At 42.4% G+C, this 288,358-nt stretch overlaps 5 protein-coding genes across 11 annotated transcripts; 1 reads left to right on the forward strand and 4 right to left on the reverse strand.

Moving 5' to 3' along the window:
- Window positions 1–25,720: 25,720 nt before the first annotated feature.
- On the forward strand, window positions 25,721–86,411 carry RHOJ (ras homolog family member J). The gene is made up of 5 exons (XM_053945786.1): window positions 25,721–26,406; window positions 70,633–70,691; window positions 76,098–76,262; window positions 77,361–77,456; window positions 78,714–86,411. The coding sequence occupies exons 1-5, from the start codon at window positions 26,229–26,231 to the stop codon at window positions 78,858–78,860; spliced, it is 645 nt and encodes a 214-aa protein (XP_053801761.1). The 5' UTR covers window positions 25,721–26,228; the 3' UTR covers window positions 78,861–86,411.
- Window positions 86,412–88,939: 2,528 nt separating this feature from the next.
- Window positions 88,940–92,892, reverse strand: GPHB5 (glycoprotein hormone subunit beta 5). Its single transcript, XM_053946059.1, has 2 exons — window positions 92,689–92,892; window positions 88,940–90,942 (listed from the first exon to the last, which is right to left on the reverse strand). Exons 1-2 carry the CDS (start codon window positions 92,890–92,892, stop codon window positions 90,754–90,756), a joined length of 393 nt encoding a protein of 130 aa, XP_053802034.1. The 3' UTR covers window positions 88,940–90,753.
- A 15,800-nt stretch (window positions 92,893–108,692) lies between these two features.
- PPP2R5E (protein phosphatase 2 regulatory subunit B'epsilon) lies at window positions 108,693–187,002 on the reverse strand. 6 transcript variants are annotated; one of them, XM_053945079.1, is made up of 16 exons: window positions 186,932–187,002; window positions 185,084–185,181; window positions 178,757–178,920; window positions 141,124–141,320; window positions 128,686–128,787; window positions 125,958–126,050; window positions 121,890–122,020; window positions 121,746–121,805; window positions 121,012–121,120; window positions 119,977–120,030; window positions 119,827–119,877; window positions 118,900–119,019; window positions 117,662–117,789; window positions 115,750–115,851; window positions 113,797–113,862; window positions 113,094–113,178 (listed from the first exon to the last, which is right to left on the reverse strand). In XM_053945079.1, the coding sequence occupies exons 2-15, from the start codon at window positions 185,179–185,181 to the stop codon at window positions 113,838–113,840; spliced, it is 1,434 nt and encodes a 477-aa protein (XP_053801054.1). In that variant the 5' UTR covers window positions 186,932–187,002; the 3' UTR covers window positions 113,094–113,178; window positions 113,797–113,837. The 6 variants fall into 6 exon arrangements, with proteins under 6 accessions (XP_053801052.1, XP_053801053.1, XP_053801051.1 ...); XM_053945077.1 differs by lacking the exon at window positions 113,797–113,862 and having other exon boundaries at window positions 108,693–113,178; window positions 178,757–178,917; XM_053945078.1 differs by lacking the exon at window positions 113,797–113,862 and having other exon boundaries at window positions 108,693–113,178; window positions 115,765–115,851.
- Window positions 187,003–208,687: 21,685 nt separating this feature from the next.
- WDR89 (WD repeat domain 89) lies at window positions 208,688–226,469 on the reverse strand. 2 transcript variants are annotated; one of them, XM_053946811.1, is made up of 3 exons: window positions 226,389–226,469; window positions 224,677–224,774; window positions 208,688–210,329 (listed from the first exon to the last, which is right to left on the reverse strand). In XM_053946811.1, the coding sequence occupies exon 3, from the start codon at window positions 210,306–210,308 to the stop codon at window positions 209,139–209,141; it is 1,170 nt and encodes a 389-aa protein (XP_053802786.1). In that variant the 5' UTR covers window positions 210,309–210,329; window positions 224,677–224,774; window positions 226,389–226,469; the 3' UTR covers window positions 208,688–209,138. The 2 variants fall into 2 exon arrangements, with proteins under 2 accessions (XP_053802786.1, XP_053802787.1); XM_053946812.1 differs by having other exon boundaries at window positions 226,335–226,443.
- Window positions 226,470–231,410: 4,941 nt separating this feature from the next.
- On the reverse strand, window positions 231,411–250,797 carry SGPP1 (sphingosine-1-phosphate phosphatase 1). The gene is made up of 3 exons (XM_053946102.1): window positions 250,038–250,797; window positions 239,756–239,845; window positions 231,411–237,523 (listed from the first exon to the last, which is right to left on the reverse strand). The coding sequence occupies exons 1-3, from the start codon at window positions 250,629–250,631 to the stop codon at window positions 236,972–236,974; spliced, it is 1,236 nt and encodes a 411-aa protein (XP_053802077.1). The 5' UTR covers window positions 250,632–250,797; the 3' UTR covers window positions 231,411–236,971.
- Between the last annotated feature and the right edge of the window lie 37,561 nt (window positions 250,798–288,358).

Raw genomic sequence — 288,358 nt, forward strand, 5'->3', positions numbered from 1 at the left:
TACTGGTAATTCCCAATAAACATCCTTGAGTCTACTGGGGAAAAAAATACTCAAACCCCACCCCCCGCCACCCCCAAGTGAAAATTCCAATTGTAGACAGTATTTCTTTTTTTTTTAGTTTCAACAACAACAACAAAAGCACCCTATTTTCAATCATCACTACCAAGTTCTGTTTCAGAGGACAAAAATATCCCATAGAAATGCAGGTTGTCAGAGATAATGTCACCTCATGGGTTTTGATCCTTATTCACTGTTTGCAAAACACGTTTCCCCAAAATGAATTAATTTGGTGTAGTTCCCTAAAACCCAGGTAACCCCCAGCTCCTGACTCCTCCCAGGACAGCCACTTTAACACTGAAATACAGTGAAAGAGCCAAGGACATCTGCCACTGCTGGGGCCTACATTTCTTACCTCACAAATGCTGCTCAGCCCAAACAAATCTGATTTATGCCTGAAAACTCCTCTTTCTAATTGCCTTCCCCTGCCAGACACCAGCTGACCAAGAAATCTGCATGGGGTGTATTTTCTCTTGGTGTGCACTTAACCACAGTAGCATATTTCTATGGGAACATCACTATGTTTCATAGATGTGCTGGTGCTGCCACGAGCTTTGCTCATTCTTGCTTCCAAAAGCTTCTGGTCAGAGCCAGGCACAGCTTTTCCTCTGTGAGCACTCACAGCTAGACACAGACATGGTGTGGGGCACATCCTTTCCAGCCTGTGCAGTGTTTACTTGTGCAAATGCAAGAGTGCTGAAGGGATAAACAACTGGTTTCCCTCTTTTCCAGCTGTGTAACTCCAAGCCTTTGCACAGATGCATCCTTTACGTCTTCTATCAAACAAATTGGCAAACCTTGAAGGAAAAAGATGCTTTTGGCATCTCTGAACCATAATGAAATACGTCTCTGATAGACATGCAGCTTTCTGGTGACTTTAAAGATGGTTGTGGTTTGTTCTTTGATCACACACTCAGTGCAGACACAAGCTTGAGGTAAGAGTTTTCATAACAATTCCACATAAGGAAAGAGGCCACCCAGAAGGGCCAGATGAGCCTTGGACCCTGGTTTTGAAGAACAGATGCCTTTTAAATTTTATATTCTTATATTGTATTACTATATTATGTTATACTTTGTGTTATGTTACACATAATGTTACACAGTAATACAGGAAGATTTATAGACTCAAATTTTACTCTCAGTTCCCTGAAATCTCTGCTTGCTAAAGGATGGAACATGTACCTAACATTTCAATGAGACTGTTTTTCTCCCTTTTATAATAATGCTACATTCTTATCCAGCACTTTCTTCAAACTCTCTGTTAAGTTGGTGGAGCTGTCATTGTTTAAAAGACATGAGGTTATTGGTTCTGCTTGTGAATGAAGACACACTGAGGGATTAATTGCTTTAATTATGCAATAAGCTGTCTGTCCCGATCTAACTGCTGCTGCCTTTGTTCCTACAGGACCTGTGCCCCTCAGTTTTGGCAAGCAGGAATTGCCACCAGGTTTCCATTTCCTTAACATTCACTTTCTTTTTGATTTTTCATCTTTTGTTAGGGCTCATCCATACAGTCTCTTGGAAAACTTTTGATCACATAGGGGGCTCTTGTTCACTCAAAAGTCCTTCTCTTGCCATATCTGTGGCCAGCAACCTTCCCACGTGTCCCTCTGGAGCCTTTGAGCCACACCAGGAGGTGACAGAACATCTGGCACTCTGCAGGTTCAGTGGGTAACACTTGACCTCAGTTTCCCCAGGGCTTGCAGCTGAGGAAGACCTCGGGGCCAGTGTCCCCTGAGAGTCTTTTCTGAGGTCAGGGAGGACAGAAATAGTGACTGCCACCAGCTATGGCATGGAAACCTGCTCCAGACTTCAGCAGAAGGGTAAACAAGATGCCCAGGAATGGTGGGATTTGGGGAATTTTCAGGCAATTTGCTGCTGTTCTCCAAAATTATATTTTTGTGTTTTTATTTCCTCTGGAATGCTTCTACCACAAACCCTCATCTAAGCACCCAAATTAGGGAATAAGTTACACCCCTTGTCTAGTTAGTGTATGTAATCCAGCTGCTCACCACTGCAACTGAAGATTTTACCTATACAGACATAATTCCACTTCAGGGTATTTGAAAACTGCCAAGGGAAAAAGATAAGCAAGCATATATCACAGGACATGAGAAAAAAAATCACACATTTCATCCAAACTGCCTGTTGGGCGGGGTATTGTACCTCATCTTCCTAAGGTAAATTTTTTAATTTTTTAAGTTTTCCCACACAATCACAATGGAGCTGTCAGTGCAGTTTTACACAGATCCCCAGTAGGTGTAAGACAGTGTGATCTCCAAAAACTCCATTTGTCTTCATGGAGGATTTGGCCTAAGGTGTTAAAATATTTACTGCAGAGAGATTCGTAGATCTATTATAATTACATTTTATCTACTGATCCCACCTCTGGCTGTTCCTAGTGCCTTAATTACTAAACTTGGATTTCTTCCAGGAAGAGATAAACACCAGTAGACAGATGGGGAAGGAAAAAAAAAAAAAAGGACTATTTAATATTTCCCTGGAGAAACAACAGAGAAGAAAACACTTAACAATAACCAAAATTAATAATAGATTAAGAAGTTCAGTAGTCATTGTTCAGGAGCAAAATCAGACACGCTAGAAAGGGACACAGGCCACAGTACAGCTTCCTGAACCCAGCTGGTCCCTGGTGCCCACTCACCCACCAAGGCTCCTCCTGCCCATCAAATAACCCTTTTTACTGGACTTTTGCCACTCCTTACATGGATTATTCAAAGCTACAACACACCACTGAGAAAATTTTCTTGTTATTCCACACGAGGTTTTACCTTCTGATCATCACAACTTTGGCTTTCAAGGCTCTGTGACCTGCTGGCTGCAGTTCTGTGACACCACAGGAGTTCACCAGTTTCCTTGCAATAATTTGGTCTGGTTTTCAGCCGGAGGTAGAAATTAAACTAGAGGTAACACACAGGTAACTCACATTAATCATCCCAACTTCCCAATGCTGCAGAGGGCCACCACAAGCTTTCCTGTGAGCTGAAGTCAGGAGGTCAAAAGAGCATACAGGAATTGTGCAGGGCAGAGCTCCCACAGAACCCTTCTTTCAGTACAAAGGTGTCTGGCATGAGCAAGAGCTCCAGGAAATCTGGAAATTCCAAGTCCTTTCCTGGATGTGTATCACACACACAGGTGCTGCTGGCTGTTGGAAAAGAGTTTTCCGTAAAGACCTCGCGTGTGCACACTCAAAAAAACCCCACCTGAACAGAACACTGCTCTGCCCACACTTTCCCTACCCAAGGAGAAGCCAAGAGTACAATCTAAACACACACAAGTTTATTTGTGTGCTGTTGCAAGGTGCCCAGAGGAGGGAAGGACATGCCAAGCTTGCAGACACTGTGTTGGCTGCTTCAAGATGGGGTATGGGATATTTTCCAGCTGGTGGCTTTCAGTTTGCTGCCAAAGGCCTGCAGATTCACTCCTCCCTAATGTTAAATTAAGGGGCCACAAATGGTAGAAAGAGAATAAGATTAAGATCAGAGCATTTAAATGCACTTTTAAAGAAAATAATAGAGGTGCCTGTCTATGAAAAGTGCTGAAAAAAACTGTTCTTGAAAAGCAATGTGGGAGTGTTCCCTGTCCCCATATCAAATCCCAAATCCCAGATTTGGTATGAAGAAGGAAGGAAGGTGAGGATGTGTTGCTCTGCAATCTCATCTCTCCTGCTCACCTGCCCCCCACTTCCCAGGGGGATGAACTCTCCAAACTCAGCTGGAAGCAAGTTCAGCCTGAGTCTTACCAAGCCCCAAACACAAGCCAAGAACACCATGTGCATGTGGAAGACAGGGAGTGAGAGGGGAAAATCCCACTGTAGGTGGACAGGCAGTGTCAAGAGTTCAGTTCATGCTTTGAGCTGGTTCTTAGAAGAGTTGCCAAATCACATGCAGGGCAGAGATTTCACTTCTGACGTGGTCATTCCTTCAGTGTGAAGTAATTAACCAAATCTGGACCCCATCCTGCACAGCACCCAAACTTGCCTCTTCCTCACTAAAATGAGCACTTTAGATGCTCATTTTGCCATTCTTGCTGTACAGTATAAAACCATAAATCACATTTCCTGGAAGAGTAGAGGAAAATGCATACCTTGCTCATCATACAGGACAAGACAGATGTAATTTAAATACAGATGTTCTGAAGATGATCTGAGGCATTTTTTCAGAAAATCAGACTTAGCTCTAAAACCATCTGGAACTTGAAAATGAGTACAAATTTCCCAGTTACATCATTAGAATTTCAAAAATAGTCCAGTCCATTACATCAGATACAAACTAATTTACCTGCATTATTAGTCTTCATTAGTTAAATTACTAATCCTCTCAGGAGACTCAGCTGTGAACAGCAACCATCATGAGCAAGGCTAAGTGCAAATAACATCAACAATTATCTTTTTACCTGTTTTTGACATTTATATAATTTGTGCCAAACTCATCCCAAGAGCAACACAAAAATGACACCCTGGGTCAGTTCAGTCCCCTCCCCTCAAATCTTCGGTCAATACTCATTTATTTTCTTAGACAGATTTCCTGTTTCCCCTAATTAAGCACATTCTGTCTCAGACACCACACATTAAATGTTATTTAACATTCAAATATATCCTAGAATTCCTTGTTAATTTGTTTCTCCATACAACAGTCTCTCTTGGTCTTTGCAGCACCATCAGCTCTTTCCAAGGGAGCAGAAATGAAGCAAAACCTTAATCCTAGCAAACATCTTGCTGTCTGCCTTTAGGAGGGATCTAATGAATTTCCATTCCCTGGCAAAGGAGGGAAATTATGTTTTGTAGGTTATTATGGAGCTGTGCATTTCTTTGTCTCCCCAAAGCCAAAGAGGAATATTCCCTGAAATATCCTCAGCAGATTGTCACTGCTTTGTCCTCTGTACCTTCAGAGCCAGCTTCAGAGGACCAGCAACTTGCCAGCCTGAATTATGGATGGCCTGACTGCTCAAACATCACTTAACTAGGTTTTATTTAAAAAGATAACTCCATGAGATAAGTCAAGCCAGCCAATTAACCAGGAGAAAAAGAAATGTGTACCTTTTGTTCACATCCCTTTCACTGACTTAGGATGTGGGCCAATTCTCTACCATTTTGAAAAGGTTACATATATTCCAGCTTTTTCAACACCCTGTTTCATAAAGTGTAATTTGCTCAGTCTCTGCTCTTTCTGGGTGGTCGGTGTCAATTCATCATCTTCAAGTAACACTCCATGGTTGATTTCTGCTATGTATTTATTTAATGTTTCATATCAACATGGACAGATGCTCTCCTGAGTTGCTTTAGAAGTGTTGCACCACTAAGTCAGTGAGGTTATTACCAAAATAGAGGAGTGTTTGCACCAAAGGCTGTTCAACACCTCCAGGGTATTCCTAAATACCCAGTCATGCCAGTGCCACTGGGGTAATGTTGTTGTCACTGCCCCCTTTCACCTCACTTTTATTTAGATATATTCTTAGGATGCAAGATGTTTCCTTAGGGCCATTTTGTCAGCACAAAAGAAAGAAAAAAAAGTGACTGTGTTTGTCTTGTGAGATGTCTTCCCAGCTATGGTTTGTTAAGAGTTAAAATAGGTCTGGTGTGAGCACAGACCTTCCTAACCACGGGGTCCCACAGGTTTCTCCATCACCAGGGGACAGCAGGACACGAGGACAGAAGCCAGTACCCCTGATCTCACTGAAAGCAGAGGATTCATTTTCCTAACAGCCCTTGGGTCACTTCCCCAAGAGCCAAGGTGAGTGCACTTTGCAGCTGATCTCAACCATTTATTGCACACCACTATACTGACAGGTTTTTGGACTTTGCTTTTTACTTCTAGTGACCCTACAGTCAAATCTTCCACATTTTAAGTATTCTTTTAGGGAGAGAAGGGGTGTGCCTACTGCTGCAGCCTGTCCTGTGAGCTTCCCATTAAGTTGTCCCCAATACTCTGTGAACTTGGCTGCAGTTCCTGTTCACCATGTCTGCAGACACTTGACTGAGAGCTCTCTGTAATGGAAATATTTGGCAACTGGGCTTTGTGACCATTTTTTCTGCTGACTTAATTTCTTCTGACCAAACACTGAAGGAATGAAGAAGAGATCTGTTTTAAATAATGACAATATTTGACTTGGGAACATGATGCAGCTGCTTTAGTATTAAGAAAAAGATAATCACTTTTAAATTATTTTTTCTGTCACATGGGAAAGCACTGCAGAAAGGCATTGGGAAAAGAAGGCTACTTGCCATCAGCAAAGGTTACTGAAAACTCATGGTGTGAAAGCAAGAACACCATGGTAGAACTAATTTGGCAACATTTATCATGAGCCAGTGTGTGCCCAGGTGGCCAAGGAGGCCAGTGGCCTGTATCAGCAATGGTGTGGCCAGCAGGACCAGGGCAGTGATGCCCTGTGCTGGGTGAGGCCTCACCTCAAATCCTGGTTTCATTTTTGGGCTAAAATATTGCCTCACCTTCAGGAATTCAGTCATCCCCTTGTTTCCTTCAGAGTGTTGTCTTGTGTGGCCATGCACAGAACTCACATTTCATAGCAAGGGGCAAAGGTGGAGACACCATCCCACACTGTAAAGAGAGAACCCCAGGAACCACTGCATAGCATCAAAGCTCCTCCTTAATGTTAAATAAAAAAAAATATTTAATGTCATGGTGCGCATCAAGAGTGTTTGAAACTGAAATTCATTATGACAAAATGATGGTATTTCCCCAAATTTTCATTTTCTAAGCCGTGAGGAATAGAAATTACAAACTCAGATCCAAGATAGCAATGGTACACTTGGATTTAAGCATTTACTTTCCATAATGGAAAGACGGGCAAAGGGAAAATGATGAAGTTATTAATGATAAAAATGTCTTCTGAATTCTCTGTACTTTTGCCTTGTGTTATGTTCTGAACAATAAAAAGGATGCAGTTGTCAGCAGCAAGAAGATAATAGTTTTCATAAGGGATGTTTGTGTCTAGCACAGCTTATTAAGAAAGTTTATATAAGCATCATGTCCCAGTACCTAATCCACCAAAATAGGTCAACCAAGCATTGCCAGAGAAAAAGAAACTTGTTTTTAAAATAAACTGTTTGGGAACTTAATTCAGTTTTTATTAAACTACAGGGTTCTTTCATTTTTTTCAACACCAGGGATTAATGTGGATATGATAGAAGTTACATGTCTGACTTTGGCCTGTCAGTTCTTTCAGTCCATCAGTCCATTCTGGAAAAGGCAAGTTGGCTTTTCCACACTGGAGGTGGACAGAAGTGCACCACTGCCAAAATATCAAAACACCAGCAGCCAAACACCCAAATGTTTGGATTCTGGTGATGCTCCAGCATGTGAAATTCTTGTCTTGCAGATGCTTTTTCCTCCCTGCAGCCTGTCCTGACTGAGCCACCACTGCTGCCATCCACCCTCTGCAAAGGTGGGATGCTGCTGCTGGCACAGCCTTTCCCTGCTGCCTTGTTATCTCTCTGAACATTCAGGTCCTACCACTGCTGTTGTTCCTGTTTAATCCTCAGGATGACTCAGAATAGTTGCTACAATGCAATATTAGTTTGCTGTTTCTTGCATAAAATGTTTTGTGTTGCACACCAGGAGAGTAAACAGAGTACTTCTCACTTTTAAAGGTGGAAAATGAGGGCCTGGGGAACCAAAAAAACCATCAGTCTGGAAAGAGAATAGCTCAAATTATTAAACAATCTGTTTATAAACACCAGGAGAACTATAAAGTGATTTTAAAAAAGCTAGAGTGAGTATCAAGAACACGTAGTACCCAGCCCAAACTCATTTCCCTCTTTGACAGGATGAGTGGGAAAGCAGGAGGTGGTAGATGTTGGATATCTTGATTTCAGTGATGAGAAACAAGGGAAGTGTGGTTTCCAGGAGCTTGCAAAAAGGTGTCCCAACAATCTGTCCTCAGACTGAGAGCTCAGACTGAGAGCACACATTGCCACTGGGCTCCTGGCGTGCTCCGTCCTGCTCGGCTGCGCTCAATGCTTTCATTCATCATGTTAATGACCTCAAGTAAAGCTTCAGCAGCATGCAGGAGGCCTCTCTTAGGAGGGTCCTTCCCACCTGGTCCTTCCCACCAGACAAACCAGAGCCGGGTGTGACCAGGCAGGGCCAAGAGACAGGATGGTGGGGAAGGGGATGCACTCCCCCCCATGCTCACAGAGCTGTGCCAGACCAGCAATGCATCATCAGCCCTGTACCCCTCCAAACACACCCTTTAGGTGTTCAAAGTGTAAATTAGGGTTAGCTGTCAACCTAACCTAATTTGAAATTAGTCAGTTAATCTACACTGACAGCTTCTCTGGCACCCTCTGTAAGGGAAACATCTGCTGAAAATAAAAATATAAAAACCCTGAGCTATCTAACATTGGCTGTCAGTAATATCTTATTTAAGCAAGACAGTGTGTCCACAGCCCTGTCCCATGCTGTTATGTATTTCAGAACAGTTAGCAATAAATATCAGACTGTATGTTTAGAGAAAGCCACGGCAGCTGGGAACATTGACAAGCGAGCTCCATTTCCCTGTTATTTACTGTTCAGCAGAGGTATTGATAAGAGAGCTAGAGAGAGGATGCACATTTCTCTCCATCTGCTTTATTATACCACTGTAAGGCACGGCATGAAGGTCCCTGTGGAGTCAAGTGGAGAAAATAATAACTAGGTTTTAGCTGAGAAGGAATTTAACTTGCACTTCTTCCATCCCACACTGATCCCACTTTACCTTTCAGAAACGTGGTGTCACATGTGGAAACCCTCTGCCAGACCTTTTTTCTCCTCCTCACCTGAGCCACAGGATAATTTGATCCCTTCCCATGGGCTTTCAGATTCTTTTCCTGGTTTAGGTATTTATTAAAGACAGTCTGACACCTGAGACAAGTGGTGGGAAGTCTGAGGGGAGACATCTGTCTTCTCTCCAGGGAAGCTTGTCCCAATTTGCTAGAGCTGAGAGCAGTTCAGATCTCAGTTAAATGACTTTATTAGTGTGCAGGAGGGGAAAGCTCATCAGCAAGCAGTGAATTGGTTATCCCAGGGTGAGATGGTGGAGTAGCACCAGGAGCAAGCAACCTCTGAGTCCCCACAGATCACCTGGGTCTGAATTCAGAGGGAAGGGACTAAGAGCTCAGGGCAGCCAGGATTCAGTTCCAGGGATTTTCTACAAAATTCATCGAGAAGTCTGTCTGTTGGGGCGTGAGCTGATGACCCAGACCCCTGCCTTGGCCCTGCCTCCACATGTGGGACAGGACAGGGGCTCCCTGGGACTTTTCCAGCTGGAGGGAAGGACACTCGAGCTGCCCTGTAAATGATAAGCCTCTGTCAGCACTTTGGGCATAGCTGCAGTCTTTAATTACAGCTTTCCACTTTCATTTTCAAAGTTTTATTCACAGCAAGAAAAATATCATTACCCTCATTTCACAGCTACAGATTAGCAAAACTGCAGTGAAGTTCTGGGAAACACAGCAGGAGATCATCTAGTTCTGAGGCAGGGAGAGGTTATCCCTGGGTAACCCAGAGGCAGCACGAAGAACCAGGGGGGCTCCTCTCTGTGATGTCTTGTGACCTGCTCTAAAGGAGGGGTAACAAAAAAAAGAAGCACTGTTTTCCCCAAAAGGCCCACTCCCCACAGGATATGTGTGATGAGCAGTCTCAGGGAAGGTAGTTGAATGTCTTGTGTTCTATGACCATGTTTTTGCCTGACATATATTTTCCTCATGTTACTGAGAACTCCTTAGGGCATTGGAATGGGCAGAATTCAAACTTTGCTTTCACTGCTTACTCTCCTGACTTACTTATGCATATTTAGGAGAGTCAGCATCAGCTTTGCTTAACATCCATATTCATTTTCTTTTCATATTCCTCTCCCCTCACCCGATGCCACACTATTTCCAGAATTAACCACAGCCAGGCCAAACACGCTGTTGAGCAATGAAGATGTTTCTGTGCCTGTCACATTTCAAACTTGCTCTCAGTCACCACAAAACCCACAGAAGGAGGATTACAGCAGAAGGAAAAATCAGAAGCCACAGCCCAATCATTGGTTCACAGTCATTTCCTACCAGTTCATTTCCATCAGTTCAGTTTCTTACCCTCACAGTATTTTAAGAGTGTATTGGAGTAAAAAGGGAATCCTCCAGGGATCCTCCTCTCTGCTTTCATCTGAGCTAGATAACCTACAGCAAAGGGAGCAACCATCTCCTCCCTGATTTCCCCATTTTGTGGAAAAACCAGAACATGGATCTTCTGCTGACCACCCTGGTTTTGGCTGCTGTGCTGTTAAAAGGCTCTTAGTGACCACTAGGTGGGGAGAGAAACTTATTGTCCTTCAATCCCATGGAAAATATGCAGGCAGCACGGTGTGCTCTCACTCCAAACCCTCAGTGCTTGACCTGACCTTTTCCCTCCCTTCCCAGATAAGTAGTGGGGCCATGAACTCGATGTGATTAGAATAAAAAAAAAAAAAATCTCAGTATGATCTCCAGGTTTCATTTACGATCTGCAGCTTTTCTGGATTCTGTTGCAATCCCTGAGATACAGGATCTTAAATTTGTTGATGGTGCAGGAGTAAGTTTAATATTATGTACAGGAAATGTTGGGCCAAAGCAATTTTTAGGGGTGAGTTCCTTACTGACAGATTTATTTGGCAGAGGGATTTGGACTATTGCACATTTCTTTGGTTATTAAATAGAAGGTACTTTTAAAAAATAACTGGGTTTACGACTTGTGAGTCCTAGGAGAGAATGATCAGATTCAGACAGTTTAAGAAAGATGACTGAAGAGATGCAAGACGTGAATTATCTCTCCAGTTATCTCAGAGATGCCAATATTCCCTCTTTCCAAAGATTCAGTCATCCAAGTTCTCATTAGATGAGTACTTACAGGGGTGCCTGGGGTCTGTGGAGGGGTGGATCTCCCTAAAGAATATCAATCCCTCTCTGTTGGCAGCCAGAAACCCCAAGTCAGCCACTTTTATGAGCTGGCATGAATCCGAGCCTGTGTGCCTGAGTGCTGCCTCTCAGGCAGGATGGACCCTGTCAGCGTTAGCTCCAGACTGAAATGCTGCCTTCACCATTTGCCCGTGAAGACAGACACAGCTGGTGAAGGTGTGGCACTGCCATGGCCAGTCCCTACTCACACCCAGCTCCTTCTTTAAGCCTAGCCTGGGTCTGCACTGAGAACGTGGCTGCAGCACCAACACGTCCTCAGAAACCCGAGCTCCTGGTATTTGCTTTAGAGACAGAACCAGAAGCTCTCCTTCTCACTTGCAGCCTGAGCTGAGAACTACAACAGCGCCCACAAACAACTGTGGTTGCTATAAAAGTTGTCTTTTAGTCACCTTTCAGTAGCAAATACCTTGAAAGCATTTGGCTTCAGTAGCTGTAAGTTTCTCACTTCGTGCCTGGTAGTAAACAACATTATCCTTCAAACAAGATGTGAAGGTTGCCATGGTGCTCTCAAATCTTTCTGGTCCAAGAGAAGTTACTGTTTCAACTACAGGATTTTGATTAGGATATTCTGTGTGGTCTTTTTCCTCCACATTCCCTGATAGAGGAATCATTACCTATGACCGAATAAGAGAAGCACTTGGCAGCTACTGCACTCATCTACCAAGTTCAGTGTAATGTACTTCCAAGAGGAACATCTGGCTCTGTAATTTTGTTCCTTGGCAATGCAGCTGTTTTCTGCATGGTTGGCTACCCCTCTCTGCTGGCAGCTGTGAAACTGAACTGGGTTATGCTTTGGACACAGACTGCTGCTTTATGCTTTGTCCTTTCCTTCTTCCCAAAACTGCCTACTCCTAGGAACGATTTTGCTTTGCAAATGAATGCAAGGTGCTGCCCCTCAAATTTCACCCCACTGCAGATGGAAACAGCTAGAGAAAAACAACAGCATGAGCCTATTTACCTACTCAGCAGAATTAGCAGCAGGTGTTACTGAACACCCCACCTGCAGTTAACAGGCACACATCAGCACATATGCTGCCCCCACACAAGGTAAGAGAAGAAAGAACTCCTGTCTCAATCACAGGCCATTTTATGGAAGCTTTGCTGAGATCTTAAGTGAATCTGATACAGAAAATAATGCATTTTCAAGGGAATTTAAATGTCAGATTTATCTGTTTAAGAACAGTAAAAATTTAGGATGTACAGGTCTCACGCCACCACCATCAAATCTGCAGAGGGAGAATGCAGCATTAACAACTACAGTGCTGCTTAAACACAGAGGAAATGGCATGAACCTGAGTAGGGAGAGGTTTAGGGAAAAGTTTTTCTCCCAGAGGGTGCTTGGGCACTGGAACAGCTCCCCAAGGCAGTGGTCACAGCACCAACCCTGACAGAGCTCAAGAAGTGTTTGCACAATGCTCTCAGACACAGGGTTTGATTCTTGGGGTGTCCTGTGCAGGGCCAGGAGTTGGACTCCATGATCCTGGAGTGTCTCTTCCAACTTAGCTTATTCTGTGATTCTCTCATTCTGCACTGACAGCTGACTGGTCTGTCACTCAACTGTCCAGTGAGTTCAAATCTTTTCAGAAACAATTTGGATTTTCCAAAAGATGCATAGGTTAAACATGTCAGAGCAATGCCTAACACTAAAAGAAGATATTTTCATAATATAATGGAGATATAGAGAGAAAGGAAATAGAGAAAATAGAAATAGAGATTTTCATTTATGCTGGAGGAGAAACTCTTAGGGTTAGACAGAAGAACCAAGGTATGGGCTAAAAAAAAGGTGAAAATGCCAGTAATGCAATGGATACCTTTAAAGCCACCTTTGTGTCGGGAGAAATGAGCCTTGCAAGGGATATGTGAAAAAAAAAAAAAGGTTCATTTTCTGTAATCACAGAATCTTTAAGGTTGGAAAGACCTCTGAGATCACTGAGTCCAACTGGTAAGCCAGCAGCACCCTGTAACCACTGAACCATGTCCTGAGCCACCAGAGAGCCCTGACAGAGTCCTTGATTGTAGCAATCAGATCATAACTGGAATTTGGGATAAAGTCAAGATACTCCATAGGAATGAAGAAGTATCTTCCAAGAGAGCACTTCAAGTTCATCAAGGAAAGGATGACAGGAAATACCTCTGCCCAGGCAGAGCATGCACTGGGTGAACACTGCCATCAGATTTCATTAGGATAATGACAAAACACCTGAGACAAAACACCACATGAAGCCAAAAGTTTGAGTCCACCGGACAAAAAAACAAAACATAACAAACAAACAAAAAAACCCCACCAACTTGCACATGCTGTGGCCATTGTCACAGTGTCTGGCTCAAAAAAACAGGCAATTTGAGGTGTCCAAGAATTACTGTGCAAGAGTGTGCTCCTACCAGAAATGGGCAGAGCAAGAGCAAAGAGATCACAAGAGCACTGATAACAGTTTTTTTGTAGAAACAACAGAAAATCCCAATTCAGAAAATGAAAAAATTCCATATCAGCTAAGGAATGAAACAACAAAACCTTTATTTTAAATTAGTTTGGAGGTGACAAGGCAGTGTCCCCTGAGGAACAGTGACATTAAGGGTGTTAAAAGTCCCCTACCTGCCTGCTCCACAGAGAGTGGGAGTTTGGATAGACCACAATAACAGAGCTCAGTAGCTCAAGGTGACACAAACCCTGTTTTTAAACTGTAATGTTCCCACTTTGGTGCTCCATGTTTTTTCCATCAAACAGTTGGAGCAGTTCCCCAGGATCCAAACCACAGTTGGCCTCTGATGTTTGGAATAACCTTTTGAGCAGATAAACCCCCCATTTTCTGTCAGGTACAGCTGAGTGTTTGTTACAGCTCCCTGGTGAGTTGCTATGAAAACCAGTGTCAAATTAATAAAAGCCTTAGGAAAAAATGTCACAGGGTCAGACACTGCTCCATATTTGGGGCTGCTAATTACAGAGAGGCAGGAGAGGCTGGGATTTCACCTGCTGGCACCCCGCTCACCGCTACTCGTAAAACAGAAAATGCCTTCACGGCTGGACACGGAGGTCAGCTGTGGGAAAAAAAGAGAGAGAAGGAGAAGCCAATAGCTTATTAAGGTTTGAAAGCTCAAGTTCTCCCCCTGCATCTTAACAGCAAAGTTGTGTGTATCCACAGTGGGAAACAGCAGCTGTGGGCAGCTGCCTGTTGTGAGAAGTAACCTCGTGGTTATGGGAACTTGCTTGCCCCACCAGATCCGTCCTGCTCAGATGTAAATGTGATTTCTACACTCTGGAAGGAAGAAAGGGTGGGATGTGATTTTGCACCTGAGAAGATCTCATGTCTATATTGTCTTATCTTTTTTGTATTCCAAGCCCATTTTGAACCCACTCTTCTGAAACCCCAAAATTTGCCAGCTTGTTGGTTCCCAAACTGATTTCTGTTGGCTGGGAATCAAGGGACTTGCCAGCCAAAGAAATTTAGTCACAAGAAGTGTCCAGACTGGGATTTTGCTTCTTGGGGCAGAATGGCAGCAACTGGTAGGAGTTGTGTGATGAAACAAGTTCAAGCACAAATTCAAGCCCAGTCAATGGAATGGTCTCAATGGGGAAAGGCAACAACAGGAGGATGACAGAGCTGAACTCAGGAAAGGCCCCTGTGTCATCAGGTGTTCATCGCTGAGGTCTTCACGGTCTTTGATACAGCTGGGTAGGAAGAAGGAGTGTACTTTCCTAAAGGACATTTCCAGGCAAACATTTCTGCTGTAACAGAGAGAAGCAGAGGAGCCCTGAGCTGAGCCCTGAGAATTGTCTGTTCTGCTTGAGTGGCACCTGGAGGACAGCTTACACAAAAATCACAGCATGGTTTGGGTTGGAAGGGACCTCAAAAACCATCTAGTTCCGACCTCCCTGCCATGGGCAGGGACACCTTCCACTAGGCCAGGTTGGTCAAAGCCATATCCAGCCTGGCCTTGAACATTTCCAGGAGCAGGGCAGCCACAGCTTCTGTGGGCAACCTGGGCCAGGTCCTCAGCACCCTCACAATCAACAACTCCTTCCTAGTATCTAATCCAAATCCACCCTCCTTCAGTTTGAAGCCATTCCTCCCTGTCCTATCACATTCTGCCCATACAAATAGTTCCTCTCCAGCTCTCCTGGAGTCATTTTTGGCACTGAAAGGTCACAATATGGTCACTCCAAAGCCTTCTTTTCTCCAGTCTGAACAGTCCCAACTCTTTCAGCCTTTCCTTGTAGCAGAAAAGCTCCATCCCTCTGATCATCTTTATGGCCTCCTCTGGACTCACTCCAGCAGCTCTATATCTTTCCCTTTTAGCACTTTACACTCAGTCCTTCCCACGTGCTGCAGAATAGCAGGCCCCATAGCAGGAAAATCCCATAAACAGCTACTCTGGCCCCCAGCTTGCACTCAGAACAACCTGCTTTAGGCACAGCACATGACTCAAAGGCTTTTATCTGAGCCAGAGATAACCAGTGGTCATGGGTCAAGGGCATGGGCTGCTATTTCTGGCAGCCCCAGAACCTCACACATCAGCTGGACAACTTCCCCTTCTGGTTCCCCTGCTGTCACTTGCACCTTTGCCCTGCTAGAGACTGGAGCTGCTGAGTGTCCCTGTCCCTGCTGGAGCTGCTGAGTGTCCCTGTCCCTGTGCACAACGCTGGCTGTGACAGGAGCGTGTTCCCACTGCCACCTCCAAAGCACTGCTGGGGGCAAACCCTGCGTGCCAGCACAGAGCCATGGGAGCAGGGACCACGGTGACACAAGGGCATTTAAACCAGGAGATTATGCAAACATCAAATGAGAACACAAACCAGACCTTTTACGGAAATAAAAAGCTCTGGTTAAGTTTTCCCCCGTTTCCGCTCACCCCAGTTCCATCAAAAGCAAGGCAGGCAGCGACATGGGCGAGTGCTGAAAGGCTGTTGCTCTGCTATTCACGGCATGACAAGTCACAGAAGGAGCTGTCACATGAACCCACTCTCAGATGATTTCCCAATGGACTGTTTTCCAGTCCTCCTTACCTCAGCACAAATTTGGAAAGGGACTGTTAACAGAACCTGGTCAAAAAAATTGGGAAATCTCATGAGGACAGATTTCTGAAGAGCTTGACAGCTCCTTTTCTGGGAAAACCTATAAAGTAAGTTTATTTGTGTTATTCCATGTATTACTCTTTTTCTTTTTTCTATTATTTTTTCTTTTTCACCAAAAATTAAAATGCAGCCCAAAATTATCCCTGGTGAAATTGAAAGAGGCATTGAAATGGTAGCGATCCAAGCTGTACTTCCAAACTGGTAAAAAAAAATTAACAGTACTCAAGACATCTGAGGGAGAAATGTATGTAAGCACCATGCAGTTATTCAGATGTCATGCTACAATTCAGATATTTAATGAATGGCTTTAAATGGGGATTTTAATTTGTAACGGTTAACCAGTGACTAAAACAGGAAAATTGGTCTCAATGAGCATTTTGAAAGTGAATGAAGCTCTGAGGATGAGCTACAGGAAGGACTAAAAGCCACTGAAGGATTTCAAACAGTGTGACAGCGACAGGCTGAAATGAAGCCTCTTATTCCTGCTGTTCATTTGCTAACAAAGGATAGGGCTGTCACCCATGACAGAGGGAAAGTCGCACCATATTCCAGGATTCCAGCCCTTTTCCTCCTCAGGTAGGGCTGAGAGAGGACAGGAAGGGCTGAAATGCTCTTGGAAGCCATCTGCTTTCTTTGCTGTGCACCTGAACAGCATCTGCCACGTGGGTTTCCTGGCTCAGCTGATGATGGTGATGAAGGCTGGTGGGCTCAGGACTGAGTGTGGGAGCCTGGCTGTGCTTCACCACCCTCACAAGCCCTGTGGGCCAGGGGATAAGGAGGAATTGCTCTGGAGGGTGTGACCACGGTGGGATTTCTGCAGCCCTGTGCTCTCAGGCTGCTTGGGTGCCCAGGTGGAAAAAGACAAGTCTGTGACAAAAGGAAGGCTTCACACCTGGGACCCCTGGCAAATCCAGGGCAACACATGGTCACAGGGCTCAGGTGAGCATAGTGGGCTTTGGGAAAAGCTTTTCCAAGGAAATGTTCTACTGGATGATGCCTACTGAGATCAGGCTGTGTCTCCAGATTGCCTGCAGGAAAACTGGGGGCTGTTCTGCTCCTACCAGTGATGAGCAAAATCCATCACAGAAGTCTGAAGTGTAAGTTACTGATGCTCATCGGCTGCTTGTTGTCTTCAAGTCAGTTTCTCTAATATTTTGCTTCATTTGTGAAATAAACCCACTTGGTTTGAGATGTTTGTTCATCTCCACATTTTACTGATCCCCTCCTGAGAGAGGGCACAGAGACCTCTGCCCAAAATCCACCACCACAGGCAAGGAGGAGAAATTATGTGCTCTCTGCATATCAGAAAATGTAGAGTTCATCCCAATTCAACCCAAATAATCAGGTCTGATGCCTGCAGGGTGCAAATCAGAGAGACAAGAAAGAAAAGTGATCATCCTGACCACTTTCTAAACATTTGCTGTAACAACAGCAACCTGTATCTGACTATTACCAAATACCTGAAAACAGTAGAAAAATTATGTTGGAGTTAAGCTCAGTCAATAATATTTCACTGGGAATGGATCCATGTATTATTCACCGTAGTTGTCATCTACATCATATTTGTTTATCAAGCAAAATTGGAAAATCTTAGGAGTCAATTTTGCCCACTAGGTATCCAGAGGTATCACCAGTGCAAAATACACTGCCATGAAGACAGGATGACCCCAACTGCTCCTCAACTAAGGACAATAACCCACAGGGATTCCTGCCATTCACTGGCAGGCACTGGGAGCAAACCCAGAGAGCTCTGAGATGGTGGCTAATGTTCAGCCAGGCTCATTTTACATTAATGTGCCACTGTGGGAGAACAGGGAGCAGGGAAAGGGAGCTCTGACCCCTGAAAGATTCATGGGGCTGCCTCAGCTGATTGCAGCCCAGTGCAGAGCACAGCACCACTCGCAGGATTCAGCAGCCACAGATCCCCCAGCAGACATTACACCTGAATTTCACTGCTAAATCAGCAGAGCTTCCTCCTGAGAGATGCCAGCACCCTCTCAGAGAAGGAATGAGCCAGAAAGAGGAGGCACAGATGGGTGAAGAGTTTCTCAATCAGCCTGAATGCCCAGCATGGTGTGTCTGCAGGGCTGTGACTGCAGCTCCTGCCACACACAAACCACACCCATCAGCACAGGTACACTGACAGCTGCATTACCTGCAGCAAAAGCACTGCTTCTGACTATTTTCCACTTCTCCCTCCCCTTTCCATTGTATGCTCAGCTATTTGTAGGTCCTGAGGCTTTGACCTAAGGCCTTAACCTTAAGCTTCATGTGAGTTTTGGATATTTCAGCAGCCTAGGTAGGGTCCCCACGCTCCTCACTCATTTTACCACCACACCCAGACACCTTTAAAGCAAGAGGATGATTTGGCAGTGCAGATAAAACCTCCAATTCCTACAAAAGGAGCAAAGTAACCTGCTGCTGCCAGCACTTCTTCCATAATTCTCATCACTTGTGGAAAATCAAGCTGTCCCTATAATGAGCTGGGGGATGTCAGCCTGCAGAAAACCAATGCAAAGGGGGAAAAGAGAGCAGAAGAGTTTTCTATGCATTTTCTCCTTTAAAAAGCTCGTTGTCAGGTTAGACCAAGTACCTTCTGGAGTTGGTTTAGTTGTGTCATGGGCCCACACCCTTCAGACAAGGCAGGAGCTGGTCCCTGCCCTGAAGATCAGCAGTATAAACAGACAGAAAAAAGGAAGCATTCCTCATTCCTATTTCACTCGTGAGATAAGGGCTTTACTTGGATGATCCACTCCACTTGAGCCAGTCTGAGCAGCAGGTTTGGAAATGATGCTCCTGGGCCTCGTTGCAGTGCTTTGGCAGAGGGCTCTGCTGAGAAAAGGCTCAGCAAGGAGACACAGCACAAAAACTGTGACATCCCTTTGCTTGTCACCTTGGTCCTCCTCCCGTCTGCTTGCTCCTGGATTGTGGAGGCAGCAGCAGCCTTTGAGCGGAGGCAGAAAGATCAGATGAAGCAAAAAAGCACATTCCCTTCCTGGAAGCAGCCTGCTCCCTTCTTTCCAAGAGAGTAAAAACTCTGCATGAATGTTTTATGAATCAGACGTGTGTTCATTTCAACGATAAAGCCAGCTTGGCAATTTGGGCTGGAAAGGGGGAAGCTGAAAACCTACAGATTCCAGCTGGCATGTTTTGAGACACGAACCTCTTCCCCCATTGGAAACATTACATTTGGACCCATCTAACTTGGGGAAGTTTCTCTGCTTTTAATGAAATTGCAGATTATGTCCCAAGCATTACTCAGAGGTGAACAAAACAGATTTGTCCCTGTAATAACTTCACTGAGTACCTGCACACACAGTGCTAATTGATCACAATGTTGGTGCCCTCAATGCTGCTTGATTTCCTGATTGCAGCCCTTTTATATTCCCAGCAGTCCACCATCAGCAGAGGCAAATGCCATTTCGAGATGCAGAAGAGGCATAGATGAGGTTTCTCTTTGTTTAACCTCCTGCTGTACTGCTCAACCTAAAATAAATGTAATTTAGGGGGAAAAAAATCTCTATGGAAAACATCATAGATAGGGAGAAAGAAATTGCCTGAAGTGATGTTTTTTTCTGACCCTATGCTAATCCCAGGCTGAATTTTTACCTAAGTCCACTTCTCCCCACTGTGACAGGGAGAGGTAAAGAACGAAGAGAAGAGAGAGAAGAGAAGAGAAGAGAAGAGAAGAGAAGAGAAGAGAAGAGAAGAGAAGAGAAGAGAAGAGAAGAGAAGAGAAGAGAAGAGAAGAGAAGAGAAGAGAAGAGAAGAGAAGAGAAGAGAAGAGAAGAGAAGAGAAGAGAAGAGAAGAGAAGAGAAGAGAAGAGAAGAGAGAAGAGAAATGAGACAGCCATGGAAGAACAAAACCAGAAAGCAGAGAAGGCAGAGGCAACAGCCAGTGATCTTCTGGAAGGAAATGAGAGAATTCTGATGCAAACAGGGAGAATATGCACCAGGTGCAGATATTCCAGTATCCAGAGGGAACTTTTACACCTCCAAGCAAAACTCATCCTCAGAGCCCAAATTCAAATACCTATGAACAGAAAACAGCTGGAAATGCAGACTCTGGATAAGTATCACCAGCTGGGGGGTGGGTGACACACACAGAGCACTGTCTGCAGTCAGGGATGCAGAATTAGGTAACAGGGAGCACTGTCTGCCCTAGTAAAAAACTGCCCACCCCATTCACAAACACACAAATACAACATGGGCAGTTCTCATTTTACAGCAGCACCCCCTGGGAAGCAAGAGGGGTCTCTGCTGAAGAGGACATGAAACTTCCTTTGCTTTCCTCCTCTCCCAGAAGCCTCTTGTTTCATCAGCTCCTCTTTGCAAAGGGAAATCCAATGGCACTGATTATATCCAGGGCAGCAGCTTGAAGCAAAGAACCCCCACTGCTGGCATGGACCACCACGGTGGAGCTGCTGGTGGCAGCTGCCTGATGGGGTGGGATGGCTGGAGAGAGGCTTCCTCTCTCTCAACAAGCCTCAAAGCTGACTCTCTTGCCCATCAGCAAGATGCCTCTAAAAAGGCTTCACACAGAGCACTTCCAGACCCGTCCTGTGGTCACTGTTAAGCTATCACTTTTTTTCTCCTGAATTTGCTGCTTCTGCTTTTCAATATATCAAATTTACTTGAGGTCTCAGTGAGCACTTCACTGGGGTGGGAGGCTGATGAATGGGGCTGACAGAAAGAAAGGAGGAGAGAGGATGGAGGGAATAAGGATAAAATGCTCTCATTTAATTAAATTTTAGCACAATGTGGAGGGCCATCCAGGCAACCCTAGAACAAACAGGAGCCACCCCAATATCTAAGACTGGAGGTGAGAGATATGGTGACTGTGGGGATGTCTTAAAGTTCCAAAGACTTTTTTTACTGCAAAAGGCTGACTCTTACAATAACATAGTACAGGCAAGGTCCTGAATTTGATGGCTAGAGAAACTTGGTTTTTAACAGCACAGTGATAGTTAAGCTTAATATAGTTTTGCTATGTTCAGTCCAATACCAACACAATTCCTGCCCTAAAAAACCTCAAAATCTAAACAGATTAGACAAAGGATAAGAAAAATGTGAGAAGATTTGCCTGAAATCAATTTACAGTTCAGTAGTAGTGCCAGAAACTTCATTTCCTCATCAGCACTGGTAGGTGGAAGGAGAGTGGCTGAATGTGTCTATTTCTAGCAGCAAGGCATGGGGAGAAAACTTCACAGCAGTGTTGTCACCTTCAAAATCCCCCACCCTGGGGAGCTTCTTAAGCATGAGAATGTAGAGACAGATCTGCTTGGTTTAGGCCAGGAGAGGATTTGGGAGAACAAGACATAAGAAAGAATAAGACCCCTTAAAATCAGTCAGGTCTGGTGAGGAAATCACTTAGTGCAGAACATTGCTCTGCCTGTCAGGTTTTAAACTCTTAAGATTGCTCCAAATGAGACCACTGCATTTCAGGAGGCACTGGAGAAATGTAGGGATGGCAGGCTGGCCAGGGGAAGAGAGCAGGGAGAGCAGGACAGAGCATCATCCCTTTTTTCCTCCTGTAAGCCTGCACAGAAGTACAGAGTCGAGTTAATTGGCCAAGATATTGCTAATTGCAGAGCTAATTAAAAAAAAATTGTGAGTCCTTTGTGTCCTGCAGATCTTCTCACCTAAATCTTTTGCACCAGCCTTGAACTTGCTAATCCCCAGGGGAGCAGTGCCAGGCACCCCTGTCTGGCCTGTGCTGATGAAGATGAAGGTGATGCATCCCCACAGCACATGGGAGTTGGAGATACTCTGCAGCCTTAGGAATAGATCTGCTGCCAGTAAATCCATTAATTAACAAAAGGTCAGAGACACTTCATCTAGAGCAGAGATTGCCTGAGAAACTTGTCTAGAAAGTGTCTCAGGTGACATCTTCACTCCACGGTGCTCGTCTTCACTCCACCTGCCCAGATCTGTTTGTGCTGTGGTGCCCTTGGCTAGAAACTTGTAAAATCAGTGGGAAACAAACTGGGCTGGTTATCCAATAACCACACACATTTAAACAAGATTTCCAAGCATTCAGACTAGTTGCCTTTACTACTTTTTTTTTTTCCAGACACATCTTCCCAAGCTATGGCTTGTAACCAGCCTGCTCTTATTGGGTTTGTGAGATGGTTATGATTGAAATCTTGTGAAAAAATCTGACCAATTCTAATCTGATTAGTGAAATAGCAAAAAAAAAAAAAAAAAAAAAAAAAAAAAAAAAACCTGGATCTAGAAAATCATTAGACCTCTCTGACATTTGCTAATGATTACCAATCACCCCGTGGCTTCCAGGCTGGGGCTTGAAGGCAGCTCCATTGCTCAGAAGTGCTCTTAGGGGAGCTGAAACTTGCACAGTAGTGCAGAAGGGTCAGCTTAACCTATAGAATTGCCACTTGCCATTTGCAGGTTAACAAATCTTCTGTAAAATGCTACAGGATTGCCTTAAACTTTGCCAGACTGCTAGATGACAGGTCTGACCTGTTAATTCACACAGCAAAGTCAGAGCCAACTTGATAAGTAAAACAACAACCCCAGAGTAGCAGAGGGGTAAACACTCTCTCAGTCCCCTGAGTAAAGTGGTGTAAAACAACGTGATCAAACTTTGCTGAAGCTAAACCAGCTTTTAAAATGTTTTGATCCAGCTGATCTAAATGGTGCCAAACTGAGTTAAAGACATGAGATTAAAAAGAACATGTGTTTTCAGTCTGGTTACAATTCTTGTTTTATAATTTTATCATAACTCCTCTAAAGCTGCACATACCACCTATATAGGTAAAGCAAAGTTGTAGCACTGAGTTTGAGTTTTGCAGGTCAGATGTCAGCCTTCTTTCACATTCAAGATAAACTCCTGTTATTTATTCCAGGCAATCCATTATTTAGGCTCTGGCTTCACAGCTGCACTTCCATTATTCACACTGAGGGATATAAGGCCTTTTACTGATGCATTTTTAACTAAAACTGGTCCCCCACAAAGTGTCCCATGCATCAGAGCTTAGAATTGGAAGGGTCTGCAAAGACCTAAGGATTTCAGGAAGAATTTCTCCCTTGAAAGGATGGTCCAGCATTGGAATGGACTACCCAGGGAGGTGGTGGAGTCACCACCCATGGAAGTGTTCAGAAATGATTGGATGTGGCACTCAGTGCTGTGATTTAGTTGATGTGTGATAATGGAGCAAAGGTTGGACTCGAAGACCTTGGACATTTTTTCCAACCTTAATGAATTTGGGTTTCTCTGATTCTATGATCTACCAGTTCAGCCCCTTAATAGCAAGAGAAAATCTTTAAATTTTGGAAGATTTTTTTTTTTTTAAGGGGGAGAGAGAATAAAATCACTTTAATCCTCTAGGAAAAACAGCAATGAAATTTCATAATTTAACCTCTTGCAAAAGAAGGGGATGTGGGCACAGTCCTGCTGGGACTTGCCCAGCTTTATGATCAAGGAGGAATGAGCCATGGGGATTTTGTTGCAGGCCTAAATCTGGCCCAATTAGCATTAAATCTTGCCTTAACTGTAGTATGTCTGATGTTGAAAAAAGCTTGCAGATGGATTATGCCAGTGTAAAATGGGAAGCAAGGCAGCTTTTGCTTTTGTCTGATAGATGCAGTGGGGAACTGAGCCATGAATTGTTGGAATGTTTTTCTTCCTCTGGCTCTGCAGTTACCTTGCAGCAGCATGCACCTACATATTTGGCAAACTTTCCCCACCAGGTCACCAGGCTGGTAAGCAAAGGCACAGAGGGGATCAGGCTGCTGGTACCTACTCAGCTGCACAGCCACTAAACAGAGCACAGGCTTGGAGTTTGACCTTGATGACAACTAGAAATAAGCTTAAAGAATAAACCCCTGTAAATGTGCTGCACCTCAGGATGGCCCAGCCAGGTTGCTGATGGTGGAAATGATCAGCAGAGCAAATGCTTGGAGAATGGAGGTCCTGATGCCCAGAGCTCACAGGTTTTCTTGGATGAAGCTCAGCCTTGGGCTGCAGTTTGAAGCTAGGAGGATGCACCTGATCTCCTAACTCTGGGAAACACTTTAGTGATGCCTCTGATGGGAGGTGTGATGCTGGGCCTAACACTGCCTGCTCAGCTCCCTGTTATCAGCAGGGAGGGGGGATGGATGAGGTGAAAGTCACAGGACACAAATTACTGAATGACCAAGACTCCTGGTTAGAGACAGAAAACAGAGCTCCCTGGGGCTCCCCAGGTGAACAGACAAACCTTGCTCACATGTTTTATCCATCCTCCATCCCTTGAAGTGTTCAAAGCCAGGTTGGAGGGGGCTGGGAGCAACCTGGTCTAGTGAAAGGTGGCCCATGGCAGGGGGATTAGGACTAGATGATCTTTGAGACCCCATCTAACACAAACTATTACAGGATTCTATAATTCTATAAAGCACCCCTTGGGGAAGGTGTCCAGAGCTGATCCAGCACAGGTAGATCACTGAAGAGCTCTGACTGACTTAGCCTGTCCAGGGGAGGTTGCAGGTGGGTCTGCCATGCCCCTTCACCACAAAAAAAATTGAAGGACACACATTTTGGGACTTCCATTGTTTTGGCTGTGTTTGTCCTTACTCCTACAGTTTAGGGCTATAAGATTTTCTTTCTAAGGCTGTGCTGCTCTTTGCACTTCCAGGTGTGCACTTGTGTGCACTTTTGGGCATTTATCTCTCGCCAGGTGTGAGCAGGGCAGGGGAAGCATTTATCACCCGTGGAGTGCCAGCAGGGGGGTGTTTCCCCCTCTCAAAGCCTTCCAGCCTCTTGGAGGGGAAATGCAGCCAGCAGGATGTGCTGGGCTGCTGCACTGGGGTTTGTGTCAATGTCTGGCTCGTTTCTGCTGGAAATTGCAAAATCTTTCCTGTGCAAGGAGCGGGAAGTTTTGCCCTTCGTGAACATGTAGATTGTTGTGTATTTAAATGGGGAGAACACTTAGGAGGCACGTGAAGGACCGGAACAAACCAGAGGGGGCAGGAATCATGTAGATCAAAGCTGGTTTTTCACAGACTGCTATACAAGGGGTTGTTTGTTTGTTTGTTTAATTTTTTTAATTTCTCTAACTCTTAATTCCACTTTATTCTCTCTGTCTGTGTTTACATCTTTACATTAGGAGGGGGAAATCTGTCTTTTTTGAAAGAGGGGAGATGAGGGGAAAAGCAAGAGAAACTTTCTGAGTGTGTGAACTGAAAAATCAGTTATTTATTCTTTATAACAAACACTTTAAAGAGCTATAGAGACAGAAAGTTTACATTATTTAGCCACTATACCTCCTCTCTGCTTCTCCACCTCGCCCTTTCCCAAATGGGAGAAAATATCCATTTGAGATGAGAGGAGGTCGTGCCTGGGATCAGCAGGAATCCCTGGGACAGGGGCAGAGCTCACAGCCTGGCCGTGCATCTCCAGCCCTCCCGTATTCCAAATTCTCCCAAATCCTCCTCTCTGGGGCCGGCAGCCCGGAGAGCAGCTGGATGGAGCAGAGAGCCTAAAAAACTTCATTCTGCAGGGGGACCTCTAGTGTTTTCCTTTCTCCATGTCCTGGCAGAGTTCCTCCAAAGTACAAATACACACAGAGCTCCCATTGTTTGCAGCCCTTCACAAGCCCACTGATCCTAATATGGAATTCAGCAGGAAACCCATGATTTCCTGACACACAGCAAGCTGGAGAAAGAAAGGAAAAACTCCATTAAAAGCCTCCAGACTCTCCTCCATGTAGAAATGAAATGGAAAATGGAGTGGATTTAACAGGAATCCCTGGTTCCTGCGGCCAGGCTGGAGGAAGGGAGACACAGATCGAAGCCGCAGGCTGCTGATATTTTTTGAAGTTGCGATAAAGACTGGGAACGGCGGGGCAGGATGAGGATTTCCTGACTGGGACAAACGAAAAAGGACAGATCACTCTTTTTTCTATGCTATTCCTCTCTGTGTGTTTAATTTATTCACCTCGATGATCCTCTTGACTGATCTGGTAACTGTTAGAAGCGGCTGTGACAGCCTGGAAACATTAGTATGATTTCCTGAGTTTGAGATTTGCTGCTCTCCCCCCACCCCCCTCCTTCTCCAAACTCAGGAAAAGTCAATACAATCGCACTTCATTTTTCCTTCATGTGCACTTGGAAGTCCTGGGAGCAGCAAGAGCAGCGGCAGCAGCAAGAATGAACTGCAAGGAGGAAAATGACAACCGCACTGATGGGAGCAGGAACAACCCCAAGAAGATGCTGAAATGCGTGGTGGTTGGGGATGGTGCAGTTGGGAAAACCTGTTTGCTGATGAGCTATGCCAATGATGCCTTCCCAGAGGAGTACGTCCCCACTGTGTTTGACCACTATGCAGGTAAGAAAGGGCTTTAAAAGAAATTTAATCGAGAGCTGCAGGACAGCCAGGTGGGAGGTGAAGGCGGCTCGAGGAGAGGACAGTTCAAAAGGGATGCATGGGTTACTTCTTGTCCAGGAATGTCATTCAGGCCTGGATGGTTGCCAGGCAGCTTAGATGGCAGCTCATAAAATTGGGACAATGCAGGATTTATTCAGAGAACTTATTTGTTTGCTTCTGATTTTTGTCTTGTTTTTGGCAAATAAGAAGAGTTAGGGATGCAGTTAAATCCACTGTGTTTTGGGACAACAAATGTGATTCAGCCTCTGTCACTTTGTATTCTTGGTTAGTTTTTGAAGTTCTGAGCTTTGCAGTTTGCAGTTAAGAAGACTATATATGTGTGTGTGTGTGTATATATAGATATATACTATCACAATCTTGTCCCTCTTGGCAAATGATACATAAATTACAATATATATATCATATTTAATGAATAGTCTTTGAGAATATATCCTGTTTTAGGAGATCTTTGAGAAAACCAGCACAGTCTCTTTCCAAGCTGTCAGTATATAACTCTCCTTTCAGAGATGTTTGTTACTCCATCTATAAATAGATTTTAATACTACAACTTGATGGTAGTGAAAGGCAGAAGAGGTGATTGATTTGAATTCTTCATAGTAGGGGAATTTGTAGTATAAGAAAAAAAACACAAACATAATCAAGATCACCAATGATATTCACTGCATTGCTGTGCAGAACAGACCCACAGATTAAGTACGATATTCACAGGCCTCTTTCTGTAGCAATTACTGACTTTATCCAGCTGTGTCCAAAGTTATCACGCAGATGTTTCATAGGCTAAAACTGGTGTTCAAACATCTGCTTAAATTTTACTATCCCAAATTCTGTTGTTTTTATTCTCACGGTGCTCCTTTGGCTTACGGAGTTTTTTAATGAGATCCCTGACACAGATTCTAGAAGCACTGCAAAACTCATTGCTTATCTTGCAGCAGCAGTTGGAGTTTCTCTCATTCTCTCCCCACCTCCTTAAAAACTGAATTTTCATGGCATGGTTTATCATAGATTTGGTATTCTGTAATGGGAAAAATCCCTGTTTGCATTCTGGCTCCGTGTCAGGTTTAGCAGATGAACTGGCCAAACAAGAAAGCTGTGTAATTGCAGAATCTGATCCGTGGAAATGTGAAGACCTTTTCCTCCACAAGAGTGGGCAGCGTCACTTCTAATGCAAGCAGCTCTCTCTTTCCTCTGCCTTTCCCACCAGATTGATTGAGTGATCCCTTTAGAAAAAAAAAAAAAAAAAAAAACACATTTCTACAGACAAGATATACAACAGAATATTGCCTGTTGGAAATATGTGCTTCCATGAGCCAAAGTCCCTAAGGGCTGCCTTATACTGCAACAGCACCCACTTTCCTGTGATAACTTCAGATCTGCTCATCCCTTACCAAATGCTGATCCCAGCACCCACTGCCCTTCTCCCACTCTCCTCCATGCCCTGCAAATACCTCTGCCTATGGGAAAAGCCATCCAATAGCTGGTGCCAGACCACGTGGGCATCAGCCTTGGTGGTTTTGGTGTGAGCCTGGGGGCACACACATGGCACTTGGTGGGGGCACCACTCTGAGTTTCTCCTCCCTAGCCAGACACAGGTGACTCACAGGGACTTGCTTTGATTCCCTTTCCTCTGTCAGAACTGTTGGAAATTGTCACTGGGCTCAAAAGCTACTGAGAATTTAAGTAGCTTTCCTCAAATGGGAAGATGAAGCTGCATAATCCTGATTTCCTTGGGGTAAAAGGAGTATGGAGGCACTTTTAAATCAAGTCTCATTTTCAGAATTTGAAGATTTAACCTCTAAAATATCTCCAGCTCTTTTTATCTGCCTTCTTATAGCACATAAATATAAAAGTATTTTCAGTGAGAAAACTCATCAAGATAAGGGGAAAAAATAGCTCTGCTTATTAACATGCTGTACTGAGACAATCCCTGCCCAGTGGCAGTGGTCAAAACTAGCACTGATCACAAATGAAATTTCAGTGTTTTGAGGAATCCCATAATTTATTAAACCAATTTCACTACAAAATTGCACACAGAGTCGAGCAGTAGGAATTACTTCTAGAGCAGAGTGCTGGGAAAAATCCCACTCATAAAAATATTACATGGCATAAAGTATACCACAGCCTATTTAAAATACTGTGGGTATTGACTGAGTAAAGAACTCATTTGGAGCAACCTTACCCCTGAGCTTACAGTTTTTAGGATCTTCTGCTGGATTTCCCACATCCATCTGCGTGGCAGCCCATGGTAAAAAGGAGAGGTGGCACAGCAGTACCATGGTCACAGAGGTACCACGGGCATGGTGGCACCACAGCATTTGGGAAAGCTGCATACATGGACAGATCCTGAAGGGTGTAGGAGGCTCTGGAAAATCACATTTGAATTTACCCCAGGAAAATGGTTTGTCTACCCCTGTCCCTGCCACTGCTGAAACCAAGTGTTTCAGTGTCAGTTTTCCCAAGCAGGCTGAAAACATCAGATTCAATGGTTCATTTCTGTGCTGGAAATGCTCAAAAGCAATTAATTCCTGCAGATTTTTGCAAAGCTTCCCTTTCCATGGAAGGTTTTCCACCCAGGCATTATTTCCAGCAGTGGTGTGTTAGCAAGGGCTTCCTCTTGCCTCACCAGGTCACAGCCTGGTTGTGACTCCCGGGGCATTTACCAATTTACTTCTTTTTAATGGAAAGTGTAGAGGGTGGGGAGGGGAAGCATTAAAACCCAAGGATTCCAGTGGTGATCTCAGAGCAGTTTCTCACTGCCACGACTCCAGCGACTCGGGGGAGACAGTGATGCTCTCCAGCCCAGCTTTGGGAAAAGCTCCAGCTGCGCCAGTGCCGTGGCCAAGGCATTAACTGTTCATGGCCCTGAAGCACCAGCTCTGTGCACTTGCCCTGCTGCAGCTCATCTCCTCAGCTCCTGCAGCTGAAGCAGGTGGACGCAGCAACAGGAGTGGTCAGAGGAAGAAACAGCCGAGTTCCTGCACTATTAGATCTGCACGGTGCTTATTCAATGCTTTTCACATGAAAGAGCTTGAAACCACTTTAATAATGTTGGGCCCAACCTGCCTCTGAGAAAATCAAAGGCAGGAGCTGAGTGTCGCCCAGGGAAGGAGCAGATATTCCTGCAGATAACTCACACAGCATTTACAGCTCGGACGCAGCAGTGCCTGGCACCAAAAGCTCTTGGTGGCTCACCACGTGTGCAGCTGCACTGCACAAAAGTCCAGACCAGTTATTAGCTCCACACTGGTAATATCCTGCCTCAGATTTCACCCACAGTCCACAAAACCGAATTTCTTCAGGGCCTGTAGCCAGTGTTGGGATGTGACGGGTGTAGAGTAGGATCAGAGCAATGCCAGACAGATGGGGAGGGCAAATTTGTTACTTGGATATGAAAATGGTTTATTTCATTGGATGCATGGAATTTTATGAGTCTGGTTATTTCTCAAGGCATTTTGAAGAGGTTTTGCTGGAGGCCAGAGCCCTGAGTAGGTTTCCTTGCTTTGGTGAATTTCCAAGTCCTGCACTGGAAGTGTTTAGCCACAAGGCAAATGGCTGTTTCTAGGGCAGGCTCACCAAAGTGCTATCCTAGTGACAAACAGGATATTGCTGGCAATAACTGTAACAATAGGGGCTGTTTGGATAGTGAGTAGATGCTTTAACATGCTGGTTCCACTCCTTTGAACACCAAATGCTGGTTTTTCCGTGAGCAAAGGTCTCTCAGCCAGGGTGACTTGTATTGTGCCTAGCTATGTGAGGTTACAAATGTTTATTTAGGGCTGAGGTTGGACCAACAAAAAAACTCAATTCAACAACTAGCAGAGCTGGTTTAATAGTACTAAAGTTAGCTGGCTTGCTCTGCGAACTACATAAGAAAAATGTGTGTTGTTACTTAGGAAGCCACTGAGCATCCCATTTTATATTCATGAAGCCTAAAAACATAGCAATTTTTAGCATGAAATTTATTTGCCCTAAAATTTATATTCAGGTTTCCTAGAGGGGTGATCAATGCCCCAAGGCTGTCAGTATTTAACAGGCGTTTGTATAATGCCCTTAATTATGTGCTGTGAGTTTTGGTCAGCCCTGAAATGGTCGAGCAGGACTAAATGATCGCTGTAGGCCCCATCCAACTGAAACTATTCCATTCTATTCCAGAAGTGCATTTCTTATAGGTAAAAAAAAAAAAAAACCTCTCCATGCTTAAGGAGCAGTAACAATGGCATGCAGCAAACTTGGCCCACTGTGCAGACAAGGGTGATTGGACTCGTCAGATGGCTGAAGTCTGAGGAGAAGAGGGTTGTGAGTCTTAAATTCAAGTCCAGTTCAGGCATAGTACAGAGATGAATACCATACAAACAGCTTTTAGGAGCCAAAGTTGCATCTTTGATAAATGAGAGAGGTCAATCCCTCCAAAGGAGAGCTGCAAAGCATCTGCAAAAAGTAGACGGTGTAAATATGTCCCTCCCTCCCCTCATGTGTTGGCACAAACTGGTGAATATTTATAAATAGTGAACCCATTTGAAAAAAATTAGCATTGGCACGTGATCAGCTAATTAATAGCATACAGAATAGCTCAGGCCTGACTGGGGCTCTGTAAATTAAAAGCAATGTAGAAGAAGAGAGACATTACTTACTGTTAGGAGACACATTTTTTGTTCTTCAGTGATGATTCAATGTAATCTGTCTGACTTTGCACTGAAGTGGGCTGGAGCATCACCAGTCTCACAGAGCAGTGATCCCAACCTTGCTGGCCAGACAAGCTGTGCAAGAAAGGAGAGTCTCCTGCTCTGGCATTTTTAGTAGCATAGAAGTCTGCACGGCTGCTCTTGCCCAGAGCAGGCAGCTCGTACCTGTGCAAATCCACAGATCTATTATGTCCTGCCTGTACGTCACAGCACTGACCCAAATCCCTGTTCCTCGTGTCCCCCCATGGAGAAAAGGAGTTGGAAGTGGGCTATCAGTGATCCTGGGGCTGCCCATGGCTGGTTGCTCTCTGTCCTGGGGCTGGCAGGGGCACCAAGGGGAGACAGGCCAAGCACCAGGCAGCTCTGCCTTGCAGCCTCTCCCCAGGGAGCAAAAAACACCAGCCAAGACATGGCAGAAACGCAAGGGGAGCCCTAACATCCCAAATTTCTCCAGCTACAGGCACGAGAGCACATCTGACCACACTTCTGGTGTGCTAGCCATTTTAAATTGATTGCTAATGCACTCTGTTTTCAACCCATCCCTGCTTACCATGGTGTGTAAATGATAACCCCAAGACCAACACTTTTTTTCCTTGTTGAAACTCTGACAGGAAAAGACTGCCCAAGTAGATCTACAGTTTCTGCACGGGTGCTGCCGTGGGAGTCTTCACACTGCCACATTCTTGAGACAGTTGTCTCCTATAAACAGTCTTGGTAGCACATTAGAGAAACTCTTCATACAATGTTTGGGGTCATTAAACTCAAATAGATATAAATAGCACTGAAAGAGAGCTGTGATGTTTATTTGCATGGATATTTGCAGTGGGTTTTTTTTTTTTTTTCCTTTTAATGTTCATCCAATTTTGATCACACAGATTTGAACTTTAGCCTTGAGACAAGAAAGCATTGACTCTTTTAAGAGCTGGCTCTTTAAACTGGCAGCCACTGAACAGATATGTTCATTTTGCCTCTCAGGAGCTGAAAAGACTTCTCTGCCAATCTTCCTGGTATCATCCAGAATAGACCAGGGATCTCAATAAAACATTCAAGGTATGACAACACAACAAACACACCAGTGCAATTCAAATATTTCCATGGCTGGATTTTTTGAAGATGAATTTTACAGAACCACTAATTCTCAGTCTCCCCACAGAAGGTTTAATTCTGTCCTGAGTCATACTAGTCAGAGGTGATGTAGTGATCCTCAGGTTTTTCACATCCAGGAAGCCTGAGCAGTCTTTTTACCGAAAGGATGCCTTTTGCCTGAATCACCATGGTTATTCCATACTCATTTGGGAGGCTCCACATACACCCCCTTTTTCCTTCTGAAGGTGCTGTCAGTATGCAAAGACCCGAGATAACTATCGCTGCTATCTCTTCCTCACACACATCCCTGTATTGTCCTGAAGCTGCACAATCCACTTGAAGCCCATGGAGACAGAGGTGTGTGCTTTGGGTTTCTGTTTCTCAGGGCAGATGGTTTCTGCAGCAGTGCTCTGAGCACTGTGGTGACAAATTGTCACCCCATTGTCCCCTGCCCCTACAGCTGTGAATGGGGATGAGCCTGCAGCACCCCAGCTGCTCCTTACCTTTGCCTCTGGCTGTGTTATGCAGCTTCTCTCAGTACTGCTGCTGCTCCTGGTTTGGTTTCATTTTGACTTCGTGCTCCAGAGAGGCCCAGAAGAGCTCTGCACCAATCCCACACCCACCAGGAGCCAGGACTCAGCTGACAGCCCAGGACAGAGAACTGATTTCTCCAGCCCATGGCAGCAGCCAGTGCATGTCCTTGTACTTCCAGCACAGCAGAGGACAACACTGCACCGTGAATGACACTGGCAGTCTGAAAACTGAGTGTAGAGAGTAAGGAAGCAGGAATTAGAGGAGTTGATGGAGCAGCCATGTTGCTTTATCCAGATTTATCCAGCCTAAATTCCACCTAAGCCCCACTGTCTACTCTTTTGTATTAGATATGTGATGCTTGAAGGGCACGAGGAATCACAAAGAATACTAAACAAGGAGTTAGACCATTTGAATGTGTGTTGGTGGTTGGGATGTAGAATGATGGGATTTTTCTTAAGGTCAGCCACAGGCCTGAGGGAATGGATTGGAAAGAAGGAAAAGTCAAATGGCTTAAAAAGAAATATTTCTTTGCATGGTGTGTGATTAACCCAGGGAACTTATCACTTTATAAAAGTTCTTGAGGACAAAATTTTAACAAGGTGTGCAAAAAAAGCAGGGTTGAACCATGTATCAGGAAGATTGAGTGATATCATAAGCTCATGAAAAAGACTTCTGCAAGAAATGAGCTGACACAACTTTGGTTTAGAGTTCAGGACAAGACCTACATTTGGCCTGATGAATGGCAAATTATCTTAAAATTGCTCACTGTTATGTCAGAGATGAAGACACCAGGCTGTGAGTTTGGCCCAACCTATCACCTTGTGCCCAGAGCTTTAGAAAATAACTTTTTGGCGTGATTCTTCTAATATATAGATGGGCAAAAAGATTTTTAAATTTTGCAGCAATGGACTGCTGCAAAGAGACATGAAGGGATTTTTAAAAATTATTCTTTTCTTCTCCACTACTCCAAGACAGTCAGGCCTAGTCTTTCCCTCCCCTTGTCATCTGCCTAGCATTGCAGGAGGTGACATCAGCTGAGAAGACCAAAACTGTAACTGTGGCCTCTGGCCCTTGAAGGACAATCTCTACAGCTTGAACTTAATCACATCCACTATCTCAAAATCAATAATTGACTACTCAGTACATGTGGCCAAGCAACCCAGATGAGGGGACAAAGCCACTTTAGGGGTGGTGCCAGATCAGGCAGCCAAGGCGATGCTTCACAGCAGAAGATGCTCCACATCTAGGAAAGAAAAACAAAAATTTAGCAAAGAAGTCTAAGCCAAATTCCTAGACATTAGAACTTCATTTCTGCCACATGTGGCAGTGTTTTCATTAAGTCATCATTGCAATGGCTTAGTTACTGATCAAGCCAATGCTAAATACCTCTGCTAAAACTTGCTTCTCATTTTCTGCTCTCTTCATAAACTTGATACTTTGATGTCTGCACTAGTGATCCACATCATGGCTACTCTGCATCACTGAGTAGATTTTGCCATGCAGGCAGTGCCTTTCCTATGTTCTGAATTTCCAGTTGTTATGGCCAGACCTGATGACATCATGGAAATGGCAAGGGATGAGGAAGAGCAAACATATTTCCTTCAATTGTTCTGTTCAGACAAAGGCATTAAACAGTAATGACATCTCCTGTCAAATTATTATTTATCTTTCCAATAAAAAAATACAAGTTATTACATTTCTCATCTGCTTTTACAAGTGACCATTTGCCATTCTCCACTTATATTGTCCTTGTACCTTGAGCTATGGGTCTTCCACCTAAGTCAGGGAATATGTTACTAAAGAATGAAAGTTTTAAGAATTATCACCCAATGTTTTATGCCAAGGGGGAGTGAATGAATGAATTCTAAACAGGATTATTGAACTAGTATTCATCTCCCTTTTCTCCTCAAATAATATGTGGGAAAATTAGTTTTAAAGTGATGTCTAATAATTAAAAGATTACCAAAAAAGTTGATTTACCTTATTTAATATCTAGCGTCATTTGCATTCAAAGTGAGCGGTCTCCCCCCTTCGTAGATTTAAGGCCAAGATCAAAACCTTCTTCTTAAATGGAAAGTCATATGTGAGGCAAGATGGCTTGGAAGGGTCCTGGGGGACACAGTCACCTGCTGGGAGTTGTTGTCCCCTAGCTAGTCCTCACATCCAAAGTGGTGTTTGGGGTCCCAGGGAAGGGGAAGGCATCAAAGACCATGACAGGCTGTTAGTTCAGCTAACACACTTCTCCACATCCAGCGTGTGTCCAGTGGAGCAGCAAAGCCAGCACTGAGGCTGCCCCAGGGTTGCCTTTTTACCTCGGGAACTGGCACAGCAATGAATCCATAAATACACCAACCACCCTCAGGGGAAGAAAAGGCTGGAAAAAAACTTTCACTGACAGGAGAAATACTGGGAAAAAAAAAAAAAAAAAAAACAAAAAAACAAAACCCAAACCTCCCAAAGGAAGGAGATGGACAGCTGTAAAAATATTCCCAAGCACAGTGGCACAGGAGGCACAGTCAGGAGGGTGATGGCATTGGAGCAAGAGGGAAAAAGCAGCACAGTGCTGTACCAACATCCTCACTCCTGGTTCAGGACAGTGTGCAAGTGTCTCATGGAAACAGCAGTCCCAGGGATGAGCACAGGAGCCAGCACTTAGACACCTGAAAGAGTTAAAGAGGGCTGTGCAGAGGGGCTGGACAGAAAGGTCCTGCCACAGTGCAGGAGGATGCCTGAGATGACTCACTGAAACTGCTTTCCAACCCCTGCAAACAGAGGCCACGTCTCTTGCTAAAGACTCTCTGGCACTGACTCCAGCTATAACTTTGAAGTAATGGCATTAACAGTATCTGCTCATGCTCGGCTTTCTGCAGACTTTAAGGAAAAGCACAGCTTCAGCAGTGAGTGGGAAAACATACATGTTCAAACAGAGCATTAATTTCTGTCCCCTGGGAGATGGGACCAAAAGAGCATCTATTTGCAATAATATGCTGCTTTGCTGAGAACAGACTTAAAGGAAAATCCCATAAGGTTGGAAAATGTGTTTTAAGTTCACAAACTGTCTCATGCTCCGTCTTCTGGCAGCTATCCAGGTGCTGTGTCCTCACAAGCCAGACCCTCCCCATCTAGGACACACGTGGTTTCTGAGCAATGCCCCCAGCTCCATGTCAGAACTGGCTTTCTCCAACAACTAGGTGTAAATTCAACATCTATGTCTAATTTTGGGAGCCCAGTTGCTGAAGTCTCTGTCCACGAGCAGCAGAAATGCAGAGACTTGATTTTTTATTTAGAAGTTGAGACATTTCCACAAGGAAATCTCAGCTCTGGCACAAACTCACACTGAAAATGCCTCCTGAGACCATCTATTTTATGTTGTCTGTGTCAAGCCATGGCTTGTGGCAGTAACACCCAGGACCTCATGTTGTCCATTCCAGCTGGGTTTGGCTGTATGATCCTGCCTCCCAAATGGCTCCACATGGGCACAAAAACTTCACTGAGGGCTCGTGGTGTATCTGCATATAAATCACAAAAGAGCTCTAGAGAGCTGTTTTCAAACCGCATCTTTAATTTTGTTTAGTTACAGCTACTCACAAACCTTTTCAGCTGTATCAAGAACACAAAGGAGACTGTAGAATTGCTTGTAGTTTCTGTCTAGTTTGAGCCCATTTTTGCTCATTGAAAACTTGCCATCAAAATTTTCAGCAAAAGCATGAACAACTTCTAGGAGGCCATTAGGATGCTATTATTTAAGCTCCTAGAAAGACCCTTTACCTCCACAGTACAGCTCTGCTGTGTTCCAGGTAGCCACACAGTAATGTAACCAATGAATTACAAAAATCCAGCACAGTTCCCTTCATCTCATTACTTTCTAGTTACTGCTCAGGATATTTTAAGCCTCTTCCAGGAATACAAGGGAGCAACACCTCTCATTAAAAAAATACATATGTGAAGTACAGCTTTAAGAAAATATTTTCCAGGAATATCAGCCATGAAAACAGGATCAATCTCAACATTAAAAGAGGAGTTCATACTCAAAACAAATTCAGCTAATCTGCCAGAAACCAGGCCTTATGGATGAAGTCCAAATTAGCTGAGCCAGTTCATGATGTCATTAATATGGAGAATTTTCCTTGCCACGCACAGAAATAGTCTCTCACAGATTGTGCCACTTGAAGATCTGCTAGGCATTTACCTAAACCATTTGGTTTGGTTCAAGTCCAGTTGGGTGAGGTTGCTGTGGTTCTTTTATTTTAATACTTCAGAGTGTTAAGTGCATTTTCTCCCTCGAGTGTCCCTCACGGGAAACTGCTAAAATGGTGAAATAATTCATTCTTCCATTATTTGAATCACATTGCTCAATTTACTTCCTTTCCTGTAAAGAGCTCCTTGTAGCAATACCATAAGTCCCTCCTAATGCTTCCAAGGAAGGAAGAAGCAACAGGGAGTGTGAATACAAAATGAGGTCCCAAATCTGAAGTAATGTTTGACAAAGGAAATCTGTGCCAAGATAATGGGGGAACAGCAATAACTTGTGTTCTCTCCATATGGTGCTCCCAACTGGGTTTCTCTCCCCCTGCCTTCTATTTAAATGCATGAAAGTGAGAGATTAGGAAAAGAAAAATAATAATACGAGTCTTGCAATGGTTTTGCAAGGAGAACAGTATTTTGAGACTATGCCCAACAGGGTGGAAAATCCCAAGGACACAGGGGAGTCTTGTCCCTGGCCAAATGCATTCACAGTATGTCTTGGTGAGGTGCATGAGACAATTCTTACAAAAACCTCCTGACTAGAGAGCACCTTGTACTTTCCATCACATGTAGTCTTTCCAGGTCCTGATTTCCTTTCTGCTGCTTCCTCCAGCTTTCAGAATGAATAGCCACATTTCCTTTTCTTGGGATTTATCTTCCACGCTGCTTTTTTTCTCATGAGCGGGGTCTTTCCACCTGAAATGTTAAAGAAAAAGAAAGACAGATTGTCTTCCCAAAGCTTTCCTGGATGCAGCATAGGCCATGGAGCTGGCCAGAACCAGATATGGATCCTGCAGAGCCACCTCTGAGGCAGCTGGGTCCAAAACCAAACCACAGACATTGCACACATAGCGGCTGCCCCACACGCCCTGGGTGATAATTATTACCGGGTGTCTCTTCTGATTCCCTCTGATGCTGCCAAGCTGGCCAGGGCCAAGGGCATGAAAGCAGATGTTCTTCCTCCTGACAGATGTCAGCTCTGCCCCATGGAAAATGTCATCTGAGATGAGTGAGAACCAGCAAGCAGCCAGGCAGGGCTTTGCAGGATGGTGGTGGGACCACCCCATGGTGTCCACTGTCCATTCCAGCAACCACCTCTTTCCTGGCAAAGCCCTGCCACAGAATTCCATAAAAATATTATCTCAGTATTGTGTAAGTTAGGGAAGGTCAGAGAAGCCAAGGAGCTGCATGAGAACCAAAAAAAAATGCCCAAGTAAATAGAAGAGAAGAAGTGGAGAAGTGTGGGAAAGAAATGTATATCCTTAGAGGATGGAGGGGAAAGGTATGTTTAAGAGCAGACAGTCCAGAAGATGTCCATAAATCACAAAACAAGTGATTTGTAACAACTATGTTTTGGGGGATATGACTCATAGTTTTGAACTTTTGGGGTTAGCAAAAGCTCTGGCCAGAGCATTTTTCATGAACTGTCCCACCAAGAGAAAATGCTGATTCACGAAAGCTGAAGCATTTTTTAAATACTTGAAAGGACAAATTCTTGAGGTCCAGGGCCCTCTGGTTATTTCTGACAGTGCAGCAAAAAAGGCCCAAATTGAAAACATAATATCTGAAGGTTTTGTTTTCATTCCATTGTAAAATGAAAACAAATTGTAAAACCTCAGAAGTTGTCACAAAGCTGAATTATCATCCCCCTGGCCAGTTCTACTTAACTGTTGTTATTATCCTTTTTCCAGTTGCTGTATTGCAATCATTATTAACCAAGGGTAGGCTTCCTTTAATTGAAATATTTGTGCAGCAAAGACAGAAATTTCCAAGGAAAGCGCTTGAAATAACATGAGTTTAGGTGTGATTTTAGGCTCTCTCAACATGAAGAGCTGCAGTGGTTGCAGGGAGAGGTTGGGAATCCTCACAAGCCTTGGCAAACCTGATGGCAGAACCAGGCAAGTGCTCAGGAGAAAACAGTCTTTGAGCTGATTATTGCTCATTGTGCCTTCACTCTCTCTGGTACAGGCTACTGCAATGGGGATTTTTCCTCTTCTCTTTTGGTGACTTCTGTCATCATATAAATGTCCAATAAATCCACATTTCTGATTTCTGATAAGACAATACATGTTTGATTCCCAGGAGAAGGAAAATACCCCAAACACTCTCAAAGGTTTTCAAGGGTCATCTTCCCTCTGCCAGACACAATCTTGCTCCAGTGAGCGGTCCCCAAAGTTAATAACACTGGAACAGGGACTTAGCTGTGCTGCCCAGTGGACACAGAGGGAGGTGTCTGTGGCCACATTCTAGAAATGTTGCTTGTAAATTATGGGGGAAATGTGAAGGACCTGATTGGGAGCTCATTCTGCATCCACTTAGGAAGAACACCATTATAGTTAGGGGAATTGGGTTCTGTGCAATCAGTTCAGTTGAAATTCAACCTATATTCCCATTTCTGTCACAGGATCCCTCCTATATATCTGCATTTCTGTTGTCTGTCATGTTAACAAACCAAGGCACTGCTGTTTGATAGGAGGGATTCATTCCATAAGCCTGGAGCTAAAACAGTCAGTTCTTCCCAGGAGCTTCTCCAGGGAGGGCTCAAAATCCTGTCATAAGTATGAATTACATCTGACCTAAGGAAGTTCATTTGGGGTGTCTGAGGACCACTGAATTTCAAATTTCCTATGTGGGCAACCCTTTTGAATGTGTTCCTGCTGTGAGCTGTCAGGCAAGAAATAAAACAGAGACAACAGAAGTAGTGAGAAGTCACTACTGATGGTGCCTGATGGATTTTCTTCCTTAGAGGAGCTGGAAGCATAACCTGAAAGAGGCTGGTTTCCTTTCCCAGTCAGTGTGGTGGGTGTGGGTGCCTAAATTTAGATATAGCCTCTATTAGTTGTAAATATTTATGCCTGTTGCCATAATAAATAGCTTTTAGTCTGACGATCTTCAGCAGATGAAGAAATTGTGGTAAATATGTTTTCAGATCGAAAAAGGAAGAAGTGATAGATTTTTAGGCAATCTTTTTCAAGGCTGGCTATGTTCACACAAGACTTGGGTTGATCTGGTTTTGGAAGGCTCACAGAGCTGGGGCCAAGCAAATCTAAGTCAGGAAACCCTTGAAGTGAAGGAATGTATGACATATAATAAAAAGACAATAGATGAGTAAAATAAGAAAAAGAAGCAGGTATTTTAATTAATGAAATTCTCTGCAAAATTCTAAGCTCCTGAGGAATCAGAATAAAGATACAGACACATAGTAGATAATTTCTCAAGAATAAAGTGTCAATTTTCTCCTTATATATTTACAGAACATGCAGGGAAATGTTCATGTATTAATAATTCTATGTTTTATTTTTGTCAAATAATTAGATTACAAATAAGCCATATGTTTGGTTTTCTTTCCAAAATTTTGTTCTTTGTTATATTAATTTGTATAAACAATTGGAGAAGTACCTATAGTTTCCATTTCAGGGAATTTTCCCCAAAATCGTTTCACAGATGCCTCTTGCTAAGCAAAGACAACAGTTCTAATGTCCCTCTCTATTTCAATCCCTGTTAATTTCAGGGACTCATTAATGAGCTTTATTTCTCTCCATGTTTTGGAATAATCAGAGGAATAAGAGGTTGATCAACAGGGGAATACAGATACCATTTCTCCACTTCTGGGAAATCTCCCATGTACCTGCTCAGAGAAAAGCAACCCCACCAAAATCCTGGTAAGGGCCAGAGTTCACCAGCAACAATAGGAGAGAACAGTAACAGGAACCAGAAAGTCAGGGCAGATCAGGCAAAATAAACACCAACTTCAAAAAATGTGCAGAGCCCAGAAGGAAACTGGACTTTGGCATTCATGCTGTACAATGGAGTCTTTCCCAGGGTAGAAAAATATGTAGTTGGCTGGAAAATTTTTCTCTCTTGCCTGCACACCTCAGGCCACGGCCAGATGTGAGAGGATGAAAAATATATTCACCTCTTATGGAAAGGTAGGGCAGGGTTTTTGAAGCCACCTTGTAAAGCTGGATATCCCGTTCAAATTCACCTTGGAAACAGACATTTTGGGTTCCTTGGGAAATCCTCCCCCCTCATTTTGACTTCTATGTTCAAATCCTCTCATTCAGCTTCTTGAGCTGCTGAAGGCTCCCAGCACCTCCATGACCAAGAGTCCTGTCACAGCCCTGCAGGGCAGCAGGAAGCCCACCCTCAGCACCCACTGCATTCGTTTATAGAATGGCTTATTTGGGTGGTCATTCAACCCTTGGCTATGGAAATGTAAGTGCTCAGTAGGAGTCTCAGCATCAGAGACTTTGGTAGCTGTAGCAGAGGATGTTTGACATCACAATTTCTGCAGTCACCCAGTTGGAGGGAAGGCCACAAATTCCCTTAGCTCAGCAAAAGTACAGAGTGACTGGGAGATGATCACTGACACAGGGAGTGCAATGGATACACTCCAGATGTCTCTTTAACATCTGCTGGAATTTATATTCACCCATTGGCAGATGGGAAACCTCAGTTCTGAAAAAAAAAAAAAAAAATCGATGGGCTGAGTTTATAGTAAGGTAGCCAAGACTAGAACTTCCAGTGGTTTGTTTGTCATCCAGCTATTTCTAGAAATACCTCCCTCTGCCCTCTTGGACACCAGGGTGTGTATTTCCCAGACTTGTAGCTGTCTTAAAAGAAAACAGATCTTATACCAGGAAGAAGTGAGACTGTGGAGATCGATATGTCTGAAGGAACAGGGGTGGGAAAAACTCCAGGGAAAAATGTTCAAGAGGGAAAGCATATTTGCTAGAAAAAACCTCTGCAGTTTGCCATCATCCACATAGCCTTGGGTGAAAAAAGAGCTTTTTTGGAGTGAGTAAACATAGGCAAACATGGCAGCAGAGGCTAAGGGATGTGGTGCGGAGTTCAAAAGGATACGGCCCTTGTTTCACCTCGAAATTACAAAGTGAACAGAAGGTTATGAGGATGAAATGATTTGTAGGATTGAGTTAATTTGTCCCTGGTGCGTTCCTGTGATTACAAGAAGATGTAATTTTTCCATAACTCACCCACAGCTTACTTTAGCCCTGGTTTTCTGGACACCAATCCATCACTGACCAGGTAGATATAACCTGAGGAGTGTCTGACTTCCACCATCTGTTTAAGTGTCAGGGAGCCCCTCAGACACCCCAGGCTGCCTTATGAACATACCAGCAACAATTTAGCATTTTAACTGAAGGGGATGGGTTTGAAGAGATATATATAGGGGTACATTTCCTGACATTTTTCTCATCCTAATTTCTCCAGAGGGTCTCAGGAGTGGTCAATCCATCTTTTATTTGAGAATCTGCTCCTAACTCAAAGTCCAAAGATCCTGAGTGTACAGAGAAATGTTGCTGTTGTGAGAGGGCAGAGATTTTTGAGAAACCCCTTTGTTTTGAAATCCTCTTAAAACCAAACCAAACCAAACCAAAGCAAACCAAACCAAACCAGTTTCTTAGTGGTCCTCAGTGGTGCGGTATAAACAAGATTTAATTTTCATATCTTTGCCATTTGCTCACTGCTTTCCCCACTGAAATGGCACCAGCTGGCCATTATTATTTCACACTCTGGAGGGTTCAAATGTTCATGAGCTCTCCGATTCTGGGAGCTCTCATTACCAAGAGCAAGAAAGGTTTCTGGGCTGTTTGGTCAAATAACACACTTCATATATGAGCACGGCATAATAATGCATACGCTGCCTAATGTTAAGCAACCCACTGCACACTATTGAATGCTTAAAAACAAAACGAACCACTGTTATTTTAGATGATCTTGATCATTAAAGCCCTGTGGGCAGCAGGCATCACAGCAGTTAATAGTAACAGTATTTAACATCAAGGAGTAGGATATATTAAGCAAACATTAAGTTCAACCCATAAGCAGTCTCTAGCATAAGCACAGCAATACATAAAAGCAGGTTTGTGTCAATACTCACATTTTATTTGGAGGGAGGCACTGGCTTGGGAGGGTCACACAGCTGCAGGGCAGGAATCATGGCCAAATCATCTGTGTCATGGACCAAAGCCTTACCCACAGCCCGCCCCGCCTGCCCCCGCCGTGTGCACTAAAGCTGCTCCTGCCTTTATTTTTCCCCTGAAAGAGCTCGAGGTTTAAGCCCTGTTTGCTTTGCCAAAACAGCTCCCAGTCGGCCATCACATCGTGATTTCTTTTCTGTTTCAGTGTCTGTTCATGGAATCACTCTGCTGAAGGCAATATTCCTGTTGGCATGACCAGGACGGGGATTTCACCCTGTGCCCAAAAGCCTTCCCAGCTGGGCAGCCAGGCTTTCCCTTTACTGCCCTTCATGCTGTTTCTCCCAGCATTGCTGAGTCCATGCCCACATGAGTGATGCTGGAGATCACTGAACTCTGTCCTGAGAGGAGCAGCAGAAATACAGAGTGAGGGACTATGGACCACAGCAAGTTCTTGTGCTTTCTGCCACTAAAAATATCCCTCCTTATCTTCATTCAGCCCCTGTGCAGGTGTAATTACACATTTGTCTCCATGCATGGCAAGGAAAGTCCTTCCCATAATCATGTTTACACTCATCTGGGTTTAAAAACTCATTGAAGATAAGCACACACTTGCGTGTTCTGCTGGGAAAAAAAAAAAAAAACCAGAATGAGAAGAGTCGGAATTACGCAATATGGAAAGAATACTCTCCATTTATTCAGCGTGTCTTGACAGTACATAAAAAAAACATTCTGGAGCTTTCTTCTGGGCCAAATATTTCTCCCACTTCATACCATAGGTATGCTCCAATTGTGCTGGGAGCAGAATGGCAATACTATGACTCACTCCATATTGTAGGCTGGAAGAACCATATTTTGTTCCAGAATGAAATAGATCGTAGGCATAAGATTTAAAAGGCAGCTTTTTGTAAACTCTACTCCAGTGTGTTCTGGAGCACATTTTGATCAGTTGCACCATCCAGTACCTCTCCAACTACAGACCTGGCTTTGCTTATTTTTAAATTTACAACTGTGCTGAGAATATAGCATGTCCAAATTACCTTGCAGTGGTGAGTGCAGGAGTTAAATGAATTTTTTGTGTTTCTTTCCAGAGCAACCCTCATGGCACTAATTGCTGCCACACACTTTTGCCATCAATTCAGTGTTGTGACTGTGCTGAAGCACTCAGGCACAGATGAAATGATGCTGTTCTTGTGTCTCATAAAGGCCTACTAAAGTGATCCAAATCTTTTTGTCTGCCAGTCCATAGGGAGTGAGAATGATCATCCTCCTGCTTTGCTTTTGCATAAATTACACAGGGTTGGCCCCCTCAAGACCACCACAGGCTGAAGGTTTAGATTTAAGTTTTCTTTGGTGGAGTGGAAGCAAAAAATAATTTAATTCCTGGGTTTTAGCAGATGATGCATGTTTAGTGTGCTATTTAGCACCAGTTTCATTTGTAACATTCCAGCATTGTCCCCTCTGCGTAGGCTCAGACACCAGCCAGCATCACTGACCCAGCACAGCCAAACTGGAAACTTCAGAGGAGCACATGCAGTCCTTAAAAAATCCACAGGGTTAAAAACAAGCCCTGGGAAACAGTCCCCTGACCCACAGCCTTTCTCACTAGGACTGAAGCATTTTTAAACACAACTGCCTGTCTCAAAACTGAAGGGACTGTTGCTGGTGTTTACTCTGGAAGTGCCTTAAGCACCAGCCATGTTTTTCACTTCTGACAAGCAAAGCCCATGTGGCAGAGCTTTGGCAGCCACATCAGCCAGCCATGCTTTCTAGGGCTTGCCTCTGAAAAAAATAGCATCAGTGTCCCTGTGTGGAACACACAGAAAGCATGTACAATGTTGGAGGTTCCTGTATATCCCAGCCCAGCAGCATACAGGTTCCTGTATATCCAGCAGCTGAAGAGCAAGGATTCCTTGCTGCAATTCCCATTTCATACGTGGGTTTGTGTTTAACCTGCCAAGTCCCCGACCGCCCTCTGCACATCTCTGTGGCTGTTCCACATCCAAGAAATCAGGGCAGATAGAGCAGCTCTGTAAATCTCCAGCTGCCTGGCCTTGGGTTCTGGCCAGAAATCCTTCCTTCCCCCCTCCATGGCCCACTCAACCCCTCGTAAGCCCTGAGCTTTCCCGGGATCAGCTGCACCTGACGCCTTCGGTTCAGGGCCGCATTCCTCCAGGGAACTTTGAATCCCTCAAAGGGTCTGCTCCAAGCAGGGTTTTTTTTCCTCCCTTAGGAAACCAACAGTGCAGGATACCAGAGACTCCCTTCAGGGGATATACATGCAGATAAAGCCTTAAAACTGTTGGTTGTGTGGAAATAGTTGGATGGCAGACAGAGGCATTTTGCTTTTGGTGGCAGCATCCTCCGGAGACAGCCTTCCCCATCGACACAGCAACCCACACAGCTCTGGGAAAGCTCCACACTCCCATGGTGCAAACCAGAGCTGTGCACAGCACCCATGGGAGCACAGGGAAGGACACTGCAGGGTTAAAAACACACGCTCTCAGGGCGTAAAAACATGTCCTGTAAGACCAAGTTGGAATTATTCCTCTCTATATCAAGTCTGTCTTGCAAAGAATGCTCTTGAAATGGAAAGTATCTCAAAAGGTCACAAAAATAATAGAAGGTTTCAAAAATAAGGTGTGTAAAGGAAAAAAAAAAAAAAATCCAGCATTGCAGACATCAAAGCCAGGGACTGTGTGGAAAAACAATAGAGAGCAACAAGGTAAAAGTCCAGAGGGAGCAGGGAGGAAGAGAGAATAGGAAGCTCAGGGCAGAAGGATCCTCTTTTTTTAAATGGAGTTCATACCTACAGAATTGCCTAAATGACCTTCAACTGCCCAAAATTTAGAATAAAAGCTTTATACTAAAATTCAAGTGCCCAGTGAAATTCCTGTGGCACAGTCAAAGCAGATATACACTTCAGAGGAAGAGTGGGCAGGGAGTGGATGCTCATTCACATGGCCCAGCATCACATCTTCACCTTCTAAAGTCACACTGTCTGTTCTTGTCCTGTTTATCTGGTCAAATAAGAATCTACAGTAATATCCAAAAAAAGCCATTGTACCATCAACATACTGTGATGGTTGAAGAGTGCACAGGCAAAGTAAAACAACCCTCACAGCATCCCTGCATCCTGAATCCAGTGGAAGTCCCAAGGAGAAGGGCATGTCTATGGTGTCCCATTTGCTGTTGATCTAGCCTCTGGTTTCAAGTTTTAAACCTTCTGTGTAATAATGAGATTTCCATTTCTTTTCTGATGTGTTTGAGGCCTGCAGGTTATTGAGTTTAAAAGCCAAAACATACAGACATTAAATTTTGCTTCAGGGTTGAAAAAACATATAACCTATTGGAAGGGTGGGATCAAGTTAGCCTTTGTTCTCCCAAATTTCACATAAACAAGCATGCCCATGTATCATGTACAAGACAAGCAAAATCAAGAGTACCTTTTTGAGCTGGAATATTACTGGCCTATGGTGGGTGGCAGCAACATATGTGCAAGTTATGAGGCTTGAAATTTAGGACTTTGCTCTATAAAATGCCCACATGGATCAGACGAGAGATTGACACTCATTGAATGAAATGCTGTGGACTGGGTCAGATCCTGACAGCCTGAGCCACCTGGGACAGCATTTGCAGGCAGTTTGTGCATCAGAATTTGGGCAGAGATATTTTGGTTCTCAGCAGTATTATTTGCCAGTGAATTGTTCTTGAGAAATATGCATTGACAACATGTAGGGATTGATGCAAAATAAAACCACAACATTATAAAACAAGTAATTTCCAATTCCTGTAGTGAATAATACTTTATGATGCATGAAATAGCTGTAATGCAGAAATAAAACAGAACAGACAGAGCACAGATTAATGATTTGGGGTTTTTTTAAATTGTGATAATTGTCCATATGACTACAATATAACCATATAATTATACATTTAAACATATATTCTGCCTTTGTAAGGCTTCTGGTGTAATTTCTCAGCCATTCAAAGCAATCATTAAATGATGCTGGGAAACAGTCCACATTGTCTGATGTATTGCCTGCCTCCTCCCCCTCTGCTTTTGTGCATTCTTCCTCTCTCCTCCTCCTCCTCCCAGTCCATTTCAGAGCTACAAAATATCCCTGCCTGCTGCAAACTGTGGAAACCAGGGGCAATTCCACCAAAGTCAAACCTGGGGGAGGTGGATCTCTTCAAACAGTGAGGAAGTCTCCTGGTCAGAGAAGGGGTTGAAGCCAGCTCATGGCAAGTGATGCCAAGAGAGTGCTTTAAATCTGCAAAGTCCATCTGAAATTCTTTCTAAATGTAAATGTGAGTGCATGTGTATGTATAAATATGTTCCTACAAAAACCCATTGATTTTAGAATACCAATGTCCCCTAAGGACATTAACTGAGTACAAGGATAACCAGATCCATTGTAGGGCCTATGGCAGATTCTGTTTTGCCATATTTAGCATATATTCATGAGATGTTATATGTGTGCAAATATTAGACACTGAATCACCTGTCAGCACCTCTGGGAGATATCTGCCATCTTCTATTTTCCTGCTACCTGCCATTCCCTATTTCCACTGTCTTGCCTTGGACTGGCAGGTAGATATGCAGTCAGCAGGTTTTCTGGGACCCTATTTCTCCCCTATCCCTTCTTGTGGACCTGCATGTAGTACCTTCAAGCCTCACATAATTGTCTTGGGAGAACTGTGTTGTGTGAGCAGAGAACTTTTTTTTGAAGGTTACTTGTCAAAGGAACAAGGACAAAAAGCAATAATTAAATCTAAGGAGACAGGGAAGAGAGAGAGAGATAGAGGAGGAGGAGAAGAAAACTATGACAGCTTTCACCCCTTTATGTAAAATTATTGTAAACATTCTCTGCTGTGAAAAACAATTTTTATCTAAATGTATATAGCCAGATGGGTATGGTAACTCAGTGCTGCTTGAGACACAGGATCATTGGGGAAAAAAATTATTATTAAAGCAAGCCCTTCCCAAGCTATGCAAGGACTGGTTTCTGATTTTGGTAGTTGTTTTAAATTATGTTATGTTTTTCTCAATAATAGAGAATCAAAAGCACAACTTAGTTTCCAGACCAATTCTGACCTCTTAGCCAAAATAATGGAAAATTTTCGAAAAACACCAGGAGGGGATAGAAAAGCTCATCACAATGCTTTTGCTGTCATTGCTCTGTTTTCCCAGGGACAGCTGATAGAGGGCTGTTCCACTGGAGGTGGAATTTCAATTAAGGACTTAATATTTTAGCAAGTAGAGACTGTAAGAACAAACTTGTGGAAGCAGAACAGCCATATTAACCATATTTATGGATTTGCATTCAGGCTGTGCCTGGAAAGGACAATGCAGGCTCTTTCATTTCCTAGGGAAAGCTGGGTACAACAGAGCCATTCTCCTGAGTACGCTGCACACAGCGGAGGCATTGGCTGCTTTTCATGTTGTGCAGAGTTCAGCCTCACTACTCTCAGCAGATGGAGTTCCCATTGTGCTCCAGATGCAGCACACACACATCTGAGTACAGCAAATGATCCACAGTTGCCTCTCTTCTGAAGTGAAAATGAGTCTTCAGCTTCTGCAGAACTTAGTGCTTCTGAAAGCTCCTTCCTGAAGTATTTTGTTCTTCCTTTCTCCTGCTTTCTTAGTCCAAATACATAACACCTCTTGTGCCTGGCCTGAAGACAGTAGGGTGTGCCAGCCAACAAGGTCAGCTGCAATCATCCTTAATCATCATTACATGCAGACTGTGAGGTTGCCTTCAGAGCAAGGACAAGCTCTCCTGGGTGATCTGAGAGTCCAAAGCAGTGCCCTAAACTTCAGGTGTCATTTGGTGTTGGATCACACCAGCCATGTGCTGCTTTTGAGAGCTGATTTCCATACAGACACGGAAGGGGCATCACATCAGGTGTGAAGCTCCTGTGATTTATTAATGGGACAGAACTCCAAATGACCATTTTCTTCTGGTTTGGCTAGTCTTGAACACCAGCTTAAATTACCTAACATGGCTCATGATCTTTTTTTTTCTTTCTTCTCATATTCAAAGTGACAGCTCTTAAACCTTTAGTGCCAATGATCATTACTATCCTAAAGAAGGATCTCTAAGACCAGAGCACAACAGAGTACAGAGGGGTGAACACAAGTATCCACTTTGCATAGTGATTTCACTTCTAAGGGTGACAGTTAACCTTCATTCCTAGGCTATTATTATCCTTCTAGTTGCATATGTTGTGAATTACAGTCAGTGTCAAGGTCAGATTAGGAAGAGAGTCTTAAAAGCCAGTTCCAGCTTTCAATATTATCAACACAATTTTTCCATTGACTCACTAGGATTCTACCCAAGGGAGACATCAGAAATGCTGAAACACCAAAGAGCAGAAAACATAACCAAAGCAATAGGCTGGGGGCTCTGGGCATCTACACAAAAGTCACTACAGCAGCAGAGGAGCAGGCTGAAAAACACCAAGTTTGGTAGCACAGTCAATGGAGTTTCTCTACATTTTTAAGCTTACACAGCAATACAAAAAAAGACAGCTTACTCAGCCTCTGTGTACTTACCAGATTGTCCCACTACTCACTGTCATGTAAGATTTTCACATCTCATGGTGAAGCATGACCTTGGGAAGCCTGGAAGGGAAGACATCTTTTAGGAACAGACGTCTCTTGAGAGCGCAGCTCCTACGTGCTCTCCAGGCAAATTTGAGACTGTCACTGACAGACAGACAAACAGCCGCCTTGGCAGGACAAACTTCTGGGGCAGCTTCTAGCAGCAGAGAGACAGAAAGACAGAAGTGGTGTGGTCTCACTTAAAATTCACAAACCTTACAGGACCTCTGTTCTCTCTGTTCTTATTTCTGCCACAAATATAACTTGGGTGCACACACAAAACCCAGGTCCTAATATCTGAAACTAAATGTTCAACTATGACCTTAACGTCTGCTGGTTTGTCATCAAAAAGATTTGAGTAAAAAAATCAAGATTCACTTAAAACATAATTTTGGTTTTAGACAATTTAATGATTTTTCATACTCCAGGAATCACTACATAATGCAACATGCCCATGGAAACCTCATGGATCTCTGTGTGTTTCCATGCAAGGCTAATCTAATCCTTTACCTAGCTGGTGTCTAATTGGTTGAAGATGAGGGTTTGCATGAACAGCTGAGGGCAAAATTCAGGCCCTCATGGCTGGTAACAAGGCAGGACTTAACAGGACAGAAAAATGTAAATGTTTGGAGGAGGGAAAAGAAAAATTAGAAGGATTTAGACAATTTCTTAAATAATAAAGCAACTTTAGAGTTTGAAAAGAGCCTGACTTAATTTCTGATATACGGTTCCCAGTGAGAATTGGTGGCTTTGTGCTCTTCTGTCATTCATCTGCCTCTCAAAACTCCTTGCTAAAACCCTGTCCAGCAAAAAGCTGAAGACAAATAGCTGATTTAAAAATATGTGTCCTCTCCCAGCAGACAGAGTCTGCAGGAACAGACGCATCTGCCCGCACACCCAGCCGCAAGATCACGGCCAAAGTGTTTATCAGTGGAACCTCACCAGAAATTTCTTTTTTTTAAGATCTGTTTGCATAAATGTCGTCATTGGTTTCTAAACTTTTCCTCAATTTGACAGCAAGTGACATTTAAAGGGACAAAAGATCTTTTCACACACAAAGCAACAGAGGCTGTCACGCAACTGTAAAGTCTGTAGCAAGTTCAGAGACACAAGCACCATATCCACTCAGATGAATGCTATATCTCCTCAGTCTTCTGCAAGGAAATCAGGTGCCTGTCAAATGCATTTCCCCATCTTTTGACACTGCTGTCAGCACAACTGTCACTTGTTTGCGAGTCCACACGTGAAGTAACCTTCCTAAGAATAGTTTTAACGTTTACACGCACAGAAGTAGTGTGACGGGGAGCTGAATGTGGACAACACTCACAACTTGTGATACAAGAGGAGGAAAAAGTCATACATTTGCCATCCAGGTCCAAAAGGTTTTCTTCCTTCCTTCTGAGGTGTGGTTAAAAGATATCATAGAATAGTGGAATGGTTTGGGTGGAAAGGAACCTTTAAGATCATCTCATTCCAACCTCCTTGCCCCTGGCAGTGGCACCTTCCTCTAGATCAGGTTTCTTAGAGCCCACTCCAGCCTAGCCTTGAGCACTTCCAGGGATGGGGCATCCCTATCTTCTCTGAGTTATACTGCACTAGTCACAATTCTCAACAGAACTGATTAAAACCAGGCTTCCTTTTTTCCCCCTGTAATTTCATTCCATTCAATTCAATATTTTCCAAAGAAACACCTACAGCTCCCTTAATCTGTCTTTAGAGAAAAGTAATCAGTTTCACCTTTCACAGACAATATTTCCTTTTATAGACTTTAATTGAAAAGGAAATTTCGTAGGAAATGGCCATTCTTTTAAATAAACATATTATAAAAAGCCAGCAAAAGACACAGGGAAATACTCTTTTTTTGGCATTCATTGCTGAGTCAGTTTTGACCCTCCAGGCACCTTGTTGGTCCAGGGGGATGATCTTTAAGGTCCCTTCAACCCAAACCATTTTATGATTCTATGATTCCATGATTCTGTGACCTCAGAAGATAAATTGTTTGAAGTGGACCACATTAGAGCAAGCCATAAGCACATTAAGCACCTCCCTGCCTGCCTCTCTCTGTCGTACACCACACAGCTGAGGGAGCCCTGCTGTTACTCAGAGCACTTCAGCCACGAGCTGCAGTGACAAACAGCAACTCTGACTCATTGTTGATGTACCTCCAATGCCGAGTGTGTCTAATTTCCACTGAGTATGTCTAATGAGCTGATATTTTATGGGTATTTCCTAAGCACTGTAATATGAGTCCTACAGATCCCCGTGCTGGAAGTCAGCCTGCTGTTCCCTAAACACAAGCCTTGGTGCTGCAAGCCAGCAGTGCTTGTAAAAGTCCTGGTTTCTGTGGGGTGAGCACGGCATGGCAGAGAGGGCAGAGCTTCACTCCATGTGGGTGTGAGTGGGGAGGATGCAATGCTCCATGTCAGGGTGCAGAGGGAGGATGCAGTGCCTGAGCAGAGCCCATCCCTTTTTCCATCTGCTCGCTCTGGTCCAGCTGCCAGACTGACTCAGAGGCAGGAAGTCTCTCCCCCAGTGGGGAAGGACAGGGCAGCGTGAACCACCAGAGCAAGATTAACACCAGTGATGACCCTGTGGGGAAAGGGGAAAATGAGACACCAGCATTTGAGAGGAACATCCTCAGAAGGGATTTATCAGGCCTTTCCTGGCAATATATTGAACTGTGAATAAACCCAGTGGAAGTGTGTCCCACTCCTCCTCTGTACCCACACTGTAAGATCAGTCCTTTTGAGAGAGGACCCCAGAGCAGCAGTGGGATCAGGGCCAGCCTCTTTCCCTGGCTGAGAGAAAGATGATCTGCAAGTCACGATGCAGCAAAATTCCAGGAAGGAAAAAATGCCACCAACTCAGGGAAACAATTGGCTTCTGGCCCTGGGCTGCCTTTGCACAGGCACATCCTGGCTCCTCTCTGTGCAGCTGCTTTGGATTCACAGCAATCACCAGCCACGGCCAGGGGCCAGCAGCAAAGTTCAAGAATTAAATGATGCTTTTGACTCTTCATTGACCTGTAGAGCTGGATGATCTTCTAATAACCAGATTAGAGGTGCCTTGCCTTTTTACATTAGTCAGGGGAAAAGGCACCAAGGTGTGAGCTTCTTAAAAATAGAGTGTGTAAAACCAGGACCAGAATATCTAACCAGCCTGTCCAGACACACAGGGGAGCAGCAGGCTCCTGCTCTCCAGGCAGAATTACTGCATAAATCTTTCAGATGGCAAGGCTGTACTGACATTTCAGTATCTAGGGCAAGGTGCTGTTCCTTCCACAGGCAGCACTGCCTTGCAGACATCTCCATACATGTGGACTAGAGACATATTTCAAACAGCCAGAAAAGACAGAAGTATGGCAAGATGAAAGGGAAATTATTCAGGAATATGCACCAAGCAGCAGTGCTTGCCATCTGAATCTCAGCAGTGAAGCCTGCCAGCTTGCATCAGACCAGACTCATCACTGACCGTGCAGTTAAATTGCCAAAAATAGTGCTGTGCACCTCAGACAGAGAGACTCCATCCATCCTGCTCCCATGCCAGGCTTCTGCATCACATCCCTCTGTCACAGAGCTGTGGCTCCATTGGGTTTGGGCAGAGGGATTTCCACCACAGATTCTGATTCACAATTCTTGTGCTGGTTTTAAACCAATGGCATGTGGTGCAGTTACACCAACGGGCAGGGAGAAATCCTGCAGTGAGAGAAGGCTGCAGTCGTGCCTGTGCTCTCTCTTTCCCATCATCCTCCAAATCCTGGCTCTGATTTACAAAGGATCCCTAATCCTTACATATTTCAACAGTCACTAAATCAGCTGCTTTACATGGCTACCACTATCGCCAACCTCAAGAAGACCAGGAAGCCTTTCAATGTTGCCATATTTATAGCCACTGAAAGAGCTGCCCATTTCCTCTAGCATCTCCCTAGGAACCAGAGCAAACTGAAATGGTGGTCAGGCACTGGAACAGGCTGCCCGGGCAAGTGGTGGAATCACCATCCCTAGAAGTGTTTAAAAGACATGTAGATGTGGCACTTGAGGGCATGGCTTGGTGGCAACATGGCAGAGATGGACTTAATGTCTGGGCTCAACAATCTTATGTTCCAACCTTAATAAATCTGTGATTCTATGAAATACAGCCTGTCAATCTGATATGAAAGTATGTGTGTTAAACCAGAGAAAGCCCCCTCCATGACTATTTTCAGTCTTATTTAATAATGCAGGTATAGCCCACAGATATTGCAGCTTACTTTTCAGCTATGATGCTAAATGCTTTGAAAATAAACAACAAAGTGGCTGTTTGGCAGAGGAGAAAGAGAGGAACATCAAGTTCACTTTGTGTGGTAGGAAAGGGCAGTAATTGCAGTGTGTCTATTTTGCAGTGCAGGTTTGCTGCATGCAGCAGATTAAATTGTTAAAAAGGGGAGCTGTGAGCATGGTTGGGAGGGGGGAGAAGAAAAAAGAGCTGAAACCACAGTTGTTCAGACAAATGGGCTAATCACAGCCTGAGTTACACACACATGTGCAGGTGCAGACTGATCCCAGCCAGCATCTGTGGAAAATGTCACTTGGCAGAGGGGCACATCACACAAAGCAAACACTGTGTGCTCACTCAGAGCCTACTGCTGGGAAAGGGTCCTCTGGGGCCTCCATTGCACCATGGCCTCTCAGAAGGGCATGAAAAATGGTAACATGCCCATATTCCATCAGGACTGGCTCAGTTCAGGTGCAGCAGAGCTGTTTCCCTGACCTGCAGAGGGTCTCTGGCTGATAGGGAGCCCTGGGGGGGAGCTGCCATGAGAGCTGGCAGAGGGGCAGCAGTGCAGGGAGTGGGGGGGCTGCGAGGCTGACACTGGAATAAACACACCTCCCCAAGAAGCAATTTTCTCACCCTCCTGCTCCCAGTTCCACGTGGTCAAGATTGCACAGCCTTCCCTTGCCTCTCCTCCCTGCCTGGTTCTGTAACACCTACAGCCAACCCTTTCATATACAGACTTTATCCTGTTTCTTCTTTGATGTAGGAGCCCTGGATAACCCTGGGATCAAAGAAAAAGACAGATGGATAAAGTACACTAGGTGAAAGGAACTGAGTTCATTCTGCCTTCTGTGTTTCACTTATGCCCTGCCTCCCTGTGAGAAATGTTGGGTGGAACGAGAACAGAAAAACACAGGCTGAAGGAAAATAGAAATGATGTTTTGCTCAGAGCACTAGAAATATCAGAAACTTAAACAAAAGTTATTCCTTTTGTTGTACTTTAGCTGTGCCTTTGGGCTTTTGGACACAGCTCTGTGGTCCACGCTTGCTTCGTCTTCCCTTCCACTTTGTTTGGGCCCAAGCTGTGGCCGAGCACACAATGTGGTCACTGACTGCAGAGCAGAGTTCCCAGTGCATCAGAGCATTAGCTGGCAGCTGGGCAGACAGATTTACACATCCCAGATGTCCAGGGTGCTGCCTCCAACTCATGCAGGCAGTGTCAGAGAGGGTTTAAAACCAGCAGCATCCTCCCCCTTGAATTTCTCTCCCAGTGGCAGCTCTCCTTATATGGATGGGTTAGAAAGCAGTCAAAGGGATATCCTTAATAATTCCAGTCTGTGGCAGCAACAGAGAACTTCAAAATGCAACCTGGAGTTGCTACATGAGAGCCCTGGCCCCACTATAACCCCTGGAAATCCAAGTTTCCACCCCTGCAGCCTTTCTAAACCAGTACTCCACACCAGAGCTCGCTCACACCACAGCATAAGTGAGAGTATGGCACAAAATGGCTAAACCCATCCAAGAATCATAGAATTATTTGGGTTGGGAATTACCTTAAAGATCATCTAGTTCTGACCCCCCTGCCACAGAGACAATTTCCAGTAGGCTAAGTTTCTTAAAGCCCCATCCAGCCTGACCTTGAACACTTCCAGCAGTGGGTCATCTGAAACTCCTCTGGGCTTAGTTTAAAATGCTTCAGATTATTTTGTTCACTCCAATTTTGTGACACCAAAGCAGAGAGCTGAAATTTCTCAGTCTTTTCTAAAGCAGTTGCACTGAGAATGCACAAAAATGCTCAAAACCCTTTTAAACAAGAAAACAAAGCAAACAACTTGGCTTTTGTCTGCGCAGAGAAGCATGCTTCAGCTGAGCCCAGAGGTGTCTGAGTTAGTATCTGTTTTACTTAATCTGGCAGCCTGATTTCTTCGAGGATGTACTTTCTGAATTGATTTCTGTGCACCTGTCAGACACATTGCTCTGGCATGGCAGGAACTGGGAAAAAAATGTTATCTGATGAGTTCAGCTCTGGACAAAATCAGCACAAGACCCTGAGGTGTATTTTTATATGAGCACCAGCATGTTTCATTAAAAATCAATAGAAAATTGCAGAATGCCTAAAAACTCAGCAACATCCCAGTGACTACAGAGAAACAAGCCCTGCCAGGCAGCTGTGGCTGAGAGGAACGTGTGCCTTGCTGATGCTCAACATCAATTTCCAGCAGCAGCGATGCTTCACCACTCTAATCATGTTGTCAGGAAAAACAGCTCAAATAAAACATTGCAGGGACTTTAACTTTCCAAAAGCACACGTGGACAGTGCACTCTGTTCTCTGCTCTTCCACACACCTGCCAGAGCAAAATGTTCAAGAAACAAGTAGACATGGATCCTGACATACACTTTAGTGTGAGGTGGGATGGACAAAAGGCTGGACTGGATGCTCTGGGAGATCTTTTCCAACCCTAATGATTTTATGATTCTGTCATTCTGTGATTCTGTGGCCTGGGAGCATCCTGCAGGGATGAGCAGGTCACGCTGTGAGGCCTCACCTCCAGTCCTGTGTCCAGTTCTGGGCCCCTCAGTTCAGGGAGGACATTGAGGTGCTGGAGCAGGTTCAAAGAAGGGCAATGAAGCTGGTGAAGGGTCTGGAACACAAATTCTCTGAGAAGCAGCTGAGGGATCTGGGGGTGTTTAGCCAGGAGAAGAGGAGGCTCAGGGGAGACCTTATTGCTTTGCACCTCCCTGTCAGGAGGCTGTAGCCAAATGAGGGTTGGGTTCTTCTCCCAGGCAGCCAGCGACAGGACAAAAGGACTTACTTGTTGTTGCTGTTGAGGCAGGGATGGGAATGAAGAGACTCTATCTTCAGAAGGCAAAAAATTATCTTTATTCAAAAGCACCTCTATTTTTTTATAGAGAACATTGTGAACATTGATTTCATTGGTTTTAAAGTAAAAACATTTTACCTGATTGGTACACTTTGACTTAGGTTAGTCTGGTAGAACATATTTATAAGTAATATGAACAGAAAACAAGATAATAGATTGTTTACATTTTTCTTGGACTTTTTCCCAGGCTTAGCCTGGCAGAAATCTTTCTCTTTTTCTGAACTGAGGGTATCCACAGAAGACAAGGCCTCAAACTGCACCAAGGGAGGTTTATGTTGGACATCAGGAGGAATTTCTTCACAGAAGGGGTGATCAGACACTGGAATGGGCTGTCCGGGGAGGAGTTGGAATCACCATCCCTGGAGGTGTGTAAGGATAGGCTGGGTGGGGCATGCAGTGCCATGGCCTGGTTAACACGGTGCAGTTTGGTCACAGGCTGGACTCTCTGATCCCAGAGGTCTTTTCCAAGCCCACTGGTTCTGTGATTCTGTGATCACTCAGCAGGATGTGCTGCCTTTAAGGATGGCCAAACCCAATCTCTGTGCTGAGATGAAGCCACAGACTGAGGCTCGGGGTTTTGTTTTGGCCCCGAGGAGCCACGTCCCCTCTGTGCACCTTTTTTCCCTCGCTGTGAAACAGGAAATTTCCTTTCTCCACCTTCATTGTTGGTGTTTGCTCTGCGGGGCCTCTCTCAGCCTGTTTGCACAGCCTAATACAATGGAGTCATAATCCGAGGTGCTGCCACTGCAAAAATAGAAATGGAGAACAATGTCGCTCTTCAAAACAAGACTTTTCATGTATCTCATTGTGTAAAATACACTGCTTAAAATCCATTCACTGTGCTAAGCAGCAACTTAAATCAAAGGCAGAATTCACATCATACTTGGTAATCAATTGGGGGAAGTAGCTGTGGATTTTCTACCTTGATTCATTTCTCCTTTATTTGCAATTTTCTGTGATTTTTCTTCAAAGTCCCTTTCCTCTGAAGTCAGATGGGATCCCCATCTTCAGCACTTTCATGTAGCTGAAGAAGTGTGTCAACGTTTTTTAATATAGATTAAAGCTCCAGAAAACAAAAGGGAATGAACTGTTGGGCTCTCAGGAGAGCAGTGGGAAAGAGAAAAATTACCAAGCATGATGTTTAAGACTCTCTCAGAATGCTTAAGAGCTGTGTATTTCAGTCAGTCCTTAAGCAAATACAGCTTTAAATAAAGCTAGGTAGAAAATAAATAATACTTATGCCAGGTAAAAGAACACTTTGGAGAGATGCCAAATTTCATATAGGCTAATATTTTTATTTTTAATTGAGCTATTTGCTGCTCTCCTGTATTTTTCTGACTGTGTTCCTTTCTCGCCTAAGGCAAAAAAATTAAATGTTATAAAAATAATAATTTCCTTCTAAGTTTCTGCTCTCTGCACCTAGTGACCATTGCACGCATAACATTTTAAAAGCAATTTACATGAAAATATACACTGCTTATTTCAAAATTAGTTCACTTGTTTTGCAGCTACATGATTGATGTTTCTCCCAACCAAAAGCTGAACTCCTCTGAGCTCAGCAGAGCTACCTCTGATGTTCACAAGGCAGCAGAGAAGGTGAATTAAACCTAATAAATCTTTTCAAGAGTAAATACACTCTAAACTGAGTTATAGCTAACAGGCAGTACAAGAAATTTGTGGAAATGTCACTGAATTAGAACATTTGATTCAGAAATTCTATTCAAGCATGGAATGATTAACTGAACAGTTAAATTATTTAATCCTAACACGAGAGTTAGAAGTTTAAAGAGCTTTGGTAAGAGCAGAAACCCATCACTAATTCCTGTCACTTGGAAAAGCTACACATCTCAGAATTCATTCTCATTGTACATGTGGATGAAAGGTTTAAAATAATAACATTTTCATAAGAACAAACTTCCTGTAAAAAAAAAAAAAAGTAAATAAATGGATCTGCTGAAAAATACTCAACCATTTCACTTCAAAACTTTTAAATCAAGTGAGGGCTGTGCTTATCCATGCCAGCAGTTTAATGCATTTCCAACAGCCTGAAAAATCTGGACTCTGTGCTAAAGCTCGTTTTCACCTTTGTGTAGAGCACTCCATGGCAGCTGGAGGACCAGATCTGGTTATTTGTGTTTGCTCTCAGTCCAGGCTGCAGCTCTGGTCTCCCAGAAAGTCACCAGTCATCCCAGTGCCCACGGTGCCTCCCTGGCACCCCAGGGCTGTGTCCCCATCCAGGCTCACTGCCTCAGGTGCAGGAGTCACTGTCACTGTCAGGGAAACAGCTTTGCTCAAACTGGCTCAGGTCTTCTTAAGAGGGAGCAGTTCAGATCAGGGTCAGTTAGTTCACACCATTTCACCTCATTTCTCACAGTGGGAACATCTGAACTCCTCTGTTGAAAGTGACAGCTTCCCATGGAAACTTTGGATTCTGTAGAAATCACATTTTATAGCTGAAAATTCCCCTCCAGCTCTACAGAGGAATTTGGATTTATTTTTTCTGTTCAAATGAAAAATCCTCTGGCCTCAGCTCAACCAGACACTTCAGCAGCTCCTCTGTACACCCTGGGCTGCAGCCAGCCTGCAGCCTCTTGCTCTCCTGAGAGGAGCCTGCAAGACCCAGTTCTGTGCTGAAAGGGCCACCAAATCATCCCTAGAAATTGCCCTCCTGGGATCATGGAATATCACACTCTGCTTCATATGAGTGCAACCATGCTGAAATAAAGGATAAGGGTATCCAGAGCTCAGGTTTGCTCTCACCTCTCCCTTTCACAGGCACACAAAAACACACTGAGGTTTAAGACCATTTCATCCATCTCCATCTGTTGCTTTTCCAACATTACAATCACTCCATTGTCTGCAGCAGTGCCCCATCGGACAGGAAAGTGGAAAGATCCTCTAAGCAGGGCATAGAGAAAGCATTAGCAGCATTTAAAACCTTTGTGGTAGCCAAGAGAAAAATAATAATTCCTAACTTCAGATTTTCTTATCAGAAAGTTTAAATATTTCCAAGACTTTTGTTCACAGTGTTTAACATTTCTGCTTCTCAAGCCATACAGGCTTAGAGCTACTGCCTAAATGTTTGGCTAATCTCTGCAAGCTGCAGGGCAAATAGCAGCTGAGGCTTGGTCCTGGTGCAAAGGACAGTGGGCCTGATTCTTTTTCTGAGAAATGCAAAGCAAAGTTTCTGTCCTGGTCCTCCTTAGGCTCAGGAACAGGTATTTTGTTTTGAAGCCCCTCAAGCAACGCCTCATGGGGGAAAATACATGGGAAAAACCAGCATTAAGGTCAGACTTGAACAAGATGCAGACAAAGTGTCAGAGAGGCTGGTGTTGGGAAGGGGTTGCAAAATACTATTTAATCTTCCCCTTGCCCAAAACAGGACTGATGGCATGTAAAATGTCAGCTACAGAAGCACTGGAGTTTGGGCAAACCTGGTGCTCCTGAGCTCTCACACCGACCTCAGCGTTACGCTGGAGCCTGCTGGATTCAGTTCAGTGTGCCAAACGTGCCCCTGCCCCATCAGTTCACAGCTCAGAGGATCAGATGCTATTTTAAATCACACTACCCAGAGTCATCAGATGCTATTTTCAGTTATGCTGCCCTAACTCTGGAATGATGCCTGAGGCATCGCTGTGCTGGCTGAGCCAGGGAGTGCCTCTGACTGCAGAGGTCTTGCTTGAGTGCTCGTGGCAATGCCTGGGACACACACACACACACACACACACACACACACACACACACACACACACACACACGTGGCCTGCAGGTCTGTGCCCAAATACAGCACCCAAAACACCTCAGCTGGCGCTAGACACATCTTGGCTTTAGGTACCACAGCCAGCTCAGGACAGGCCTGCCCAGCTTACCTGGCACCAAAGCTGAGGAAGAGGAGTCCCAGGCTCTTTGCACAGACAGCAGCCAAGCTGTGGCTGCTTCCTGGCTTATATTCCTATGTTGTATTATAAATCATATTTCCCCTAATATCAGGTTCTAATAGAAAGCACACTCTTGTCCTCATCTTGTATATCAGGCAAATTTTTTTCTTTCTTTCTGGCTTTGGTATCTCTACTTTTTGTTGAAGATAGTGGTAAGCAGAAAGGCCATTTTTTCCCCCAGAATCACACCTGGTGGAGGTAGGATGTGCCATTGTGCTCTGCCAGTATTGATAGGGCCTTCTGCCAGTGTAAGTCACTGGGACAGAGTCACTCCATCACTGAAGGTCCAGCCCACAACCCACCCACTGCAGAGCTGACTTTCTGTGCTCTTCCATCAGCATTATCTGCTCCCACTGTCATCTAACCCAGACCAAAGCAGATCACCACAGGCTTTAGGAGGACACCTAGAGCAAGGAGCCAGCACTGTTAGGCAGCACTGCCTCTCCAGGCTGCATTCCTCTCCTTTCCAGGGAAAAATATCCCCCTATTCTGACCTTTGAACAGTGCAAGTGTAGAGATGAGCTGCCTTGATTCCCCCAGCCACACAGGGAGACATGTCCTCCCATGCTCTGGGAAACACCTGTGCATTGTCTGGATACATTTCAGTGCAATTTGTTTCATTTTGCCACTAATCTCCCATTTATTCTGATGCTATTTACCAAGTCTCATGTTCCCTTGAGAACCAGACGCCTGACATAACTTTGGGGATATTCTTTTTCCCAGCACTCAGCTGAGTTAGGGGAATGACTTTTGCCTCACATGAATAGTAGAAAGAAGACAGGGAAATGGTCAAAAAACTCTCTTTATTCCTATATTTTTCTCCCTTCATTCCCACTTCTTGTCTTTGGTGGAAAATTCCCACTCCTTTCTATGCTTACCATGATCTCAGCATCACTGTTAGCAGTCTCCAAATACATCTTAGGTTTCAAGATTTTATTTAAGATTCCTGACTGACTTTATCTGTATTAAAAGAAATCTGGTCTTTTATAGGTCAGGTCAGCATAACTAGTTAAAATACTAATAAAGATGCTCCAGTTATCTGTTACACTTTAAAAATCTCAGAGCTTTACTGTGTTTGCTGTGTTGCTATTGACTTGAGTTATAAATCTAGCTCCAAAAAATAGATTTTCCTAAATATTGTGCTAGAGTGATGAAGACGTCAAAAATATTTGGTAGAGCTAAAAATATTTTTAAATCTATGTGTTGCATTTTTTTTTCTTTTGTAATAGATTTACACTACAGTAGTAGCCAAAATTTTGTTCTTTTATTCATCTCAATGTCACAGACAATCACATGGTCTCAGAAAAGGCATTTCACCTCCATCAGGATTAAGATAATATCCAGTATTCCTCATTGTTTAGGAACAATCACATTTTTTTAAGAACTTGATCAGGTTCTATCTAGTTATATTGCTCAATGCTACAGTTGTTGCTCTGTATTGCATTTGGATGGATTTAGTTCTGTAACTTTCAGTAAAGAGCAAAAAGACCTTCAATTAGATTACCGTTGAAATTCACACATCAGAGCCTATTTGCCCAGAAATTTACTACATTTATCTGGCAGTTATTATTGGTTTCTAACTCAGGAGCAGAACTTCCTTCCATGAGGACAGCGGATGGTGAACAGGGAGCTGAAACACTCAGGAAGCACCTCCCAGTCTGTGGCAGTGCTCAGCCCTCCATTCAAGACAGAAAGGAATCTAACAAAACACTCTCTTGGACACAATGTCAATTGCTCTTCAATTCCCCAAGCACTGTAATTGTGTTTGCCTTTTCATGTTTGCATGCACGCCTTTTTGCATGCTTTGCTGGCATGCAAAGCCAGCATGGCTTTGTACAACCTGGAGGTCCCAGGAGCTCCCTCCACACTGTGTTACTGGAGAAACTGGTTTTCTTGCAGAGACCCCAAGGATTCCTTGGACTCTGCTATCAGTGGAGCTGAATTTGTTCAAGGATTGATTAGCACAGCAATAATTCATGGGGATACAGGGGAAGTCCTCCAGTGCTGGTTTTACAAACAATGAGGTTGATGATTCCAATAAATCAACTTCATTCATGCTGTCTATAAATAAGTAATGTCCCAGACTGAGAAGAAGCTGGCTCAAGACATAGTGTTGTGCTTGTTCTGAAAGCTTTGGGAATTTGCATTCTCTTTCACCCATTTCTGGACCAAATTCATTCTGTTTCATTTTCCTAACCAACCTCCACTGCTTTTGTGTTCTATGTCATGTATGCTGGCCAGCGCTGAAGTCTGACTTCTCAGTGCATTTTGAAAGACTTAGAACATTTCATTTGAGCTGCTTGATTAAAAATTATTGGTGGACAGGTACATCTCCTCTGTTTGCTGTCTCTGAGTGGCAAATACCCAACTGTGAAGAGCTGCATTGTTTCTTCCCTCAGGTTCCAAAAAAACCACAGAGCACAAGTTGTGAATCCTCCTCTAGGATGGCACCATCTACAGGAATCTGTTGCTGTTGCAGAATGGGACAATGGAGCTGTCATTTGGTGCCAACCTCCTTCCCCAGGGAAGATGCAGCACGAGTCGGGATTGGGCATTTTCTCACTGATTCCACTGGAATCTTCAAACCTGTATGGACAAGGAAGTGAGGATGTGGTGCCCCTTCGAGATAAGAGCCCAGGTGAAGAGCAGTCCCTAGAGGCAGTGGGGAGATTGAGAACATTGAGAAGTGTTTAGATATCATTTCTCTGCCCTGAAAATGTTCTGTTGAAAAAGCTTGTCACTGCATAGGCAACCCCAGTCTTCCCAAAGCCTCTAATGTTGACTTCCAAAAACCTTTATTGTTGACTTCCATGCTCTGGGATCATTTCAGGAGCGTGGCTGTTCCCCTCCCCTTTTGTGAGATGTCTTCAGTGGGTGAGTTACAGTCTCCAGATTTTCCACTCAGCCACAGAGTTAAAAAAGAATGTAATGAAAAGGCTTGCAAATACAAAAGCCAAGAATGACTGGACTTTAGCCTTAAGAAAGGAATAAAGCACTGCAAGACTCATTAAATAATCAGGATAATCAACCAATGAGAGCTTTAGATGAGCCATTGGGGGATGACAGGTAGGAATAGGAAAGTCATGTTACCTCTGGCTAGATCATTAATGAAACCATTGCTAGACCACACTGTCTGGTCACAGCAACTGCTCAACAAAATATTTGGAAAACAGCTGCAAGAGTGATTCAAGAACAAGAAAATATGCCTTGTAGGAAGACACTAGATAAGCTATTTAGAGCAGAATAAATGATGCTATGAATCCTATCTGGCTTTAGAATCACTAAATGTCTGTGGCCTAAAGACAAAGCAGTGAATTCCTCACCACCTCATTAGACCAAGAGCTACAGGAGTGAAATCAGCTGAATCCCAGCCCTGGAGGCCTCTCTGTGCTCCCACCACAGGGAGCAGACTGGAAATGTTTTTCAGATATTGTAAATATCAGATGGGCAGAAGTATTTGCTCAGCAGAGCATAGATCTCATCCATTGATGAGGTGACAGGGAATAGTGAGGTTTACTCAGAGCCCTTCTTTTGGAAAACACTGGCTCTCAGAGGTCTGTGACTGGTGGTAGATGATTACAGGAGCAATTAAAAACATTTATTAAAATTTACATATAAAGTTGGGCATTTAGGCCAATTACAGGGTAAAGTAGCATGCTTTTGATTTTCTTTTCAGAGGAATGTAGCTAAGCTGCAGGGTAAGTTTGGGGTAGAACATTGATTTGGCTGTAATCAAATCTTATTTTGCATGAAGGAGGGAGTGGGGGAACATTCCTTGAACATCAAATCACTCAAATTCCTGGAGATGACCCTTATGCATGGAAGTGAAGAAAGGCCTAGGCTGGAGTCACAGAGCCTTGTTGAGCCAAGGGTCCTGTAACACCAGCTCTTACCTGCCCTGGCTGTGTTGGCCATGAAATATTGCAGAACTGCCTTTCAGCCAAAGCAAAAGGGATATTTCCAAGGGCAACACTGCAAGTGAGGCTTCTGGCTAAAGTGGCAACCAGTCACAGAGCTCAGCTGAGCCGATTGTCATGGACTGGCCTGGAGGTCTGTCCTTAAGGTCTTTCTTACTCTTTTTTTTGACTGTCTTCCTTTGGTGGCTGCTGGATTGTAGCATCCCCAGGGCCTTGATTTGCAGTTTCCAGAGCATTCCCAGCTTCAATTGCAGCAGTGCAACTTCTTCTGAGGGGTGGTCCACAGCAACAGAAATTAAGTTTCCCAGACAGTGACCCAAACAAAATCAAAGCACTGTGTGACACCTAATCCCTGATTTTCATTTTCTCCACCTGGATTAGCCAAAGAAAGATATTCTGAAGAAAAATATTACACAAAATATGATTCAGAAATGCACATGAGGCACTTAAAAGGTGCTATGAAAATGCACTGCCTACATTCACTTTGTTCTCTGATGGAATATTTAAAGCTCCTATTTCTTAAAGCCTGGGATATGTAGTTCCAGTTCAGTTACTTAGATGCCTGACCATTATGGGAACCAAAGGGAATAAGAGATCTGGATATCTTTGATCTAAATGTCTTTGAGGTGTTTTTGAGTTTCAGTGCCTAGTTGGGACAGGGATCCTCAAATTCCAGCCACAGAGACTCTTATTTAGGAGCTATGTGGTACAAAAAGAAGACAATTTATAAACCAGATTTTTGAAATCATTCATCTTCAAACAAACTCCTACCAGAACACTCCTGTCTTGTCTGGGGTAAGCTCCAGAGAGCAGAAGACATCTGTAGAGTGGAGGGGAATTCCCAGTTCATTACAAGAGATGTCACAAAACTGCATTCAGGAAGGAAGGAAAAATGTTACCCAGTGAGCAAGCACACAGTCAGTATCCCCAGGGACATCAGCTGCTGGAGAACAGACCACATTCACTGGATCAGTAACTTCACATCACAGAAATTACCCTGAAGGTGCCTTAGAAGGAACTTACTGACCAAGATCTGTCCTTTTGTCCATGTTCTGGTTTTATCCTTTTTCCCAGATGAAAAAGAAACAGACTTGGGCATTTCTAGTGCCAGCAGATCAACCAGAGCTGCAGTTGTTCTGTTACTGGTGGCCATCTCTGGGAGTGTTCAAGGTCAGGCTGGATGGGGCATTGAGCAACCTGGTCTAATGCCAGATATCCCTGCCTATGGCAGGGGGCTTGGAGCTAGACTGTCTTCCACACAGATTGTCTTCCCTTCCACCCCAATCATTTTATAATTTTTTGATTATTCTGTGTTGAGTAACATGCACCAGGTACATACAATCATGGTGAACAGTCAAATGCACAGATTAATACCCAGGGCTTGCTGCCTAGGGCAGAAGATGGCCCTTGTGAAAGTCTGAGGCTTGAAGCAGTCTAAGTTGCCCAAAACCATGAGAAAGTCTTTCCACCCAGGCAGGTGCCACCATCCCTGCTTGCTCACAGGCTCCTGGCTTCTTTCTCTGAAGCAGTTGTACCTTAATTTGTTGGCAGGAAGGCACTAGAATAAATAGATGACTTTTCCTGTCTGATGTCACATTAGACACTGCTTGGCTCCTGTGTGTATTCTGGCTGGTGCTTTCACAGTCTTTGGGTTCTGCAAGCACCTCTTCACTGGCATGGAAAAATTCCCCCTGATGTGCAAATCCACTCTGCCATGCCACAGCTAAGTGTGGCTGAGATGTTGCATCCTAGCTTGGTGTCATACCAGAGATTTATGTGTTGCTTTGCTCCATTAATCAAACTGAAGATCTTCTGAGAATTCAGCAGACAATTTATGTCCCATTTCTGTCAGTGCAGTGAACATTGCTGCTGTCTGGCTGAAGGGGTCTTCCACAGGTGCAGTTCAGTCCCAAAAAGTTACCAAACAAAGCACAATGGGAGTTTGGCAAAGATTGGCCACTGACAGGTGGATCTGGGGCAATCTGGGCATCGAGAACATCAATTTAAATTGTCACACTGTTCCTAGAAACACACAAACTAAGCATGGATTTAAAAACAGAGCTCCCAGCTCAGACCAGTTCATGGTCCACACACCAGGTCCATCCCACACAGTGTCCATCTAGACCTTGTCCTTCTGCTGTGGTGGTCAAGCTCTGTGTTGAGGTCCATTAGCAAAACCCCAGACAAAGCCTTGGAAGTGACCTAAAATAGTTATTCAAACTCTAGTAAGCAATACCCAGCTAATTTATGACCTAGCAACCATTTTTAAAGCAGTGTTTTACACATTCTGCACTTGGTTAAAACCACCTGGTGAAGGGAGGGGAACATCTGCCCTGCTGCATCACCTGGTGCAACTGGAGAGAAATGAGGGCCAGGACTGTGCAAATATTCAGCTTCATTTTACTGCAGTCTCTACTGCACACAGTGTTAAAGGCCAGGTTGTTTCAGTGCTTAATCAATACATCAATACAGTCAGTAAATGACAAGGAGAGTTCATATTTGTCTTGTTACTCCAAGACTGCTCATAAAGTCGAGTTCACAATCCCATAAAGGAGCCTGCATTACCCCAGTGGCTGGGAAGGAATTCCGCATTGGCTTCCCATAGGCCTGTCCACGGAGAGAACAGGAAAAGATAATAACAGGGTAAGTAAGAGTAAACTGGAATAAAGCCAAAAGTAAGGCCTACAAATCTAGCAGGGCAGTCTCAGCTCATAAATATGACCCACCAAGTGGCTACACTGAATAGACTTTTGCCTGACAGAGGCAGACTGATAAACTCGTGGTGTAAAAACACCATGAAGTTTTCACAGGCAAAAGCCATTTATTTCACAGGCAAAAGCCATTTATTTTCACATCTGTTTTGCCTGCTTGAAAGTGTGGTGGAAATTTTAGCACCAATACATTAACCTGGACATCACTGTTTCAAGAGCCAGGGATCATTTGATTTGCCAGTGTGAGCATTTGGTCCCCACTGCATTCAGAGCCAGGAATCCAAAGACAACACTCGAGCTTTAGCCAACAAGGCAGTTTTGCTGGGGTGGTAGCTGCAAATTCAGAGGTGATATGGGCAGGAAGAATATCTGATGATGAGACAGGTTAGAACAATCGAGAAGAAGAAAGATAATATAAAGTTTGGTGGGCAAAAGAAAAAGCAGGGGAGGGGAAAAAAGGGGAAAAAAGTAAAAAAAGGAAAGAAAGAGAGAAAAATAAAGAGAAAAAGTAAAAATATGGGACTGGTGCCATGCAGAAATTCACAGCAGGACCCATAAGGGACAAGATGTAGAAGCAGAATTAAAACGTGATATGCAAGCTGGGTAGGCTCAGGATGTATTTTTCCAAGAGCTCTTGCAATTCTTCTCCCTTGTGTGGGGGGAAGAGTAATGGTAGGACACCACCAATCTCTTTTTTCCCCCTCAGCATTTCCCAGAGGTGACCAGGAGCCAAACTGAACTGCACAAGCCATCAATCACTACTCAGTGTGTGGCTCCACAGACCTGCTGCAAAACATCCACCGTGACTTCATGGACCACAAAGCACAGATAAGAGTCTAGGAGTTAAATCCTTCTGGCAGAGTGTAGCACACTCGAGGTGGACTGATCCTCTATCCAAACAGCTTCTCTCCAAACCATATTAATTACTGGAACACGGCAGCAATTTGTATCTGCACCAGGGCTTTTTGCCAGTGCAGCTCTCTCAGTCACATGCCACCAAGAAAGAGATGGGCCAGCAAAGCTTCACAGCTGAGTACATTTCAGTGCAGCTTTTAAGTTTTTTAAGCACTGAAGATTTCTTTGCAAGCAGGACCCAACCCAGTCTGCCTGTGCTCAGGGTGAGCCAGCAGGAGAGGCAGAGCTGGATAACCCTGTCAGCACTGATGTGTGGCACATGTCTTTTCATATTCATCAGAAACATCAGCTGGCCTGCACCTCCATGTGCCTCACAGCTGTCCTAAGAGCATCCTGCTTTGGAGGAGCTCTGCAGGCTCCATGCACATTCCACCAAGGGCTGACAGTGCAACTGCTGTTCTGCAACTGCAGCCCTAGAGACCGCGTGTCCTCCTAAACACCACCTCGGCCAGCTGTGCACTGCAGCTGCAAAACTGCCTTCAGCTGGGGGGTACATCTTCCCACAGCTGGTCCTAGAGCAGAGTAAAATCTTCAGAGCAGGTCTGGTTCCTGCATTTCTTGGCACAAAGACAGATTGGAGGCTTGCCAAGGTTGTAACTGGGGGGAGAAAAAACCACATTTCCTGCTGCCTCCGGTGAGCTGTGCTGACCACCTGTAACCCCCACTGCTTCTGAGAAGGCAGCTAAGAAAAGCAGGAGTGTTGCCAGTAACTTACACAGTTCATGCCCCTGCTGGGGCATTCTGGGATTCCCTGCACCACAAGAAGTTGAAAACCACGGCACCAGGGAGGATTATTTTAAATTATTTCGTTCAAGTCAGGTTGAAGAAAGAGGATGGGGCATCTGGACTGTCTCCTGTCTGTGTTGGTGCCCATGTCCCCAGTCCTGTACTTGTTCCCTAAGCTCTTCCACCCTTGGGCATCCATGCCCAGTGTCCTTGAGTTCCCCTGGGAGCTGTGCAGTGCAGAGCTACCTCTGAGATGAGGAGAGGGAGCTCTCTTCCCTTCCCCACCTCCTCTTCCAGTGCACATCACAAGGCAGCCCCAGCAGTGGGTGAGTGCAGCCCATCCTGCTCTCATCAGCAAGTCTGGTCCTCACTGAGCTTTGTACTTCCAGGATGTCAGGTTTGCTCTGTTTATGTGCTGACAGCACTACTGTGTCTCTGCAAGCAAATAAAGCTGCTGAATAGTCAGCCTGTCCAGTCACACTGGCAGAGACTTTCAGTCCAAGGGATTTCAAACAGGACATTGTTCCCCAGTGCAGGAGCTATTAAATTCCATAAATTTGTAGTTGCTTTTCTACTACAAATTTTATCACCAAACAAAACAAAAAAAAAATCAGCAAGATACTGCGTGATGTTTTCAAGTCTCTCTCTTTTTTTTATTGTCCAAAATAGCTATTACTCATTCCCAGCCCTCAGTAATTGCAAGTTGTGATCACCTGATGAGCACCAGTCTGAACCTCTTCCCCCATTCCTGACAAAGCTTTATGTTCATTCCTACGTTCTGCCACTTGTCCTCTTGTTTAAAAAAATTAATAGTCCATATGCTGTAACAATATCATTATTTTAAGCAACCTTCCTGACAAATGTTTGAAGGCTTCCTGTTGACTGATGGGTGGAACTGGACTGCTCCCCTTTCTTTCCAGTTGAGTAGTAATGATTTAAGCAGATTAACTGGTTAACTAAATGTCATTAACCCAGATCATGTCCTTTATACGAAATAACACCAGTTACAGGAATCAGCTAATAATGGGGTTCATCCAAAGGCAATGAGAAAACATTTTTGTCGATGTCAAAATTTGTCAATGGGCTCAAAATGAAGTTCAACGTGATTTCTGCTAAAGGAGTAAATACGCTGGAGGTGATCAACAAACTAAGCTTTCCTTCATTTGCAACAGAATGTGGTCAACATCCCTGAAAATATTCAAGCTCCTCTTCCTTCCTGTCCTTCAAATCATCCACCACATAGCCCCAGGTACTAAACACTGCCACTTCACCTGTGATGGCACAGGGCAGGACAGCTGCAGCTCACCAAACACCAGCCACTGCCAAATGCTTCATTATTTCACAGCCTGGAAGAAATAAAATAATAAAAAATCCTACCAATGATCCATGACCAACCCACCCCAATGCCTATGGTGGGGAGGCAGGAATCCTGTGCTTTCAAATCCAGGATATTCATTTGGTGGCTGCAGAGACAGGCAAATGTCCCCCTGTCCCTGGCCCCTGATGGCAGCAGTGTGTACAGCTCATCACCCTTGGCTGTCTGTACAGAAATAAGATCTTGTTTTTGTTGTGACTTAGGTTGCCTTCAGTTTGGGTTGGATAGATGTGCTGGGTTCAGGATGCCCAGCGGAGGGCATGTGCTAATGTGCCTATTGGCATTTTGGGATTGAAACACATCAAAATGAGCCCACTGGCCTGTGCATAAACAACATTTCTTGTTTCTCTCTTCCAGTAACCGTGACTGTGGGAGGACAACAACATTTGCTGGGGCTTTATGACACTGCAGGGCAGGTAAAGGATTGCAAAACATTTATTATTTTCCTTCCCCATGGTTTGTTTATTACTATCATACACTGGGGTTTGTTGTTGGTAATGTTTGTGGAGTTTGTTGGGGTTTTTTTCACAAATAATAACAATCAGGATTGAGTTGTAATGGTTGAACTGCTCACTTTCTCCCTTCTGTTTTCATTCTGTTTCAGCAGTAAAACACACACAAATACACTCATCCCTAAGACTGTGTTTTGCCTAATCAAAAAAAAAAAACAAAGCCTGATGAGGCTGTGCAGCCCCCATATATCCACCTCCTACTGCAAATACGATGTTTTGTGTAGTCAGTGTTTTCTTACCTTTACCACATGGTGGCATTGAAGATACAGAGAATAATTCCCATTTTCAAAATCAGAAAACTGGTATAATTCAGCACCAGTCTATCAGTCACCAGCTGTTGATGTTTTAAGTGGTAACTCATCCAGATTTGCATCCATCCCGACATCCCAATGTTCTTCTCCCAGGACAAGGGTGTCCATTACAAGAGAGTCTGTATCCCAAGCTTACTACATTTAGAATGCTTTTGTTGTTTCCACTGTCCGCACTCTGATATGGTGTGATTGCACTCAAAGCTTGCAGAATAATTTCACCCCCCTAGAGAGGAGAAGAAATTATTTCTCACTGCTTTGGTCTGCCAGCAGAAAGGCAGAAGAAAGTACAGGGAGCAACACATTTTTTGTGGTGAAATTTCCCTCTCCTGACTCCAAATGCCAGTGAGTGACAAAATAAAGAAAGGGACATAGTCTGCACAGAAACCTTGCAAAAAATCATCTGCTGAGAGCAGAGGGAGCAGGTTCCAGGTTCCTCACAGACTGGAAATGTAACCCACATCCACCAGCTCCTCCAGTCACAGATGACACTGAAGCCAACAGGAGAGAAAGCAGATTTGGGAACTTGCCTCACTCCCTCTGGGTTCCAGCAGCCCTGGATGCAGGGCTTTGCTTTCACCAGCAGCTCTTCTTGGCTGTACCACTTTTGGCCATGACTGACTGCTAAGAAAGGCACAAACAGTGCAGAAGGAGACTCTCCTGTCTGCAAAAGGCCATTTCTTGCAGAATATACTTTGCGGCATTATGCAGAGAGATCAAAAAACCCACAACAGAACAGACTGTCACTTCCAGAAAAACCTGCACTCAGCAGAACTGGGGCTTTGATGCTTTGGGTTTCACTTTCTTTCATTTTATTCTTATCATGTTTCTGTAGGCAGCATCAGTCTTAGCTGCTTTGGTGGCCCTTACAGACCACACATCTTTCCTATCCACATGGTGAAAACAGATGATCCGAAAGCCAATCCCAAAATATGACCCAAGCCCTTGCCCCATGTCCAAAGCCTGTTCAGTCTTTTATTCTGTGTTCACAAACTCTGAGCTCAGAGCCTGTGTCACGATCCATCAGCCCTGCAAGCCTTTGCAAGCCAGACTGGAGTTATATTCAGTTCCAAGTCAGTTTTCACCCCGTGCCTTAATATTCCTGCTTGTTTTGTAGGGCTGACAGTTCCACCTGCCACCCAGTTCCACAGCAACACCTCCTCTCATTTGTCCTCCTGAGCCAGAAGGAACACTCAGCTGTCTCTTTGACAAGCCTCACCCCTCCATCCATTCCTCATCATTTTGCCATCCCCTGCTTCAAACTAGACATTTCACCACCTGGCTCCAAACCCTTTCTCTAGCTCACCAAGCTCAGGTCCCTTCCAGACCCTGCTCCAGAGGACGTGGCCATCTAGCCAGGGCTCAGAGTGTGAATCAGCCCTTGATGACTAGATTGTCCCCGTGGAGGCTGGAGGGATGATGCTTCCCACATGCTCCAGTTATAACAACAGATCATCTGGGTTGTTTCCTCCCTCCTTCTCCTTGTGCTGTGTGGCTTTCCAAAGGCATCAGTGAAGTCATAGCCAGAAATAGCCCTTGACACTGCGATGCTATAAAACATATGCTAATGAAATAACAATTGAAAAATGTACTCCTGCAGCAGGACCCTCTGTCAGCCTGAAGGGAGAGCTGGCAGAGACCCCAGATTTGAGGTAACTGGCTTTCTGTATCCCTGGCACAAATGGTCCTAGGAGGAAAAAACTGTGGTCTTTTTGCTGGGCTGGACTCAGGTGCAAAATGCTTTAGCGGAGTGTACAAGAAATCAGCACAGCAACAACACAAAAAACAAAACAAAACAAAACAAAAAAAAAAAAAAAAAAAAAAAAAAAAAAAAAAAAAAAAGCTGTTTTGCTGCATTTTTGGGGCCCAAACACTGCTGAACTGATGGCCAAGATGGAGGGGAGGGTGCAGCACCAGCTGATCTTGGCTCTGGCAAGTCACAGGCAAATAACTGAGCAGGGCCAGGTCTGGCACTGGCATTTCCAGAACAAACCAGTGGCCAGGCAATGTTAACTGGGAAGCCTCGAGCTCCCTGAATAGCAGGCGGCAGAATGCAAGCACGAGCTGGGAAAATAAATAAATAAAAATAAATTATTGATCAGCCACAGCCCAAGCCCACAAGGACTCGAGTCCCTTCCCAAACATGGCTGTCACTCACTGCAGCACCCCTCCCTGGATACCCACACAAATGTTCAGTCCCTTTTTTACATTATTTGTGTGGTTGACCATCTCTGAAAGAGAAATGACCCAGTAGGGCTGTCTTTTCTAAAGGTCCATTGCAAGGTTTTATTTTATTTTTTATTTTATTTTATTATTTTATTTTTTATTTTATTTTTTGCAAGGCCATCAGACCTTCTCCTGGAGAGCAGGTACAGAGAAGGGGTCCTTGTCTGATGTGGTCTGGAGGATCCTGTTCATGTACAGGAGCCCAGATCGACTTTTATCCATGATATTTGTGTTTTAACCTGTCTGTGAAAAATCCCACGTGCCCCAGTGGGAGGTGAGACCTCTGCTATGAGATGCATGGCTGTCCCTGCTTACAACTTATATAATGCTCTATTATATAGCTCAAATCAGGAATGCTCTTCCTGGAAAAGGATTTTCTAGGGATTCGGAAGGAACAAGGAAAATAAAATGAAAAGCAGGCTCCTGGAGCTGTCACAGCCAAGCAGAGCGCTCATGGTTTTAATCTGTAGTTTTAATGGTACAGTAAGTCCCAGCCCCTCTAAATATGCACGTCTGGAATAGTGAAACTAGCTATATTTAGCCAATTTCTTCCCAAAACTCCTAGATGAGGATTCCTTGAGCCTTGCTGCCACCACGTGGCTGGTTCAGGAGCTAAACCAAAAACACAGCACGGCTCTTTGCCAAGCAGCCGGTATCAGCCCGTGGTGGCCGTGCCACAATCAACCTCAAGTTTGATGTCCTGGGTTAAAATAATGTCCCATAATCAGGCCAGGCTTTTCTAACCCACAGCATCCACATGAAATTCTCTCTACAACGCAATTTCTCCTCTGATCCCATCACCTTGGCATCCACTTTGTCTCTGTTACGCTCTGCTGGGAGCTGGCTGCCATCTCCAGAGCCTTGGATAAATCTCCTGTCACTGACTTTGCTTCTTCATGAACTGCATCGCTGGTGTACCCACAAACATCTCTGAGAGGTTTTTTCCTGCTATTCCTTGAATGTAGAGAATCCACTTTCTTGGGAGGTGATACATCCAAACACCTCCTCTTGTAAATCCTTCTTCAGATCCACACTTTCAATGCCACTGGAAAGACACAGTCATTCCACTTGAAAAATACTCTGGTTTTACCCCAAATACTGTGGCTGTGAGGGCTGGAGGTAGTAAATAAGAATTTATTCTTCCTGACAAAGTGGGTTTGGGACAATAAACATCCAGTTAGACAAAACAAAACATTTTGTTTGTGTTTTAGGATGCTTTTTTAGACTTTTCTTTCATGACACAGAGCTAAATTTGGGCTCACGCTTCCTTTCAGAATAAATAATTAAATTTTAGGGGATTTTTTTAGAAACAGTTGGTGCAAACTGGTTTTGAGCAATTCATTTGTATATTTTGGAAAGTAGTGTTGATTCAGAAGGAGTCTGAGTCAATTTATTAGTATATAGTCAGTGAAAAAGAGACTTCAGAAAGGTGATTTGCCAGTCTCACTTCACAATTAAGTCCTCTCATTTGTTGACCCAATCAAAGCAAGGCAGAAGTAAGACTGCACTAAAACATCATCTACTCACACTGATACAGTCCTGCATCACTTTCTCCTGCAGGACAGACAGCAGCTTACATTGTTCCTGCCCCTAATGTGGGTTATGCCTGCCTAAAATAAATGTTCTTGAGTCTGAGAAACAGCACCCAGGTGCCTTTCCCCCCCTTTTATTAGCCTTATTTCCTTTTATTAACTAGTCTGTATCTGCAAAGCAAATCACAGCAGTTGAGTTTTCACACAATTATAAACAAAAGTGACCAGACTGCAGAGATTTGAGACTTGTCCACAATGCAGAAACTCTAAACTGCAGATCTACATCACAGTCAGGCTTGACAGCAGCACGTATTGCTGTTTCCCACACTCCAACTTTGTGTTCCTTCCCCCTTTTTTAATTCTAGGACCCCTATAAAAGCCTTTGGAACACATGTATCCTCTCTAAAAAGCATCTGTTTCATTGCACTGAGGTTTTCAAACAGGTTTCATTGAACAGTACCCACCAGACACAGCTACAAATGCTCCCACTGTCAGAAAGGGCCAGGCTATCCCTTTCACATGGGTTGCAAAACCTCTGCTTGCTCTCAGCTTCTCAAGCCTGAAAACAGACCTAAATTCTTCCTTGAAACTCAGCTATCAAAGCCAGCTCATGACATATCACAGCTGTGATTCGAGTGTTTGAAAATTCACCTTCTTACCACTAGCCCATGGAGAAAACATCTCTCTTTCCACCATCCATGGCCTGTGGAAACACTAAATCACCCACAGTGAGTACCCAGGTACTGCAGGCTGGATTTGATCTGCTTTCAGGATGAGTGTCTTCTGCTGGCTGGCACATTGCTGTGCACCATGCAGGACTCTTCAGCATCACCTTCTGCACCAACATCTCCACAGACAACACAAACAAGACTTGTTCACACAATCACAGGGTGATTGAGGTGGAAGGGACCTTCAAAATTATTTAATTACACACACACACACACACACACCCCATCAGGGATAGGGACATCTTTCACTAGACCAGGCTGCTCACAGCCCCATCCAATGTGGCTTTGAACAATGCCAGACACGGGGCATCTTGCAGCTCTTTTTGGTAAAATGCTGATAAATCATCACCCTTGTCCTGTGAGGGGTGGTTTCCCCCCCCCCATCTCCAGCAGCCACCTGGAGCTTAGAAGTGTGAGTGAGTATGGACAGTGCTGGCCACTTCATCAAACCCAATGTGACACCCCCACTTGCAGTCATCCCCTCCTTGTGACACTCTTGCTGTTGTCCCCTGGCAGGAGGACTACAACCAGCTGAGACCCCTGTCCTACCCCAACACAGATGTGTTCCTGATCTGCTTCTCCGTGGTGAATCCTGCCTCCTACCACAACGTGCAGGAGGAGTGGGTGCCCGAGCTGAAAGTCTGCATGCCCAACGTGCCTTACGTCCTCATAGGAACACAGGTAAAGCTTCTGCTGAGCATCTGGAAAGGTTTCCTATTGAACTCATGGGAAATTCAGCCAGATTTTCCCATTAGAGGAAAATTCAGGGACTGGGAATGGAATCCAACGTGCAGGTGTCCAGACTGGCAAAGCTCATCCCATCTTTTTATTCAAATGTATATTAATGTGGCAACAAGTCAAATACCTATAGGGAGAAAAGTTTTATACAGGTCTCTAATGAGGAGGAAAAAAAAGCATCAAAGTTTGTGGCTAGAAGCTGAAGCTAGACTTCAAACTAAATTTTAAGAATGGGAGCAATCAGCCAAATGACATGGGAAGGAAGTAGCCTCCCTTCATGCTTTTGCATTAACATTACAACTGGTGACTCACCATCCTGCTTGTGTTACAGTGATTGTCAGACTGAATGATCAAACCCCTTTATTTTGGCCTTAAAATCTATTAATCTGTCAAACAAATAAAAATGCCTTAAATATGGGTTTGTTAGCAAAGTGGATAGAGATTGTGAGGGTAGGGATTTAATCACATGGAAAATGTCAGAGCACCGGACAGTAACCTAAGTCAAATCAGAGAAACAGATCAAATTCTGGTCAAAACCAAAATCTTCATGCCACAGGAAAGGCAAATAATTCAAGCACTGGCTTTGTTTTCTACACTGGAATAATCTGAAACACCCATTTAAAAATAAAAGCATTATCCTTTGGATCACACAGTCTGAAAATGGGCAGGTTTGAAATGCCAGAATACTTCACTTTGATGTTTTCCGTGGAAACAAAGGATTTGTTTCAAGTCAAACTGAGCTGTGTCTGTCTGGCCTGTCAGGGTGGGGTTTGGGTGATGCAGTGCAGGGTTGCAGCAGCTTCCCCTGCCAGTGGAGTTCTTTCCTGTACCACACCCATCTGAGCTGCTGCCCAATGACCTGCAAAGGAGAGCTAATTTATGGTAAACTGAAAAAAAAAAAAAAAAAAAAAAAAAAATTAAAAAATAAAAAGGTAAGTAAATGTATCACCTGAGTTGAGGAGTGATAGAAATGCCCTGATGTAAAGCCATGAGTATCTGCCTCAAGAATTACAGCACAGATTTTTTTGTATTTTGCACTAGATTGACCTCCGGGATGACCCCAAAACTTTGGCACGGCTGCTTTACATGAAGGAGAAACCACTGACCTATGAGCACGGAGTGAAGCTGGCAAAGGAGGTAACAGCTTCTTCTGATGCCACCTGAAGCTGATTGATCACAGCTTTCCACTGGGTTTCTTTCCTTCAAGGCTCCTCCAAGGTCCCTTGGCACCAGACAGAGATTGAAGCCTCTGTTCAAACAGGCTGGACCCAGGCACACCTTGTGACCCCTGAGCCTGCACTTCTGCTGCAATATCAGTTAGAACATAGAATATCCTGAGTGGGAAGGGACCCAAAAGGACAACCCCAAAAATCACACCATGTGTCAGAGAGAATGGTCCAAACACTTCTGATCTCTGGCAGGTGCCGTGACCAAGCTCTAAGAAAAGCATTGAGGAACACAGGGCAGCAGGTGGCAAATGGGCATCAAAGCAGATTCTATTGCTTGTTTTATCTAAGTCAAGTGTTTCTTGCTCAGGGTTCGGCCAGGAGATGCATGTGGCAAACCCCTCCCTGCAGTCAAGCCACCTCCTGTCAAAATCCTCCCTATCCCTTACAAAAGCACAGACAAGTGGATTCCCACTTATCCATTGCACTTCAGGCAGCAGAGAAGGTGCTCCCAAAGTTTCTGTGGGATTGTACATTTCTCCTGGAAAGGCAGAGGGTTAGAAGCACCCTTCAAGCCCTAGGGTGCAGGATTCTGGATCCTGGCCTTGTCCTTTTATAGGCTGCAAGTGCTATTATTGTCCCATGAGCATCCATGAGCAGAACAAGCTGAATAAGCCACAAGGTTGCTGAATAAGCTGAGGCTGCTTTCCCAGGCCTCTGTGGGTGTTTGTGTCATGTCAGCATACCCAGGAGAATCCCATCTCAAAATTATGCTTCCCCATTCCCAGAAGCCAGCTGGAAGCCCTCCCCAGGTAGCAGCTCCCTGGGACAGGGCAAGGCAGGACACGAGAGTGACAGTCCAGGGGAGAAGAACCAAGTGTGTGAAGGGGTTCAGCTACAACCCAGAATTTCCTCAGAAGCTTCCCCAGCTGCACAGGCAGGAGGCCAAGCTCCTGGTCCAGCCCTCAAACATGGGTGCAGCCTCCTTCTCTCTGGAGAGTTGTGCAGGGAATTCACCCCCAATCTGGTGAGATACTCATGTTGATGCTGATTCCTGCTCTCTTGCTCAGGATAACCATGTGAGCTTGTCCCTTCACCCCACAGGCAGCCAGACACAAAACAGAGAAATGGTCTGACCCCTTTCTAAATGTAGAAAGATGCTGGAACAGCGTCACTCTGTGTCTCCCAAAAGTGGATACTCACTCTCATTTTCCCTCCTCTCTTTCAGATCGGAGCCCAGTGCTATCTGGAGTGCTCAGCACTCACACAGAAAGGCCTTAAGACTGTCTTTGACGAGGCAATCATGACCATCTTCCACCCCAAGAAGAAGAAGAAGCGCTGTGCAAAGTGCCACAGGTGCTGCACCCTTGTGTGACGTCCCCCAGGAAGCAGAGCCAGCTGAGTTCAGTGCAACCAAGCAGGTTAGAAAGGCAATGAAGGCCACACACAACTGAAATGGGGAGCATGACCAGAAAAGGGTCCTTCTTACCCAAATATAGGAGCTCTCCATTCTGTGAAACCTCCAGGCTGTATCACCCTTGGCCAACTCCTGTCTCTGTGCTTTCCTAACCCTCCAGAGCTGTTTTGCAGCCTGTTCCCACTGCTGCAGACTGCACCAACAGAAACCAGGATGCCTGCTTGGCTCCCCACCTTAGGAATAAGATGAAGGTGGCTTGTGACAAAACAAAGAGCTAAAGACATCAAAAGAAACAGGAGAAACTCCTTTTGTGGCCTTAAGTAAGAATTGATCAAAATTAGGAATTTGCAGTCCTTAGGAATTAAATCTGAATTGACTGAAAGCACATGGAGATCTGTAGAAATCTAATATGTAAGATATACACTATAGGTAGGATGTACTTTAAAATTGCTTTTCTTTTATAAGACTTGGTAGTTCAGGAGATACTTTAGTTTGTTCAAACCACATGGAAGCAAAGGTGGAGTGATTCCAGTTTGTTTTCACTTAATGGTGAAACTTCACAGCATCAGGATGTTGCTGCACCCAAGCTATCAAAATGGATCAACATTTACCTCCAGACTCAAGGAATGTTCTTACAACTAAAAAAAAATGCAAATAACTGTATTTTTACACAGGAATGTTCAGGCTGAGCCATGTTTCCGTAAGCTGGGAAAGGAAGCACAGAGTTGTAGCATTAATGTACTGAAACAAAGAAATTCTGCCACCAAAGAATATTGCCCTAGACATGAAATAGCAGCATGGAACAATCTCTCTTCCAACTGAGAACAAGAATGAGACACATTGCCATGGCAACTGAGAATTTACCTTATAGATCAGCTGGATTTCTACATCTCACCCAACAGCCAAGAATAGAAAAAAAAAAAAAAAAAAGCCAAAGGTCATACCGACTTTAAGTGCTTTGAGGTGATCCAATTGCCTTAAAATTATCCTTTTTTTATGAAGTATTGCTGTAAAAAACCTCATCAAAGTGGAGTTGTGAACTTGTTGACTTTTTGTAAGCCTCCCTCCTCCCATTTGTTTCTTCTCTCTCTGCTCCCATTTTTCCATTCTCACAGAGAGTGCTGTTCCACAGTGTGGCTGCAGTCCTCAGGAGTGGACTTTTCCACGAGTGGCAGCTGATGGGCTGCAGCCAACAGCATGGAGATGAGAAGCCCAGCCCATAGGGGAAGGGAAGCTCCTGTGATCTCCCCCTGGGAATTTGCTGGGGAAATTGTGCCTTGTCACTAAAGCCTCTCGCAGGACCCTGCAGCTTTGCACATCGCAGCACACAGACACTCAGAGGTGAACTCAAGGGTGTCTTGTTACTTGCAGCTGCCTCTGGGCGCCCTGGCAGTGCCACAAGACTGTCTTGTCATGGATTTCATTCCCCAAGCAGGAAATCCCAGCACCAGCACACACAGATTTGAAGATGTAACTCCTTGCAGAAGCTGTGTCTGTAGCCAGCGTGTCCAGAAGTGTCAGGAGGGAGCAAGTGACAGCAGTGGGACAACAGTCCCAGCCCAGGGACACAGCCCTGCTCCCCTCTGCACCTCATCCCACGAGGCTGGCAGCCCTTGGGAAGCACGGTGTCCTGACTGAAAACACACCTGTCACCAGACAAACCAGGCAACTGCAGACCTGCTGCTGCCCAGAGTGACTGCAGCAGGGCCGTGGGAGCAGCACCCAGGGCACGTGGAAAGGACAAGCTTGGTGCAGTGCCCAGTCCTGCATCAGGACCAGGCTCATGGATCTGAGCTCCTCCTCCAGCACAAATTCAATTTCATACAATTGGATTAAATTGGCTTGGAAGGGACCTCAAAGATCATCTAACTCCAACCCCAGTTTACCATGGACAGCTACAGAAAGCAGCTCTGACACCCCAAAACATTTCCAGGTAGAAATCAACAGTTCTCTCTGACAAAAGCCGTCAGACTCGAGGCAAATGCTTTGCTCTTTTTTTACCCAGTGGCTTCCACTCACCATCCCTTTCCCCTTGCACACAAACATGGATGAAAACACAGCTGTGCCATACCCAAGACAGACAAGTTCCCCTCATTGCTGGTGACTTTTTGTGCATATTTTCTGTTTGGTTTTAATATGTCCCAGGCATTTACTTCAGATGGCCTGGCTGCTAAAGCCCAGCTCAGAGTGAGGTGCAGGGGTCCATGCCATGCCACAGAGTTTGTGTCCATCCCCAGGCAGAGCAGTGAGTGTTCACCTCAACAGGACACTGTCTGTCAGCTGAACTGTAACATGTAAAAATATATTAGAGGAGTCTGAGGAGAACTAGGCATGGATTGATTGAATAAATTGATATTTAGGCTTACAACATGACTAGAAGTCCACTGAAACAACAACAACAAAAAAGCCTTTAACAGATTTCAGGGAAATTATATCTGCATTGTGCTGCCTTTTACTTCAGTGGCAATTAATTAGGATGATGGGTTTAGCTCATGTAGGTTGCTGGAGAGTGATGTATGAGTCTCTGGTGGAAGAAGGTGAAGTCTGGTTTAGCTGAAGCACAATGCAAATGCTCAGGTTGGAGATGCCTGGTTTTCTTAGAGCTTTAAAAAATGTGGAAATAGAGGAAAGAGAAAATCCAGAGTGACAGCTAAGTTCATCCTAACACAAGGAGCACATTGGAAAAGTGAAATGGAGCACTCTGGCATGCATCAGGGAATGCCACAAATAATCAAATTGGTTTTTTGCCCACCACTGAGTACCAGGGGTGATTGTTAATCTTAATGGAACGGCATAGGATCAGCAGTAAAATCAAAAATCAAGTGGGAAGTTGTAGCATTAATGTAACTGCAGTGGTTTGAGGGAAATAACCTACAAAACATATGGTGATGGAGAAGCTAAAATGCTGCTGTCCTAATGTGTTAAACTGCAGCATCCTGAACAAATCCTTGCATAGAGGAAGTGGATAGAAAAGTGTTAATACACATACAAAAAATGTTAAGGCTAAGCAGGGGTTTCTTTGCACTTACAAAATGGAGCGTGTCACGCTTGTGAGGTGGTAAACTTTCAAGCTTTTCAAACTGATTTTGAGCAAAATTTGAATTCTGGGAGCTGCAAGAGAGAGACAGTGGTCACAATCCACTGAGAAATGCCTCTGCACTCCATTTATTTTAAATTTTCTTCCAGCAAAATGAATGTTTTCTGAAAAGCCATGTTTAATGCAGGTCCCATAAACATTACTCCTGTGTTAGGTTATGTACACACACCTGTCCATGAAATGTGGCAATTTCTCAAGGATCTGCCCTGTTACACTATTTTTTGGGAGAGGCAGGGACAGCACAGGCTAAGAGGCTTTAGAAAGGGATTGTAGGCAGATGTAAGGAGAGTCATTGACTATCTGGCAAGTCATACCTAATGCCTTTTTTAAAAGCAGCAGATGGTGTGTGAACAGGCAGTAAAGCTTATTTTCAGAAAAACCACAACACCAGACATAGTGCAAGTGCAGGCATCAGGCCACAGATATATACTTCAAGTTATTTTTCAGGCACCATTAGTAATAAGGAAAGAAAATCAATAAAGGACTGCCAGGTGAAAGGAGATGGGTTTACTCACTGTGAGATGAGCTAGAAATCAGATCCCAATTTCACCTTAAAAGGAACACTGTTAAGGAGAGTCATAAAGGTTAGAAACCATCCCTGGAACTTATTTGACAACGTCCCCTTAATGCAGCTGATGTCAAAGCCTTTTCTGACAGACCTGCCTTTGCTAATAGTTTGCTGTCATTTCAAAAGCACTCACAACTTACAGGAAACCTGCTGGATCCTGTAAAACTCATCTCCTTTGGCCTCTTCTGAAACCTTCCTGTTGTACCGAGAGTTCTTTACCTGAAGCTGCATTTTCAAAGAGAGTTCCCAAAGTATTTTAATGCAAACCCCTGCAATGAGATATTAGAGGTATTTGAGAGAGATCTCAATTCATCAGAGAGTTGCTACCACATTAAAACCACCTACCGGTGCCTCTGCCCTTCAGAGCCCTGTGAAACACCAGGACAGTGGAACTGGGACAGTCCTGCCACTTCCAGCATGACTTGAAGGAGGTCCCACAAAAACTCACAGTTTGTCCTGTGCTTCCCAGAGCTCTGAAAAGTTGTGGAGAAGGCAGAAACAAGGCTCTAACCCCACTCAGGTCCATTCTCATTTGTTCAACTGGAAATATGTCCTGTCTAGGTTCAGAATTCACCCCAAGCCCATTATGACAATCAAAACAATCATTTCAGCAGCTGACGTTGATATTTGTCACCTTTTTTCTCTTTTGAAGCACTCAGAGCATTCAAAATAGACACAGAATTAAATATAGCACTGCATCTAAATATGAAATAAAGTTATTCCACATACTTTCATTAAAGGGACAGATTTCGGCAGTCCTCCTCATACTGAAGAGAATCTCTCTTCACAAGGACCTGTCTCCAAGTTGTTCATGTCTCACTCAATCCCACTGGCACTGCTCAGGTCATGAGGGAGGCTGATTGGTGATCCATCCTTGCAGTTTAATTACCAGAAAACCTCTGCCAGCTGCTCTAGTGGTGGTGGCCTGTGTTCTCTTGAATCCCTTCAGGAGTGGTGACTCAATCACTTCCCTGGGCTGCCTATATCTCCCTTCAATTCATATATGAGAGATGCCCATCTGCTTTTATAACTTGCTTAGAGCCCGTGACCTTTTCCTGTACCTTTTTTTCCCCAAGTGACAAAGCAAATACCTCTTGACTCACCACATGGAAACCTCATCTGGATTAAAAATAATTTGCAGTGGCATCAATCTGTCTCAGGCCAGGATTGTCTAAAAGCACATTTGTCTTCAACAAAGCAATCCATATGCTCACATTGGCCCAGGGACTATTTTTTAAACAAAGAGGTAGAATGTAGGAATGTGGCTGCACATGCCTTTCTCCATGTATTTTCTTTTTCCCTGAGGAGGACCTGCAATGTTGTTTTATCCTACATTAAAAAAAGGAAAATCTGGAAATAACAGAACATTTTGTTGGTTCACAACTCTATAGGACTGGAGGAGCATCTGCTGTGACAGGAGGTGAGCATGGAGTGACCTACGTCAGATAACTTCTTGTCACATTTGAGCTCTTTGCAAAAATGAAGACAAATTTCCACTATGAATGTTTATTTTCCTCCTTGTGAATAAAGACCATCTGAAAGCAGGAAAAAGCCTCCCACTGATTTTGGTAGTGGCTTGTGATCTCAGCTGTCTTCACCTATCAAAACAAAACAGGAATAGAAATATTTTTGCATCAAAAAGTCAGGACAAAATCACCAATTAGAAGTCATGAATGCAACAGAATCACTTCTTCTTCGGGGGAGAGCTGCAAAATCAGGGCCCAGAGCAACAATTAGTCAGTTTGATCCTAAACCTTAAATTTAATTTTAAGATGTTACGGGGATGCCCGTAAGTAGAACAGCAACAACAAAAACTCTTCAAATTCTCTTTTCTTTGTTTCAGTTAAAGCTTTCAGAAACATGGGAATAAAAAAAATCTGTTCTCTTGGGCCATTTCAGGAGCCACATCACAACAGCAAAAAGAGTCAGAAGCTCATTGTAAGAGGAAAATTAGTTCAGAAACCCAGAGCAACAAGTAAAAAATCATGTGAATTGCTGTCAGTGGTGAAAAATCTCTTCAACTTTGAAAATATGGATCCTCATCCCTTTTCAGATTGTACAGACCATAATGCAGTGTTTGGCTGCTTCTAACTATAATGGTAGGGTGGGGTTTTCAAGGATGCTCTATGTTGGCATCATTTCAATTCTGAAGAAGGCAGTGGAAAATTTCAATGGGGTCCACACACGACTAATGTGGAAAATGTTTGAGAGTCTTTATATTTCCTCCTTTTCTGACCTTTTATTTTGGCTGACCAAGCTTTGAGCACACAGATACACTGAGCCAGGTCCAAGAATCCTTTATACCTTCTGGCAGCTGGTTAAGGACTCCTGAAAGGAGTTGGGGCATCTAAAGACTTTGCTGATCTCACCTTTGGAGGCTGGATCTGAAAAGCCTCAGTTCAACCACTACTGAGCTGAAGATGAAAGTTACATTTTATTAACAAGACATATGGTTATCTTTGCTTAAAGACCCTAAACTCATTGCTGTCACTTAATTTCATCTCATGCCCTTCAGGACACCAGATTTGATGTGGTTTTGCTGAAGATCAGTTTGAGCTCTCACTGATACCAACTCTGGTGAATTTTGACTTTGATTGGAGGTTAATAAATTCAGAGTAAACAGCTGTCATCAGTCTACAGTTTCCAGATCTTCCAACACAACATTTGTTCGTATTGATAACATGCAGAAAAAATTGTCTGATGTCTGTCAAAGTAGTTGTGGGTAAATCATATCCAGAGTGTGGCTATCATGTCGTCTCTCTCAGTATTTTTCCCCTAAATAGGCAGCTGCTCTAACTGCATCACAGACCTGGCAGGCACTGAACTGCTCTGTCAGCACGGAGCAAATGAGCCCAAACTCTCCCCAAGCTTGTAAATATTAATTCACTAGCAAGCAATAACAAAAAGTTATGTGAGAGGGGAAAGACACTGGCAAAGTCTTCTTCACTCATGAGCAGAAGTGACCCAGGGTGCCAGGTGGGAAATGCTACAGAGGAAGACATGGTATGGTGTCCCTGATGCCCCAAAAAATATGGATTGAGGCTGGTGAATGGGTTGGAAGATGCCTCCGTGGAGTCACACCTGGGTACCTGGGGCTCAGCAGCACTTAGAGACTGGGAGGACTTCAAAGAAGGCTGCAGAGAGGAGCAGGGAGATGGAGTGTGAGGACAACTGAATCCAGTTTAATGTGTCATGATGTTGATGCACTTCTACAAATGCAAAAATTTCACTGCACAGAGATTCTCTGCTCCCCCAAGAACACAAAGACAAGGACATTTCATTCCTTTCTTTTTGTACTTACTTAATAGTAGTACTTAAAATTACTCCTTAAAAATGCGTAGAACTAACAGTTCAACAAGTTATTCAGATTGAGTTTGTGAAGCAGATGTAATGACCTCAACAGAAATCAGGACTTAACTCATCACCAATCAGGTTTTAGCCAGTTAGGAGAAAGAGTCACTTACTTGATGTAAGCAACTGAATTTTTCTCTCTTAAAACTTGCTGTGTGCAATATTGCTGGAATATGGGGCTGGTGAAACCAAAGGATGGGCACTAAAACAGTATGTCTGACTTTTGAGTGGCATGTCTTTTTTCCAAAGATTAACCAAATCTTCAGAGTTCAAAGCAAAACAATTTCAAACCAAGGAAATTCAGTTTTCAAGCAAATGCATTCTGCATAGTTTAAAAATCATGTAAACACTATTAATTTCCTATTTACAGCACATAATTCTGTACTCTCTTGTTTATCATCTTTTAAACATGTAATTACTGTATATTGTAATGCACATTAATATCGTTTATTGTACATAGTTTATTTTAACAAAATAAATGTATTTCAAAGTATTTTGACAGCATCCTTTTGGGAAGGTGTGCTGTTGTGTTTATTTTCCCAGATGTTAAATCACGTGCATCTTTCAGGTAGGAAAAACACCTACCAACACATTGGCAAGGAAGATGATGAGCTGTGCACCCTGTGGTCCAGCAGCCAGGGCAGGTAGAGTCAAGAGGGAAAGTTAAAGGCTCATGGTGATGAAGAATTTACAGGAGGAAAGACAGCCCTGCTGGTCTGGAAATAAGAATATAACTGGCTCCAGTCTTCCAGGGGTTCGGTGCAGAGATGTGGATCTTGTTTTTTAAAAAGTAACAAAATTAATTACCCAAAAAAAAAGTGCCTTTGTTGCCCAGATGTTCATTAAAATTCGTTTCAGGACCAGAAGCAATCTCATTGACCAGCTGGTCTGGTCTTCAAGTTAAACCTAGAAATCCCACCATTCCTGAACAACATCCCCCATCTTGGTTGGACCAAAGCAAATTTCACCAGAGGAAGGCTCTTTTCATGTTTCTGCAGCTTGTGAACCTCAGCAGGTTTAACTAGCCCTGCTTGCAGCACTTGCAGAGAAAAGGCAATGCATATCAAGGTTTATTCCTAATAAAAAGGCACTGCAGCCCAAATCCCTGGCTGCTATAAATGGATACGTCCTCAGAGGAGCCAGGACAATCCAAGAGAGCACAGCACATAGCCTGGAATACATTTTATTCACCTTCCCAGAGGAAGGTGGCATTACTCACCAGACTTTCCATGGCCTGATTTTATCTAGGAAGAAGTGGCACAGAGGACCCACATGTCTGGGGTTAACAGCAATGTGCCATAGGCATCCCCCACAGCAGAAAATTCCTAAATTGCTGGCAGATAAGGCTGGGTGGAAGTAGCCAAGGGAAGGATGGAGCCATGCAGCCCTGATGCTTTCACATTTCCCTGAATAGCCATGGCTGGCTACACTTCCTGGCAGGATGTTGGGTGAGGCAGGCTTTGCTCTGAGCCTGGGTGCTGGTTCCAGTGTTTTCGTGTGGGTACAATGAGAGCAGGAGGCAGCTGCCTGTCCCATCTCCCAAAGAGAAATCCAGTGAGTGCAGGGAACACCCATCCAAAGAGGCATCCTGCCCTCCCTCTCATGGCAACTCAGCTCTGTAGGTGGGGTAAATATATTGATTTCTGGCATGGTCATTGAGGCTGGGCACACCAGCTGCAGGGGAGCTGAGCTTCCAGGGCCATTGGACTGCTGTGGCTGTCATGGAACAGGAGACATTTTGACAAATCAAAGCAGTGCATGGCAGTGACCATTGCTGTTCAGGTTCAATGAGCCACAATAAACCTGAGGCACTGAGTGCCCTGAAGGATGCAGATGTGACTGGGCACAAGGGGCCTTACAGCCTGTACACTGCACAACACACTGTAGAGAAGAAAAAATCATCTGTAGCATCATTCCCAGTGTTGAAAAAGGGAAACTGAGGCACAAAGAAATCACTGCTTTTTGTGGGAGAGAGAACACCTGAGTGCCATGGCCTTTGTGACAAACACTCCTTGCAAACACATACCAAAGACAGACAAGCTGTTCAACTGTTTTGGACAGGTTGGGTAGTGACATCTAAATCCATGGCTTTAAAGAGCATTAAAATGCTCCCAAGGAGGTGACATCTGCCTGGGAAGAAGCTTCTCATGCTCTGAAACATGTGGGCTGTGTTGACTGCCTACAAATTCTGGGCAGGATGTACCACCCCAGCTGCAGCATTAAGGATATGAAAACTAAAGATCTGTTCACAATTTCTGACAGGACAAGGAGTAATGGTTTTTAAAAAAAGAGGGTTGATTTACACAAGTGTTTTACAGTGAGGATGGTGAAACACTGGCTAGAGAGGTGGTGGGTGCTCCATCCCTGGAAATATTCTAGGTGAGGTTGGTCAGGGCTCTGAGGAATCAGGTGTAGTGGAAGATGTTCCTGCTCTTTGCAGGCAGGCTGGACCAGAAACAACTCAAACTAGTCTGTGATTTTAAATATGAAAACTGATGTGAATTTAACAAAGTTAAGGCTTACTAGTGTAACAACTTCTGGGGAGTTCCACATTTGCAATCTGGTGTTGATTGGTCTTCTGTCACTCAGGGCAGATCCACAGCATCTCTTTTGCTCTCCTCCTTGAAAGAACATCTCAAAGTGGCATTTTGGTTTCAGTCAGTACATCCTTCCCACCTCCCCCTTCTGTCCCCCAGGTTGGCTGCATCAGTCAAAACCCTTTTCCCACCCTGCAGAGTTTTGCTCTGATCACTTGCTGAGGTTTCTACTGTCTCACCGTGTCTGGGTACAGCCCTGATTTCCTGCTGGCTGCAAAGGAAGGAAGGTTGCCACTTTCTAACCCTGCTTCTAATCCTGAGACTGCAGCACAGCCAGACTCCATCAGAGAAATTCAGTGAAGGAAATGACTTCACACCAAGGAGATGTTTTGCAGGTGTTCACAGCTCTGGCAAAGAGTTTGTAGGAGCTTATAGATATTCTACGTGAAAAATGTCTACACACAGAAAAGGAGGGACACATTGCTTGAAATTGCTTCCATACTACAGTTTTGAGGTTTATTAAGGACACAAAACAATTTGCAGGTTTCCCATAATAACTGTAATGGCAATTGACAATATTAGAGGGATCGTGAGGTGCAATTTGAAACAAAACATGAGGACTTTTTAAAGGGTACTTAAACTCTCCATCAGCAAAAAAAAACTGCTTCTGCTGCTGTTGGACATAGCAGTCTCTATTCAGAATTACAGAATGGGTGATCTTCCTACTCACTCATAGTACAGCTTTTTCAGATTGAAAAAATTATATCAATCAATAAATTACAGGTTAAAATAAATCTGTCTCAGTGTGGACAGGACACCTGGGGTAGTTTCAAGCATGCATTTCTGTAAATGAAGGTGACTGCATCCAGGAGACAAGGCACTGAGTGGGAGGAGACAGGTGCAGGTATTACTCTGAGCAGCAGTTCTCTCCCAATGGCTATCTGAGAAGGTGTCTTTGTTTTGTGAGCTCCTTTGGGCCTCTCCCACTTGGAAAATCTTCCTTCATTCACTTAATTTCCCATTTTGCTCAGGGGAGAAATGAGGGATGAATGTGAGTGTGTCCTCCTGCAGGTGGGAACCAGGGAACAAAGGCACTTGTGTGGCTGTGGTCACAGGGGGCTCTTGTGGCAGCTCCCAGGTGTCCCCCTAGTTTGTAAAGAGTGGGTCTGAGGAGGTGTGAAGTGTCATGTGGAACGTCTGCTCTCTTTCCTGTGCTGGACTTGTCTCACCCACCATTACTGGACACTCCACAGCTTTCCTGCAAGCACATCTGGCTGTCCCCCAGCTCTGTGTGCACCCTCAGAGGAGCAGGTCTCCACGGAGCTGAGCAGCTCAGGGAGCTGTGAGAACACCCTTCTTTAGCCCTCTCTTTCCCACCACCTCAGCCAGGGGCTTGCTGAAACCAAACCATGATCATTGCATTTTGGCTTGGTCCCTCTGACTCTGGAAACTGTCAGGAGAGATGCCTTGGGCTCTGCAGAGTCTCACTGATTCCACGTGAAGTCCTTTCCCCTCCAATTCCTGGACAAAAGCAGATGGTTCTGCACATAATGTGTATCTCTCTTTTTTTAATTTTTTTCAGGAATTGTCCCTTGTGAGGTAATTTTTTTTTCAACAAAATAGCTCCAATAAAGCAAAGCACTGAAATACATGCTTAACTGTAAAAGTCTGCTGATATTAAGCAAAACACTTAATCATGAGCTTAAGTCCTTGGCTGAGTCAGGGCCGAGTATGCATTCTCCCTAATTTCAAGGTAGCAATCTGAATACTTATTTCCATTTCATTGGCCTTGAGACCTTTTTCTTTGACTGTTACTCCTGAATGACTGCAGGGTAAGATTAACTAATGGGGCTGGGAGGGGGAGGTGGTGGAAGTGTTGGTAACTGCATTTATGTTACTGGGAAGAAGCTAAACCCCAGATGAATCAGGCTGTTGTGGAGGAGGCAATGCCTTTGTGGGGTGCTTCCACACCCCAGTGGCTGTTCAGTCCATGTGCACTTTGTGCAGGGAGAAAGGTCACAGAGAGTGAAAAGCTCATGAGGAGGAAGGGAAACTGCAACATTTCTTTTTACCACGGGATTTGCTATTGTAAGGCTGTGGGTTTCTACAGCAATAATGCTTTGAGCAGCATAAGGGGAGGGGATTAAACCTCATCTGACAAGAAAAGTCAGTGAGCAGGAGCATTACAGGGCGAGATCAAATTCTGGGCTGATTAACACCCTCCAGAATGCTGGAGGTGCCAAGGGTATGAAGCTGGGGGAGAATTTGTCCCCTCCTTGCCCAAGCTGGGACAGGAGGTCAGTAGGTCTCACACTCGGTGGTGGCAGTGGAGCAGATGTCACAGTCACAGCGGATGGCCACCGGGTAGGTGTAGAAGGGGTCCACGTCAGGAGCACACCTGGGCAGCTTCACCGTCACCATCCTGGTCTCGTTGTAGGTGCAGATCCGGTGGTGGGACTCGATGTAAGGAGGCTCCAGGATCGGTCTCTGCAGGGGAGAAATGCTGGCCTCAGGCAAGATGCAAGGCAAACATCTGGAGCCCCAGTTTCCTCAAGGTGATTTTGTGTGAATAGAGGAGCTACTGGATCAGGTGGAAGGGGCCGTGGAAATAAATTTTAGGCTACATCCTTCAACGCTCGTCTCTTGGAGCCCTGCCATGGAGGGGAGTGGGTGCATGTATGTGTTTCAGTTTGCTTAAATCATAAAGCTCCAATTAAAACCTGCTTGAAGGAAGACAAAAATTATCCCAAAAGCTGTTTTTTAGCAGAGTATGAGTGTTTCGACCAAATGCTGCCAAAAGCAGCTGCTTTCTTCCAAGAGCATTGATTTTCCATTAAACACATTCTTTCCAGCAAAACCCTTCATGTGCACAAGCTAAGAGCAGGGGTGCATCCACGTGCCAAGGGCTGGGGTTTTTGCTCAGCCAGACCAGTCTTCCCTGTCAGGCTGCACTTCCCACAAATCCCAATGGCTGTACACTGTGGGGAAAGCTCTCAGCACAGCAGCCAGCATAGAAGTCTGCAATTCCTCTGGAGAAAATCAGCTTGGCCAGAGACCTCAGCCATCAGAAGATGATGGGAGAAAGCCTTGAAACCCACCCTGCCATGTGGTATCACAGTGGCATTGGTTTTGCTGAAAAATCAGTTTCTCCTTAACAGAGGTCATTTTCTAAAGACACCAGGAATGGGCAGCAGGGAATGGGAGCCCACTGCCTAATGTCTCCCAGCCAGGAGACATTTCAATTTCTTTCTTTGCCTCTGTGCTGTGCAAAGAGCCTTCCCTGGGAACCAAGAAGTGGGAGAGAACAAATACAACATTTCAGCAAGAAGATGTGCAGAAATGCTCCTTCTTAAAAAGGCCCATCCAAACACATCATGGTGCCTTCTGGAAGTTGTTGAACCCACTCAGCTGAACTACACCCTGGGGGTTCTGCAGTACAGCAGGAGAGGCTGCAAGGTCTGATTTTGGGAGCAGGGGGAAGCAGGGGTCCAGAGATCCCTCACAGGCACCTTATCCCAGCGTGGAATCTGGCCACTGCCCTTCCCCTCATCCCACCAAGTCATGAAGAAAGGGAGTCAGGGCTGGCACACAGACCCTGGCTCCTCCTCTGGTCACTTATGTAGAGTCCTTGTCTTCATGTGGACAAAATCCCTCTGAGTTACTCAAGCTTTTCTGAATAAATTAAATGGGGATCAGCCCCTTGAGCTTTCCAGTTGCAGAACGGCAAAGCGAGTCAGAAACTTCCTCTCTGACATGTGTGTGGGTGAACTTATGCTCTTTCTTTCTCCCTCTGTACACCCCTAAAACTTAAGTACTTCATATTTATACAGGGCTGTGACTTAAAATGGGACCAAATTAGAAACAGACATTATCTTTGGGATCTGCATTTTGGAACAAAATATATTACCCATTAATCGGGAGCTCCATCTTAATCTCCAAGGAATACTTTTTTTCCAGGCGAAGTAATAAAGTCCCCCTCTCCTTAAGTGTTCAAGCTGTAAGAGGCTTTCAGACTGCGTAGTAAGAGCATTACATAAGTGCTTCATTAATATCACCACATGGCTTCCATTCCCCCGTGGGGCAGTGGCAGGAGGGAGGGGACATCCAACGACAAAGGCTGACAGCGCAGCCGGGGGAACGCGGAGCAGGACACTGTGGGTGGCTGTCTCCAGAGGGCTTTTTTTAGGGGGGGGGCAAGCACCAGCCAGGGATGTCCCTGGGCCACAGCCTCACCTCCCAGGTCTCGCAGCGTCCCCAGCAGGCGTCCGTGGTGACCCTGAGCCCGCGGCAGCCGCGCTTCCTGGCCAGGAAGGTGAATTCCCTCACGGCACAGCCCACGAACGTCCGCAGGTCCAGGGCCGAGGCCTTGGTGGCGGCAGCGCGGCCGGGCAGCAGCAGGACAAGGAGAGCTCCCGGGATCAGCCAGGGGAGCTTCATGCTGAGGGCAGAAGGGAGAGGAGAGGAGGGCTGGGGGAGCCAGCAGAGCCCAGCAGGCAAGAAGTGCAACTGGATGGGCTCTGCTGAAGCGGGGGTAGCCCTTCCTCCCTTCAAACACAGGGTTACCCATCCTCGATCAGCCTGGGAGAAGAGGGGCAGGTGGAGGAATGAGGGGTCACTACTCCCAGAAGTGGAAAATCTCCATAAAAAGACCTGTCACAGAATGCGGCAGTGTGAAGTGAAGGCTTTCCCTGCAGAGCAGTGGGAGTTTGCCTGGAAGACATAAAGTCACCAGCCCATGCTTCAGCCCCACTGAAATCTCCATATTGCAGATTTGTTTTGCAGCATATGCCTTTCTACCACCCTGCTTGGGCTGTCTTGAGCTCACACAAAGCCAAGAGCTGCACAGTTGGGAGCCAAGCATCCCTGAATTTGTGCTATAACCTCAGCATCTCCCAGAAGTGTTACTGGAGTTGCCAGTGCCAGCACCCAGTACACTGGAGTGGTGCCATTCCTCTCCCAGGGCTGCAGCCAGAGGGGCTGGATGTGCCTTCAGCACAGCTCAGACCCAGCCCAGGCTGCCAAGCCAGTGATCAGAGCTGGGCAGACGGGGGGACATAGCCCAGGTGACCAGAGGAACCCTGAACTCCTCACATCTGAGCAGCCCAGCACACACCAAGACCCTCCGATACCTGTTGACCTTCTGTCTCAGCAAAGAAAGGAAGCAACTTCTCTGGAAGAGCTCCTCCGTCAAAAAAAAAAGAGAGCTGGGAAGTAGCTCTAAGCCACGAGGCCCATTTTACAATTCACATACTATCACTGCATTTAAATACATCTGTCTTAGAAACCCCAGATTTGACACTGAATTTTGAGAAAGCTACTGCATGGGGCACAGACAGGTGTGTGCTGTCCTCAGCTGGACAGATCAAAATTAAGAGAGCTGGGACTGCCACTGGCTGATGCTTGAGTCTCTAGGCTCAACTTAAACAAAATGATTTAAATTTGCTAAATCAGAGCTCTAGATCAGCACATGATGTTTGCAGCATATATGTCACCATGTATACACTAGAGTCTTACACGTGATTAAAGACAGTATGATTATATATAACCTTCAAGAGAGTAAAAAAATGCTAAAATTCCTTATTTAAAAAAAAAATATATGTATAGCAAAATAGACAAACTTCAGGACAAACCAAACATTTATCCTTTGCCACTTTAGCAAATCCTGCTGCTTTATTCATGAGCCAGAGCCATGACAGGGAGGAAACACAGACATGCACTCACCTAACTCGTTGGAGTCAGAATTCCTTTTGCAGTTTTAAATTGCAGATGGTGTTTCAGGATGTCAGGGTGAGCAGCAGGAGACCTGCACTGCAATCTCTGTCAGTTTTGTGACCAGTAGATCTCCCCAGCAGCCGCTGGGATGTCTAATTGCTCAAATTTATAGAAAGGGTCTTGTCAATCAAGGCAGATCCTTACTTGAATCACCCAAGGCATTGACTGTAAAGCAAGGCTCCCCTTTCCAGCAGTGATTAGCTTCAAGGGAATTATTGTTATTACAGGTTATTGTTTCATAATCTGATCAAAAAAGGAGTATCTTGGTGAGTGAAATTATGAGCATGCACTGGGGCGAAATGGATCTTCCTTTCCATAATGGATTATCAACACCTTTGTGAAGGAATTGGAAGCTGGCTCTGAAGTTATCATTATTCCTATAATTAACAGCCCTAAGTAAACATCCTCAAGGGAGACTTCTCAGATATTTGCACAAAAAATTGGCTGGATTTTTGTCAACTGCAGAAATCTTTTTTTGATTTCTCTGTACAAGCAAGGGCAAGGGATGAGGGGAGGAGGTGGGAGCTTGAAAGGAAAGTGTTCTTCTCTTGGTGAGCCAGGCAGCTGAAACACAGGTAAGCTCTACTGTGAAAGGAAATTTAAAAACCATTGTCCTCTGCCTTCACTGTGCAAACCCAATTTTCAGCTGTCCACAGGACAGGGAACAGCTGAGGAGCTTGGTTCTGTGAAAAACCTGCTGGTCAGTGAGTTCATAAAAGATGAGTGGGAGAAAGAAGTGGAGCCATAAGCTCACACAGTGGCCTGGGGAAAGTCACCTCTCTTCCTTTCCACCATGGATGGACAGTGACTTCCCAGCTCCAGTACCCAGAACAATCCAGAAAAGACAGGGCAAGTGTCAGGGATTATGGACCCCTCAGGATGATGCTGTCAGAGGCAGCCACAGCAATACAACCCAGCCATGAGAATAGAAAACCCAGGGGAAACCTTGATTCAAATAAAATCCATGCTACAATGTCTTAAAGGGAAAAACAAAATAAGTAGAAATCAAAAAAAGAGTAGAGAAAAAAACCACAGCAACCAAGCAAAACAGCATCTGTTGCTGTCCAGAACAGGCATCTTATCAAATATGAAGCAGTGATTACTATGATCTTGTTAATTTACCTTACAAATATCCAATACAAACTTCTGATGGATTGCATTCAGGCTTTCTGTAGTATGAGATACGGAAAACAGCAAATTGCCATTGAGGAAAAGAGATACTGAGCCATTCAGGACCCAACAAGGTCCACCACAACGGTACTCTCCCCTTTTCAGGGTAAATAACCCATGGCTTGAGGTCCTTGTTTCACTGCCAGGGTCAGCAGCTCACATTTGGTGCAGCAGCAGAGCTCACACTTGTTCTCAAAGCCCTGGGAACCCCAGAGCACTTGCTGGGTTTCATTATTCAGCTTGGAGCAGCCACACAATCTAGAATGTAAAAGGCTGGTTATTTACTCTCAAGGTCTACCTTTTCTGTCTAAATTAGGAGACGGTGATTGGAACAAGTGAAAGAGGGAAGGGATTGATTGAAAAACAGAAAAGCAGCAGGCATTTAGTGCTGTTGCCATATTGCCATCATGACATGGGCAACAGCTGCTTCAAATAATTAATTCACTTAACAGATGCCAAAAGAATAAAAAAAAGAAGGGACAGAATTTTTAATAAAAAAATTGAAAAGTTAGGAGGGAGGGGTTGTTTAAAATCTGTCCCTGTATTCTCCCTCATTATTTTTCCCAGTCTCACTGGCAGTAAATGACTCCAGGTTCAAGTAAAAGGTGATCAGGTGAGATGTTGGAGGAGGAATGTTGAATGGAGGTGTTGTGAATGTCTCCATCAGATCACCAATGCCCCAGACACCTTTTTCCCCCATTGAAACCAACGGGGAAAAGCAGGAAATTCAAAGACAAATGAGATCACAAGAAATCAAAAGGATCAGCCCAAGTCCTGTCACTAATCTAAATTATCACTTTCCACTAAAATAACCCTAAAACTAATTTTCTGTAATTTTCACTGACCAAAAATAAAGCTAGAAAATAAACTTTTAAAGCTTATTCAAAAATATACAGTTTAAAAGTTCCTAACTTATGGGGAAAGCATGTAAAAGTAAAAATACTGAGCTTAAGTCCCCTTTATTTGATTCTGGAAATGTACCAGCAACAATCAGCCCAAGATTAGAGGCAGGTACAGGAAATACGTGCCAGATGGCAGATGAACCAGCTTTGACAGATCCCTCTTCTTCTATGGATTAAAAAACCAGGTGCTGGAGTTTTTGTGTAATGCAGTTTGGTTTCAGTGACTCCAGCTAAGATCCTGTTCTCTCATCTCCATTTGTACTGAACGGCCTCTTAGAGTGAAACAAAAGAGAAATTGCAGACTCTCACTTTTTCTGTCTCTAGAAAATCCTGTCTGTTTGTGGGACAGACACCAATTCCTGAAGGATTTGCATTGTGTTGTGTGAAAAGCCTGGGTGCTGGCTTTTTCCCACGCAGAGTTTTTGCTGTCTTACTGTTCAGTGAGTTTATCTCATTTAAGTTAATCAATAAATACACCAGTAGGATTTCAAATTGGGTTGATCATGAGAAAGAAGCTGAGATGAGCTATTTAATGAGACAGACTAAGGGACATACCAATGCTGAGTGGCTGCACACAATAAGCACTGCACAGAGCCATGTAGGCTGTGGCAGGCCAAAAGAGCCTGGTGACCATTCAGGCAAGAAAAGTCAGTGACTGGGCAGGAGATATTTAATGCACTGTCACAGGAGGGGTCTGGAAAGGCGGGTGTTAGTTCAAAAGTAAGACAGAAGGAGAAATGGGTGAGGAATCCAGGTGGTGTGGGATGGCTGGCCAAGTTCACAGGAGGTAGCACCCAAGAGAGGTTAGGGTTCAGTTTAGAACAGAGTGAGTCATAAAACTATCAGGTAGGATACATAGCTATAAATGTTAGATGTAATTTAATGAACTCACAAGAAAAAAAACCAGCACTAGAATCACTTTTCCTTATACAAGTTAACATCAGACTTTATGTCAATAGGTTGTTTACTCTTTGCTGGTAGTTTTGAAAAAAAAGATAACCTTTATGTCCTGAAAACAGCATTTCAGACAAGTGCATTAAGATTGTTTAATCCATCCCCACAGCTGTTGCCTGTTTGTCTTGGAGTGTGACTTTCTGTCATTTTCTACATTTGAAAGAATGCAAAGAGTTGGTTTGTAAAGGGAGGACAGACAAAGCAGGTTTAACCTTGAGAGGGCACGGCTGATCTGTAAATGAAAATCAAAGGCAGCAAGTAAAGCTCCTTGAAAGGCTGTGATAGAAACACTGCCAAGTACAAGCACAGGGAGCAAAATGCAGCCATCATGAAATGTGTTCCCAGGCAGAAATGAGATAAATGTGGCTCTCCCTGCTAACAATAGCACACCAGTCCCTGCTGAAGGTCTCGGGCACACAAAGCCACTTCTGCTTTAAAAGACTTTCTGCTCATTTTGCTTCCTGGGCTTAACACAACACGAGCTGGCACCAGCTGAATGAGCATTAAGGGGAGAAGAATGTAGTCAGGAAAGAGGATTTCTTGAGGCTGCTGTGGCAGTAAATCACACCACACTCAGTACTCGGGGGAATGAGCCCTCTTACAGAGGAGATAAACACTTCTTGCAGCTTGTGGGGGTACCTGTGTGAGGAATGGCAGAACAGCCCAGTGAGCACACCTGTAAAATCCAGCCCTGCAGATCTGAAATGCTGTGGAAAAGCTCTGTGCTGACTGCAGCAGAATCCCAGCTGTTTCAGCACAGACACTGCCTCAGCAGCACGGCTGTTATAAGGAATCTGTCAGACACGATTCTTCTCTTCCTTTTCCATCAGACTTGGAAAATGAAGTCCAAGGGTGAGGCTTAACAGTAACAAAAAACCCTAATCCACTGTTTGCTTGAGGCACATCTATCCTGGAGAGATAACACTCTTCTGCTAAAAAAGGCTTGTAGCTTTGATGGATTCAATCCAGAAGAGAACTAATGAAGGTCCTACAAACACTAGAAGAGCTGAAGCTTCTAAAATTTGGTAGTGCACATCTCTGACATACAGATATTGCACCCAAAACCTAAAGGTAATTCCAATAAAGATAAATCCATAGCAGAACTGCAGGTTCAGTTCAGAACCTGAATCATAACCTGATTTGATACTGTATGGACAAAAACCTGATTTGGTACTATAGGGACAAAAACTATAGTTTGAACACATTTACTAAAATTCCTTTTTTATATGTTTATATACAGGGTACCTCAGAAAAGCTAGTTTCTCAAACCTTAAACTTTGAGCAAAATGCTTTGCAAGTAGAAATCAGAAGGAAAAATATAAAGGCGAAAAAAGGAAGTAAAGATTCTCCATTGTCCAGAAAATACCAGGTTCAAACAAAATTAATCCTGACCCAATGGCAAAGGACAGCAAAATTTAAAATAAAAGATGTGATAGACCGGACCAGTTTGTCTGATATCTGTCCCAGTCTAACTAGTGCAAATATTGATTCAAGAGTCCTACTCTACTGTGGCTGTAAGTTACATGTTGCAAACATTAACAGAAGACAGCATTTCTCAAAGACTGGATTTACCTGCAACAGGGGCATTCCTGGGGAGTTCCCTGAAGGTTCAGGGGTTGTGATATATACAGTGGTGAGGGGACAAACACAAAAACACATATCCACAATGGATAAGGAGGAGAGTAAAGGTACAACACCAAGCCCAGCTGTGGAACTCCTTTGTCATGGTCCTTAGGAAAGTAAGGAGACTCATTTCTTAAGGCTGCCATATCCTTGCTCTGGAAAGGTGTATTTGTCAAGCATAACTCCTGATAGTAAGCAATCAAACACCACTTCACCACACTATTGGTAACATTCTTCCCAGTTTTCTCAGGCACTTTGGAAGCATGTGCACCCTCACATTGTCATCAAACACAGCCACATTTTCTTCCCTATCAAACTCTCCCTTCATGGTGATGATGCTGATCACATTCAGCCCAGAATCTGGATTCAAGAATTCAAATCCAATGGAATTGGCTGAATATTGATGGGAGAGAGAACTGGGCTCTCTAATTGTACACCAGGGAATTGCCTGGAGATTTGATCTGAGTTCATTACAGTGTGGAAAAGATTTTTCCAATAAATACAGTTGCTATGCAAACTTTATGTGGCTGACAGTAACCACTTTAGCTCAAGTCCCTTCTGCACTCCATAGCTTTCCTCTAATAGTCTTTTTTGAAAAGAGATTTTAGTCTTTTAGGACAGACTAATGATCAATGACACAGCTGCTCTGGGCTCAGAATTTGAAGATGAATCTTCTTAGTCAGAACTACAGAAGTTCAAAGATACATTACCTTAATTCAGTAATTTCCCTACTGCTCATGGCCAGTGCACTGGAGAACAGACACCTTGTGTGACTCACATCACCCCCAGTGCTAATGCTCCGTTTTTAACATTGCCTTCCTGATGAGTGAAGTTTGCAAATTAGACAAAGCTGGAAATGAAGTCTCCTGAAACAAAGCTACTGTCTCATCCTGTGAATCCTGTCAGAATGAACTCATAGAACTATTGAACTAATCAAAATCCAGCCAGGGAAACAAACAGGATGAGAGTCCCAAACCCCAGAGACTTGGCCAAGTCAAACCTCAGCACATCACAGACCTAAACAGTAACAGGCAAGAAGTGTCAGAAGCAGATAGAACCAAATCTTCCAGCCTGAACTCTTTATACCCCCTGGGGAAATGTGGATCTCAGAAAACACTCAGATTATTTCCAGTTCTTCACCCTGTTCCCACTGATTTTAACAAGTTCTTTGTGGGTGCAGATTCATCCCATGTCATGGGACCAGCAGGGCTCACAGAGGCCAGGAAGAAAAATATGTTCCAGCAGGCCAGAAACAAACCCCACCACCATACAGAGACAGCCGGGGTACCAGAGGCTGCCCAGGTTTCTGTTGTCTATCTTGAGTCACCAACTTATCAGCAACTGAAGAATTACCAGGGGAGGAAGATAAGAAGAGTGAGAGATAACAAAGATCCATCTTTCACCTCTGAGCATCACTGCCACAAGCACATCACACTGTGACTGTCTCACCATCCTCGCAGGGAAGAATTACTTCCTAATTAACATCACTCATTATAGTTTACAGCTTATTTACTAATTCTTATGTCACAGTAGTAACGATTTCACCTGAGCTGAAAGTTCAGGTCAGAGCCTGCCTCTCCTGCATATGGATTAATCACTAGAGATTAACTGAAAAGAGTACCACAAATTCAATTTTATGGTGCTAATGCTACACACCTCTGCCTTTCTTCCAGCATGCTTTTTATTCTGCTATCTTTGTAAGCTATGTCTACTTTAATTAGATCAGACAGATAAATCCTGATAAAAACAAAACACATTTGTTTTTTAAAGACACTTTCAAACCAGACATTAATTTATAAAGATCGGACAGACTAACAAGACAAGTTTCATTTTTCACAAAGCTTCATATAGTATTTGACTCTGACAATGTCAGCTATATCCTCTGAAGTTCAAAGGTCAAATATGTAAATCATGGCTGAGTATAATCATTGCTTGCTTTTCTTGCAGCTGGCATGTGGCAAATAGATGTTGAAATCCAGCTGCTTAAATCCTCGATCATCCATTTAGGTTTTAACCCAGCAGTAAATGACTAAAAGTTATGTTTGCAGAGGTGTGTGCCAAACTGTACCCCAGGGATTTCCACTCGACTCAAAGTACTAAAAGACTCTGAACTTCTTGGACATGTAATGAATACAACATACAGATGTTGCTTTATAAGGAAAATGCATTACAAATTACTCACAGATTAAGCTGAAATTATAATAAAATGCTGGGTTTGACTAGAAACATAAGGCTAGAAAATTAAATTTCAGTTTTGCCTCTTTAATTAGCATCAGGGATCAGGTGTCCTGCAGGCCTCAGTTTCTGAACACTTTATAAAGCATCACCCAAGAGCAACTGTAGGTTAAATTTACCAGGGTTAGCAATGGCCAAATCTCCACTGACACTGAAAGGGGAAAACTGCTGGTCTGTGCTTCCTTTAGAAAACCCTCCTCACAGAGGCTGGCCACAGAATGCCCAGACACAGAACAAACTCCAGAGCCACAGCCCAACATTTACTGATCTTCCTGCTTTGGGTGGCATTCCCTGCACAGAGTGGAGAGCACTGGTGGAACTATAATGTGTCTCTAAAGAGACTGGTACCAATGACAGCTTCTGGACCTCACAGTTTTACAGCCTTTTTCAACTGAGAAATCACCTTATTTTTTTTTAATCTAAGGAGCCAGTGTTGACAGATAGATTAAAATTATCTAATCTGCTCTCTTTTCCCATTTAAGTTGTTTGAGTGCATGCACAGGACCGCGTCCAGGCAAAGGTTTTCCAAACCTTCTAATTAATACATAAGAAATAGACAGTGACTGCAGGCTGAGCAGCACAGATTTTGCCTAACCCAAGGGGAACTCTGGAATAAAAAGGATTCTCCATGTCACAGGAAAGTGGGAACTTCAAACCATGGTCTAAGGAGCCCTGCTTTAAGTGTGGTCTTCTTGTCATCATTGTCAAGGGGTTTTTAACACCAAAGCCATTGGACACTGAATTTTCATACATTTTTTAAAAAGGCTCAGGGCATTTCATCCAGACATGGTGTTAATTCAGAATCTCTCCTCTGCCAAACCTGTTTGGCACATGCAAATAGGAAATTGCTGGAGGCACTGAATACAGCTCCCCACTCCTTCTGTTGCCCTCTCCTCAGCACCTGAAGAGAAGCACAACAACCTCTCTAAACCCCACACAGAGGTCAGCCTAAAATAGTCACAGACAAGGACATGTAAAACCACTGAATCATTAAGGATGGAAAATACTTTTAAGATCACTGAGTCCAACTGTTAATCCAGCACTGCCAAGCCCACCACTAAACCATGTCCCCAAGTGCCACATATGCAAATCTTTTAAACACCTCCAGGAATGCTGATTTCATTTCCCCAGGCAGCCTCTGCCAGTGCATGACCACCCTTTGGGTGAAGAAATTTTTCCTAATGCCCAATATAAATGTCCTCTGGCACAACTAGAGGTGGTTTCTCTTGTCCTGTTACTTGGGCAAACAGACCCACCCCCACCTGGCTGCAGCTTCCCTTCAGGGAGCTGCGGAGAGTGAGAAGGTCTCCCCTGAGCCACCTTTTCTCCAGGCTGAGCCCCCCCAGCTCCCTCAGCTGCTCCTCACAGGACTTGTGCTCCAGACCCTTCTCCAGCTCTGCTGTCCTTCTCTGGACCTGTTCCAATCCCTCAAGGTCCTTCTTGTAGCAAGGGGCCCAAAACTGAGCCCAGGATTTGAGGTGCAGCCTCACCAGTGCCCAGCACAGGGGACAAGCCCTGCCCTGCTCCTGCTGCCACGCTGTTGCTGACACAGGCCAGGTTCCATTGGCCTTTTTGGCCACCTGGGCACACCTGGCTCATGTTCAGCCACTGTTGACCAGCACCCCCAGGCAGTCAAGAGATCCAGACCGAGCTTTTCATCAACATGGCTGAGACAACCCTGTCCTGTGACATCTTCAAAAATGCCTTGTGTCTCCTTAATTCCTTAAACATCTGATCATCTTTCAAGGCAGATAAATGTTTGAACAGGTTTTGACTGGTCTTTTCACCTCACTCACTGTATCACCTCCAGCTTTAAAACTTCATTCCAAACCCATGTTTTTCCTTCTCCTCTGAGGTCTGGGGTAGAGCAGCATATTCCATGCAAGGTCCCTTTTTCCACAGTCTACAAAATGCTGGTTCACTTCCATTGCAGGGTGCCAAAACAGATGGTCCACACCTTGCTTCTCAGCATCACAGTGACATTTACTGCAGTCCATACAAAATACCTCTCCTGGATGCATTTGATATTCTCCAAACAAAGCAAGTGAAATTATACTGCTTACTTTCCATTTTTTTCTCATGAATAGGTTAGCAGGATTTTTTGCAAGACAGCATGTTTTACATAATTAGTAATAATGGAGAGTCTCAGAGGAGAAAAGTTTTAGTAACACCAGTCATGAAATGACAACTGCACCAGGAAAGGGTAACTCCCTGCTCCTGAAAGAAAAAAAAAAAAAATCCTTTCCATTTCCCCAGTAGCAGAATAACATCTTTTGAACAATGCTGCCCTGTTCATAACCAAATTCTTTTGTAGGCAGACATTGTGTCTAGACAGCCTCAGAAAAACTGCCTCACTTAACATCCCAGGGCTGGGGTTCACTGCATGTGCTGAATTGTTTACCTGAATGCTCAGGTACAGATCACAAATTATGCAGCAGAGATTTATTCATTTTTTCTCTGGAGTTGATGGGTGTCATTGTAAAACAGGCAGGAAGCAAACTGGGATCAGTTTGCTCTGATCATTCCCTCTGAAGCTCATATCCATAAAAGCTCTCTAGAGGTCACGCAGACAATGTACACACAATAGTGGATGATGTGAATAGGATCCATTTACTGCAGGAAGAGGAAATGAGTCCATGTCACCCCTGTTAGTACTGACCACTTTCCCACATAGACACAGCAGATTTGTCCAATCTCCTCACAGATCTTTATTTTACTTTTGGTGACAGCAACAGGACTTCCATCATTGACTCTGGCAGGAAGAGAATTAAGTCCTGCAGTTTACAGAAGAGCTGTACTTAATCTGTCTCATCGTGTTTCTGTACTTGGAAGAGGCAAGATCTCCATCATTCAAGCTCATGTTAGTGCAGTCATGGTAAAAACAATAAAATAATCTTTAAAAAAACCCCAGACCTTAGCCTTGGATAGAAAACACCTGATTTATCTTTGAGATTTAAACAAAATCCCCTTCTGCAGAGGGACAAACTCTATTCTGGACTAACACAAACCTTTTTTTCTGCATATTCTCCCCTCCAGGCATCTGATTCTTTGGGAAGTGAAGAACTCAGGGAAGTGTGTGGTGGGATGGAAAACCTAAGGACTGGGGATCCAATGGGGAGTGGGTGAGGGTTACCCCACAGCCCTCTCTCCTCAGGGAAGGGAGGACCCACGTAGGGAGCAGGAATGTCCTCCCTGCATCACTCCCACTCCCACCCCACTGGCACAGGGGTGCCAGAAACCTTTCTACTCCTCCTCTCACCTTCTCAGTCCTCATTCTGAGGGCAAAGAGATAACAGCCCCAGCTTTGGGGAGAGACACTTCCAGAAGGTGAGACACTATTTGGAAAATGTATTAGCATGAACAGCCTGATGGGGATAATGGATGGGAATGAGAGAACGTGAACACATGGAAAACAATTCAAGGTTACAGTAAAGGAAAATACATTTTAAAGATGTGTTTTAGGGAGTTCATCTGCTGCCAAGTCAGGCAGCACAGAAGGAGACAAGCCAGTGTGGAAGTAAGGTCACAGAAGTTTAACTGACTATCAGCATTTCCATAGCAATGAAATCACTGCTGCTAAGCCTGACCTGTATTTTGCCCACCCTGGCTACTGAAAAAGAATATTGTGGTATAAATGCTTTCCTTTCATCTGATTTTTCTGTTTCTGGTCAATAAAGCACTGGAATATAAAACTGAACCCGCTTCTGCCTTGAACTACCCTGCCACAATGAATGAAGGTTGGCCCAACAGCAATCCCATGAAATCAGGCTGAAGTTGAAGCAACAACTTAAGCATTAGAAATCAAGTTTTATTTATTGCTGCGAGATCTGGATTCTATGCCCACACTCCCTGCTGCACTGATGATGCAATCAAAACAAGATATTCTACATCAGTGACTAATTGACACCCCCAAAAAAAAAAAAAAAAAGCCACTGTGACATTAAATGGCTTATTTATAGATTCTGTTTTCCTAGACAATTAATTCAAGCATATAAATTTAATTATTAGATTTCAAATCCTAGTAATTAGTAATTAGGATTTCAAATCCTAATAGATTGGATATTGTCCCATGAAATTATATACAGTGTACATATCATTGTCAATTACTTTAGAGAGGACTGGTAAATTAGAATAGGAAGTGAAAAGCAGTTTGATTGTGGATTTAACAGAAATATAAATTATAGAAATTATTATTGGAAGGGGATAGGAAAAATTGTGTGTGTGTGTGTGTGTGTGTTTTTACAGTGTAATTCAGTTAATCTCTTTTCCAAGCAACTGAAATCACAGGGTAAAGGGTACATTGTGGGCACACCTGATTCCTGCTGGAAGAGTGTTCTCTTGCATCTGAATGCCAGGTTTGGTCAAGTCTGAAGCACTTGATGTAAACCAGGGGGATCTTTGTTACTAAAGTGTATTTGAACTGCAGAGAAAGTCACTAACTTACACCCAAGAAAGTCACTAACTCACACCCAAGTGCAAGAAAACCAGATGAAATTCCAGGGGAAAAAAAAAAAGAAGCTGAAAAAGTTGGAAGTTGAGGGACTAAAATTCCATGGGACAAGCGGTCACCACTGCTCTCCCAAATTCAGACAAAAAACAAGCAAGCAAGAACTCTTGCACATGCTTGGCCTGTCTAAGATGTATTAGCAGAAGAATCCAAAAGGTTTGTGCAGCTTTCACAAGCTTTCAGCTTGGGATCTTTGCAGATATTGATCTGAAGAGGACTTTTTACAATGGTGTGTAGTGAGAGGACGAGGGGGAATGGCTTCAAACTGATGGAGGGCAGGGGTAAAGGGTATAATAGGAAAAATTCTTTATTGTGGGGGTGCTGAGGCCCTGGCACAGGCTGCCCCACTCTGGGAGTCTTCAAGCCAGATTGAATGGGGCTTGGAACAACCTGATCTGGTGGAAAGACCTGTAAAAAATCCTATTTCTTTAGCTGACCACTTGGAAAGGCATTTGCTTGGAAAAGGCTGAAATGCCCCCTGGTCTGTGGTTATGTTCCCCTTATGACAGTCTCAACTAGAACAGCACATTTTGCTTAAATTCAGGCCAGTACAAGTCCTTACACTTGTGTTTGCAGAACCTACTGCACCACAGGAGAAAGAGGGGCTGGGGGCACCACAGTGTAGTGGGAAATAGTATTTTCTTTGTATTCGTGAGTAATTTTTGTCTGGCCAGAACTGGTGTTTGAAATGTGCATAACCACTAACTGTTACAATTATTGTCTGATCAGTGTCATGGAGAGCAAATAGCAATAATATCCCCTTGTGCTTGTGAAATAAGTCTGTGGGCTAACAAACTAATTACCACTGTCTGAATTCCACATTGCCTTCCTCCAGAAATCAAGAGTGCCCTTTGCCAAGCTGCAGTTTACTCCAAGATCTGGCACCTGCAGACTTGAGCCTCCAAGATGCCTGAAATGGAAGACTATGTGATGCAGATGCCCATGTTGGTTGGAGACAGTTAAATAAATATACAGCAATTTTTCATTCATGCACATCATATACATTGCCAAGTATCTAAAAAAGCAGGAGATTGCTGCATAGCCTTTGGGATGAGCATAAACTGTAATCCCACTCAGCACACTTTGCAGAATTAATATAAAAACCTAAAACTGAGCTGCACCAGTTGTCCAGTTTGCTCACACAGCTCAACCACGTTCAAAAGGCAAAGATTCAAACCCGAGCCTGCTCAGTTCACAAAAGGTTTGCAGGTAACCTCTGCCTTTACTGCTGGAGGGCTGCACAAATCCTTGTGCAAACACAAGGTCTTTCCTACCTGGCTGTCAGAGCCACTCTGCCCCAGCGTGCTCCTGCTGTGGCTGGGGCTCCAGGAATGCTCACTGCTGGGTCTCTGCTTCCTCTGTCAGGGAAGTGCACAGGCTTCTTACACAAGGAAAAGCTTGCAAAGTAAGAATTTTGACAAGATTCAGCTGGTGTATAGAATATTCTTTTCTCATTTTCTTTTTGGAAGCCCGCCCCAGATGCAGGGATAATGCCAAGTTCCCAGACACTTTCAGTGTGTATCAAAGTATGAAGCACTGTATAAAAACCAAACATTTCTTTAAATGCACCTCAAGCTTTCCATCCTTCCCGAGTAACCCCCGACTTCTCACACCTTCAGTGACTTCAAGGAGGGATAATACTGAATAGACAAGATGGACAGGGGGGAAACAAAACCAAACAAACATAGAAATAGTGCAAGATAAAATTTTTGTATGACTTATTTTCATGTCATGGAAACTCCCAGAAGAGCCTGTGGTCACTGCTCACAGTGGATTGCTACACTTGCTTTCAAGGTATTTACTAACAAATTCAGGATATTTGATTTAGTTTCAGCTCCCTATTTAAAACCACAGATCATAATCTGAGACCTTGTATCAGTGTCCAGTTTTAATTCCCAAGCTATTCCTTCAGAGTACACTGAGGCACTAATTAATGCAGCCTTGGGAACAACAAACTACTACTACGCATTTTTTTGTACCTGCACACAAACTACTTCTGTAGGCTACACACTTGTGATCTGAGGTCCAAACTTAATGTAAAATAAACCAGACATTCTGCTGCTGCATGAGAAACCAAAACATCCCTGAGAAGGAAAGACCAAGATGAAAAATTAGCAAAGCAATTATCATTACTGAAAGTAGGAAACTAATTTAAGTTTTTAATTTCAATCCTGTAAAGGTTGATTTCTAACTTGCAAGTAAGAAGACAAATCCTACCCTGGAGGCCAACTTACTGCATGTTCTTTTTCTTTTTTAACTTCTTTAGAAAATACTTGCCTTGCAATAAGAAAGTAGAGAGACATGGAGTTGTTAAGCTGAATTGCCCTGAATATTGTCTTACAAGTATTTAAAGAGATTTGTGATAATGAGCTCTTCTAACAAAGACAGGCAAGATCCAACTGAATAAAATTAAAGTTGGAAAAAAAAAAAATTGGAAAGAATTAAGGATTAGACTATTGGAACAAATAATGTTAAAACCATGGTATTTAAAAATCAGATGTTTAATAAATATTTTCTCATTTTATTGAAGCAACCAGCTCTCCTCCACTGCTGCTAAAGTCATTCACCTGCAGTGCCCCTTCCCAGGCTCTATACATGGCTCTCTCCAGAGGCTTTCCCCTGCAACCTCCAGCCTTTCCCTTCACCTCCAAACTGCAAGGCAGAGCAGCACGAGCACTGAAACACTTGAATGCTGCCATAAAGGAACAAAATCCTTCACCAGCTGCACAGCGGAAGGCTCAGAGGGTTCCCAAAGATCACTGTGTGGCTTTAATGCCTCTTTCCTGCATCCACTGCTCCTGACCTCCCTCACAGGGGGTTGTGTGAGGTACAAGGATACTCACCATCACCAGAGGACCTCTGAAAATAACTTAATGAAAACCTAGTGTTTGCTATGGTAACTCTGGCTGAAACTTAAAATTACCACCTCATTGCTTCTTTTTTTTTTTTTTTTCTCTCCAGACAAGATTCCTTACATTTGATACATGCAGATGGGCAGCTGATTGCTCCAAGTTCACTGTTGAAAAGGCTCATGAAGTTTAGATGGGAGGAGGTGGAAAAAAAAGCCAAGCACCTGGAAAACACTTCATTGCTTCTTTATTTAGATGCACCCACAGTACAGAGCCTCTTGAGCATGTGCAAAAGAGGAAGGTAACACATTTATAGCTGGGAGCACCATTGAGTTTGAGTTTCTTTGATACCATTTTTAAGAAAGTAAACTGTTTCCAAAGAATCACATTTGAATCCAAGAGTTTTAAGACCTATTTGTACTTTATCCAGAGGTGGAAGATATTTTTATTATTACTTGGATGTAGAGTAGAAGACATTTTCACAGTCTGGTTGGACCAGTCTACATATTTTCATATGCACCTTTTAATATATATAAAAAAGTTTCATTTTTCCCCCCTACCCACAGATAGTTAGATGCACCTAAGTTTAAAAACAGTAATGAGACCAGAGCATTCCTATGGGGAAAAATGAACTTTTGCTGCCCTCTCCTGCTTAAACAATGAAATGCTAAAATATTAATATCGATGAATCTAATGCTAACCTTGAAACAAAAAGCATGGCAGGTCATTCGGTATACTACAATCAAAAATAGGACGACAAGAAATGAATTGGTACTATTTATATTTGAAAACTCCTCATGGCTCCATGAGGTTATGAATATAACATATTTACAGCAGGTGATCCAAGTAACAAAAATTCTTACTCAGAGACGTCGTGATAAAAAGCGCACGTTTCTGTGGATGGGAAGCAACACTTGGATAAAAGTTTCCAACCAAAAGTAGTTCCATTCGCTTTCAAGATGCTGTTTCACAGAGTTCAAAATGGAAAACTGGGCTACATAAAATCTGCTGCACATACCAACATGAAGAACTAATTCATGGCTCACTCCAGAGCTGCTAAGGGAATCACATGAGCCAAATTAAAAAAGCTGTAAGTAAATAAAAACATTTTTCAACCATGAGCATCATCACCTTTGTTTTCTTTAAGGGCAACTGCTTTGGGATAGTGGTGTCACACAATTAAGAAAAAAGGGCATCTTTGTTTTCAAAGACAATACTAAAAGGAAGTTATGTCAGTTTTACTTGGAGGGGGAAGAATCTCATCTTTCCCACTCCTCACAAAACAATAAAGAGCTTTTTAGAGCTCCTCCTAATATATTTTCTTTTCCATCAAGTGAGAGAGCCTCAGGCTGTACTTACGCATGTATAATGCAAGTACAGCTGCTGCATTTCTTACTCAAGCAATTCTTGGCTCCAACACCCTCAATTTTTCCATATATGAGAACAGATAAAAAAATAAATTAAACCCTTTTACTTATACTAACAAAACCGAGATTAAATTTACTGTAACCCTGCTAGCGAACACTCCAATGGCATGAGAATACTTTTATTTAAAGCACTCCAACCTCTGGAAGAGAGACAAAAAACACTTGAAAGCAACGAAAGGAAAACAGTAAGGGAGACGTGCAAGATGAAGAAAGCAACATGTGGTCAATTCAGAGTGTATGAGAGGTTTTTGTTTTTTTACTTGTACAGTTGTTACATCCCCATGACCCAATGCCCTCGCAGCTCCTTCCTGTGAGACCAAGGTCTCTTCCCTTCCCCCTGAGACCAATATGGCCCAGGACACGCAGGACCACCAACGCCTGCCGGACGAGCAGTCAAGAACAGCACTGACACCAACAAAGGTGGTTTGTGGAACTCAAGAAGCAAACAAAAGCGTGATTTATGATGCACTGATCACACTTGGGCCCAGGGGCTGCCTTCCTCTTCCTCCTCCTGCAGTTCCAGCAGGAGCAGTGGGAGCCCTGCGGGGCCGGACACGGCGCTGGGGCTGCGGCACACGCGGGGTCCTGGCAGCAGGTGCTTCTTCAGGTGCATCACCCAGCCTTTAGAGTCAAGTGACTTCATAAGAACAGCACATCATCTCCTTCTCCTTAAAGGAACATTCCTTCTCAGAAGTGATAAATCATCTATAAATGTCAGACACTTCCCGCTGTCCGAGCAGCAGAGGCCATGAAATATTGCAACCCACCAGGTTCTGGTCAGTTTTGTATGATCAATAGTAGAATGACATGGCAAACCAAAAATAGTTATGAACAAACAACACTCACCTAAACTCTAAGTACAGGACAAGGTGCTTTTTCTAATTTCACATTGTTGTGTTTTACTCCACCAGGTGAAGAACATCAAGTTTTATTCTTCCATTCTTTCTCAGTTTTTCACAATGGAACAGTCTTTGAGCATGAGTTTGAGTCCACCCTCTTGTACTGTGAAATGATCATTCCACACAGAAATCACACTAGCACGTCTGGGTGTTTTTTTGTAACAGAAATAAAAGACTGTCAAAATCAATGGGCTAAGGGACATGATTTGTTATAAATTTATTTAATCTTCAGTATTTCAGCTTGCACCTTTGCTTCAGCACTTTAAAATAAAATGTTCAACTATGACAGTAACTGCCTAATTTACATTGAGTCCCAGTCAATGTTCTTAAAAGAAGCTCATAATAATCCCATTGTGTTTGGTGTTGCATATGACTAGTTCCACTGTTTTTTTTTCTCCCCAGAATTAACAGTGTCAAGTTCTTACAAAGCCTTGAGTTTACAACATTTGTGTGTGCAGACCCAGGAGTACAAACTGTGACCTGATAATCCTGAAACAGTCAGTAGTCTAGGAGGGAATTCTTTTTTACCTTTTTTCCGTGCCTGAAAACAAGAAAACTTCAAATTCTACTGTATATTTAAATGGTAGGAAGAAAAATATACAAGCTTGTATTTATACTGTATTTCTATCAATGGCAACAGGTCATAAATTCATGTTTGCAACTATCACAAAGACTCATGAACACCAATTCATTTTTATACTGTAAATACTGCTGGATTGATGGTTTAGGATTATCAATTCACTGTTGTCTTATGTCTATAACAGTTCAAAAGCATCCTGGAGAAAAATCCTGAAACACATACCTTCCGGTATAGAATAATGCAACTGCATTAGCTAAATATATACTGTACAGAAGTCTTATCAGCATTTTACCTACCAAAGATGTAAGATTCCACTTTCAAATACAAAGCAGATAGCCAATAATGTATACTTATAATACAGCCCTCTTCTTTTTGTAATTTTTTTTCCTCTTTTGTTTTAAACAATTTGGTCACAATGCACCTTTGATATAAAAGCATTTTAAACTTTATTATTAATACTCAGAACATTAGGATTTCCAGAATTTTTTTTTTTCAGTAGCATTTGTAGAACCACTTTTGGTAACAAATACAGTAGTTAGGAATGAGCATCCAGATGAGAATGCAGAAGTGTATTATCCAGAATCCTTTCCAGCTAAGACCATAGGGCTGGTACTGTGATGAGTAATAGTACTAGAACCACAAAACACTAGAGTATGTTTCTTAGAGGCTACATCCTCTTTTGCTGGAACACTTTATAAATACATATTAAAAAGTAAGGCAACAACTCCAAACTGTCCAAACTGCTATCTCAACTCAATTTCCAATTAGATCCATGACCACTGGAGATCAATCTCATGCTTGTGTTGTTTAGCATGTGTCTTTATTCTTTCAGAATGGTCCAATAAGAACATACTGTAATAATTTAGCAATTGGTGTTTCTAAACCAACTCTGGTACATGTGTCCAATGCTGCATCACTAATACTGGTTAGGTATTGAAGTCTAGGGTGTTACCACTGCCCATTTTTTTTCCATGGATTGTGGACACTAATTTGGATTTGCAATAAATAGGTGCACGAATCCAAAGCTCCCTTTCCTACTATGTTTATCACCTACTTGTTTTTTAATTCCTAATGTTCAAATTAAGGAAGCACCAGAGACAGCCTGGTACTAAAAAAATGCTCACACCAGTAAACAAAACTTTTATTCAGGACCAATGTTTTTCATGGCCCTGATCTGAATGGACATTCAACTTATGAAGATATGCAAAAGGAAAAGAAAGTCAAATTACAGTAAAGTTATCCAGAGAAGGAGGATGTTACACAAACTCATAAGGAAATGACAGTCTTTTTTCTCTTTTACTATAAATACACGTAACAGTTTAGCAGAAAGACAAGCTAAATTTTAAGATTGTTCACATTTGAAAGTTGTATTATACTCTCTGCTAACGATAAATAAGGAACAGGTCCTGACAATGGAATCTGACATTGCAATTTTCATCAACAGATCTTTGAAGACTGGTTTTAAAGAAGGGTTAAAACAATGATTATGTTTGCAAAGTTCTGAGAAGTCCATCTGTTGTCCAAACTTTGGATTAAAGTCCTTATTTTTTTCCTTTACTTAGAGACAGGTATATACAGTGCTGTTGTAATAATGAAACAAATGTGAAATCTACTGTAAAGTTGCACAATACAGAAAACTGTTGCTCCATCTTCTACTACATAAATGTGTGACTCCACAGGTTAATAATGCTGTTTTGTTTTTTTGTTAAGTTGGAATTATTCCATCACGTCTAAGACCTCTCTTTAATTCCAAATCCTCCAGTTTTTTCCACAGTTCTTCACGCTCTTTCTCTTTCTTCTTCTCACTGACAGATGAAATAAAACAAACAGTTAGCAGGAGAGAATATTTATGTTAAAAAATATATAGCTGACATTAAATAGCTGCATTAATTTTCTTGAACACAACTGCAATTGTCCTAACATATATTTAACCTTTATTTTTATATTTTCTTTTTTTCTTTTTGTTACCTACATAAATTTAACTAAACAAAGCAGTATGAGAAGAGCATAAAATGTAAGCTGAGCAAAGTGACAGTGTTCATAGACACGAATTTGCAATGAGTAATTAAAAAATGCAGTGGACTTTTACTACAGAACTGTCAAAATTATAAAAATTAACCATTTGGACTAAGTTAGGCAATTTTTTTTATGTTTATTTCTTTAAGATCTAATAAATCTTGTAAATCATAGCAACGTTCTAGAAAGCATTCCCTGATTCTTTTAGAATCACTACTTTTAATTACATTGACTGCTGGCTTAGGCACCAACCAAGGCAAAGTTCAACCTAGAAGATGTGCCTTTTGTTCAGTGTGTTACTCTTTTCCCACACCAAATTCCTAAAAGATCTATTTAGCATTTGCTTTAACAACAGACTTTAGTGGCTGATTTGAGAGAATTAAACAGAAACCTAACATTTACTTTACCTGCATTGTTTGCTTTCTAAATTTCCTGTCTCTGCCACAGCTTACTGTGAATAAATCTCCTTGAGACTGCAAGGCACAAAATACTTTCAAGTTCTATGACATCACCTTGTAGGTTTAGATGAAATGGAAGTCTAACAATGACAGATACACAGATTCTCTGCCAGTCACATTACAGAAGTCTTGAGAAATATTTCCAGGGATTTGAAACATTCCTACACACTTTGATTCAGTCAACATACCAACATCTGGCTCATTTGTTTGGAATTTTGATTTCCCAGGAAGATTTTAAACATATAAAAACCACAAACAATGTTCAGATAAATCCCTGAAGAACAGTAAAAGGAAATTAAGAGCCTATTGTTACTAGAAAGTATTTACAGTTAAATACAAGAATAAGTGAAATAGCCTTACATTTTCAGGCTACTTACCAATATTTATCTTCTAATCATTAAGCTGTATGTGCCTGCTTACCTAAAGGTCTGTTAGAGGATGATCACCTCATCCAACTTATCTATTTGACCTATCCTAGCCATTAATATTGAATGTGTTTCTCCTCAAGTTTTAAGTGATATCAAAGCTACCCTTCTGAAATGTGGTTTTATTGAGATGCTAAAGATTTTCTGAAAACATTAAGGAAAATATTCTGGCTTATACATTCAGATTTTAAAATTGTAAGAAGTAAATAAAAATGGTGAAATGGTTAGCACCAGCCTTGGTAAGAAATACAATGTCAGCAGGTGCAAAAGAAATTCTGTGTGCAGTTCAGCCACTAAACCTCCCCCATTATCCAGACATGGGACACACCACTGCAGTGTCTGGTCCTGTTCAGAGCAGAGTTTCTCTTCTTAAGGGGTAAAGTGCAACCACAAATTGATTCAGGTCACCAAGCTGCCTCGGTGAATATCTGGACTAGATGATCAGTCCTAAAACTCTCTGCCTTTTTGCTAGGAAACCACACAGTTTGTCTCAACTGCACTACATGACTGGCACTTATTTATCAATACATATCAAGAGTATCTGGCTCCTTAGTTTAAATATATCTCTAAACAAGTCTCTGCAAGTAAAATATCATATTAATGAACTAGCCTGTTATGTGCAGTTTTTTTTTTTTTATGTGCTATAAAACAAAGTGGAATGAAAGGCCAGTGACTCCAGTCACACAAGTCAAAAAACTACAAAAGCCAAGAGACTTTCAAGGTTGGACTACCCTAAAAACTTCTGCTGACATGCAGTGCCCTTTGCACTGCTTGGGTATAACTTAAATGAAGTTGCAACTGTTCAACGCTCCTGAAATTTGCTCCTTTTTTTCACCTAATCTTTGCATAAGGTGAACTTTTGAGAAAAGATGCCGCACTGTAATGGAGAAATAAAGATTAGGAAAAATGGGAGAAAAGACAAGAAGCCACTGGAGTTGAACTAAAGCCTCTATGAGTGGTGTATTTAATGGATCCTACATGCTGAAAGATTCAGATATAGCAGGACCACTGAACAAGAAATAAAAAGGTTGAGAGATGTCTCTTTAAGATCACATCCAGCCAACAAACAGCAGCTTGGAAAATCGTATCTTAGGGATTTCCCTCATGTCTCTTTCCAAACCTCAGTCTAACTTTTTTTTTTTTTTTACAGTCTTTAAACAGAGTGTTACCTTTAAACCCTTGTTTTCATTTTATCATTAAAGATCTTGATACACTTAAGTGTTTTGGAGTGTGGAGTCAAAAAGGAATTGCATGAGGAACGTGGATTCCTCATGCAATGGATACTGTATTTAATAAAGCCTAAAGAACAACCTGCACACAACCTCACATCCTGCAATGAGAAGCCTAACGAGCAGGCAAGGGCAAAAACGGGGCAGTGTCTTTTATGTCTGAGAGTCTGCAACTGCACCTGAGTGTAAGGGGAGAACTAAACTGCAGGCCTTGTGCACAGCTGACAAAAAAAACTTTAAAAAGTTACCGCTGACGATCTGACTTGTAAGTGGCTGTCAGCTCGTCAAACATGGTGCTGTTCATTTCCATAAATGCCTTCAACACATTGTAGACTAAAGCCACAATAGCCCTGTGAAACATGGAAGAAGAAGAAGAAAGAAAGGAATCCATTAGTTTCAGGTGAAATCAAACGTGAAATAAAAAGTGTCTTCTCTTCCCAGCCTTTCTGTGACCAATTCTGTTCCTGCAAGTATGGTTATGTAAATTCTTCGATTGCAGTGAAACTACTTTTGATTAACATGCTTAAAGGTGAGAATCAGCTTTCATGTCCCTACTGACTACTGAAATGGAGCAGGCCAAAACTCTAAGGTAAAAGGCAACAACAGAAAGCTATTGCATATAACTACAGTCTCTTCCCTCATGCTGTGGAACAATTCTAAATGCAACTTCAGAGATTCAAATCATCAATGCTGGCAGAAGGAACAGAATTCAAACACAAAATGAAAGTGATTCATATTTCCTTATGATTCTTCTATGAAGCTGAATATTCAGTGCATCTATGCAAAATACAAAGCTGTATTACAAGAGTGATTTCCTTGTGCTCATATAGTTCATATTCATTTTCTCTTTCACAGTTCCTGATCCACTACTCTGGCTGTCATATTCTGACCCATGGCTGCTTAAGAAGCAGCTCTTCAGCCAGGAGGCAGTGAATCAACAGTACAAGTGCCAGGAACCTTTGGAGCTAATCCTTACAGGACACACAAACTATGTGCCATTTCCCACACACCCCTGTCTCTCTCATCTCTAAATAAACTTTCATTTTTGTTGCCTATGTGAAAAATTTTCTTATAAATATAAAAATTCTTTAAATAGCTCCTTTCTTTTAGATGTGTCTTTACCTGGCTCGTGTAACAAAATTCCTATGGATATGAAAACTCTGAATTGGGATACTGGAATATTCTCATTACCAGAAGCATCCCAGTGTATAATATTAAAAAGTTGGAGACGGGTACTGGAGTACTGTGCTATGAAAAGTGTCTTTTTGTGACCAGTGTTAAGTTACAGAGGCTTTCCAGCAGCATTAAATTTGTCATGGAAGCACACAAACTTCAGAATTTGACTAGGTACAGAACAAAAAGACCAATGTTTGAAAAGATGAAACATTTAACAGTAAGGTACCAAAGCAACTGGGACCTGAACATAGCACAGCTCATTAAAAATACTGGGTTTACTAAATGCTAATCATCTTGACTTAGAAAAACTTTGCAACTAAAATAAAGGATATATGTCATCTTACTGTAATAGAATTTTTCATAAAAACACTTTTTACTAGGTCATTCAGTTTAAAATAAAATTGCCTAATTATCACAATATCAATATTAAGTAACTGCTCAATTATTGTCATAGAGAACAGCTGAATTGAAATAAATTTAGTAAAAACAACCCAACCTAAGAACATACTGTCTGTATGTTTCATGGATGTTTAAAAAAATGCCAACGCCAAAAGTCTCCCAGAGGTATCAGCTGATGATACAGCCACAAAGCTTTATTAATGCCAAGTGATATTCTTCTACACAATTTACAATCAGGCTTAAAAGCCAACCCGTTTATAAAAAAACTGCGTAGGAGAAATACTTGATGAGCAACATTTTTCCTTCAATAACAATGTAACATTTAATTTCTTCTTTTTTCCAACTTGGTAGAAGACCTATTTTTATCCTACAAAGTAGTGATTTTTGTACACATACCAGTTAATTAAAAACATTGAGACAAGCTCATGTGCAGACTAATATATATTGTCATTAACAGAGCTGCACTTGCTCAGAGCAGCTTTGAGTCTGCATCTCTCCCATTCAGATGTTCTTCAGCAGACATTCCCTGAGTTTATCAGTGAGATGTCAAATGGTAAGAGATAAAGTGTAAATGCACAAACTTACGGATTCCAGTGCTCTTTAGAAATCCTGTAAAGGCTGGAAAACATGATGGGAAGTATAACGTTTGAGTTCTCCTCTATCAAACTCATGATGTATTCATTATTCCAATAATACAGCGCTCTTTCAGCCACCTTTGAGACAAAGAAATAAAATATTAACAGGAATTCAGACACCTGTAATTTTGTGATTTTCTGATAGAAAACAAATCACAGATAAACTCTACAAAGGTGACCTACCAGGAGTCATTAGTTTTGGAATTAAGCTACTCTAATCAGTAGCATAACATGCATTAATGGAATTAATTTCTATCCTGTCTGTTCTGACAGTTCTGACCAGTTCTCATCCCACAGCACCCACTCTATTTCCTGAGCAATGTGTTATTGCTCACTGAAGACTGGGTGCAGACACAGCATCAGCGCTGCAGCTGAGGAGGGGAAAGAGCAGACAGACTTCCCATCACCCTTTCCCTCAAAATCAGGAAGAGTGCAGTTGGAAAAAGCCCAGCAGTGCTGGGATACCAGAGGAAGGAGACGGGGAAAGGCCCAATAGCTGGGCTGGATAGGAGAGGAGAAATCTTAAGTGTAGGGAAGGTACTAAGGACAGTAATTACCCTGGGGAAGAGCTGAGGGTTAGGAAGGAGGATGCTGCTCTGAATTGTAATTTTAAAAAATATGTAGTCCAAGGAAGAGCTGAAAAGTCACATCTGTCTTTGTGCCAGGACAGATCAACAGGCTTAATATGGAGACACTACAGGCCATGAACTCTATATCCTCTTCACATACCCATTTACACCCCATTCATTCCCCTTCCTCCCATTATACAATGTGATTAAAATAGGCTACAGTTTGTGTCACCTCTAACCAGACACGTGGTTACATGGTTAGAAGGAATCAAGTCAGAAAACAGAAACTGCACAAGACTGCCCCAAAAGCAGGGAGCAAATCCATCCTCCGGGGTCTATAGGGCCAGCACCTGTCACCCACAGTGAGAAGGGCTCAGAGTCTGCTTGGACACAGGTTAAGGATTTGTGAGGGGCTCAGGACAAGCTCTGTGCTGTAACCCCAAACACCTCTAACAAGTTATTCATGGAGCTCAGACCTAACCTCCCACCCCAACATATCCTCTTCCACTGAAGACAAGTATTTAAAAACATAACATAAAATAATATTTACATTTGGGGGGAGTTATGTTTGAAACTGAGACTATACATTCCTATATAAACAATAACCTCTACCACTGACCTGAAAATGAGGGCTAGAGACACACTTGGCAATTTGTTTAAACAAGGGTTCCTGGATTTTGACAAATTGTGATGGTTCAATTACATCCAAGATTTCCTCCAGCTCTCCTAGGAACATGACCTAAAGACAAAAAGAAAGCATTGAATGTAAAACCTGCAAATCATCTTGTTCTGCAGAATGCTGGTAACCTCCAAATTCTACTGCTTCAGGAAGAAATGGAAACCTCACTAGCTCAGTGAGACCCTCTCTCAAAAAATGTCATCAGTTCTACCACTGGCAGCTTTTGGACTCAGTCCCTTAAAACAAGGACAAGTTTCTTCTTCAAGTGCTGCATTTAAAGTATTTTGAATGAAATTCAGAATTGCACCAGTACATACATCCATGCTGAAAACCTTGTCTGATACAAAGATCTGAACAACCAAGGCTTAAACTTTAATAACTGAGGAGATTCTCCTAATTTTACCTCATTTTTGAGAGCAATATTGAAAATAACAGTTTTGCTGTTTCACAAAACCTCACACTAGGGAAACTCTGATTTGCATCTGAAACAAAAATGCACATGTGTAACTGAATCTTTTACATGTTTAGCAGGTAAACACCACGTAAAAGATCGTTCATCCTCACTGGAAAAATACTGCCTTCATATATAAACAATTCCAAATCTAACAGAGTTTTCAAACCTATCCTCAACTGTTTATTTTCTCCTTTCTAAAAAATTCTTTGCACCAGTACAAGGAATTATTTTGTGAATAGAAAACCAGACTTATGAAACTTTTCACAGTCAAAACTGTTCAAAAAACTAGAATTAAAGTACTGAAAAATCATCTACAAGAATACCAAGATAATTATTTAAAGACTCTCTGCTTATTATGTTTTAGAGCAAAATAACACCTTTTTTTTTCTTTGTAATACTAGCATATCACTTACCTCTTTCTGACTGCAGGTTTTTGGCCAGAATTTCATTAAACCTCTAATGACCTAAATTAGAAGGAAAAAGAAGTTAGATTTTTTACTTTTCTCTCTACAGGGTAAACCATTTGTAGTGAAAAAAAAAAAAAGTATGAAAGAAATATTTACTGGTTCTGTGAGTGAGGGGTCTTTCTCCAGAAACTGTACTATGCAATACGCCAGCTGTGAAGAGGTAAGAATTTACAAAAACAAAATTAGAACATTTCTATTAAAAAAAAAACACAAAACCCCAACTTTTTTAAAAAGAGACACTTAAGGCAAAATGCTATTCAGCTCTCTCAAACTACACCCAATTTTAGACTGAGATGCACAGTTTGCCTGTGCAAATCCATTCAAAGTTCAGTTTATAGGAAACAAGAGGACACTTTACAAGAACAATTAGAGTGACAAAGTAGAATGTAAAATAAGAATCAGAACAATTTGGAATTCTAAATACAGTCATACAAGCAATGTTTTAAAGCTTCTGCTACTCTCTTAAAGTGCAACATTTTACTAATTTTATACAGCAAAGTCATGAGAATTCTTGCAAGATGAGTCGACACAGCTAAAACCCGGAATAACATACTTAGAAAGCAGAGCTTTATCACCATAAGAAATACTGAAAATTTTCACTATCTGAAAATCAGAGAGAAAGGCAACAGAAAGCAGTTATCCGAGGAAAAATTACATCATGAAAGCTGAAGGTATAAAAAGATGTATGAGAGCATAAATGCTGTATTAAGGAATCTGTGAGGGAGAATATTAAATGAAAAAATGTGGGTATTAGTATTCAGAAGGTTGTCAGGGTGAAGAAGAGCCTTGACAGAACAAGACTAAGGAAACCCAAACATCCCCTTGGGAGAGAGAACGGGAAAGGCAAACTTGTGAGAATGAGAAAAGAGCAGAGAGGAAAACCTAGAGAGAGAGAGCTTAACTACTAAATAAAATTTCCAAACTATTACAGATGTATGTTATGTTTTTAATTACCTAATCAGAACAGAAGCTAGATATTTATCATACAAAGGATACTGAATTAATTGTTTTAAAAATCTATTGTATTTTTTCCACATTTAGAATTTTCCCCCACTTTTTATGTGAATGTAATTAAATTTACAAAGCAACATATAATTCTTACTGAACAGAAAATATTCTCATAATTTCTACCTGTGCATGGAAGAGTGATAAACTCCTGACTGTGTGTAAAGGGATCAGCACCTTCACCAGAAACTGTTTATGCTCTGCCTTGAGAGGTAAAGCAAAACCATTGATAATACTGGAAATTAGAGAAGAAATATCTGTTAGTGTCATCATCACAAACAGCAATACTGAGGTCTGAACAAGCACTTTCTAGATTAAAATATATTTAGCAGTCAGGAGCTGTTTACAAGCAGCACTTATAAACAGGTGCTGACTTTGGTCCTGCTTTATATTAGCAGGGCACTACATATCTAGGTAGAAATCCAGCTCCCATTAGGAATAACCACATAAACAGCTGCACAAACCTGTTGCCAAACAGAGAAGGCCTTGTCTATGTGGTCTGTAAATTCATGTGAGCAAGGTGGTCTTGAGTAATTAACCTCAAATTAGACTCACTCAAAACATTCACTCTGCTAAGTGTGCTCAGAAGAAAATAATCCTCCAGCATGTAAGGATGAAGTGTGCAGTATTTAATGGCTCACACACATAAAATCAATCCAACACTTTGGCTGTAACTTGCATGTAGTTAGATATTCTTGGCAAAGATGTGACAGAGATTTGCACATGGGCTTAAAGATGAGCATGTGCACACATCTGTTTTCAGAATCAGGGATTATCATAATACTTTTTCCGAATCTGACACTATCCTGATGTGTCCACAAGGGAAGTCCGAGTTAGATAATAAATAAAGACTCCTTTACCTTCCTAAAATTTCCAACAGTTCAGCTACGCCATTGAAGTGTTCAGTTTCATAAACAAATCTAAAAAAAGAAAAGTTAAATATAAGCGATATATCAGTTTCCTAAAGGGTTCATAAGTAAAAAGCCCCTTCTTCCACAACTTACCGTAGAAAAATATTATTAATCTGTTTTCGGATAAATGCTCTAAGACCCAGGAACTTGCCATAAATTCTGTGCAAGACTGTTTTTAGGTAGTCTCGTTCCCGAGGGTCTTCACTGTCAAACAGCTCCAACAGCTGTGTGTAAAGGAAAAAGAGAATTGAAACAGGAGACATTTGACAAGTAGGACACACAGGCTTCTGTATGAAACTGAATGCATGAAAACACATGAATGAAAGAATGTAACATCCATAGTACCCAAGCAGTAGATATCCAGTATTAAAAAAATCTGCTGGAATCTCAGTATAACATCATAAAACTCAGAATGATTAATTTGTGATTAACTAGCTCCAAAATGCTGCCCTTCTTCTCCCCAAAAATAAATATAAGACCGTTTGCCTTTTACCATCCACCATTCCCTGACTCTGCAGAACCAGAAGATCCTCATTTGCTCTAATACTTTGTTCTCACAATGCTGTGTCAAGGTCACATTTTTCTAATTGCTTGTAATTCATATGATGAGCTCTTAAGCCTTCCTAGTGATTGCATGGCCCTCACGCTGTGGAAAGACTCAACAGGGAAGTCCATGTCAGCACTGGACCTGCTGTTACAGGATCTCCACCAGATGCCACAAATCAAAAGCATTAGAGGGAATTAATCCTTCACTTTGAACAAAATGGTGATTTCATTATCAATGCCAATTAAAAAAACAAACCAAAACAACAAATAGAGAAAAAAAAAAAACCCAATAGAAAACCCACATTTACTAAGCAGCTCTTAAATACATAGCAAAATGGTTATGTGAGACTCAGTCAAGAGAGAAGGTGTTTTAGTGTCTGGTATTGTACAAAATATATCCCAAGCACTGACACCTGAAGCTGCATGAAATGAGCAGCAGGAATATCACCTGCAGACTTTTTTGTGTTCCCCTTGAATCCTCTGCCACAACAGTATGAGCTTCCCCTTAGCCACCCTCTTCATTTTCTTGTGACACCACAACATTGGCTATTCTGGTGGATGTTTGGCATAAATTCAGAGGTAAACTTCAAAGCAAAAAGCACAATCAATTGCCAGGAATGTGCAGAAACCAGGGAATTTTAGGTATTTTTTAGTAATCACAGGCAACCAGTATCTGTCTTGTATGAAAGAAGTAACTGTGAACCAGTACCTGTCTTGCAAGAGAAATAAAGACAGTTTGTCAAATAGGTCTTACAAATGGGTAAGATGCTGTCAGAAAATCCTTACAGGAGTGGCAGAAAACAAAATTATCTTATATTCACAAAGAGATAAATTATAAACACCTATTACAAGTAGATATGTCAGTGTATGCATGCTACATCTGATCTCTGTTAAAACTTCTACACAACTTTGTGGAGGTGAAAAAAGATAGGAAAAAATATGATTAAAAGTTGTTAGGCTGTCTGGGATTTTGCTTTCTAACATCCAGGTCTAACACTGATGCACACATTCTTCCTCATTGTTTGGAAGATTTCTGCAGCTTGCAATGAGACCTCACTGTATTTTCCTTGCAGTAAGAATCTGTGCTGGGGATTTCATGAGGGAAGTATGAGGTTTGTCAGCTGCCCTCCAGAGGTTACAAACACATTGCTCTGCTCAATTAGTTCTAGATTTAAATAAATAAATAGTCACCTCATCCTTCCCCAAATAGCACATTTCAGCCTAAGACAGCAAACAGCTGGAAGCACTTATGTTTTTTGTTTTCTTACTGGATTGAAAAGTATTTATATTTCCAGTTCTCTTATGCAGATCCTCTCTGGAAACACTACTAAACTAAGTCTCTCATTAAAAAAAAAAAAAAAAAAGACAATAATTTTGCTATGTCCAATTTGTTATCAGGTTTCAACAATAGAGTCTTATTTTTATGAATAAGCTTCAAGACTTCCATAATTTATTTTGACTATTCTAAACACACATAGAAAGGGGAACTTAATTTTCCAAAATAGCAACCTACATAACACAGAGACTTGTGGATATATTTGAATTGTATGTCTCTTAGCAACCACTGCCAACCATTTCAAACTGTACACAAGCAGGCTTTAGAGATGAACAGCTACACTGGTAAATACAGTATTTTATTAAAACATACAGCTGAAAGCCAGAAACACAGCTATACTTTAAAAAAAAAAGAAAAAAACAACTAAACAAGCAAAAAGTTTGAAAAAAGTCCATTAAAAAAACATTAACTTTTAAACTTTTTTTTTTTCATACAAGCATCCTTACTGCCAAGGAGCACTTCCTTAATTTTTTATTAAAAATTAATTTTGAGAAAAAGCTGATTCCAAATACTCCAAATGTCCCATTTGTGTTGTCAGTGTCACAAGACACCAAAATGCTTAATGCTCTTAAGTCTCAAATTGCTTTCCTGTGTAAGAGACCTCAGTTGCAGATACTCAGGAGTTACTCCTGAGACAAAACAAACACAATAGGAAGTGGAAGGACACCCCAATTCCTACAGTTCACCACAAAGTATTTACACACATGGAGATATAACTATTTGCTTATATATGTCTGAGCAGAACTTTTTAAAGAAAAATGTGAATTTTAAATTGACACACTGTGCACAGCAATATAAAAATGTGCATCACCAAACCCCATGGCAAGAACATGGGAATCCTTAGAACTCCTTTGACCTCTTAATTGTCATATCATGTTTTCTGATATGTAGGTTTTCAAATCTCATATTCCCCTCTTTCAGTAGATAATATTCTTCCATTTAGTAGTTTTAATGAAAACTAGCAAGATTTAAAAAAAACCCCTTGGTTTAGACCCATTCTCCTGTGCCAAACTGACAGTTTTGAATGTCTTAAAAGGGTGTGAGTGGGATGTTGCCAGTCATGACCAAGTTCAGCAGCACAGAACAGGAGCATCTAAGAATTATTTTTACTAGATTTTTGAAGGACAGCACATGCATTCATCCTAATGCAATCCTGCTCTATCTAATCAAACTAAAACCAGCCTGGAAAAACCTGTCAGGAGTGATTTGTCATGCATATTCTTTTATCTCCACCAGGTACTGGATGAACACATTGGTGCACCTCCTTGTCAAATCAGTACTGAGATGAACAAAAAGGAAACTACCAGAGGTTTGATCCAGATGAAAAATGCTCTTGTGTTTAGGAGATGGACAAAGTAAAAATTTAAGGATGTCCTATTGCTTTTGCAGGATGAAAAAGGTCTTGTGATATCGAGAAGGAAACTGAATTCCCTTCTTTGAATGTAAGGACAGAAATTGCTCTGCTTGCTGCATTTTTCAGGTGTTCTTCATCCAAGCAACATACATGAACAGTAAAAGCACAACTTTTATTGCCTGAGCAGTACAGGGAAAAATAAAAGCTCCATGAGTGATAAAGGGCAAGAGAAAGGTCTTCAGAAATGCTGAGTATCTCCTGCCGACTCTACTTGCTTTTTCATTCAAGTGTCAGCCTGCAAGGAAACTCCATTTTCTAACTAACTAGGAATCATTCTAAATTCCCCTGATTTCAAAAGCAAGTTACAGACAGCATCAAGCATAAAGTTCTTTTTGACTCTGCGGTTACACAAGAACTCACAAAGGGAAAACAAAACCCAAGGCAAGCCTATTCTCAAATCTGAACACAAAAAATGTATCTGTGGAGTATCCTGGCTTATCCCAGAAACAACTTCCTTCAACCACCTCTGTATGTATAAGCAATACTAAGACACAATAAAACTGGTGTTTAAGTAATCTCTCTAGATAGAGGGAACAGCATTTTGAGACTACTTGGTAGCAAACTTATCATTTTTCAACAGTTACTGTTTCAGCTCTGTCTCAAAACCAGTAAGTCAAATATTTTGACTGAGGTATTGAAACTTGATCCAAACCATAATTTTATGTGCCTATAGTAAGAGACTGACATATAACAGACACACCTTTTTCCACTATCTCCAGAGTGAAAACTTTCATTGTAGATGCTGGTTTAGCCTTTTTCTGTTGCAAATGAAGTTACACTTTCAAATTCTAAACAAAATCTTTTTGTTTAGGATTTTTTTTTCCCAAAAGCAACACTAGGCCTTAAAGAAAGCACACCAGCTTACCTGCAATACAAATTTCTGATCTATGTACTTTTTGGCAATGCTGGGCTGAAATTCTTGGCTTTCCAAAAATCGTATGAAAAACTCATATACAAGCTGCAAAAGAAAAAATAAACAAAACATGGGTTTAGTTTATTACTTGATTATTCTTTATATTTTTTGAGTATTTCTTTTTTGAATAAATTATTTTGTTAGAAGATTAAATGCTTTTTTTTCCTCAGTACAAAGGGTTAAAAGAATGGAAAAGATTTTTCTTCTTTATCAAATGGCCACCTTTTAGTTAAAATTAATTACATGAGCTTCTTAAGCTGCCTTTGCTTATTTAACTCCAGTCAAAGACATTTCATCACCAAGAACAGGCACTGCCATCTTGTAATGCTTGTTATCATCTTGTAAAGCTTCCCAGAGTAATTGGGAAGCACATTTAAACTGTCCTCTGAACTGCTTAAGTCACATCAAATACAGACATTACAATTCTGAAGGGGTTGGTGAAACAGTTGGAAATATTTAAATTAAATTAGAAACTGCTTAGAGTAGTGTTCTAATACAACTTGAAACACAGAAGAAGAATACAAACCAGAATTTATTCAGAAGTTCCTAACTTACTGTAAAGATTAGCCTCAGGGCTGGAGAAAATCTGCTTATTTTCATGCAATTCCATCTCTACCTAAACTCTTCAGTGGGACAGCAAGACTTTTCATTTAGTGGAGAAAAAGAAGAGTATAAAAACCAGGGAACAAGGAAGCGAAGTGAAACAGAGACTGCTGTGGCCTCCTAAGACAGCAACTCTGATCTGTCACTGATAATGAGCTACCAGCCAGCCATTCTCTTTGCAGAACCTTTTCATAAAGAGCAGCCTTTTTTCCTTTTTGTCTTTGGTTAGTATGAATATTGATACTGAAAGGAGAAAGGAAGCTTAAAAATTACATTTTAAAATAATTTTAAACTTTTCTGTGACAGCAATATGCTGCAAAACTGCTGCTGGTACAGTGCTCTGACTTCTCAAAGGAAGCAATAGGAAATCAAAAATAAGGAGAGAGGTTTAGAAAGAAGTTGTGGCAAAAGTGACAGCTTACATAACACCAACATTAAATCATCAGGAAATCAATTCCATTGACTTTTCACAAATACTTTGTGAATTTCTTCTTGACAATGGTAAGTCATCCACTGGATAAGAAATTCCATCATTTCCATGCAAGTAATGACTTTTTGAACTACAGCACCAGTGTCACTTAATGTGCTGTTTCCAGGCAGGCACAGCTCCTCAGAGCTGCCTTGAAGTTTTGAACATTCTTATTTTTTGTGAAATTTAAATATAAATGAGGGATGAACCTACATTTCAACAGATTCTGAATTAGAGAGCACAGAAGAGTGGAAAAAAAAAAAAACACTCACAGGACTGTGCATGCAACTGTAAATTAAAATCCTCATTTCAGGCTGAGATCAGTTCTGCTCCTTTTCTCACAAAAACTCCCAAACTCCACAAACTGTTACTCAAGCAAACTTCCTGTAAATTTACCAGTGGTGTGAGTCATTATCCTGACTAATACACACAGGATCTTCATCTAGATTTTCTATAAAGGAATTTACTGCATTAACATCAAGGATGTTTTCTCCAGTTTAGTTTATGTTCTTCATTCAAAATCACAGAACGATGGAATGGTTTGGGTTGGGTTGGAAAGGACATTAAAGATCACCTCATTTCACCCCCCCTGCCATGGGCAGGGACACCTTTCCCAAGACCAGGCTGCTCATCCAACCAGGGCCCCATCCAACCTGGCCTTCAACACTCCCAGGGATGGGGCAGCCACAGCTTCTCTGGGCAACCTGTGCCAGGGCCTCGCACCCTCACAAGTCAAGAACTTCTTAATAAATGTAATTTGAATCTCTCCTTGTCCCATCACTATCTGACTGTGTAAAAAGTCACTCTCCCTTGTTTTTTACAATCTACCTTTCAAGTACTGGAAGGCTGCAGTGAGGTTTCCCTGGAGCCTGCTCTTCTCCAGGATGAACAATCCCTGCTCTCTCAGCCTGTGCTCACAGGACAGGTGCTCCAGCCCTCTGATCATCTTTGCACTCTCCTCTCTGGACCCACTCCAACAGGTCTACAACTTTCTTGTGCTAATAATTCCAGACCTGGATGCAGTGTTATTCCACATGGGGGTGCAATCCCAAAATCCCTTGTTTTGACAACTGAAATTCAGAGGAAGGGATGCTACTTAGTGAGCTTGAATCCTGCTCCAAACACCTGGGAGCAAACCTTGACTTGAGGAGAGGAAGGAGGACTTAAGATAGGGATGCAGCTTCTCATTCATTTTTCTGATCAGCTGCCAACACCTGTGCTCTTTCATATTAATATTAACCACCCTCAATAAAGCAAAACTGCCAGCAGTGTCATCCTCACAATGTTCTTGCTGAAGTTGTTAAAAAATACTTGTGCATCAAAGCAGTTGGTAAAGCAAAATAATTTTTAAATCAGTGAAGGAAAACAGGAATATGAGGGGCACCATCAATATAATTTTGAAAGAAAGCTTTAACATTTTACAAATATCATGAAGTTCTCTCCTATCTCTGTAGGTACTATATTGGAATTCATAAACAGTATTAATAAATGTTATAATAAGTGTCTCACAGACTAGTTCTGAATCACAGATTTTTAAAAAAAGCTGAGAAAATTACTAGATACACTAAGCAATGACAAGAATTTCTTCTGAGGTAAATAATCAAAAACCTGTAAGTGCGGCCACGATGCCTCCAAGGTGGGCTCATCTTCTTCTGGATCAAATTCATTGCTGTCACTAGGTGGGAGAGTTCTGAAGATATTGCAAGATACCTGAAAAGGCAAAGAAAGGATGAGATTCATTCTGCACACAGATAATAGATTTCAGGACTCTGGATGTCTGTGCCTGCTCTATCCTCCATCACTTAAACACTGTTTCTTTTTCTTGCTGTCTGACAAGGATCTTTAGCAACAGCACAAGGGCTAAGGAACCTGTCACTTTACAAACCTGCCACCAGCCTTGGCTTTTCTCCTTTCCTCTGATACCCCAGCATTACACAGTCTGCCACCATGTTCCAGAGGAGCCCACCAACATGTAATTCCCAATCCTGATGGGCATCAGTGGGAGCCAGGACTGCTTAAGAGTTGTAGGAAATATCAACTTGTATTCCTAACTGTTGTCATACAGCATTTGGTTATTTTTGTCTGTAGAGAGAAACATTAATGAATAAGGTCTCATCTGTCAGCACTTGTTAGGAGTTGCCAGTGCTACTCACACATTAAATGCTTGGACACCTCATGCCAAGTACAGAACTTGGTACTAAATGAAAGCAAATAACAGTGTTTGCTTGACACTTAGCCTACATTTTATTTCATGGCTGGCTCGCTTTGCTTAATCTTATTTAGAGGTACTTTGGTGAGACTGCCTGGCTTTGTGAGGTTCATGCTATCAGCAAAGACTGAGCCAGAGAGCTTTCCTGGGTTAATTAGAGTGCTGAATGGAGCGTACAGCTTATTATGCAGCAAATCTGATAAACTGCAAACATGCTGTAGGGCCCCTCTGCACTTGGAAGGTGATGATGTGCCTTCCTTGCTCTGCTCCTGCGCATTTGACCCATCTCTAAGCTGGTTAATCAAACAGCTGGGAAAAGCAGCGTGTTATCCCTAATCCATACATGACCCCTTCATAGTAGTTCAGACAAACTAAGCTATTTAAGACACAAAACTAGTGTGTTCTTCAGCATCCTTGTTTATTTTTTCCAGATTCTTTACTCCTGTAAATGTTTTAGTCTGTAAGGAATATTTTCAGTACGCTGGCAATTTAGTGAGAAAGGGCACTTTAAAGCCCACAGTTTAAATACAATCCAAATACTGATAAAATCAGATTTAAATAGGGTGAAGTTTTAGAATTTGCAAGACAAACAGAACAGATTCAGGCACTGCAGAAACAGAAAGATGAAAGAGGCAAGTGCAGGAAAGCACACGTGGTGCACCCGAGTGAGGGATGCTCACTGAACACAAAAGAGTGAGCAAGGCAAACCAGTGAGCACAGAAAACAAGAGGCCACACTGGTTTGTGCTGGGACTTGTCCCTTCCTGCCACAAGAGGGTGTGTGCCACTGCAGTTCCAGTCCTGCAGGCTCTACAGGAGCCCCACTCTGTAAAGCTCAGCATTGCTTTCAGCCTGGAGAGACTCAGCACTTACTGCAGCCTGAGCTGATGGGAACGGAGCTCCTCCTGCCCCGTACCCACAGCAGCAGAGTGACTGCCAGCACTCATTAGGAGAAGATCTTTTCCTCCTTTCTCCAGCCTCTTCCCCAGCTCATTCACTTCTCTCAAGAGCCCCTTCATGAAGAGACATTTCTAATCTCATGAGAGGTCAAATAACTATTCCAGGAATACACACATGTTACAGTTTGTCTTTCCTCAAGGATTCCTGAGCTCGTCCTTCTACTATCCCTGATATGAAAAGGCAGGGAGAGGAGGAGAGTGATCACAATTAGCAAGACAGAGTTTCTATGGTAGAACACAAAAGAGGATAGACAGCCCAAAGGATCCCCAAGTAAAAAGCGGGAAATGTACCTTGAATCCAAACATTTGGGATTCTAAGATACTTACTCAAGCATTTTTTGTTAATGCTTCACAGGCAAAAATCCCAGCTCTCGCAGGATTTGGATCAAAATAAGAAACTAAGAAAACCAAAGGCAGCTTTATTTTTTCCCTTTTCTGCTTTAAATTTCATTAGAAACAGTAAAGAAAATTTTCTGCAAAATTAACTATACATGTATTATTAAAACTTGTACCTACAGATCACTCATCAGCTGTTTTGTTTAGAAACTGGAACAAATACTGAATTATGGCACAAGCAAAACCTGCAAGGGAAAGTACATACTTTCAGAATGAAAAGCTAAACAAAGACAAATTCCTGTAAGACTCAAATTAAGTCAAACCAAGCCTCAAGCAGTTAGTGCCAGGGCCTTACCAGCATGACAGAAGTATGAGAGGTTCAGCAACAATTAGCTAAGTTCCAGCACAGACACCTGGATCTTGAGCTTGGGACAAAATTAGTATGATCTCTGGAGAGGGCCTATTAAAAAATGCCAGTCTCAAGGCAACTCAAAAGCAAGTTTTTTTGCATAAGAAAATTAACATGCAGGAGGTAAATGCAATGCAAGCTAGAATATGGTCCTAGTATGCAGTTTGCTCTCTTTAATTTTCTGGTTTGCATTAGGAGTAAAGATAAGCTATGTGGAGCCAAAATGCAGATAGTCTCCTGAGGAGAACAGACAGAACAGGTTATCTTTAAGTGATTTCCCCAGGTTATCATAACTTTAGGAGATAATGTGTGCCATTACAGTTACATTAATCACCACAACACAGCACGATAGCTCATTTACATGCAGTGTCAATTTATAGCACACTTATCTAAATCAGTAGCCTCTGGGTGGTTAATGTTTATAAGCCTCTAAGGGAGAACTGAAGGCAACAAGTCCTTCCATGCATGAACTGCCCAGCTGTATGCTGGAGACCCTAAAAGCCACCACATCACACAGGAACACACCACACTGGATCTGGAAAGACTTTTTCTCAGATAGGCATAAGGCAGCTATTTAGAATTTATCCCTGGGCCCAAGCAGCATGCCAAAATTCCTTCAGCTGGATAGCTGAACCATTTCTCTCCTGACCTTTCTTGGATCATCAAGCCAGAGGACATCCCTGCCAACCTGCATACACAATCCTCAGTGATTCCTCTCCCAAAGCCAACACAAATGACTGTGGATCAATACTGACTTCCGTCTGCCACTGATTAGGAACGCCTCCAAGCCTAGATGATCCTTTTGGAAGGCAAATCAGAACTCTAATATTCTAGAAAGTTGCATCAAGACAGATGTCCCTTCTCTGTCCTCAAAAACACCTGCACCCTCTTCCCCATGGCTGTACCTTGCAGAAGCACACACCAAACTGGGTGTACAGCTTCACCACACAGAATCCAAACATCCAAGTGCCAGAAACCAACTTAACAAGCAGTTAAATCTACACCTTGGCATTGAATCAAAAACATCCCAGACCAAAGTGGAAATGCTGAAATGACAGATTTTTAGACTGAAGATGCACAGAAACCTCTGAGCTCTGTGTCAGTCAGGCACCAGTCACAGAATCACAGAGTGGTTTGGGTTGGAAGGGACCTTTAAGGTTAACTTGTTCCAACACCCTGCCATGGGCAGGGATGCTACCCACTAGACCAGGCTGCTGCAAGCCCCTTCCAGCCTGGCTTTGAACATTTCCAGGTAATCACAACTTCTCTGGGCAACCTGTGCCAGTGCTTTATTTGCCCTCTTAATAAATTTCTTCTTAAGATCTGACCTAACACCTAACTCCAACCAGATGCAAGACAAAAACTCTCCCAGGCAATTACAAGTCAATGTCAATTTGTTAAAAACAAACAAGACAGGGAATGCTGCTCTGTACCCTCCCAGAGAGTGAGCTGCAATTTCTCAACAGATAAGATGTCTGGTACCTGGCAGTGCAGAACCACAAAATTAGGAATATGCAGGTAAAAGCATCAAGCTTCAAGAAATCTTTATCACCACATTTCTAAAAGTTACTTCAAATATAAAAGAAGGTAGTAAGAAGGTCAAGTCTGAAGTCAAAATTTATGTTTTGAGAAGTCCTCTCTTAGTCCCTTGCTGGAGTGCTAAAAAAGTGACAACGCTGTAACAGAAACACTTCACAAATTGAATTGCAGCTGAGCACTTCTACTCTGTGCTGTTTGAAACAAAGATTTTTATCAGTAATAGTCTTCCTGAATGGAAGCTGAAATGAAAACAAACACACACACTGCAAAGTTTAATGTATTCTCTATATAAAACCAGGGTTAGTGGATACCCATTTAGCTTACAGGGAACACCTATTCTTCAATTAAAAGTATGTGGAATCATCCAAATAAACCCCATGTACATATAAAATTGAAACCCAGTATCTCTGCTCACAATGTTTAAACTGCTGTGCATAATAATAACATAGAGAAGCAATAAAATGTAATTAAGTCATAACATGAAGCCATTCTAACCTGGAGACAACAGTGGCCCCTGGAAAAGACACTGGACTTGTCCTTCTGAAACCTATCTGCATATGTGGAGTTAATATCGTTTACGGATTTACATATTCTATAGCCTGAAGCAACTACTGCAGTCACTCAGCTATAATCTCTCTATAATACCTGCTGAATTGTTCCCAGAAGTTTGACTAAAGAACATCTTACAAAATGTAGTATCTAATTTTATCTTAAAAGATTATAAACTGTTCCACCAGCTCTCTTTTCCTCAAGTTTCACTACTAATTTAGCTGCAGCACTGTTTCTGATCTCCAAGTTGAATCTGCCTGATACCCTGTTGGTTCTTGTTAAACCACCAGATCTCTTTTACACCTGTATATATATTTGCATATGCAGTATGTGTCTATCTATAGATAGGTATTTTTATATAGGCATGACAACTCTCAACCTCTGTGTCATTAAATGGAAAACCAAAGCTCCTAAACCCAGCCAGTTGTTGGTTTCTCTGTTTGTTTTTAATCCTGTGATTATTTTTGCTTCCTTCCTTTGACCTCCCACCTGTGCACAAGTGCACTGGGGAATACAGAAAAAGCCAAGACCATCACCCTCTTTTTTCATGCATGCTGTCATATTAATTTATCGACATTCACTACTTTGAACAGTGCAGTGTACCAGAAATTCATATTAAGATACTCATGATAAGCAATCCACAATGCTCAGGTTCTTTTCTGCACCACTGCTTGCCTGAATACAGTCTTTCAGGGCTTAATATTATGTGCCTTCTTTTGCCCAGCAGCATTACTTTTGACTTGGCTGCATCAAAATGAACTACATTGGATTGTGAACATAGTCAACAATCCAGATCACAGGCTGGGGGGAAAACAGTTCTTCTCATTTTCCCTTAACCTTTAAGTCTTCTAAAAATTCAGTCAATAACCTGCAAGAATTTAGCTCTGGATGAGGGCTCCTAAACTTGTTAGCCTACCATCACCCACTTCAGGGGTGGTAGCAGCTTCCATCCATACAGATGAGGAAGCAGCAAACCTGAAATCCTTGGGCAATGCTTCTCTTGGCAGAACGACAACAGGAGCGAGTTTGTAACAAAACTGCTGGTGCTCAAGTGCAATGTCCACATCATGTGTGTTTAGAGGGAGAAGCTGCTTTCTAGTGATATCTTGCATTGAAAAAAAACAGTAGCTATACTCCTGCAGTAGATGCTTTGCCCAAAAGAAACCCAATTTACAAACCCTGAAACTTCTCACAGAACCACAGAATGGTTTGGGTTGGAAGGGACCTTATAGGTCATCTAATTCCAATCTGCCCTGCCACAGGTATAGACACTTTCCACTAGACCAGGTTGCTCCAAGCCCCATCCAACCTGGCCTTAAACAATTCCAGAGATGAGGCAGCCACAGCTTCTCTGGGCAACATGTGCCAGTGGCTCATCAACCTAACAGTGAAGAATTCCATCCTAACACGTTATCTGGCCATGTCCTCTTCCAAATTCAAGCCATTACCCTTCGCTCTCTCCTTCCAGTTTAAAGCCAGTACCCCTTGTTCTAATCTTGTTCACTCTTAACAAGAACCAAGGTGGATTATGACACTTTGGATCTGAATTAGAAGTGTTAGCTCAGCCCCCAGCCCAGGCTGCAGCCCTGGGTACAAGCTCCTCACTGCTGGGAACTGGAGCTCTGCAATTCCACTCTAGATCACCTAGACCCAGACTATATCTGGATACTCTATCAGTAACCCCATTCATCACTATTTCCCTGTAACAAAGTTTTCAGATGATTCAATGGAAGAATTATTTATTTAATGTGTGCCCAGGTAATTCTGCAATACAGTCTGAAAAAGCAGAGCAGTAGCTAAGTATCTTGGACAAATTAAAGCACAGTACCAGCAGAAAGAGTTCCTCACCTCTAGAGCAGGCAGGAGGTAAGTGAAAGCCTGCCAATGAATGAACTTGAACTCTAGACAGCATCACAAAACTCATGCTGTCCTGGACTCCAAACTAAAGAACAAAACACACAATTCAAAACTCGGGAAAACAATCCCTCAGAAGAAGATTAACACTGTGCTTGTCTGTAGACAAAATGCTTTAAAGGTACTTAAGAGGATGACACAGCCAAAAGAGGGTGTGGGGATGTAAAGGTAAAGGTCCTTTAAGTAAATAAATAAATAAATAAATACAGCTCAAGTGTTTCTTGAACAAGAAAGTGTTTTTCCAGTTTATTTCTTTGTTTTAGATCTAGTCACTGCACTGTTAACAGATAAAGCCTGACACATGCAAGGCCTAAGTAACCAACCACAGGAAACACAGATATGGGTAAATGTAATTGCAGACTGTCCAGAAAAATTACTAGGGACAACTGCTGCAAGAGGAGCTGCCTCCAACTGATTTTTTGAGAAGATCACAAAACATCAGAGCCTCTTCTTTTAATAAGCATTGTACATTTAATACAAGCTCGGTGTATAAAGAATGTGAATAACAAAAACATCTAACAGAAGTATTTAGAAATAATGCATAAAAGAAATCAAAGTTAGATTCTTTTCTTGCTTCTACAGAATTGATAATCCTCACATGAAAGAAAGAAGAACAGAATTTAAAATATTATGTGATTTTTATGTGTGTTTTTTTTTAACAATAGCATGCTTGGTCCATTATGGCTGCACCTACATGACAATTTTTAATCAAAAAACATTTTGGGAGGGGGGGGGGGGGGAGGGAAGGATCAAAGGACATTGCATTTTCCTTCCAGTATTTCAGATGGCTTCAAAATCTGTTCTACTTCCACTGAGTCAAGTTAAGTTCAAGATTAATTCCTAATATTTTACAGAATTCCTGAATTTATATAAAATTCCCATTAGAAGGGGATATGATTTGTCAATTCTTGTGAGAGTATATGATTTCATTAATTTCCTTTACACTCACAATGACATTCAGTATTATATTTTGAAATCTAATGCAAGAAGCAACAGGAACATACACACAGGTTTTTTGTTAAATCAAAAAGGTAATACTGAATATAGGTGGACCTGCAGAAAAATCTCTATCCAAGAACATTTTAATACAGAAACTCTGAAGATGTCATACTTAGTCACAAGACACAGATAAAGCTATAGAAAAATATAAATGCCTATGAAGTCTAACAGCTAGAACACTTCCTAAAAATAGGTTCCTCAACATACTAAAAAAATCATGGCTTAGCAAGATATTCTTCATGTTTAACGGGTCTGTCACAAACAAACTCCTGAACAGACTCTGCCCTCACATCTGTTGAGACAAACCCCAGTAAAAACGAATGCAATCTCTCTAGATTTACGTCAGTAGAAAGAAGAGAGGAGAGAGAAAAAAAAAAAAAACCCCAAACCAGAATCTGACCTTTAAAATGAATTTTTTGTGTTTATTTGGGTATTGATTTAACCAAGTTTCTTTCCCTGTGTTGCTTAACACAGCATCTACACCACATGACATCTCCTATGATGTCTCACTTGGGCTGTACAGAAATTACAGTCTTATTTTACTCAATTTGCCATTACAGAAAAGATAAAGATGACAATGGGAAGCCAGAGGCATTTCAGCACTTAGAAAAGAGAACAAAGTATCATCACTCCATTCTAAAAGATGTGTCTGAAGAGAGTTTCATTAGCCATCTCCTGTGGACTGACAAACACACACTGATGCTGCATAAACGTCAGGGTTTGGGTCTACAATTTCTAAAGAAGCAAGTAGGAGAGCTGAAAGGTTGCTCCCCAACAAAGAGATTCACCCAGACTTCTCAGTTTAACAGCTTGCCAATTTTTTCATCCATTTTTTAAATGAAATAGATCAGTTTCCTCAATCTATGTCTTAACATCCATAAAACACAAACAGCTCTACCACATACACCCTTCAGGATACCACAGATAAAAACAAACATTTATTTCATTCAAATACCACTGCTTAATCTACCAGCAAAATTCAGTATCATTAGTTTAAGCCTCCACATTTTGCTCAGACAGGAATAAATTTTAGATTAAGTGTCCAATTATTGGCTCATAAAGTCCTATTACTTGCATTTCCTTCTTAGCAGAGTGTGGCTTAATTGGCAAGGCCGTTTTTCCTAAGACTTGCCTAATTCTAAAGAATGTCATCTGCCCTTCTGAACAACACATCAAACTGCAGGGGAAGCTCACTGAGCAATACCCTCCTGAATAAATCTGTTCAGCTCATGGCCATTACCACAAATCTCAATTGCTCTCCCCATCAACTGATATTGATGACATGGATGAGGCCTTTGCAACTTGAAATGAAACTCTCTTTGGTGGTCATTAGGAGATTCTGGTTTACTTTATTTTTTTTGAATAACAAATAACATTCCAGACACTGTATCAAGCTATAGAGAGTGGTTTATGGAAGCAGATTTGCACACAGGTTGACAAACAGCCAAGTGGTTTCACATTTAGCTATATGCAACATCAAATCACATGCTCAAGAGAAGATGATGAAAACATGTGACGTTACAAGCATGGATAAAGCTTTTAATGGCATAAATTTTAGATGGTCGGCATGAAAAAAATCTATAAGTTATCTGGCTGCCACAAATGTCTTTTTCAACCCCTTCTATTTTAGAAGCAATTAAAAACTCAGCTCTTCTGAAGAATTCTACTGGCAATTTTTTCCTAGCCTAGTATGTCTAGAGCCAAATACCTTTTGTGTCACTAACAGAGATCATTAACATATACATACATTATAAATCTTAAAACACAAAAAGTTTCTTCCACAGATATTACTTTTTTGAACATTTTAGGTGATTTAGATGAGAAAACATTTTAGCTATTAATCCTTCTCTATGAATATTAGTAACTTTAAAAATATCAGATTTAGACTGGTACACTTTTTTTTTTTTCTCCTGCTCCTGAATGATGTTAAAACTCACAGAAGAACTTTTTTTCCCTTCACCTCCAAATCACAGTAGCCCAAAGGGACAAGCAGGAAATATTAATTCTTAGATTCAGAAACACTAAACATAACAGGGTAGAGATCTTTCAAAGAGACACAGAACAACTGGACTCTGTTTTGATGAGTTTTAAGATCCTGGTCTTTCAATCAAAACACTCCCATGACAATTGTGGCAGGCAGGAAGTGGGGATGCTAATTTGGTCAGGACATAGATACTGGTGTTTTCTTCACTGTCATGACAGGTCTGAGACTGTCAACGTGACAGCTCCCTTGTGAACACAGCTGGAGACTTTGGTGAAAATCCCCAAAAGCATATGAATGTGGTAGCTGCACTGATGAAGTCAATTGTGCATATTTAAGCCTGTCACAGTGTATGATTATGGGCAAAAAAACTGCCTGAAACAAGAACATGTACTTACTGCAAAGAAGAAGTTATACCAAAAAACAGTGCATCAGTACAAAGTGACTAATGCCATCTCTTCACCAGGCAGTATGTGCTGAAAACTTAATCTGTATAGTATTAGAAGAACTGCCCTTCCCTCTAGGGCCTGTATAACTGTTCTCAAAGTTGTGAAGAAGTCTGGCTTTTATAGGCAAAGACCACCAGCAAAAAACAGCGTTTTTACCGGACAGTCTATCTGCAAAAAAAAAAAAAAACCAAGACCTGCAAGCCTCAAAAGCCCTGGTGATGTGGTTTAGCAGAAACACTGCAGCAGCATTTGTTGGGACCATTGACAAGAATCATTCATGCACCTGCTATGGGTTCAGTCACACAAATTCAGTATCACAGCACTGCATGCTGCTCCCATGGAATACAACCACCAAAGTGGTTTTCCAGCAGCACATGCACCCAGAAAACCACTGGTTGTGACAGGCACAATCAGGGGAGTGCAGCCTTCAACTGCTTACACCTTCACCAGAGCTCAAGTGGCTGTTGCAGTCTAGAGTCTCATCCAAAATCTAAATTACAATTTACAATTACATTTACTTAAAATTTTCTCAGGAAGTTCTTTAGGAAAAAATCATGTTCACTTCCTTAAATACTTAGGTAACTTTTTACTTGTAAAAAAAAAAAAAAAAAAAAAATCAGGTTTGGGCAGTCAGGGGCCACTGGGTAGGCAGACACAGGACATGAGAATATTCACAGTCCTCCCCTGCTTCAGTATCCCAGCACTGAAGAGGAAACAGCCTGCATTCAGCACCACAAATGCAAAGTAGAAGAAAGCAGAATGAAGAAGGGCATGAAGCAATGAAAGGAAAAGATGAGAGAAGAGATTTCTATCAAAAAGGACCTAAGGTGAAACTGGAATTTCCTAAGCACCATTAGTAAATATCTATGAAATCCACTGGAAATATTCAGGCTGTATCTTTATTTCAAATAACTCCTCTATATCATAGATACAGACTATATTTAAGGAAATTATTCAAAGCTATGCTTTTCAAACTCTTTAGGCAATACATCATTTCCTTAAGTTAAAAACTGTTGTGTGAATCAATACATGATTCAAATACAAAGTGACTGCAGGGACAGCAGGACATGAAACTAAAGGGGTTTTACTTTACTGTTCAAGATCACATTGTTTCATAGATTATTATTTATGATTCAAATTGAACCTCATAAACAATTACAAATTAAATTATTCTTGCTTCCTGCGGCCCAAGCTGAGGCAACACCAACTTGCAGAGCTTTTATTCAAGAGATATTGCTGCAGTAAACTACCATAACAAAAATCAACCCAAGAATACAACCTCAGTAACAGAAATGCTAAAAAAAATTACCAAATTGTCTGGGGGGATGAGTTTGGAGGCATCTGCTACACACAGAAAAAGCCCCTCATTTTATTGAAGTTACCTGTGCATCAACATCCTTTCTAGGCAAAGGCTGTGCTATACTTTGTTCATCACAGGGATACACATTAGATTAAACTAACATTTGCAAACCATTCAGATACTACAGTGCGGCACCAGCAGAAAAATTGAGCAAAAAAAAAAGTCATTCTGTATTCTGCCTGGTATTTGAATGGTGCAAGAGTTTACATTCTGAAGAAATAACACAGCAAGCAGTTCATTCACAAGACTGGTCCACTGCAGAAGGGGGCAAGAAAGGGTGAGAGAGAAGGGAAAGAATCTGATCTCGTAATTATAGGCTTTCTGACAATGCAAACACACAAAGAAGCCATATTAAGATTTTTTCATACACCCGTAATTCTGTTTTTTTCCTTCATGATTAACTGCTTGATGGTTCTGTCACAATTTACAGCTATTTTTAAGAGTATTACAGACAAGCAACACAGCATGTATCTGTGTGTCAGAAAAGAAGCGAGGAGCATACACAATGCAATGCAAAAACTATTCATCTTTTCCTTCTTACAGCACATAGCCAGTGGATTCCACAATCACACAGTACTGTTAGGAAACTGTCAAGACCAAATCTATATTTAATTAATTGCTTTCTCATTTAGAGAGCAGGTTATAAGGGTTCTGTTCAGTAGCACAGAACAAACATTTTAAAGCAGTGATTGATTTTGTCAGTTGCAATGAAAATTCTTCACCATAGAGCATCTGGTACTGTTTCCATTTTTACAATGAAAACACTATTATTTAACAATATATATATAAAAGGTATGGCTTTATAGTTGAGCAATCTTGCTCACTCTAAAAGCACCTGCAATGAATCCACATAACCCAACCAGGAAATTGTCACAACAATTATATACAACATTTTTGGCATTTATTATTTGAAAATTATTATCCATGCATACTTAAAGGTATCTCTACCTAAAGCAGACACCCAAGAGCTTGGAAAAAGTTCAAAGATAAGAAATTTGCAAAAATTATTCCATTATTTATACTGTGAGGAGAGGGAAGATAGACTGGAGGAAACAAGGAACTCTGATTTAATGGCTTCTGGCTTTCTCTATTAGGAAACAATCCAGGTTTCCTTTCATACATTTGTGACACTATAATAACCATAATCTACTTGACTTTCATTAAAAATATATAAAAAATTAATAATTTTGTCGTTGGAGAATTATCCCCAAGCAATGCCTATTAGCAAATCCAAGCCAAAGGCATCATTTAATTCACCTACTCCAGGGTTCAATTTCGCCCACAGTGTGTAACTGGAAGTGCAAGTGGATTTAAAAAGAGACCATGAGAAAGAAAGAACTCACCATTCTAACTACTTCAGGGTAAGTCTGCTCTGTCAAACAGCCTCTGCTTATTGTAATGTAGTCCACCAGTTCATTAAGAGTGGAGCGCTTGTATTCTTTCATTTTAAGGTCTGAAAGCGTGTCCATGAAGTCAAAAATGACACAGCACTGTTGAAGTTTCTTTAGGAACAGTTCAGGCTGCTCTGAAGATGGAACGTCTATGAAACAAGAAAGGAAATCTTTGTGAGTCTGGCATCTTATTATACAAAACAGGATTTCTTTTTGAAGATCAATTTCAAAGGAAAGCAGCATTCATACAATTGTAAAATAGAGCTGAGATTAACAAATGAACCACTTACAGGAACTGTATTGCTATTGTGGGTTTGAGATCTTGAACATATTGTAGAAGGAATTTAATCATCAACTGCTATGAGGAAAATAAAGTTCACCAAGAAAGTCCAGGCTGAAGTAGAGAATGGAAACACACCAGCACTCGAGACTTAATTTTACAATAAACAACTATTTTGACTGGAGGCTGGTATTTACCATCGCTAACTTCAACTCCAAAGAATGATGAAAGAACTGTCAAACACCTCAAGCTTGATTAATTTGTATTTCTAAAAACACCACGTCATTTATAATCCTGTATGAATATACATGAATACATATATATGAATACACAGCAAGACCGTTAATTCCACAAACAAGTTTTGGGTTTCAATAATTATCCCCACATTGATACTTCCCATAGCAAAATCAATTTCACTGAAATGCAGTGAGGATTCTTTTGCTCTACTGTGAACACATAACATGCATCCATAGAAACATTTTCACAAAAAATAATATGTGCTTGACCAATAAAGTAAGCAGAACTCACTACTTTTGCTCTGTTTTCTTAATTCCCAGCAAATGAAAAGACTTAATACAATAATAAAAGGAATGTCCAACTTCTTAGTTGTTGGTTACTTTACGAAATTCATCAAAGTAATACGGAGGCAACTTAATTTATCCATTGTTCATGTACACAAGAGGACAGCAATAGCAGAAAGCTGCAGAGATGAAATCCACATTTTTACTCTGAAGGTCTGTCCTCAGACTAGGGAGCACTTTGCTTCCTTTGAACAACCTGGCTTTATTTAAGGCACCAATGCCTGCCTCAGCAGCAAAATCCATTGGTTGACCTTCCTGATCTCACTTTAAAAAAAGCTTTACTATTAAAGAATTTATGTTTATTTCTTAAAACCTGGACATCTAAAAGGCCAATCTGGAAGGATGGAAGATGGAACTTCTCATTGCTGACATAAGAATAAGTCATAGTAAGGAATACTTAATTGTATGGTACTTCTAAGCAGTTTTAAGGCTTAAGTACCACAAATCTGTTTTGCTTAAACACAGTGCTTCAATTTAATTAAAACCAGTGCTTAAACACTAAAAAGAATTGCAGTACATGGATTGCAGTACAAATAAAGATGCAACAGTTTTGTTCAACCTGTTTTTGTTTACAGCACTGAAGTAGTGACAGAATTCAATAGGGAATCTACATGGGACAAGTATCCTCCACAAACACCTCTGGAATACTGAAGGTCCCAAAACCAGGCACCTTAAAGCTATTCCACTGGCTAGGTCTCTCTCACACATTCAAACACGTCAGAGGAGGCAGAGCTGAAACCTAAGATGAGCCAAGGAGACAGTGAAACTCATTAGCCTTCACCCACAACAAAAAAGATCATTTCTATACACGACCTTTCTAAGGTTACAGCCCTACAGGACATAAAGGGCCTGGGGAAGCAGAGTTCTGCAACTGCTCTCTTGACTACCTGCCTTCAAATAACAGAGAGATGAATGGACTTCAGAATTCACTGTTATTAACAAGCAAGCAACAGTTAAATGATGAAAAAATTCTTCCAAAGACAGCCTTATACATAGGCTGAAAAAAAAAGAAAGAAGAAAGTGCAATTGGTTAATTTTCAAAAGCTTTATTTTTAAAACTTACACTCTTTCTTCTTTATTACACCTATAATCCACCATGGGCCTTGAAAATATTTAAAAGGTATCAATACAATCTATGTTGCTACATGACCATAATGGGGTTTTGGTTGCACTGTTCTACATGACTTTTACATGTTTGTTTTGAGCAACAAGGACATTATAGTTAAAGAAAAACAAGCTGAAATCAAGTGGAATCCATTAGGATACAATTCGGCACAAATTAAAACCAGACTCACATATATGACTGAAGATTACATTCATTTTAAGCAGGGTTCATATTAAATACAATTTTTTAATTTACTAAAGCATTAAAATAAGTCATAAAAGTTTGTTTTTTCTTTCTCCAGTTAAGTATCTGGAGGTGTGGGAACAAAACAAAAAATATAATTACGTTCTTCTCAAGAAAAACCACTCTAAAACCCTTCACAAAATTCATGCCAGTCTGACTACATCAACAGGCCATATGAACCATAGGGGAAGCTAAGAAAAACCAAACCACAGCCAACCAAAAAGCCTCCAAACAAACAACAAAAAAACCTCAAAGCCCCACAGAATAAAACCTCACAAACCAATTGTTCTGGTCATATCTGCTTTTCTTTATTAAGCAAGTTGCCACTCACACTAGGGAATACAACCCTAAGGAGTTTCACTCAGTAGTTTTTGTCAATGTTCCTGGGAATTTGGGGTACCTTGGGAACAGGGTAACACCTAATGCCAGAATTTTTTTGTACTTGGAAACAGGGGAAGTATAGGAGAGTAAACACGCTTGGAAAATTAGGGGGTCCTAAGACAAGAAAAGGGTGGTACAAATAAATAAAATCAGTATTCCATGTTCCCAGCATTCCCACAGAGACCATGGCATTAGCTGGTTTGAGATTCTGGGGTGGGGGGGGGTTCTTTTTCTGGTATTTGGGGCACATACCTACAGGCCCCACAGCAGAACTCCTGAACACCTTAATGCAGCAGCTTGGAACGAAACACAGCTTCTTACAGATGTTCACAGCTGGCTGAGGAAAGACAGCAAACCCTTTTCTTCTCAGCAGATACTCAGAGCTTTCAGTGCATTTTTACTCCCATGCTAACACACAGCCACACATTTAGGTCCCAAAATTTAATAACCTGCAGTATTACCATTGTATCTACTTCCACATAAAAGAACAGAAAATTGAGCAACCGCTCTAATAAATCTGTGTAAATACACATAATACTTTAATAACCTATAAAATAAAATTAAAGTGACATTATTAAGTGGCGTGTGTGATTTATGTCAAATACACATCGGAGTATACATTTATTAAAACCAAAATTTGAAGCAAGATAAATTTCTGTTTGGATGACTGTGAGAACTCTCCTAATTTTCAGGTCTTTGCTACAATTTAATTTTCAGGCTTGTCAGTTTTCTCTTCAGCCATTTAAAACTGTTCAGAGCTTTTGAAATACAGTGAGTATTCACAGCCTCAAAGGAAAATCGGTTTAGTGAAAGCATGTACTAGTACATCTGAATGCTGATTATCGAGACAGAATCAGAGCTTTAAAGTCAAGTTTTTATAAAGTTATCAGAAAACCTGACAGAAAGTGCTATAATATTTTTTTAGACATGGACCAGCACTTTTTACTGCAAGGGCTGAAATACTAAAATGGCTAAAGCAATTCTGTTTCTCTCTTGATAGCCTTTTCCCAAAATAATCCTAATCCAACCAGCCCATCCCTTCTCATCAGTCTCTGCCTTCTGCAACCTTTTGTCAACTAAAGACATAAAAACCTGATGGCACACTTTTACTGCAAGCCTTTAACATCCATAAAAACATATTAACGTTTATATTACATTCACGTTTAATTAAAGTCACTTACAAGTAACTCATTTTGGATTATAGGAAACAAACTATGCACCAGAGAAACTGCATGCAGGGAAGTGAGCTCTGGCTCTCCTCTCCCTGCTAAGTGAACAACCAGGAAGAGGGGAGGACCTGGATCAGCTCCCTGATCCACTGCTGCCTGTAATTTTGCAAAGAAGGATACAATGCTGGGAAGTGAAGAAGTGAAGGTGTAGGGAGGGATTGAGCTGCTCAAAGCAGGAATGCAGCTGTGAGGAAAAGCCATGGGACTGCAGACACAGGGCAGTAAAAATCAGAATGAAACAAGACAAAATATGCAGATTACCTATGAGGTACTAAAGCAGAACTAGAGGATGCTCACACATGCTACCCTTCACCCACATATCAGACCATTTATGAATCATTAAAATCAAAATGCTCTCAGAAGAAGTATTGCTTCCAGTATATACATTACTGGTATTCATTAGCATGAAGATGGCATTTGCATAGAGAATTAGCGTCATCTTCTTGTATGATAGTAAAAGCAAACACCACATTAAACACAAAAAATAAAAACACATACTAAAACCAAAGTCCAAAATGGGGAAGAGAGACTAATAGTAACATTTTTATTCCCATTAATTTTAAGAACTTCCTTATAATGTCCCAACATCGCAGAACTCTGCATTCACTCCACTTCTGAGACTGTTTCCTCCTTCAATTAAGTTACAAAATTTCAGCTTAATAGCAAAAAAGTTCCTCAACTCTTCTTCAACTCTTCTATCTTAGAGTTACTAAGTAAACCTAGCACAATTCTTTTTCTAGTTAAACAAAATCTCCTTGTGACAAAAAAAATCTCCCAAACCGCTCCTGCCTTCCTGCCAATCACCAAATCACATTAAATACAACCGAGTACTGCATCAAGACCTACCTGCACAGAGAGGGCAGTGGTGCATAAAACTGCTACAGCTAACTCTCACAAATCACTATGAGCATTTTATTATGGAAGAAGGTACCTTTCTAGTCTTCATTCCAATAAAACTGGCAAATTTGAATTTGAAAGCCTTTTGGTTTTCTTTGAGATGCTGACTTCAAGAGAAGGTCTAGTGACACCCAGCTCAGAGCTTTCCCTAAGTTACACTCCTGAAATACAGAACAACCACGTGTGTCTAGGTCACTTTCCACAGCAGAATACTGGTCTTAACATTCCAAGAAGTACAAATGTTTGCCCTCTTTTTCTTACAGAAACACTTATTGAGAAAAATAATCACTATCCTGATTGCATTGATTTAATTTTCCTAACTGGCTGTCAATATTATGAATGCTTTGCCAAGTCAGTAATCATTCATTTATAAGAGGTGCTTTTCTCAAAGCTGTTTTCCCAACCCATTCTCTAGACTTAATAATTATACAGGCAGGGCAGCAGTTAGGCACTGTGTTCCAAATATGTAAAATCTAACCAATACAATTATTCACACAGCAATAAATACAGTGGGACAAACTCAAGCTGACTTTCCTGAGCGAAAACACTCAGAAAGAAAAAGCACAACATTACCATACCATTTCCAGCACGTTCAAACTGCATGATTAGAAATGCAACACAGGACATAATCCATCAATTTCCTGATAATCACTGCCTCTTCAGCTAAGCTGTCACAAAATTGAGAATTATTTCCCTGGCCATAAATTTGCCCCCACTCAAATGGAGCAAATTCTCATCAAGAGGGAGTCTCCTGGGTAGTTCCACAGTGATCCTGGAGGCACAAATGCCTCCACTGCTTATAACCCTCCCCAGTCATTTCAGAGATATTCAACCAACATCATTTACCGGGGTGGGTATTGTAAACTCAGTGTAGATCTAACAGATCATTTGAGTGCCTTGAGTGCAGATGGGGCAGCATTACAAACAACATGGGCTACTCCTTAATAGATGTATTCTTAGTCATGTAAATGGTCCAAATTTTGTAATGTAGATATATTAATCAAAATTCTGCCTTTACTCACATATGCGGTACCTCAATCGAATAATACATGGGTGAAGGGCTACAAATTGACAAGAATTCAATAAACCATATTTTTCAAAATTATACTTTTACACTTTATGAAGTTTCAGCTGAACCTTTTGCCTATTTCCACAGCAGGCATGGTGCAGGCAATAATTAAATTTAATTTAATTTCTCTTCATTTTCATACAGCTCAATCCAGAGCCCCAGCAGTCAAAGTTCCAAGGAAAAGACTCCTTTGGGCTACGGTTCATTAACCTGTGACCAGCCTTTGTTCATTCTCACCAGTGGTGTCTGTGCTATGAACATCTTTCAACCTGGAAGTGAACCAAGACCACAAGTCTGGTTGTCAAAGCTATTTATGAGCCATAACAAAACATTAGTCCATGAACACTGATTGCAAAAGGTCTGTATTAGTGCAAATTGGCATTGATGATGTGCACCCTCGAGTGAGCAGAGAGACTCCAAGGGATCTGAGGTTTTACAAGTTTAGGTGCTCTCACTCATCACTGACCTACACAAGGAATCTGTTATGAAACAGTTTCATCAAACATCTTGGATAATGAAATGTAATCAAGGAAATACATCGTGGATAGTGAGAATTCCTGAGCAATTAATGGAAGACAAGACTGCCAGGGTATTTTGGTACACCAACTGGTGTCCCACAAAAATAGACTTACGAAATATTTGGTCTATACAGCGTCCCTTATGCTTGGACTGATAATCACCACTCAGCAGAACTGCGTCTCTTCATAATCAAGCAGCAATACCTTCATTTTTAGGTAAACTGACAACATTTTCAACATTTCCCCATTAGTTCTTCAGGAACTGGGATGAGTTTAATGAAATAAACCCAAGACGGTCAACATTTACCTGGTCTACAGGCAATTCCATTCAAGCCAAAAATGATCCAGGTCAAAGAAGGTAAAAGAGAAGGTAAGGAAAAGGATTCAAATGACAAGATTTCAGAGCAAAATTGATGGGAAAACAGCAAGTAGATGAGCGTACCAAAAAACTTCAGCAGAGATGGAAGAATGGCAAAGAGGCTGTGAATATTATGGGACAGAGGGAAGTTAAAGGGTAGACAGAGGGAAGTTAAAGAAGGCAGGGAAACAACATAAATCATTAAAAGACCAGAGAGAGAGAGAATGAGGTAGAGCAGGAGACTTGGAAGATGGAGGAAAAAAATGTTTGGAGAATATGTACACAATGAAAGTAGAATATTTTAAAAGGAAAAAAAATAGTAGCTCAAAGTGGTTAAGCAAGACAAGAACAAAGGAGTTAGAGGTTAGGGGCTAGATTTGATTAGGCAGACACATATCTAGAGGTTCTTGACACTGACATCTTTAATATATCCAATTACATTACTTGGGGTGAGTTCGCCTAGACATCAAATTAACACTTACATTTTCGCCCCATGCTGATTAAAGGTTTTTTAGGTTGCTCTCACTCTCTCCCCCCAGTTTTTACTAATATTTCAAAATACATTATTAGTAATTTCTTTTTTTTTTTTTCCCCAGGAAAACAAGAAGGCTGGCAAAAATACACATAAATATTATTTCAATTCTCTAAATTGAACACACAGCATAAAGTTCCAAAAGAAGACAAAAATACTTCGCTGAAACACTGAGAGTTACTGTGGCCAGTTTCTTGGACTGACTCAAGTTTCTTTTACACTGGCTCAGAAAGCTCATGCCAGTTGTTTTAAATAGGTTTTTACTGAATTGCACTTTCAAAGTACAAGCTACCCTTCACTCAGTTGAAGTCACTGAGTTTGCTGAACAATCACCAGAGAGAGCTGGTGCCAGTGTCTGTCCTGCCACTTGTGAACACTGACCTGAGGTAGTGAAGAGACTATCAGGATACCTTTGCCACACACTGTCCGCCCAATACCATGTGTAATTCCAGCATTACACATGAAACACTTCATTGTTACTTTTTAATGTCTTCTCCAGGAAGGGAAAAAAAAAGCTCAATAGATTGCAAATGTTCTTTATTAAAAGAAAGAAAAAACCACAAAAAAATCCCCACTGTTTCTTTTCTAAATTCTACATGTATATAAACATAAGCATCTTTCAGTTTGGTTTTTTGTTTGTTTCTTAGATGGTTTATTGCTTCTGTTTTTTTTTCTGACATTAACCTTTTAATTTAGCCAGATGTATTAAAAAAAACCAAACCTAGAAGACAACAATAAAACACAGTACACTCAGCTCATGCTTTGCAACTCCAAGAGCTGTTAGAACATTCTTAGCGTAAGAATCAAAATATTCACAAACTCAGAAGAGCTCCCGAATTTTAGCACCATGCTCTGCTACAAACACAAGCCTGACTCTCCATGGGAAATCCTTGCAGCTGGGTTTCGTGAGGCTCCAGGATTAGTCACTAAGTGTTATTCCTTCCACCTTTGCTCAGCTCTAGCTGGTGATGCCTCCAGTGCAGAGCCCTCCACCAGCTCCTTTCAGCTCTCACCAAGAGGAGCTGCACACCAGAATTAAAATCAGGTTTTTCTGTAGACATTTGAATAGCAAAAGCTACAGGCAGAGCAAATGCAAAGCTGAACTCACCTACGTGCTCAGCTCCTCTACCCTAAATCACAACCCAGAGAGCACAGGCAGGAACACCATGTAAACAAAGCCATCCCATTTTCCAAGGGATTTCTCAAACAACCAATACAGAGCAAAGCTGCACAATGGTAGCTTAATGCTCCATGGAAATCACCCTTTCCTTTAAAATCTCTAACAGTTCTTCAAGGTGCTTTTTAGTGTATTTTGAATTGCCCAGCTGGTCTCTAGGACCCTGCCATCCTACATCCATCCCCAAGTTCTTAGTAGAGCACTGGAACCCAAAACATCAAGTCTCAGCTCATTATTTCAACTTGGTCGTGCTATGATCAAATCTCTTATCTCGTACTTGTTTTCTGTTATTTTTAGAGAGAATGACTGATTGCATTGCAGCTTCAGCTTTATCTTGCTACAATGTGAACAATTTTTTTTTCAATGTAAATTAATGGCAATATTATGGCAAGACCAACCATTTATAATGAACAGGACATTGTCTCCAGGTTTCTTAGATGGCAAAAAATTTAAAATGTTTACAACTTCCAGGACACTAAGAAACAAACCTTGGCAAAAACCCCATGATGGCCTCCTGACCTAAGACAGAAGAATCCTTAAGAGGATTATTGTCTTTCTTTTGATAAGATCCTTACCAGACCACAATTTTTTTCTGCATGACATGAGAGGCCTGTGCTCTGTAATGATCATTAAATATAAGGATATTGGTATTATATTTATAAGAACAAACACATCACAGCAATCTTACAGTTAACTTCCACCCTAAATGCAGTCACAAGGCAGTCCAGGATTTGCATTGCAATTCATTTCTCCAGTGCATTAAGTACATAATGAAATAATGATAAAATTATACATCTGTACATGCTTCCTGTAAGAATGCAAAAATTGTATCTTGCTTAGTAAGTGCTCTGAAACTGCCATCTGTCCAAATAAAATATGCAATATTCATTTTGCTTCAACTACAGAGCTGCTCTATGAAATTCATACAGAAATGCCCAAACACTTGCAAAAAAAGCTTGAACTAAGAGCACAGGAAACCCAGCTCATAACTCTTATCCAAGCAGGCTCAGAGTAAGTGCCAGAATTGCTGCTTTGCTTGATACTGACCCACTAATTTATCCCAGAAGTAACAGGAATTCATTCTCGAGTGAAACAAATAATTATGTGAGAGCTGTTCTACATACATAACCCACTGTCTAAGAGCTCAGGCTCATATTTTAAAATATTCACATTTATTAGCTTAAATAATATACATACATATAAAATATACATTCCTATAGCCCTGTTTATACATTGAGAAGAGTTTAATTGAACCCCGAAAACATGATTTCCATTCTCTTCTCATTTGGCAATATAAATATAGTAAGCAATATATTCTACTTTATGCTAATTTACCACAATAGTCTCCCAACATTTTCCAGTAATGTGCTACACAACCCAACTGTTTGCTCTCTCACTCCCTCCACAGAGGGGACAAATGTGTGTAATGGAGTGAGAATTTTATGGAACTGCACATCATTAAGGTACTATGCTTGTGTAAGAAAAGAACCCAGTATTTAATAAACATACCCCAAAGTTATGACAGAAGATGCAAAAACAAGCTGGGAACTCACTCCAAAGTCCCCAAATGGACACAGTGAAAGCTCAGCTTCTTACACATTCTTATTCTTATCTCCTCTTTCCTGTATAAGCTCCAGCATGACACAACAACAAAATGACAGGGATTGGCCTTCATTACTCATTTAGTTTTTTAAATTCTGGTTTCAGTCCACTGAGATGTCCAAGATGAGAATCAACACCTCGAGCTGGACTCAACGTCATGCCAAAAGCAAGCTGTGGTTGCAAGGATGCTCCATCTGCAGCAGCCAGTCCCTCGGGGACAGCAGCCACCGTGTTTCCTGAGCACAAGAACAAAATCCCTGCTACATCCCAGCCACGGCAAACACAGGAAAACCTGAAGGTACAGCCAGATCTGCACGCTGGGATAACAGCTCCTGGCCAGCTGGGAAACTCCAAAGCATTACTCAGAAGATGCTACGTGAGGACTCTGCACCGTGACCAACCCATGCGGTTTCCTTGGCAGGAAGGCGGCTCCCACAGCCGCACACTCCCTGCAGGGCGTGCAGGGCTCAGGCTCCACAGCCAGCTCCAGACACGGCCACCTGTGAGCCTCACACTCTGTTATTCAACACCTTGTGACAATAACTCAAAGGGAACACCCTTTTTCATATTGCCAAGCCCAGTGCGTATGTCTAAATGACAGAAAATAAATACATAAATCGACTTTATTTTGCTTTTGTAATTGCTGTAGAGCTCTCTCACATTCCCGGGTGCACAGAAACACATTGCCATTCTATACCACTTCTACAGCAACTTTTTGATCTTCAGATTATTCAGGATCTGGAACAGCTCAGCAATAGAAGGGAAAAACATGACATTTATATAATACTCATCTATAACCTGTCAAGTTAATATGTGCTATGCTGGGTATTTTGTGTTATTATGTATTATCATTACATATGTCTATGTAAAAATAACAGCTATTCCTTTAGAAATAGGATCTTGTCCATCACAGAATGGCTCAGCTCAGTTTCAAAGCTATGTAAATGAGAAAGTCATTTACTAGTAATTATCCACCTTTAGAGTCTATTGCTCTGTTATACCTAAACCAGGTATTTTTGCTAAAACTTGCAAAATTGACTGACATAGACTACTAAGCCATTTTTCTCTCTTTTTAACAGAAACTTTTTATTCTGCTTCTTGAACCCTAAATGGGATAGGCATTTTTATCTCCCTAACATGGTTCTAGAGAGCAAAGACCTAATTTCAGAATATTTGTAACTGTCTAAAGAACAACCTTTAATCATCATGCAACCTTGCACTAGCATGATGTACATGGGCCTCTTTTTCACGAGATCTTTACCTCTCACCTCTTCAAAAACACTGAAGAAAATAATGCAGGGGTTTTTAGGCAGACCATTATCTACCTGCTTGTGTGCAAACCCATAACAGGGGGTTTTGTTCCTCAGAAATGCTGTCTGGTCCTGGACAGACAAATATATCTGATGACCACTGGGCCTAGGCACCTGAATTTCTATAGAAGTTACTTAGACTCTGCAATATCACTATTAGTCTACAAGAGCATATTGCTATTAAAAATAAATATTTGACCCATAACAAATTAAAAGTCCTATATTAAATTCTCAAGAACAAGCCTGAGAAAATTAGAAACTTTACAGACAAGGTTATATCATGCAAGTAACACAACCAAAGTTATAGCTCTGCTGGGCTTTGAGTCACTTTTCAAAGCCTTCTGTTACAAATATTAACCAGACATAACAGTTTAGGCATTAAATATAATTAAAACATTTCCTCTGTGGTTACCAAACAATACCCTTCATCATCAACTGCTACTCTCTCTACCTCTTCGAAGCTACTCATTAGTTCAGCTGCTTCTCTGCTAAAGATGATAAACTGAAATTAGATTTCCAGCAATATTTATCCCCAGCTGTGCTGTGGTCACAAACTTCATCTTGAAGGTGGTACCCTGGCCAAACTGAAGTCAAGGAGTGCTACTCTGGTTCATTACAACTGTGATTACACCTTTGCTCTAATTGGCAGAAAGCTCATGGCTTACTAATGAATTAAAAAAAAAAAAAAAAAAAAGGCAATCACATCAGTTATGTATTCCACAAAAAATTAATGGAGAAAAACTCAGCAGGAAAAGTGTGTGCTCTGCAGGTTCATATAAATAAAGGTAACTCTAAAATGAGGTGATCTAAATACACTACTGGTGAATTAGCATAACATTCTGCAAGCATTTTTATAGAGCCTTTGCAGGTACAGATCAGCAAACATGCTTTGTATCTGTCCAAAGGAACACCCAGATCACACCTTCCCTGGCTTGCCCATAGAAATCTTTAAGTTACACACACCCTTTGTATTTAAAGATAGGACTTCAAGTGCATCCCTCATGCCTTCTCTTTCTTCCATGAAGTATCAAATTCACTAATACATTATTAAATGCTGAGTGAAGCAAGCCATTCACAATAAAATTGAGTATTTTAAGTAATTGCCTCCACTGGACTGAGGTTTATCAAAAGAAGGCAGACAGCATCCTAGGTTCTCTTTACACTCAGGCTGTACCAGGGGGCACATATACAGATGGACCTTTCCCAACCCAATAGCTAACATGCAGCCAAAGTGGGTCAGTGGGCAACAGAAGAGTTTTTAACTAAACTAATCCAGCAGCTTCAGTATCCCATGAAAACAACAGGGCAGGACCATCAAAGCTGTTGTGGTCCCAGGACTAAGTTGTAGCTGTAAAGGCTAAGAAAGCAAAATCCCAGCCCATCCAGTTCTCCTCCCTGTACCCCACATGGCAGTTAATTATTTAGTCTCAGAGATGCCAGCAGTAGTCAACTAATTGCCTTCAAGCAAATCAACTGAAGCATCACTGGTGTGTGACTTACTCCTGCCTCTGACAGAGGCATTAATGTATCAATCCTGAACAGAAGAGCTAACAATCTAGCGAGCTGTACACCCACACCTCTGGTTGCTGTCATTTTCAGAGGATGCTACAGCCTGTTTCATTTTCATATCAATGCCAGCCTTATGCTCTAGTCAAATGGAAGCATGAGCCCAGCTCAGGAACTCCTTCGGCAGCAGAGGAATGCTGGTTTGAGGGTCTCATTTGGTATTGCTTTTTGCCATTCCTCTGGGCTGCTCCTGCCTTTGCCTGTTCATGGGATTTCTCACAGTCCTGTACTACTCCTGTAACACTCCTTTCTGAAGGGTGCCTCTTTCTCTTGTTTCTCTCAGTCTACAGCTGAAGACCTCCTCCAAGCCAGCCCCCAGCTCCTCCAAATGCCATCTATTTTTACCGAGGCGCTGCCGCCTCATCCGGATGCTGCTAATTGGCCCCTTAGTCACAACTGGAAAAGTAACCTGGCTGAGTAACTCCTGAGCTGCTGCACTGGGGAGTCTCCATGCCTCACATTCACTCGCACAAGGAAGCTTCCAGTAAATTTGTTCCAGGGTTTAACATAAATTAACCAGAATTTAGTTTCTAAGATTTTACAGCAGAGTCACTTACACACTTTTATTTTTTTTTAAATAATAATAGCCTTCCTGCACAAGATGTTTAAAGTTCTAAATACTTAAGCAAGCACCATATAAAACAAGAGTGAACTGCAGCACTAGAGATCAACTTTACCCTGCCTATTCACCAGGTTTTTTTTCCCCATATATTACCTACACCAAAGTGCGAATTTGCAAGGATTATTCAAAAGAAATTACAAAAAAACATGTAAATTTAGATTTTTGAAGACTGAAACAAGCAAAGACAATACACACATAAAAGCAACCCATTTTGAGAAGGTTGCTTTTCCACACGGACTTCTTTCTCATGTATGTGACACAGCCCAACTTGCTACACAGCTACAAAATGATGTTTCAAACATCTCAGTGAACCCTCATTTCCCAATCACTTTGCTAATGAAAAGTTGAAACATCTTGGAATTTCCTCCCAACTATTCTGTATAGTTATCAAACAAATTGGTACAAACAGGAAAAACAGACCATAAGAAAGACAGACTAGTTAGGCAGCTTTTACTAGAAAAACACTGGGAAAAACAAATAACTAAATGATTTTAATTCATCCTAAATTATTTTACAGCCTTTGTAATACTTCATTATTCCACTAAAAAGCCAAATTTAAATGCTTGTTACTTAAAAGCCATTACTTTAGAAATACAGTACATAATTAGAAAATTGCCATTTTATTAAGAGAATCTGACTCATTTTTACTAATAGAGACTGGAATTATTTAATATTAATATAACAAATCCCTTCTAGAAATTCTGATGTTACCACAGACAAATGCATCATGTGTTTTTGACAACATGAATGCAACTCTCAGATATCCTGAATATCATCTGTAGTAACTAAAAGCAGAGTTTTGACAGGTTAGTAATTCTGGATTCAGTTCAATACTGGCAGGATTGATACTATTTCCTAGGACCAAAGAGAGATCCTGTTCCACCTTAGGAAGACAGCTCAGGCTGCCAAGAGTAAAGGGAAGGACCTTCAGCTGTGGATCATTAAGAAACAGCCATTTAAACAAACGGATGTTTTGGAGAACACAGCATCCAGTAAAACGATGGAGCACTTTTTCCATGCTGGACTCAAGAGAACTTAAAATCATTTATTCTGTAAATGAGAAACTGAATGCTTCTGTGATGGGTTTGTTTTGCTGAGAAAGGAACTTCTTTTCACTTGAAATAAAGGCTAAAACAATCTGCTTTAAATGTGATTTTGCTGAAAAGAAAGAACACGTACAACAGACTGCAAAATTCTTGCCCAGCAAACCACCACCACCATTAGCTGGCACGTCCCTTCTTCCCACTCTCACATTAGTGAGGCTTGGCTGGGGTTATTTCTCTTTCTGAAGGAACAGTTCCATATGGCTGTGTACAGCCTTGCTCCTGCCTGAGGACTCGAGCCAGGACTGGAGTTAATTGCAGAATAGGTGTGCACATCTCTTTGGGTTCAAACACATGTAGGTACCTTAAAACCAATGAGGAATCCCCAGCTAGAGAGCATCCCTCTCACTCCTCCTCCAACTCCCAAACCTTATGGTTGTTCATCCAAAATGCTGGAAAAAATGTTTGGGAGTTTCTAGCTGTGAACACAACTGTGATGGGACAGACATGGTCACTCCTGGTTACATACTCCAAGAAATGGTTCAGGCATACCCAAGAACTTTTTGCCCAGGAAAAGGCCTGATGATTTTCTCATCATTTTACAGGAGCCAGACCTCACTCACTGCACACAGCCTTACCTGGGCACCCAGGCTGCCTTGGCCTAATGCAAGGTTTCAATCAGGATTCAGCAAGGCAGAGGAAATTAAAAAGGCTGCTTGTGTAATGAAGAGGAAAACGACAGGTTCTTCTGCTCTGGGCACTACTCTTCCCACTCTGACATAATCCTTCCTTGAGGCACCTGCACCACTTTAGGCACTCAGGAGGCAAGTATTTACTCTTGGTCCTCCTTTCAATAGCTCAGATACCCAAGGAAAAAATCAAATTATTCCAAAATTCAACCAGTTGGTAGACAGATGTAAGCTCACGCAGAGGCATTTTGATTAAAGTCATAGTAAGGCAAACAAAATTGTATTATTATACAGTAGTGTATTATTGTACAGAACTTCACCTGTTCAGGAATAAAATCTTATTAGCATTTCTTCACATCCTCACTATCTCCAAGGAACAGCACATCAAGTAAGCCATGAACTTTCTTCTGTTTCCAATGTTACAAAGTGCCCGGACTTTGAAAGGCTGAGGGGAAGTGGCTGAGCTCTCCCAGCAGCAGCAGCAGCACTCAGCACCTCTCAGCTGCAGAATAAAAGGGCTGGAGCAGAGCTCCCTGTGCTGCTCTGTGCTCTTCCCTGCCCTGCACCTGACACAGCTCCTCCCATACAACAGGTCTGTCCAGTTCCTCTCTTGTTCCCCATTCTGTGACTGAGCAACAAACTCCCCTGGCTTTTCCCCCTTCCTTGATCATCCCACCTTTTTCCTGGCACCCCCTCATAAGCTGCCTTTAAATTCGGGGTAGGTCTAAGATAATAATCATTGGTCATTTTCTGGTTTTGGGCTTCCTGAGCCCTTAAAGCAAACAAAAAACAACAATCAACAAAAAACAGGAAGTTTATTTTCTCATTGTAAATAATGAACTCATTGAAATCTGTAAGAAGAAGAAGTTAAAAAACATTTTTAAATGTTTAGGGGGGACAAAAGAAAAACAAAACCACCCAGTGACCACAGTAAATGTCTGGCTTACAGTACTTAAGACTCTGAATATTTTCTTGAAGTCCATGGGGGAGAATACACAGGAGGTGTATGAAATTCCCACTGGATTGGTATTTTGAAACTAAGCTACTTTTTTATTATACCTAATATGCAATGCTGATGTCCTTTCTTAAACCAAACTGAAACATAGTATTTCATTCCTATGAAAAGTATTTAAGAACACATTACTGGTACAAAAAACTTCTGGATTTATAACTTTCACATAAAAAGTTTGAAAACTCTAGTTCTAGTTTATTTTTTAAGTAAATTTTACCTTTATTCTGAGCATAATTATCTACCTCCATCTGGAGAAGAATCAACTCAGGCCCTGACATGTTCAATGACAACTTCAAAACTTCAGCAAAAAGATGGGCAAAAAATAAACTGAAAATCTCTCTTTTGGATTAGAATACAAACACAGTCCCTCTTAACATCCTTCAACACAATGATCAGCCCTTGCTTTATTAAAATGTTACCACAAAACACATCAGCCAGAGTAACACAAACATTAACACTCATCTTCCTTCGCCTTTCAAATACTGAACCTGATTCAGAAATCCTTAATCAGTCGAAGTGCTAATACAATCAAATTAGAATTATTTCTGAGATTCACAAAAACTGGTCTAAATTCTGAAATGCAGGAAAAACTGTTACAACATGGGGACTGATCCTACACTTCTTCAGTTCTCAAGCCTAGGAGAACTCTGCAGCTAGGATCAGGTTATATGCTGATTTGATTTCCACCCACTGTCTCAAAACTCTAAAAACCAGAAACAAAAGTTTCATGTCAAAAAACGTGAGGATCAGCTTTCCTCTGACTCCACTGCTTTGCTACAGCAAGCAAAGGTAAAATATTCTTAAATTGTATCAGCTGCTAAAGTAGTCAGCTTAAGTTATAAACCAAACCAAAACGCATCCTACTTGAAACTTAGAGCCTAAAACACAAACCACTAGAAAAAGAAGGAAAAAAAAAAAAAAAAAAAAAAAAAACCACCAAAAAGGAACCCTAGCACCATATCCTTTGTTTAAGCATGAAAATTTCACAATTAGTCACTCAAAACTGTATTTCAGAAAATACACATTTTAAGTATATAAGAAATATAATAAAAATTTCTTATTTTTACAGACCTCTCCAAATTGAAGAGCATTACCTTCATTACATCCACAAGATGAATATTTCTACAAGATGAATATGAAATTATCTCAACAAAGCACTCCAAGTAACATCCCTCCTTTTAACCTGAGTGTTTACTGAAGGTATGTTTAGAAGTCCAGCACTAGCCTATAGTCTAATTCACTTGTCTAACGAGTGAATTATATTCATAACTGGATGGTGATTAACACTAAACAACCCAACGCTCACACAAACAGCACAGCAAATCATTCTTTTCAAAGCGCCAATCGCTGAGGTCAAAACATTCATGCTTTTAAGTCAAATTACAATCAACTTCCTCCCCACCCATTCTATTATTTCTTATTCATGCATTGACAAGAGCATGGAAGCCACTTCACAAAAAATCATGGGTCTCTTGGAAGAACCTACACTATTTAAAGATCAAACTATTTAAAAACCAAAAGAGGGAAAGGGCTTCTTGATTTTTAAAAATAAAACAAGAGAAAAAAAAAAAACAACCAAACAAAACCCAACAAAACCAAATCAAATTTAGTTTCCCCTTTGATTTGTTTTAGATACTTCCTTTTATCCTCTCATCATTTTATCCTTTATAGTGCTCAACTAAACCACCTTTAGTACAAGGCAAACATTTGTTTTCTAGTACACATTTTTTTTTTCAGAAGTTATCCTGACTAATATAGCAACACTTTGAATTACAAGAAACTCACAGGACTCAGTGTAGTCTCTGAAGAAATGTTAGGTTTAGAAAAAATTAAGAGGAAATTTTAAAAATACTGCTTTTCACTTCTATTGGAATTCATGCTAGAGCCCCTCTTTATCTTTCCAAACTACATTAACGTAATCAAGTATTTTCCAACAAAATATTATCAACCTCCTTGAAATACCACTTCTGACAGCAGCAGCAACAGCACAGGGAAGACAACATTGAGAAGGACTTGTAAGAGCTGGAGTTTTTGCTTGCAGCAAAGCTGCTGACACAGGATTCTGCTTACCCAGCCTGGATCCTCAGGGCAGCTGTGACGAGGGAGCCACGGCCATGGTCTGGCACAGGAGGAGGCTCCACAGCTCCTGGCTGCTACAACTTCACTCCAGTTTTCCTGGATAAACCCACGCCGGCCAGTCCTTTCATCATCTGCATAATCCCAGCCTCTCTGATTGCTGCACTGTAATACCAGTGCCCCAGTGAGTTTTCTTTCCTGAATTATGGCCACGTAGAACATGGCCAGGGCTGTGCCAAACAAGATGATTAAGCAGCAAAATACGACGAGGCATGAGTTATATTATTAATATTCCTATCTAGCACTAGCCACAGAGACGAGGGGTTTGTGCAGCCAATAGCAGCTGTGCACAAAGCAAGCTCCTCCACTCCAACTCGCTTTCAAAATAAGAGCAACTATTTCTTTTGAGCAATTTTATTCTTTGGTTGCTTCGGCACTGAGCTGTATTTCAGAAGTTTACAAATTGCTTCCTTTTTCAAACTCTACCTTGAGACAGCGTTGGAGGAAACTCTTAAAAAGGCAGTCTTGAATTACAAGCCTTTATTTTCAAAGAACAAGAGCATAACCATTTTTCAACAAGATATACTGAATAGCAATTCACTGATATAAACATTTCATGTATTTAAAAACAGATACATCTATATCAAATCTCCATAAATTTCAGATTCATCAGCACACTGCTTCATGTTTCCAAACTTACTAAAATATAAGCCAAAAAGCAAGTTTTAAGGAGTTCACATAAAACAATAAAATATCCAGGAAACCTTATTTAACCTTATTTTGCTTTCCTGGTTTTTTGGCTATATGAATATGTAACGCATGACAATAAATTACTGCATGCTACATTACCAAATTAGTAGAATAAACACTGAAAGCCCACACAGATGAATTTTCTGAAGCCATAAAAGATTACTTCACAGTGTAGGGATGTGCTGTTCAATGTTCCCTAAGACAAAGCAGTTGCTACTGAACTCCTTCCAGCTGACAATGAGGATCTCCAATGCATGGGGTATCAGCCCTGTCCTCAGCAGTAAACACGAGGGGAGAAAGGGCAGGCAAAGATAGCTGTGCTCAGTCAGGAAGTGAGAAAATAGAAGAGCTTAAGCAGGATCCCAGTTTAAAATTATTTTAGCACTATGGCCTTTCTTTAACCTGGTGAGGCTTGCTAAAATCTGCTAAGGAGAGGAAAAAGATCCGGTGAAGCAACAAAATGAACTATGGATTTCAGTTAAAAATTTTTAAAAACCCTAAGAGTATATACTACTCTTAGGAAAAAATTAATTTTGCATAATAAAATCAGGAATTACTGTATCATATTAGAACCAATAATAATTAATTTTAAAATTTTATTCCTAAAGAAAAATAGACTCTGATTGAAAAGCAAAAGACTTCATGCTCAAAATGAACCAATGAAGCAACACTGCTCTAGTCTGGATACCTGAATTTCACTAGGCACTTCATCATCTCTAATCAAGACTTTTTAAAATGTTTGTGATAGTCTCATTTTTGAAAAAACAGAAATAATTCAATCAGATTTGTTTTTATTAAAATAAAATTAGAGCAATCTTTCAGTTACTTAGCTGTAATAAAAGCAGTGAATCTTAAAGAGTTAGCATAATGTCATGTGTAATTTTTATCTTGTTTTTCCTCAAAGCTGACAATAATAATTGTTTTTAAAGACTGTCATTTTTATGCCGTATTACTCACAAGATACCAATGTAAAAGAACACTGAGAAATAAAAAAAGAGTCATATTAAAAGCACCCATTAATTCTCAGTGCTCAACTAGAGACATCCTGATTTTTCTGGATGTTTACTCAGCACTGTGTGATACTCAGGACTAGCTCCCACCAAGTTCACTTGCACTTTGAGTCATCCTCCATTCTGTAAATCACCACCTCGTGTCTCAGGCTGAGCAGCAGAAACAGCAAGAGAGCAGCTCCCAACAACGAGCACAGATTCACCCAGCATACAAAGAGCAGAGGAAAGAACAGAGGCTACTTCCTCCAAGGGAACATCCCACTAGTCTAACTCATGAAAGCCTCTCTTTTCTTCCCAAATTCCTTCCTGCTTCTCCAACAACTCTGACAGCTTCACAAGGGGGAGAAGCTGGGGTCTTAGAGCTGCAGATTTAGGAAACTGCAGGCTGGAAGAGGCTACCAAAGCAGGTAGTTTAACCTAAATTAAAACAGTCCCTAAGATATCCTACAGAAGCAACCCTCCACAAATTAATCTGGTAACATGTGCTCAAATACAACTCCCCAGATCAAGAGTCATGACTTTTAGGAAACTCACAGAGAATTTATCATCCATTTAAAGAGCTCCTGCCAGCACAGAGTTTTCCTCACTATTAAAACCACATGGTTCCTGCTTTAGCCCACAGCATCAGTTCTTCTATTTAACCAGTATTTCCTCCCCATAAGACATGACCATATCTGCCCAAGAGCCTTTTAAAAAACTATTCAAAATTATTTTTTAATTGTATTGGATTAGGCATTTTCTCTGGCTTTTCCATCATTTAATGGGTCTACAGCTCTCTTATCCTCCAACAGCTCCTGCAAGTTTGGCCATGATGCATCCTCATATGGCTCTCACCAGAGCCCCAGCCAGATCAAACAACGATGCTTCCATCACACCTCAGAGGAAACAAATCACCCTCATCTGCTCCGTGAGGATGACACACCTACACTCTGGTTAATAACAGGTTAATAACAGGTTAATAATGCTAAAATGCCTGGTCATTCTTAATTATGAGAACCCTATCTAGCTGTTACACACAGAGTAATCTGCTGTCTCAGAACTCAGCCAGTTTTGGGCTGGTGTTCACAGACCTAGGGCACAAACACCACCCCTGACAAATAGCAAGGGACCACTAGGGGAGTTCTAAAGCATCATTTCATGTGGGCAAATACGCACTCTTTCAGAAATACATTTTTATAAACTCTGAAAAACACCCCTGAAATGTAAGAAACTGTATGCAGCAATTTTAGCCACATAGTAGTAGCAAAAATATAAAGTAATCAAACAACCAAGAACGTATTTATGAAAACTGAAAACTACTTTCTCTCAAAAGCAGAACTAGCAGGCGAGATCGATCAGCACAGACGCTCTGAAAAATCTTGTCATTTTCTCTGCCTCACTTTAAAAGTGAATAATATCTTTTTTTCTTTCATGTAATTTTGACAAAGTCGCCAAGGTTTTAGTTAAATCTGCCTACAATGAAATGATCATTTCTAGAATAAGTAGGCCATGGAAAACTCCATTTTCCATTTAGATTCAAACAAGAGATTGTCATTCATTTGGATATTATTTTGTGGCTCAACGTGAACTTTGAGTGCAACATGCTGAAAAGATAATGTTTTTCCCCAGTTTCTATAGCACCTGCTAGAAGCTTCAGGCACACAAAATCAAATCTATTCCAAAGGTACAAAACATTAATCACCTCTTTTGACATTTTGCACGTTAAGTATCCAACGTGCTCTACTGGAAACGCTTTGTTACCCACACGTGTGCAAACTTCTGCTTCAGAAGCAAAACTATCTCCCTTGAAGTTAACTAGTTAATAGCCTGGCACAGAGATCCTCTCATCAACTCTCCCCATGGAACAGATCATAAAAGGAACCCCATTTAGAAATTAATTAGAAGTTCATCCTCCCTGTTAAATCAACTACCCTGGTCCTGAGCAGTGGTTTCCTTAGGCCTTTTCTTTATTTTTACTCAGGCTGCACAACACCTTCACACTACTTTTATCCCCCTTCTCCATCCCTAAAAGAGAAAATAACAAAAAAATGCTGGGATCCTTCATTTCATGTGTCCGGCACAGCATCCCTCAGGTCAGAAATGAAATGGCTAAAGAGCCTTTAATCTCTGGCTCAGCAACAAGGTGAGAACCCATGGCAGCTCCCAGGACTATCCAACCTGCAGGGATGCAGGGAGGGATGATGCTCATGCAGGGATGAAGAAAACTTCCCCTCTTGGATCATCCATGAAGCTCTACACACACCCAGCAGAAAGCCAAGCCCAGTCCCACCACCTCAGTAATGATGCTTATGGTCTTCTCAGGGTGCTCCCAAAGGCTGCAGCACAAATTAAACCCTTCAGGTAAACTTTCACTGTGTTATGGCTTAGAAAAATGTTAATAGTAACACTGAGCTTTCTGGAAACTTCAGAAAAACACATTCCACAGCTTTCAGCTTAGCTTACATGATCAGAAACAGTATTGCTCCCTTTGAAAATGAAGTTCAAAATGTTGCATAAACTGACATAATTTAAAAAAAAAAAAAAGTAAGACAGGTAGGAGGAGAAAGGACTTGGGGTTGGATTTCTTTTGCCCTCCCATCAAGAGGGAGCAAAATATTTGTAGCTGAACTCTTTTTTTTTTCTATTCAATATGAACAGCACATCATATCCAGACAGTAAGTACCTTTCTAAACTGCAAGGCCACTGTCATATTTGTCCCACTAATTCTTCCAGTCATTAAATGTCTTTTTTTTAGGCAAACCTACTAAAACAGCTTCGTAATATTTTCAAGTAGTTTTGGTCCAGGTAGCATCTGCCAACCTCTGAGCTACATTTAGCATCCTCCCACAGTTGAAGCCTAACAGACTTCTCTATTGAGACTTAAATCAGCAGCCTCTTTGTCTCCATGCAACTGCTCTTTTACTGAAAATGGTATGGCAGCACAGAGAGCACAACACAAATTTAAGCAGTGAAGCTGGGAGAAAACTTCTTGTTGTCTGAAGGAGAAGAAAAGAAGACTAAAATCCCACTTAATTCCTCACTGGAAAAAATAAAATGCAGGCCCACCCTCCCTGCAGCCATATGGATGCCATCACTGTGGCAAAAGAGACATTTCAGTGTTCAGAATAACTCACTGCCCTGTCAGCCAGTTCCCATCCCTTCCAGGGAATGGATCAGATGGAATAATTTTTAAGGGCCTGTACCAGTCAAGGCCATGTTTACATGGTAGCTTTTTTTTCTATAAAGGAAATCTCTACTCAAGTAAATAAGCTTCCCTGCAATTTACATGTCCTCACAAGATTGTCCTAAATTTTACAAGTACAGTATACTGAAATTCCACACTAACTTTTTTCTTATGTTTAGTATTAGAAGCATGTGGTTTTTTCAGTATTGTGCATGTTGTTGTAAGAACAAATATTAAGACTGATGAGCCAGATTTACTTAACATTGCTGATCTCCTTGCTTCTTCTAAAATATGAAACCAGAAGTATTTGTGTTTAACACCAACTACTTAAAACAAAAGAAATACTCATGGACTTTGAACCCAGGCCTACTATGCAGTGTGCCTTCATTAACAAAAGACTGCTGTGCAAACCTGCCATTTGACACGATCATTATCCTCATTCCCCAAACACCTTATAAAATCAGATTATTTATCACTAGGTGAAATGACAAATCCATACATCCCCTAACAAACGGTACCTAATACCTTTATTAGACAAACACAGACACCTGACCTTTGACAACTGGTTTTATTTAAGGATAAAAAAAGGGTTTTTTCAGGAGTTTTTCTCCTTCCATTACTCTAAGGAAGCAATCCCACAGAAGTACTTTGTGCAATCCTTAGCAAAGCCAGCACCCCAAAGTGTTAAAGCCACCCTAAACAACCCCAGGACACGCTCATTTCTCCCAGGACAGACTTCAAGACACTTGTGTGGGTGCACACACCTCCTCCTTGAACCCAAGGTTAAGTTTGCTCCTGTTAATGCAGCCACTCACTCCCAACTGGTCACTGCTAAAAAATGCACTCTGGTTTCTGCCTTAGTCATGCACACAAAGGTAAACAGTTTGAAGTTCAATTCAACTTCACACAAGAAAAATAAAACAGAAAATAAATCAATTCCTTTTGCTTAACACTGTAGGAGATGTTTAAGATTAGCCAAGTGGGAAATTTCATCTTTAATTTTATCTTATTTCTAGAGATGAAATACTACAAAACCTTTTTTTTACTTATTATTTGTTTATTCCATAAGTATGAAAATATGAGCAGTGTTTATTTTTTTACTAGTCATTTATTTTATCTGTTATTTGCCAAAATCTATCAATCTGACCTCAGAAGTAAATTTAATCTTCCCAAACTTTATAACCTTAGATACCATCACACTATATTCTCCCCAATTCCAAAGATTTAGCTCTGTAGGAGATAAAGTGGATTAAAGACATATTGAGGATTATAGATTATGCAGTTAGAACAAACACAGGCAAGTATTTCAAATAGCTGACCCTACAGAAAGGAATCACATTCTGTTCTCAAGATGATATACAAAAATAGAAAGCACATTCCACGAGGAAAATATTTACTTAATAATTTATCATTTAAGAACTACTACTGTACAAACGAAAGGACAAAAGACAGCATATTGAAATCCATGTGAAGATACATATGCAGTGATTACAACACATCTTCAGTTTCAACTGTGATTGGATGTACTAAGTTTACTCTATTCCAGCATGAATCACACTTCGGTTTTCCCTGAAAGTCCTACGTTTAAAACAGATTCCAATTTTTTTGGACAGAAGAGGCTGACACACACAATGCTGCCAAAAAGTCTAGAAATAAAAGGATAAAAATCTCCAAGTATCCAACTGGAAAGAAATGCCAGTGAGATATAAGAATCAATTTAGTCCAGACATTAATAACTTCCTTAATGATCTAATGATTAAAATAGCATATAGATAACATCTTCTGAGGATATTAAATAGAGAACTTTGAGTAGCAGTAAAGTCAGAAATAATACAAAGGAACCTAAGCACATCCCTTACACGGCCAGAAAATAATGTGAAATTCAGTTTGGAAAAATATCAGCTAATACATCTGGGAAAAATAATCCCAAATATAGATATTCAATATGGACAAGAAACCTGGGAAACAACAACGCAGAAAAACTGCATTGACCACAAATGCAGCATGAGCAAAAAAAAAAAAGAGGGAGGGAGTGTCTGTCTAGCTACTGAATTTAGGAATGGGGAGAAGGCTGAATTACTTCCCTTTCATCCATCTGACAACTCTCCCAAAACGAAACACACATGAGCGGGTGCTCTATTCCACTCCTTGTTGCAGCTCTGGACATGAGATAGGTGCTGTTCCTTCAGACATTTAAAATTACATGGGCAAAAAATACTATCAAGTACTGAGTGCTTTAGCTTAAAAGATCAACTGTAATGAAAAACAGTCTGTGAAATTTTCATTGTATATGATGTGGTGTTTTAGAGCTTTTTTTATTATATTTGATATATCAGAACTCTTTAATCCAGAAGTATAATACTTCTCCAAAAGCAAATAAACATGAAAATATGCTCATTTCCAAACAATTTGGTTTTTATTGACCATGAAGTTTTGGCACATCTCACCACAACTGAAATTACTTAGAAGATTTTGGATCTCAAATGAATTTTTGCCATAGTGCAATGCCTGTTCATGTTGGGAACAACTGTACAAAACAAGGGAAGACAAACCAATGCTGCACTCATGTCAAATGAGGTTGCCTTAGAATCTATATGAAGGGCATGGCAATCCTCCTCTCTACAAAGTCCTTGATTAATAAAGTTTCTGAAAAGCAATGATTGTTCCTTACCAAGCAGAAGTAAGTGAAACTTGCTTAGAGATACTCAAAGGCTGCTTCTAGCCATTTACTTTTTTTTTTTTCTAGTTATTATGGCATTCTTTCATTGGGAGAATATCCCAAAAACTTAAGAAAAATACTTTTACATTGCAAATGGAAATTAGAATGCCCCCAGTTCCCAATCAGCTCAGAAGCATATAGAGAAATTCTAAGTATTTTGAGGGTTTTGTATATTGTTTTTTCTGCTGTGATGGTGGGGATGTTCACCTCAAGAGTGTTAATTGGAAGATTTTGTCCCATTTGAGATTATGGGATACCTTAACCAAAACTTAAACTTGGCCCATGAATCAAGAGCCCCAAATGCTGTTTATTGAACTTGACTGTGTACATACATTATGGATGTGGTAGTTTAGGGACAAACAGGACAGTGAAAGAACAGGAAGGGAACAGACTTGTCCTGAGAAATTCAACACATTTCTCTTGCCACTGGAATTTCCTACAGTCAAAGGGAGACAAAATATTAAAAAGAAGAGATTCTGACAAGATCATCGACTCTGTGGCTGTCTTTTAAGGAAAAGATAGAATCTTTTTTTATTTATTATTTGGGACACTTGTTTGTTCTTCCTGAAATTAAAGAAGAGTGAGAAATTTCACTCTGTGACCTGGAATTTCACAGTTAATAGGAGGATGGAGTAAACATAACCTCAAGGACTTTGCTCCTCTCTCCTTCCTTGCCACAATTCCTGCTGACTCATGGCAATGAAGTGTTTAGAATTTTTCCAGGAGCCTTTTCACTGCCTGACTTATGCCTAACCCACAGTATAGAGCTCATTTGCTCATTTCTCTAATATTAGGAGACTCACAGCAGCTCTTTTTACTTGTGACTACAGAGATTAAATCTGGAACCTCAGATCATATTCCAAAGCAATTTACAGCAAGGGACCCTTCTGAGATTATGGCATCCAAAATATAGGCTAACAACCACCCTGAAATGCTGACTTCTTCTTGAAGGTCATCTAAAAAGCCCTGCATCCCAACCCTCTCCCACATATATAATGGATCTGCTCCCACATCTTTGTCATCCAGCCACACCACACCACTTTTCCAAGAGCCAAGCCCAGATGCCAGAACTCCGGCCATGGTCTCCATCGCTTAAGGCATGCAATTTTGGAGCTGCTCTTGTCAGAGGGACTAAGAACCACTTATTTCCATCAGCCCTCCTAGCCCTAAAAAGAAAAACTGAAGCAGCACCTAGTCCTGAGTAAAATACTTGTTCAAGTCTGGGTACAGCGAAAAACAGATAGAAATTTTTACTAAGATTCCCTATTAAAGACAAATCACAAGAGTGGCTATTTTCCTCTCTCTCTCTGCCTCACCTTTTCATTCTTTCTGCACTTATTAAAGATGAATAGACATTTCAACCACTGCAGTTTCATAGGACCAGTGAAGGAGGAGGTTTTGTATCCTAGTAAACAGGAGAGGCAGGGAAAAAAGCAAGAAATATTCACAAAAGTGCATGGGGGAGAAAGGAAAAGGAAAATGATTGCATGAATAAGAGATATGAAAGATACTGTCTTGCAGCAAGGTCTGATTACTGCAACAGAGGCAGGATGGAGCTGGCATGCTCTTCCCAGGGTGGATCTCCATCCTGACAGGCCTAGTCTTGCCTCCAAAAGTGCACACAAACAACCACTCTAACACATGCATGGAGCTGAAGGTGAGCAGACTATTTTTTTTCTGTATAAGTGCAGCTAATTTTATTCTATTGAGTTTGTCAATAACCTCTGCAATCCCCCTCCACCTGGAGTACTCGTTTTAACACATGTGAGTTTTATCACCCTCTTGTGGAAAAATATGTTATCGTATCCATCAGAGGGTGAAGGAAGAAAAAGAAGTGGGAGTAAGAGAGGCAGTGGTAAGGAACAAGTGAAGAAGAAAACAGGAGAAATATGGGCTGAGTGGAATAAAGGGAAAGTGAAGGAGAACCAAGATGACACAGTACCACCTCAACTTCTTCAAAAAGCTATCCCAAAAATGTTATTTGAAAACATCAAGAGAGCAAGCTGCCAAATTTACTCTCCCTTGGTAACACTGACAATATTCAACCAATAAGTTTTGTTCTCGACAGCGATTCAAGTACTGTCTCAGCTGTAATCACCATCTTTTGCACTTCTGTTTACACATAGGTGGGAAAACATATTCTCTATAAACAGTTTTGAACAGTTAGCCTTATATGAAATCAGAAAACACTAACTAGACTTTCTAATTTATACAGAGACTGCATATAACATCTATGTCCTGCTGTTGGAATGTGAAAGTGGAGAGCACATGAGCGAAACTTGCCAAGAAAACTAATTAAAGTTTATGCCTTCACAGTACATCCTACTGGGTAACATAAAGGAAAAATAAGAATATTTAATTCCTCAAAAATCTGAAATCATCCTTCCCTCGGTTTCTGACTATCCACAGTATCAATTTGTAATACAAGAAATTTAATTTGCAGTAGATTTCCTTTGCAGCACAACCCATATGACAAAAGCATTGAAAGCAACAAACAAATTTGCTACCACCTACGCTGTAAAACTTGAAAATCCAAGTTCAGTACAAGCACATGCAAAAGAAAAAAAAAAGCCAAGGAAGTCATAATAACATTAAACTCGTGACACTGCAAAGAAGCATAGAAATCCCAAACAAGACGAGGTAGCTACATCATGAGCATTATGAAAAAATACCTCACACACAATGCATCCCTAAAACTTCCTGAAAACCTTCCAGGAATCCCACAGAAAACTACAGATCACATCCAACTACACTTACTACAAACCACAGTTACTTCTTAATGACACTAAACTTTTTTTCTGATACTTCCCAAAGAGTTAGAAACTCACTGACAATTCTAATGACAGATCTCCTTAACCTTATGATAAAAGAATACCCAAAGAAATGCTTCCCCCAATACACAAACTACATTTTTGCCCAGCCAGCCTTCACAATGAAAACTATAAAACAGATAAACATGCAACTTAGATTTATTGCATTGTTTTAATCAAAATCTGACAGCAAAGAACTTCTCCAGACAACATACAATTTCAATTTAACCTTATTCTTCATGACGGTATCTGATTTTTCAGAATAAAAATTGTTGAGCTGAGTAGTTTATCATATCTCCTGCTGGGGGTCAAGTTCTAAAACTGATACTTTTAACCAGCAGGGGCACGAAGGTGTCAGCATTTATTCATCACCCCTGACATACCACTGATGGTTTACTTTAACTTCTGCAAAATACCATCAAGTAAAGACAGCTCAATCTGTGACTTGTGCTTTGCAGGAGATGCACCTTTTCCAATTTATAAAAATCTTCAGAAATAGCCTAATTATGCACAAACTTCTATAATCAGAACAGCAGACTGCTTGTCTCCATATCTCTTGTAACTCGGTGAGCTCTGAAGTCCAACACTGAGGTATTAGAACAAGCTCTTCAGCTCGGGGAACACGAGAAACTGCTGTTCCAGAAGAGCTGGCACCATGTCCAACCCTGTAAAACAGACTTTACAGCAATCTGATATTCTAATTTTTCTTTTGGGAAGCTACCCAGAAATGATCTGTTTCACTTTTTTGTTTTCTGCCCATTTAACCAGGTACAGCAAATCTGCTATATTATTTTCCTTCTCTGCCCCAGACTCTTGCAGATGCTACAGGAAGGACCTTGCACTTCACACACAAGGAGAATACTGCTGTCTAAGAATCTGTCATACATACTGGAAAGGAAGCAGAGTGATAAAAATCAACAAACAGAATAAATACAAAATAATGATCCTTTTTTATAAAATGTACTAAAAATGTTCAAGTGTTTTAAAATAAAATCTTAAATACTTTGTTTTCAAGCAAAAAAAAATGGTTAATATCAGATATACTGTGACTTGAAAAATAAGACTTCCTACAGGAAATTCAAAAGTAAAATTATACTGACATGTATAATTTTGAAAATTTATATATTCTTAGATTTGTTTAATATAACAATTAGTAAAAAACTACTGGTGGAAAACCTTCCATTACTGTGGATCATTATTACTCCTAATCAAACTGATTCCTCTTTGGTCTGACTACAAGACTTCATTGAAAACAGACAATTTTCAACCACATGCAACAACTAATGGCAGAAAAGTATTCTACACTGATTGTTTGGACAGCTGCCTTATCTCTTGAAATGCTTCATAAAGATCCTCAGACTGTAGCTGCTCTATTTTTTACCTTAAGTAGAAAATCACAGACACAGAAACTATCCACTCTACATAAATATCCACCAGTATTTCAGATCAGCTGAATTAACTGTTTGAGAGGACACAGGATCAAGCACATCACTAAAATCAGGAGGAGGTGGAATGTTTCTAACAATCTGTTTTACACTGTGGCCCCCAGACACTTCTCTCAGCAGATGAGAGGCCACACTTGGCTCAAGAACTTCTGAAAGACGTTTTGCCACCAACAAAAACCCTCCTGTCACTGCACCTGCAACCAGAATGACATTACCAGGGGGGTTTCAAAGGAAGATTTTAGTATTTTTCTAATAGATTTTTGCCTTAACCTCTTATGAAGCAGAGTGAGCCCATTTGCTGATACTTGTGAGTTACACAGTTATCACAAGTACAGTAACCCATGAATACACACCCTACCAAAACTCCCTAACTCACTCCCCAAGTCCCCTCCTCTGTTACTAAGGATTTTTGCCTGATTGAGTCAAAGAAACAGCAATAACTTGAATGAAAAAACTGTAGGTGAAAGGAAGTTATCCTGAACCTAAAAATAGTTGTGTGTCCTCCTCCCACTCCCCAGAAAGCATTAATGAAAGTGCTCTTTTCTCAGGGAGGCAGTAGCTTACAATGCATGAATGTGAAAGGACTGCTGCCTTACTATTAAGCTCTACCACTGAACAGAAGCACTATCCCTTCTGAAAAACAGAAGAGAAAATTAAATAAACTCAAAACCTAAACTTTGTGCACGACATTAAATATGTCTATAGCTTATTTATATACACATATACATTATACACATGTAATATACACAAACACAGATTTTATAAATACACACATAATTCCAGAGATATGGAAAATGTGTTCTTTCACAAGAGTAAAGCTCCATAACATAATCAATTATAAAGGCAGCACTATACTTCAACAATCATGTGCACTATAAAAAAATAATAGCTTGGCTGAACCAGAATTTGTATTTGTTGAAGGTACTTCAGGAAAGGAATATAAAGGAGGTGCTTATTACAGAAACAGGAGGTTTTATTACAGACCCCCAGAGTTACACTTGGGCACAGAAAAAAAAAAAAAGGCAATATTATTAGAGAGAGAAGTATTACTGGGTAACATTCTAAAGACAAAGTGTACAAGTACAGACTGAAACCAGAAGTTTTTCATTATGATGGCCAGGTTGAATGGAGCTTTGAGGAACCTGGTCTGTGGAAGGTGTCCCTGTCCATGGCAGGGGGTTGGAACGAGATGATCTTTAAGGTTCCTTCCAACCCAAACTGTTCTGTGACTCTGATTCTATGATGAAGTCTAAATATTCTTCAGAAAATTATCAAGATTTTAGACTCAATCTTGTGAAGAGTACAGAAACACATTTTACATAATTACAACTTACTTCACTTGAAAAATTATTAAAAGAAAAAAAGAAAAGGAAAAGGTGGGAATCATCATCACTAAACTCTTCCAGAAGCCTGAGAAATTCCGGAAGTAAAACAATTACACTGGAGGCTTCAAAAGCAAAGGAAAACAAAACAAAACCAAACCACCTTCCCCAAGAAACAAAAAATAACCCACCAGCACTCTGACCACAGGAAAATTGCCAGTCCTAGAGAGACTCAGAAATGGATACAGAGAACTGACTGAAAACATTGGAAGATTGGGGGCAAGCTGACAGAATTCCTCACTAGCTGCATTTTCACTCATACACTGTTAAGGTAAGAGGGTATTTCTTGTACTTAACCTGCCCATTCTCTACAAATGTTGTCCTAAAAAAATGAGACAGTAACAAGCAAAAAAAAAAAAAAAAAAAAAAAAAGACAGAATGTAATTAGTGTATTGAAACAACCAGAAACCTTTAAGATTATTGGAAAAAATTCACTACAATCAACAGATGTAAACAGATTATAAAGAAGGTTAAGTGCACACTCAAAAACCAACTGACAAGAGCACAAAAGAAGTGAAGAAATTTATTACTTATGACTAGAACATCATACATATTCATAGAGAACATACTAAATGGGCTAAATCCTTCTTCTTTTGAGATTGTGGCCCTGCTCCCAAATCTTACACAGAGATAGCCTATTATGTCCAGATTTATGTCCAGAATGGGCATAAAATTCCTAGAAGTAGTTCCAGGATTCATCCCTGATTATGTACATGCAGCTCAAATCAAGTTCCAGTGTTTCTTCCATGCAATAAATTAGGAGTACTAAGATCTATTTCTAATTCTGTAAATAAAGCAGAATTTTATTTTGGGAAATCATAGCCACTATGACCCTAAATTCCTGTTTATATATGAGAAGAGAGCATTTAGCTCAGTGATTTTATTAACAGTTTACTGATATTTGTATATCTGATATCTGTAAAACATTCCAAATTTCTCAAAGAGCAGCAAAGACAAGATAAGCAGGCAGCTCCCATGGAAGCCAACAGAAAACAAACTCTGTCTTTCTTCTTCTACAACTCAAATCATAACTATTTCCCATATGATGAGCTTTAGATGGCATCCATAGGTCTGCAAAGGCCTGGATATTTTTTTATGATAAAGGAATATTTTAAAAATTCAAAAGTAACTGCATTTGAACAAGACTGTGCACATCCTGCAGTTCTCAGTCAAAAGTATTTGAATTGTTAGGATTTTTTACTCTTTAGGAACCTCAGCATTTGACCAATAGATAAGATTCATAAGAAAAGCTTATAATAAAATCTCAGCTATAGGGAAATAATTTAATGATCAAAACCCAATAGCAAGTGGAAAGAGATTCTTCCCTTTTTGACTATGCAATGCTCTTTTGTTACCACTACACCAATTCTTTAATGCCATGGAAACTATCTGATAAACGTATTAGAAGCTCAATAAATTTCAAAATATTGAGGTAGCAAAGCAATTGGTATTGCTGACAGAGAACTTCTGCTCTGAGTGCTTATTTTAAGGAGGAAAAACCATCTAAAAATAAAAATCATACTTTGAAATGTTTTCAACAAAAATATACAATAGTTGCAGAGAACATAAAAGTACCCTTCACTAATTATATGAAATCATTGGAAAATATGGAAGCATGACAGAAAAAAAACCACACCCAGAATTACAAAAATGGGATACAGATGATTTTACCATTAACAGTCTCACTTTTGGATGGCTTGCTTTGCCTAATTTCTGTACTGAAATGAGGGCAAGGTGGGGGGAACGATGCTGTGAGCTACATGCAAGTTTCCTGTGCAATTTCTCAGGATGCTAAATGTGCATTTGTAAGACACATGATGTTTTTAATCATCTCTGCGTATGTTTTCATCCTCTGAACACTCCCCTACCTCTACAGACACCAAGCAGAAATACAAATGACCGCCCCCTTTTGCAGGTAATACGGAAATTGCTCTGTTTCACATGTCCAGCACTTACAATATACTCTTTTTCCAGCCAAATGCTTTCTAACATTGCACTCCTGCTGTTCCACCTCTAGAGACTTCTAAGTAAAAAGAGCAGCTATACAAAATGAAAGCAAAATAGTCCTCCAATAAATAATACACCTATCCAATGCATCTACAATCCTATTTTCCTCTACAGAACAAGCTCGATTTGAGGCACACCACAAACCTGGTTAGCAAACCTGGAAGGGAATCTCAGGCACATAGATGGAATTACTCCATCCCAAAAAAGGGCCCTTCACCAGGACTGCTCTGTCACAAGCCAGTTACACCTAAGGCACCTGTCAGCCTGGGTAATACCAGCAGCCTCTTCAAAGTAAAGCCAAAATCCATCATGCACTGCAAAATGCACCAGGGAAAAGCATGCAACCTTCAAAAAATGCATGTGAGAAACATACAGAAGAGCAAAAACAGGCAAAATGCAACTGTGTCACAACTCCTATGTGCACTTCCCATCCCATTCCTCTACACTTGAAACAAAGGAGAAAACACTGGGTTTAAAGTGTTATATTGGACAATAGTCAGATTTTAAAAGATAACTTCAAATCAGATTTAGTCGCAATGCAATAAATAAAAATATAATGAAATCATCTAAAAATTTAAGTCTTTACTCCAGGCAAACAGCATTTTTTTGACTTGGGGGTTTTGAAAGCCTCAACTCAGCCCAGCAGAGCCTCAGAAGGAACACCTTGTTTTCAAATACATTAAATGTTTGTTTACAAACTGATACCATACACACACGTGTTTTTAAAAATATTAAAGTAACAACTCCATTTCCCAATACTTTTTTTTTCCCCTGAAATGAGCAACATTGAAAATCACAGTTGTTCTTATTCCATTTCCTAAATAGCAGTGTATCCTTCAGACTTGTACACAGCATCAAAACATAGTATTTCTCTTTATTTTTCTTTCCCAAAATATTTTTATTACCAAATGAACAACAACAAGGCTGGCTTATCTATCTGTTTTTTGCAATACAGGCGTGTATGCTCACAGAAGGCAACAGACTGCTTTAAAACACTACCAAAACAAGCAGTTTCACTATATGTGACTCTGCCCCTAGGGAAAGGAAGGAGAACAGATAAGATGTGACAGATGTGTAGCCACGTCACTTAATACACTACTGGAAGGTGCTCAGATCATTATGGTGACATGCAGAGTATAAAAACTTGCAAGGACCAAGCAGTTACCCAATTTTCTGCACACATTATTCTTGTAATCACAGAAGATACTGAAGGCCATAAAGTGCTGTTTGAGATAAAGCAGCCTGCCAATGTCAATATGCACTATATCCACAAAAAAAAAAAAATTAAAGAAAAAACTAGAAGGGAGCATAGCTTGTATGTTTGTGTAAGCAAAACCCCTCCATCATGCATATGAAATACATCTGATGAATATGAATTTGAGGTCTGTCCTCTAAAAATTTCCCATACTGAAATATTTCTGAAGATGTTTAATTAAACCTGAAATTTAGCCAAATCAAGAAGCTTATCAATTGCACATCTCCAAACTACATTCAGTTTTCTGAGACTTTAAAAAGCTATTTTGCTGGTATCTCTTCTCTGTTTGGGTTTAAAAGACAAATTTTTCCAGGATAAAGCTGGAAATTATACGGTTACTGGACAGAAGTAATAGTACTGGTCACTTGTTGGAAGGCAAGTGTAACCATAAGAGGTAAAAAATAATCAGGACTTTCATTAAATTGGTCAAGAAAAGGATGAAAAACACAGGAGAAAATAATTTTCACACTTCTTGCAGACTTAACCATCCTGAATGCTACAAATATTAATGTAGGTCAGGAATATTTCCAAAGAGCAGCGTGATTTTTTAGCTGCCAGTGTCCCTTCTGCAGGGACCAATAGCTCTGCTGTTTAGGGAGATTGTAAGGCCCAAATCCCACAAATTAATCTGCACAGGTAGATCCCTGCGCCTCTGGGAATCCGCATTAAGGCAAAGAGGGAAAACTAACTCCCAGGACCACGTTCTTCATTTGAAGCTGGACCACTGTAACTCATTATGACACTAATCATAAATGTCTCACCAACACTCTCTGCTCCCCATCTGTTTGTTTTATCTTATTATAGTTTTATATCTCAATCCTCAGGACTGGCTGCAGTAGTCAAATTAAGCACCTGGACATGCCTGTGTTTCTGCAAGGCGAGGTTCTCACTGCTTTACTTATGCTTGTGCCCATGCCTGGTTTACTCCCTGAATGGGACTACAGAATAGAGTGAAATAATTACAACATCAATTTCTTCATTTGTACAAATACAAATCCAAACGTTTTCCACTAATCCCATTGTTAAAGCCAAAGGATAAACTCCAGTCACCTTCCGAAATGCAGCAACTGGTATGAAATAACCTGGGTATCAAAAATTACCTGAAAGAGTGTAAAAATGAGTTTTAAAATTATTTGAAAGAAGTATTTGCTTCTTTATCATATTGTCACAAAACAACAAAAGAGTTCAACAACAAAGAGAAAAAAAATTTTAGAATCATCGAATAACCTGAGTTGAAAGGAACTCATAGGATCATTGAAGTCCAACTCCTGGCCCTGCATAGGATCACCCAAAGAATCACAAATAATATTCACTGCGGACTACAAAGTCAAATCCAGTGGCACCACCCAACCCTAAACTGAGAAATACTGAATAAAATCACCCCCAGGTACAGTGCAGGGGGGCTGGGTGCACATTTTGTTTGACTCAGGATATTCCATTTGGGCATTCTTACAGGGAGCCACAGAAAGAAGCCCACAATATTGCAATGACAGGTGCACTGGAACTAATCCTAGAATCCTACTTTTAATTAAGGACACACATTAAGGTGAGAGATTTTTGGGGGATTTGGGGTTTATTGGTTGTTTTGGTTTTTTTGTGTGGGTTTTTTTTTTTTTTTTTTTTTTTTGCAACTACTGTATCCTTATGAAGTGGGGTTGAGAACTAACCAAAGTGCAGTTCCACATTTATTACATATTTCAATACTCTGATTAATACATTTGTCAAACAAGGAGATGAGAGAATGTGGGGAATATACTTGCCCAAAAAGGAAGAAAAGGGGCAGGTATAGTATTAAACCTATTAAACTTCCTATTTTCCAGAATTGTCAGCACCAGCCATGCCTATTTTCACCACTTAGAGCAGAAATGAAGAATAGCAATGAAGAAAATACACAGAAGTAAATAAACCATTTGAGAAGTCAGTGTTGAAGATTTCTGAGAGGTGATTTCCCCTTCCTCACCAGACAGACATTCAGAGAGGTGCTTTTGAACCCCTGGACTTGTACTGAAATTCAGTGACAACTGAATTCAGGGGAAGCTGTCAAGGTATCACAGAGACATTGGCACCCTTTTAAGAGTAGTATGCTGGATCGTATTTTTCCTTCTCAAATTAGAGGTTAAATCTGGCAGCAGAAACTCAACCAGCATTGGGATATGCAAGATCTTAAAACAGTAAGGCCTTGCCTAAGACCAGATTGGCAGCATCTTTCCCCTTGGGAGACTGCAGCTCATGGGACCTTTCTATTTCAAAATCCAGCAGAAGGCAGGACCTGGGAGCGATCCATGCACAAATGGTATGAGAGGGAATCCCACCTCCTCTCTTGCTGTAGGGGCTGCAGTTGGCACCACTATCACAGGGTGCAGATCCACACACCCAGGAAAGATACTAAAAATCAGTCTCCTTCAGCTCACAAGTCCATTTACCCTCACCAAAATTACTGCTGATTTATGTCAGCTGCTGAGGATTCACAAACCACAACACTCTTGCACAAAGCCTGAGAGCCTTGAAAATTCAAGTCATGGTAGGGGTTAACATCAGCATTTAAAACTTTCAAAAGCATTGCAAACAATTACCACACCCTCAAGTCACAGATAAAATATTTTGTAGAGCTTAAATACATATATATCTGTCATGAAACATTTCTCAATCCCTGCAAAATTTCCCTGCAATTCCTGACAATAGAATACTTCCATTTTAGAAGTTGGCTGTAGAGCAAAAATTGTTTTATTTATTAAAAATTGTGTTTGATCTTACCTTTTAGCAGAGGCAGAGGTGTTAACTCGATAGGCTTGCCCTGAGACCTGAACTGGGAGGAGCTTTGTGACCTCTTCTGTCTGGCTTTTCTGACGGACTTCCGAGAAAATCCGTCTACTTTATCCACTGATGGAGGAGTAGTTGGTGCTGAGGACATATCCCTACTGAAGGAAAGCACATGTTAAAAATGTGTTCCAAATGAGTGAAACAGGTAAAGATTAGCCTAAAACTTCCCAAATATCTTCTTCCTGCACTGCTCTCCTGTTGACAACTCACACAGATACGTTGAGAGATCTAACCCATCTTATGGATGGAATAAACTTAATGGAACTTAATTATTAGTGTAGTAATTCCTCTTGCTTACTTTTTTATCCGTGTCTCCCATTTGCCAAAAAATTTCAGACCTAATGCTGACATCACTGCATTCAGAATTTTGTCAGAACAGAACTTCATACACCTGCAGACCTGATTGTAGCTTTAAATTATGCATTCTTTGGGATGAAGTCATTTCAACTTACTCTGCTAAAGAATGGGTACACAAAAAGGCACAGATGGTTTTTTGGCATTAAGGTCACCCATATGCACAGGACAAAAAACACAGGACAGAACAAAACCTCCATTTATTTGCCACACCTACATACAAGCTTTTATAGAAATTTAGGATAGTAAAAAGTACTGCTACGCTTTACAATTTCACTAACACTGGCAAATTGTACATATTACTTCTTTATTCTCCCCTTCAGAAACACTCAGTTATTTTCCTGTGAGTGCCTTTACATGTAGTTATTCCATGTCCTGGCATTTCTGGACGACTGGCAGTGTGGTAGCTGTAACTGCTCTAAGGGCATGAGACAGACAACGTTTGCAGGGAGAGGCAGAAAGCCAAAAAAGGCTTCTGCAAGCAAAAGTTTGTTTGTTTCCCAACTTCAGCTGGCCTAAGCAATAGGCATTTGCTTCTTCCTACAAAACCTGCCTTGGTGGTACTCCTGCAGCTGATTCGGTACTACTAGCAAACACTGAATTAATGCATCCAGCTATTTTATTTACCAGTCTGGTCCTGTCTGTTAAAAAGGCCCATCAGAGCTTGATGAAATACATGAGTAATACTCAAGGGAGAGGAGAGAGGAGGAATTCAGGCCTACACGTTACAAGCAGCTCGGTGCACAGTTAACTCCAGCAGCCTCATCTGCATTAATGACAGGACCATTAACGAGGGCAGCTCCGTCGATTTCGGCCAGGACAGGCACCCGCGCAAAGTTAAGCATCGGCGTAAGCACTTGCAGGATCAGGGTCTTAGAGCATGTCCTTGGAAAGCATTACTCATCCTCAATGTCTGTTGACTTCAATTACCAAAGTGACTCGTGTGCTACAAGAAGTTGATTCCACAACATACAGAACACTTTCGAGTACTTATTATTTTTACTGAAATATCTGGTTACTCGCGTGCTTCGGAGATTACTAAATCCACCGAAACAGGCATTATTTGGGTTTGTCTTTTGTAAGAAAAGCTTTCGAAAGCATGATTTGTTGCAACAGTGTAAACAAGCTCCAAAAGATAAGAACTATTTAATGCAAAATTACATATAGGTACACTGAATCTATAAAAAATGGAGTATAAACTCCTTAGGTTTTTCAAGGAAGCATGTGCAGCACCCAGAAGCTGAACTGTGCAGCTGGCATTACAATAATGAAAAAAACCTTATTCCATCTTTTTGATTTCTCCTGAGGTATTCTCTCACTACCAGCTTAGGCTTTCTAAATATAATATACTATCAGCAACATGAACCCGTACCTTAAACTGGTCTTGTTTATCACTCAGGCAAGAGAAAAAAAAAAAAAAAAAGCCACCATGCCACCATCACCAGGGCATTCAGGCCCCAGCCAAGATTAATAAATAAAAAAGTCAGATAAACTGGAATAGAATGGCCTGTACTTTAGTAACCCACTTCTAAGATTTCAACAGTCCGCCAAAAAACACACAAAGTTACGTGTTACATAAACCAAATTCTGAATATATCAGCAAAAATATATTCCCTAAACCTGAATTGGTTTGGCCCCATCTCATCTCATCAAAAAGCTTCCCCTCCTCATCACGTGCATCATTAAAGTGTAACCATCCCTGCAGAAATGTTTGCACGCTCTCTCCAAATTAAATTTACAAAAAATGATAAAAATAATAATAATGGACAGCGACTAAACTAGATCACTTAAACTGCAGGATCATTGTGTCAGCAAGGAGCTTTACTGACACTTCTCTGCTGTAAATTTAGTAACAGTTTCCCTAACCTGCTTTATAAATTATTAAAATCTAATTCTAATTCAACAAGACTACATCCAGGCTAACAACCTTACAGTAAACACTGATCTTTTTTTCGTCTCTCCAAATGAACATTCGCTGCCCTGCATACACTATCACAGGGAAATACTCTGTTTCCACCAACAGTGGGGGGGAGGGGGGGGGGGCGGGGGGAATAAAGCCCGAGATTATTTATTGTGTGCGAGGGGGAAAGCTGCAAACCCGGCCACCGCTCCCTGCTTCCTCCGCTCTATTCCCCGAGTATTTTGGTAAATACGAAGCCACGCTCATCAGATCCGCCGGTCCCGGGGGTGGGGGGGGTGGGGAGGGAAGTGAAAATACCGACGGCTATCGGCGGGGAAGGGAGCAGAGGCGCAATTATCCGCTCTCGGCTGTCATTTCCAGACGGGATCTCCGCAGCTGGAACATGTCCTCCCGCAGCCCCCCGCGCCTCCTCCCGCACCGCCGGGCCGGCGATGGAGTTACCTTGACGCTCCTGGTAGAGAAGCCGGAGACGGAGGGAGGCGGCGGCGGCCTTGGCGGAGCGCGGCCGATGCCTGGCGGCGGCGGCGGCCCGAGTGCGGTTCTCGCCGGGCTCGGTCGCTGCCGCGGCGGCGCAGGAGCCCTGTAGGCCTCGGCCTCGGCGGCGGCGGCAGCGCGGCCTCCCCGGCGCAGGGCGGCGTCGGCGGCGGGTTCAGGCGCGGGCGGCTCCGCTCAGTCCCGTGCACTCCCCGCTGCCTGCGGTGCTGCTGCCTCTTCACATTCCCGGAGAAGGGCCCTGCGAGGCGGGAGGGAGCCGAGCCGAGCCGAGGGGGAGCGGCGGGCGCGGGGGGGAGGGGGGGGCAGTGCCGGGCAGGGCGGGGAGCGCTGCTGTTCCGCCGGCGGCTGGCGCGGGGGAGAGCGAGCGGGGGGTCCCGGTGGGCGTCGGGGTCTCGCTCCTATTGTGGCTCTCAGCGGGCTCCGGCCATGGCACTCGCTCGCACGCACTCGCTTCTCGCTCACAACCGAGCGCGCTGCTGCCACCGCCCCCCGCCCGCGGACCGCCCCCGACCGCCCACCGGAGCCGCCGCCGGGACGCGCCGCCTCAGTGGCGCCCGGAGCCGCCTTGGCCGCCGGGACCGCCGGGAAAGGGCCGCCCCCTCCCCCGGCAGCGCGGCCCGCGGCCCCGCAGCCCCTCGCGTCCCTCGCGTCCCTCGCCTCTCTCGCCCGCGCGTCGCTCGCATCCATCGCCCGGGCGAGCGGCGGGGCCCGTCGGCTGAGCAGTAAAACCCGGCGCTGCTGAGGGGAAACCGCGCTCAGGCTGAGGTAAAGCCCCGTCGGACCCTCTCGGGGGGCACAGAGCCGCTTCCGGGCGGACTGCGGGCGAGGGGCCGCGCTGGGTGCAGCCGGAGGGACCGACCCGGCAGTTCCCTGCTTTGGGAAGCAGCGGCTGCACCCCTCACTGTTCCCTGCTGCAGCTCTGCACCCTTGGGTTTCTTAGCCCAGTGTGTGATCGCTGTCTGCATCGCTTTTTTTTTTTTTTTTTTTTAAGCCCCCAAGTATATTTATATATACTTGGAACCAGGGACCAGCATAATGACTGCTTGTAGGTACCATGGTTAAATATCATAAATTTTGTTTAAATTTATCTACCCGATGGCTTGGCGTTTGATGGTTTTGGTTTGTTTGTTTTTGCTGGGGGTTTTCCCAAAATACATCTAATGGCTACAGGGTAACGAAGCTGGGCAAGGGTCTGCAGCACACAAGTCCTATGAGGAGCTGCTGAGGGAGCTGGGGATGTTTAGTCTGGAGAAGAGGAGGCTCAGGGGTGATTTTAGTGCTCTGCAACTCCCTGAAAGGAGGGTGTAGCCAGGGGTTCAGTCTCTTCTCTCTCAGACAAGTGACAGAAATGAGGGGACACAGTAGGGGATGTCAGAGGAGGTTTAGGTTGGACGTTAGAATTTCTGTACAGGAAGGGTGATTAGACATTGGAGTGGGCTTCTCAGGGAGATTGGTGGAGTTACTGTCCCTGGAGGTGTTTAAGGAAAGACTGGATGTGCCATGGTCTGGTTGACAAGGTGGTGTTCAGTCACAGATGTCAGAGATCTCTTCCAACCTAAGTGATTATGTGATTCTGTAATGGTGTTCATACAAATGTTATGTTTTAAAATAGGCTCCACCATTTCACCTGTATTTCTGGCAGTGACATCTATGAGTAGCAGCCCTCCTATGCTGATGTGACCAAATCCCTCTGACATACAGTCTTTTTCAGGAAATTGGCTCAAAGGCAGTTTGAGAGCTGGTTGCTTTGGTGGGTCAGTCACATCCCTGCTGTTTGTGCAGGTACTGAATCCTCTCAACATTACTAACCCTGCAAAGGATATCTAGTTGTTGTCCTACTCAGCTTACTGACTCAGCTTTTGGCATAACGGAGGAAGTGAGACTGTGTCAGACTTGATTTAAAGTCATTTAAGCTGTTGTCAAACTGCTTTCAAAACTGCTAATTTTCAGCCAGTTGCCTGGTCCAGTTCCTGCTGAGGAACCTGCAACACTAGTTAAAAGCTCATGGCCACTGAAGTATAACTGTAATGGATGTGAGCAGTTTTGCCTCTTTATATCTTAATATGTATGTCTCTCCTATTTTTTTTTTTTTTTTACCTATAGACAAAGCAATTCTGCTTTCAATCCTTCCTGGTGTGGCACAGTTTTAAACCTCTTAAGATGCTTATGTCTTCTCCTTGTTGTTGTCTCAAAATCATTCACATCTTTTTTTTTTTCCTTAACTGTAGCACCCAAGACTGGACATTACTAAAATTAAGGCCTCAACAATGCCAGCATCTGTTGTCCTGCCTGTCACAGACCCCATTCCTCTTTACACGTGCCAATACAAATGCTTTTGAGTCAGTCTGATCTATTCACAATCTTGCTGACCTGTTTTACCCCCGCATCCATTTCTGCTGACCTCCCAAGCCAGGTATTTCTCCCTCAAGTAGACAGTAATGCTGCTTGAGAAATTATTTCCTGCAACAGCCCTAATGCTATGCCTTCATTTTTATTTTATAAACAAGCAGTCAAGACATCTTTTAAAGTGAAATTCCACACAATGTTAAGTCAGAGAACTGTAGAATTTGTCATCCTCTGTAAATTGATTGCACTTCTCAGAAGGATTGTATTTTAAAAAGCAAAACAAAGATTGAACTGTGCCACAATTACAGAAGGGTTGTGTAACTCTCAATTCAGAAGAGTGATTTGTATGTATTTGTAGACATTTAAAACTTTAAATTTTCTTCAACTAAGTCAGCTAAAATAACCTAAATGCAAACAAGGGTGGATAACAAAGAATGTCAGTTGGAGTTATACCAATATAAGGTAAAATATGGCAAAAACAGTGCAACTGTTTTTTCTGTCCCATTAGTGAGGGACAGAACCTGTATTTGTATGTGTTTTGCTGTTCCATGTGCTTAATTCTGATAGCTCAGAATTCCTCAGTTCTGCTCACTGTCCTGTGTGCTGCTTTTGATGTGAACAGTGCAATGAGCAGCTCATAAAGCTACTGGCAGCATGATCTGCAGAAGGGAGGTTCTAGCACAGCCTGATGGCTGCACTGGCACTTGAGGTGCAGTTGAGCAAGTCATTTTCCATGATCCATGACTGTACTTCAGTTTTCCTAGGATGAGATTAATCCATCTTTGTAAAACATCAAATATCTAAAACTGAAGCCTGTGATGTGGGTATCTATTGAAATAACTGCCATAGAAGGGATAAAAACCAACAGTGCTGGCCAAGTCCACTGTCCAGTGCACACAGATGGTTTTACGCTCCATTCTGACTTTGTATGATAACTACAGAATTAGTTCTTCAGTATAGCTGAACAAGCTGGTAAATAATGCATCCAGCCAATTCACTTATTAGATGGTCATCATGTAGTCTGGTTGATCCATTTTGGCTGTGTAAAGCATTTTTATGATCTGTTTTATATCAGGAGATGTTTGGACAGCAACAATTCAAGAAAAAAAATACAGGCTTTATCAGGGAATAAACAGAAATCTTACCTTTTCTTTATCACGTGGCCATCAGATTTTACACGGTGGGCTTCCCATTTACTTCCTAGTCGCTTTCTTTTTTCTGCTTTCATCTGTGATGTCCTCATCTGTGATGAGATTTCAGAGCACGACGTAAGATATGCTGATGTTTCAAAGGGGGTGCTGTTACTTGTCCTTCTCCTATTCTCTGTTTAGCCTGTATAAGTAAATATTGCTACTTTGAAAATGGTTACATGAATCCCAAGCAGAGATGGAGAAGAATTGAGTACTGCAGGTGTTTTACATAGATGTGTATCTGTATATGTTTATGTATGTGTTTGCATAAATACATGTAATACCGATTTGCAAGAATAAAAATTAACTTTCCTCAGATAAAAGTTCACATGACCAACATCTCCCATACAAGTGTGTGGGCATATATATGAAAATATGTGCACATTCAGTACCTGCAGCCTGTCCTGGAGCAATAATAAATCCTTTTGATCCATGGTTTTCCATTGCTATCAAAGGTACAAGACAAACCCATTCTTTTTAAAACTTACACTACCTCACTCTCCTACAAAAGAGTTTTTTAAAAATAGCTGGAAAGGAATTTTCAGGGCCAGCTCCTCACCAGTTCAGCTCTGCTTTTTAGCACCCAGACATTTGGAACAGCAGTCAAGAGCCCTTCAGAACAGAGATTTTTGTACCAGTGACTCAGATTTGTGCCACTTCACGTTTTTTTGTGTGTCTGGAGTTCCACTATAGACCATCTGTTATGGCCACCCAGGCAGGAATACAGAAGCTCTCATCCACATTGGCATTCTGCTCTTTGCAGAGCAGCTTATCAAACAGGATTGCTGCAGAGATACCACTGTGGAAGTCCTGCTGTATTGAGTGATAAACATAAAGGGATCTAGCTGGAGCTTGTTTCACCAGGCACATGTGACATGTAATTGTCTACAGGAAGGATCACATAATGCTCCATAAAGGATCTCCTATATGTCAAAAGGAGCATTATCAGGGTACCATGGGATTAGTCCAGATATTCCCTGTTCCAGTACTAGGAAGCAAGGAAAGATTTGATCTCCCCAGAGAACTAATTATTCAGACCATCAGGAAAAAGACCAGCCAGAGAAAGTGCTATGGAGGAAGCAGCAGAGCTGTTTGAAGAGGCAAATTAGCCTCTGAACAAGGCTTTTCTGATACATCTTTTAACAAAACTGAATGCTGTGGAACACAGCATCAAAGTGACTGTCCTGCTCCATCACTGGGATTGAAAGGGCACAATCTGAGACTTTTTTGTTTATTTTTGAATCCAATTCACGTGTAACAAGAAAGCGTTCTGCTTAAGTCTGTTCACCCTGCAGTTGACTCCTGATTCGTGTTTTTGGTTTTGGGGAGGAGTGGTGTGGCTTTTAGGCAGTGTTTGCAATTGCCATACCAAGTTTCTCTAATAATAAGCAAGTGCTTGTTACAGCTTCCTCCTGCTCCTCCTCGTATCAGCTGTGCCATGGCACTGTCAGTGCCCTCAGGAACTGAATTCCTGGTGCGTGTGGGGTAAGCATTTTAGGGTCATAGACACAACTACCAGAATGGGAACTAATTCTTCCTCTCTGTTTATAGACACTGCGTCATTTGAGATCTGTTTCTGTAGTCAACATGGCAAGATAAGTAGGAGCTTGCTCGCCTTGGCAGCTGGCTAGCTGCCTCCTCCAGCACAACACTGTTCTCACTTATTCCCCAATTCATGGGTTTGTTCCTGCTTTGTTCCCCTCCCCCAGCATCTTAACTTGCCTCCAGGCCCCGGGCACTCCTTTAAGCCAAGTTTTCTGAATTTTTTTGTTCACTTTTCTTCACTGCCTGTTTACCTCTTACCTTCCTCAGGCTTTGCACTTCACTGCTGGGCCAACTCCCCTCCCCAACTGTCCCTGCTCACCCCAACTGTCACCTACAACTGCTGCAGAAGGTTCTGGTGCTGCCCCTTCTCCCAGGGCAGTACCCACAGGGCAGCCTCTGGCTCCTGAAACTGCCTGGAAACGGCCACATGTGTTACATGTAGCCACTGTGCCACTGGAGGATGTCCCAGGTGAAACAAGCTCGGTGTGTGCTCTTTGCTTTGACACTGCCAAGTGTCCTTCAAGTACCTGAAGGGAACCTACAAGATGGAGAGAGACTTTTTGAAGAGCATATAGTGACAGGACAAGGAGGAATGGCTTCAAACTGAAAGAGAGTCAGTTTAGATTATGTATTGCAAAAAAACTTCTTTACTGTGAGGGTGCTGGCACAGGTTGTCCTGAGCAACTGTAGCTGCCCCATCCCTGGCAGTGTTCAAGGCCAGGGCTTGGAGCAACCTGGTGTGGTGGAAATTATCTCTGCCCATGACATTGGCTAGGAATGAGATGGTCTTTCAGGTCTCTCTTAAACCAAACCATTCCTTGGTTCTGTCTCCTCCTGCATTTAATGTGTTACAAACCAATATATACGCTGCCATAAAACCATCCTCTTCAGGTGAGCACCTTCTATTGTGGCCCAGCTTCCTACTTACAACATCACCCTGGAAAGAACAAATGAGTAAAATACCTCTGTGTGTGTGGTGCAGGTTCCCAGAAAGTGTGAACTGTAGCACTTCCCAATCTCCACTGAAGCATCACCAGCTCCCAAGCTCAGTGCATCTTTCATGATCGTAGCAGCAGTTGATAAAACTCTTGTATTTTTCCACAAATGCAGAGACCCTGAGGATGGAATAGGCTGAGACAGAGATATCTTGTTCTCTTTCTTGTAAAAGAGAACAGGCAAGTATTCATGTTGTATTTTTGCAACCTGCTTTATCTCGTGGTACAGCTTTAACCTATTGGATACTTTTTAAATTTTCAAATTACAGCAAATGGAAGCATTCTATAGTCAGTGGCTCAGCTCAGCACTGTAAGGAATGCTTAACATCAGAGGGGGGTCTAGCAGCACTTAAGTTTAAAATACAAGTCTTAATGGGTTCCAAATTTTGCAGTAGGGATGAATGGATATGTAGGAATACTGCCAAAATGGGAAGGATAGAAAAATAAAGGTAATAGGAGCATTTTCTGGAGTCTTCTGAGATCCACTGTCAGATAAACAAATAGGATAATTTTGCCACTGAGAAAATTACATTAATTAGGGGGTTGTAGTTCTGTCATGACCCTGTACAGGAATTTAAGATACCCTATAAATGACCAGTAAGAAAGGACTTTGTGTGAGACAGGAACTGGAGTTGGGATCCAAAGGCTATAAATCATAGAAAAAGGCAGAAATTCATTAGATTTAGATGGAAAATAGCAAAGAAATGCCTAAATAATCTCATGACTAAGCAGATCACACAAAAATAGATAACTGGAACATGAACAAAACTGATGTTCTTCTGTGCAAGCACTGGAAGTTTAAAAACTCTAAGAGATGATGACACCTCACTTTAAAGGAGCACTCTGATAGGACTGATTTTTAGGAAACACTGAGAAGGAATGGCATTAAAGCCTCCCCCATACTTAATGGCCTAAAGAGTTGAGGATGCCAAAGTAAGGAAAAGAATAGCAAATAAACAGAAAATATACCACTGTACAAATCCATTGTGAATCCTTCCTTATCTCCAACTCTGTGTAATTTAGAGAAAGCCAAGAAATAAAATGGCTTGGTACAATTCCCCCAGAAGGAGAGGATTCACACACTGGTGATCTTGATCTCAGAATTAAAAAAGCTTCATGCCAAATTTGACAGAGGTTTGTCAGGATCTTCAGTGGAAGAGAGACAGGTGAATGAGTGAGTTATTTACCAAAACTGCTTTGGTTTTTTTTGTTCCTATGTTACCTGGCAAGGTGGAATATTGCAAGTTTCCACATCCTGTTTGGAAGGCAAAAGGTTTGAACAGGTTCAATAAAGCAAAATTTTAAAAACAGATGCTCAAGGGCACTGAGGAGATTAAAATTGTCCTATTTTAATATAGGACATATATAATGGGCTGCCTTAATTGCAACATACATGACACATGCAACATATTAATGAATGGAGAAGCTTATCTAAGTACTAAATAAAAATGCACCACTATCAGCATTAAAAGCCTGCTCTGTAGAGAAGTCTAGACACCAGATTTAGGATAAGATAGCTCAGTAAATACAGAAGAATTTGAACCAATAAAAAATCTGTGATGTGGTAATATTTGGCATATTATCATTATTGAGTGGCTTCTTTGACATGCTGTGCAGTCCCCACACTTGGGGAATTTTCAACATTATCCAGTGTCAGGTGGGACCTCGAAGAATTTACAGCAAGAATCAATAGCTAAGACTTGAGTGAGAGCTGATCAAAAACAAAGTTGAGATTCCCCTTTCTAAGAAGCAAGAAGAAGTTAAAACCACAATTTGCCAAGGCACCAAGTGGCACCAGAAGACACCTCTGGAAAATTTGTCTTAAGCTATATTTAGTACATCCAAAGAAATTGTAGCTCCCACTTGAGCCATTTCAGCTCAAATACAAATAAATAAAGAAATATTTTAGAGAGTTGTGTGCTTCTGACTCATGTTTAGTTCTAATATGTCCCTTTCTAGGTGAACTCCTGCCTTGGAGCAGATTCATTTCTAACTGGAATTCTATAGGTGTGCATCTCTACTGCCTGTGTTAAAGCCCATCAAAAATACACTAAGCACTGAAATTCTAATATTGAAAGCTTTTAGTAAAATGGCTAATGAGAGCCCTTCAGACAAGCACTTCTCAGCAAGTTTGTTTTAGAATAATTATAGTTTCTTGCAATTACTGGCTTTTAATGATAGGCTGTTGAGACATTTTTGTAGTTCCATAATCTTTGTAGCGTCTTTTGTTCCTGAAATTTTATCACCATCTTGATGCATGAGTGTGAGATACTCCAGGGAAATGCTGTTCAGTGCCTGCTTGAGTACAATTTTAAAATGTAATTTTTTGTCTTTTCTCTGATTTGTACCTAGGTCAAATTCATATTTTGATCTTGGGTTCCTTCTTGAAAACTCACTGCATCTTCATTTAAGATCTTGAAGTATTAATGTAAGTCACATCCTGGGAGATGTGAAAATAGATTTTTTTTTAATCTTCTTCATAAAGCACCCTTTCTGAGTTACTAAACTTTACTCCAAAGTACACTGATTTTCATCCAGAATTTTATTCCATGACATTCAAAATGTTCTGATAGCATCAAATGTAATTCTACCCCCACTGAAATCCACCTCAGGCCTTCTCCCAGCGTGATGCAGCAATTTTTATTTGGGATGTTACAGAAGTTGCACGCTACCATTCTGATACACAACAGTGAATACACTTAGGAGACTTTTTTCAGAATTCCTGGTAGCATTGCAACTCAGCAAACTGGTTTGATACATCTGTGTAAGCAATTTGGACTTGTCCCCTGTTCCCTCAGTGCTTTGCTTTTGACGAATTGACAGAATTCTGACAAATTCACTCACAAAGCTTTCACACAGTGCCTATCATCCCATTCAAATGGTTTCTTCACAAAAAATACCAGTAGTGTCAGTCCTGCTGGTGATCATCTACAGGACATTTCAACCTCAATGCCATGTATGCAGAATGTTTTATTTTATTTTTGTTGCAAAAATATTTGCCACCTGAAATATTCTCCACTTACTCAAGCCATTAGACAGAAAAATAAGCAAGGTTGTCTGCTTTCGACAGAGATTTACAAAAATCCTGATTACCTCCTGGGGAAAAAGACATTTGCGGAGAAAAGTGGGGCATCCATTGTTTTTGCATGTTTAATTTTATTTGATTTACTATACTTAACTTTTTCCCTTGTTGGCAAGAACAGCCTTAGCTGCTGCTCATGCTGTTTGCCAGCACCTCCATCTGCATCTTTGGTTATTCCTCGGGTTCGTTCTCCTCCTGCATTTGCAGAATGCTGCTTGCATCCTCTGCTCCCCTGGGACTGTTTCCCCTTTGTGGCTAACATTCACAGCAGCATGGAGTTACTCTCGTTGTGGATGACATTTTCCTGCAGCTGCAGACACCTGAGCCCAGCTCCCTCTGAGCCTCCTGCGTGGCCTTGGTGATCACTGCCAGTGATAAGGGAATGCCTCTGTCCTCTCTTCGGAAGTCTTGGATTGGCGCTGTGAATTCACACCCACATTTCAGTTCTGTCAGTAATCCCAAATCCCCCGTGGGAGAGTTTATCTGAATTAATCTCATCTTGTAATTTTGCCATGTAGGTTTATTTTGCAACTGGACCATTCCTTATCTTACTTTCGTAGATTTTTTTCCTCTTGGGAGTGGTTTGCATAAAACACCTCGGAAAGCATTTAATTCAGTCTCAAAGTTAGTGCTGCATTTGCTTGGAATTTCTGTCTGGCCTGTTTTCTGCTGACCTTTACTTAAATGATTATGTATATGCATGTGTGCATGTGTATTTGTAGTGCTTTCTGTCTTGCTCAAGTTTAATTTTACCCCATAAGGCAAGCTTCCTCTCAAATGTGATGTCCCAGTTGTTTTATTAGGATTGTGACAAGTCTGCTCACACGAGGCACATCCACAGCACATTTGAATGAAAGCAAACATCCTGTGTTCCTCAGCCTTCTCTAAACCCCAGCAGATGGCTGCTGCTTTGGCAAACTGTGAGCAATAGGATGGATCACATTTCCCATGCAGCAGACTTATTTCTGGAATCCAAACCCAGTATACTTCCAGAAGGTGGGAACGTGGATCCAGCCACAAAGCAGTTTAGCCCAAATCAGTCCTACCTGGTGACTCTCCATAGCTCAGCCCCTCTTGCTTCTTGGGATGGATGTACAGCAGGGCTGAGCAAAGTTGCAGATGGACTGGTAACAGCTTCCACGTGCAAGTCTTTAAACACCAAGCCTGAAAGTCCTTTGTGCATTTGTTAGAATCTGTGTATGTTTATTTTTTCTCTCTGTGATTAAGTATCTTGTGGAGACAAATGGCGTTTTTTGGAATGACTGAGTTTCCTGGATGCTCAGAGCCAGTTCCTGCTCAGGATGCTGGCAGGATCTGCAGGAGGTGATGTGTATTTTCTCTACCTCAGGTAACACTCGGGGGACACAGACAAATGTCCTTACCCTGGTTCCCTGCAGCAGCAGTACCCTGACATGTCTGTGCTTAACCCCAGCTCTGGAATCAGGGGCACTTCAGTGTCCAGGTCAATTAGCAGGAATCACAGAATTGTGGAATGGTTTGGGCTGGAAGAGACCTCAAAGATCATCTCATTCCACCCCCTGCTGTGGGCAGGGGCACCTCTCATGTTGCTCCAAGGATCATCAAACCTGGCCCTGACCAGGGATGGGGTATCCACAACTTCTCTGGGCAACTTTTCTCAGCTTGAAGCTTGAAACACATGTGTGTGGTGTGTTCAGGGATCCATTCCCATGCACTTTTTTCTCCTAGAAGGAGGCAACAGAGGAGTTATTTGGGCTGCAAGTCCAGGCAAATAGTGTCTGCTAGGTCTGTTGAGAACACTGTGTCCTGAGGAAAAGGCAGTTTGGGCAGTGGCTTCATCTTTTCTTGCTTAAAACTTTTCTCCACTGAGCAGGCTCGGTCTCAGCCATTTGTGCCCACTTTCCATCTCATGTTGGAGTATTTAGCATCAAAGAAGGCTTTTGAAAGAACACCTGCATTCTTCTACAACTTGTGCACTGATTTCTTTGCATGGTTGATCTTCAATGGGCTACACATCTGTTCTGTTGCATTCAGAGGCCCTAAAAATGATGCCATTTGTTTAGAATCATAGAATCATTAGGGCTGGAAAATACCTCCAAGATCATCAAATCCAGGAAGTAATTCTAACGAATTACAAAATTTCTGATGTTTCTCCTCCAAATGTACTGATTATAAAAATGTCTGTGTGCAAGCTAGGCTAGCATTAACAATCCTTTGTCATATAGAACCTCTCTGGCCATGCAAACCCAATACACAATTAATGTATATCATAGGATATTTTCCTCCATCACAGCAATGCAGAAAGCTCCCAGTGGCTCTGGAGTGCATATTTCCATTAAGGATTCAGTAGGCTAGTCACAGTCCAAAACAGTGCTCATTATTTCCTAAATCAAAGTTATTCACACTTCCAATTTTCCTTTACAATTCATTGGGGTTTTTTTTAATAAACTGTTGTTAAGGCCAGCATACTGTTGGTCAAAACCTCTGACTAGTTGGAGTAAGAGATAAGATTGTTGATCCTGTCTTCCAACAGCTGCTGCTGTACTTGGAGACACTCCCTAGCTGGTTATGACTTTTTTCCCCACTAATGACTAAGTGTCATTGACTGGGGTAGGCAGCCAAAGACTTTCTTGAGATTTTTTTTTTTTTTTTTCCTAAAGGCTGTGCTCAGAAAAATCAATATTACAGAAAAAGCAACGGATCAACATTTCCCTTTACATAGAGAGGAGTTTCCATTTGCTTTATTTTATTATGTATCCCAGCCACAGAAGGATGGGCACTGAAATCAGGTGGATAACCTGCAGCCATGGAAGTTATATAATTTAGTATATTTATTTATATTATTTATAAAGTTATATATTTTATTATATATAATTTAGTATATTTTGCAAATTACAATATTTCTGCTCTTGTTTTGGTTCTTTAATTGAGAAGAAAGATTTACAACTGGTTGTACTGACCCACTCAAAGGTGTTTGTAAATAAAGTATGAACCACAAAGCTGTATCTACTCCTTTTTCTTACAGTTTTTCACCACAGCAGTGCCTCTTGGGCTTTTCCACTGAGTTTTTCAAACTCAACAAAAGCATCTGTGAACCATTTTGCCTGCTGCAGTGAGCCACGGGGTTTTGCATCTGGGAAGAGGAACAACAGTATAAACAATGCAAAATGAGACAAAGTCAAAGTCATTTTGGTTGGAAAAGCCCTCTAAGATCATTGATTCCAACCACTAACCCAGCAGCGCCAAGCCCACCACTAAACCGTGTCCCCAAGTGCCACATCTACATGTGCTTTTAACTCTTCCAGGGATGGTGACTCCACCACTTCCCTGGGCTGCCTGTTCCGATGGCTGTCAAGCTCTTCAGTGAAGAAATTTTTCTTAATACTTCTCCACCTTTACAAAAGTTTATGTTTCTGGCGCAAGTGGTCTTGAATAAAATTGTCATGAATGACAATAGCCGTGGTCAAATGAGGCATCAAAACCACTAATTCTCAACAAGAGAGCTGGAATCGAGTGTAAGTACCTGAAGGGAGCCTGTAAGAAAGATGGAGAGGCTTTTTACAAGAGCCTGGAGTGACAGGACAAGGGGGAATGGCTTCAAAATGAAAGAGAGTAGGTTTAGATTGGGTATTTGTAGAAAAAAATCTTTACTGTGAGGATGACTGAGGCCCTGGCACAGGTTTCCCAGAGCAGCTGTGTCTGCCCCATCCCTGGACATGCTTAAGGCCAGGTTGGATGGAGCTTGGAGCAACCTGGTCTGGTGGAAGGTGTCCCTGCCCATGGCAGGGGCTTGAAAGGAGGTGATTTCAGGTCCTTTCTAACCCAAACCATTCTGTTGATTCCATTTCTATTGATGTTTGCTATAATCAGAAGCAAGGGGCCGTGTGCACAGCCTTGCAAATTTTAATTGGGAGAGAAACTTCCTACGAAAATCCTGATCAGAGTCACAGCCTGAAACACACTCAGCCAGAAGCCTTTGGTGACCACTGAGCCTCTCACCTCCCTGCTCCATACCCACCCACAGATCCCACACCCTGTGGATATCCCACATCCAGCTCAGGGTTTTCCCCCTGTAACTGCTGTGGGTGCCTTACAGTGCCCAAAATCTCTTCCACCCAGCCAGGGGCTCCAGCACTGCCACAGAGGAGGACAGCAAGCTCCAGCTCATCAGGCCCTTGAAGAGGGCCGTGATCCTGTGTGGCTCTTAAAGAAGGTAACAATAGGCTCAAGCTGTTCAGGAGAGAAATACAAATAACTCCCTACAAGTACAAATAAGGCACATTCAAATGTGTTTAATTGTGCACGCCTGTCTGGAAGTCTGGCTCATCTTTCCTCTTTCCATTTCTCACTCAAGAGGGTCACCAGTGCCTGAAAACACTGATGTGCCAAGGAAGCCTTGTGGGGGCATGACTCTGCTCCACAGAGACATTTTCCCTTCTGTCACTTGGCATAATTCAGTATGGGACTTGAAAATTCAAAATATAAACAAGAGAGATGAAACAGGGCCAATCATGTTGCAAGCAGAAGTCTCAAACCTTCCCAGTAAGTGAAGAATACCTCTCCTCTAGAAATGCCACCAATTTCTCCATTTTCAGCTTAACCAGAATGATTTCTTTGCAGCTTTTAACCTATGAGGATATTGGGGCAAAAATACCATGGTCAAATATACATGTATGAGACTATAAAAAGACTCAATGCCTCACAATACATAATTTATCAGCAAGTTTCTCCCATCTCCTAGTTCTCCTATTCCTGTGAATTGCTTATTGCTTTTCTTTCTTCCTCAGGATCATTTTCTCCTGTAACTTCGTTATTTTTAACATTTCTTTCACAGTTAAAAATACTTCAGGGTATTTAAGTATCACTCTAAGAATGACAGAACTGTCCCCTGTATTGTCCTCTAGTGGCTTCTGGTTATTCCCATGTTCCAGGATGCACCAAGTTACTGCAGCTTTTTCCTGAAATTTGATAAATCATACACCTGAGCTAAACAAATAGAAAAAAGCCAAGAATTTATGAGAGTGAGGAGGGCATGATCCTTCCAGAGAATTACTAAACTGAATTAACAAGAGTGACAATTTCTTAACTAGGAGGGAAAGCAGGGAGAAGAATTCAATGAAAGTTAATATTCCTGGCTAAAGAGTTGAAAGATCTATTCTGCATTTTGTCAATTATTTTGAGGAAGAAAAATAAAATAAAATAAAATTGTATAAGTATATGAAAATACACTCAAATATATGAAACATATGAAAGTATATATGAGTATGAAAATATTTGTGATGCTTTAGTAAATGAGGAGATGTCATCTCTTGTGAAAGAAACCCAATCTTAATTTTAGTGTTTCCTGTGCTGTGGCCTTGTGTGGTGTAGGCAAGTTGCTGAATGGTTAATTTTGACCTCTGCCATTATAATGTACCTTATTTCTAATTGGAATTATGTCCAATTTTGGCTCCCAGACATTCATCCTGTCATATGTTGATTACTGTAATAAATATTATCATTACTGAATTTATTCCTATATGCAAACTAAAGATCAGAGTCTGCAGTGCTCACAGGCTGTTTCAAGCAGGATAAGCAGCCTCTTAAAATCTTCTGTCTTCTCTCCTGTGGTTTCCCAGCCCAGGAGAGGGGAAGGACTGCAGGGTCAGTGGAGAAGAAGTCCTGCAGCCAGGCTTGTACTTTTGGGGGTTGATTTTTCCCCCCGTACATTATGACCTCTGCAAGGAAAATACTGATGAGTTTAGGCATCCCACTCTGGTAGTCATCCCACCAAACCTGAATTCAGCAGTTCTCACAGATGTGTGGCAGGATTAGATATTCATATTCTTGGCTGTTAATTAATTTTACTACTTATTGTGATGCCTTCACAGAAGCCTCTGTTGCAAAAGAAATTTTAAGCAGGCTTAAGTCTGGATGTTTCTCACATGTAAATAGATCTCAGTGGCACACAGGCTGTATTAAATACTGCATTTGAGTTAAAGCACCTAGAGAAAGACAATTCCTTGTAGTGAGCTGAAGCCAGGTGCCCACCAAGCCACTCTGTGAGTCCCCTCCTTCAGCAGGATGGGGACAAGGGGAAATAAGATGGAAAAAAACTCATGGGTCTCGATAAAGGTAGTTAAATAAAGCAAAAGCAAAGGCCATGCATAGAAGCAAAGGTAAACAAAGTATTTATTCCCTACTTCCCACCAGCAGGCAGGGTCCAGCCACTTCCTGGGAAGTGCTTCAGCATGCAGCAGCTGTAAGGATGGAATGCCCTCCCTCCTTCTCCACTCTCAGTTGTTATTGATGACCAGGCACCAAATGGTTTGAAACATCCCTTTGGTCACTTGGGGTCAGCTTTCCTGGCTGTGTCCTCTCCCAAATCTTTGTCCACCCGCAGCCTCCTGATGAGGGGAGGATGCTGGAGAGGCAGCTCGATGCTGTGGAGTGCTGGGCAGCAGCAGCCAGAGCAGCAGAGTGTTATTTATCAACACCTTCCCAGCCGCCAGTACACAGCACAGCCCTGTGAGGGCTGCTGTGGGCATAATTAACTCCATCCCAGCCAGACCCAGCACAGCACAAAAAACGTCTTCAGCTTTCCCGTGGTGGAGGCTGTGAACACTCTCAGCCATTTCAGACCCGTCCTAGTTTCCAAGAATGATGATTTTAAAGGGATTGTCAGTGCCCTTAGGGCAGTAAATACAACACTGCTAAAGTGTTGGTAAGCAAACTGAGCCGCAGGAGAGATCCATGGTTTTTCAAACTCAAATGAAATGAAACAGACTTGGTTTATCATCTCTTCCTACATAATGCACAATGGCAGCAAGCACAGACGGGCTCCTGCACACAGTTCATGCTGTATCCCAAGTGTGTGTGGTCTTAAGAGCTCCCAAAATTTCTAAAACCCATACAGGAACGCAGCAGGGAAGTCAAGTCACTGCAGCAGAGGACAGAAGGCAACAGCCCCTGTGTGCCCCATGGTCTCTCATCTCACACCATCTCCTCCATATCGCCCTCAGCCTTCTGTTCTTGTTCTCCCATCCAGCTCTTTAAGGACAAAACATACAAAAGAAAACACCAAAAGCTTGCTTTAGTGCCACCCATGGTAGAAAGCCTCCATTCATCTTTATCTTGAGGCTGCAGAGGATCACAGCCTGGATTTTTCAGAGGGCAGAGCCTGGTAAAAGTCCTTGCTCAGGGGAGAGGAGTTGGGCTAAGCACAAACTTCAGCCCCACTGCCCCCATCCCCAGGCCCAGCCCCTGCTGGACTGGCACAAGAGGTTCCCTGCCTGTGCTTCCCTTCCCCTCACACTCATTAGCAAGGAAAACAGAGCTGGCAGCAATCCCAGCACTGCGTTTGCTAAATGGATCTATTAAAATGTAAACAGAGATCATGTTGCAGGGCATCATCATAAAACACCGTGGGTGACAGCTCAGCTGGTTCCCAAACGCTGGCTGGGCTCCTCCTGCACATCCCAGTCCCAGCTCTCCTGACTCTTCCTCCTCTCTCCAAACATTTGCCCACTGGGTTTTTTGAAGGCTCACCATTATCTGTCAGTGCCCTGCAGCCTCACACCAACAGGAGCCTCGCTGCATCTCCAGCAGGTTTTGGAGCTGTACAATCTCTCTGAGGCTTTCTGCTTTAGGAAAACAGAAATTACTGAAATAAGGGCCTCCTCAGAGGCCCCTTGCCATCCCTTCAGAAGCCCTTGAGTTTGCAGTTTAGCATTGATGGAGCACAGGACAGGCCACGCGAGTTACACCTGTCCTCCTCCTGCCTGATACACATCTAGGAGAAGTTTTATCACCCCTTTGTCTGACTTCAAATGAACGTTTTCCTGCTCTCTCCCCTGCTGCCCCTCCTCGCTCTCTCTCACCAGGGGCTCTCAGGAAACCACCAAGCCTTTGCTTTATTCTCTTTCAAGAATTCTTTAAAATCGTGTGTTCATTCTCCTCCCTGCCTGCTAGTTTGCAAAAGCTTGACAGAAATTGGAAGGGGCTGGGGAAAGGTTGGGGGTTTCTGGTTTGATGACCTTGACTTGCATTGCTGCTGTTCTCATCTCTTTCCCCTTCCCCGAGTGGTTTATTCCCTCAGTACATCAGCTGTGTGCCTCTCTCTGTCCCCTGGGGTTCCAGACCAAATCTTTAAATTAACAAAATAAATTACCCCTGGTGATGACTTTATAAACTCCACAAGAGGCCAAAGCAGCAGCAGCCTTGTGGAGCAGAGGGGTGGAAGAGAGACAGGCGTTCTTGATTCTGACCAGCTCTGGCACAGATTTCTTATGTGCAGCTGGGGAGGTTTTTGCCTCACTTTCCCTCTCTAAAATGAAAAATACAACATCCAGTCCCCGTTTGAGACACTCAAAGGACAAGCTCTCTGGCAGGACAATCCACTGTTTATCCACAAAACACCACAGGCAGCATGTACAGAGCTGTTCATCCATGCAGGAAAACCTTGGGCCCTGCTGGTCACAATGAACACCACGAGCAGGTGGGAACATGTCAGAAAAAAGTTAGTGGCACTCAGAGAAGACTTTCCTAAGGAAGCTAAAAAGAGATGCTGTTTTGTACCATTTTCTAAAAGCTGATACAATATTTTTAATGGGTTTCAAGACCATTCTGCTCATAAAATATACAGTAATTAAACCCTCCTGATGGAACAAAATGCATATTTTTTGTATTTAAAAAAATCCGTGCTTTTAGAAACCTAGATTCCATTTGGATTCTAAAGTTTAGAGGTTTTAATTTCATTGCTTGAGAATAACTATGTAACATAACTTTAAAAATCATCTGGTTTATTTTAGTTATACTGGAGATAGTGGCGGGGGGGAAACCCAGCTTAAATCCAGTTTAAAATCTGGGAAAAATAATCTTTGAGTGACAGAGGACCATTTTCTTCCAGGAGACTAGCAATAGTTTATTATTCCAAGTATATATTTAGACTCTTCCACTTAACACAGTTGCTTTAATGGCAACCATATTAAAACCTTTCTGATAGCTGTTGGCATTCATAAGTGATTCCAAGCTCCAAAAAGTGGAGCAAAGTGCCTGTCAGACCACCATCTGAGCAGGGCTGCTCACACCTGATCCCTCTGCACATTCCAACAGGGAACAGGGCAGGTGGGCACAATGCCCTGCACTTCCCACTCTTCTTTCAATATCCTGCATGAAGCCCCACAGCACAAAATGTCAGGGAGCAAGAGAGTGCTCTTGGAGCACTCAGGAACATTCTTGCAGTTTGGGATTAAAAATATTTATTTTAAAACAGCATGTTTCCTGTTTCTTTGGGGCTGTCCCAGTGCTTGTGTGGTGAGCCAGGGAGGTGGAATTTTCCTGGTAACTGTCGGGTTCACCTTTGCCTAAAGAACAGAAATTGTTTGAGATCAAGAAGAGCAAGGCAGGGAACAGGAGGTTCTTAGAGATCACAGAACCACAGAATCACTGTGGCTGGAAGAGAGCTCGAAGATCATTGAGTCCAACCATCAACTCAGCACTGCCAAGGCCACCACTAAACCATGTCCCCAAGTGCCACATCTCCACCTTTTAAATTTCTCCAGGGATGGCGACTCCCCCACAGCCCTGGACAGCCTGTTCCAATGCTTGACAACCTTTTCTGGCAAGAATTTTTTTCTTCCATCCAATCTAAATCTCCCGGTCCAGTTTGAGGCCATTTCCTCTTATCCTGTCCCTTGTTCCCTGGGAGCAGAGTCTGATCCCCACCTGGCTCCACTCTCCTGACAGTGACAGGTTCTCCAGGCTAAACACCCCCAGTTCCCTCAGCTGCTCCTCACCAGACCTGTGCTCCAGCCCCTTCCCCAGCTCTGTTCCCTCCTCCAGACTCACTCCAGCCCCTCAGTGTCTTTCTTGCAGTGAGGGGGCAGAACTGGACACACAGGCTTTGAGGTGTGGCCCCTCCAGTGCCCAGCTCAGGGGGACAATCACTGCCCTGACAAAGACCAGGTGCCGCTGGCCTTCTTGGCTACCTGGGTTCTGCTGTCTCAAGTGTCAGTTGAGTAACACTCTGTTTTTGTAGTAAGATGACATCAGATTGCACAGGAAGTTAAAGCATCTCTAAAAAAAAAAATAGGGAAAAGAATGGGAGAGACACGAACACAGCAGCAACTGCTCTCAGCTCTTGCTCCTCCTGCCAGCCACACATGCAGGATTTACTCTCCTGGACCTTGGATTCTGAGCCAGCAGAATGCTCTGGTTGACACCCACAGGAGCTGTGCAGAGCTCCCTGTGGCCTTTCTCCCCTGAGCTCCTGAGCGTGGCCCAGGTGGAAACGCAGGATCCACAGGGAAAAGCTGTGCCGTGGCTGAACTCGCCCGGCGGGGTGGAAAACACGTTAAGAACTGGAGGGGTCTTGTATTTTGCAAACAAAAGGAAGTTCATTTCCTCTATTAGCTCACCATAGCACCACTATGTGCAAAAACACGCCTGGAGCTCTTGAAATACCTTCACTTATTTCTGCATCTATCAAATTTATTTATAGAGCCATCTGGAAAACACTGGCTCTTCATTTACAAGATACTGTGGAGCTTTTTGGAATTGTTGCACCAACAAAACTCTCTAAAAACACCCCCACCTACAGAAATTGTCAACTATAATCAAATCTCAGGATTTTTTTTGTGTGTCAGTGTCTTTAAAGAGTATTGACAAGGCAGTTAAAACTGCTGTATTAATGCATAAATAGGTAATTATCCACGTGTTAATTCTGCCATGCTAGTAAATTTATTAAATGTGTCTAATAATAAATCAGCAAATGGGTCTAATACACACCCCTGTAAGAAACCACAAATACTTCAGCTATGTCTCGTTTAAATGCAGTCCTGGGGCATTCTAACAGTTTAGAAAATAAATGGGAGCAAATTTTTCTATGAAATAGAATAAACCTGCTGACTTAGAACATCTGAAACAAAAGTGAGGTGAAGCCTGGGAGACAGGAGTGTCCTGGCTGGCAGGTGGGGACAAGAGAGGGAAGAGCAGCTCTCACCTCCTGCACATGGCCCAGAGCTCGCTCGGAACAACTGAGTTACAGCTCACTCACTGTCTAGGCATCCTGGCAATAAACCACAACAGAAATGTTAAAATAATAACACTATTAAGAATAAATAAGGATTTGGGCTTATTTTAGCCAAAATGTTTTAACAAAGCACCACTATTCATTCCTTGGCATGTGGTGGGATGCCTGTGTGCTCCTATTACTGCATTCCTGAATTGCCTTCATGCTTTCTCCTGTTTGCAACAGTTAGGACTCCATAAATTCAACCCAACTATAAGAATTAATTCCAACAATGATTTAATCTACCTGTGGCTTTAATACCACACACATCTAGACAGCTGCACAAGATCTTTAGTACTGCCATGTTGATGGGTTGCTATCTCAAGGTATCCTCCTGACCCATACAGCATTATGTCTTCATTTATCAAAATGAAGTTGTTTTCTAAAATGCTCATTCCTTTCTAATAAACACTAGGTTGTCCAGCGCTGGCCTCAGCCAGTCTTTGGTTTTTGGGGTGTGAAGCACAACCACCATCATCACTGATCCAAGGAACATCCCCCTGTTTATGCTGACCCCTCATGTATCAGTCCTAAATTGAGGTAATTCACCCAGATCATTGCTAGAGTGAAGCCCTGAGCCTTCCTTCTTCAAATGATGCCCAGATTACTGTTCAAAAACACTGCACACTGCATTCTCTAAATGTCTGAGTGAAAAACCTTTACAGGAACCTTTGAGATCTCCATGTACCAGTCAGAGTTCCCAACAGAAAAGTGTGTCAGCCTCAGTTTCTTCAAGACGTATCTGTCTACCTTCCTGCCTTCATTTTTCATGTATCTGCATTTCTGAAATCAAAGACAAAAATCAGAACCACTGTACTTGGTCTATGGGCATTGCTCTCCAGACTTCCAGTAAAAGTTAAGGGAGCCACTTCCAACTGTTTGGCCTGCTATGTGTGTATTCAGTTTACTTAATCTGGCCCTGAAGTAGTGAGGGCTGGCATGCATTGCACTTGAAGGTATTCAACTCCTTTAAAAATCAAGAATTCCTGTATTAAAAACATCCAGAAAACTGGACTCTCAGTCTCTAAAACTGCTTCAGCTTTTATCTAATATACTTTCCAAATCAGTAATATCAAATATATTACCTGGGATGCAAAAGTCCTTCAGTGGCCTACTGTGTATTTTGAGTTATTGGACCTTCTTTTTTCCCCACTTTCAGGACACTTCTCCAAATGATCATTTTAAATCACCACTGAGAGCTCTCCTGAACTCCTCCCAGCATCTCTCACTGCCAGTTCTGAGGTCCTGCAGCCAAAGGCTGCTCAAGTATGGCTGTTCACCTTTATGGGATTGCAGCTCCATCAAATCTTTAGTCAGAGCACGAGAGAGTAAGACTGAAATTGCTATTCAAAATGTAATCTAGTCCCTTAAAAATATTGGTGCCAAGATTGCAGGAAGAGTATACAGAATAGCATTTTCTGACATTCTATTTCCATAAAAGTAGATAACTTTCAAAATATAGATTTCAAAGTATCCAAAGGCACGAGGAGGAAGGCTGGAAGAAACACATATGTAGAAATCCCAGCAGGACAGAACAGCCTGTCAGGAAGCTGAGGCCACGCCTGCAGTGGCAGCAACTGCAGATAACTCCTCTCCCCTTAGCCAATACACCTGTGCCAGGTCAGAACTGGTGCAGAAAAAGGAAACAGAAACCAAGAAGTTATCAAAGATCCTCAGAATTGGTTGATAGGTTATCAGCAAATAACTCTGCTATGGAAGCAGGGAGCTGTATAATCACCCCAACTGCAGCCAAGTTCACAGACTGAATTGCTGCCTTTAGCTGTCTTCTCCACACCAACTCCTGCCCTCCAGTTTTTTCATGGTACTTGGAATCCCCAAATCCATTGGTTCCTGCAGAGCAGGGAGAGCAAGAGTGGCTCAACCAGTGCTCTGCTCACTGCTCCTGAAAGTAAAGAACACCCCGCCCTGGTGAGTGAACACCTTCTGCCTCTCACACACTTCACTGCCAAATCACACAGACAATCTCACAGACAAACAGGAGCTGGTTTTTATGCTTAAAGGCTGTTTATGTCTTGCATAATTTATTTGAGGTCCTATCCTGCTTACATCAAGCTCAAGAATAAGCCGTTACATGTGTTTCAAAAGGTAGAGGGTCCAGCTCCTTATCAAGGAGCTTCCCTGGAGAGATGCCCTGTCAGAGGGACAGCTGGGGCCAACCTCCCCTTTTTCTTCCCCCTGTCTCTGCTTCCCATTCTCCATTTGATGTGGTTGGAAGTGCAGAGTCCAGCAGATCATGCACAGGGCTCCCAGAGGAAAGGAACAGGACTCATCTCTTCAGAAAAGCAGGTGCCAACACAACTTGCCACTACCCTGTCCAAAAAGAGACCAAGAAGCCAAACAACAGAAGACCATTTTGAAGGGGTGAAGAGAAAAAATTCCAAATTAAGCACGGCAGATGATCTTTAGGAGATGGGCGTGTCAGTTCTTTCAGGAGTACAAAAGTTTTGCTGATGGATTGACAGTGCAATTAAGTGCATCCATACCCAACCCCTCCTGACAGAAGGGAGCCTCTCCCCAAAACACAAATATTTAAGGGTGAGTGCCAGGAGGATGGGAACAGGCTCTTTTCAGTCACAGGACAAGGGGCAATGGGCAGAAACTGATGCACAGGAAGTTCCATCTGAATATGAGGAAAAACTTGTTTGTTGTGAGGGTGGCAGAGCACTGGAACAGCTGCCCAGAGAGGCTGTGGAGTCTCTTGGAGATATTAAAACTTTGCCTGAACACAATCCTGTGCAACCTGCTCTAGGTGAACGTGCAAGAGCAGGGGGTTGGACCAGATGATCTCCAGACGTCCCTTCCAACCCCAAGCAGTCCAGGATCCTGTAAAACACAAGATGCAGCTCCAGGAGTATGCAGGGGCTGAATCAGCACTTCCCATGACAAAATGCACTGCTTCACACAACATTCTGACCCACAGAGCCACAGCATGGCAGAAGCCAAGAGAAAGCTGTCACTTGGAACAGTGTAAAGCTTGCATTTTGTGTCTTTAAAACGTTTTACTGTATCAGCTTCTCTGCTAAGGGATATTTGAATGTAGATATGCAGTTTGAATACACAGGACATGTGCCATATACAATCTGACCACAGAATAGCTTATGGCTGGCAACTGGCTAAATATATTCCACCCAGAAATGAATTCACAACTTTAGATTTGTCAAATAATTTCCAGCTCAACTCCGAAGTGTGGGGAACATCCTACACTCAAGTAAATGATGAAGTTATCCACAGACTGTGGAATGCCATCCTGAACGTCTTTTACTTAAAAAACAGTGGTGAGCATGCAAGTACTGCACTTACATTACAGAAACAAGAGAAAGAAATAAAGAGTACATTTCAGGACGTGCCAAATGCAAGTTAATTTTCATGTGTTTACAGCAGGATAATCTGCTGCTCAGATATATCATACAGCAGGTTTACTATAAACTCTGAATAAAATTGAACACTGTCTTTTGTATTTAAGTAGTCTATCTGGATTTTCATTTACTGGAACAAACCTGACACTGCTTCCGGAATGAGAGGTTCCCCCGGGGTTAAACAATTCACACAGTGATGATTTCCGAAAGCTACTTGCACACAGCTTTAATTACGTAAGTTTTATAAAGGTCAGAGCTGGACTCCTGCGAGGCCTTTGACACAGTCCCCTCCTGCATCCTTCTGAACTGGGGAGAGATGGATTTGATGATGGGCTCTTGGGTGGATGAGGAATTGGTTGGATGGTGACATCCAGAGGGTCATGGTCAACCGCTCAGTGTCCAGACAGAGGTCAGGGGTCTGTACTGGGACCAGCACTGTTTAGTGAATGGCACAGACAGTGGGATCCAGTGCAGCCTCAGCAAATCAGCAGATGACACCAAGCCCAGAGGTGGTGCTGACACTCCTGAAGGATGAGATGCCATCCAGAGGGACCTGCACAAACTCAAGGAGTTTGCAGGAATCTCATGAGGCTGAACAAGACTAAGTGCTGGTGATGTGCCTGGGCCAGGGCAGCCCTCAGTATCAATCCAGGCTGGGGATGAAGGGATCTAGAGCAGCCCTGCCAAGAAGGACTCAGTGCTGCTGCTGGAGAGGTTGGCCGGGAGCTGGCAGGGTGTGCCTGCAGCCCAGAAAGCAAATCCCATCCTGGGCTGCACCCCCAGCAGTGTGGGCAGCAGAGCCAGGGAGGGCATTCTGCCCCTCTGCCCCTCTGCTGAGAGCCCACCTGCAGTGCTGCATCCAGCTCTGGGACCCCAGCACAGGAGAGATGGTTCAAAGGAGGCCACAGAGATGCCAGAGCACCTCTGCTGTGAGCACAGGCAGAGAGCTGGGGGTGTGCAGCCTGGAGAAGGCTCTGGATAGACCTTATCACAGTCCTTCAATATCTGAAGGGGGCCTATGGGAAAGATGGGGACAAATGTTTTAGCAGACCCTGCTGGGATGGGACAAGGGGTAAAGGTTTTGAATTGAGAGGGTAGATTCAGATTATAGATAAGGAAGACTTTTTTTACAATGAAGGTGGTAAAACACTGGCACAGGTTGCCCAGAGAGGTGGTGGATGCCCCATCCCTGGAAATATTCAAGGTCAGGTTGGATGGGGCTCTAAGCAACCTGGCTGAATTGAAGATGTCCCTTCTCCTTGCAGGGGGTTGGATTAAATGGCCTTTAGAAGGTCCCTTCCAACCCAAACCATTCAATGATTCCATGATTCAGAGTTTCTTACCAATGCTGAAGCCAACTTGGAAATGTCAAAATTACCCTAAGAGATTAAATACTGTTGGACACATTAATCTGATTTTGAGTCTATTATTATTTATGTGATCACATGTGGATTCTGCCTGTGCTGTGGTCTATGAAATAGTGTCTGCAGCCTACAGAAGCAAGCAGTGCTAATTACTTGTTCACATGTGGCTTCCATCTATGTTTATTTTGTGGGTATTAACCTGAAATTAAGTCAACACAAAAGAAAAAGAGAAACAACAAAATTGAGTATTTTCAGAAGCAACATAAGCCTCAGTCTCGTGGCAGCTGCTGTGTCTTTGCAGAATTTTAAGATACAGACACACATTTTTTTCCCTTCTGCTGCTATTTCTGTTATGCACGTAAAAGGGAGAAATCAGCTTCCCAGAGAAAATAATGGCTTCAGCTGTGACTGATACAGAACAAATCAATATCCACCTAATCCAGAAACAAGACAATAGGCACAGGTTGTACACTGCAAACTCTTCAGGCCCAGAACTCCCACCTCTGCTGCTTTAATTCAGAGACAGCTGGCACAGCACACTGGAATTTCACTCAGCAGACACTTGAAAGCAAGTGGAGGCAACCACAAGCTCCTTCTCTGTGCATTTCTCTACGTGCACACAAACCTGTCTTCAAGACATCAAGCATGAGACAGACCCAACGACTTGACTCCAATGAATGTGTCAAGATACAAGGAAAAAAGTGGATAAACATCTAAAAAGCAAGTTATACACTGAGTACCTGCAATGAAATGGGTCTCAGAACCATCCTTCAGTCCCCCAGCCCCAATTTGGCACTGAATCAAGTCAGGCCCTTGAGAGCTTTAAAGTGAATTCAGAGTCTGAAGCTCTTGTTCCACTCAGTTGGGATAATAAATCTTGAGAGGGCACATGATCCAGGTGCATCATAGCCCTGACACTCACTGCCCACCTCTTCTCAAAATAGCACAATGTAATCTGGAAAGCAACAGATAAGGATGTTGGGGACAACATGAATTTAACACAAGTGTGATTTTCAAATTGAAGCTGCACTTTTAAATAACCAACAGTAACAAAACCAAGTGAATCATCTTACTTATCACCAACAGGCAAACCCAAACCAACAATGGATTCACAGTTGTGGCTAAAGGGTATTAACAGTTTGTGAAACATCCTGTGGAAACTCGATACTTGTGGTTGAAAAGGATTCAGTTCCAGAGATGATTCAGGCATCTTCAGCACAGCTGTAACCACACACTGGAGTATGTTCTGTACCTCAGAAACTGTTTCTAAACTCCAGGATAATCCTCTAAACCTGATGTTCAGGAGTTGTTCTGAAAGAATTGCTTATCCACCTTCAAGGGAAAGAAAAAATAACCCAATCCCTCTTCAATCCTTTGCCAACTAATCTATAACAGAACAACTCTTAAATATTCTGGTGCTGGTTTCAATTGTAGTGCACATGTGCAACTACAGCCTAAATACCAACACCATTTGCCTGCAGTGGTCATGGGAAGGCGGGAGGTGAGAGTGTGTGCAGAGCCAGGAGCACAGGTTGGAGTCTGCCAGCAAAGCAGAGTAAGCATGAAGTCTCACCCATTTTACAAGTACAGGGCTGGTTTTGCACCACTCAATGGGTATTTGGTGGAATAATAAAACAAAGCTCTCCTGGGGAGATGTCCAAGCATAAACCTCTGCAGAGAAGCATATTTCTTAAAGGACCCAGCCAACCTCTAAAAGGTTTTGTTAAAGTCTCCTCATATCAGTCTGTTCCTCCATAACTACAGTCTCTGAAGGCAGTGTTCATTTTTGGGTTTCAGCACCCCCACTGAGCATGTGATACCAGTTTCTTTCAAATCAGGATTTGGGATTTTAAGCACTACTGGTGTAATTACACCCATCAATTTCTCCAACCCACCAAAGATCTCCCCAGTCTTCCAGGTGCACTTAGTAAGACAGAATGAAGCTGCTTGCAAAATTCTTGGGTATTTTCATGCAGGAAATAATGCCAGTTGAACAGTTCTCATACTCATACAAATTAGCTGCTGTTTGGTTGAATACATTCATATCTACTATGAAAAAGATGGCTCTATCAGCTGCTTCTTTATGAGCTTGTTCTAAACCAGTGATGTGACAGTGCAAAACTACTTATTTTCTGTTTCATCAAGAAGTAATTCCTTCAGGCATTAAGATGTGACATAAAATCTTTTACTAAATTGAGCAATTTCATTAAGTTTTCTGTGAAGATAGAAGAATACAGCATGGAATACAAAAGCTGTTAAAATGTGCCAGGGGAATATCTTTGGAAAGGTAACAAACTATGCAAGCCATAGGCCTGTATTACATATTTAAAACATTGTCTGAGACATTAAATAACCACAGAAACAGTTTTATATAATATGATTTAGCATCTGTTGTTCAAGAACTCAGGAGCAAACATTTACTCTTGTCTGATTAATATTAGCAACTTCAAAAAAAAATAAAAGGCATTCTTCTGATGACTGAAATACATTCCCAGGGGGAATTCAAGCGCCATGGCTCTTTCCACAGAAAATCTCCAAATAAAATATGGCCAAGTATTGCCTAAAGAGATTAAACACCAGGAAAGTTCTACACAGCAGAGATTCTCACTTCAGGCAATTCACTTTTTCCTGCTTTTGAGGGAGGTGCTGTGAACTCTCACTCTCTTCTGCAGGGAAGAAGAGATCTTCAGAGATGCTTTCTTTGTGAGGGACCTTTCCACAGCCCCGGGTTTCCATAGCAACAGCTGAGCATCCTCTCCACCCGTCAGCAGCGACTCATCCGTGGGGCTCCAGCAGAAGGAGCGGATGGTGGCCGAGTGTCCCCCACACAGGGTCCCCACCAGGCTCAGTCCATCAGTGCTGCAGCTGATCAGGTGGATGTCTCCTGTGGAGGTTCCCCCAACCAGGAAGAGTTTCCCTGCCTTTTCGTGGTACAAGCCACCCACCAGGTATTGCAGGCCGTGGTTTTCAGCGCAGACTGACTCTCTGACATCCAGAATGTGCAGCAGGGTTATCGGTTCCTCGGTGTCCAGCCGAGCCATGTCCCACCAGCAGAAGCCCTCGTCGTGTGTCATGCAATAAACCTGTTTGTAATCTTCCCCAGACCAGCCAAGAGAACTCACTGATGAATCTGAATTGCAAGTTGATATCAAAGCATCATCTTCGTTATCCTTGTTGATGTCAAACACATTCACCAAGCCGTCGGTTGACCCAGACACCAACAAATTGGGTTCGATAGGATGAAAACAGATTTTGGTGATGTCATCATTGTGACTTTCAGAATAGGCTCCCAAGGGCTCTTTAGTGGCACTGGCACAGTCTGTAATGCCTCTCGCATCCCAAAACACCAGAAACGTGTCCTTTTCAACTTTTTCCGTTCCGGCACAAACGATGAGGTCGCTGCAGCTGACATCGAAGCTGATGAAGACGTTGGAAGGATAGCCACTGAACACCTGCACGGGCTTCCGCGTGCCCGAGCGAACATCCCAGCACTCGACCGTGCCCTGGCTGCAGGCTGAGAACACCACGCTGTCGCACGTGTGGGCGAACCTGACCCCGCTGAGGGTGCCGGCGTGGCCGCGGTACTCGCGCAGGAAGCGCAGCGTCTCCCTGTCGTACACCCGGAGGGACTCGTTGGAGCAGGAAACAGCCACGAAGCGGCCGCTCCCGGGCTGGGCAGCTGTGGAGGTGTGGATGTCCAGCAGGTAGGTGGGCTCCTGGCTGGGTTCGCAGCGCCTGGCTATGCGCAGCCCCGCCAGCTGCTCCTCCACCTTCTCCACTGCCGTCATCTCCCCAGCCTCGCCAGAAACCTGCAACAAATGAAAGGCAAGGAGAGCTTTAATTACAACATTCCTCAGTAGTGTTAGCTTGAAAAACGCGTACGAGGAAGCATCTTGTGCAGAGGTGATGCACGGAGCTAAAATTCAATTATCCCCATGTCCTCCCCACCACAACTTCATTCGCTGGAACACAGAACAGGAAAGGGCTCCCTGATTCGAGGAGTTCAGTCTCTCGTGTCTGTAAGCACTACACCAGATAATCCCCTTAACAGATTAAACAGTCTACCTGGGAATCCTGGGAAAGTCATTTAGCTAAATTTGCTTTATTATTTTTATAAAGTAACGTGATGTTCTCCACAAGTGGAAACAAAATGAAGTCACCCTCTCTACCTGAGGAGGAGTAAGTTTTGTTCTAGGAAGCACAGCCCACAAACAACTGCATCAGTACCACTGCAGGAGACTTCTTCAGTGAACTTCTGTGCTGAGGGACGTGCACAGGGGAGGCAGAGAACAAAACCAAAATTACACAGCACAACAGCCTGAATGGCCTGGTGAGGAAATTTTACAGGTATTTAGGTGCCCAATGACGCACAGAAACACCTGCCAGCGTATCAGGGACCACCTAAACAGGCGGTGTGACCTGTGGAATTCACTGCAATTAAGCACCTCAGCATTTTCTGAGCCTCCTGTAAAACCACAGAACACTGGCTTTTAGTGCAGATGATAAAAATCTTCCCTTCAGAGGCAATTCCTCTCTGGCACTACTGAACCCTCCTAGAAACCCAAAATGTTTCAGCAATGCACACAAATGCAAACTTTACCCAGTAAAACCAAAATTAAACAAAAATCTCTTGGATTCTCTCACAGATTCACTTCTAAAATATGGCCTGAAAAAGGAAAAATATTCTGTAATTGCAGTAAAGACTCTATCAATTCAGAGTCAGGAAAAGCACAGCAGCATTTACCTTTTTTAAAGGGGTATTTGCAATGGTTTTAGTGGTTCACAAACTACAACCATTTTCAAAACAAAGATGTAGATATGTTATTACAGTCATCCACTTCTGTCAAAAACAGGTTCAATGATACCACTCATTAAAAGAATCAAAACCCAAACACTGAGGGAATCACAGCAGGTTTTAAGGGGTCAACACTCCAGTGATTTCTCACTGGTACTGATATTTCTTTAAGGCCTGCACCAGCAGCCAATCCCAGGTACCATATGCATGAAATGACCCTTTAAAAAAAAAATCCAAAGAGAAATGGAATAAAAATCAGGCAGACACAGAATGTGAGAAAATATTCACATGCCTTCCCAGCTGTTCTAACATCAATTTTTCTGCAAATTCTCCAGGCTGGATTTTTAGGGGTGGAATGTGCAAGTTTCCATGTATTACTTGCTTTAGTTGCAATTATTTTAATTGCCCTTGAGAGACCAAAAACAAAGGAGAAGTTGCTATGACAAAGCTGCATTCTGCTTTTTTTTTTTTCCTTCTTGGCATTGTTTGTGGTTTCAGGGGTTTGCTTTCCCTGCTCTGGTTTGGTGTACACAAATATTCACGACACCATGTGACAAACCCAGTAAATTCTTAAAAAACATCTTAAGCAGGCACACATAAAAACTTAATTCCCAAGTCACAAATAATCTCACTAAGCGATTTGCCTCAGTAATATCCTGACAATGAGGTCCCCAGGTTAATCTTCTACATCAAAGCAACCTTTCAGAGCACATCTACCAATCATTTCTGCCATAAAATGCAGACATCCTGTGGAAACTCCTTCCCCCTCTGAAGCAAAGAAGTTCAACGTGTTTTCTGGCATTACCCTGTGTACAACCTACCCACAGAACTTGTTCCTTCCTTACTTTTCTGGGTATGTCCTCAAATGAAACAAGCTTTTACTAGAACTATTACATAAAGCCAACTGCTCTCAAACGCTGCTTGCTATGCTGTTTAAACACAAAACTGTTAAATGTCCATGCAAATTAATAATATGAACTGAAGAAATAAAATATTTTTAACATTATTTATTAGGAAAACGGCTTAATTCAATTTACTGAAGAATTACAATGGAAGTTTCTATTTAAATAGAGTTTCAAATACACATGCTTGAGGGTGGAAAATGGAGTTTTCATAAACCAGCTCTCCTGCACTGCTATGGTTACTAAAAAAATCTAGTTCTCTCTGTAAATTTCTTGTAAGAAAAATATAGTTTCCCAAGCTGACCTGAATTTTAAGCTCTAAATATTCAGATTTAGTCTACTCAAAAGGCCAAGTAAACTCAAACAGACATGTTCCTGACAAATGTCATCCATTTGGAAGGCAAGTTGCAGTTGATTAAATATTACTGACTATGATAGAGAGTATCTTTCAATAAGTAGTTCCTACAACACTCATGTCAGAGCTTTTACTGCTGGGGAAGGTGAGGGAACTCTACAAATACCCAGAAGTTGTAAAAAGCCAGAGTCTGCAAAAGGAGGTTCATTCAGTTTTAATAATATTTTCTGGGAAATAAAATTAGCTCAACACAACTCATAAGCTTTTGCCCAGAATGACTTAACTACAGCTATTCTGAAATATCAGAAAATGATGTTCATGTTTTCAGACAGAAATGTAATTTCTACCACCAGAAAGGTGAAGGTTCAATTCTATTTCCACTGCAACAATTCAGACTTGTGCTCGATGGCAGCCAGGTTTTTGCTAAAAACTCAGTAAAATGTCTGCTTTAGCAAGAAAGTCTTCAGACTATTATGAAATTGTGATTGAAGGTTATATAAACAATTCATGCTCAAACTTCAGGGTGTAGCTGCCAGCCCTTCCTTTTCAGAAGGGGAAGTCACTGTTGTATTTTGATGGGAAAGTTTAAATGGCAGGAATAGGATCTGTGTTAAATTTATGAGACAAATAGGAAACAATGGTCTTCCAAACACAATAGAAGATAACTAAGCACTGGACTGCAGCCACCTACAAAGCACACGGTCCTCTGCACTGAAGCACTTTTAGTTCCTTAAGTTCAACAACAGAGGTATCTGTTTTCCAAAGAATCCTTTGGCAAAATCAGAGTCTTTGAAATGTTTTGGACATAGCACAACAGCCAGTTGTGACAATCAGAGAGGAGAACTGCTCATGTTTGTATGACAAACTCTCTGACACAAAGAGTTGTACCAACAGCTTGCTCTTGGACTACTCCAGACTCAGAAGAAATCACAGAGGGCACTGGCCAAAAGCTCTTCTTTCCCCATGGGTCCTCCTCTGCTCAGAATGTGAAGTAGTTCATTAAATTCAGGTTTTTCACTTTCTCCAGCAAAGTCACCCACAGTGACTCAACACTGACAAAATGCAGGGGATGTCAGGGTGCCAGGACCACTGGGATGACACACCAGCACCTGGCTGAAGGTGGCTGGCTCTGGCCAGTCACTTGTGCTTGAAACTGCAATCCCATCCTTGGGGATCCCCATTCCTTAAGTGGAACAGCTGAATCTTTCAGCTGCATCCACTCCTCTGAGCCAGGAAAAGCCACCTTTTCTAAATTAAACCTGAAACTTCTATGTTATTATATCTAGACTTGGAACTACACTCAGGTGATCTGTTCTATGACTTAAGTGCACAGTTACATGCAACCCCTGCACACCTCCTGGATACCACAACTACCAGAAACAATAAGCTTCTGGAAGGACACTCAAAACTCATTACATCTTGAGAACTCAGAATAAATACCATTCTCTGAAATAACCTAAAATATTTTGACCTCCAGGGCATCCTACAAGGCTCCTTTAAAAAAGAAATAAACTCAATGTTTAGAATAGAAGGCACGAAGTGGAAGTGATGCCAAAGAGGCAGGACAGGATTTTCAGATGCCTTTGTTATGTGTTTTTCACTGGTGGAGTGTGGAAACAACCACACAGCAAGACTAGCAGCAAACAGCTGTGCTAAAGACAGCCCTTTCCAATGGTGGAGAAATGAAAAGCAAGCACCTATCTGCACAAACTAAACTTAACACTTACTGCTGTGCTGTTTGTGCAGCATTCTAAATGTTGCAGCTTCAGTTCAAGCCAACAGGCTCATCAGTCCTCTTCAATCCAGAACCGTTTTCAAAAGATAAACCAGCAAATCATAAGTTATTTCCCTTTTCCTTTGAGTGGTGTACAGAAGATGCTGCCAAGTTGCATAGTTCTCCTTTCCAAAAGGGAATGTTAGCTCAAAAATATATAGAAATTCAATTTTTCCTTTGAAAAATACAGGGAAAAATACGGAAAAAGGACACATTCTCAAAGACTTAATCACTAACGTAAGAGTAACTTATGAGTAGGAGGGTAGAAACACGTAATAAAAATGAAAAAGACCTGTAGTTCTGGCAATCTTCTCTGCAGAGGTCAAATACCAAAAATAGCAAGGGATCTGAACAGCAGCAGATGAAATCTTGCACTGTTCTTTCCTACTACAAACAATACAAGCAGACCCTCCCTTTATTTTCACAATTATTGAAAGTTCCAGAGCAAGATGAGAACAAACCCAGAGCTCTGGGCAGCAGGAAGCAGCTCGTGCATGCACGGGACATGTGGTTTGCATTTGGGAGCAGAGCTGCCAAGGCAGGGAGAACACAGCAGTGCTGCATTTCTCCAAGGCAGGGAGAACACAGCAGAGCTGCATTTCTCCAAGGCAGGGAGAACACAGCAGAGCTGCATTTCTCCAAGGCAGGGAGAACACAGCAGTGCTGCATTTCTCCAAGGCAGGGAGAACACAGCAGTGCTGCATTTCTCCAAGGCAGGGAGAACACAGCAGAGCTGCATTTCTCCAAGGCAGGGAGAACACAGCAGTGCTGCATTTCTCCAAGGCAGGGAGAACACAGCAGTGCTGCATTTCTCCAAGGCAGGGAGAACACAGCAGAGCTGCATTTCTCCAAGGCAGGGAGAACACAGCAGTGCTGCACTGCCCCAGTGCAGGGAGAACACAGCAGAGCTGCACTGCCCCAGTGCAGGGAGAACACAGCAGAGCTGCATTTCTCCAAGGCAGGGAGAACACAGCAGAGCTGCATTTCTCCAAGGCAGGGAGAACACAGCAGTGCTGCACTGCCCCAGTGCAGGGAGAACACAGCAGAGCTGCACTGCCCCAGTGCAGGGAGAACACAGCAGAGCTGCACTGCCCCAGTGCAAGGAGAACATATTACTGCTGTACTTTTCCAGTGCAGGGAGAACACATTACTGCTGCACCCCCCCAGTGCAGCAGCCTGCAGAGACCTCTCCTCACTGGCACCACTCCCCAGAAGAAGAAAGACCAGTAAAATTATCTGAGCACAGAGAGGAAGCACGAAACACCCGTCAGGAATGCTCAGTTTCTCCAGCACACGCTCTCCCAGAGCTGGATTTGTTGTTTCACCCAAGCAGAGGGAGAAGGGGTTTTTCCAGCATTCCCATAAAGCCTGCTGAAGGCAAAGAGCATTTAGTCATCAGGCAGGAAGGGAATAAAATGCACGAGAGGCTATGCTAAAGTGCAGAGACAAGATGTAACTGCCAAGAGAATTATTTTATCTTCTCCAATCAGCTACATCTCGCTTCCAAATGTAAAGCACAGTCAGAAAGAAGCTCCATGTAATTCTTCATTTGCAGTACAGAGAAAATTGTATCAGTAGAATAGAAAGGAGGAAAAAGATAAAACACAAAGTCTATGGGAAGATCAAAAAAATTAGGTCTACCAAGCTACTTGCCTTTCATGAAATCAATTCCTGCCCTCCCACCAGGACTGAGCTTTGGGGTACAATTCTGTTTAGCAATGGAGAGAGGAGCTGTAGGTGGGAGAGAGAGCCAAGGACATGGCCTTAAACAGTATTGGTTGGAGGGAAAAAGTAAAGAGTCAGAGGTAGGAAAGAATAAAGAGAAAAAGGCCCGGTGCTCAGTGCTTTGAGATTCAATAATTTTTAAAAAAATTTAAAAATGGAAACTACAACTGTTCTGAACTCATCTTTTGGGGCCATAAGCAAGTGTTCACATAAATACAGAAACAAAACCTCTTTTGAATATTCTACTGGACATCCATAGATAGATAATGCAAAAACAACTCCTGAATTGGATCAAGCATAGCTTTAAATGCATAGATCACAAAAACCATACAGTGACTATTTTCATCAAAAGAAAACTTTCAGATTGGGGTTTTTTTGTGTGTGTAAGATTCTGCATTCAAACAAGAAAGTTCTATCCTGATTTTGTATCCAACACTGGAAAATATGATAGAGATCTACAGAGATCTAGAACATTTAGGCATGCCTTCAGGTCCAAAGTGCAGTGAATTAACATTCAAGCTTGAGTAATTGAAAGCCTACTGACAGAAATGCATGAACCAGAGAAGGTAAAGAGCTGCATAAGATCAGATGAACAATTAAAAAAGTTTAGAATAATCCAATGTACAATTAAAAGACTCAAATAAGATAGACAGCACTACACAAAACTATAAAAATGCCAAATTACAAATTTTAGCTTCACAATTAAGGCAAATTTATTAAGATATGATGCTCAGATTGCTAACCTACCTTCCCTAGAACAATTTAGAATACCCTGACATAAACATGGGAAACAGTTTCTAAATACTCTAAGAAACTGTGTAAAACAATAATTCAAACACGTTTGAGAATATCCCTTTTTCAATCTTTTCACCCAATTCCATGCTGGTGACACAGACCCACTAACAGAGGAGCCACAAAGGAAGCTGTCCCTGAAATCTCACTCTGCCAGGAGCAGCTGGACCCAGCCAAGAACTTCCCTGAGAGGGGGAGCTTTCCTTGTAGTGACCTCACCAGGTAGAGAATGTGACTGCATCCAGGTGTGGGTGAGGTGGTCATCCAATAAAGGAGAAATAAGAGGATAAGAGATGCTCTATTTTGCTCTCATGGCTATTCTCAGATCAAGCTGGCAGAAGCTGCAGCAGAAGCAATCCTGTTTCATAAAGGCAGGTTTGAAAGAGTCCCAGGCAAAGGGTAAATTACAGAAAAAGATACTGCAATTGGGCTATTTGTATTCTAAATTCAATATAGTATGTCTTCTTCTTTTTTTCTGGCAAAGAGTATTGTATTTAAAAACACTCTGAAAGCTTGTCTATGCCTAAATTGCACTCTTGGAAGCCTCTGAACAGGTGAACAATAAATGCTGCATCCTCAGGTGGATTCTGGAGAACAGGAAAACTGTCCTAGTGCTGGGCCCTGGCTTCTACACTGAGCAAGGCTCTGACATGGGGGTCAAAGATGAGGTTTGTGCCTGTAATGGAACCACAGCTATCCTGCCAGTCTGCTGCAAACCTTGAAGAGAATCCAAGTCTCAGCTTTCTGCACTTGTGCTTATCTCATCAGACCACAGCCACCACAGAAAAGTCATTTCCTTTCTCCTGTGAGCACCTCCCACCGAACGCATCACACCGAGATGTCTTCTTGTAACCACAAACATAGGAAAGAAGATACAGAACTAAACAGCCTCTCAAATAACAGCCAGCCACAGCTGCTGGAAATCAAACACAGAGGGTACAATGGTCACCTGCATGTAGCATTAAGTTTTGATCCATTCACGCTTCAACACAGCAGCCACGAGCAGCTCAGAGGAGGTTCATGCTCACTAACAGCATTTTCCTTTGTGAAGGGTTCCAACAGCTTTGCTGTCTGACTTGGCACCAGAGCTATGCACTGAGATGGGCATCTCAAATCAGACAGAAATAAAGTATTTATCTAAGTGGATTTGACCAAGAGCCTGGCCTACGAACACTTCCCAGTCCTGACTGTGGCAGAACAGCTTGCTGAGCAATTCCCATCAAGGGCCAACATTCACTCCTCACCTTCCCAATCAGTGAAACAAGGACAGTATTTGCCCAATTCACAATCCTTGTGCACACAAACAATAGTGAGTACAGTCAGCAGCACACTTTCACACAAAAAGCCTTGTTCTGAATGTCTGCACCACGAGATACAAAGCAAAAGTCACTGTGACACTGTGGTGCACCTGCAGATTCCACAATCAGAAAGTGCTCTGATGCTCTTTCAAGTCTGGGATTACAAGCAAGGACTCCAAGAGCGACGATTTTCAGGGCCATTTTAAACTGAACAAAACACCACATGAATGGGCAAAACCAATGATCCACCCTACAGAGAAAGGTGAAAGGAAAAAATTACTTACACAGCTGCATGAATAATTTAGTGACTCTGAAACAACACCATTTATTTCCTTCAATTTAGACACTGCCACTTACTACCAGCATCCTCATATAGAAGAAACCTGGAAATAAGTAAGAAGTCTTCCCAAAGGTTAATAAAACTTGCTGAAATTCTTCCAAAGAATTTATTTCTACACCACAGGAAGCCTGGGAAATTTCAGCCTGAATTTAGCAGCAACCATAATAAAAGGATATAAAGAAACTGCTGTAATTGGAAAAAGAGCTTCTACTACCACACTCTTGGTGCCAAAATACCTACAATGACATAAAGTCGATGTTTTATTTACTGGAATACTTCAGAAATTCTTTCACAACAGTAATTTACCTTAAGTATACTTCATTATCAGAGCTCATTCTTCAAAACACAAAAATATTATGTTTTCAAGACTCTTTTCTTAACAACCCAAGCTTAAATCAGTCACTGCTGAATAGGCAAGAAGATTCCCCTAAACCTGCAGATATTAGGGGAATACAAAACAAACAACATTTGTGTGCTTGGTAGCTCTTAGCCCCACTCTAACACCACTGCCCAAGCAATTCTCTGCAGTTCCAGATGTATTGCACAGGCACAAACATCTGCCAAGCCTACACAGGGAAAACAACTTCTCATTTTCCTCATCTGCTTCCCCAGAACTTGCAGATCACTAAGGTGTCTTTGCCAGTCACATCCCACAATATCCTTTTTTTTTTTATATTTAGCTACTCCAGAACATCCCCATGTCAAGGTAATTTGTCAGACTCTCTCCAGTTTCAAAGCAACAAGAGAAACTTGAGATCCCTGTGTGCCCGTGACAGTTCACAGACTATCAGTTTCCAAAACATGCTCTTTGTGCACAGTCTGACAGCTGGAGGCTCTGCTGAATCTTTATCATGCCCTAAGCTCAATTTTCAATGCTTTGTAGCAGACAAAAGGAAAAGATGTCATCTAAGTGACAACAGGAAGATGGAAGAGGCTGAAATAAAGGGTTTCAGTGCTATGTTGCCTTTATCCCGATCACGAGACTTTACTTTTGAGTCTCCACAAAAGATGCTAAGGCATCGAGGATGTGGACATTGAAGCCATGCAAAGCACTCTCTTCAGCTCTTTGTTTTCAGGAGCCTTTAGACAGTGCTTACTCTTGAACCATACATGGAACTCCAGCAGCAGCTTCATCAATGCCATAAACAATTAAAAAAACAAAACAAAACAAAACAAAAAAATCAGCTTTTACTTTTCATGACACTCAAATGCACAGTGATTTTCCATACTCCACTGTAAGTTCACATTCAACTGCTTTTTCACTCTTTAAGTGATTTAGGACTCAGTCACAAGAAATAAAATCATTAAAGGGAAGGACAAAGGAGAAAGTATGCAGGTATTGATACTCCAGATTTTCTGCTGTATGCAGCAGCACAGACAATCCCTGCTGGCAAAACCAGAACTCCATGTTTTTGTTAGGACCCACAAACCCTGAAGACCTTGGTGGGGGAACTTACTTTTCTGAGATCCACAAATACCTTTCCAACATCTTCAGCAGCCTGCTGCCCCAAAAAAAGACAGGGATAAAAAGCAACATCAAGAGCTTTTTGCATTTTAATAACCCTGCTCTCAAGCCATGTTTGTTCTCAATGCTTAACTCATATTTCACAGGGTCATAGCAGGCTCCCAGCAGTGCCCTATGCTGAGGCCAATGGCTTGATAACTAAGCCATAATCAAGGGCAGAGAAGGAAGGGTTAGATCATGCAGGTAATGGACTGTTTATTTCACAAGAAGTAGCTGGATGCTTTGCCTTGTGTAGCTTGGCAAAGACAGAGACTGAAAGGGATACAATTACTATCTACAAATACATCAAAGGAATAAATGCTGTGGAGGGAGGGGAGCTACTCAAGAACAATACTGGCACAAGAGTTTAAGAGTATAAACTGACCATAAATAAAATATGGAGCAGAAATCATGAAGTTTATCTTGCAAAATACTTCCCAGTTATAACAGCGGGGGTAAAAACTTTAACTGTCTTCATCTGCTTTTATAACCCTGCCAGCCTGGCACCCACCACTGTCCTTGCACAGCAAAGAACCCAAATAGGAAGGCAGACTGGGAAACAAGCAACTCTGAGATAAGCTGGCTCATTAATCCTTTCTGGAAGATAGCACGCTGCCAGGCAGACAATAGCAAGACACGTTATTTGCTCAGTCCATCGTTTCAAAAGCAGCATTAAGACCTTAGTAAGAGGGCATGTGTGTGCACAGAGAGCACGCAGCTTCAAGCTTCTCCTGTCCACGCTCCTGGAAGTGTCGGGACAGCAGCCCAAGGAACTGAGCGCGCCCCTGCACACAGCCACGTCCGACACCAAGGATTTGGGTGGAAAAGCCCAGAGTATGGGACAGCCTGTCATTCCGCTCTCGGCCACCGGGTGTCGCCAGTGACCGGCCCAGAAAGGGATGGCGATTTACCCGCTCCAATAATAATTAACGCGAGCGTTAATAAAGCACCGGTATTTTTTTCTTCCTTTTAAAAGCCTCCGTTTCTCAAAGCAGACCGTTAATCAAAAATCACAACCTTCGCTTAAAACTGCCTAGCACAAAAAACAGAAGAAAAAAAAAAAAACCTAACGAAATTCAACTACACCACAAATTTTCTTTCTGAACGATCAGAGGTTAAAAATAAACACGTTCTTTATTAAAGTCTCATTTGGTGACTTTAATCCACAGATTTGGATCATTCTGACTTCATACCAATGCGAGATGCAGCTCACATGTCCATGTAAGGCACACATAGACATACAGGGAATGACTGACTTGTGTGCATTTGTATTTGCTCTTTTAGCATGCAGCAAGTGCTGAGTCCAGAAACACCCACCACTCACATTTCCTAGGGAAGAGGGATGAACAAACCAAACCCAGCAACTACAAAACCCTTCCTCTCTCAACCTCTTACACTCATATCTATCTCCCACAAACATTCCTGAAGCAGGAGTGTTCAATGCACATGCAAAGTAATAACTGCCCAAGACATTAAATCACTAGAATTAACTTTTCTTTAAATCTGTTTTTTTCTCCCTTTCAAACCTGAGTCATGTATTTCCTTATATATCCTGGCAGACATTGAATAAACTAAAATCAAATCCTCTTACCTCAAAAAAAACCTCCTCTATGAACCTCATAAAAACTGAAGTCAGTTAGAATTGCTAGTAAGAGCTGTATGTTTCTAAACAAGAAATTTTGCTTTCACAGCTGCTTGTCCCTTCTGATTGCACAAAGGAGTAATAACACTTAATTCCACCTCTCCCACTTATTCCCATAGCAACAAATATACACAAATTATTATTATTATTATTAAACATCCTCAAATTATTGAAAAGTGAACAATATCTTAAGCTTCCTATTACAGGTACTGCCAGCATACAACTCCAGTTTGCCACTTTTAATTAAATGATGGGCTGTCTTTTCACCAATTTAACAGCACTTTTGTATCTCATTTTTAATGAGAAGCTGAGCAACGGTTTTGCCTTGAAATTACAGGCAGGGGAAAAAAGAAAGATCTCAGTATGGTAAGAGTATGAGCTCAGATGGTGAGCTGCAGAGAGGTGCAAGTTAAAAGTTGCTCATCAATTAAAATATAAAAAAAAAGTTTTTGCTGAAGAAATAAAGCAATTGTAAGAAAGGTTATAAACAATATATCAAAACCATCATTTTACTTTAAAATTAATTTTGGATTTGCATAATTTAATTCAAGTCAGCATAAGAACTAAGAGTGCTTTAATGCACCTGCATTTTTACAGATTGGATTCATTTGCTATATTAAACAAAGAATCCTTTCATTTTGATTTTTTATTAGGTTTTCATTTATCTGGAAAAGTACAAAATTAAAAAATAATAGCAAGTGCCCTTTCAAGGCCACAGTGCATTCTTATATAAAACAAGTCTCAAAGACAAAAACAATAGGAACCAGTAAGTTTTTAAATACCTGCATTCCTCTATCTGCTGCAAATTTAGTCTCAAGCTAAACATTAAGGTCACCTCAAAACATTTTCAGCAATATAAACAGTGCAATAAAAAATAATACAAAACCCTGGTAATATTAACAATCTGGAAGAAGGGCTTTCAGATTGGAGAGAAATTAATGTAAAGTCTGTAAAGGGTATAAACAACAGTACAGATGGTTTATGTTGCAAAGGAGATCAGACTAGATAATGTAATAGTCCTGCTGGACTTCAACACTTGACATGAACAGAATCAAAATTTATCAGACTGAAGAGTTTATAGCATAATATGGACTTGTAAAATCGACAGCTGCAAATATTTGCTTCCTGCCAATCCTTCTAAATTATTTTGACTGTTGAAAAGACTCATTATATAAGACCTAGAAACAGGACAGAAAACACATTCTGTGCTGGGACCTTCAGAACAGCCTCATGGAATTACCCAGCGTTTGTGCTGCTGCAATTTGAGTGTGATTTTTACAGTCCTGTACACTGGCTGACCTTCTTCTTTCCCACCCCCACTTGTTGCTTTGTTCTCACTGAAATATTTTGTTAAAACTTGCATTGAAGTATCAGCCAAGGCAAAAATACATCACAGAAACAATTCAACCAAGGCAATATTTTGGCATCAGACATCCTTCACTCCCAGTCTAATGCTTTATTCACCAAAGCATCCATCTCTATCCCATTTCCCAGTCCCTCCACCTTCCACCCACTTAAGAAGCTAAAAAAGCACTGTCTCAGTCATGTGCAGAAGTTACCTCCACAAGTATTTAACTAACCAGGCCCACAGTAAATGCAGGAGGAAATAAGAGAGGAAAATGCACCAGCAAGGATTTATGTAACTCTTGTGTTTAACTCCTCTGTTGAAGGAAAGGGAACAGTTGCAGGGACATGAGAAGGGGAAGAGCTAAGGGAGAAGTGGGTGAAGGTCCCTGAAGAGGGCAAAGGCATGTTTGAGGTTGAATTTCCTAACGCTACAAGGGATTGGGCAATACGCTCTTTTTCTGCTTTTCTTGTACTTCCATTGCCCATCTTGCACCTGAACTGCTGCATGCAGTGCAAAACCTTGCCAAGACCCTGATTCACAACTCTCAACACTTCTTTTTAATGTCTGGTGTGAAAGCTACTAATGGGCTTTGTCCACACAAAGGAGAAGCTGAGCCCCATAAAAACCATCTTTTCACTCACCAAATAAACCAAATTTTTAGATTGTCTGCAGAGGCAGCTTGGTATCAACACAGCTGAGCAGCATGGTAGTGCTGATTTCTTTCTGTTTTGCCTGTTTTGTTGGTTTTGTTTGGTTTTTTTTCCAGAAAAGCTTGGAAATACCATTATTTTTATACTTCAAATAAAAAGCACAACAAAGCTGGAAAATGCTGCCAGCAGGCAACAACCATCTGGTCTCTCAGGAGACCTCCCACACAATCAGGTACAGACCAGACCCCAGGGCTGCCCTGCAAAAATGATGCAGTGAAAGAAAAAAGCATCTAAAAAAAATTCATCTTGAAAGGTTGAGAGAATTGGGATTGTTCAGCCTGGAAAAGAGAAGACTTTGGGGTGACATAATTGCAGCCTTCCAGTACCTGAAGGGAGCCTGCAAGAAAGGTGAAGAGAGACTGTTTACCAGGACCTGGAGTGACAGGACAAGGTAAAATGGATTTAAACTGACAGAGGGCAGGAAGAAATTCTTTACTGTGAGGGTGTGAGGCCCTGGCACAGGTTGCCCAGAGCAGCTGTGGCTGCCCCATCCCTGGGAGTGTTCAAGGCCAGGCTGGATGGGGCTTGGAGTAACCTGGTGGAAGGTGTCCCTGCCCATGGCAGGGGGTTGGAATGAGGTGATTTAAGGTTTCTTTCAATCCAAACCATTCTATGATTCTATGTTCTTTTAAAAAAAAAAAAACATTTTAAGGCACCTGAACATCATCAATTCATGCACAGAAGAACTCTTATTTGGGGAAAAAAAAAATTATATATTTATTTCCAAAAGGTCTGAGACTACAGAAGAAACAGGCAGGCCCCAGGTCATGCCAATGTGTGCAGAGGCTGCCCAGGAATTCCAGGCCCACCTTTCCCTACAGGGCTGTTCCTTGAACCCATAAAAAGAGATTTGGAGGAAAACACAAACAGCTGCACCAGTCTTTACACAAACAGAAACCAACATGCAAACTTTAAACAAGGACCAGTTAAAATTAGCACCTAGAAACCACGGGATTCACAGGAACACAAACCTGTTCAATGGCTCTGCTGGCAGAGACAATTATCTTCAAGGAGCTGCTCTGCACAGACACTTCACTGAATCTGATTATTCTCTCAAACAGGAAACACACTGAAAATATGAGGAAATAAAAGGCATTAACATAACTTAGTTCTGAGAACGAAGTTTTTACAGACCTAAAAACCAGCATACTGAGAAAAGAGCTTGTGTTTCTGCATTCTTTCAAATATGTAACAAGTGTCTAGGAAAAATTAATTTAGAATTATAGGATTATAACCAATATGTGCCAGAAGCAAAACACAGAATTGACAATTCCACTCCCTGTATCTTTTAGGAAAAGTTAATTCTGCAGCACAGCCTACTGAAGGATATCTGCTGATTTTATAAAGTAAAAGTTTAGGATACATGTATCACAGCTTTGGCAGTAATTTCTGTAACTACTTTTTTATTCAAAATCACAGAAAAGTTTCTTTTCCTTTATTCCCCGAAGGAGTAAAACTACCAAACAAAAAACCCCAAACTGCAACTTCCATTTCTTATTCTGACCTTTTCCAGATTTGTTTGGGTGTGAGATTTTTTTTTGTTATTTTAGACTGTTACTATCATTAATAAAGATTCCCATCTGCACCAAACCCGGATGAGGTCAGCTGGCACTGACCGCACATAATGAAATATATGTCATTAAATCACAAATCATTAAGGCTGAAAAAGACATTTATGATCCAATCCAAACACTGGCCCAGCATGCCAAGGCCACTGCTAACCCGTGTCCCCAAGCACCGCATCCCCATGGCTTTGAACACTTCCAAGGACGGTGATTCCACTGCCCTGGGCAGGCTGTTCCCTGACAGTGTTCCTCACCGGGATCCTTATCCCTGTCCCTGCCGGTGTTCCTCACCGGGATCCTTATCCCTGTCCCTGCCGGTGTTCCTCACCGGGATCCTTATCCCTGTCCCTGCCGGTGTTCCTCACCGGGATCCTTATCCCTGTCCCTGCCGGTGTTCCTCACCGGATCCTTATCCCTGTCCCTGCCGGTGTTCCTCACCGGGATCCTTATCCCTGTCCCTGCCGGTGTTCCTTATCCCGATCCTTATCCCTGTCCCTGCCGGTGTTCCTTATCCCGATCCTTATCCCTGTCCCTGCCGGTGTTCCTTATCCCGATCCTTATTCCTGTCCCTGCCGGTGTTCCTCACCGGGATCTTTATCCCTGTCCCTGCCGGTGTTCCTCACCGGGATCTTTATCCCTGTCCCTGCCGGTGTTCCTTATCCCGATCCTTATTCCTGTCCCTGCCGGTGTTCCTCACCGGGATCTTTATCCCTGTCCCTGCCGGTGTTCCTCACCGGGATCTTTATCCCTGTCCCTGCCGGTGTTCCTCACCGGATCCTTATCCCTGTCCCTGCCGGTGTTCCTCACCGGGATCCTTATCCCTGTCCCTGCCGGTGTTCCTCACCGGATCCTTATCCCTGTCCCTGCCGGTGTTCCTTATCCCGATCTTTATCCCTGTCCCTGCCGGTTCTCCTTATCCCGGCCGTGTTCCAGTCCCGGTCCCGGTCCCTGCCGGTGTTCCTTATCCGGATCCTTATCCTGGCCGCTCCATGGGATCCCTGTCCCTGCCGGTGTTCCTTGTCCCGGTCCCTGTCCCTGTCGCTGTTCCTTATCCCGATCCTTACCCCGGCCGTGTCCCGTTCCCGTTCCTGGTCCCTGTCCCTGCGGTTGTTCCTCACCCGGATCCTTATCCCTGTCCCTGCCGGTGCTCCTTATCCCGATCCTTATCCCGGCCGTGTCCCCGTTCCTGTCCCGTTCCCTCAAAGCCGCCCCGGCCGCCGCCGCGTGCGCGCCGCGCGGCCCCTGCCAGCCCCGCCCCCGCCGCCCCATTGGCTGCTGCGGCCGCCATCTTCCGTCCATGGGGGCGGGGAAGGAAGCGACGCACGGGAAGGGGATTGGCGCAAAGGCGGAGGGGCGGGGCCGGCCGGCAATCGGCGCGGTCTGATTGGCTGGCGCAGAGAAGCCCCGCCCCCGGGCGCGGGCGCGGGCGCGGCTGCGCTCGGCCATGGCGGGGCTGGAGGGCGGCAGGGAACGGGCACGGGAATCGGGAATGGGCACGGGAATCGGGAATGTGCACGGGAATCGGGAATGGGCACGGGAATCGGGAATCGGGAACGGGCACGGGAATCGGGAATGGGCACGGGAATCGGGAATGTGCACGGGAATCGGGAACGGGCACGGGAATCGGGAACGTGCACGGGAATCGGGAACGGGCGCGGGAATCGGGAATGGGCACGGGAATCGGGAACGTGCACGGGAATCGGGAACGGGCACGGGAATCGGGAACGGGCACGGGAATCGGGAATGGGCTCCGGGGTGGCGCTCGGAGCTGCATCCTGCAGGAGAGCAGGAACGCGAGGATTATTTCCTAGGAGGGAGCCAAACACGATAAAGGGCAAGAAGGTTAATTAGGTTTTCCCGGATCCTTTTTGTATTTTTTCGAGTTAAACTTCCAAAGAGTATTTTTTTCTCCTTTTCTTATTAGCCAATAACTAGGCTAACACTTCCAGGCCATGAAAAGGAAGATGGCAAAATATTTGCTTCTTTTAATGTTTTGTTTAATACTGTCCCAAAATTTTAAATTTAAAATTCCTTGCTCTACTTTGAATTTACTGTTCAGCACTGATGAGTAGTAGCATTGATCCATAATCTTGGATGGATGTTATTCAGTGAGGAAAATAATTTGTACCTTTATTTTCATAACAGTTAAAATCACACATATTGTCTTTTCTGATAAATGATGTGAATCATATTACCAATATCATGGACAAATAAATAATTTCAAGACTTTTTTAAACCCAGAAATATTTTCATTAGCTTAGTTTGCACTACCATTTTTAAAAATGGAAATCTAAGAATTTGAGCTATGTATTGTTCTAGCAAGATAAAAAAGTCTTTAGCTAAACCCAATGACATGGTCAAGTTACATGGACAATGACCATAGAACAGTATAAAAAACACACCTTGTAGTTCAGTCTAACACCACCTTAAAGCAGAAAGTCAATCAAAAGACTTCAAAATACTGACAATTTCGTTTGTCTGTCACTAGCCGTGTGCAATATTTTAATTCTACACGCTCCAGTATAACTGTTACTTTTACTGTTTCTACTTATGTAGGTACATAAATAATGCATGTATTTATGTTCTACCAGTGCAATTATCTGTCTGTGAGCAGAGATTACCATTTTCTGTTGATAACTGCAACATTTTGAGCAGTTTATTAGAACCAGGTACTTGCATTCCTGAGGAGTCACAGATGCACAGTGCACCAAGCTCCCAAATGCCATGAAAAAGTGCCCCTTTTTTGTTTATTTTCGCTCCTTAACAGTTATTTGGTTGACATTTTTATAGTGCACTGAACATAGAAAAATATCTAAATACATCGAAGACCCAAATTACACACTCATGTTTTCATAGTAAATACTTTTCCCTCGCTGTGAAGCCTCGTCCTGCCAGAGCTGTCACCCAGAACTAAAGTCTGCTCACACTGGTGGGATCAGTTCTGAAGATTTCCAGACAGGAGGCAGATGATTTCACTGAAAACACAATATGCATTATATGACTGTATTGCAAATGTCAGTATTACAATAATATTTTTCAGCTGGTAGTTTTTCATCTGAGTTTCCCGGGGCAGTTGCCACAAATTCATCAAATACCTTCTGTTCATTGTTCACGTGGTAAAAAACAGCTGCAAGATCAACTGGAATGCCAGTTTCCAGCCACGGATTTGGTGCCCAGTACTCCCAGACGAGAACAGCTGTATTAACAGAAAATACCATTTTTTGGACAGCACACCAATGCTGCTGAGTCACAGGTACCATGGGGAGGGATGCAGCTGTGAAGTTTACCACAGGAATTGCAGGGCAGATGCTCCAGAGATCACTTGGAACTCTTTGACAGTTACTTTACAGACATAAAAAGGTATTTTGAGAAAGGAATCTTTAAGATCCCCACCTTAAAAGAAACCAAAATCTAAACAAATCTGAGTTTCAGTGTCATGTACTATAGGCTAGAGGTTAAGAACTCAAACAGCAAATTGTCTAGAATGAGATTTTTTTTTTCCTGTGTGTTTGCATCTACCTAATATGCCAAGGTTATTTTTGTGGCAGTGTAGTTTGGCTTGCAACTTTTTCAGTATAAGGATTTGTAATCAGCTCGTATGTGCATAGAGACAAAGTGTTACATACCAGGGATCAGTGAACACGACTCCATCAGCAGATCCCTGCAGCTGAAGTAGCAGAAGTTAATGTGGTTTGCTGGAGAAAGGGGTTTATTTTTAACATCTTTAAAATGTACAGCTCATTGGTTTCACTTGCCAGTTCTCCTCTGTTGGAGATAAGGGGGAGGGGGGAGCTTGCAAACCTCTCTCTGGCACTTTTTGGCATTTTTATCTGCAGAACTTGCCAAAATGTACAAGTGAGGCAAATTTATTGTGACTGATGATAATCAGGTTTTAGGATTCACTGAAGGCACTTCAATGCTTAATTGCCACTTAGTGCTGAATAAGCATTTAATAAACCAAAATCAAGGGCTGATTAAATTATATACTCTAATTACATAGTACAATAAAAAGAAGTTTTGATTGCAAAGTCAAGTTGTTGGGTAAGGACACCATTTTTAGAGGTCAGCTCAGAGTTAGCAGTGCCTGACTTCACATAACCTAAACTAATTTCCTTCATCCTGCAGCAACAGAGCTGTGTCTTTCATCTCTTTGCTACAGCAATTCTTAATTTTAATAATGCTGCTGTTGGTAGTGTTGAAACAGTGCTCACAGTTTCTCATACCTGCACAGGGTGCCAGGTTGAGGTTTTATATTGGATCCTGCTGAAAGCAAAAACCTGGGCCATGCACTGAGGGCTCTTCCTCAGCCTCCCTGTTTCCTGTAACTGTCCCTAAGAGGCTGAGGGGATGTTTTAGGCACATTCAGGTAGGAAAACAAACTGCAGATACGTATTTCTGTTTTCCTGGTCATCCTCACTACCTGAACAGGCCTGCTAGGGGTGTACATATTGAAATTTGATTTTTTTTATTGGCCATTTTGTTAGTGGCAAGAATTCCAGGTTCCTCCCTGAAGCGGAAAGATCAAGCTGGGCACTAAAGCTGAGCCTTCCTCCCACCTGAGGGGTGGCAGAGGGAACACCAAAAGTGCACAGTTCACCCAATGCATGCTCAAGTTTCTTCTGTACTTGTACAGAGGCAAAACAGTGGAGCCAAGCTTGAGCCATTTCCCTTCGTGCTGGCTGTTCCCAGGAACCTCAGACAACCCTCCCACGTGTGGCATTCTGGCATGCAAAAGGCATGCATTATAAAGCAGCTCAGATCTGCTGCTTACTGCCTTTTGGGAGGGGCAATTTCTTGAGAAGGAACATTTGTCAGATTCCACAGGCTGTACAGGTTTTTGTTGGGAGGGTACCATCTTATTTTTGCTTCAGCATCTGATCTCCTTACCCCATCTGAGACAGGTTGGGGTGACACCGAGATCCCTTACAGAAGGCTGGTCCCCAAAAGCACAAGCTCAGCACTAGGCCACTGTATCAGATGTGTATTCCAGAACTCTTGATCCTAGAACATGGTGTTTGCATAACTGCTGAAGTGTCTTGTATATAAATCCTAAAATAGTCATTTTTTTGCACTGACAAGAAAGAAAACTCGGCAACCAGAGGTTTAAGGAAGGTGCCCAAACAGGCCACTAAGTGTGAAGAGCCAACCTGGCCCGAAGCATTTATTATTTTTCTCTCAACTGTACATTAGTGAGGTTAGTCAGCCCAAAGTCTAGACACAATACCAACATTGACACAGGGCCAGTGCATCAGGAAAGAACCGAACTGCTGCTGCAAGGCAAGCACAGTGCAGTGCTAATTACCATCACTGGGAAATCACTCTTGAGTGCCAGAGATGTTGACTCTGTGCTTTTACCACTGTCTTAAAGAGATTAGCAACTTTTCCACCTCCAAATCTTTTTAAAAATGATCAGAGAAAGCATTATGTCCCATAAACATCACATCAGATAAAATATTCTCACTCTTAAAAGCTGAAGTATCAATTTGAGTAAAAGCTTTATTTAATTTAGTTTCAGCATCTGCAGCTGATGCACTGCAGTCTACAGCAATAACCACTAAGCAATCAGGAGCCATTACAGCATGAATAATGCTGCAAAGAGTAAATCACCAAAACCAAATTATTAAAGTACCCGCTGCATACATTGAAACATGGGAAACAGCATCCCTGAATTTCCAGTTCAAAAATCTTTGCAAGTTAGTAGAAATCTGGGTCATCGTGTTCTGAAATTTAATCATTCTATACGTGGCAAACATGATTACATCCTTTTGCCTAACAGCATGAGGTAAGCAATTGCAAAGGAATTCTTCATTACAGGCATTATTTTGGCAATATTCCCAAGGCAGTTGCAGATTTGATTAGCCACCAGGACTGAACTCTCTACAGCAGGAATTCCCACCCACGTATGGCTACTGGCATACCAGGAGAGATGAAAAAACATGCTGGGTTAAATATTTCAAGGTAATTTTTCAACTGACACGGAAGCAGAATGTACTTTCTGCTTACGTTTGCTAAGCTACTGCATCAGCCTTACACATATAAGGGGAAAAGAACTTTCAGAAAACAAACTTTGAGGTTTGAATCCATCCACAAACTCCAATCTTCTCCCTGAGCACTGGAAGGAATAAAGACAGTAACACAACTGAATCCAACAGGACTTTATTACCCACACATTGCAGGTGAAGTTAGACACTTCAGTTACCAGTCAATATAAGCTTAAGTATTAATTGACAACTCAGAAAGTGTACAACGAGTACAAAATCATTAACAAGAGTAAAACAAAGTGCTGATGTATTAACTTTTAAAACATCAGTTGTACACTATTATACAGCAAACATTATATGATCCTCAATTAACTTGGGGCTCGCATCTCAGTTGTTTTGGGTTTTTTAAAATCAAGTTCTCCAAGTGGTTGAGAGACTGGGTTAGAACTGCATTATTTCCCAAAAGGCTACTAACATACAGCCTTACCTTATACAGACAATGCTGGTTTGTATTTTATCATCTTCCTTTTATCAGGGAATGCAGTAAACAGGAAAAAATATCTATACATAAAAAAATTAAACTCCAATACACAATATATATATATATATACATGTATCTATATTGTACTACAGATTTCATATAAATCAAGTGTAGGCCAAATTTTGGCATAATTTTTAAGTGCATTAAGTTTAATACAAAATCCCCCTCAGACTCTACTCTTACTGTTCCCATTACTTGCTCCTTAACTGATCTTTTTCAGTTTTGATACTTTAGTCATCTAGAATTGTCTTAAGAGCTAATTTCCAAATCAGTAATATCACTCTTATCTTTCCTTACATTTCCTAACAAAAATAAACTTGTGGGAAAACAGTGACTAACAAAATTCTCCATCTTGATGGGAATTATTTACATTTACTAGTCAGTATCTTTAAGTTACTGTTATCCCATGTACCCTCTCTTCTCCTTTGATCCTACAGGAACAGTTACTGGTCATATACTGCAAGCACACCCTGCTTTCCTTCCTTTTCTTACAAGGCCTCTTACCAACATGCAAATAATTTCTGGTGCAGAATGGAGTGCAAAGAAATTTTTCTAATGCACGGCTAAATTTGCTTCAAAACCAGCATGTGATACTTGCTTTTTAGAGAACACCTAAAGTGCTTTATCTTCTCTGCCACAGAATATTACATTTTGTTTCCAAATTCGGCTTTCATTGCCTTTCTTCAGTATTGCAAGAACAATGTTAATGACCCAAATAATCTATCAATTTGACAAATATATCATTTGCACTAAATTTTAAAACAGGCTTATATGTTTTTTTTTCTGAAACAAAAGGCCACTTAAGCTTTCCTGTAGAATAGTCTGGCAAGAAGTCATTCAACTTCCTCCCACAAAAAAGTTAAGTTTCCTCCAAGTTGTAGAATACAGAAATAAATGATATAACCAACAAACATTCCACTTTAGACCAAAGAACCATTCAAGAATCAATTACAGTAAGTTGAGTCACAATACCCCAAGAAACCAATTCTCCTCTCATTTTAATATCTACTGACTTTATTCTGGGGTCTCTTCATTCACAGAATTATGGTACACAGGGGGAGTGTTAGAAATGTGCAGCCAGTTCCACCTACAGAGAACGGGCTTCCTAGTTGAGCCCTTCAGCAATCTTGTAAAAGCAGGGCTAAGTGTGATTTTAACAAGGAAAATCACCCAAAAGCAAGGCTATCACATTTAGAAGCTGAGTCACTTCACACCCACTGAGCCTGCTCACAGTCAGCACGGACTTGCCCTTCAGGCTTCATTCTCAGTGTCGTGTGGAAGGAACCAAGTGCTGTAAAGTTAGCAGGAGTTTGACAGCAATGCTCCTTCATACCATTGAATTATTAAATATCTTCTGTAATGTGTGTCAAAACTGGATTTTTTTAATTGAGAAAGCAAATACTGAAACAGAAACAACTTTTTGCACAACAGATGTATTTACTTACAGCATGCAAGGATTTGTTTTTATATATTTTTGCAGCTAACAACCCTTAATTATTTACAAGTTCAAAATTACAATCTTCACATAAGTAGCAATTGCTTACAGACGTTCTGGACACTCTCTCAGAAATAAGCAAAAAATGGAGTAAAAAATACTGAGAGCAGTAATTTTAAACAAAAGCAAAGGAAAACATATTAGCTTCTAATATCCAGACAATTTAACACTGTTCTGGTAAGAAAAAAATAAAACAAAAGCCACGTATCACATTTGGAGATGCCATTTTAAAAGAAATGCATCTTTCTGTTTGGTTTTTCTTTCCAGGAGAAATGCTGTGCATAACCTTAAAAAAAATCCAAATAAATAAACAAAACCCAACTCCCTTTGGTTTGCCAATTTACTTTCAAGTTGCTCCTCCACCTCCTGCTCAGAGACCCAACAGCTTCACAGGTGATCACAAGGAGAAAGCAAAAGCAATGTTTTTTTATAAACATGAAACATTTTTCCAAAATAACAGATTCTAAAACTCACCCAAGATGCACGTGTCAGTTCTGAGTGAGAGCCAGACCAGAAAAAATCCTGCTCCTATGTTTAAGGCAGTCTCAGACTAATTTGCATCTCTTCATTCTCTTGGAAAACAGAATTTTGTGTCAAATTGCTCTCTACCTGCCTGTTGGTTTTTAGGTTTATTTCATACAATAATTTAAAAACGCAAATTTAGCCTGCAGCTTTTTGTAATAAATGTGCATTTATACCTGGTTCTATGAAGTATTATTTCTCTCTGGGACTGAGGGAGTTCACTAGCAGGATGTTTTTGTACCACGTCATAAAGTGTTTCAAGCATATTTCCTTCTGGAAAGACATTTGACTATCTCTTAAAGCTGTGTTAACTTTATTTATAAAGAATTTGGTACCAGCTGGTGCTCACACTAGAAACATTTTTCATGTTCAACTCTAAGAATAGATTAGGGCAAAGAAAGTGCTCCAGTTTTACCTGCTGCTTTGTTATGCCCAATTCCAAGGAATCTTAGCTTATTAGTAAACAAAGTTATACAACAATACAATACTTTGCTTGGATTTTTAAGCATTTGCATGTCTGTAATTCTTTATCCTCTAAAGGTATTCATATTGCATGACATTTTGTGCTAACTGCCCTCTTGAGCCTAACCCCTTATAAAAGATGAAAATAGAACAGTAGAACTTTTTCTCATGTAAACTTCTCTGAAGTAGTTGCTGAAGGTGCTGTATAGACATTCTGATGGACATTTCCGGGGTAGTGGTACATGGAACATGACATTTTGAACTTACTCAATGTAACGTATAAAAATATAAAAAATACATTTATGACAGTAGAATAAGCTACAGTGCAATTTTCCTTAGCCTGCTGAAAGCTCTGTGTGATCTTTTTCACCCCTTCCAGATTCTCTACAGTACATCTCATGTTCCATTAATACTACAAGAGAGCAAGCACAGCTAGAAAATACAGCTTTAATTATGCTCCTTATGATGTAAACTTGAAGTTTCTAAAAGTCCAATATGTACCTTAAAAAATTAGTTTTGCTTGCTTACCTTTTCTGTGCTAGAATTTAAACATTTTTTGCTATAAACTGTAAAGCTAGAATATTTTAGGAGAATATGCCCTAAATTTCAGAGAAAGTTATCCTATTATTTTTAACAGTCCTCAGACTAATTAAATATAATTGAAACTACACCACTTGCTTAGGGCTTTAAGCATAAGGCATTTTGTGTACATTCCCCCAGCTGTTTATTTAATGGCTATCTTGGTGTGTGAAGCCAAATCAGTGAAAATCCCACTCTCAAAACCCCAGAAACCAATTTACCTTTTCTGCATTGAACTGCAAAAGAGGAACAGACACAAAAATCAAATCCAGAAACACACACTGAAACAAGCTCACCATTTTCAACTGGGTAAGGTCTTTTCAGCTATGGAAGTTGTTTAACACACTCTCAGGTCTGAATACCTCAGTTTGAATACATTCATAGCAGTGCATTCAGGATGCACGGCAGAAATGCACCAGAAAAGTTGAGTTCTTCACATCATCCAGTGCCAGAGTACCATAAACCTCATGTGCTTCACAGAAAGTGAAGTTAACTTTGTCAATCTACATTATTAACAGCTTGGAGATATCATCTCCCAACACAAAAAAACCTTCTAAAACCAAATACTGCTTACAGAAAATGTAGGCTTTGTATTCTATCTAATCACCATATTTCCCAACCAAATGATGCTTTTCCTGAAAAACAAGTACAATACAAAATTACTTAAATTTGTGTCTGCTCAGACACTAAGACAGCGCTTCCTGCAGTAACTGTTCATGACATGGAAAGAACAGATCAGGCAACACATGAACAAGACAAAATGAACAGAAAAAAGGCACATGAAATTACACCTGAAGGGAAAAGGATCATGAAAAGCTCAAAAGCACATAATAAACTCCTACCAAATTTAGAGATCACAAACTGCTTATGCACTGACCATACTGTCTTGAGTGCTCACAAAGTGTCAATCGGAATGATTACAAGATTACTTTAATTGTTACGTTGTCTTATAACTATCTAAATTGGGTAAAAGTGATTACCACCTTTAAATACAGTATGTTAATGCATAAAAATACAGATTTTTCTAGAATAAGTATTATATTTTCTAACCAAATACCTAAAAGCAGTGGTCCTTCTAGATTAGTTTGGAATAATAAGTGAAGCCCATTTCTTTGCAGAATGGGGTGCTTTTATTGTTTATATGTTTAAATAATTAATTTTGAATATCCATCCACTGTATAAACAATCTCCAGAAAAATATATCCTCTTGCAGTAACTTACAATACACATTAAAAATACTTACAAAAGGAACTATTGTTCATTTACAATATCTTGAGCTCAAGGACACAATTCCTGGGTCATTTCATTTATGCAATTTTGATCAGGAAAAACTGAACATTCTAGTTAACTTGGACCATGTCAGCAACATGGACAATTAACATTTTTTTAATATCTGCCTAATTACGTAGGATTTTCCAGAAAATTAGGCATTTTTACATCACAGTATATATGGCATTTCTTAATTTAGCAACAGAAAGGCACAGTTATTAAACCATAAAATACAGTACCTGAATTATATATACTCTAGTGATATCTACCAATGCTAATCCAGATATTTTTCTCTGCAAAGGGGGCTAAAGAAAAAGGCTTTTGTTTGTTTATTTAGAAAAATTCAAACTCATTAAAGTTTGGTCCATTAAAAATACCTATTAGTTGAAGTACCTTGAAGCAGAACTTCAGGAAAGAACAGAAAAAAAGCAAATGTAACAGTTTATGGTCCAACAACTTGAATTAATTACTGTGAAATGGCAAACAGATCAAGAATGGGGCCTTCTGATTAGCTGTCAGACACACCTGCTGAAGTGTCACTGTATACAGGTACAGCCTGGCAGCCATCCCAGATACATTCACTGCATCACACACACACAGACTTGGTTACAGCAATAAGTCCAAAAAACAGCATTTACAGAGGTCAGCACTTCTCCTGGACTGATGCTTGACTGCTGGCCCTAAACCTTCCCCAGAGATGTGCAAAGCCCTTTAAATGCTTCACTTGTTTTGTATTGCTGTTAATCGGAAGACCCTGCTAAAGCCAAGCTGGCTGGCCTCCCTTAGCAAACTAGTGCACCTCTTCAAAAAGCAACTAGCTCAGTTCTCCCTACTCAAAGTGCTCAAACTGCATCAGGAAAGACCAATGAAATGGAAGAGGCAAGGAACAATAAACATGAGGGAGAAGCCAACCATTCCATAGGTAATATAACGATAGGGCAGCTCGACCTCCATGCGCTGCCTGGCCCTCCGCACGTCGGCGTGCGGGATGCGGAACATTTTACACGCCAGCGGAATCGTGGCTTTTTTCATGGCCACTTTTGTTAGCAACAGAACGATGACTCCGATCAGCAAGCGCATTATGGCTTTTCCAAACGCAGTCACGGTGAGGGAGGACAGAGACAAAGGCAAGGTGTGGGGAGGAGGATCCAGCTGCAGACCCAGGATGTAGTTGACGTGAGAGCCACAGGCCACGCCGGCACCGCAGCCCAGGATCTGAGCGGTGTCACCTCGCGACGTGCTCCACGTGTCCAGGGTGAAAGAGAAGATGCCCAGGGCCAAATGGAGACTGATGATAATTAAGGGTGCGTATTTGTAAGTTAAGTTGAAGTTGTCAATCAGGTCCACAACTGGATGGAAGACAACCAGGATAAGAATAGCATACAGAAATCCAGCAATAACATCCTGTTGAAGAGAAAGATATGGTTTCAGTGTAGTATCTATTTAAAACAAAAGCCCTCAAGTTATATTAGCAATAATACAAGCCTAGCTGCTGTAGTGTTAAAAGCAACTTACAGATTCCCATCTTTTACCTTTTATAGGATTCAATCTTTCTTATGTTAAACATAAGGTAAGGAATTGCATTTGATCACCTATTAACAAATCACCTGCATCCTGACCAGATCATGAAACGAAGTTATGATCAGAGGATCCTTCACTGAAGTTGCAGGTCTGGCCTTTTAAGTAACACCTGCTGCAAAAGGGCAAGGGGTGATGGTTTTAAATTAAAAAAGGGGAGATTCAGACTGGACAGAAGGAAGACATTTTTTCCAATGAGCATGATGAGGCACTGGTGCAGGCTGTTCAGAGAGGTGGTGGATGCCCTGTCTCTGGAAGCATTCAAGGTCAGGTCGGACAAGGCTCTGAGCAACCTGTTCTGGTTGAAGATGTCCCTGCTTATTGCAGGGGGGTAGGACTAGATGATCTTTAAAGGTCTCTTCCAACCCAAAACTATTCTGTGATTCTTCTATGATTTTTCTGCTGGCAACACTGGTCCCTGCCCAGGGCCAGGGCATTCCAACCTACAGTCAGCACAAATCCAGCCCAGCTAAATATGTTCTGCCAACTTAAGTTTGCTGAAACAGCTCAGCAGTGGCTCTGAGGGCCTGGGTGCCAACACACCCAACACTGGCAGCAGCAGCAGCAGCTGGTGCAGCAGTCAAGGACCACTGCAGTCAGGCACTAGAGCAGCTTCAACTTTCCACTCCAGCTTCAGAATTAACAATGCTGGAAGAATGGGAACTGTTTCCAAATATTAAAGGAGAGGAAGAGATAACCTCTGTGGCTTCCTAACTGATTTTCAGTTTTACTATTATTTTTAAAGGTCTTTTCTTAATGAAAATATTACCCAATGATTTTTTTACTTCAACATTAAATTTCAGTTAACTGTTTACTGATCACTGAGTTGCATGGAATTCTCTGCTACTTTTGTCACCTTCAATTGTTAAAGAACTTGTGTAATCCAAGCACTACAAAGTGGCCTGCCTTTATTTTCATGCTTGTGAGCCAGGAGGTGGGACTTCAATCACCAGAGTTTGTATTGCTCCAGCTTCAATTAATAATTTTTATTTGCTTCCACTAACTGAAAGCTTGATAAAAGCTCTAGAAATTTTGACTGATATAAACTTGTTCACTTCAGAAGCAACAAAAAAAACCTTTCTGCTCTATTTGCCACCTACTCCCCCCAAACTCAGGCAGTGTGGTTGATGTACATTGCAGGTTGATGTACATGGTGAACTGTATTCCCTCAAACTCTGCAGAGGATTCAGATATGAAACTGCAAAATAGCCCTGTCTGCTTGCTCACTGTTTGTGGCACAACTTTGTTCTATGACATTTTGTGTCAGCTGAACTATCAGTCCATCACATCATCTTTGACAGAGTGGTTTTAGATTAGAAAGCCTCCTAACTACTGATGCACAAATGTCATTTAGTTTTTCTAAGCTGCCTTATTTTCCCATCTCCTTTTACACTGTGTTCATCTACCAGCTTTTCTACTCCCTACCAGGCTTTCCCTTTTCTGTCTGCTAGCTTTTCTTCAAAAACATCTTTACCCACCCTCATAAGTGGTCTTGCATTGCCATTTCCACTTTGTAGTGTTCTTGTTTTCTCATTTCTTTGCATACATTTGTATTTCAGTTTGGGGAGTTTTAATAAATGAGTTTGTTTTTCAAAGATGACAACTTTGTTACCTGGTTTTAGAAACTCTGGTAAACAAAACTCTAGCATGTAGAGTGGCACTCCAAAATGCACACAATTGAGCAGCTGATGTGGAATGAATTTTAACAGCCACTTTCTAATTCTGCAAAATTATTTCTATTCTTCAGAGGAAATTTTACTCTACACTCTAGAGCAGTCATCAATTTCTGCACTAAAAAATAACATTAAACACCTGTTAAGTTTCAACTGTGGACTGAATTTATAAAAGACAAGTATAAGTTTAGCATGAAAGCCACTTTTAGCTATTTTATCAATTTCTATGTTGAAGAAATGTAAGTCTTCTGTTTCTGTATGGTAGTACATTACAAAAATACATCTGTATATAATTATTGCACTGTAAAACCTTCAATGCGATGTGAGTTTATTAAATCAGAACAGGATTAAAACAGAAGTTCAGTAGTAGATTAGATTTTCTTACCAAAATTGAATGCATTCCCATATAAATTCGACTACAGCAAACCAAAGAACACCAGCAGAATGCCAGGATCAGTCCGAACACAAGGGGATACTGGTAGGGAAGAAAAATGCAGAAACCATATTAGAATTTGAAATAAATAAACAAACAAAAAATATCACTCTATGAACATTCTATAATTAATTCCAGTTAATGCCACTGATGTTTACCCTTTTCCTTGCCCTACCCTCCACAGGCCTAGAGAGCACCTTTTCATAACGAAATTGTTAAATCAAACTTTCAGTCTTCCCCATCTTCTTTGCATTCAGGATATATGAATTTCAGTGCTTTGACCAGACTTATTCAAAGCAGTAAGAAATGTCTCAACCTCTGCAGCAGTTGTCTTGCCATGCTCTGATATCCCAAACTGACCACATGGGCAGAGACAAGTGTGTTGAACTGTGCAACGGTTTTACCCTGGGTGAAGCAGCTCCATCACCTACTTGTATTGTTAGCAATTACACCTACTTGTATTGTTAGCAATTACCCAGGCAGAATCGAGTGGTTTCATTTTCTGCCCTGAAAAAGAGGAACTCAAAACAAAATTACAAAGAAATTCAATTCCTTCCTCAATTCTTTGTTTTAAGGCTTCTGCAGTTGTTGACTTAATCTGTGGGCATCAGCATGAAACTCCTAAAACAGTAATCTTTTTTGTTCTCTCCAAACCCACATAAATTTCTTCCTACAAGCCACATTTGTTAAACAAAAATCATCGAATAATTACTTCCAATTCTTTTTGCCTTCTCACTTTTTTTTTTTTTATTAATAAGGACTATTTACCAGGAAGAAATAAAATACTTTGCTTTAATAAGCACATATCATGTTGGAAAACATAGTTTCTTAACTCTCTCAGGTTTTGGATAAAACTATGCTAATTTACATATTACAGCACAGTAAGAAATACTTTCCCCACTATTGCAAAATGTCGTACAAGACAGGATACACCTTCCTTTTTTGCCACTATTCTATAAAAGACGCAGTCACAAGATAAAATGGCAAGTTTCCAAAATTGTTTCTCTTTCTACATGCTCAATGTAAACAGGCAGCCTATATGTACTCAAACCTAGGAATAAAATCTACAGGCAGTTTTCTTGCCCTTTCCCTTGTTCCTTTTATAGGTAACCTGAAGGGTAGATTATCCAACAAATTCGAGAAAATCTTTAAAATTACTGGAGGGAGCTCTGTGTCCTCTGTGAAGGCCACTTAACAGATTGTAAAGTTCCAAAATCAGTCTTTCTGTAAAAGGCTTGAGACAGGATTATCATTCTTCTGCATTTTTCCAGCCTTCCCTGAATTCTCAACTCCAGGACCATGTTGGTATGAGAAACCTAAAATAACGTTCTCAAACTAAGAGAAAATCAGAAGCTTACATTTCATGTAAGAAGCAGGTTTCACATTAAACTAAACTGTAAACACCCAGCTCATGCTTGCGTTCCATCTAGACTAAGCTATTTCCTGTAGCATTTGTCTTTGCTTCTATCACATTCATCTACAAACTGGATCTAAACAGAACCATGTACTTGTAACTCATTTCTGACTGGAGTGATGAAGCAACAAACTCAGTTTTCTGCCTTTCAGAACTCTACTAATCCCGGGCAATGCACCAGTGACTCTGTCACACCCACACATTACTGCAGAGTTATCAGATACCAACATTGCTACAGCAGCCACAAAAGCAGCCCTTTTGGTACCTTACAAGTGCAGCCACATCCCTCTGCCCCATTGTGCTTCCCCCTTTGCCACTGATCTCGGGGCAGAAGGAATGCTGCCTGCAGCAGCCACACACCCTCCCTGCGCGGTGCTGCTCCACTCGCCAGCCCTCGCACAAGACTCCCCCAGCAGAAGTGCTCAGTGTGCAGGGACAGCTGTACCCTGCGGCCTCTGAAGCAAAGAGCAGCTTTGAGTTTCAAACTCTTTGGCCATCACTTGAAAGTCTACGTCCATCCTTGTCTCCTGACACACATCTTTTGTGCTTTCAGAGCCCAAACAGCGATAAGGCTTTTCTTTAATAAAGACTTGTCTTGTTTCTGCAGTACCTGACAGAAAGAGGCTGGAGCTTTAGCTGGAAGACGCATGAAGTGCCAGGCTCAGCAGGGCTCAGCACCTGCTCATGACACTGCAGGTAAGAGGTTGGGGTTGGGGGAGGGAAGAGGTTAAAGCAGCTGAACAGCAAAATCCTGAGAACAAGGAGTATGAAGGAAATAGGTGAGAAATCTGGTTTTAAGAGTCCTGAGCAGGTGATGGTAAACAGCAGGCAGACTACAATAATTCTGAAAATGAAAGAAGAAATGCTTGCTGTCAGGGAACTCAGAGGGGAGGGGTGTTTGAGTAAGAAACTCCAGCTCTGAAGAATGTTTTGGAAAGATTATTTGGCTCTGTTGTATCTCACTCTAATTCTTAACAAATAGCCCTTAAACCATCTGAGAACACAGGCTAGTTTAGTTTCTCTGTAGCAAAACATAGTAGAATAGCTTGAACATCTTCAACTAGAACAGGTTGCTCAGAGCCCCATCCAACCAGGCCCTGAATGTTTCCAGGGATGGGGCATCCACCTCCTCTCTGGGCAACCTGTGCCAGTGTTTCACCAGCTACAAAACTTCTTCCCTGCATCTGAGCTGAATTAACCCTTGTTCAGTTTAGAACCATCACCCCTTCTCCTATCACAAGAGGCCCACAGGAATCGCTCCCATCTCTCTTACAGGCACCTTTTAAGTACTGTTCATAAATAAAGCACAACACCCTGTGTCCTCCTCAGCCTGTTTTAACTCCTACCTTTTAAAGCAGCCACTGGGTTCAAGAATTCCCAGAACACCAAACTGGTAGCACCTGCTTAAAATCTGCCCTGAGGTGGTGAGACAAGCATGTATTTGGTCCTCACACGCAGGGATAAGTGCACAAGGTGACTAAAGGAGAATATCAGCATTCCCACACACCTCTGAGCTCAGCAGCATGCCAAGTCACACCACCAACAGGGACATCATCTGGATCCTTGTAAAAAAAGCTGATGCCATAAACTTATTTCCAAACTGTTGCCTGCAAGGCTGAGGTACCAGCAAGCCTTATAAAAAATACTCTTTTATAAAAATGGATTTCGAAAATCTCCACTCCGAATCATAAATATATAGTCAAAGAAAGGAAAAAAAAAACAGCTTGTACTAGGTTTTCTGCTTAAAACAGGCACATTTTATGAAAGAGTAATGAGAAAATTTGAATATAAACTTATATCAAGTGTTCAGGGAAGAAAGTCATAAGCACTTTTTATTATGTTGACTCAGGTCTCTACTTAAATGAGAGATATTAAGCAAGACAGCTGAATTCCAGCAGTTATAGTCCCATGGTTCCTGGCATGCCAGATCAGACCTACAGAGGCACAAAGGACAAAAGATCACAAGTTTACTTCTACCCTCTTCTCCAATTCACTGTTGGTTTTACTCATTTGGGCATCAGAAGGCAGACTGGCATCACATGTCCTTCCAGGTGAGGGTGTGGAGGGCTGTCAGAGATCACAGCTGGGAGAGGTAGACATAGAAACCAGGTTTCATTCTCTCACCTTGTTCTTTTTAATAAAAGAATTGATGTATTATCATTATGGACCACACCTGATGTCACTTTCAGTCAGATGCTCAGGAGCAGCCCATTTTGGACACAAAGATCTCAAACCCTGTCTCCATGCCTTCATTTCAGACCATCTCATGTATATCCTCAAAAACTCCTTATGCCTCCCCATAGCCAATATGCCACCTCAACAATTTTGAGTGGTTTTTTTAACTGCATACTGCTTTCTTTTTATAAATTAAAAAAACCCCAAACCAATAAGTATGTTATTTAAAAAATAATTTTTAAAAGGTGTATTGATTTCTTAACTTCACTTATTAAGGTAATGCTAGGGATAAAGCTGACTGAATAAACTACTCATTGTGTTTCAGACCCCAATTTTGTTCCCATATCCAGAATCTTGCTTTAATCGAAGAAATTGAATTAAATTCATATTTGTAAAACAGCAGTGAAAATACTCTCAGTAAGTCTTTGAGAACTTTATGTCATATGTTTTTAAAACAAAACTCCCATCCTATAGAAAATTCCACTACATCCTCCAAAATAGGTTTGCAAACTTCTGACTGGACTACACACAAAACCCTCCCCTATCCTCCTCCTGCTCCTTGATCTTTCTGCCAAGAGTCTTAATAACATAACCATTGTTTAAAAATGCTTATAAGGAAACAATCTGTCCTAAAAGCTTTGACCTAGGTCAGAAAATTCCTTCTTTCATAAGGGAACATTATTAAAAGACTCCAAATACTCACTTTACCTTTTTGAAGCACATTCTGCACCAGAGAAGTTTCCAGTACCCACAAATGATTCCAAAGTAACTTTCTAATATTTTCAGAGTTCTACAGTATTCAATGATCTTTTTTTAATCATATCATAACTCAGAAATTCAACTTGAGTTTGAGACAATTATTTTGGGCAAAACTTCACTGAAAGAATCCAAGCAGAACTTGCAGCACCTGACTTTTAATAGGATATTTGGGCCATGTACTGGCAATAGCCATATGAAAAGGTATAATCAATGTTTATGGGAATGGCTCCAGCACCCTGGCTGGACAGATGAGTTCAAAAAGCACAGCATAAAAATGATTTTGTGAAGGAAGCAGAAGAAAAGGGAGGACTGTTCGAAAAGAGAGACCACCAATCAGTCATTTTAGGAAAAATAAACAACTTTTTCTTTCAAAATAGGCCAGGTGGTAAATACCACTGGTTAAGCTACATTTATCAATTATTTTCTCCTTTCCTGCACTGACCATCATTAATACCAAGAGATATAAAAACCTCAGTGTTGCATGTCACTACAAGAACCTCTTTTTAAAATTCCAGATAAACTTTTCAATGCCAGTCCTGAAGAAGTTAAAACATTTAATTTTCTGCTACACCTAATCTGAAAAGAAATTAAGGAGTAACAATAGGAATTAGCTTGTTATTTCTTTTCATTGCAGTCATTAAAAAAACAATCCCTCTCAGAACACAGCTAGCAAGAATCACTTATGGCTTGCTCTGTTTATGCCCCAGTACCTAAAACTACATTTTTTCTGCAAAATAATGTTCTCTCAGTTTAATCAGCACACCCTATTTGAAAGAACAAGGAGTGCTTTACATGTGTACAATGGACCAAGAAAAAAGAAGTTGCTTGAGAAATATTTCATTGGAATACCTTTTCATCAAAAACTCTATATCCAACTTTAGAGCATTTGTTTTTACATGTTTTCCCCCAAGACCATTTAAATTAATTAAAGATTCACTTAGGCAAAACTGAAAAATACATTTAATGACAATCAACACAGTCTAATGAGACAGGCTGTTGTATTCCTCTGGCAGAGATTCCCTACAGACATTTGTCAGAACTGGCTGTGCTCTTTTCAAACTTTTAAGAAGACCTCCAACAAACAACTTTTTTCAGTTTCCTTCACAAACAAACTACAGGCATTAATATGTCCTATGGAAGACCTTTTATCTCAGACACACAAGACAAGGCCAGTGCTGACCCTCCAAATTCCCATCTCTCTCTCTCATTGTGTGGGTAATTCTGTGTTTTCAGATCATCCCTTCAGCTGTGCTTCCCATGTCAGAAGAGTTTTTGTTTGACTGTTAAAGAAATATGTGCAAGAAGACCAATTAGACAAGCATGCACACATCTCTTTGCCAATGTTTCTTCTCAACATTTTAGTGTCTTAGCCAAAGGCCCATTTGGGCTCCTCTGAGAGGTGATGTGTCTCTTTCTGAAGGGACTGCACTTGCTCCTGCACACAGACTTTGTATGTAAGAGAAGGTTTTCTGTGTGTAGCTTCAAGTTTATCACCACATCAATCTTACTGAAAATGCGAGCCTTTCACCAAGGACAGACATTTAAAACAAGGGTGTGCCCCTTTCTGCAAAATTCTCACTACAGCTCTGTTGTGATTAGGCTGTTTATTCATCCCCAGTAACCAATTATTCCCTATTTCCAGTGGGGATCAGAGAGTTTAGCCTTTGAAATGAAAGAGCAGGCAGACAATTCTAGAGGTAATCTTCAATAGGGGTCAGTCAGAACCACAAAGTGATGCAGAGCTCCCTGAAATCCCAACACAGATCCTGTCAAACCCATCTCTAATTACATTCACCAGCCTTGGCTGATAAAAGTCACAGTGCAGATCAAAGATTTCTGGAAGGGAGTTTCACGTGGTATCACATAAGAGTCTTACACAACCGGTACCACAGAGAGTCAAAAGAGCACTGAGTAAATGAAGCCTGTAAATGAAAACTCCATCAGAGAGGCCATTGGAGAATAGATGCACCTACTGCAGGTTCAGCAGGGGTGTTTATCCAGGTCACCATTAGCAGCAGCAGGGTGGAAAGGCAGCCACTGATGACAGGCTTTGCATATCAAACGTCGCCAGGCACGTACCCTGGGAGGACAAGGCTGTCGTGCTCAGCACCACAAGCTGCCTCAGAAGGTAAATCAGCGTTGGTTAATATGGCCAAAGGCCTGCTACTCATCAGCCCAGGCTCTGGGCTCCTGCTGAATATCAACTGAAGTTTGCTCGGTGGCTACAGTGAGAGTCAGCAGCTCCTCACTGAGCTCGTTAATGCAGAGCTCAGGAAGGAGTGCAAACCCATCATTTCCTAATGCAGACAGCCACTGCTACAGCCAGGCTGCATATCCTGAGGAACCCTGGGAGAGAAGCAAATTTTCTATATCCCCTGGCTGATATTTATTTTTTTCTCCTCAAAATAAGCCAGCAGAGTTCTGACACATTCAGGTACCATCCCAACTCAAGGACCATTTCTAATAAAATACATCTTGGTATCTATTTGAAGTCAGCAGTTCAATGTAATCAACCAGAATATAAAAAAAAAAAAAACTTTTTCCAGAAGTCTCAGCCTGAGCCTTTGGAGATTAGCAGTTCACACAATCTCTTCCTCACCCCATCTGGGACATGATATAAGCCAGCCTGGCTCAAACTGTCACAATTGTAAAGAAAGCAAGTTTTCCCCAATTCGATAAAGGTTGCTTTTTCCTACATCATATCAAGATCTATAACCACACTGTTTTTTAAATGTTTGCCCTCCTCTTTCAAAGACAGGTGTGGGGGGGGGGGTGGAAATCAACATTTATAACGCTCACAAAATCTCATGAGTCTTTGACATGAGATTTATATTTCATGGTTACTGAAGTATCATTGAAATAAATGGTTTTCCCTGCAGAAATGTAACATATTAAATAAATAAATGAACATGGATTATGCAAGTAGAATCAAAAGTTTCAGGCAAGCTCTCATAATACAAGAAGAAACTGAAAAATTTGGATACAATGTACAGAACAGTTAGCTACTATGAAAGTTATCCTAATATGTAACTCACTTCTGTCTGAAAGACAGTTTCATTGAATATTCCCTATGCTCAAAGCCTCTAATTGTGATAATTTGCCAAAACCATCTTTAAAATACATTATCTCTGAAAATATTTTACTTGAACAATAGAACTATTACATTTATAGAAAGTATTTTAATTTTATAGTCAAAAATCCTTTTGAATACTATGTAAAAATAATTGTAACAGGATTGCTTAAATGCATTGAAAAATTAAAAGCACAAGTCAACAGGTTAAGAAAAAACCCTACTGCAATCCAAACGTGTTTTTAAATGGACAATCTGGGCCACACCTAGAAAAATAGGAGCACATTTTCTCTGTTCTCTATTTTCTTCAAGAAAAAGACTGAAATAGATTGTGTTTGATAGAAAAGAACTATCACACAATAGTAGGAAGTCATAGATCACTGAAAGCAAACTGCAAATAAGCTACACAAGAGATTCCCTCCTCACTGGTGTAACATCTTTTAGAGCAAGAGGAGCTTTCTTTGGTTTAGTATAAACTTCAAAGTGACAAACTCAAAGCTGCCTGTATTCCAGAGTAAAAGTCCCTGCAGAGAGTTACACCTCTATCTGCCTCAATTAATCCTCAGCCTTGCTCCACTGTGATCTGCTGAACCAACATTCCCAAAATATCGTCTCACCACAATCAGGCTCTGTGTAAGGCTTCTTGACACTAGAAATATACAGAAAGAGATTGCCAAAGGTTTAAATCCAGCAACCTGCCCCTACTGGTAAATTTGTAGAATTTAGTAAAAATAATATTAAAATCTCTTTTATCTTTAATAAAGAACTTCCAAGAACTTCTGAGGTCAGTCTTTTTTAACACCATTTCCAGAAAAACACTATTTTCCATGACAAAAAGATGTCACATAGGTTCTACTCCAACAGAAGTAAAACAGGGAGAACAGAAGAAGTGTCAGATGAAAGGTTAATAAAAAGACTCTTGACATGCCATTGGTTAATTATCGATTAATTTATGGAAATAATTTAAAAATCAGAAGGGATTTTTTTTACATGAGTATTTTGAAATGACAGAAGTTTGTTTCACAGAGGTCTTTTATTTATACTCGTTTTATAAAAAAAAGGATTTGAAATCAAGACTCAAACACTTTGCTTCTGCATTTCTTAAGCACAGTCCTACACGAGTGACAAGGCTGAATGTTTATGATTTCTTAACATGCATTCACGGTAAATATGTTTAGTCAATTAGCAGAGTGTTTCACAGACTGCAGAGGCAGATCGAACTCGGTTCATTGACAAAAACACAATTTCACACCCTGTTTGCTGCTCCTCTAAAGGCCATCGAGACGGGTTCTCCTCTGCACACATGACATCAGTCTGTGCAAAGCTGATCGACTGGTACTGCTAAATGAGCTTTCCCACATGCAAAGAAGTACAAATCCCGTTTTTTCTTCCAACTGACACCAGCCCTACACATCTAACAAGCAATGATCAAACATACAGATTTTGGTCATTTAATAAAAACAACTTTGAGATTAAGCATCTCAGTGGCAAAACTTAAAATATTTATTTTAAACACTCACAAAACACTACATTTTATATACATGTGTATATATATATATATGTAATTATTATGCCTGCATAACTCCAGCAGATAATATTTCACCTTCTCCTAGCAAATATGAATTCCTAGGAGCTTCCTTTTAGGCACATGCATTCACCTTGCAGAAATAGATACATAATCTTTGGTTAGAGAGGCCAAATAAAATCTCTAACCCTTAATCATCTCATTCCTTTCAGTCACCCATCCTAGATGCTGAGATAGAGCCACAAAGTGTCAGGCAGCGGCAGCAGACAAATGGTGATTGTTACCAGTAACTGGGAAGACAAGAGTTAAGCCCAGCACAAAGCTTAGAATCAGAGTTAGTTTTCTCTACCGACATGACTTATATCCAACTTAAACCAGGCAGGTATTACAGTAAGGATTAGTAAACATTAACAACTTAAGAGCCTGATTACTGCTTAACTTCTTAAAACGCTGCACTGGACATTTACCTGGGAAAGCCTTCTCTCAGCTACCGCTGAAAGTGGTGCCGTGATTTAGAGAGCTGGATGTGCTTTCTTTGGAGCTGCTGCTGTTGCCATACTTCCAGCAGCCAGCGCCAAAGCACATGCCACTGCTTGCGTAAACCAGACGATCAACGGTGTTATTCTAACTTATCTATTGACCCCAAGTGCAGTAGCCAGATTTTAGAGATTCTGCTGAATGAAGGTGATGAAAATATCATCGATTACCAGTTCCTGCTAATTAGGAACACACTGATAGATTGTAGAACCTCCCGAAAGTACAAATACCAGAATAATTTCCAGCTTGTGGTTAATGAAAATAAAATCGTTAAGGAAAAGGCTAAAGCTACAACTCAGTGACGTTACAAAGTGACTCAAAGCAAAGAAGGATCAACAAGAAGCCCTTTAGATACTGGCTCTCCACTAAATTCTCACTCTGTAAAACCAAATGCTTGTAAAAACACTGGATGCTTATCCAAACTTTGCGCAAATGGACAAGCTGGAAAAAACCTCTCATCGGAACAAAACGCAGATTGTTATCGCGAACTTTTCACGCGTGCTGAGCTAATCCTCAAAACCAGCACAACTTCCATTCACAATACAGAATTAGTAGAACACTTCTCGTTATCTGAGCACTCGCTTAAATCACAGAAAAAAAAATTAAGAGCGAGGCAAGTAAAAAAGGTACGAATCTCACGTTTTCCCAACCAAACTCAGCCACCTCCCCTCCTGAGGAGAAATGAGGTCTGCCACATCCTTACAGCCCGGGGCTGGAAAGCGCACGGATGAGGACACGGAGGTCTGAGCATTACCTGCCAGCGGCCGTAGCTGAGCAGCAGGAGCGCCAGGGGGATGGCGGTGCCCGACATGGCGTGGGTGGAGGGCATGCTGTACTCGGAGTTGTAGAAGACCTCCAGCTTCACCACGGGCGGCGAGGCAGGACGCGGCCAGCGGATCACATCCTTGGTGCACTGGCCCAGGTACATCACCCACACCCAGATGATGATGAGCCTCCGGCCCAGCCAGGCGTCCACATTCCAGATGCAGAAAGGGAAAAAGAGGATGTAGAAGAGCTCGTTGCCCAGCTCCGTGCCCAGGCTGAACAGATAGTAGAGGAAGCGGCTGCGAGTGGCGAACTCCTGGCTGCCGTCCTCCTCCTCCGTCAGCGAGTTTCGGCGCGGCCTCCTCCTCCAGCGCCGCGGGGTTCCCGCCGCGCCGGGCACGGCCCCGTTCCCACTGGGATGCTCCTGCTCGCCCGCGGGGCCACCGTTCGCCACCGGCCCCCGCTGCTCCGCGCCGGCCCAGCCCGAGGGCCCCTCCACCCCGCAGAGCCGCTGGAACGCGGCCACTTTCCGCGGGTCCTGCAGGTGGGCGGCCAGCCGGGCCAGGCGCTGGCCGAGAGACATAGCGGCGGGACCGGGGGCGGGCTGAGGGCGGCGGGGGACTCCGTCTGAGGGCCGGAGAGGGGAACGGAGGCTCCGCGTTATAGGAAAGCCGCTCTCTGAAGAGAAACCCGCTGGAAGGCGAGGCGCCGCGGATACCGCGGGACTCCCCTCGCCTCACCCGCTCCCTCCCGCCGCTCGCTCCCTCACGCCCTCCCCGCTCGCTCCCTCCCTCACGCCCGCGCCGGCCCGGTCCCGCCCCGCGCCGCCCCGCCGCGCCTGCGCGCAGCACCCACCCCGCGGGAAACGTCCTTGGCGGCGCGGATTGGCCGCGGCTCTCTCTCGGTCCCGCCCCCACGGGCGGCGCAGCCAATCGGAGCTCGGCGCTGCGCGAGGCGGTGCGCGGCGTGAGGCGGCCTCGAGCGTGAGGGGCAGAGGCTGCGGAGGGCGGCCCGCGGGGTGGTTCGGGTGCTGCGGCGGAGCCTCCTTCTCCTCCTTCGTCTTCGTTACAGAAACACCGAATCAGTTGCAGTGGAAGAGACCCCTGAGATCATCGAGTCCAGCCTGTCACCGATCACCACCTTGCCCACTAGACCATGGCACTGATTGCCCCATCCAGTCTTTCCTTAAGTACCTCCAGGGACAGTGACTCCGCCAGCACCCTGGGCAGCCCATTCGTAATCACGCTTTCCGTGAAGAAATTCTTCCTAATGTCCAACGTAAACTTCCCGTGGTGCTGCTTAAGATTTCTCGGGAGCCAAAATCTGGTGGTGTAAATAAGAGAGGGAAAGTGGAGGCTGCGAGTGGTCCTGGCCCCGGCGGTCAGGCCGGTTCAGGCCGTGACCACAGGGCTGCCGAGGCGCCCAGGGAGGTTCTGCAGTGCCTGAGGCAAGCAGTCGTGTCTTACCCCGTCTCCACAGTCGGGAGGAGACTCCACATCTCCTTGAGAGTGTGTGTGCAGGGCTGGGAGTTCAGCAGGACCAGGATATTTGTGAGCAGGTGCTTTGCAAGTCCGCAGTTCCTGCGGTTTCCACCCTGGAAATGCTGTGGGAAATGCAGTCTCTGGTCTCGTCTGCTTTCTGTTGTTTCTGCCTGTACTGCAGATGCTGCTTCTGTGCATTTGTGTCTTGCCTTAAAATCAGGAGGTTAAAGAAGTGATAAACTGTTGTTTTGTGCCGTTTTTAAAAGGGTGAGCAATGCGACCCAAGCAACTGGTTAGCTTAAATCCTAACCAAAATAGAAAATCTGATGTGGAATTGAAATAATAAAAAGTTGAAACAAAGGAATATGATGCACATCTACAGTGTTTTAGTTAAAATAGCTATCAATACTGTTTTGAGCAAGTACTTGATTTGGTGCTGTGGTATTCTCATTACACAGTGCCAACAAACCATACATACAGAATTTGCTGCCATATCTCAAGAAGAAATCTGTATGACAACTTTGTTGAAAGAGATGGTGTCTAAAGAGGTCCTAGTAGCAGGTTCCATGTCCTGCTACATTTTTAACAATGATCTGGAAGCTGATCCAAACCCACTGCTGCAAAAATTCAGCTCCAGAATTAATGGAATTGTAAATAATGATCAGGATGTAACACTGATCAATACAATGCAAGTTTGTACAAGCAGCTTGTTCAAACCTAGTGAATTTTCATTCATCAAACCAAATAGCTGTCTATCTTAAAACCCAAGTGTGGAGAATATTACTGGAAAATAGAAGACTCTGAAGGTAATGACTTTGAGAAGGATTTAAGGGTCAGATAAGTAAGCAATCAGATAAGGGCTCTCCTGTATGCTGCTATGGCAGAAAAGGATTAATCAATGTATAAACAAAGGAATTAAAAAGTGTTTATTTTACCTCTCATGTTTGACCTCAATAATATCACAGGGTGGTGCATACAGTGCTGGTTTTCAGATTTTAAGAAGCACACTGGAAAATAAGAGAGAGCAAAAGAATGAAGCAAAATGTTCTGGTGGTTGGAGAAAATGCCTTATGCTGGGATGTTTTAAGAGCTCAGGCTGTTAAAGTTATTTGGAAGAGAATTGGGAGGTGACTTGATTGTAGTGTATAGGAACATTCCTGAGGGGAAATACAGGATATTAAAGGGCTCTTTAATCCATTGAAGAAAGGCATAAGAAGTAATGGCCAGAGGCAAAAGCCAGACAAATTCAAATAGGAAATAAGACACACATTTTCCATGGTTAACCACCAGAACACATTCCCAGGAGAAGCTGAGGATTTGCCATCAATTCTTGTCTTCTGTTGAAGATCAGATGTATTTCTGAAAATCAGTTTTTAGCCGAGCAGAAGTTATGCTTTATTTTATTGGATGAATGCAGGTTGAAATCCGATGGCCCATGATAAGCACAGCATCAGGTTGATCTACTGGGACCATTGTGTTTCAAATTTCTAAGTGCCAGAAGCAGACATTTTATTTATTACCATGAGCATTAGAATCAATTCTTTTTTTGCCTTGAAATACCTACACACCATAAAAAAACTGATCTGAATTAAGCCTTTGGCTGCAGAATACATTTACTAAGAAAATATCTAAAGGTTTTGGCCTTTTCCCTCCTAAACTTACACTCTTGGGATTACTTGGGAAAATTTCTTTGCATTTTAATTTAAATCTCTGAAGGAGTAGATCCTTATAAGAAAATTCATTTAGTGCATTCTGGTTCTCTTGGCCTTGAGGCAATTTTACATATTTTATGTTCATGTTGTGAAATATTTCTTGTGGGATTATTATGCAGAGTGCTCAGGTAACTGCACCAAATGAATCCTGGTAGATTTCCTATATTGTACATTATGTATATTTGTAGGTGGCATATGTTTTCATCATACAGCCTTAACCTCACTTGAGGCATCATAATATGAGCAATTATATTACCAACAGAGGAGCTGCTGTTACTGAAAGAAGGATGAATGAAATAAAAATAAGATTTCAGATCAGTAGCTTGGCAGAGAAGCATGAAAAAATCCACCCCCGAAATGGTACATGATCAATTTTTCTGTCTTGAGACTGGAAGGTGTGCTGTCATTTCTCTGCCTTCTGAGAAATGCTAATCCTGGAAGAGACATGTGCTTCCTAATTTACATGCTTCCCTGGCTCTTAGGCAGAAAATGCAAAGACAGGAGCTGAAAAACAAGCTGCTGCCTCATTTGTGCATTTTCCCAGAGTCAAGCCACAAACAATCTCCCCTTAAACACAGAACAAACTGAAATCTGTTAATTAACCAGATGACGAATTCTGGAATGAGATCTGAATAACTGTACGGGGGGGGTGGGGTGGGGTGGAAATCAGCGATTACAAAGCAAGACTTGTCTTTATGGTATATGCTTGGTAACAAAAAAGCAGAAAGTGTTTGTGTGTGTGGCTGAAACTTGTTTACTTTGACTTCCAACTGTTAGTGTGAAAATGGAATGACATTAACACTGAGGGAGCTTTTAAAATTACCTCTGTGCATTTTAAGGCAAGTAACGATTGCAGTGGCCACTCCAGGAGGGCGGTGGGGTGTGTCCTAACACTGAACTTGGACAGAAATTGTGTTTCTCTGTAGTATCTGCAGAAGATGGCCCCAAGGCTGTTCTGGATCCATTTCAGCTCAGCACACAAGGGCTGCCTGAGCTGACACCCATAACATGCATTTCCAAGGATGCACTGGCAAAGCAGTGCACTCGCAGCGTGTTCTGCAGGCTGGCAGGATTTGACAAGACAGCTGTGGGAATCGATGGCAAATGAGGTGCAGAGCACATCCCACTTAGAGCTGCTGCTGTGACAGCCCTGCCCGAGTAGGAGCAGCACCAGGAGTTCCTTTTTCAAGCAGAACATCTTGCTTGGCACCCACTTAGATGAGCACTGGTATTTAACACACCAGTTCTGCCTTGTAAAGCTTTTAACAATTGCAGACCAGTTTATCCTGGCCAGCAGAAGCCAGTTGTTTTTCTTTCCTAATAAAACTGCAGGAGCAGGTGTCAGGATGTTCTCCAGGATTGGGGGATTGTTTTCTGTCATCACCAGAAATAGCTTGAATCCAGTCATCTTCTTGTGCCAAAGGCATGTAGGACAGCATTTTGTCAGGAGAATTAAGATTATTTCCCAGCATGAGGAAGAATGGAAAGGAGTATCCATAGAGATCTGAAGGACTGCTTTCCCATTGAAATAATTACTCTAATGCTGCTAGGGTTGTGTTATATTATTAATGATGTTAAAGTGCCTAGAGTCAGAGGAAAGCTTCATTTTAGATGATTTTTGAATGTCAATGAATAAAATGTGCTAACCATATCAGGTTTATTATTAATTTTTAAAGAAATTGGTGAGTTGAGTGCCCAGATTTGAGAAGGCAAGAATTATATTTATTATAAGGTTTATTATAAGTCTTGAAAAATACATGAGAGAATAAGGGAAAATGGATTTTACTTCTAATTAATGCTTATTGCTCTAAGAAAAAAAAAAAAAATAGCCTGGGAGGGTTTTGATTTGTTCTGGAGTATGAGCTATTGCAATAGCTCAGTGAAGGAGCTGGACAAGTGCTAATGTACCATTACAGCAGTGGGAGAAAGAACAGACTGAAGGGTTTTCAGCTCACTTAGGCTGTACTTGGTTGTTGCTGAGTCCTGCACAGTACTTTTCTTCGCTTTTCTTCGTAAGTCATTTAAGGTATTAAAATATTGCTTATCTCTGCAAAGGTTACTGCTCATGAATCTTAGGGATGGCTTATTCAATGGAACTTTAAGGAATTTAGCTGTCTTTAATAAAAATGTATGGAATGAGCCAATGTAGCACTTCTTTTAGATAAGGTGTAACAACTATGTCATCCTGCATGGGCAAAAAAAAACCCAAAAATCCTCAGTAGTTTGGAAAGAATAAGGTTTGGTTCTTGTGGGTTTTGGGGGATTTGTTTTGGTTTTGGTTTGTTTTTTTTGTGGTGTTCTAATTGCTATGCTAAAAATTTTACCCTTGCAATAAAAAATTAATTCAATGACTTTCTGCAATCTCCTTATTTCCATTTAGCCTGGTTATGCGTTTATTTCTGCAGGATAATGCTCTACGTTCTGAATGCAAGAGAACCTTTTTTGTTGGTGGTGGTGTTTTATAACACTTTGCCTGTATTATTTACTCTGTTAATCTGTTAAAGTGTGCACACGCAGTGCTTGGGTACGACAGGGGGAGGTCACTGGGTACCTCAGAAATCCGATCCCTTTGCAGTCTGGAAAAACTGAAAGATGAAGGCCCAAATAACATTACCTTAGCAACAGGACCATGAGCACCAAAAGCAGAAAGCACAGGCTTTGTTTCAATGGTGTTTTGCTTCAGAGGTACAGGCTTGGATTTTGCAGGGAATAGAATCAGCTGGCTTTGGTGTGTTGCTATTTTAGCCCAGGGTGGCACAGCAGCACATGTCCTCATGTCACAAGATGCATTTCTCATAATACTGCTGCCTCATTTAGATGAGAGCCAAGTGTGCCCATCATTCCAGAGTCTGCCCAGCTGCTTGGGTTGGTTTTTCTTTTTTTTTCTCTGCATGTCTGTATGGGCACATATTCTGGGAAAAGCACAGAATTTTAGTGACAGCGTGGTTGTATGCAGATGCCAGGTGGGCGATGCTGTGACTTGTTACAGCAAACAAGAATAAAAAAGTTGAAAGTAAGTAATAAAAGGGACTGCAGTGATGCAGTCTCCTCTCTAAAGTTGTTCTAGGAATGCAGTTGTTATAGTCCATTCATTCTTCTGTGAACTTAAATCCATGGATGTAACCCAGTCACATGCCATCTCAAATACAATTCAGATAAGGTATCATTATTTAAGGAGTGTTTCTGTTGTGTTAACAATTAGATTATTCAATTTTTAACATTATCTTAAAATACATTTATCTCAGTGTCTTACAGTTCTTAACTGGCAACACATCAGAACAACTCTGTGAGGGAGTGGAACATGTGATTACCACCCCCTTAATTTTACTACTGGGAAAAAGATACTGATTTGGTAACAGTTTCATTATACTTCCATTTCTTCCATTTTCCCATGTTTCTGTAATTTTAAATTTTTAATTCAGTGATGTGCTGACTGTGTGGTGAGAAAATGGAGATGTTGTTTTTTCTCCTGTGGTTTCTCAAAGAGAGTAACAAATCCTAAAGCAACAATAAACCCTTGGTCTTTTTGCCTCCTCATCCCAGGATTTGGAATTGAAAATAATTAAATTTGGAGAGGCAGGGGAGACATTGGTTGCTTTGTAGGTGGGCAGAATACATTTGCTCTTTTTCAGAAACACACCAAAAAAATTAGAAAAAGAGGAGGAGGTTTAGGTTCCTGCTTTTTCTAAAGTTTGAGCTAATAATACCTAGTTGTGGGTGTGAAACTCTCATTTCTGGAAGTTGTTTCTTCACTCTGGCTACCAGGGATTAAGTTGTAGAATTGCTTGTTTTCACTCAGAATAATTGACTGTGCTTTCATTCCCAAGCTTTCCTTTATTATCCATAACTTTTTTCTATGGAAGAGGCAATTTGCTAACTTGTGCCTGCACATGTTTGGGTGCCATCACTGTGTTATTTTATAGCTCTTTTCTTACTAGCAAGACAGCAGAGGAGGGGTAGAGTTAAAAAACCCCAAACAACCAAAACTTGTGCACAGCCCTTCATCAACCTGGAGCCCAGAATTGGAGGGTTCCCTCTTCCACACATCATCTGGACTCTGGTGGTTATGCCACACTTTCAGCCTTTTTATCCCTGGAATTTCTGCAGATCCCTCAGATGTGTCCTTTAAGAAAGGAGTATGTTCTTTCATGCTGACTTGCGTGAATTGTGATTCCTGCACATTGGGCCGAATTTTGTGTGCAGGAGTGGCAGTTACATCCGTGTCTGAAAGCCAACTGTGCTGCAGGGGCAAACAGCTGCTGAGAGCTCCTGGGAGCAGGAAGATTCTTGTTGGAGCATGCTGAGAGCAGCAGGGATCCCTCTTCTGGTTCCCTAGGAGCAGAACCCACTCACTGATGGGACAGTTCAAAGGCATTATCCCCAGGCCAAGGATGAAAAGAACCCTCTTCTTAGGGCATCACAGAGTTGGGAGGGCACCTAGGAAGGTGACCACATCCTAGGAATTCCAGATTTGTGGGGAAAAAAAAAAAAAAAAACAAAAAAAAAGCTCCTTTTCAAGAAACTAGAGCCATTCTGATTCCTTGAACTCATTAAAGGGATGCACACCACACCATAAGAATGGGAAGGAGTTCATGGGAATCAGCCTGAAGAGCAGGAACAGAAAGTTCACCACGTGGCATCCCATGACATGAAAGGGAGGAGCATGTTCAAATCTTCCCATCAGGCTCAAAAGTTCATGTGTAGGTAACTAGGCAAGGCTTAGATGTGCCAAATAAATCCCTAGGGAAGAGAGATTTGATATGCTGAGAGAATCAGGATGCAAAGTATAAGATGTACAGCTGAGGGGAATTTGCCTTTGCATTCACAGATGTGTGTTTTAGTCAGTTCTGGACTCTTTTTCTTGGAAGATCACAAATTGCCAAGATTATGAAATGGAGCAGATTCATGTTCAAGGGTGTGTCAAGTTACTCATCCCTTGAGTAGGAGGAGTGAAAGCTTCCCTAGGGTCCTTTCTGACAACATTTATTCATTTTCTATTCAGAGGAAGAAAAGAAGCCACAATTTGGGAAATGTGTTTGTCATTCATGGAATCATTCACTGGAAAAGGCAGATACCTTGACAGACAGACCAGGAGATCTACGGGCAGATGAGAGAGTTGTTTGGAGTTGGCTGATAACAAGCCAAGTGTGGGGATGGCTCTGAAACTCCATCCCACACCTCAGGCAGGACTAAAAGGGAGATATCTTGAATTCAATGCAATACAGAATCCACTGCTGGTAGTCAGTTGTGATTACTTTTATAAATAATTGGGTAGATGCCACTTTTTTACAGGATAGGACAACCAATTTTGATATAAATGCCAAGTGGTCAGAGCTCTTGCCAGGGAAGGACATTTCTAAGCCCTTTTAACAATGTAATAGCCAATATTAATTTGCTGTCATTGTGGTCCTGTTTGCTGCAGGTGAATTGAGAATATCCAACGACATCGCCAAGAGCCATTTTCTTTCAATCTGCTGAAAATGCCAGCAATCCACCTCCATCAATCTTCCATCTTCGGAGTGTTACGTACTCCCAGTCCTGGGGAGGTTCTCAGGAAAAGGCCAGGTGTGCTCAGCAGACATGGTGATGCTCAGAACAACTTGCCTGCCTTACTGCTGCACCCTTTTTCAGGTACTGCAACCCGTGCTTCCCAGGGCGATTCAGAACCTGTATGACAAGTATTTGGGATGGAGCCGGTGGTTCTGCCAGCTCTTGTTCTCAGGGTAACATTTGCTGCTCTTTTTAATTGCACAGAAAGTGCTCAGAATTATGTGTGTATCTGTGATAATTCACAGGATCACAGAATATCCTGAGTTGGAAGGGACCCACAATAATCATCAAAGTCCAGCTCCTGGCCCTGCACAGGACACCCCACACAATGTACCCTAGAGCGTTGTCCAAACACTTCTTGAACTCCAGCAGGTTTGGTGCTGTGACATTTCCCTGGGGACCCTGAGCCATTTCCTCAAATGTAAATTAATCCTTAAAATATCATCATGTAGTAAGTAATTAGATGTTTGGGGTGGTGAGTTAAAATACATAGGGTTATGTGACTTGCCCTCAAACATCCAAGTCATTAAATAAATGCACTGTCATGACGGATGGGTTCTGCAATGTCTGCATTGGGCACCAGAGATGGGACTCAGGTGGATTCATCTGACCAAGTTCAAGAATACTACTTATCTTCTAGATACCTATCAGGGAACAGCTGTGGCAGCCATTTGAGCCTAGAGGTATGTAAAAATTCCTACCACCAACTGTCCTGGCAGTTCCCTAGGTGACCAAACTGGGCTGCCATGCCTGCACAGGTGTCAGTGACCAGTAGAACCAGGCCCTGAGCCTGATTCAGGGACACAACAAAGGCATGACTGATCCACCTGGATCCCTGGAGAAGCCCACTCTGCTTCAGAGCCTTGTAGCACTGAGCCAGTGCCATTCACAGAAAAACCACAGGCTTCTGTGAAAAGGGTAAGGGAAGAGAAGCAGCAGAGCTTCCTTCCATTTATCTTAATAAATCAGTCAGCTGTGGAGTGGGAAATCTCAATTCAGTTTCATCTTGGCCTGATGGGATGCAACCCACTCATGACTCAGAATTCTGCTGTAGCCACTAGGTTATGGCATAATCCAAGGCATTGTGTCTTCCATCCCTCCTCCTGATTTTAAGACCTCTGTCAGAGGAATGGAAAGAGATCAAGCATTGTAAGTAGCGCTGTGATTGGGATGTTGGAGATCACATTTGATGGAGCTTCACTCCTTTGGCTGAGGAGCGAGCAGAGGCTCTTGATTAGGTGTTACCTCCCACAGGTACTGGGAGCTGCAATTGGAGGCCCCCAAAGTCCTGCCCTTGGAGTTCAGTGAAATTAGTCATGCAAAGAAGTCATGCAGCTGTAGGTTTGGAGTCAGGATATGTAAATGGTTGAATTTGGCCAAGAACACAAGACTGCTGATTCACAGAGCTGTGGAGCAACCATGCTTGAAGCATAACTTGAGGATGCAGCAGCTCTGTGTTTATTTGCCTGTATGTCTTCTGATACCTCCCTCGTGATCTGCTGTGGCCCCTGAAAAGAAACCAATAAAAGATGATGTCTAGTAGGAGAAGCATTTTTTAAAGAAGTTGCTAATTTTGGAGGCAGTCAGAGACTGTGTAACTTTTTGATCACTGTATTTTAGGGTTAAGGACCTAAGCATTCTCAGGACTGTGTAGTTTTGCACCTCTGTTGTGCTAGAAATGACACACTGCTGATGAAGGGGCTCTTCAAACCAGCTTAGCTAGACAGCAAAGGAAGATAAAACACTGTTAATGAAGGGGCTGGAGTTGTCACACTCACATTGTCTTAAAATTTGCAGGTTCTCTGGCTAATCAGATGGTTTTATCCTATCTCTTCTAGGCTGGAAGTGCTCATTTTTTGGAATCTGATTTTGCCTTATGACTGCGATGCTGTCCCCCTCTGTATGATGTATATGTGTGCCCATACACCTTTTTTATTATGCCTTATTCTCATTAGCTCCTTCTGCCCTCTCCCCTGCATTGGCTTGGTTGATACTTCACCCACATGTGCAGTCAGGAGAACTCTTCAAAGTCCCTTTGGCTTTTTGAACATAGGGTGTCTGGCAGAGTTTCTGCAGCCACAAGCTCTACAACCACTTCTGTCCTACTCTTTAATCCTACCAGCACCAGTGGAGTGCTCACACTTCTGGTCATATGGTAGCACCAGGCTCATGTTACTATATTTCTTTTTTTTTTTCACCCTTTAAGTGCCAGCTGCAGAAAAGCACAGACAGAGTCCTCCTGACAATGCCAATAACAAGAGCGTAAGTGGATTTGTTATGAAAAAAAATAAACACCAGACAGAATTACTTAGTAGGGTAATTACTTTCTTGGATATGGCTTGTAAGTCCTACATAGGACAGGACTTCCTCATTTTTCCTTAAGAACTTGGACTTCATTAAGAAACTGGAGACACAGGGTGACACGGCTACTGAAGAACATATCATATGTCCTTGGATGAGTAGACAATAATTATCCAATATCATTTACAAAACCAAATCATAAACAAAGCATGGGTAAAGTTAAAGCTTCCTAGATGCAATCACAGGCTTCTGCATATTATCCAGTGTGTAAACAGAGCTTACCTTTCTGTCCTAGAGAAATTTCCAGCCTCTGAGTCTGCAAGATTTGGCATTCATGCCAATAGCAACATATCCAAAGAATAATGTGGAGAACAGGGCAAACACGGTGTAGTAATGACTAACAGACATATTTCAGGTGTAATAAGAACACTTCTTTGCCTAACAAAATCACCACCCTCCAACAAAGCCCTCACTAAAATGGGACCAGGACTTCCGTGTCCAGAAGGAAATCACACCTAAATGATGCAAGAGGTTGGTCATCATCATCATGCTGCTATTGCATTCCATGTCCAGTGAAATCCTGGCAAACAGGACTTCACTCAAGTGTCAGACCCTATTGTTTAAGGCAACTGCCTGCAAGAGTTTTAATGATGACATGGTAAGATCTTTTTCTGTAATTTAACAAGGTGGCTTAATTTTTGAAACAAGTGCTTGGAAAAGCCACAAGTGAGACTCTCAGTGTCTGTTGGGGCACAGTCTTGCAGCACCCCAGCAAGGTGAGCAGAGCAGCCCTGGTGACACCAGCTGGAATCAGCTGCAGCCCAGTGATGGCTGTGCAAAGCCACAGCAGGGAGGAAGGGCAATGCTCAAGCCAGGAAGGCAAGTCAAGGAGGTCAGGGCAGGATCAGGCACAAGGCCAGGCAAATCCCAGCCTGGAGGAGACTTCTCACAGCTCTTTTCCCTTCAGTCTTGTCCCAGGTTACAGCACTGGCCCCGAACACCGGCACCAAACCCCTTGCAGCAGGGTTAAAGGGAGTGTTGGTGCTCAAACACCCCTGACACTGTAAAAACTAAAATGCAGTTGTATTTGTTAGGGCATGCAAAGTACTTGCAAGAAAACCTCAAACCAGCATAAATTACAAATCTGAAACTCAGATCAGGTTCTGTGTAAGCCTGTCTAAGTTTCATGATCTGTCTCACTGAACTTGAGCCATGCCTTCAGCAAGTCTGGCTTGAGTTATATATTTTGGCTTAAATGGTTTAAAACCTGAAGTTTAAAAGGTTTGTGTAAATAGTCATTTACAGCCTTCTGGTTTCAGCAGCTTTTTGACCACATACAGTTACTAATATAACTGCTCTTTTCACACAGAGGTGGAGGAGGCCAGCATGCAAGAACCTGGGTGGCACTTAAACAAAGACCTTAGAAAATACCACCTTTTACTGTAAGAGGTATTTCTTACAAGGCAGTCTGTGTAGGTTTGCAGCATGAAGTGATCTCCAAATTAAAGACAGTCACACTATTCTCCCAAGTGTGTCATTAGAAAATAATACCTCTTTGTAATACCCCACCATGAAATGTTTAATTTCCAGTAAAGATACTGACCAGTGCTGTGATTCTGCAAGGGATTATCTTTATGCATCGTGCTCACACATTCCTTTGAAGTCACAAGGAAGGCACTCAGTGCTGGAAGTTGAACATGTTTGAATCTTGACAAGGTCATAAAATGTCTGGAATTAATTTTGAGAAGCCTGTGGTCCTACTGCTAATAGAATTAAGATGCAGCTTCCTTTCTTAGTGTTGAAATACTCCCTGTAAAGATAATAAGTAGATTGAAATAGAAAGAAATTATTTAGGTGAACATTGATAGTTTTTTAATAGGCCCCCAAGGCTCTCTTAATTCCAAATGAAATTGAGAGGAGCCAGAAGTCTTTAACCCCTCTGCAAGAAATCATGTTGTTAGGAAGAATAAAACTTACCAAGTCCTTTTTCTGCCTAATCTTCTGTACCAGTAACAGTGAAATATGGACACTGATTTCCTTTGTAAATCAACTGGTGAAAAGTACCAAAAAAGTTGGTATCAATGCAATGAAAACCTGCTTTTGTGAATAATTTCCGTGAAGCATTTCAGATGCAGCATCTTTGGCAATCATATAGAAAAATATTATTACATTGAATCCACTGATGTTCCCTTACCACAAGCAATTAAAATATAAGGTATAAACTGCCCATACAGTCCTTGAAAAAATAAAACTGATACTTTGAAAAAGCTGTTTTCACATTCTTTCCTGTGTGGTCTAACTACAGTCAAAATAACTGAGAATGTTGGATTGTGACAATATTTCTTTGTTGTGCTAGAAAATGGATGCCAAAGTATAGCAAAACAGTAAAAGCATCACAGCACAGCACACGTGTCCCATGATTAGCACAGAACTAACAAAGGCTTAAAAACAAAGATGATGATCCTGACAATGACAAGAGAAAAGCTTTGAAGAACCTGACAGAAATACCAGCCCTGTGGAAAGCATATCACATCCTCCCATAACCTGTGGGTTTGCAGTGGGTATTTCCAAGGACTGGAAGAAGGGCAGGGCCCTTTTGGGCGGGAGATGGCCCTGGATGCTGGGCACAAGTGGGAGAGGTGTCCAGCTGCCTCCCAGAGCAGCCCTGGGCTGTCACTTTGATATCCCCACCTGGGTGCTGCCTCCTCTGCCAGTGCTTGTGCTCACTAAGAGCCACCCTGCTGAAATCCCTTTGTGCATCCAGACCTGCAGCACGTCAGGAAACAGCTCTGGCACAGAGACCTCACCTCTCACTGCTCATGCACCACAGCTGTCTGCTCAGCTTGTGGGCACAGGGAGATAGGAAGAGGTGACAGACACTCATGGAGGGGAGTGTTTGAAAACAATGCAGAGCTGGGATCAGAGCTTGCTTCCACAAGGACTCTTCAGCCACATGAATAATCTCCATGAGGTGAGGAGGAGGAAAGAGAGTGTTTCACTTGAAAAACGTTCTGTATAAAGAGCAGAGTTGACAGAGGAGCGAAGAGTTTGATTAGAAAAAATAAAGTCACAGGACAAAATTTACAGACTGTTGGCACAAGGAGGGGAGGCTGCAAAATGCTTAGCTGGACAAAGCTAGGGAAAAGACATGGAACTGTTTTTTAATTACTCTGTCTGGGAGAAGATTATATAGAGATTAAGGGAAGTGCATGTTTTCAGAGGTACTACAGCTTGAGGGACAGCCAAGAGATCAGAGGCTGTTTAGAGGTTTACCACTCGTCCAGTGCCTTTCAGCAAGTGAAGCCACAAATTGAGGCACTCTCTGGCCAGGAAGCACTGCCAGCACTCACAGGTTCAAACTGTGCCAGGCCAAAGCAAAAGCACAGATTACAATGCATCTGTCTGAGTGTGAAAAATCAAAACTTCATTTTGATTAGGATAATTCTAACCTAAAGATCAACTTAGACAGGCAACCTACACTGAGATAACACAGATGGCTCTTGCCCATGCTTTATGCCCATCAAAAGCTGTGTCCCTGCATCTATGCCATGCCAAGATCCAGCAAAAAAGCCGAGGGAGCAGAGTTTATTGACTTTGAGGCAGCACCAGGCTACTGTGATAACACAGCTTTTGGCTGGAATATACCATGGACACTTATGATGTATAAATGGGGCTTGAAAGGTGCTTGTATAATGAAAAAAAGCATCACATACTCCTAATTGCTTTATTTATTCAGTTATATTACTGCAGAATCACAGATTCATTTTCAACCTTTGGCCAAACACGACCTTGTCAACTAAACCATGGCTCCAAGTGCCATGTCCAGTTGTTTCTTGAACACCTCCAGGGATGGCAAGTCCAGCATTTCCTTGGGCAGCCCATTCCAATGCTTAACAACCCCTTCTGTGAAGAAATTCCTCCTGATGTCCAACTCAAACCTCCCCTGGTGCAACTTTTACCGAGTATCAGTGTTCTCCAATAAATTTGACTACAATCTTCCTCTTCTCTCAGAAATCCAGAGCCTCTGGGAAAGTTGCCTATTGAAAACCAGCTGCTGTAAAAAGCTGGCTGCTACAATCAGTGCAGAGACTTGGATCCAAGCAGCACAAATCAGGACATGGCAACCAAGAGCACACCCTGCTGCAGCAGTGCAGAGCAGCTCCAGGAGTGGTTTTCTCAACCTCTTGCCCAGCTGTGTCCATCTTTGCTGAACATCTGGAGAGAGGAACCACCTTTACACAGGTATTCCAAACGAGACTCTGCTGTTTTCTAAAGCAGGAGCCTTCTCCAAACTTTTCATCAGTAACTGACTTTCCTCTTTCAGATCTTCCTTCCTGTGTGCAAAATTAGTTGCAGGATTAGCCCCCCCCCCCTGAAATTTATATGTAAATTCCAAGTGTTCTACCTGAAAGAGCTGTTCATGCAACTTCTCACACTACTGAAGGGCACTTGTCAGGAGACAGCTCCATGGTCTCTCTCCAGCGACCATTTTTGTAACAGAATACACATATATGACCATTTTTGTAACAGAAAACAGCAGTTATATATGTGAAAGGAAGGAAAGTCTGGAATGAATGAAAAATGCAAATCTTGAGTTCATCTACCAAATTTCTAACATCTTTTAGGTCTGTCTCTGCCCAACTCAGCTCCTTTGTGCTTCAAATAAAATACATTCTATTCAACATGGCCAAACTTAAACAAATCTCAGGGGAGAGGGGTGTATATTTATATTTTTTAACACTGCTGTGGACTTGCAACCCTCATTCTCCTGCCTGTTTTGTTCTGTACACAGTCAATGAGCCCCTCGGGGCTTTTCTTTTTGGAGAAAACTTCAGACACTGAGTGCTACTTGAAAAAGATACTATCCATAGCCAGATATTTGCAGTGTTTAGGTGTGAGTAAAGATCTGTAATTAAAATGGTTAAGTTAAAAAAAGGAGTAAAACATCTAAGAAGACAAAGCTGGATTTACTCTTCCTGAGAACATGGTGAGGCAATGCTTTACATTAACAAATACACATCCTGATTCTGTGTTACTAATTGGTTTATGATAATGAATTACAAAAATGACTATTATAAAATTCGACACATGCACTATTTTGCAAAGTTCCATAGCTACACAGAAATGTATCTGAGCAGATACCTTATGATACCCAAAATCTGGGAATAAGCCAGCTGTAACGAAGTCAAAAGAAAGCATTAGAAGGACAGATGAGGGATTGGTAAAGATTTCACTGTAAAACTATGGGAATTGAAGAGTTCATCTGCTGAAGGATGCCTTAGCTTTGTTCTCTCTTTTCCACCGGTTTGATGGTTGTGCTTGGGAGCAGATTTCCTGTACTTGTAATGACTTTAGAGAACGAGGTACAAACTATGGGGTGGAAAAGCCACCTAGTGGTACAGGGACATGGTGCCAGGCAGGAGCAGGTACCTCTGAATTCCAAGGAAAGGTTTGTTATCATGCTGGGACATCATGCCCTGGCATGCTACAGAGGGTATTTGTTATTATTCATGGAAGTCTGGAATGTGTATTGTGGGTGCATGAAATCCACATGCAAACTAGAGAAATTTTCCAAAGGACAGCACCATGAAACTTTGTGTTGGATCATTGCCTGGTTTATATGTGCTGTGTAGACAAAAACATCTCATTAAGAGCTGTTTCAGAGAATTAAGAGGATGAATGAGTTTGCCTCATTTTTCTTACCACCTGTCCAAATAAATGTAGCAGTTGCTATAAGCCCAGCTGCCCAGAGCACAAAAAAGAGAAGAAAGGTTATAAAGACAACACCCATCTGTACTTTTTATTTTGATTTTCATTGTGTCATAGCTTTGAGGCAGGACAAGTCAGTGCATTTGCAGAGCTAAGGACTGGTTATCCAGATCTCTGCTCTGGATTCACTGATGATTTTACTGAGAACGATTTCTACATGTGCTGAAAATAGTTGGGAAAGCCATCCAATCTGGGGAAACAAAAATTCACCCTCTAGCAAAAGGCTGCTGGGTAGGGCAACATGTGAAAGTCTGTCTCCTCTGAAAGGCTGAGAGTGCTGGGGGATGATTACAACAGCTCCATTCCTTCAGGACCCTTCAGCTCAGCACAAGCAGCACAGAGTTATTGCAAGAATGAAGGCATATCTCCCTTTGGCACACCAGTGATTAAACCTGAGCCCGTGTAAGTAGTAATAGAACAGGCAGCATATTCTTATCCAAGTAGTCAAAATGCAAAGTCACAGCCCATGTGCTGAGGTTTGGGGTTTATAATGCCAAGGTCTTTGCAGCTTTGTGCTCAAAGCAGAGTGTTTTCTCCTTTGCAGATTCATCTGTGAGCACACAGACAGGGAGCTCTGCAGGCACGGGGGATCACACACATTGCACAGGCAGGCCTCACAGGGCTCTTCAGCCTGGGCTGCTGCTTGAGTGGAAGGAGAGAGAGAGGGGGATGACCATGCCAGGCTACAGCTGGGTTAAATAACTGCTGGAAATTGTGGGACTGTGCAAGCACACACACCAGAACACTCCTGACTGCAGCCCCTCTGTAACACGTGCATCCAGCTGTGAGGATCAAGCTCGGTCACTGCCCAGCTGTCACCAAGGGGAAAGGGGATATGGCAAAGCCCTCAGCTGCATAAGGGACAGATAGGAATGAAGGGGACTGTGAAAATGAAGCCTCTTTAGGTAAATGAATTTCATCTTCAGAATGGGAGGCTTAACAAGTCAAGCTAGGCAATTAGAGTAATTACCTCTAAATGTTTAATTACATAAATGTATCTGCAAATACACACCAGGCCTGAGGTTTCCTGCCCGTCGTAAATGCATGAATGTGCCGATCTGTGCGTCAAATAAATCGCAGCATTTAGGAATGTGAAGTGGCAGAACTGCATCTGCTGAGCTAGAGGAGGAGGGAAGACATGTAGGAGAATACCTGCAAGCACCAGCATTGCCCCAGCGGACATGGAGCTTGGCAGCCAGGGAGGTCAGGATGTGGGAGTAGGGAGCAAGGACAACCAACCCAACAACTGCCATGTGAGATCTGCTCCAAGCTCTGGGGTGTTGTTCTGAACACTCCAATTTCTTCTTTTTGCAGTACTTGGCCACCGTAAGCCTTTTAGGCACCCTTGAGGCAGGCACAGTGTGGGCGAAGAGAAACCTAAACCAGGGGATTAGAAATCTGGGGCAAAAGGTAAAAGGGATCTGGGAAGGAAATTTTGGAAATGTTCCCCATGTGTAGGATTGTGAGGACGAGCCTGTGCACAAACATTACACAGAGTTTGGAGTAAATTGGTCAGCTTTCCAGATGAAGGTAAAGAGAAACCCATGTGTGAGAAGGCCTCCCAGGACACACAGGCCTCCCAGGACACTCATACTGGGCTCTCCATGCTCATTAAAGCTAACATTAAAGCTAAAGGAGGCTAATTAGGGTGATTGGGTGTGGGGGTAATGTGCCAGAATGCCTGAAAGCACTGGAATTTATAGGTGGACTCAAGGCTGCCACATATGCCCTGCTTTTCTCTGGTTAAATCCTTTCTGTTTGGTAAAGATTTCCAGAGGTGCAGCAGCTGAAATCCCAATGGACTCTCTCCATGAGCACTTCCCACAGGTCAGGACATCCTGCACAACTGTAGAACCTGCATGCTGTGCTGCACACAGGTGCAGCAGGTCCTCTGCTCCCCAGAAAGCCTCAGCCACTGGGGGCACGTTCAGTCCAACTGTTGATACCCTTCCCAAAATTGTGGGATTCATAAGTCTCGCTCACATGGACACCACAGTCACACAGGAAGTCTCACCCAATGCTGATAGCCTTAATAGGACTGTTTCCAGGCAGGGCAGTCTCACCTGTCTCCCATTTCCAAGGCTTTTGAAAGACTTTGGGAAGTCTCCCTGGTTTGCACTGCGTTCACCAAGGTGACAGTAAAGAGAAATGTGGAAATCTCATGAGCAAATGTTCTCTGATGAAATTTCTGCAGTAGCTTTTCCTGGTATGCCCAGATTCCTGAATCTCCCCTAGCACAGATCATTCCTTTGAATGCATTTTCTTCATTTATCACCAAAAAATGCAATCAGTAGAAATCTAACAGCCTTCTACATAATTCAAGATGTGGGAGAAATTACCCAAAACTTCTTACACCAAGCTGTTACAATCCCACTGTCTGTTTTTTCAGAAAAGTTTCTTTGCTGCCCTTCCACAGTTGAAGTGTTCTGACTGTTATTTAGTGAATCAGGTAATTTCAATTTTTTTTTAAAGTGTAAGTTCTGCCTATCTGCAAATTTCACCTGGTACTTCTCAACTTTTAAAAGGTCATGTAGGAGCCTGTTCAAATCAATGGTATCGCCAGTTGTAGAGTCACCATCCCTGGAAGTGTTCAAAAAGTGTGTGGATGTGGCACTTGAGGACATGGTGGTGTGCTGGGCTTACAGTTGGACTTGATAATCTTAAAGGTCTTTTCCAACCTTAGATTCTGTGATTCTAAATTAGATTCTATGATTCTAATTTTCTTGTAAAGTGCTGCTTAATAAGGATAGCAAGAACACAGGCATGACCTGCATTTCCCTACTTGGGCAGAGGCTGAACCAGCTGACCCAGTATGGTCCCTTCCAACCTTAACCATTCCATAATTCTGTGAACCAAGAAGCTACAGATCCATAACAAACTACTGCAAGCCTTGAGAAGGGATAGATTAAAGGGAGCTGGACCTTGAGAGCTGCATATCAGCCCTGACTACACAGCTGGGAAATGAACCCTTCTGCTTCCATTGCCTTCTGCTTCTTGTGCACTGACTTGTGCTTTGTGGGCGCACGGTGGGCACGAAAATAAGCCACTGTTGGTAAATAAGTGAAAAAGGAGCACTGCTGCTTCATCACCTTGATTGGAGACTGGAGGAGGTTTCCTGAGCCTCAGCAGTGAGTTCAGACATCTCTGTGTGCTAACAGGAAAGAGCTGGGGCACAGGGAGGCATTGGATCAGTAGCATTCAAGGTCCCTGGGAAGCTGTGACATGAGCTGGCACACGTAAGGTGACAGCAGCTTTGCCACCTCCATGCTCACATGAGCCAGAGCACAGCGTTGCTGTCCAAGCCCTCGGGTTGGTGCTGGCGTGTCTTGTCTGGGTGTTTCAAAAGAGAAAGTAAATACAGAAGCATGTATGGTGGGTCTGTAGTACTGATACTGTCTGGCCAAAGAGGCACTGCTGGGAATTGATTTTCAGTCTCCAGATCTGGCATTGGAGGCTGGAATAGAATCCTCCCAGGCAGCCAAGTGCAGACGTGATTGCCTGTTCAATCCACATCGCTGTTTCCATGCAGTCCTCTCCACTGGGCAAACACAGCTCCGTGCTGGCAGGGATTACTGTTTGTTCTCTCCAGCTGCAGCTTTGCTTTGTCTGTGAGTAGCTTTGCCGAGATTCAATTTAGGGTCCCAAAAAAGCTTTAACAAAGCTCCAAACTGCAAAGGCAAACAAAAGGGGGGGGGGGCGGGGGGAAAGTACTGAAATTTAATGAGTAAAATACTGCTGTATGACCACAATAACTTGGGATACTGGGAAGTGCTTGAGAAGATACTTTGCTTTAACAGAAGCTGCCACAGTGGAAATCACTTCAGAAAAGCACTCCTGCTCTCCAATGTTTCATTTTTGGTGTGTGGATGAGAGATTCAGCATCCCTCTGCAGCCAAGTCCTGCTATTACAGCCAAGTCAGGCTTGCAGGGTCTGCAAGATTTCTGCAGCAGCTGAAAGGGATGCTGTGTGACACAAGACCCTTCATTTGGGGAGCAGCTCTACTGCCTGTTTAATACACTCCCAGAGTACAAAATATGAGTCAAGTATTTACCTTGAGATTTAGGCTGAGCACTACAGTGATCCTGAACAATAGAGTTCCCTATTAGTGTTAGATTTCAATGAACAAGCCTAAACCGAGGAATGCTTTAGCTCTTTGTGTAACCAACCTCATGGTTTAAGGTCCTGGTAACATTTTTTTCTTTATCAAAAGGTCATGTTTTGTAAATTTTCTTTGCAGCCATAAGAATCCCTTCATCTTTGAGTCAATGAAGATCAGACATTCTCTTCTACCTATTGCCTGAGAATATGCCATGTTTGATTACAGATCTCATAATTCAAAACTGGAAAAGCAGAGTTTTCCCATGTTTCTTGTTCATGCTCAAAACTGTGGTTTGTGGGCCTGTGAAACCCTGCCAATACTGCCTTGCTGCCCCTCTCCTGGAGAAGCCCTTGGAAGCTGCTTCTGTCTCCATGTTTCCTGTAGGAAAGCTAGCTCTGGGAGGAATTTAACCTTTACGGTCTAAAGGATTTGTCCTGACATGCAATAGCATATTCCAAAGAGAGTCTGTATGGGTAGACTTCATCCACTTTGAGTTTAAAAAGCAAAATAAACCTTAAAAGCACAGGTCCCCTGGTTGTTTAGCCTCTCCTTGCTGGCTTTTGCAGTAGCAGGTTTTTCAGGTAGCCCATCATGGTCTCTCCCACCTTCATCTCACAGTTGTTTCTAAAATGTGGGAGGCTTATCATTCCCTTCAATATCTTTGTTCTTATCAATCAGGGCTATGAAACTGCCTATTGCCTTTTCAGGTTTCTAGGGAAAAAACATCTCCTCCTTTAACTTCTCTTCTAATCCAACTTGTTGGCAAAATTGTCCTTTAGAAGCAGAGGGAGAGTCACAGACTACAGACATAAAAATTCTGATATCTCTTGTTTCCATAGGTATTGTCAGATATTATTCTGGAGCAGCAATATCCAGCACAAGCTCCTGCTCAGTGCTTATGTAAGCAGGCAGCATTGATCTCTGTACTGCAAAATAGGTGGTAATACAAAACCGAGTTAAGCTCCACAGCAAGATCCTTTCCTTCTGCTGCTTTAACCCTTTAATTTTAAGGCTGGTTTGAGAAGGTTTGACTCCGTAGTGCTTAAAACAGACTGAAAAACCACGGAGCTGCTCTCAGCGCCGGGTATCAGCTCTGCCCCAGAAACTGGGGGCCACGTAAATCGTTGATGTTGACTTGCACCCGGCTCATTGCTGGTGCCTGTCCAGCCGCGGTGGTGCCTCCTGCTCGCACAAATCCCTCCCGAAGCCTCCGCCGGCTGCCCCAGTAACGCGGACTCCCCGCTAGATGTCAGCGTCCCTCCTGCAAAGCACCGCGGGTTAATTAAAAGCCTCTAATGAGGCCCCCTCATTTAGCCAGGCTCCAGCGGGCTGGTGGGGACGCACCTGCACCAGACACTTTCCAGAGGAGATTTGCCCCAAAACGCTCTTGGCATCACTGGATCTGTCCGCGGATGGGAGCCCACCCCAGCGCCCGGCACTGCCCCCCCAAACAGCCCCTCTGGTCACTGGAGGTGTTTAATTGCATTTATTCTGCCGAAATTAGGGCTATTTGTAATTAAATATGACCCGCAGCTGCTCTGCCAGGACCAAGGGTCCAGCAGCCAGGTCCGAGTTCTGGATCTGACAAGAGCCTGTCTGCTGGGGCTGAAAGAGTATTTCTATTTCCAGTTTATTTGGTTAGCTGGCTAAGGACAGCTCAAGAAGCTCACTGATGACTGAAAAAGAAGAAAACTTGTTTTCTTCCTCTTGCCTAGGTAATGAAGATGGCTGAGAATGATAGCTAGCACTTCTTGAAATCCAGAAAAAAAGCCTTCCAAGTCTAATTACAAGAAAAGCTTCTTTGTTTAATTAATCACTTCATTTTGGTTTTTTTTTTTAAGTGTAAGTTATATGTAATTTCCTGTATGTATTCAGTTACTTTGTAGAGTAAAATAAAATTTTAAAGCACTTGTATACTCATTTTTAACTGCAACCCAACCTGACCTAAGAAAAAAATAATCATGTTTAAAAAAGAAGCATTATACACCATTTCTAATAGTTTTATTAAAATATAATTAGGAATCTGAATAAATGCATATAAGAAACAGACTTTTACTGGAATAAGTAAAAGCCTTCCTGGTTAGTCACATCTAATTAATTCCAACAGCCTCTAAACTTAATCTTCCTTTAAAAATTGAAATGACTGCAGAGAGCCATTACAAAAAGAAACTTAAAATAGCAGAGAGATATTTTAAATTAAGATTTCCTGATTGTTGAACTTTGTCAAATTCATCACTTCAAGCCATCCCTGAAATGTACAGTTAATCACCTCCTCTAAATACAAAGCACAGGAGGTGATTTCCCTTCTGCAGCTACATCTCTGGCTTCAGCTTTTTCATTACAGTGTAATTACAATGGTTCTTCAAATTTGTCATGAAAATAAAGGATTAGCAGAACCAAAAATGAAAGTTTCACGGCACAGACTAAACATCAGCTATGAGCAACTTCAGCTCTGGCCTCTTACCCCGATCCCATTTCATTTTTGGACTTGTCTGAGGTGAATAAAGAGCACAAAGCAAAATTATGCAGTGAACTTTGTTATTGAAACAGCATGAAGTAATACTTGGAACTTGAGAGAGATTGACATTTTGGTTTAGTTCATGGTGGTAGTGGAATTACAGCATTTTTGTGTCACATAGGGCTTTCTTGGGGGCTCATCAGGCACTTGGAGATGAATTGTTTCATTGCTCCAGCAAGCACACACTCTCCCACACCCAGCTTACTTCCCCTTGCACTAGCAAGAGCTGAGTTTTGTCCTAAAAAGTTGTGTTTTATAGAAATGCAGTCTGCTCGTGCACATGCAGCTTGGTTTGCATGGCCTGGAGGGACCTTGACCAGGCTTTTTGTTGGGGTTGGTGACACATCTGGAGGCCTGTGCTTGCATAAGGCCATCCTGGGACAGATCACTGCACATCTGCTGGGGAGCAGCAGCTCCTGCTGCAAGGTCACACTGGAGGTGGCTTTGGGGAGCAGCTCCGTGCATCAAACGCCAGCACATCCAGTTCCCCCATCCCTCACTCTCAGCTCCCAGCACGGCCTGCCAGGGCACTCAACCAGCCCAGCCTGAAGCTATTTTTATGTCTTGAAATGAGCTCACCACAGTCCTGCCCAGCCAGTGTGCTGGGGAGGGGACCAGGGACAGAGCACACACCTCAGGGGCTGGGGACAGGTGAATGGGCTCAGCCACATCACAAAATCACACGCTCAAGATTACTCCCTTTGCATTGTATCTAGTGCTGACATGTCCACAGGATGAATTTGTTCAGAAGCATCCCAAAAAGTGCCTCCGTGGGAGAAGAGAATGGAATAGAATGTCTCAGTTGGGAAGGATCTACAAGGAACATCTCATCCAACTGCCTGACCAAAAGTTACAACTTGTTATTAAGGGCATTGTCCAAATGCCTCTTAGACACTGACAGGCTGGGGGCATCCACAACCTCTCTAGGAAGCCTATTCCAGTGTTTGACCACACTCACTGTAAAGAAAGGCTTCCTAGCAGCTTTCTGCAGGATGGGATCCCCCTACTGTGACTGCCCCACGTAGATCAGCTCAAACAAAATGCTGGCTCGCACCCACCCCTGTGGGCAGAGCTGCCAGAAGCTGCAGCCTGTGCCCTGCCTGCTCTCCCCTTCCCTGAGCCATCAACCGTGGCTCTGCATGCTGGCTCCAGCCAGCCCACTGATTACCAATTACACACCTTTTTCCAGACTGCTCTGCAGCTCCATCAGCTCATTTAAGCTGGGATTTATGCTTTCCACAAGTGCCAGTCTGATGCAGAGGAGATGTGAAGGCCACCTGACTAGAGGTGGTGAGGAAAAGACAGAAATGCATCTCAGAGCAGCAGCGAGGCCCTGCATCAGCCCCTCCACCTGAGCCCATTGCTCTTCACACCCACATCTGCCCCCTCTTTGCCCTTGTCCTCATCTGCATGAGCATCAGCTCTGCCAGGGACTCCTCAGCTCCAGTCTCCCTCCAGATGCTCACACAGACCATTTTGCTCCCTGCCCACCAAACCCCCAGGAGGCTCAAGCACCAGTTTGACCAGCTTAGGTTTGAACAGGTCCAACCTCTGCCAGGAATGAGGTTCTGCACAACTGCATTACCTCTGACACTTCCAGGGCCGTGCACAGGCCTTTTTCTCCTTTGCCACAGGAGACTCCTGGATTTTAGGCACTGCAAACCCTAAAAATAACAACTCCTGGAAGAACTGCCACCATCACAAAATTTCTGCCGTGTCTTGGTGTTCTCCTTTGACCTTGTTTTTTCAAATGCAAGCAGTACATGATACATGATAATGTGTTACATTAGGCTATGTATCAGTAGATATTCTCCAGAAGTTTAAATTTGGAAAAAGCTTTTACTTTATTTCTGCAGAATAAAAGCCAGGGATTCACTGTATGGCAGTGGGGAGATGTCCAGCCCCTTCCTCTGGTGCCCAAAATTGGCAGGGGCAGCTCAGCTTCCTGCTGTACCCAAAGACCCTGTCTCTAGTGCATATCTGAGCAACATCTGGGACTTGCCCATATCAGGAGTAATTTAGGAGTGATAATGAAAGGAGAAGTTCTGATTGGCAGAGGGGAAAAGGGGCTATTTCTGCCCTCTGAGGCTGAGCCCAAATCCAGCTGTAGGAGGTGTGAGCAGCTGTCTCTGAGCCAGGCTTGTCTCCAGCCCTAATGCTGGGTGAGTTCACCCTAACGTGGGGTGCAACATCCCCAGGATGGGGATGGAGGATTGCAAGGCTGTGGGGAGGTGTGGGGAGACCAGGGGGTCATGGGGTCCCACCTGTAGGGCCCTGCAGAGTCTGGGGGGTGAAATCACAGCAATGCTGCAGCAATCCTGGTGATTTAACCCCAGCTTTGTGCTGGCATGGACTCTTCCTGCAGTCATTTCCTTCCCTTTTCTTGACATGGGAGAGTGACTGCTGATATTTGGGCTACACACAAGATAACATGAGGGGTTCTTTTTTTCTCCTGCAAATTCAATCAAGGTGTTGCTCTGTGGTCAGAGGATGAACAAGCAAACCTGTGACTGGGACTAGCACTCGCCTGGTGGCTGCCTGCACGGAATGGGATTGTTGGAACACGTGCTCCTGTGGAGCAGAAGATCTCCCTGACAGCGCCTGACACCAGGGCCTTGGTGGCCAAAAATAGCTGGGTCTGTCACAGGGAGGATGATACCCCTGGGAGGCTGAGGCCACACCTCAAGGGACAGTGTGTCACACAGTCAGAAACTCAAGTGGCTCATTTAGCATGCATTTCCCTGGGTTTCAGGAAAACTGCTTGTAAATAAATATCAGATTGTTTGCTTAGGAGAAGAGCACTTGGCTAAAAACCTGCTGTGTTGTGCATAAGCATTTGGGAGTTCAGGGTCCTCACGGTGGGATAAGGGAGAGGATGTGTCCACTCACACTCTTTTAAAATAGACCAGTGTGTAAATGACAGAGCAATTTATGGACTCCAGGCAATGCAGGACAGTGAACGTCTCTCAAAATATGGGCTCTGTCCCCACACGAGTTAAGACAGATGACAGTTTACTAAATATATCTGCAATGCCAAAACAAACAGCACTGCATTCCAAAGAAGAGGTCACTGCAGTCTGCCTTCACACGCTGCTTTTCCTTCTGAGCTGCAAGAGACTTTGACCAGGAGGAGTGAAAGATGAAGCAGAGAGTTTGAGTGCGTGTATGTGAGGGCTTGCCAGGGAGATGGATTCCCATTTTGGCAAATGCCATCAGTTGTGCTTTCAAGGGTCAGTGTAGTATCTCATTATAGTCCCTACCTGTCCCCTGTGACCAAAATAGTCTCAGTCACCCACAAGATCTTACACAACAGCAACTTGACACAGATAAGGACTGAATGAATGAGACTCTCCAGCTAGACATAAATTGGATAAATGTTGAAGGTAATGAAAAATTAATTGTATCTCCTGCCCTGAAGAACATTTTAAATATCATCTGCTTTTCAGGCTTGTGCATAAATACGCATAATTCTGCATCTTTAATTGAAATAAGTATTCAGCTTGGCTGGTTTTCTGCTGACAGCTCAATGGAGTTACTCTGTTAGTGATCATTACAATTATTTAGTGGTACTGAGATCTTGCTAAGAGGTCTGAGCCATCCTCTGAGATGACAGAAACCTGGAACCAAAATATATGCCCATTATTTATTAAATAATAAATTTTATAGTAAAGAAAACCTTTTTGTATGAAAATATCAGCCCAAGGGAGTGAGGAACCCACAACAAACTGAAATTTTTTTAGATACCATAAATATGATTCCCTCAGTCCTCCTTGCAAATCTCAGCCAACTGAGTCATTACTCAGAAGAAATAATAATTTTAGTGGGATTCCTACATGCCCCCCTACACATGTCTCATCCCAAGTGGGAGCAGTACATGGAGCAGGGCAGTGTTCAGGCAGGCTGATGTTTGCCTGAGCTTTAATCCCCTTGCAGACAAAATCCTGAACTTGAATGCGTGGAAAATTGCTGTTGATAATCTTATTTTGAGGGAAAAAAAAAATGTACTTCAACCAGCATCTGGCAAGGTACAGGCCTTTAGCTTCTGCCTTAGAAAAACCCTTTTCTGTATTTGCACTTTGCTGGCTGGTAAAGTTTCTGGAATTACATTTTTTTTCCTTTAAAATTCTGAGGACACAGTAGCAGCCTGAATTCCTCTTTTCTGTGTTATGTATCACTGCACAGTGGCAGCAGGGCAGGAGACATTTCATAGGCCATAAAACCAGAATGGGCTTAATCCTCTTCTCACAGTAGATTTACATTTGTGTGACTGTTAGTAAAGTTGGCAGTAAAGATGTTGACAGAGCTGAGGGCTGGCTGGGGCCCAAGGGCACTGATTTTTAAAGGTGGCAACTGGGATTACTAAATCCTGCTTCCAAAGAAGCCTTAGCCCCACTTCCTACCCTTGAGAGCTTTTTTGTTCTCCACTGAATCATGGCTGAAAATGGGCTGTAGCCACCCAAGGTACGTCAGTGTTGCAGGGGAAGCAGAGGCAAAGCAAACTGCTGCTGCCTGAGAGCTGCTCAAGGGAGCTTTGCCCTGACCATGGAGGGGTGAGAAGGGTGCCTCATCCAGCATTTCCATGTCCTGATGTGGTTTGTGCACTCCTCAGCCCAGGTGTGTCCTAGAACTATCAATACCTGCAACTGCAGAGAAAGGCTTTTTTCCTCTTAGATTCCTTTCCAGTCTTGGAGGTGGCAAGGAAAGGCTTAAAAGGGGATTAAAACACTGCTCAAAGTGAAACTCCTGCAGGTCTTGTCTGAGCCTCAGTGAAAGTGCTTCAGGGGTGAGAGGAGGCCAGCAAGAGGAAAATGCCCAAGCCCTTGCTTGCCTTCTGCTGCTCAGTTTTATTTTACAAGCACCTGAGCTTGCAGCTGCTGTTGGAGCTCTTTTACAAAGCTGCTTGTCCAGCTGCTGTTATTCCCTCATCCATGCTGTGGGTTCCTGAATCCAGACCTGGCATTTGACCATTGTGTTTCTCAAGCTTCTGCTATGGTCAGCTGAGCAGTGCTTCTTGGCAGGTTTCTCTCACACAACTTCTGAGAAATAGAGCCAAAAGTGAGATGCCAATCTGCTGGTGAGATACAGAGTGTGTGGGAGGCACCAGCCAGCCTTGGAGCACGAGGGCAAAGCTGACAAGACTGGTGTGGTCTTGACTGCAGGCTCATTACAGTGTTCTTATAAACACAAGGGCTGCAGCTGTGACAGTCCAAGGATAGAAGGGGTATTATTTTTTTGTTAGACTGACTAATGTAAGTGAAAAAAGTGGATAAATGTTTGCGTTTAAGATAAGGGGATTCTGGATCCAAAACCTTGCCTGAATTTACTGATAAGGTTGGGTCAAGGTCTTATGGGCTCCCAAAAGTCTGTAAAACCTTGACCTGATCTTATCAGGAGTGCAACAGACTCCTAAAACACAGTCTGCTAAGCCTACTAAGCCAATCAGGAATGGAAGTTTTCAAGTGGGATCCACAAAGGCACTTCAGTACCTGAAGCAGGACTTAGATCAGAGGTAAATACCCTCAGTAAATACCTGTGCCTCAGCTTGAAAAGACAGGTGTCTGCTAAGGAAGGCAGGAGCCTGCCTTGAAATGGAAAATGTAAATCCCTGCCCTCCAAATTATTATAATTTTAAATTAAGGGGCTCTCAGGCAAAGATATGGGAATAGGAATAACAGCTCTTTACTAGGAAAATTAAAATAAAAATGTGGTAATACAAAAAACCACTGACGGAGTCAGAATCTGACCTGACACCCTGTGGGTCAGGGTGTTGGCAGCAGTCCCATGAAATGGTGGCTGCAGCCCTCCTGCAGTGACAGGTGTGGTTCTGTTGGAGCAGTGATCCTGTTAGAAGGGTGTAGTTTTCTTCTGAAGGTCCAGTGGTGGTAGGTAGATAAGCCTCATCTTCCTCTGGGAATCCAGTGGAAACAAGCTCCCCTGGTGTTCCAAATCTCAAATTTGTATCCAGGTAGGAATGTTTGGCTCCTCCCCCTGGGTGGAGCATCTCCCAGTGGGATGATGTAATTTTATCAGCCATGCAGGGACACTCAATGGCCCATGAACAGAAGAGATCTCCCTGGAGGGAGGATGGGTCCTGGAAAAGATAAAGCAAACTGCCCCACCTGGTTTTAACAGCTGGCCCATTAACAGAGGATATCTCCCCATGGAGTTATGAGGGGTGGGTCATGGAAGAGATAAAGAACACTGCTCCACCTGGTTTCAAGAGATGGTGATAGAATACATACTCCTGGTTACATCTTGCATTGCAACCTAAGACAGCTTGCAATCCAAAAATCCCCACTAAGATGGAATTGAAGGATAGGTATGATCACCTTTGAATTTTAATTTTCAGGGTAAAACCTGAAGTTCTGTTTCTTTGTGTAACAAAGCCTCCTCACCTGTAACTGAGAAGCTGGTGCACTTTGGGAGGTGGGAAAACAGAGTGGAAACCTTTATTCACACACGATGCCTGCGTTACATATAGAGCAAAATGAGCCCTGCACAGTTCAGATGGCAGGTGCCTGTCCTCAGGAGACTAACCTGGGATGTGCCTCTGTAAGAGCAGAATCCAGTGCCTTAGCTCTGAAAAATCTGGGAGTTCATATCAGCACTATTTACTTTAAGACAGTAAACACCTCCCTAATGCAATCCTCTATAGAAAGATGTAAGTGCGTGGTTCTGGCTCCTGGATGCTGCCATAAGGTTCAGGTGCTAATCTCTAAGTGTAGAAGCCTTCAGTTCATCCTGTTTTAGCCACAGGAACCACAATCCACAGGCAAAATCAAGGGAAAAAGGGAACTGAAGAAAAGATGAGGATTTCTTCTTTAAGAAGTGTAGATTTGCTAATTATGGACCTATTCCAGGAGATTTCCTACAGATTTGCTGCGATTTAAGTGTTATTTACCTATTTTTCTCTTTTGGAACTGAGCTTCTCCATCCTAAAATTAGCTGGTGACCTAACAGAGGATTTAGGCATGGGCACCTGTAACCACTGAAGTGTTTCCACTGACTTCAGCAGAAAGAGCCGGGTGTTGGAGGCAGCGTCGGCGCCCCGGCGATCGGCTGGAGCCGTCTTACATGCCAGGGACAGTGTCATACACAGAGCTTAGATCAAATGGGAGGGGAGCAGGGAGCATTTCTAACATGATTACTGTCACATTTCCTTTTATGTTTTCCAGAGGAAAATAGTATGCAAATGTTGCACGTGCCTGCATGGATTCAACCTTCCTTTCCTCTTTTTTGATCTCTATAATTCTGATAATCAAGCTGGCCATGACTGCTGAAGGGAAACTCCCCCGAAGGTGTTGGGCCACGGGCATTTTTGAGGGGCACAGTGGGTTTAGGCAGACCCCTGTTTTATTGCTGCTGGCTACACTTTCCCACTCCAGCGCTCTTCCTCCAGTTGTACCTCAGTGGAGACAAGGTGAATTGTGTCTGGGAACTGAGCCAGGGTAAAAATAACTGAGGAGGGGAGGGTGCTGCTTTTTTAAAGCAGTTTCCTGGTCTGTTTGACAACACAACAGCACAAAGAGCTGCACCAGCACAACAGAGGGAGCATAACCTGTCTGGTCCATCAAATCAATGCCACCAAAAATGGTGCCTGCAAAACTGCATCCATATTTCCTTGGTGTTGCTACACCAGCAGAGTGGAAGGTCCTTTGGAAAGTCCAAAGGTGAGTTTCTACTGTCACCCCTTCTTTTCCTTTCCCAAGTCTCTCTCCTACAAGGGATGGGGTGAGCAGAGAGCAGCTGGGCACAGAAGCTGATGTTTCTGCACAGTGCTGATCCCTTGTTTTCTTGCTTAGTGTCCTGTTCCCAACTCCAGCTTCTGCTGTGCATTCCTGTCCCTGTGCTAGATCCTGCTGCCCCCTCTGTCGTGCTGATATACCTCTTTGTGTGTCCACACCACAATCAAACCCTGGGAGCAATCCAGATCAAAACAAAGTGTTCTTCTTCAGGGCTAACTTTCATCTGGTTCCCAGCTCCAGCTCCAGCACGCACACCGTGCCAGCACAGCACAGGGGGTTGCACAGAGGGGAAAGAGGAAGGTCACTAAGCCAAAGGTTTCTCCTGGTAGACTGCAGAGCAAACATAACTTGGAGTATCCAAACAAAATTAGTTTACACAGCCATCACAATCGTTCAGAATTAACACTTTATCCAGATTGGGGTTGGGATTTGGGGACATTTGATCTTCCTCCAATGCTGGAATCTAGACATACAAATTCTGCATTAGGGAAAGAATGTCCTACCATGAAGCTCATGCTGTTGATCCCTGCGGGACCTATGGACCAATCTTCCAATTACGATTGGGAAAGACTTCTGAGATCATTGAGTCCAACTGTTAACACAGCACCATGACATTCACCACTAAACCAAGTCCCCAGGTGCCACATCCACACATCTTTTGAACACTTCAGGAATGGAAATTCCACCACTTCCCTGGGCATTCTGTTCCAATGCCTCACAACCCTTTCAGTACAGAAATTTTTCCTGATATCCAGTGTAAACTTCCCCTGGTGCAACTCAAGGCAGTTTCCTCTTGTCCTGTCCCTTGTTCCCTTGTTCCCCTCACCTGGCTACAGCCTCCTGTCAGGGAGCTGTAGAGAGCAGTAAGGTTTCCTGGGTCTCCCTTTCTCCAGGCTAAACATCCCCAGATCCCTCAGCTGCTCCTCATCAGACCTGTAATCCAGACCCTTCCCCAGCTCTGTTGCCCTTGTCTGGACATGCTCCAGGCCCCTCAATGTCTTTCATATAGAGAGGGGCCCAAAACTGAACCCAGGATCTGAGGTGTGGCCTCACCAGTGCCCAGCACAGGGGGACAATCACTGCCTGGATGCCTCATACAAGAAACATTCAGCTCTGTGGCTTTGCTGTTCTGGGTGGTGTGGGAAGGCGGTGAGGCAAGCATCACTGCTGCACTGATCAGACCCTCTTTCAGGAGGGAATTTCATGGGAATTGTGAGGGCTTCTCATCCCCACTGCAGTTGCATTCATCACTGCCTGACAGTGCTGTTCTGTAGGGCTTTTCCCCAGTGGTCTGTGCATCCATCCAGGCAGCTCATTTTCAGACAGCAGGCAAGAGCCCTGCTCTCACAGCTTCCAGATCTTCCCCTTCCACAAAGCCTGATCCCTGTCAGCCACTTGCTATCCTTGCTGGCAGCACCCATGTATCTGTCAAAGCAGTTACAGTCTGAGCACAGGGCCTTAGCAGTTCCTAGCTGGAAGGCTGTGTGGAAAGGAGATGAAAGCTTATTTTCAGAGAATCAACAGCCTGAAGATTTGGATACAAAGTAGGTATATGTGACTTAATTCTACCTTTGTGTCTCGCACCTTTTTTATGGAATTACTGTTTAATTGCTCATGTTAAACCTGTCCAACAATACCACTTTGTGTTAGCAACACTCAGTGTCATATCTTCAAAGTGCTTTACAAGTGAGTTATGAAATGTGTAATTTGAGTGAAAATAAGCACCTTGGGCTGGGACCTGTGCTGTGTTTGCTGGGATGAGGAGCCCTGTGATTCACGGCAGGGTGAAGTCAGTGAGAAGAACATGCAGAGATAATGTGGGATGGTGTTCTCCAAGGCATAAAAGATCAAGGCTCCATGATCACTTCTGGTGAATTTCATAGCATGTGCAAGAGCCTCAAGTGATCAACAGGGGACTTGAAATAACTCTTCAAGTATCGCAGCTTGGTTTTGATACTGCATCTTCTTCTCTCCTTCCTCTGGCACAAGAAAACTGGCAGTCAAAAGTCATAAATCAGTAAGAAATGTTTGTTTCACTTCGAGGATGTGCATTACAGTAGCCATAACACAGGAATTAGGAAACCACAGCGTAGCCCGAAGGCCTTTGCCTTCAGCTGTGTCCATGGAGCACCAGAGAGCTGTGTCACTATACAAACACTAATTAATCCTCAATAAAACAAGTAAAAAAAGTACACAAAGAACCATCACGGGTTGGTTTGTTGCCAGGATGGCAACAAAGCATGAATTGGACCAGGTGTTTGCCAAGGCAGGGCAGTTGAGACTTAGTTGAGTCTTTGATTGTTTCTTCTGCAAGTCAGTGCATTCTCAGGCTCCAGCTGAAATGAAAATGAAAAGGTGCAGGATTCACTTTTGCCTGGAAAAGAAACATTTCCTTGCAGAAAATCAGGGCTCCAAATTTTGCAGAATTTCTTTAGGCAGATCTGTGGGTATAAAGAGAAGCTTAAGTAAGCAGGTACATTTGGTTTTGCAGCCTTCAAGTACAGGACATCACTCGCTTCCCTCTTTTAAGGTGGTTGATGTTTTACCAGAACAGATTGAGGAGAAGCCCAATGTCACAGATGTATTAATGTATAAATGTATTAACACTGTCAGGAAGTGGCTTTTGGAAAGTTACATTTCCTCTGAATAGCTGGCTGACCTCTGGGTGTGTTAAGCACAGCTTAATCCCAATATTTGGATCTTCTCACTTTGTGAAGTCTACAGCCAAAAGATATCCAGTATTAAATGGGACAAATATAAGGAATTCCTTCCTTTTCCTCCTCCACAAACCCTCCTCTGAGTTCTAAAAAAAGACCCCCAACTTATGTTTACATAACTGACCCACATCTGCCTTCCAGAGTTCTGGCTGGGCATGGCCAGATGATGCTGTCCCTAAACTTGAGGAAAGTCTGAATCTGGAAGAGAGAGGTAGATGGGTCATACCTGGGGTCTGTGCCTGAGATGAGGAGAGCTCAGCTTGGGGAGGGCTGTGGAGGCTGTGCAGAAACTGGAGAGGTCTCCAATGATCTTGTAAATTTGATTTGGGGGTGCTGCACATCTGTGACAAAGTATTTTATTTTTGTCTATCACCTGTAACCCCAAACGTTCCCAGACCAGAAAACGTTTCCTACAACACACAGGTTTTCTTACTTCCAGCACAAGTCCTTACTCTGAAGCACATGGACACAGAGCGCCTGTGGCCCTGCCCGGCTGTTCACGAGGGGCGGGATGAACAGCGCCGTCCCGGTAAGCGCCGGGAGGGAAAACACCGGGAAACCCCGCACGCCGGAGCCAAGGCTGGTGAGCACAGGCGGGCGCGGGGAGCCGGTCCCCTCCTCCGGCCGGGCACCCCACGACCCGCGGCCGTGCCGGGGGTGTCCCGCGGGCGGGGAGCGCTCCCGGCGGGGGAGGCGGGGCCGGGCCGGGCCGGGCCGGGCCGGGCTGCGGGGGCCGCGGCCGCGCCGCCCTCCGGCCCGCGGGCGGGGAGCGCGCTCGTTCGCTGGCAGCGGCCGGGGCGGGGAGCGGCCGGTCCGTCCTTCCTCCTCCTCCTCCTCCTCCTCCTCCCTCCTCCCGCCCTCGCCACCCGCGCCCGCCGCCGATGCCGGGACTGCGCCCGCGGTGAGTCTGCCCCGCCGGGACCCGCCCGCGGGAAGTTGCGGCGCGGCCCCGGCTGCGCCTTTGTGCGGGAGCGGCGGCGCTGCCCGCCCGGTCCGGCCCCGGCCCCTATGCCCCGGCCCGCCGGTGCCGCCGCCCCGCTCCGCTGCCCGCGCCCTCCGCCACGCCGGTACCTGCGGCTCTTTGTTCCCCGCCGCCGCCGCCTTTGTTCCCTCGGTGCCGGCTGCACCTTCGGCACCGCCCGCGCCCCCCGCGGGACATCGCTGCGCGGGGGGCGCGGATGGAGAGACCGCGCTCCCGGAGCGCGTCCCCCCCTTGTCCCAGCGCTGCGAAAGCCGGGGAAAAGGGGAAAGCACCGCGGCGGGGCAGCGGCGGGAGTTCGCCGGGCTGCGCGGGGGGAGCGCGGCGGGCTCGGCCGGCGGCGGGAGCGAGCTTGGAGCGGGCTTGGAGCGAGCTTGGAGCGGGCTTGGAGCGAGCTCCCGCCCCCGCGCTCCTGCCCTGCCCTCCCCGAGCGGGGGCCGCGCTGCCGGAGGAGCTCCGGCCGGAGCCGGCTCGTCCCGGGGCCGGCTCGTCGCGCGTTGGGGGAGCGCGCAGGGGGTGCGGGCAGGTGACCGGCGCCTCCCCGGGGAGCCGTGGGTACCGCTGGGAACGCCGGTATCTCTTGGGTTGTGTGTTTGGGAACTGATGGTGCAAACTTACTCAGGCAAAGTTCTCGGGAAAAAGGGAGCGACTGCTCTTCTGGGAGGGCCGCAGGAGAGACTCCCTGCGCTATGTCTTATTGCGGGTGCTGCTGCCCCGGTGAAGCGCTGCCCGCTGAGGACTCGAGCGCTCTGTGCTTCCCGCGGCACATGGGCTCCTTTCTCTTTCCCGCCTTGCTGCCAGCCTCCCTCCTGCCTTCCCTCCCTTTCTCCTGTCTTTCTAGGGCTCCTGGCAGCTGCCGGCTTCCTCTCGGAGTAGTTTTTACGGATCTGTGTTATTCCAGCCCATGGGATGCCGCACGTGGGGCTCCCTGTCTGTAACTTGGTGCTGACTTAGTGTCAGGTGCTCTGTGTGTGCGTTTGTGGATTTAAGGGAAGGCTCCTTGTCCTCCTTTCACCTCCAGAACTAAACCTGGGCTCAGTCTGAATCGTTCTGAATCAAACTGAATCGTTGTTCTCTGTTTCTCCCGAGAGCTGCTGGAGGCATCAGGAAGTAGAGCAGGTGCACCTTCCTCAAGTTACTGGGAATCTACAGAGCGAAAACTCTGAGCAAGTTTTAGAGTTTCTCACAGCCTTTATCATGTCTGGGATGGTGTGTTCCTCATGCCTCTGCTTTCCTCTTTCTCTGTGTCCCGCCTGTCCTCTCCCCCTCTTTCTGTCGTCCCTGAGTTTTTCTCTCTCTCAACTCACAGGGTGATCTGCCCTTGCAGGACAGACAGACGGACAAAGATGTAAGTGCCGCATGCAGCGTCCTGGCTCGTTATTGTGACTGTTGGCCAAGTGAGCAGAGCCGTAGCTTGGCGGGCACGTCTGTTTACATCTCTGTGTGAAATGCAATTCCTGCAGAAGCAACACGCGGCTGCTGGCGCCTGGTTAGCTGTGTCATGGGCTTCAGCCGCTTCTAGGGTGGCTTTGTAGCTCTGAGAAGGAGCAGGGTGGCAGCTGTTAACTCTGCTCACAATATCTGCACACACAGCCACCTCTGGCTGAAATCAGGGCAGCCTAAATAATTGATTTCCGAGGCAGAAGGCAGCGTGTCGCAGCAAGAGAGGATGGGGTGGTGTGGAGTGAGCAGGAGGTGGCAGGGGAGAGGAAGCCCTGGCATCTGCAGGTGGTGGCAGTGGGGATGAGTTGAAGAGAGGGATGGGTGGTGGCACTGGAATTTGGAGATGAAACACCAGCAGTGACCACAATAATGTACTGATGTGTGCAGTGGCAATGTTTGGGCCTCCCTCTTGTGAAATGCTGTACAAACACCTATTCAGAAGTGTATAAATTAATGTTCATTCTTCCCTTCTTCCTAATGAATGGTAATGAATGATAATTACCTTTTTACCTGGGTTTTCTATAAAAACATGTATTAAAGTTCCTTTATTTAAACAATTCCTTATGAACACCTTCAGGAAACTCTGTTAAGTGCTGCTGATATCATACAGTGCTAAGATTTGAGCATGGTTGTTTAAGAGGGGCAAAGGAGCTGTACTTTAATGCTCCTTGGGGGTTCCTTCCAACTCGGGATGTTACATGATTCTGGATATTCTAATAAAGGAGCTAATCTTTCTCCTATTAAATCTGACTAAAAGTTAAGTAACTGAGAATTTTTTTGGTGTCAGTAGCATTTGACCAGTCCTGTAGTATGCCAGCTATTTTTTATTTATTTGTCAGGCAAAGATTTTAAGCAGAGACACAATGAAGTAATTCAAGGAGCAGTGTGCATTGCTGGCTAATGATCTAATAGCTTGAAAATGCTTTATCTCTCTAGCTGCTAATTTTAAGTTTTATGCTGAAAGAGAAAGTTAGGAAAAAAAACCCAACCAGTTACTGTTTGCTTCTTTGCAGTTTTTATCTGTGTGTTTTATGTTACTCCTTGTGATATGTTTTGGGAAAGATGGCTTGCATGCTTTGGGAGAAAATTGCATTGTTTTAGGAGGAAAATGGACCACAGTTTAGCCCATTTATTGAGTTAATCATGCATGTTGTAAAACCCCTTTACTAGTAATTATTCAATAAACAGTGAGTTCAGCTCTGCTCAGTTTCCTCAACATCTGAATATAGAAAGGAACTAAAGAAAAAGTCCCAAAGTGGGTATGAAGAAGGCCAGCTTGGGAGATCAGGTATAAAGAGCCTCATTCATTTTGGTTTATCTGTAGTACAGGGATATGCCCTTACTCCATGAATCATCTCCTGACATCTGTTTGCAGCGCTGTTTTCTTAGCAACTGTGGCTCTGTTTTAGATCTGGGCTCTCAATGGCCGGGTTTGTGCCGAAAGATGCGAAGAGACAATCCAAGCTCTTCCTAGTGAAGCTGTGCCTTTCAGCCCATTTAGCCAATTTATTTTCTTCCCTGAGGCACAATAAATACCGGTTTTAAAAGTCTACCAGCTGAGATGCTTTTTCTGTGTCGGTGCAGAGATGCTTATCTGTTGCTTACCACAACTGAAGTGTTTCCCCAACGTGATCTGGCAGCGTGGGAGAGGATGGCCATGGGCTGTGTCGTGTTGAATGGATGAGCTGTGTGTGCACCACGCTTGCTCTATCTTTCCTGCAGGTTTTTTTGAGCTGTTGTGGTCCTTCTAGATGTGGGAGAGGACGTGGTCTTGAAGGAATGCTCCCAGTGGTGGCAAGGACCCACTCCTAGCAACGTTCCTGTTTGAACAAGTAGTTGGATTAGGCAGTGGGATTATACACAATGTGGAGTGTGGAGCACTGCATGAGTAATGCTTTGGGATGGATCCATAAGCTGTGATTAAAGGGAAGGTGACATTTCATACACCTCTCACCTAATCTTTCCTTGCTTGAATTTCATCCCTCAACGGTTTGG

The sequence above is a fragment of the Vidua chalybeata genome, chromosome 6 (genome assembly GCF_026979565.1).
Source record: "Vidua chalybeata isolate OUT-0048 chromosome 6, bVidCha1 merged haplotype, whole genome shotgun sequence".
In the NCBI taxonomy this organism is placed as follows: Eukaryota; Metazoa; Chordata; class Aves; order Passeriformes; family Viduidae; genus Vidua; species Vidua chalybeata.

Bases quoted from the DNA above. Each gene is read 5' to 3' on its own strand.
- SGPP1 (XM_053946102.1), bottom strand. From the start codon at position 250,631: ATGTCTCTCGGCCAGCGCCTGGCCCGGCTGGCCGCCCACCTGCAGGAC. The intron at 239,846-250,037 runs GTAATGCTCAGA...CTTCCCTACCAG, and splicing joins TCAGCTACGGCCGCTGGCAG to TATCCCCTTGTGTTCGGACT. The intron at 237,524-239,755 runs GTAAGAAAATCT...TCTCTTCAACAG, and splicing joins TGGGAATGCATTCAATTTTG to GATGTTATTGCTGGATTTCT.
- RHOJ (XM_053945786.1), top strand. From the start codon at position 26,229: ATGAACTGCAAGGAGGAAAATGACAACCGCACTGATGGGAGCAGGAAC. The intron at 26,407-70,632 runs GTAAGAAAGGGC...TCTCTCTTCCAG, and splicing joins TGTGTTTGACCACTATGCAG to TAACCGTGACTGTGGGAGGA. The intron at 70,692-76,097 runs GTAAAGGATTGC...GTCCCCTGGCAG, and splicing joins TTTATGACACTGCAGGGCAG to GAGGACTACAACCAGCTGAG.
- GPHB5 (XM_053946059.1), bottom strand. From the start codon at position 92,892: ATGAAGCTCCCCTGGCTGATCCCGGGAGCTCTCCTTGTCCTGCTGCTG. The intron at 90,943-92,688 runs GTGAGGCTGTGG...TCTCCCCTGCAG, and splicing joins GACGCTGCGAGACCTGGGAG to AGACCGATCCTGGAGCCTCC.
- PPP2R5E (XM_053945076.1), bottom strand. From the start codon at position 185,181: ATGAGGACATCACAGATGAAAGCAGAAAAAAGAAAGCGACTAGGAAGT. The intron at 122,021-125,957 runs GTAAGCTGGTGT...CTTTACACACAG, and splicing joins ATCAGAAATTTGTATTGCAG to CTGTTGGAGCTGTTTGACAG. The intron at 119,020-119,826 runs GTAAGTGATATG...TTTTGTCTTTAG, and splicing joins AAACCTGCAGTCAGAAAGAG to GTCATGTTCCTAGGAGAGCT.
- WDR89 (XM_053946811.1), bottom strand. From the start codon at position 210,308: ATGACGGCAGTGGAGAAGGTGGAGGAGCAGCTGGCGGGGCTGCGCATA.